This window comes from Natrix helvetica (assembly GCF_964273705.1).
Source record: "Natrix helvetica genome assembly, chromosome: 2".
In the NCBI taxonomy this organism is placed as follows: Eukaryota; Metazoa; Chordata; class Lepidosauria; order Squamata; family Natricidae; genus Natrix; species Natrix helvetica.
Window position 1 is genome coordinate 228,034,111 of NC_138552.1, and position 282,014 is coordinate 228,316,124.

The 282,014-nt window shown below is 39.2% G+C and overlaps 5 protein-coding genes across 11 annotated transcripts in view; 3 read left to right on the forward strand and 2 right to left on the reverse strand.

Moving 5' to 3' along the window:
- Nucleotides 1-50,876: 50,876 nt before the first annotated feature.
- Nucleotides 50,877-68,348, reverse strand: NLRC4 (NLR family CARD domain containing 4). Its single transcript, XM_081943446.1, has 8 exons — nt 68,223-68,348; nt 66,172-66,574; nt 63,686-65,665; nt 61,426-61,518; nt 60,622-60,792; nt 59,477-59,569; nt 57,286-57,450; nt 50,877-51,542 (listed from the first exon to the last, which is right to left on the reverse strand). Exons 2-8 carry the CDS (start codon nt 66,431-66,433, stop codon nt 51,199-51,201), a joined length of 3,108 nt encoding a protein of 1,035 aa, XP_081799572.1. The 5' UTR covers nt 66,434-66,574; nt 68,223-68,348; the 3' UTR covers nt 50,877-51,198.
- A 6,745-nt stretch (nt 68,349-75,093) lies between these two features.
- On the forward strand, nt 75,094-88,593 carry YIPF4 (Yip1 domain family member 4). The gene is made up of 7 exons (XM_081941348.1): nt 75,094-75,341; nt 79,343-79,505; nt 80,229-80,400; nt 81,694-81,771; nt 82,385-82,498; nt 83,279-87,433; nt 88,281-88,593. Exons 1-6 carry the CDS (start codon nt 75,242-75,244, stop codon nt 83,414-83,416), a joined length of 765 nt encoding a protein of 254 aa, XP_081797474.1. The 5' UTR covers nt 75,094-75,241; the 3' UTR covers nt 83,417-87,433; nt 88,281-88,593.
- Nucleotides 88,594-89,518: 925 nt separating this feature from the next.
- On the forward strand, nt 89,519-243,504 carry BIRC6 (baculoviral IAP repeat containing 6). Of its 7 annotated transcripts, none has more exons than XM_081943436.1 (74): nt 89,519-90,055; nt 98,633-98,814; nt 100,726-100,863; nt 101,516-101,709; nt 103,115-103,226; nt 105,823-105,905; nt 106,517-106,739; nt 106,824-106,984; nt 117,033-117,091; nt 117,945-119,339; nt 129,284-129,433; nt 129,903-130,128; nt 131,287-131,447; nt 132,153-132,281; nt 133,742-133,873; nt 134,099-134,277; nt 135,566-135,696; nt 137,492-137,653; nt 137,765-137,896; nt 138,219-138,316; nt 139,375-139,522; nt 140,455-140,588; nt 141,785-141,931; nt 142,532-142,719; nt 144,427-144,741; nt 145,131-145,230; nt 146,248-146,462; nt 146,618-146,826; nt 147,034-147,380; nt 149,114-149,333; nt 149,745-149,878; nt 150,319-150,456; nt 153,035-153,162; nt 153,813-153,944; nt 155,057-155,272; nt 156,273-156,456; nt 157,472-157,627; nt 159,599-159,732; nt 160,893-161,046; nt 161,571-161,729; nt 162,490-162,644; nt 163,639-163,765; nt 166,116-166,226; nt 167,812-167,945; nt 168,251-168,378; nt 170,476-171,038; nt 172,523-172,698; nt 173,229-173,325; nt 173,695-173,889; nt 175,977-176,177; nt 177,316-177,595; nt 178,714-178,970; nt 179,242-179,350; nt 180,310-180,531; nt 182,053-182,836; nt 183,391-183,534; nt 185,761-185,890; nt 186,682-186,813; nt 188,915-189,082; nt 190,039-190,212; nt 192,037-192,233; nt 194,699-194,999; nt 197,843-198,060; nt 199,774-199,938; nt 200,338-200,506; nt 228,161-228,371; nt 231,455-231,600; nt 232,583-232,693; nt 233,511-233,728; nt 234,958-235,119; nt 235,582-235,659; nt 236,468-236,656; nt 240,554-240,688; nt 242,818-243,504. In XM_081943436.1, the coding sequence occupies exons 1-74, from the start codon at nt 89,779-89,781 to the stop codon at nt 242,995-242,997; spliced, it is 14,649 nt and encodes a 4,882-aa protein (XP_081799562.1). In that variant the 5' UTR covers nt 89,519-89,778; the 3' UTR covers nt 242,998-243,504. The 7 variants fall into 7 exon arrangements, with proteins under 7 accessions (XP_081799562.1, XP_081799564.1, XP_081799566.1 ...); XM_081943438.1 differs by having other exon boundaries at nt 161,571-161,687; XM_081943440.1 differs by having other exon boundaries at nt 142,532-142,620.
- Nucleotides 216,738-219,636, reverse strand: LOC309385494 (protein TUNAR-like). The gene is made up of 2 exons (XM_081940005.1): nt 218,992-219,636; nt 216,738-218,123 (listed from the first exon to the last, which is right to left on the reverse strand). The coding sequence occupies exons 1-2, from the start codon at nt 219,025-219,027 to the stop codon at nt 217,932-217,934; spliced, it is 228 nt and encodes a 75-aa protein (XP_081796131.1). The 5' UTR covers nt 219,028-219,636; the 3' UTR covers nt 216,738-217,931.
- An 18,838-nt stretch (nt 243,505-262,342) lies between the features above and the next one.
- TTC27 (tetratricopeptide repeat domain 27) overlaps nt 262,343-282,014 on the forward strand; it is a gene marked incomplete at its 5' end in the record, with an annotated part of 133,596 nt that continues 113,924 nt past the window's right edge. Inside the window, one exon of the mRNA XM_081940443.1 lies at nt 262,343-262,808. Coding sequence (XP_081796569.1) covers nt 262,343-262,808 — 466 coding nt within the window. The remainder of the gene's footprint in view (nt 262,809-282,014) is intronic.

Consider the following 282,014-nt stretch of genomic DNA (forward strand, 5'->3'; position numbering starts at 1 on the left):
GTATGGCAAGCTGCAATGGATAGGGAGTTTAAGTCATTGCAGGATCTAGGAGTGTTTGAGAATGCTAATCTACCTTCTGGTAAACACACAATAGGATGCAAATGGGTATATAAACTGAAAACTGGAGTTGATGGGACTGTAACGCATAAAGCTAGGTTAGTTGCTCAGGGATTTGACCAATCAGCAAATGATTATGATGAAGTGTGTGCTGCAAGTTTGAAAGCAACCACATTGCATGCAGCATTGGTATGTGCAGTGAAGCAGAAGTATGTAGTGTACCATTTGGATGTGGAAACTGCATATCTGCATGCACCGCTGCAGCATACCATATAAAGCCATTGGGTTTAAAAGCTGAAGAAACCACTGATTGCTGAATCAGATTGAAGAAAAGCCTTTATGGCTTGAAGCAATCGGGCTTTGAGTAGAATCAATGTATAGTTAAGGCATTGAACAAAATAGGGTTTAAGGCTGGTCTAGCTGATCTTTGTTTGTTTAAAATGGAGAACAATGGTATAGAGTCACAATTACTCTTGTTTACTGATGATATAGCTGTAATTACAAAAACGGAACAAGAGGCCAATAGAATAATTTCACTGTTGAAAAAGCAATTTACTATTAAAAATCTTGGGGAGATTAGGCAGTATCTCGGATTACAAATAGTAAAGACAAGGGGAGGTTTTAAGATATCTCAAATGGAGCAAATAAATCAGTTGCTAAAGAATATTACAATGGAATTATGTAAACCATATAAAACCCCGATGAGTAAGGAGTTTGGTAACGTGGAAGTAAAAAGTCCTGTTTGATAAAGGATTGTATCAATCATTGATTGGTAGTTTGTCATATCTCAGCAACTGGTCGAGACCGGATATCTCATATAGTGTGAACCAGCTAGCCAGGTTCAATGCAGAACCAACTGAGAGACACTGGCAAGGTGTAAAAAGAGTATTAAGGTATTTGAAAAACACTATGCATTATGCATTGTATCTGGAACCTACAGATGATTTTAGGTTGTCAGTTTATGCTGATGCAAGTTTTGCCACAGATGTAAAGACACGGAAGTCAACATCTGGTATTGCTGTGTTTTTAGGTAAGGCTCTAATAGGATGGAAGTCTATTAGGCAAAAACACATTAGCTTGTCAACAATGGAGGCAGAATTTTCCTGTTTATCAACATTATGTACTGATATTGTGTGTTATAAACAATTGTTGCTTGATATGGGAATAACTGAAGTAGATCCTATCATTGTTTATGAGGACAACCAAGCAGCTATACAAATGGCTACAAATATTGCTGTAAAAACCAGATCTAAGCATACTGATTTGTGATATCTGAATTTGCGACAGTGTGTACAAAGTAAAATGATTGTATTGGAATATTGTATGTCTGAACACAATATAGCTGACCATTTTACTAAGGCACAAGGTGCTATAAAACACAAAAAATGTGTGGATTATGGATTGAGAATGTGAAGTTGTGTGTAAATACATTGACAACCCAAGAGGGGAGAATGTTAGGGATGTAACCCTAGTCTTGGCTTGGCAATGTATATAAGGCATGATTGTAACAAATGTATCTGTTACTTTAAATGCTAGAGAGATGTAATTGCTTTAAGCTAATTGGATGCTAATTGCTTTAAGCAGCCATATAAGGAGGAAGGAACTGTTAAGTTTCCTCCCTGGATGGCTACTGATTCTCCTGATTGTTCCTGACTGTTACTATATGAGCTTTGTATTGGAGAGAAGACCGTGTATTGGATGGTGGCTAGTCTGTAACTAAGTTACCTGTTTACATGGTGAATTGTGAGTTGAGCAACTGTAACTTCAACGAGTTGTAAATAGACTGTATATACTTCAAGACTGCTTATAGTCTGTTTGGAGACTATTTATCCTATTTTTGTTATGCAAGTAAAGCTATTCTTTGTTTTACCTTTGGTGGCTGTGAGTGACTATTCAACAGCTTATTCGTTACTACATTCCGCTGCTGAACTCTAGTCTCCTAACAGGGATAGACTTAACACACATTATTTTGTATTATTGCATGCACATTGATATATCATTTTGTTCAGTCAGTTACGTGATCTAATACTCAAAGCAAGAGATTTGTTTATAGTCAGAGAGGTGGAAAGATATAAAGATATGCCCATGTAAAACCAGACCAACATTAATGCTTTTCTGCACCATCAAGTAAATTATATTGTTCATCTTGCCATACAATCTTCCCATTTTTTACTGTTAACATGAATGTGGTATGTAGATATCACAACATATGCATTCTATTATATATCTGTACTGTTTTCATAGCTGAACTGATTGGCAAACTATAAAGGGTAGTTACACAGCTATATATACACAGGTACATATTTTTGTAATATTCATTTTCCCATTGGTTGTGAGCAAGCTGATAAAACAAAATTGGGCAGAAAGTATTAAATATGTATAAAAACTCGAAGTATTTAGTTACTCCACTTTAGATTTATTGAATCTCTCAAGCAACACAATTTTAAGTGTTGTACCTTATGATTCTTGATGAATATATATTTTCATGTCTTTTTGTGTACACTGAGAGCATATGTACCAAAGACAAATTCCTTGTGTGTCCAATCACACTTGGCCAATAAAGAATTCTATTCTCAAGTTTCAAGTTTATTTGATTTATAGACCGCCCCCTCTCCCCGAAGGGACTCGGGGCGGTGTACAGGAACCATTAAAAAACCATATACATAATAAATACCCTTAAAACCAAATTAAACCTAGAGCCCTGTACAAATTGTTAAAAATTAAAACACGACCTAAAACCAACCCATCGAATTTAAAAATACAGGCTTGGGGTCGGAAGCTGGAATTAGGCCAGGCCGGATAAATTGAACAGGTGGGTTTTTAGCTTCTTACGGAAGGAGCGGAGATCTGTAGTTGTTCTGATATCAGGGGGGAGGTCATTCCAGAGGGTCGGGCCCATCACAGAGAAGGCCCTTCCCCTGGGCGTCGCCCGCTGGCACAGCCTAGTGGACGGCACCCGGAGAAGTCCCTCTCTGTGTGAGCGAATCGGCCGAAGGGATGTATGGGGCAGGATGCGATCCCCGCAAATACCTAGGTCCTGTGCCATGGAGCGCTTATTCTATTCCATTCATTCCATTCTATTCTATCCTATTATTCACCAGAATATAAAGGAACTTTATATTACAGTACATGCAATTTACACATAGTAATTTAATGTCATTTCTCATATTTCCTATCCCACAACTTTATTCATCATTCTAGAGCTAATATCATTACAGTAAACATGTCTCTGTATCATATATTTAAATATTTCTGTCATCATGAGGCAGAATTGAAAGCTCTTGTAATAAATGATAAAATGACTTCTGTTAGGAATTCTCATTCTTTTCTTTTCTTGAAGGATTACAAAAATCTTTTACTTATTAACTATTTCCACTATATAGTTAATCAAGAGGTAATCAGGAGTCAGCTTTGATAAATATATAAAACATTGATTGTGTCAAGTCTGAATTTCCTTAAATTCTCTTTCAAATAATGCAACAAAAAATATTCCCAGTTGAAAGAAACTTGTTCACCTTTAGCTGTAAATCCATGAGAGCAGGTTCGCTCCAAAGAGTGTCACATTATGTTACATATGGAGATGTTGTGCCCTCCATTTATTAAGGGATAAGGTTGTTTTTCCTTTGAGCAGGAAAAAGAATCCATGTAATTTTCTGCTTGTCCCCTAAAGCACATTCATCAACATTATTTCAAATCAGAACCCAGCTATAAAACCATGCATTATGACAGTTCCTCTTTATTTACGAACAGTAAATGGCCTCAGAAACAATCATGCAATATATCCAGCAATTAGGATTAAAACTCTTCTCTGATGCAAGATAAATCCCCAAAGGCAAAAGAATTCTTTTAATATGAATTTATACATCTTACTCAGTAGTATCTCTGATCAAATCTACCACAGTTAATTGTGCTCGGCTGGCTGAGTCACATTATATTCTTGTAAACCAGTACTTACATGGCTTTATCTGAAACCCCAGAGAAAAGATATTATTTTTGCTGATTAGTAGGCAATAAAATACTTAAATAAGTCTGTTGAAAAATGTTAAAATATATGCATTTTGTACAAGAAGTAAATTAATGATTCAAAATTGAAAATCATATTAAAAATGAACCAAATTTAGAAAATAACTCTGGAATGTGGGAGGGTTATTGATCCTGGTATATTTTAGAAGCAGCTATGACTGAATATGTCTGCATTCAGTTCATAAATATTTCCACAAACCCATTGAAATGCCAGGGAGTATTTATTTTATTTATATGATGTACAGTGAAGATAAACAGTTGTTATATTTCCATTTCGTTGTCAGGCACTACCGGGAGAAATTAAAAGTAAATGAACACATTAAAATGTCCATAATGGGATTTGGACAGACACCAAAGCAAATAATGCAGTAACACATTGGAGATGATAAGCATTTTCTTTCTTTTTTTAAGTACAGCTTTTCTGGGAGAATGGTAATAAGTCAGAGTAAAGTTTGCTTGTCACTTCCGGTGGAATCGGTGGATTTAGATCTCTATTCTCCATTTCAGACATACTTATGAACAAAGCAAGAAGGAATTTAGCTATCTGAATTAACTATCTTAACTGTCATCCATATTTATGTCAAGTGACATAAAGTATGCAAGAGGGTGAGAAGAAATATTGCTTTGCAGAGAAACAGTTATACGGGTTGGGTATGGATTAAAAAGCAAAGTATTATTATTTCCATTCTTTTTGCCATGTACCAGTGACGTGCAGTCAGGGGAGGCAGGGGAGGCAGAGCCTCACTGCTCTCATCATGAAAATAAAATAAAAAAATACTCTGGGAAGCCATGAAAGTGGTGGGAGAGGCTCGCGGCTTGGTTTAGCCTCCCTGGACATTTCAGTAGCTGCCCCAAATGTGCCGATCTCGCCATTTTTTGCATCGGGCGAGCCCGGGATCCTTGCAAGGGGAATGGGACCATGTGTGCAGGCGGCTCCTCAATGCCAGCCTCAGATCAGCGCAGCCGCGGGCCCCTTCATGTTGGCTTAGGAAGGAGGGGAATGGGACCACCTGTGCAGGGGAAGGGGATCGCAGCTGTGCTAATCTGAGGCTCTGCGCTGAGGAGCCGCCTGCACCCGTGGTCCCATTCCCCTTGCAAGGATCCCGGGCTCGTCCAATGCAAAAAATGCCTAGGTAACATCATCAGTGCTAAAGGGGGGGGGGGGAGGAAGAGAAAGGAGAAGTTTCTCTTCTCAGAAATGTCTTCTCAGTGGAGCTGCGGCAGCCTGTCTCTCCCTTTCTGACATTTCTGAGAAGAGAAACTTCTCCGTTTGGGCTGCGCCCGTGCGATCGGAGCAACCATGCGGTTTGATGATGTCACCAGCCTCACCAGTCATAAACCTCACCGCACATCACTGCCATGTACAGATAGTCCCTGACTTACAACCACAATTGGGACCATAATTTTGGTTGCTAAGCAAGACAATTGTTAAGGGAATCCTTTTTTGCTACAGCTGTTAAGTGAATCATTGCGGTGAAATATGCAGTCATGAAGCAAATCTGGTTTCCCTCGTTGACTTTGCTTATCAGAAACTAGCTAGGAAGGTCACACAGTGGAACCCCTATGACCCTGGATGCTGCAACTGTTGAAAATACATGCCATTGGCTGAGCACCCAAAGTTCGGTCACATGACTGTGGGGATGCAGCAGCGATCATAAGTGCAGGAACTAATCTTAAGCTCACTTTTCTTCAGTGCCATTGTAACTTCAAATGGTTGCTAAAAGAATGGATGTCAGTCGAGGACTACCTGTAATGGAACAGTCTTCCACCCAATACAGAGGGTAGAAGGAATGGCCTTGAAAAACAGGAGGAAGAGCCACTATTAAGGCAACAGGCATATAAAAGGAGCCTGAGCCCAGGCCAAGAAATAATCTGAGAAAACAAATCTTCAAAGGGGGGTGCGGGGGAGAACAGATAGCACATGCAGACTTGCAAGTTCCTCTTCCTCTTGTCACAAAAAAAAAATAGCCCTCACCTACATGGCATTGGTCTCTTTGTCAGATATATTTTGTCAGGCTGACCTAGATTCAGCTCTTTTACTACAATATATGCTCCTCACAATGCCATTGCTGTTTTTACCAGGAAAAAACAAAGGCTAGAAAAACAGAAATATTGAACAAAATGTGGTATTTTTTCCCCAGGCTGAATATGTAGGCATTAGACATGAATTAAAAACAAAAACAGATTTGGGTTCAGGCAACTCTATAAAAGACAAAAGGAACAAAATATATATATATATTGCCAAAGTCAGGCAATAAGAAAAGGATGAGTTAGGTATTCTCGTATAGTGTGGAATTATGTTTATGTAGCTTGGAAGGAAAGCTTACAGGCCTCATACAGCAAATACGCTAAAAATGTTTCTCTCAGGTCTAGGACAAAACTGTAATGAAGAATTTATTCATGTAGGGGAAAGCAATACAGTTCTCATTTTGGCATTTAAAGATATCCCCAACCCCTGTCTCAAAATGACAGACCATTAATCACCTGTCTTGAATGGTATACCTACATCAAACACAAAAAGGAAAATGGAAGGATATTGAAAACAAATAAGCAATGGTTAAGCCAAAATTATGCTGGGGAGTGAGAATGTTGTAGGAACTGAGCTGCGATTCTACCAACTTTTCTGGACGAGGTTTATCAGGTTAGCTTACTTGTTTGGGCACAAACGAGTACATTTCATATTAATAGTTGCAATGGGAGCTCTTGGGAATCAGAAACATTTTCTGGTCTTCTTCACTTGCTTGCAGTTGCATGACTCTTGGCTCCTTCAATTACTTTGCATCATTAATCAGTGATGAGAGAAGCCAAGAACCAGTTAACTGAAATCCAACTAGCTATTGAAGCACATTTTTTATCCTTCTATGGATAGCAAGTCATCAGTCCAAGTTCTTCAGAAAATTAAACAAAGGGCATTGGAAATGACTCACGTCAACTTTCAATTTACTAGCTGTTTTTGTTTTCAGTGGATTGATGTAAGTGGTTGGTACACTAAGCTCTTTAAGGAATATAATTTTATATTAACAATTTTACCACTAGATTTCTAAGAATCAGAGGCCATACATTCAGGCTGGTCCAATCTCCAGATCTTTCAAAATCACCCTGAAAACATAAGGAAGTGAGGACCTGAGATCTGAAGATGCCTATTTACTAAGGCTGTGCCCTGCTTCAAATTCAATTCTAAAACGTTGCTTCAGAATATACAAGAAAGTAAACATTACAGCACCTGGAATCACATAGAAATCACAAAGAGCAGGTGTGTGAATCTGGGAAAAGCCATAATTGCTTTAAAGACCTGCAGACAAGTGCATCATGCTTTGAAGCATGTTTTCTACATTATTTCCCAAAAGCTGTACAGCTGTAACATTATGACTCCCTCCCCCGGCCATGTCCTGTCAAGGGGAAGGAAACCATTCATGTCCAAGATCAGGAAGATGTTCTAAGAAGCAGTAGAATGATGACAACAAGACAGTTACTGTTAGATATTAGCATATATTGAGGCAAGTCTCCTCTCTGGTCCGCTGCTACAGCGGGAAACAGGTATCGTTCTGATTGGTCGAGGGGCGTACCCGATCCCTATAAAAGGGGAACCCTCCGACCACAGAGCAAGCTGGATCACTACTACTATTAATAAAGAGCTGATAAGTCACTCCGTGTCCGTAGTCTGTTCTCTCGTTGCCCCGATCTAACATTGGCGACGAAGGTGGGATCGAGAGACAGATAGGACGAAGAAAGCTACCTCCAGAATCTCCGGATTTGATCCAGCCTAGGAATTCGGCAGAAATTCCGGCAGCCATCTCAGGTCACCGCAGCGCGGCAAATTCAAACGAGAGAAGATGGCGATGCACACTCCCCCCGCTCCATTCGACCCAGCGAACGACGAATGGGAAGCCTTCATGATTCGTTTCGAGTGTTTTCTCGAAGCGAACGAATACACGGGGATCACCGACGCCCGGAAGAAAAACATCTTCCTCGGCTACTGCGGAAAAGAAGTCTTCAACACGGCCAGAGACCTCACCGCGCCTACTCCAATATAGGCAGTATCGTGGACGGCGTTGCAACAGGCTCTACAAACTCATTACGCGCCAAAACCTTCCCGCCATGTTTGCCGCAAGGAATTCAACACGCGGAACCAGAAGGCGGGAGAATCCATCAATCAATATGTTGCAGCCCTGCGTAAAGCAGCAACTCACTGCGAGTTCAGCTAGAAGTTGACACAGGATCAACCCTGACGATCATTTCATGGGCATCCATGAAACAGGCTATCCCTAGCCTCAGAAAGAGCCAACTACGCGCTCCAGACGTCCTGCTACGAGACTACCAGGGGAACCAAGTCCCCATCGTGGGCCAAGGCACATTCCAGATCCGTTTCAAGGACATCGTAGCCCAGCTGCCCGTGACCATCGCCAGTGCGCCATTACAGAACCTTCTGGGGCTTGATTGGTTTGAAGCCCTGGGGTTAGAAGTCACCGGAATCAACGCCGTGGAAAACAGCAGCGCTGAACAGATTTTTAAGGAGTTCGAGGATGTGTTCAGCCCCGGTCTTGGTAAGTATGTGGGTAAACCGATATCATTCAATTTAGACCCCAAAGTGGCGCCAATCCGACTTAAACCGAGACGAGTGCCTTTTGCACTCCGCCCAAAAATAGATAAGGAAATAGATAAGTTAGTGGAGCAAGGAATCCTTGAGCCGGTGGATCACGCGCGCTGGGAAACACCCATCGGGACCCCAGTCAAACCAGACGGGTCAGTCCGCATCTGCGCGGACTATAAATGCACAATTAATGTCGCGCTACAACAGAGCGCATATCCTGTGCCTGTAGTCCAGCACTTATTGCACTCGTTGGGGCCAGGAAAGGTATTTGCTAAATTAGACATGGCACAAGCTTACCAGCAACTGCCAGTTGATAGCGCCACAGCGGAGGCCCAAACTATAGTGACGCATAGAGGAGCATTCAAATGTAACCGGCTACAATTCGGTGTGAGTATTGCCCCAGGATTGTTCCAGAGCGTCATGGAACGACTTTTGCAAGGGATACCGGGAGTCGTCCCCTATTTTGACGACATCTTGGTGTCCGCTGCAAACGAGGAGCAATTAAATAAAAGAGTCAGAACTGTTTTGGCCAGAATCAGAGAAAAGGGTCTCCGCCTCAAAAAGGAAAAATGCCAAATTAACGTGCCTAGCGTAGAATTCCTGGGTTATAGAATCGATGGTCAGGGAATACACCCCACTTCAAAGAAAATTAAGGCGATCCAGGACGCCCCCACACCACGAAATCAGACCGAGTTGCAGGCCTTCCTCGGACTACTTAACTTCTACAGCGTTTTTCTGAGGCAGAAGGCGACCGTTGCTGAGCCACTACACCGTCTACTCCAGAGGAACGCACCATGGAAATGGGGACGATCCGAAGCTGCAGCTTTCACCGGAGTAAAGCGCCTGCTCACCACTGACTCACTGCTTGTCCAATACAGCCAGACCCTACCGCTGGTATTGACCTGCGACGCATCACCCTTCGGAGTTGGAGCAGTCCTCAGCCACAGGATGCCCGACGGAAAAGAAGCACCCATCGCCTTCTACTCCAGGACTCTTTCATCGGCCGAAAGGAATTACAGCCAAATGGACAGGGAAGCGTTGGCTGCTGTAGCTGGAGTAAAACGTTTCCACGAATACCTCTACGGCCGCGATTTTGAACTGATTACGGATCACAAACCGCTGTTGGGACTTTTGGCGGGAAACCGCCCCACTCCAGTCTCCCTTTCTCCACGCATGACCAGGTGGACTGTTTTCCTGGCTGCGTACTCATACAAATTGATTCATCGACCGGGCTCCACTCTCGGACACGCAGACGCACTCAGCCGTTGCCCATTACCTGACATTCTGCCAGACCCCACTCCAGAAGTACCGGTATTGCTCATTGACTGTTTGGACTCTGGACTGGTTTCTTCATACGACGTTGCAAGGTTCTCCTCTAAAGACAATTTAATAAAGCAAGTTCAAACTTGGGTTTTGAGGGGGTGGCCGAAGGGAAACGTGGGCCCGGAATTCAAAGTGTTTTGGTCAAAACGGGACGAACTCTCAGTGTTACAAGGTTGCTTATTGTGGGGGGATCGAGTTGTTATTCCGTATGCTTTACGTAGGAATGTATTAGATGCTTTACATGTGGGTCATCCGGGGATTGTTAGGATGAAGGCGTTAGCAAGAAGTTACGTTTGGTGGCCAAACATGGACAAAGAAATAGAGGAGTGGGTGGCCACTTGTGACCCATGCCAGGAATCGAGACCAGCACCCCCGGAAGCGCCCGCCACAGAATGGGAGAAACCTAAAGCACCCTGGTCGCGAATACACATCGACTTCGCAGGGCCATTCCAAGGTCAGACTTTCCTTATAGTTGTGGATGCATACTCAAAATGGCTAGAAGTAGTCCTAATGACTTCAACCACGGCAGAGGCAGTCATTAAGGTTCTACGGCGACTTTTCGCCACCCATGGCCTGCCCGACCTCCTGGTCTCCGATAACGGGCCCCAGTTCACGGCCATGCAATTTGAGACATATCTAGCAGGTCAGGGAATTCGGCACGCCCTCGTCGCGCCATTCCATCCGGCATCAAATGGACAGGCGGAGAGAATGGTGCGATTCGCAAAAGAGGCCCTCGCTAGGATGGGTCCAGGTGATTGGCAAACACGCATTAACCATTACCTCTTAATTCAGCATATTACCCCTAGCGCAACGACGGGTAGGAGCCCCGCTGAACTACTCATGGGCCGCCGTTTACGGTCTCACCTGGACCGTCTTCACCCAAATTACTCTGCCACAGCTCCCCCAGACTCCACAAGCAAAATTCGGTCTTTTAGCATAGGGGATTCCGTATACGCCCACAACTATGCAGGGGGAACATTGTGGATGCCGGCAAAGATCATTGGCATCACGGGTCCACGATCGTATCTGCTGGAGCTGGAAGATGGGCAGAACTGGAAAAGGCACATCGATCAACTTCGGGGTCGCCTAGCACACTCAGACCTTCGAAACGAAGACAAGATTTTCCTGCCTACAGAAAGTCAGCCACGCGAGAGCCCCATCATAGAAAACTACGACACCTGCGAACCAAGCTTGGAACAAGAAAGCAAGCACGAAGCAGAGCAACCCCCAGACAACGCAACCGAGCAGACTCCGGAACGCCCCAGCTACGAGGGCATGAAACCTTCAGAACGTGGAACAGGAAAAGCATCCGATCCTGCAACCACTTCTGACCAACCAGAACTACGACGCTCCTCCCGAGTAAGGCAACCCCCAACATACCTAAAAGACTATGTTACCTACCGCAACGTTCCGTCTAGGAGGGGAGGGGTGTTAGATATTAGCATATATCGAGGCAAGTCTCCTCTCTGGTCCGCTGCTACAGCGGGAAACAGGTATCGTTCTGATTGGTTGAGGGGCGTACCCGATCCCTATAAAAGGGGAACCCTCCGACCACAGAGCAAGCTGGATCACTACTACTATTAATAAAGAGCTGATAAGTCACTCCGTGTCCGTAGTCTGTTCTCTCGTTGCCCCGATCTAACAGTTACAAAGCTGCTTTGCCTTGCATCTAGCTAATGCTATAGCATCACTCATGTTTATTAGGTCGGGGAGGGGGGGACTATTCAGACAATACTCTTGCACTTGAGTACACTCCAAAACAACTAACCAATTCTGCTTGAAAGAAAACTAACTATATGCAATATGGCAGTTCCAATCTTTCATTCAGATTCTATCTATGCCTGTATACTACTAGTTGTACCTGCCAAGTGTATGTCATGATGGAAACAGCATTGGCTCTGCAGATCTGGGGATTCAGAAACGGATAGTTATGAACCTGCCTAGGAATCTCCTTCAATGTTCAATTAAGTGGACAGATGGTATATAGAAAAGTTGGATGTTTTCCATTGGCCACATCCTTACATACTTCAGACATAGCCATTTTTCTCACATTTCATCAGAAAAGGCAATTTTGAGAATATGAGATGACTTAGAATATATTTTATTGCCAATGAATCGAAACGATCTTGCCTTCTAGAAACCCAGGTTCCCTGGGGAACAACCCAACATTACATAATATCCTGGTTACTTGCTTGCATGTCCAGGGACAAGAAGCATTCCTGAAAGCTTGCCTGAGAAACGCAACAGGGAAATTGCTAGTATGACAATGGTTCTTAGCTGTTTTATGTGGTGAAATACTTTCCAGAAAATTCTTGTTTTTCTTAGAGTTATAAGCCGAAGTATGGAAGGGATCAAGAGTTCAAGATCTTATGTTGAAAAGAGGCTATCAAAAGACATTTGGATCTGAGCTAAGGATTTTTTGCACACATTGAAGGCTAATTAAGAGCAGGACTGACCTGCTTGTCATCTGTATTGATAAGAAAAATGCATGGGAACATAACCTCTAACATAATTGGAAGGTCAAGTTTCTCCATGAGGTGGCTAGACAGTCTGTAGATTGACTTAACTATACCACTGTGAAAGTAATATTCCCCCCCCCCATTGACCCCTGATTCTGACCAGGCTGTTATCAAAATGAGCCAACAGCTGGCTCCAACACTAATTCTTTATGTTGCTTCATTTAGATAAATGTCCCCATACTGTCCAGAGCCTGGAAGAGGTTGACACAAAGACAGTATATCAGGAATAGTCCTGCTTGACAGGAAATGTGCTTTCCTCAGTTATAATTCAACCATTCCAGAAAAGAGTTTGCAATACGACCCTCTTCTGGATTCCATAACAATAGCAATTGTGAAGGAGGCCTTTTCTTTAGACAGAAGCAGCCTTGTTAAAGCTACACATTTTTAATAGTGTAATACAGTGGTGGCTTCTGGATCCCCTTGTAATCGGTATAGTGCAATGGGCCCCGGCGTTCACCACATGAATGCGTGCAGCACACACACACACGTCCTTAAGTCCTGTGTTGCTCTGTGATGCCTCTGCGATGCTCCAGCTGTTTGGCAGAGGTCACGCAGGCGCTGTACGTTCCATGTGTGTGTGCGGAAGCGCCGAAGAGCTCAAATATAGGTAAGGACGGCGGGCGGGCGGGCGGGCGGGTGGGCCCTCCGGAGCACCGTACCAGAGCGGTACCCGGTGCTCCTGGCAGACACTGGTACACCCGTACCGGGGCGTACCGCCTGCAACCCACCACTGATATGATACTCAATAATGCTTTGGTCCTAAAAGCACCTTGATTGATCGATTGAGGGCTGATTCCCTTACTTAAATCACTATGCAGTTTTGTCTCAAAGAGGCAGATGTATATCCAGGCCTTCCCAAGAAGTGCTTTCAAAACTATGCATTGCAGATGGGAGCCCAGAGCATCAAAACTACTCTGGGTAGCAAAGTTGGAGCTGACTCAGTTGTGTAGCTGCCTGATCAAGAGGAAAAGAGAAGGAAGAGAGGCTCAAGAACTGCTTTGAACAGTATTGAATCTGTTGGGCTTTATCAATCTTTGATATAGGTTAAGGAGACTGCAGCATACAGAGGACATAGAGGCATGTTCAGGATTGGCAATCCGGTTTCAAACCAGGGTAGTTTTTAATTAACTCAAGATAGGCAGCGAGAACTTCTATCAGGAATATGTGTAACAGAAGAAGATCAAAAAGGTTGAGATAGCAATTGCAGTTGTGCCATTGGAGCTACCCCTTGCTATATGTATCATGGGTGTGGTGCAAAACTTCAACTATGTGGTTAGGGACACCCTTTTGTCTAGTTTAGTCCTTTCCTGCAGAATCCCTGACTTCTGATAATAGTGGCCAATTATCCTGAGAAAAGAGGGAAAAAGTTGAATATCCTTAAACATGTATCTGCACTATAAACATCCACCAATTTAATAATAATTTAAGTATAAAGCTTTCTGCAAAGAATCCCAGGAAAGATAATTTAATGACATGCTAAGACTCTTGGTTAGAGTTTCATAGACTCTCCTGACAGCACTACATGGTTTTCTAAAGTGGAAAAAAGTCATTTCAAGTGGTTTATGAAGTTATGAGGTATATTATGTTCAGTTCAAAATGAAGTTGTTAAGAATCCCTCTGAAAGCAAAATATTTGGGAAAAGAAGAGGTGATTGTAAATCAGGTTTGGAATTTCAGCTCTTAACATTACTGACCCAAAGCAACAATTAACTGGAGTTTCCAATACTGGCACCTTCTGATGTAATTGTCCTGGGGTGATCAGCAATATTATTGCACTGAGATCAACAATATGCTATTTCACTGGCTCATTGGAAAGCCAAACTGCTGTTGCTCTGTTTTTTGTTTTTGTTTTTGTCTGTGTGCGTTTTCCCCCCCTTTAAGTGCAAAGCTCTTTATAAATACTCTTTCCCTTTTAAATGTGGATAGCCAGAAACAGCCTGTTCTGAGGTGACTGGAAACGGCAACATCTAGTGCTAAAAAATTAATTTCCCATTAGCCAATGCGTTTTAAGAGTCTCTGGGGAAATTCTTTTGAGTACCTCCGGCTGACAAGGCACTATTTTCACTCAAGATTCAATAGTTTATGTAGCACTGTGTGAGCCACAGATATCCAACTGTATAAAGGAACCTCACATGAAAAATTTAAATGTAAATGGTCACTATCTTTGCCATGATTTGATTCAAAGGGCTTTAATTATATTAATTATCCTAATTAACTGGGAACTTATTCTGTATGAACTATATAACCAATGGCTTTCATGGTGAGAATGTAGGATTTTTTTTCTTCTTTTTATTATCAAAGCATATGGTGCAATATACTATTATACATTGGTTCAAACTTAAACTGATGGCAATTGCAACTGATCCTTGTACTTACAACTTATCACAATGTCCTGCGGTCATGTAATCGTGATTTTTGACCTTCCCTGATCCTCTCCCACAAGCAAAGTCAGTGGAGATGCCAGCAGGAATTTGCAACTTGAGATCCTGTCAGGCCTTCACTTCACAAAGTCGTTGTTTAATGATGGCAGTTAGTGATAAAAACCATATCACTTAATTATGGATAATAATTAATAAGTCCACTTAGTGTTATTAGTGTTATTAAGGGAGGGCTGCCTTTATTATGTACAAAGACAGAAATTTTTACATATTTGCATATCAATAGTGTGACTATGCTTTAAAGCAAATGGTAAAAACCCAGGCTTTCCAGAGATTCTTCAACTGGAAGCCCAACCACAATGGTCAATGGGAGGGATGTGAGAATTATAGTTTTTAAAAATACTTTAGAACCAGAGGTTCTTCAGTGCTTTTTTGACGGAAAGCTTTTATTGCACCTATCCAAAAGAAAGGGCATGCTCGAAAATTCAACACCCTCCTAATAATAATGATGTACTATGAATTTGTTGGCAACATCCATTTTGCTCTTCAAGTTCATGGCAACCTAACCTGAACCCTAAGAGGGTTTTTCCTCCTAAGGGATTTTCCTAACTCTTTTATCAGTAAATGTAGTTAGGGTGTATTCAAAAAGTCAGCGCCCTACCAATCCACTATGAATCTATTGGTGACATCAGGGGTGCGTTTCTGCCAGTTCTAACCTCTTCTATAGAAGAGGTTCCGCAAATCTACAGTGCCGTTTAGAACTGGTTCAGCTCCCCCCCCCCCCTGCCCATCTGCACATTATCAAGATGAAGAGTGAGAGGAGGAATTCTGGGAGTTGAAGTCCACAAATCTTAAAGCTGTCAAGTTTGAACACCCCTGGGGTTTTTTCTTCTAAAGGGTTAGGGGTGCAAGGGTCTTGTAACTTGACAGCTTTAAGACTTGCGTGCTTCAAATGCCAGAGTTTCTGAACCAACGTTTTGGTTGCTAAGCAACAGCGTTGTTAAGTGAGTTTCACCACATTTTACAAGTTGGCCACGCCCACCCACCCATGTGGCTGGCAAGCCAATCCCATCCAGTCACATGGCCAGCAGCCACACCCACCCAATCACATGGCCGGCAAGCCACTCCCACAAAGTGGGCCACACCTACAGAAGAGGTTCTAAAAAATTTTGAAACCCATCACCAATCTTCCCTCTAAGGTGCGCGGCTGCACAGCCGCGCACGTGGCAAAAAAACACCGCGCAGCAGTTTTCAACTGCCGTGCAGTGATTTCTATTACCACAGGCTCCAGAAGCTGGGGAGGTCTTTTGCAGGCAGCTAGAACGGGCCGCCCGCAAAGGACTTCCCCGGACTTGCTTTGATGAGCACGGGGCGACTGAGGGTAGTTGTGAAGCCCCAAAGCCCCCACCACCACTGGAATAAGTGCTGCCACCTCCTCCTCCTCTAACAGCACTGCCAGATTTGCTGCCCGGCGCTGCAGCTGAGGTGAAGCCGCCAAAGCTCCAGCCGGCATCCCCGTGTGTGGCAGCGGCACCTCCCCTCCGCTCGGAACACCTGAGCTCAGCGCCGCATTACCCCTGCCCCCTCCTCCTCCTCCGCTGTGCTTTTGAGGAGTCATGAGGCTGCAGGAGCCAGTAGGAAGGCGGGGGTGGGGGAGCAGGGGAAAAAAAAGCCTCATGGCTCCTCAAAAGCAGGGCGGAGGAGGAGGGGGCAGGGGTAATGCGGCGCTGAGCTCAGGTGCAAATGTGGTGGTGCTGTTGGAGGAGGAAGAGGTAGCAGCAGTTATTCTGGTGGCAGCTTGTCGGCATCTTCAGCAGCAGCCCTGCCCACGATGAAGAAACCAAAGATGGAGCAGATCCACACAGATGATGTCACTGCAACATGACTGGAGGAGGAATTCTGGGAGTTGAAGTCCACAAGTCTTAAAGCTGTCAGGTTTGAAGACCCCTGGGGTTTTTTTCTAAAGGGTTAGGGGTGCAAGAGTCTTGTAACTTGACAGCTTTAAGAATTACGTGCTTCAAATGCCAGAGTTTCTGAGCCAACATTTTGGTTGCTAAGCAGGAGCGTTGTTAAGTGATACTGATATTATATAACACTTTGAATTAAGCGGGTACCTTGAAGAAACATAACTTTGAGTTTCAAATCATACTGATTTCGTTGTTGTCTTAGGTGACATCTGTGAAAAAAATTCAGGTGCTCAGGCATGAAAATGTGCCGCTCAAACACTATACTTTTCTGCTCACATTGAAAAAAAATTAGAGGGAACGTTGCCCACCACTGATGGCGACCTAACCCTAATCCTAAATTACTCTTTCCCCCTATGAGATTTTCCCATGTATTTTACCAGACATTACTGTTTTTGAGCCAGGTTTCGCCTTATCTGTAATTGTACCTTCATATTGCATCAGTATGGTTAGGAGAGCGCTCATTATTTAAGCCTGTCCTATCTACATTTTCTGCTAAAATACATGGAGAAAATACAATTGAAGTGGGGGTGTTAAACTCAAGGCCAGGGGGCCAGGGCCTGCCCGGGAGGTGCTTAAATCTGGCCCATGGGGCCGCCTGGGAAATAGTGAAGAACTGATCGGTGGTGCATCTGCCAGCAAACACGCAGCTTGTGAAGGCCACAGGCAGCCTTCCCGAGCTCTATTTTTGCTGGCAGAGGGTTGCAAGTGGCCATCGCAGATGAAAATGGAGCTCAGGAGTCCATTTTCACTGGCAGATCACTCAAGTCACTACAGGAGCCACCAACATGAGTGACGTTGAGCTGGCCATGGCCACCCTGGCCACACCCATCCCAGCCCCCGAGGTCAAACTCAATCTTGATGCGGCCCTCAAAGAAATCGAGTTTAACACCCCTGCATTGGAGAGGAAACCTATTTAGTGTTAAGATTGGGTGTAAAAGGAGAAAGGTTTTTTTACTCATCTCTCCATCTACCCTTTTAAACTCTCTTACTTCCCTAGAATCTACTTTTTTGGACTCTTGCCATAGAAAATCACCTGAAAGTACTCTTCCTGGGATATTGTTTTTATACATAACTGCAATGTGAATGAAATGAATGTACCGTAAATAAATATAATTCAGTGAAATTCCTTTTGGAAAAAGAATACCATGAATGACATTGTTGGGCATGCAAGAGCATGCACCTTTTGCCTATAAGGCAATTTATTTTCAAGCTTAAATCCAATTTCCGAGCTTCTTTTAAACAACCTTTAAATCTGCCTTAATGGAAACCTATAAAAAAATCTCCCTCTCGTTATGCATCTACTAAAAAATATTTTTCCAAGATTATATATTATTTCTGGGGTTGTTTTCCCAAGAGCTGTGGGTTTTAATGAAGCTTCTGATTGCATTGTAAGAGCTCCATTTCATACTGAGTGTGTATGTTTAATGTTTGGTCTGCAAACCATCAAACCTGCCTTGCATGCCCAACAATGTCATTTAATACAATACAATACAATACAATAGTAGAGTTGGAAGGGACCTTGGAGGTCTTCTAGTCCAACCCCCTGCCTAGGCAGGAAACCCTATACCATTTCAGACAAATAGCTATCCAACATCTTCTTAAAGACTTCCAGTGTTGGGGCATTCACAACTTCTGGAGGCAAGCTGTTCCACTGATTAATTGTTCTCACTGTCAGGAAATTCCTCCTCAGTTCTAAATTGCTTCTCTCCTTGATTAGTTTCCACCCATTGCTTCTTGTTCTACCCTCAGGTGCTTTGGAGAATAGTTTGACTCCCTCTTCTTTGTGGCAACCTCTGAGATATTGGAATAATGCTATCATGTCTCCCCTAGTCCTTCTTTCTCTTAAGCTAAACATACCCAGTTCCTGCAACCGTTCTTCATATGTTTTAGTCTCCAGTCCCCTAATCATCTTTGTTGCTCTTCTCTGCACTCTTTCTAGAGTCTCCACATCTTTTTTACATCGTGGCGACCAGAACTGAATGCAGTATTCCAAGTGTGGCCTTACCAAGGCATTATAAAGTGGTATTAACACTTCACGTGATCTTGATTCTATCCCTCTGTTGATGCAGCCTAGAACTGTGTTGGCTTTTTTGGCAGCTGCTGCACACTGCTGGCTCATATTTAAATGGTTGTCCACTAGGACTCCAAGATCCCTTTCACAGTTACTACTACTGAGTATGGTATCACCTATACTGTACCTGTGCATTCCGTTTTTGTTGCCTAAATGTAGAACCTTACTCTTTTCACCATTGAATTTCATTTTATTAGATAGTGCCCAATGTTCAAGTTTGTCAAGATCCTTCTGTATCTTAAGCCTATCTTCTGGAGTGTTGGCTATTCCTGCCAGCTTGGTATCATCTGCAAATTTGATGAGTTCCCCATTTATTCCCTCATCCAAATCATTGATGAAGATGTTGAAGAGTACTGGGCCTAAAACAGAGCCTTGGGGTACTCCACTGCATACTTCCCTCCATGTAGATGCAGTTCCATTGAGAACTACACGTTGAGTGCGGTTGGTCAGCCAGTTACCAATCCATCTGGTGGTGATGCTGTCTAACCCACATTCTTCTACTTTATCTAGTAGTAGGTTATGGTCTACCTTATCAAAAGCCTTACTGAAGTCCAAGTAAACTATATCAACGGCATTCCTCTGGTCCACTAATTTTGTCACATTATCAAAGAATGCAATAAGATTAGTCTGGCATGATCTGTTTTTGACAAATCCATGTTGGCTTTTGGCTATTACTTTGTTTGCTTCTAGGTGTTCGCAAATTCGTTGCTTGATTATTTTTTCCAGAATCTTTCCTGGTATTGAGGTTAGGCTGATAGGTCTGTAGTTTCCTGGATCTAATTTTTTCCCTTTTTTGAAGATGGGAACCACATCAGCTCTTTTCCAGTCCTCTGGTAGTTCCCCGGTGTTCCAGGATCTCTGAAAGATATAATTCAGTGGTTCTGAGATCTCGTCTGCTAGTTCCTTCAGAACTCTGGGGTGTAATCCATCCGGTCCTGGTGATTTGAACTCATCTAGGGTAGACAGGTGCTCACTTACCATTTTCTTCCCTATTTCAATTTGTGTTCCTAATTTTGTGGTGCTGCTTTTGATAGGTTGGACTGTTTTATCCCTTTGTGTAAAGACAGATGCAAAACATGAGTTAAATAGTTCTGCTTTCTCCCTGTTGCTTGTCACCTTCTTGCCACTTTCTCCTAGCAATGGACCAATTGTTTCCTTAACTTTTTTCTTGTTTTTAACATGTTGGAAGAAGCTTTTTTTGTTAATTTTTACTTTTGTGGCAAGCCTTTCTTCATTGTGAGCCTTAGCTTTCCTCACTTCATCTTTACAGGCTCGGGCTATTTGCTGATATTCTGCCTTAGTTATGTCCCCCTCCTTCCACTTTTTATACTTACTTTTTTTGTCTTTCAGTTTGTCAGATAGTTGTTTATGCAGCCATGCTGGTTTCTTTTGGGAGCTGTTGTTTTTCTTCTTCATTGGTATTGTGTTAGACTGGGCTTTTCTAATCTCATTTTTCAAAATTTCCCAAGCTTCTTGAGTTGTTTTCCCCTCGAGGATTCTCATCCATGGAATTTTTCCCAAGCTCTCTCTAAGTTTATTGAAATTAGCTTTCTTAAAGTCCAAGACTCTAGTTTGACTTTGTTCTACTACTTGTGTTTGGATAATGTTGAATTCCAATATTGCATGGTCACTTGCCCCCAGGGTTCCTATGGCTTCAACACCTTCTATCATTTCCTCTCTGTTAGTGAGAATTAAGTCCAGTATGGCTGATCCCCTTGTTTCCTTCTCTACTTTTTGGAAAACAAAGTTGTCTGCTAGGTTTGTTAGGAACCTGTTGGATCTTCCACTTGGTGCAGAGTTTGTTTCCCAGTTGATGTCAGGGTAGTTAAAATCTCCCATTACTATTGTGGTGTGCTTCCTACATACCTTAGTTAGCTGACTAGCAAAAAGTTCATCTTCTTCCTCTGCTTGGTTGGGTGGCCTGTAGTATAGACCTATGGCAATGTCATTTCCCCCACAACCTTTAATATTGACCCAAATGCATTCAAGATAGTTCTCATTATTGTTGTGCTCTATTTCTGTAGAGACATAGTTATTTCTTATATATAGTGCAACTCCACCTCCTCTTTTATTTGGTCTATTTCTTTTAAATAATTTAAATCCTTCTAGCTGTATGTTCCATTTGTCAGTTTCATCCCACCAAGTTTCTGTAATGGCAATAATATCATATCTGCCCTCTTTTACTTGAATTTCTAATTCTCCCTGTTTATTCCTCATACTCTGTGCATTGGTATATAGACATTTGAGTCCATTTTGATTGACCTTGTGTTTACTGTCTACATAACCTGTATTATGCCTGACTGCCCCTATTTTCTTGCCACTTGTGTGATTCATGCACATGGTATGACAATCACTATTACATGCTTGGTTTTGCTTGACAGCAGGAGTGATAATCTTACCCACACACACATCTATGTTACATGCATTTATAACCCTATGAATTTTAGTTTGCTGGGGACAGAGATGTTCTGTATCTATTAATTCTCTGTCCCCGCTCTTCAGTTTAAATGTTTATCAAGAAAATCTGTGAATTTAATGCCAAGTAACTCAGTTCCTTTCTTGGATGGGTGCAACCCATCTCTTTTGTACAGTTTTTCATTGGACCAGCTACAGGCTTCATGACTAATAAAACCAAAGCCTTCCCTTTTACACCACTCCTTTAGCCAAACATTAAACTCTGCTACACGCTGGCCCTTTCCTTTTTGTTCCTTATATACAGGTAAAACCTCTGAAAAGATAAGCCTACAACCTATACTATTAAGTTCATACCCCAAGTAATTTATGATAAGTGGTCTTGGCCCCGTGGGATGGTTTGCATGGGATTGCTGGATCAGCTGTTGCTAAGAAACTACAGATACAGGTTACAGTAATGGCTTCTACAGAATATGATCTCGAAGTATTTCCTTCCTCTAGCATTTTTTTTTTCTAGCTTTTCAAAGTCTGGCTGGTCAAGTAAGTTGACTGGGTAAGTTAACTATATTGGGTCATATACAATCAGTGTATGAAGCCATAGCTTTGTCCTGTTTGATATAAGTATTAGCTTTTTACTTCCCAAGCCTCTTGATCTCAGCTCAGGGTTATCCAACATCTCTCTTGGGAGAAGAAAATAAAATCAGCAACACTAATCTATTAATTTGAGATAGTTAAGTCAAAGTGAAGTGCAAATCATTGACTTAAAAATTACCATATTTTTGGAGTATAAGACGCACCAGAGTATAAGACGCATCAAGGTTTTGAAGAAGCAATTTTTTTAAAAAAAGTAGGCAGGTAGATAGAGGGATAGAGAGGGAGTTTTTCATGAAAATGGGCCCAATTTTTGTCAAAAAAATTGCATGCATAGCCGTATGGAGGTTTATAGAGTGCTGCTGGGGGCTGGAGGGGCAAACAATGCCCCGTTTTTTGCTCATTTCTGCCTTCCCCAGCCCCCAGGAGCTCTATGAAAGTCTCCATAAGGCTATGCACGGCCATTTTGGTGAATGGGGCGGGTCTTTGGGAGGCAAAAAATGCTATATTCGATGTATAAGATGCATCCAGATTTTCAGCTTCTTTTTTGAGGAAAAGATGCGTCTTATACTCCGAAAAATACAGTACTTTTTATGGTCTCTCTTCCTGCAAATCAAGACACTAGGCGACTTCCTTCACCTTGAAACCAGAGGTTGGTTGTTGTCGGTTCGGATCGGATCGGTTGAACCGGTAGTAGCAGTGGCAGGAGGCTCTGCCAACCCACCCGGACACTTCTGCACATGTGCAGAAGCATCGTGAGCATGCGGGAGCGCCTCCGAACCGGGAGTAAAAGAATTGGCAACCCACCTCTGCTTGAAACCAACCTATAGTATACCAATCAGATGTATATTTTTAGGATAGTTCATTAATCTGTGCCAGCAGAATTTTTTTACCCTAAAGGAACTAGGTTTAGTCAAGTTGGCTTTCAGTCTTCAGTTCCAAGACAGATTGTGAGAGAGAAATTGTTAGTTTCATTCATTTGTCTGAAACGGTATAGGGTTTCCTACCTAGGCAGGGGGTTGGACTAGAAGACCTCCAAGGTCCCTTCCAACTCTGCTATTGTATTATTGCATTATTGCATTATTGCATTATTGCACTATTGCACTATTGCACTATTGCACTATTGCACTATTGCACTATTGCACTATTGCACTATTGCACTATTGCACTATTGCACTATTGCATTATTATTGTATTATTTTGTATTATTGTATTATTGTATTATTGTATTATTGTATTATTGTATTATTGTATTATTGTATTATTGTATTATTGTATTATTGTATTATTGTATTATTGTATTATTGTATTATTGTATTATTGTATTATTGTATTATTGTATTATTGTATTATTGTATTATTGTATTATTGTATTATTGTATTATTGTATTATTGTATTATTGTATTATTGTATTATTGTATTATTGTATTATTGTATTATTGTATTATTGTATTATTGTATTATTGTATTATTGTATTATTGTATTATTGTATTATTATTGTATTGTTGTATCATTGTATCGTTGTATCATTGTATCATTGTATCATTGTATCATTGTATCATTGTATCATTGTATCATTGTATCATTGTATCATTGTATCATTGTATCATTGTATCATTGTATCATTGTATCATTGTATCATTGTATCATTGTATCATTGTATCATTGTATTATTGTATCATTGTATTATTGTATTATTATTGCATTATTGCATTATTGCATTATTGCATTATTGTATTATTATTGTATTATTGTATTATTTTGTATTATTGTATTATTGTATTATTGTATTATTGTATTATTGTATTATTATTGTATCATTGTATCATTGTATCATTGTATCATTGTATCATTGTATCATTGTATCGTTGTATCGTTGTATCATTGTATCATTGTATCATTCTCATGGAAGTCCAGGAGATTGAGAGCAGGCATCACTCCGGGAGGGGGGAGGGGGGAGAGATGGTCCAGAGGGCAGGTGCAACAACAAAGAAAAGGCCTTCTTCTGGACCCTGCCAGCCAGAATTCCCTGGCCAATGCCTCTTCTGCCAGCATGAGTAGGCCAGGCCAATCCCAGTTGGATGAGATGGTCCCTTCGGCGACCTGAACCCATGTCTTTATAAACCTTATTCCAGATTTCTTAAATCTGTTGTCATTATTATGTACTGCACTAAAGTCCTTAAATTCCCATAGATTGTCCTGGCCCAGAATTATGGAATCTGTAGTCCAAAATATCAGAAGTCCACCCACCTAGGGAACAATGTTCTATAGCCACTTTTCCTGCATGTTGTAGAATGAAGCTTGGTTTTGAAGTTTAAGTAGAATGCTGGCTTAGGGCTTCTGGGAGTTGAAGTCCACGCATTGGTTAAAGTTTGCAAGGTTGAGAAAAACTGCAATAGACTAAAAGTAAGGAGGACTAAAAAGAGGGCTAGGAGTATAAATCTGGAATCAGAATTGTGTGCACCAATTGGATACTGTGTGAGGAGAGACACAAAAAGGGTCTCTGCATCTGCATTATTAGCAGTCTTTGGCACGTGAACTATTTTCACTCTTACCAACAATAATTCTTGAATTATTCAGAGATCTATGATTAACTGTAGGTTCATCAGATTCTCTTGTATTGCATATCATACACAACACATATCTACACTTTGCCAAGTCCTAGTAAGTCTTTTAATTTAATATAGATGTGTGCAAACACTTGTAGATGAAATGAAGTATAAATTTTTGGTTCTGGATTATGTCCTTGTATTCCCATGTTCACTTAGCAGATATTGCATAGGTTTTAGCTGCAACTGCCTTTGTAGTGACTCCAGCCAAATGAGTGTCCATTCTGATCAGAATGCCTCAGCTTTGGATTATGCTAAAGATTCCAAACACTTAGCCAGCAATGCAAAACAATGGAAAAATAAGAAGGGCAGTGTTCCTTGTTTGCTCTTGTTTGTTTTCACTTCTTAAGCAGATATGGGGGACCTTCCTAGAGTTCCAATCTAAATTTTAACAGAGCGCCCGGGAAATTTGGAATCCTTTGGATCAGTGACCCACTCCAGCTCTCCTTTTTGACTTCTGAGGTCAAGAATTCCTGACTTCAAAGAGCAAGGCTAAAAGGAAGCAGGGAGGCAGGGGAAAAATCCAATGTTCAACATATCTTATGTTACCTAGTGTCCCCTCCTTGGGCCCATAAGTCTACTTCCTTAAATATTTTTAAAAACCCCACCTGTAAATAATTTAGTAAATAAAACATTCCGATAGAAGATTATGGGTAAGTCAGGCTGCTACCAAATTAGCAAAGAATTAGAAAATAATTGTCCACTATGTCTAAAACAAAAGAAATAGTGAGATGCAGACTATGCAAAGTTACTGTTGGACAAATATCCTGATTTTTCTTTGCAATAGGCTGAAACATAAGCATACAGTACAGTGCCTCGGAGTCTTCAGAGATCTTATGAATTTATGAGTTCATGCAAAAGCAGCATCTATTATGGCCTCCATCTATTATGGCCTCGGGGGACTGGAGGCTAAAACATACGATGAACAGTTGCAGGAACTGGGCATGGCTAGTCTAGTGAAGAGAAGGACCAGGGGAGCCATGATAGCAGTCTTCCAATATTTGAGGGGCTGCCACAAAGAGGAGGGGGTCAAACTGTTGCAGGAAATTAAGGGACTCAGATTTCAGAATCAAAAGAAGTGGCTTTATTGGTATCAAGGTTCAGAGACAAGATAGGCAAGACAGCCATTTGAACATCTGAACAACAACTTATAGAAAAGACAGTTCTTATATATCTTTCAAAAGCAGCAGAACACGGGAACGTAACATGCTAGCGTTGATGGGTTCGAAGTTCCTGCTACTACGTATCTTGCTTAACTGTTCCGGTAACTTCTTGTGGCTAGCTTGTCCTCTGGAGTCATATGTGTGAACTGTAGCTGAACTTACGGTTTTGGCTTTTAACATTTCCTGCTCTGGTACAAGTCTCAAAAGCAGGTCTTTATTCCTTCTTTCTGTCATGTCTTACTTTTATATCCTGATTCACTTTATGTCCTGCCTCAAAACTATTTTCCAAAGCACCCGAAGGCCAGAAAAGGAATAATGGATGGAAACTGGTCGAGGAGAGATTCAACCTGGAAATAAGGAGGAATTTTCTGACAGGGAGAGAAATCAATTAATGGAACAGAAGTCGCCTTCAGAAGTTGCGGGAGCTTCATCCCTCGGACCTTTCAAGAAGAGACTGGGCTGTCATCTGCCAGAAATGATGTAGGATCTACTTGGGCGGGGGGCTGAACTAGATGACTTACAAGGTTCCTTCCCACTCTGTTAATCTGTAATCTACACTGTATTTCAGTCTTCTCAGAAATAATTATTAGAGCCATGAAAAATATTCATGATTAATTACAGGACATGTGCTTCCGAGTGCACGCACTCAGGAATTTGCTTTAGGACTGCAAGTCAGCTTGTTCTCAGTCTTTTAAGACAAATAGCCTCACTTGGATTTTCCATAGGCTTGTCTTTGTTTTTCAGTTAGATAGCAACTCTACCTAGTCCTAGGAAACAAAAATGCTTTACTCAAAGTAACCCCACCTTGATTCTTTTAGCATAAGAGGAAAATTCTGGCTGGCTTATAGCCTAAGAGCTGTGGTGGCGCAGTGGTTAGAATGCAGCATTGCAGGCTACTTCTGCTGACTGCCAGTTACCTGCAATTTTGCAGATTGAATCTCACCAGGTTCGAGGTTGGCTCAACCTTCCATCCTTCCAAGGTGGGTAAAATGAGGACCCAGATTGTTGCGGGCAATAGGCTGACTCTGTAAATTGCCTAGAGAGGCCTGGAAAGCACTATGAAGCAATATATAAGTCTAAGTGCTATTGCTATTAATGATATTATATATTTTATATGTGTCCCACGACAAATTCACTCGGTGTGGCCCAGGCAGGCCAAAAGGTTGGCTATTCACAATCTAAGGCATTGAATGGCTAAACTGATATAGGATTTTAATTGGGATGAGGTGAGTGAAGAAGTGAAGGCAAGATAAATCAATTATGTCAGGTAAACTTCCAGTACTTTATCAATTACCAATTGCAATATATTAAAAATCTCTTGGATTTGTTAAGAATTTCTGAGATAGTCTATAACCTTTTGATATTTGCAAGTACAACAATCACTCCTCAATAGTGGACTTAAAGTCTCGTTTTTCAAAACAGTTATTTTGAGATCTGCAATTAAATGTCCTGGGAGATTAAGAAAGGCTAGTAAAGCATCCATCTATAGTAGTTGATTCTGAAGCCTTTTTTAAAAAGACACCAGGGATTTCCAAAAGAGAAATAATTGCAGATAACATACTTATCCATTACTACAGCAAAACTTTCCTGTAGTTACTTGTGGCCAAATGTGTTTTATTCATTCGGGATATTCCTGCCCCAAATTTTCTCTAATAAATGGAGGTTATATGGATTGCAATAGGACTTAGGCTTATATACTGTTTCACAGTGCTTTACAGCCTTCTCTAAGCAGTTTGCAGAGTCGGCATATTGCCCCCAACAATCTGGGTCCTCATTTTACCCACCTTGGAAGGATGGAAGGCTGAGTCAAGCTTGAGCCTGGTAAGATTCGATCTGCCAAATTGCAGTCAGACGGCTGTCAATAGAAGTATCCTAGTATAAATAGAGAGTTCTGTGTGTCATCTACCTCCGACTCCTTCACTAGTTTGTTGTCCAGATCTTGCTCTTCCAAGTGTCTGATTTTACACATCATAGCTCAAGTACATGTATATAGGACTGACTTAACTAGCAGAAGCACCCAGATGACGCTGGTTTACTCAGAAGGTAATCGGGGTTAATCCTAGTTAAGATGTAGATATGAACTGCCTGAGAGTCACAGGTCTATACACAAGACAGGGAAGCCAAAAGATGGAATAAGGCAATGATAAGCTATTTTTCTAATGTTGCTAAGCAAAGAATATATTTGCCCTTGAAAGCACTTTTTTTGGGGGGGGGGGACTGGGCCACAGCTTTTATCCCAACGTCTTTTCTAGCAAAATTGTTTGCTGGGGTAGTAGGACTATTTTTCCACAAACAGGGGCTGGACTTTTCTTTTTTAGAAATCAAAAGCTGGAATGAGAAAGTTGGACTTTTTATTATGTTTCAGAAGGCATCTTTCTTTGGTTTTCTACAAATTGGTGCAAATGCCTCTATTGTGTGAATGCTTGCTGGTGAATATTTATAACAATATTCTGGGAGTTGTAGCAGCCATAAAATGTAGTGTTGTAGGCACAGTCAATCTACTGAGTGAAGTTGCCCACCTCTGTCCTTTGCTTTGATTGATCAACAAGTCTGTCTGTCTGTCTGTCTCTGTCTCTGTCTCTGTCTCTGTCTCTGTCTCTGTCTCTGTCTCTGTCTCTGCCTGTCTGCCTGTCTGCTTGTCTGTCTGCCTGTCTGTCTGTTTGTCTGTCTGTCTGTGTGTTACTTTTTGGAGCAAAAACATGCATGCATATTTCAAAGGTTTCACAAGATAGCTTTGCTTTTCAGTGAAAGGAAGATAACGTTCTTCGGTCAAGGCACAATAAAGATAGTTAAGCATAAACCATAAGGAGTATTTTCAAAATCGACCAAACATGAAAGCAAAGGTCCTTACCTAGCTTAGTGCCAAAAGCTTAACTGGGTTCAAAGAAATCGATTTAGAAAATTTCTTAAAGAAATCTTTGTCTTTATTTAGTGTGTGTGTGTCTGTGTGTGCCTTTTTTTAAGGTCAAAACATATCACACTTTTAGCATGTGCATATTTGAAAATGAAATGGCATTTACCCTGTTTCCCTGAAAATAAGACCCAACCGGAAAATAAGCCCTAGCGTGATTTTTCAGGATGCTTGGAATATAAGCCCTACCTCAAAAATAAGCCCCAGTTAAGATTGTCAGTCAGATGGACACATTTAGTGCCGTATTTCCTTGAAAATAAGCCCTAACAAGAAAATATGCCCTAATGCATCTTTTATAGGAAAAATTAATATAATTTTATTATATTAATCTTATTTTCTTATATATTATATCAGTCTTATTTTCAGGGAAACACGAGTTGTAGGTTCCTAGGACAAAAAGAGCAGTACTGCTCCAGCCATCCCTTGGTCCACATCTTTTCACCGGGACTCATTTTAGAGATAGAAAACATCTTTAAGAAAGAAAAGGAAAAAGCCAGCCTAAGAATGAAAGCTTTGTAACTAAGCAGTAACACAGAGTAAAATGGAAAGGAAAAAAATTCCACCCTGCACCAGAAATAAAAATGCCTGGACACTCAATTATTTATTTAATGAATAAATAATTAAAATTTATACAATATTTTGCTTCGTTGGTTAGATCCTACTTTTCCGTCAACAAATCATGCTTCTAGCGGCAAATAAAAAGGTGTGTGTTTGGAGAAACCACACACACATTAAAATGTTGTAAAAAGCACCTTAATAAACAAACAGCGGCCGTGCAGAAAGGCAGCCAACCTGCCTGAATAAAAATAGTTTTGCTTACAGCTCAGCCAAGAAAATTGAGAGGGAGTTAATACAATAATACAATAATACAATAGTAGAGTTGGAAGGGACCTTGGAGGTCTTCTAGTCCAACCCCCTGCCTAGGCAGGAAACCCTATACCGTTCCAGACAAATGGCTATCCAACATCTTCTTAAAGACTTCTAGTGTTGGGGCATTCACAACTTCTGGAGGCAAGCTGTTCCACTGATTAATTGTTCTAACTGTCAGGAAGTTTCTCCTCAGTTCTAAGTTGCTTCTCTCCTTGATTAGTTTCCACCCATTGCTTCTTGTTCTGTCCACAGGTGCCTTGGAGAATAGCTTGACTCCCTCTTCTTTGTGGCAACCCCTGAGATATTGGAACACTGCTATCATGTCTCCCTTAGTCCTTCATTAAACTAGACAAAGCCAGTTCCTTCAACTGTTCCTTATATGTTTTAGCCTCCAGTCCCCTAATCATCTTTGTTGCTCTTCTCTGCACTTTCTAGAGTCTCCACATCTTTTTTATTTTGTAGCAACCAAAACTGAATGCAGTATTCCAAGTGTGGCCTTACCAAGGCATTATAAAGTGGTATTAACACTTCACGTGATCTTGATTCTATCCCTCTGTTGATGCAGCCTAGGACTGTGTTGGCTTTTTTGGCAGCTGCTGCACACTGCTGGCTCATATTTAAATGGTTGTCCACTAGGACTCCAAGATCCCTCTCACAGTTACTACTATTGAGCACGGTACCACCTATACTGTACCTGTGCATGCCGTTTTTGTTGCCTAAATGTAGAACCTTACTCTTTTCACCATTGAATTTCAATGGCCTTCATCTTCCCAGAGCTGCAACATCTTGGAAGGCTTCCTTTCACATCTCCACCAAACATGTCTGTGATAGTGGCAAGGCTAAGAGAGGTTACCAAGATATTACCAAGCTTGGGGAAGCTGGGAAAGAGGTTTGGGGATTTTGTAAGTCACAACCAGGACTTGAACATGTGATGATCAGGAACAGACTGGTAGGCACTAGAGTAAGACAGCCGTATATTCTCCATAAGCTGCTCTAAAAGAACTTTCTGTAGACCACAATGGAGGAATGTAAAGAGCATACTGTATATGTCAACTGGCTCAGCTTTGACATCTCCAAAGATTGGTGTAACTGATGCCATTCTGTTGTAGCTGTTCAAAACATACTACTGTCCACTTGCAACATACAAGTAGTCCTTGACTTACAACAGCTCATTTCGTGACCGTTCAAAGTTACAAAGTTACAACAGTACTGTACAACAGTACAATGTGTGGTGAGATTTACGGCCGGTGAGGCACTGACATCATCAAATGATCATCATGAAGGGAGGACTGTGACAACTTTGATCTTTGCAAGCGTGCAAGCAAAATACCCCAGGATCACGGTGGCAGGGACAGCAACTCCTTCCGCTGCACTGCGGAGAAGAGCCATGCTGTGCAGGAGACTCCTCAGCACTAGCCTCAGATCAGCACGAGCCTCGGTCCCCTTCTTGTTGGCTCAGGAAGGAGGGGAATGGGACAACGTGTGCAGGAGACTCCTCAGCGCTAGCCTCAGGTCAGCGTGAGCCACGGTCCCCTTCGTGTTGGCTCAGGAAGGAGGGGAATGGGACCGCAGCTCGCACTGACCTGAGGCTAGTGCTAAGGAGTCTCCTGCACATGCTGTCCCATTCCGCTCCTTCCTGAGCCAACATGAAGGGGACCGCGGCTTGTGCTGATCTGAGGCTAGCGCTGAGGAGTCTCCTGCACATGCTGTCCCATTCCCCTCCTTCCTGAGCCAACATGAAGGGGACCGTGGCTCGCGCTGACCTGAGGCTAGCGCTGAGGAGTCTCCTGCATAGCGTGGCTCTTCTCCGCAGCGCAGCAGAAGGAGTTGCTGTCCCCGCCACCACGATCCTGGGATATTTTGCTTACATGCGCAAGAAAGAGATGAAAGAGAAAAGGGGAGAAAGAGAGAGAGATAGAGAGAAATGAAAGAGAGCTGGAAGGAGAGAATGGGAGAGAGGGAAAAGAGAGGGAAACAAATCAGCACTAAAAACCACCCCCGTCCTCCCTCCCTTCCTCTCCACAACCTTCACCCCCCCCCCCGAAAGCTTTTCCCCAAATAATACCAGCAGCCATTTCATCTCCACCAAAGTAGATACATACACACACGCGTGCGCGCCACACACACACCAAACAATAAAATAAAATAAAAAATGGCAGAAATGGAGAAAGTGAGACCTCCAGAAAATAAAAGAAGCAGGAAGCTGGCTCATCCTGTAAAAAGGGAAATCAATGAAGAGATGAAGGTACACCTCTGCGCTCCTCCTTTATTGTCACTGTATGGCAAGCAAGAAGGGAAGAAAAAGGGAAGAGTTGAGTCACAGGAAGAATGAGCGCCCTCTACTAGGAGGCAGGAGAACTGTATGCCTCCCCTACCTCGGGATTTTTTAGGCTTTTAACCCTCGCTTAACAAGCGAGGGTTAAAAGCCTAAAAAATCCCGAGGTAGGGGAGGCATACAGTTCTCCTGCCTCCTAGTAGAGGGCGCTTTTTAGATGCTTTTTTAAGCCTCACCTCAGCACTTGCCTTTTCCCTTTTACATTTTTTTTCTTTTCATGATGAGAGCGGTGAGGCTCTGCCTCCCCTGCCTCCCCTGACTGCACGCCACTGCAACAGTACTGAAAAAAGGGACTTATGACCATTTTCACATGAACATTGCAGCATCTCTGTGATCGCATGATCATAATTAAAATGTTCGGCAACTGACTCATATTTATGATGGTTGCACTGTCCCAGGGTCACTTGATCACTTTTTGTGAACTTCTGACAAGCAAAATCAATGGGGAAACCAGATTCACTTAACAACCATGTTACTAACTTAACAGCTGCAGTAATTCACTTAACAACTGTGGCAAGAAAGGTTGTAAAATGGGGCAAAACTCACTTAACAAATGTCTTGCTTAGCAACATAAATGTTGAGCTCAATTGTAGTCATAAGTCAAGGACTACCTATAATGCCTTTCAAAATTCAGATCTGGTTACACTAGTAAATTCATATTGTAGAACTCTTCTACCACAACCTGAATATTTTCAGTCCTGTTGGGTTTCTTGATTCATCACTATCCATTTTATGAGCAGACATTACTGACATTTTACATTTTAGATGTTTTTATTTAAAATGAAAATCCAATCAGAAGTACTTATTAAGATTTGTGGAAACCTCAAGAGTAAACCTTGTTCTAATGCCTTAATATTGTAGCAATACAGCATAGTTCATTAATTGTTCAATGACAGCCATTCCTAAAATACTGCTGTTTTATAAAACTGCAAATAACTGGATAACGCGAGTCTTCCTGACATTTAAAAGGTGATAGCAGAAAAGCAGAGGTCAGCCACAGGTTTTGACTTCTCAGAATATGAGTGTTTAGAAAGCAGCACAGTTTTTAAAACTGGACTAGATTCTCATTTTGGGGTCTCTAAGATGTTAGCATTTTTTTAGTGTTGTTGTTAGTTGCGAAGTTATGTCTGACCCATTGCGACCCCATGAACAATGTTCCTCCAGGCCTTCCTGTCCTCTACCATCCTCTGGAGTCCCTGTAAGCTCACACCTATTGCTTTGGTGATTCTATCCAGCCACCTCATTCTCTGTCATCCCCTCCTTCTTTTGCCCTCAATCTTTTCCGGAATTAGGCTCTTCTCCAGTGAGTCCTTCCTTCTCATTAGGTGGCCAAAGTATTTGAGTTTCATCTTCAGGATCTGGTGGCAAAAATAAATGAAAAAAAGGGGGTGGCTTTTTTGCCACCCTTAATCTGATCCTACGAGGTGAGATATAACTTTGGTTTGGTCATTTCTTTTTAACCAACTAGCACAATGGAGTGAACATTTCATGTCATACTCAAGCTTTCTTACCACTTTCATTTATTCCCAATTCTACCCTTGTATGTTAGAGTTCCCCTGTCCCCCAAAATCATCCTATGGTGCTAAGAGTAGAGATGTCCCCAACTTTTTGACCAACACTATTGGGCCAACTAATGAGTGGCTAGCCACACCCAAAGGCACACGGCTGGGGCACATCCCCAAGGCACATGCAAACACAGAAATAACACTTTTTCAGAATATACTGTATCCACAGAGCTCACACACCTGGAGATCTCCACTGACTGCCAGCCTGGTGGCATAAGGTATTCTGTTGCAAGTATAGGAGAAGAGTACTCTTCTCATGAAATACCTCCGGACTCGCTCAATTATGTTAATGTCCGATATACAGTGCAGATTCCAGACAAACGAGCTGTATCTGAGAATTGGTCTAGCAAAGGTTTTGTATGCCCTAGTTTGCAGTTACCAGGGGCTTCTAACAAATAAGGACAATAAGTACCAGATCCCAATGGGCACTAAAATGCCCAGAAACCAGCAATCAGTCTTAAGGTACAGTAACTTTTTCCAAGCTAATGCTCATTCACAACCACACTTTCCAAAATTGCCAGTCAGCATGGTCGCAATTTGTTTCAACTCAGCATGGTGGGTGCACACTGTTAATATCAGTCAACATTTGCCTAGATTGCAGATGGAAGCAAGTTTGCAGATTACTTCTCCTGTGTATATTGCAACTGCAAGCAAGGTCGCCACTTCAGCTAGAAAGGCAAACCATTCCTCAGCCAAGAATAGAAATATCTGTGCTGTTCAGTTGTTGGGTGAAAGCCAAAATGTAAGAGAGTGACTTTTGTAAATTGCTGGACAGACTCCATCAAGTGACAGCATTAACTTTTGCCCATGTGGGAGCTGACCTTCAAAGCCTTCAGCCCTGCAAGTTCTTCATGTTATCTGCTGGAATTTTGCCCTCTCTTCTGCTAGTCTAATCTTATACTTATGACCTCACTTTCTTACAAAGTTTGCAATATTAATAATACTGTCCATGTGCAATGTTTACCAAATGTACATTATTCAGCACAATCAAACCGAGATTGTCTGGATAATAAATCCAGATGGTAATAATTTTATACTAGTGGAATAGTTTGCTATTTTTCTTCTTTACTACTGTTAAACCAGCCATGAATACCTTCAACCTCTCCTTTATAGAAAATTCTGGGATAAAGTCAAAGTATATAACATAGTATTTATTTATTCTTATTAGAAAAATATATATGGCCACCCATATTATATAAAACAAGCCTGGGTGGCAGCAAACACACAAAAAATAAAAACACAAGATTAACACACCACCAGCACCATAACACTGTCTCAAAAAGAAAAAAAAAGCTGGAGTCACCCACCCATTATGGCACAATGCCTCAGGGAGGAGCCAGGTTTTAACAGCTTGCGGAAGGCAAATCCTCTACATCTCACATGGAAGGCTATGTGTTCCATAGTGCAGGCATAGAAAAGAGTCGTTTTAATATAAAGGACCTCCAGCAAGTCCATTCTATCTAATCTTTGGGATGGGCACATGTTCTCAAGAAAAGCATGTATGACATGAGGTTATGTTCCTCAATGGTAGCCAGCACTTTGACTTGTACATTGAGAAAAATGGGGTGCCCAAAACTGCATGTGCCTCTGCATTCTGGACCAATTAACTGAGTCAGAGTCCAACTTCAAGCAACCCTAAATGAGTTTATCTGATAGTTGCCTAGGATGATCTTCCAGGGGTTCTCTCAATTCCTCCTTCCCCAGAGGTGTCTAGTTTAACCAGTGGCGGATTAAGGCTCACTGGTGCCCTAAGCACCGACAAATCTTGGTGCCCCCTTCTTTGTATATACTGTACAAATCTTCATTGGTTTTTTTTTCTTTCCCAACTTTGTGGTGCCCCCTTGGGCCTGGTGATCTAAGCACATGCTTAGTCTGCTTAATGATTAATACACCACTGAGTTTAACACAGGGCCGCGAGAGAACTAACTGTGGGCACAATAAGAGCAGAGTAATAAGCTCTCTTCATCACTGCAATGACAAAAAGAGCAGTCCTAATAAAGATTTTCATCAGTGTTCCATCAGATTAGCTCTTTGTCTTTCTCCAGTAGTGCTCAAGGCATCTCTTGAGTCATTTCATCTCTCTCAGTGTTTCTGTAAGCCAGGGAGTTCTACATGATCTGTGAAATAGAGATTCTGCACAGCATGATCTGATCCTGTGCCTAGCCACACGCTCATTTCAAGCTGTGACCAGAGTCTCAATCAGACTATATACCAGAGCTTCAGAAATTGCCCCAAGTTGCCTCTAAAATCTCAGTGGGTCCATTAAATTCCTGGTGTGGGGGAAATGAAAAACATCCTTCCTCCCTCCAACAAGGAGAATCCCAGATTCAAAAAAGGAATGATGTCTCTGCAGCAAGGTATTGATATTAACATACCCCAATTCTACATCATGTTGTCACTGCTCCAGGACAAAAATCAGAGGTAATGTGTGATTACTAGTATGAGTTGTGCCATTAGTAAGCTGGGTCAGGTCCATGGTGGCCAAGAACTCCTGTGCCATTCAAACTCTGGGCTGAAGAAGACAGTTTCAGAACCATCAGTTTAGAGAACTCTACTCTCAACCCATTCCAGCAAGGGCTCCAACCTTTATGACAATGTATCCACTGCAATCAAGACATGCTAGCCTAATTTAGCCAGCTAATGCTCTGTCCCATGCACCAGACATAAGATGGAGGGCAAAATTGGAAGTGGCATTCTCTTGTTCCTCTTTCTACTGAGTCACCACAGACAATCACCGCTCATCAACTAAGTAGAGAACAGCTCATCTACACCAACACCTCTACTGCAAACACCACCATCTCTATATAGGTTCTCCATCATCATGAGGATCACAATCTGAGATGGAATTAGGGCAAAATGTACCACCAGTTGCTCCGTGATTCCCAGCAGAATATACCTGGAGCTCTGATCTCTATCGACAACAGGCCGAACATTTTTTTGCAGGACTGCGCTTGTTTTTTCATTCTTCTAGATTCTGATGACAAGGTGACCTTATTGCAAGATTTGCTATTACTCATTTGATTTCCACAGAAAGATTTTCATCCAGATATTGATTTATTGATCTGGTTTTCTCGCAACAGTGAAAAATATTGCAATATGAAATAGTACAGGATACTGAAGTAAGCAGACAAGTAAACTACTTAAAATACAAATATAGCCAAACAGGCAGTTTACAGGCTACATCCAGCTGGGGGAGCAACTTTCTGCAAAATGTAATAAAAGACTTGTAAAGTTTTTACTTACTAGGTAAATAGACTTAAAAAGTAAAGAAGGTTTAAAGTCTGTTTACTTAATGCACTTACTAAATGTTGTTAGTAGTTTGTTCAGATTTTACCTTACAAAAAAAATTAAGAAAACATTTTCATAACCACGCTTTTCCAAGGCAAGAGACAACACATTATAAACCGAGCATTTTTAAATTGAAATGACTAAACTGTAATGTATAAACAATTTGTATTGTGATATTAAGATTACTGTTTAAGGTGCTTCCTCTCTCTTTATAATTAGAGATACACTGCCAGCTGATTCACAGACAGGACACAGATACAACAGGAGAAAGGTCTTTTCTTGGTGGTCCAGGAAACAAAGACATGTTTCTCTCACTTTCTCTTTCCTACTGCTCATCCAGAACCAAAGTGATCATCCAGAACCAAATTAGTCAAGAGAGACAAAATTAATTCATGCTGTTGCCAGATAATAGAATATGAGTCTGCCCGCATCCTCATCTTCTTCAAGCCTCTCCCACCTGGGACTTTTTCATAGGTAGTGGTACTTCCCACAGTTTATTTAAGTCTGAGGACTCCCCATATAAGGACTTCCCAATGTGAGTGGGATCCTTCCTCGGCAATGCTCTCAGCATAATCTTACCATGAGTTAAAGTTGATCAAACTAATGGTGTTAAAACAGGGGTATCAAACTCGATTTCATTGAAGGCCACATCAGGGTTGTGTTTGACCTGGGGGGCTAGCTGGTTGGTATGGGTATGGCCAGCATGATGTCACTCATGTTGGGGAGTCACCTATGGTGACCCAAACACTCTGCCAGTGAAAATGGGCAGCCAAGCGCTGTTTTCGGCTGTGACAGCCTCATGCAACCCTCTGCCAGTGAAAACAGAGCTTGGGTGTATGTGCACAGCCTTCGCAAGCTCCGTTTTCAGTAGCAGAGGCACAGTGGTAGGTTCTGGATTCCGTTCCAACCGGTACGGTTGGAACGGCCCCAGAGTTACCAACATGCAAGCGTGCAGCGCAAGCACACACGTGTTTGGTGCGTGCATGCATTCTAGCATCAAATGACATTTCTGCAAGCCTCCGCGATGCTCCAGCTGCTCCGCAGAGCATCGCGCAGGTGCCGTATGCGTCATGCACGTGTGTGGAAGCGCCAAAAGCATAAAGCACCAGTAAGGAGCTCGGACGGGTGGGCCCTCCAGAGCACCGTACCAGAACGGTACCCGGTGTTCTGGGCAGAATCCGGTACGCCCGTACCGGGGTGTACTGCCTGCAACCCACCACTGCAGAGGCACCACAGACAGCCTTTGCTGTTTCTAGGACAGCCCTAAGTGCCAAATCTAAGCACCTCACAGGCCAAATCTGGCCTGCAGGCCTTGACTTTGACACCCCTGTGTTAAAACATGGCTCTGAATGCCCCCCAACTGAACAAATCGCTCTAATGATTGTCATCTTTATTCCTTAGTTATGGTTATGCAGGTGTAAACAATAGTTGATATCCATACTATCCTAAGATGCCAACTTTTGGTTCCTTTTCACAGTAATATTATTTTTGGGATGCAGAAAAGATTAGCTACCATCTTTTATGCGCTTACCAGAAACGAAGTCCACACTGTATTTTTTTAAAATTGCATTTACAAGTTAGAAATAGATGAATAGATGTGCTTTACATTACTTGAAACTTTTTTGCTATAAATCAATGAATTTTATATTCTTATCCCTCTTTTCTATTGTGGGTTTTTGTTTTTCGTAATAAATCTTAAGTGCAACAACAGCAATATGTCCAATGTTGACTGATAAGACACTAGTGAGATTTCTCACAGTTTCTATACTTTCAATAAAGTATTTCCTATTTGCCTTTTCTGATTGTTTATTGCTTACACACTACAGTATTATCACTGCAATGTTAGCAATGTAATAATTTCCCCAGCCAATGTTGATTTCTGTTAGCATAAATTAATTTCTAATCTCCCCCCTCCTTTTCGTAGTTAAATATCATCATTTCTTCTGTTTTTCACTATTTTTCAAAAAAATAAAAATGGAAAAAGAAAAGTCTCCTCACTTTCTTGGTAGTTGCCTTATCAAAAGTGAGAGTGTTTCCAGAAGTAATGATTTCCAATATCAATGCAACACTCAGAAATGTGGGGGAGGGGACAAACAACAAAGAGAAACAGCCCTTGGACCATCAACAAATGTTAAAAATGGCTCTGTCCTATCCCCTGCCTTGTAAAGTCTAGTTTCCCCCCCCCCCATAAAACTAGATTTCTGCTAGCAATGAAAAATGTCTTCTTTGCCTCAAAAATATTCTGCTACTAAACTGCAATTAAATTGCACCCCATTTCTTTCCTGTCACCTTGCTCTGAAAGAGTTGCATTTAATTCATATGTTTCCATGTCAAACTCATTCCCCTATAAAAAGATCAAATAAGCATCCAAATAAAAGTCCTCAATCTAGCAAACCACTGATCGTAAATAAATATTTAATAATTGTTGCTAAATATAAATAATCTGTGGTTAAACATAAATAAATATTTAACTATTATAAATTAAATATTTACAAAATTTAATAAGCTGTATAACTCCTGGACCAAGTCCTCCAGAGGAGTCTCTGTTGTGATATTGACCTCCAAAGAATCTGAGGGCAAAACAGGAAGCCTGGCAGAGGGAGAACCAGCCTAGAACTGAGGAGGAATTTTCTGACAATGAGAACAATTAATCAGTGGAACAGCTTGCCTCCCAGAGTTCTGGTGCTCCACAGTGGTGGGTTCCTAACCAGTTTACTACCAGTTCGCTGAGCGTGTGTGCTCAATTCAATGAAAATTAGTCAGAAAAAAGGGGGGAAACAGCTGAGAAGTGGCAATTCAAGCTGCCGTTCCTCATCAGCTGGGCTTCGGAAGATGGAATAAAGGTAAGTATAACCCAGGGGCGGGTGGGTGCGAGCTCTTTTAACAAAAACAGAGAACCAGTTCGCTCTCTGTTTGAAGGCAGCACTACCAGTTTGGGAGAACCGAGCCAAACTGGTAGGAACCCACCTCTGATGCTCCATCTCTGGAGGTTTTCAAGAAAAGATTTGTCTGGGATGGAATTAAGAACTCCTGCCTTGGGCAAGGGGTTGGATTAGAGGACCTCTATCATTTCTCTGATTTAATGATATCTTTTCAAACTAGTGTGCAAAATGTGTGTGTGTGTGCAAAAATGTCTTAAATTGGTTTATTTACAGACTTCTTTAGAATGTCTTTTTTTTCATGTGCCATAGGAATTATGGCATATTAAGTTTTTTATTTTTCCATTTTCATAGCATATAATCACATGTATACTATTACATAGCCAACATCATATTGTATTATTGAATGTTTACATCAATTCACCTTACCATCAATTCCCCAAAACAATTATTGGCTCTTCTGCTCTCCATTCACCATATTTGTACCTTATCCATCACTTTCTTCTCCCTCTCTCCTCTCCCTCCCTACTTCCTTTCTTCCTTCTGTCATCCTTCTCTTCTCTATTTCCCCTTCCTCTCTCCTTCTCATCTCCCCACTTTCCACTCCTCCTTTCTCCCCTCCTCTTCCCCCCTCCTCTCTCCCATCCCTCTCTTCTTCCCTTGCCTCTCTCCTTTTCTTCCCACTCTTCATCTCATTTACTTGGTGTATTTCAGCTTCTGAGCAAACTCCATTTTATGTTGATGATATTTGTAATTCCTTTTCAATATGCATATTTAATTTTAACATATATCTTCTTCCTTCTTTTTTATTAAAGAAACAGAACAAAAAAGTATACATATATAGTCATTGTGCTTTAAACCACCATCACCCCAGACTAGTTTGGCCGAGATGTAGACCTGGTTACAATTCCTCGCTATTCTCATCATTATATTTATATAATTATACATCCTTACATGTATTTCGAATGTCTTGTACAAATGAGCGCAAACTGAACCTGCAACTTCTTTCCCCAGTCCTCCCACTTCTGCCGCGCATACTCAACTTGCAAATCCTGTGGCTTGTATAACCACAGATCTTATTAATGAATAAATTAATGCTATCTGAGATCCTGAATCAGCAGGGGTAGCTATAGAAATGGACACTGCCCAGGCTGGGACCACACACTCCTGCCTCAATCTCTTTCTTTTGAAACAGCAGCCATTTTTCCTCTTCAAATTATTATAATGCTCCCAAAATAAGCATTGATCACCAACACTTCAAAGACACATTGAGACTGACTGGCTTGAAGTCAGCAGATCATGTTTTTTTAATCCTTTTGTGCCCATGAATGAAGCATTTGCATGATTTTCTAGAGACCCTCCACAGTACAGTTTGTGGCAGATGTTTAAAAAGCCAGGAAGACTAGCAGCCATAGATGAACATTAACGGCTTCTTGCTTTGCTATGAAAAGTCTGCCTTGGGAGAGAATCCAGCTACTCTAGCAACAACCTTTTGGCAGCTGCTGAATGCAGTAGACAGATCCGGGGGGCTTCTGCTGGCAACTAGGACACAGCCCCCTTGACTCTGGCCTATGCAAACACATTACTTCACCTGTAACACTTGCTTCTCTGTGAACCTATGGAAATTGCACTTTTCAGTGTGCATTTTCTAATTGGTGTGAAGAAAGAAGCTCAATGGGTCAAAACGCTAGATAGAAAACCCAACCCATGTAGGTTAAATCGGGCAGAAAGAGAAGGAGACTGTACAAATCATTGCAAACCTACAATGAAGTCAGTGTCAAAACTTGAAAAAATATTTCTGGATTTCGCCACCCAGTATATCAAAACAGTTGACCTGGTAGAAGAAAGCATGGAATAAACCTTACCTGGGGTAAAGCTGGAGAGCATTTCTGTTAAGTCCTGCAGTACCTGTAGTTATAATCTAAAAACAAAAAGATGCTCTGGCACATCTGGGACCAGGATTTCACTGTTGACCTCTGCAGGTGCAGTATGAGCCCATGGAAAAGATGTTTGGTGGGAGGAATAGAATGGAATAACAGAGTTGGAAGGGACCTTGGAGATCTTCTAGTCCAACCCCCTGCCTAGGCAGGAAACTCTACACCACTTCACACAAATAGTTACCCAACATCTTCTTAAAAACTTCCAGTGTTGGAGCATTCACAACTTCCGGAGGCAAGCTGTTCCACTGCTTAATTGTTCTAACTATCAGGAAATTTCTCCTCAATTCTAAGTTGCTTCTCTCCTTGATTAGTTTCCATCCATTGCTTCTTGTTCTGTCCTCTGGTGCTCTGGAGAATTGTCAGGAGTTCCTAACAAGTGTTAATCTGGTGTGGGTTTTTAAACTTTTTCAATCTTATAAACAGGTGTGACCAAACTTGGCAACTTTAAGACCTCAACTCCCAGAATTCTTCAGCCAGCCAAATCTTAAAATTGCCAAGGTTGGACACCTCTGTTATAAATTAAAACCTTCCCGTAAGCCTACCTCCTAAAGCAAGAATGAGAACTTACTGGTTTTCAGTTTTTAGTATGGAATTTTCAGTCACTGCACCAAACTGGTTCTCTTCTATTGTTACTAGTTCTAATTATTTGTGTTGTGTGACCTTATGAGCTCCCTGCAGAGCATTATGTATCTATCCTAAAACTAGTTCAAGTAAATAAAGAGTATATGCTCCTAATGCTTCCCCAAGGGACACAATCCAAACATGTACATATTTTGCAGTCATAACCAAATTCTATTTACTAAGAATGAAGCAAGACTTTGTCCCAGGAGAATGGAGTGTGAAGAGTCCCACAGCCCACCTTTCACTGAAATAATTACTTTCTTCTACATCAAAGATCAAACTTGAACACATTTTATTATTCATATTTATTAAAATAAATGTGACCTGTCATCTTCCCTCAAAGTCTTTATGGACAAAGCACAGTGTGGGGGCAAGTAAGTATAAAGCACAGGACTTTGGGGGCCTGTATGTTATTATTTCTTTTATTTGGGTGCCTGGCCTCCTAAATCCAAGAGCTCTTCTTTCTTCCGAATCCAACAGGCCTTTTAAATTTCAATCAAACCATGAAATGTCAGGTAAGTTCCAAATGGTCATTCCACATGTTTTATGTTTATATGGCAAATCTAGACAGCATACTAAAAAGCAGAGACATCACCGTGCCAACAAAAGTGTGTATAGTCAAGGCTATGGTTTCCCCAGTTGCAAGGTATGGCTGTGAAAGTTGGACCATAAAGAAGGCTGAGCGCCAAAGAATTGAGGCCTTTGAACTATGGTGCTGGAGAAGACTCCTGCGAGTCCCATGGACTGCAAGGCGATCAAACAGGTCAGTCCTAGAGGAGATCAACCCTGACTGCTCTTTAGAAGGCCAGATCATGAAGATGAAACTCAAATACTTTGGCCACCTAATGAGAAGGAAGGACTCACTGCAGAATAGCCTAATGCTGGGAACAATTGAGGGCAAAAGAAGAATGGGATGACAGAGAATGAAGTGGCTGGATGGAGTCACTGAAGCAGTAGGCATGATGTTAAATGGACTCCAGAGGATGGTAGAGGACAGGAAGGCCTGGAGGAACATTGTCCATGAGGTTGTGATTGGGGAGACACGACTTCGCAACTAACAAAAATATGCTTATATATTTAGGACCACCATTTTTTCCCAGGTAATATGTGTCAGTAAAATGTCTATGGAGATTCTCAATCTCCATGTCATGATTGTTCCAAAGTGTTTCAAAAGGCAACTGGACTTTTTTTTTCCATTGAAAATGTTCCACTTCTCATCCAAGAAGCTAAAGAAGCTTTTTGGATCAGAAGCAAAACATTTTCAAAGGGGAGAAAAAACCCCAGGAAGTCCAGTGGCCTTTTGAAAAGAACCTTTGGGTGTCAGTAAAATGTTGATGTTCCAGTACCGAGAGATTGGGGGCCAACATTTCTTCAAGAATTTACCTACTGGTCATCAGTTAACCTGGACATTCAACTGCAGGAAAAGAAGAGCCATGGCAGCCTTTAAAATCCACTAGTAACTCTGGGTTTCACACAGGCTGGGCCAGCAACTTGCAAATGTTTCAGATTTAAACAAATTTAAATGCTATTGACTTGAATGGCGCCATGTCAGAACGAAGCCAAATATTTGGCTTTTGCTGAATTGTGGATTTGGGCTAACCGGACCCCCCAATGAAGAGTGTCCCTGTGGGCATGACCTTGCTTCCACGGAAGTCAAAGAGACTCTTTGCATTGACTTCGCAGCAAGTTCTATCAAGCTTTCTGTGTTTGTCTAAGAAAAGCTAATGTGGAATTTAACTGAATAAACACTTTAGCAGTGAAGATTACAAAGTAACCTTTCACTTGGTCTTTTTCTTAAACAGAAAGGAGATGTTTGGCTGCCAGTTTGGGTGTTTATTTTCCAGTTTCCATAGAAAATAATTGGTCTCATATTTTTTTTTTCCCCAGGAATAAATACCTTTATTCATGCGTCCCAAACTTTGCAGCATCCACCGCCAAGATTCATGCTGAGACTCCATCTAAGCTGTGTGTTGCCGCAATTCACTGAAGGCAGATAAGGCAGGACCATTTTTCTGTGCAGTTTTAGATGGCTGGATGAAAAACACATTTCTTTTCCAACACATTTGTCCTGCTGACATCTCCTGTTCAATCCAGGGATACAACAGCAAAAAAAATGGGACAATAGATTGTCATCAAGCCAAATAGTTCCAGAAGAGCAGCATTCCCCTGCTTGCATAGAGCATTATTTGTAATTCCATCACTTTCCTTCTCATTTTAATGTCCATTCTCATTCTGATTTCTTTCTTTCTTTCTGAATCAAGCACTGCATATATCAGGCTCTTAGAAGTCACATTTCATAGTATTAACTCATTAAACCGAGCGCAGGATCACAGGGGTGAAATCCATTTGCCGTTGTTACCAGTTTGGCAGCTATGTGATGCACAGGAACTTCTGCGCATGCACAGAGCGTAAAAATGACATCCGGGCGGATGGGCAGAAGCTGCTACAGAGCATGCCTGCAAAGGTAAGTGAACAGTGAGGGGGGGGAAACCTGCTGCGCCACGCAATTTAGAAATCCTGCTTTCTAGCTAATATAAATCATGTGGCACAGCTGATCATCAGGAAAACCAGTTCGCCCAAACTGGTAGCATTTTTTTTACTACCGGTTCGGGCAAACAGCTGGCATCTTTACTATCAGTACGGGTGAACCGGTCTGAACCAGTCGCATTTCACCCCTGCAGGATCCCCTATCTGAAGTTAATTCACAACTGTGCAAAATCTATACTGAGAAAAGAGTTGTTCTGCTTAATCACAGGACTAGAGATCTATGCTTTACCCCACTCATCTTAGTTAAACAGCTCTGCCAAAAATACTATTCAGATATGTATTTCCATTATCCATAAATAATAACCCAAGGCATGTTAAAAACTTAGGGCATGGAAATTAACTGAAAAACAGTCACCCAGTTTACTGCTCTTTTTTTTTCCAGCACCCAGCTAGGGTGGATCATACATGTTAAATGTTAAATTCGTTTGATCAATTTTTCCTCTTTTTTTGTACACTATTTTTCTTTGGTTATTGTTAGTGTTGAATGTATGTTTTTGTTTTGTTTTGTTTTGTTTGTTTGTTCTGTTTTATTTTTATGATAAAACATATACCTGGAAATGACTTAATTAACCAAGATTCAAAATGTGAACAATAACAAATCCTTGCTTCTTCCCCTCTCCTGCTTGCTTGATAATCCCAATGTAGCAGATCTATGCTGCAGAAATACAGATGAGCACTAGAGGGAAGGGGGAAAAACCCCTCAGAAAACTCAAACTCTTTGCTGCCCTCTAGTGTTCAAGTGAAGATGAACGCTATTGTTCACGAATGGAATGGAATGGAATGAAACAGTTATCTCAATGAAAAGAATTGAAAAACTGATTTCAATCAATCAGAATGAGAGTTGGAAGGGACCTTGGAGATCTTCTAGTTCAATCCCCTGCTCAAACAGAAGACCCTATGCCACTTCAGACAAGTGGCTGTTCAGCCTTTTCTTAAAAACCTCCAGTGAGAAAGCACTCTCAATTTCTGAAGGCAAGCTGTTCCACTGACTGCTTTAGATGGCTTAGCACTATTTTCCCTTGATTAAACGTATCTTTTTAATTGCACTACATGTGTTGATTTGTTTGCCAGTATCTGAATTACAGCCACAGTTGTCTGATTAATGGCAACCATATAAATAATGATCACTGCTCCCGTTTCCTGCATTTCATTTTCTGATTATTCTTCTATTTGCTATTCATACTTACATGCTGTACTCACATATGTACATCTCTATATCAAAAAGTTACAACTATGTATGGATTGTTCTTTCAAGATAATGTTCCCCGCACCTGAAGAAGTAAACCAAAATTCACACAAGCTTCTGTTTTCTTAATATTAGGTAAAGGTTTCCCTTGTACATGCGTGCTAGTCATTCCTGACTCTAGGGGGCAGTGCTCATCTTCGTTTCAAAGCCGAAGAGACAGTGCTGTCTGAAGACATCTCCATGGTCATGTGGCCAGCATGACTAAATGCCAAAGGTGCACGGAACACTGTTTCCTTCCCACCAAAGGTGGTTCTTATTTTTCTACATGCATTTTTTTATGTGCTTTTGAACTGTTAGGTTGGCAGAAGCTGGGACATGTAATGGGAGCTCACTTTGTTATGCGGCGCTAGGGATTCAAACCGCTGACCTGCTGACCTTTCTTAATGTTATGGATCATTCAATTATATTTTTATTGGATTGAACTGCAAGCATGAACTGCAAGCAAGAAAGCATGCACGTATACCTTTTAAGTGCTATCAAATAACAGCGCTTCATTTTTCATATTTGGGTGGCCATATTTTCTTGTAGTTAACATAATTTAAAAAGTATTTAAGAATGTAAGAAGAACTAATAATTATGACTGGCTTTTTAAAATATTTCCTCTGCTCCATAAATTTGTCTCCATTCCCCCTTACAGCCATCTGAGCTGTTGACCTTGACCAATAACTTTCTGGGTTCCTAGGAAAGATAATTAGACATCTCTTTTTGATTTATACTTTTATTTCCATTTCAAAATTTTGACAGCTGTTTTTGCTACAGAGTGTATTAAAGTGTTGGGGAAAAAATAAATTACATCATCTTGCAAAAGTGATTTCCTGAAAATAATTAAGCTTGGCAACTGATTCTAACATTTCTATCCATTCCTCCCTTTTTTCCCGGTTTAGCAGAAATGAATAAATAGCGCCATCTAATGTGCGAAATGCACATCGAAATTAAACTTTATTGACTTACTGTTCAAGACAATCATTTAGAAAAATTATTATTATTTATTGCTATTCTTTGGTATTTGTACTATCCTAATTTTGAGATTATTATTTTTGAAAATTACATTTAAAAAAAAAATCCACCCTTGAAATATCAGAAAACTATACCGTCTTGAAATATCTTTCCCCATTCCTAATTTCCATCCTTCCTCTTAGAAATTTTTAAAGGGGAATTTTAAAAAAGTGAAGATGGTAGCCACAACCATGTGATCAGCATCCTTTTCTATATGCATGATGCTGTACACAAAAAGGGTCCAGTTGTTGATCGCATGATTGTAGCCACAATCTTGACATTTGTAAAGCACTCTACAGACCCAGCTGTTACCTTCAGAATAGAATGAGACAAAGTCGAGCAGTAGAGCTAAGGAGCAATTTCAGTCTGTCTCGCCTATGATTGTGAATAAGAAAAAAAGCAGTGTCGCAGGATGTGGCAGTATAAAATATTTTCAGGGTGTGTTCTGATCTGCTAAGTGTAAGTGGGGAAAGATCCTAAGATGTGACAAGACGATTTACTTCTTTACTTGCTTCCTCGAGTCCTTTAAAGCAGCCCTTTTCCATGAAGCAAAAGGTGATCCATCGAGAAAAGTTGACCCCTGAGTGGCTATTATTAACTGAAAGCAAATTGACGTAAGGTGATGTCAGCCCTCCCAGGTAAGCCAGAAAAGAAATGTATGCAGGGCCGGATTTTCCTATAGGCTAACTAGGCTTCAGCCTAGGGCCTCAAGATCAAGAGGGGCCTTTTATTTTTATTTATTATCCGTGCCACATTTTTTATAAAGGTTAGTACCAATTACAACATGTTTCATTTAATATATTGATATATATCACAGTAATGATGTATTTTATTATCTCTCATGTAATTTACAAACTTAAAAATGGGAGGTAAAAGGGCCCCATAAGTGGAATAGCTTTTTGGATCAGCCTTTTCATCTAAATCCGGCCCTGAATGTATGAGCTAAAGCTACATTATTGTAAGGCTATATTAACATCTGGAAGCACAAAACTTTCGGTCGCTTTCAAATGCTTGATGAGAAAGGCCGGGCTCAGAAAGGTCGGCAGTTTGGCGGTTCGAATCTCTAGTATAGATCTCCTGCCTGAGCAGGGGGTTGGACTAGATGATCCCCAAGGTCCCTTCCAACTCTGTTACTGTTAAGCTTCTTTCTGTGACTGTTAAACAATTGTGGGCTACCTACCCATCTTGTCTGACTGTTTCCCAGGCAGCATTTCTCCTTTTCTTTCCTCAAAGCCGCTAATGGATTCCATTACATGCGAGCAGGAAATGCCAAGCCAAATTTGAGCATTGAGTTCAGAACTACCCTGTGCCTTTTTAAGGGGGCCTATTTTCCTGATGGCCATTATAATTGAAGACTGCAAGTTTGAAATGTTAAGACTCTAACAGCTCCTGTTGTACCATTTGCTCACTCCAGCTAAGTGGGAAGAGGTGATAAATAAGCACTTCATACATTCCATACGGCTATACTAATCCTATGCAGCTTCTGCAGTCATATGAGGTAGGTCAAGGCAAGGGTGAAATGACTTTTCTGTGGAAGAATTTTAATTAGCTAACAATCCAGCCATACACATCAATACCTGACAGTTAACAATTGCTACTGTTTTGGACTTATATTTCAAAGTAGCTTTTCCAGCATACCTTTTTCTCTTAAAAAGAGAGAGAGAGAGAGAGAGATTAGACATTGATCGGATAATCATTTAATACAACTACTGCAACCCTTCTTCTAATCTGATTAACAAGCTTCTAAGTAGCATTAAGGACATTTTTATTGCACTTGTGGGAAAGAGTCCAACTAAAATGACCCCAAGGTTGCATACCTCCAAGCAGAGTCAGTAGTTTTTAACTGATCAAACTATGAAAAACAAAACAGTGGGGAGGGGGCTTTGAAATTCACCATTATCGGAAAATATTTCTGAAATCATGTAATCTCTGAAGAACTTGGTTTTGTGCATTATTGTTTGCCTTGAAGTGGTTGCAAAAAGCTTTGTTCCTGATGTCAGCAGGTGTACCTAGGATTGGTATAACCCGGGGGTCGGCAACCTTAAACACTCAAAGAGCCACAATGGTCTTAACCGGAAGCCCCCCATTCAATTCTGGAGCTGACCGGAAGTCCGCTCCACTATAGAATCTCCTCCTAGCGCGGTATCCTTTTTTCCTCTACCTGTCCTAACCGAAAGCCCTATCAATTGTGGAGCTGACCGGAAAAGCTGTCTCTTGCCATAAAGTCTCCTCCTGGCATGCTCTACTTGCCCTGCCCCTAACCAGAAGCTCCTCTCAAAATTGTGGTGCCGACTGGAGACAGGGAGCTACAGCAGAGGGATAAAAGAGCCACATGCGGCTCCAGAGCCGCAATTTGCTGACCCCTGGTATAACCCATTGTTAATTTCTATGGTCTGTTTGATGTCCCTTCTAACTGATCTGAGTAAAGGTACTCCATACATAATTATAGAGGGACAAGGGAAGGGCCTTGAAAGACAGGAAGAAGAATCACTACCAAGGCAACCATGAGCTAAAAGGGATGTGAGCCCAGGGCCAGGAAAGTAATGTGAGTAAACATCATAGGCAAGGCCCTCACTAATTCACCCCTAGATAAAGGGAAGGAGGGGGAAGCACATTCAGACTTGCAAGATTCTGATACTACAGCTTTACAATAAAAAGTATTATTGACCTGTATTCCATTGGTTTCCTAGTGTGGTCTGGCTTGGAGGGCTGATAATAATGAACATTGGCACAGCATTATTATGGAAACCCAGCAGTTCTTGCTTGCTTTCTAACTCTTTAAAGATTTGTCTTGCAATCTCTATCTCGATTTCTTTCCATATCAATGAAGATGCTCCAATGTGATCCCCCCTAAAGGTAAGCTGATACTATTGATTACCTAGCTTGCTGCCAAATCGGAATGTATTGTATTTTTATTTGAACCTAAGAGTAAGGAAAGAGATTTTCATTGGAGAGTTGATCTTTAACAGGGAAGTTCCACATATCCTTAAATCTTGTGAAAGCTTCTTCCAAATCTGCTACAATTAAGCAACAGAAGAAAAACTCCCATTCACGTAGCCAATGCAATTACAGTTGCAGATGTGCCATGGCAGTCTAAGAACACCCTGTGGCTGATTGACTCAGGAGAGCTTCCACTTGAGATCAGAGAAGAACCCACTTTTCTTCCATCAATGTCACCTACACTGTAGCTTCCTCCAAAATAACACTTTGGGTGTCAACGTTGACCCATCTGACTCTCTGGCTATCCAGCCATTGACTGTCTGCCTTATGCACTCTGCAGGAATATTTAGATTAACTTTATGTGCTCAGCTGGTTGTCTGTATAGGTAGCGGCCATAGCCATCACACAACACAATGTACCAAAAAGTCTCAGAGGGACACCATACAGTTGCTAGTAAGGTGGTAAGCTACTCTATAAAGTCACTCATCTTAGGAATGATGAAGCAGCACCTGGAAGTGATGATTTGCAAGCGGTCCTCTCTAAAGTGTATTTCTTGATGCATTTCCTACTAGTACACATATTTTAGGCTTCCTAATTTAGCATTATCTAACCTTCAGCTCAGTAAAAGCATTCTTCAGATAATAAATATGGTGGTTAAATGGAGGTCAAAAGCTGTCCTAGCCACACGCTTATTCAAAAAAAAAACCTGCTGATGATAATGAAATGATGCAGGTGGCGGAGACTGGGGGAAGAAAAATGAGCTTTCTTTCTTTATCTGGTCTCTCATTTTTATCTATACATGGCTGATTACACATCAGTTCAAAATTTGCTAAGACATCCTAAGGGATGAGATCAGAGGCTTTGGTTACCTGTTTCCATTGTGATGTTATCTTTCTTTTAAGAGGTACAATAGTCATAAGAGGGAATAAAATGTTTGGATGGTTTTCATTGCAGAATAACCTTTAAAATAATCTTTCTTGGTTTTTGCATCATATAAAAGAGGGGGAAATTAAAGCATCAAAACACCAAAGGAAAATGTGCAGACATACTGTAATCTTGTTTATACTGACAGCATTAGATTTGTCTTTCAAAATAGATTCACTCTTATTATTAAAAAAAACAATATGGTATATTAAAATCCAGATAAAGAGAACTTGTATAACACCAGCTTTCCTTCCACATTTTTTTAAAAGCTTGCTTGTGCTTTTTTGAAATATTTCATATTTTTTTCCTGATTTCAAGTGCATATTCTGGGATGTTTTTTGCCCCTCATTTATAAGTCTTTCCCATCTGTAGGTTCTTCATATTAAGATCCAGATACATAGAAGTGCACTTCATTAGGACTCTGGGAATGATCAAATTACATCCAGAAGTGGCTTGATTGAAGAAACTATTACTTGCAAATCATTCCTATGACTTTCCTTTGCTTTGTTAATTTCTTGCAGCTCATGTGTATCAAACTGCCAGCCAGTCAGATCAATCTCTTGTAAAGAAACCAACTGGTTTATTAGGCGGGCCAGTGTCAAGACTAACAGGGCAGAGGGTGAGAAGCCTTGTTCTTGGCTGAAGTCTAGAAATGTCAACTTCTTGAGATGAGTTAATGCCTTCAAGATAGTGAGCCACCCCTCACTTGTCAGGCAAGTCTCTGCCATGTCCAGATGCTGGAGGTCTGCCAAAGATGCTTTTGCAAAAAGGGTACCTAGGGAAATAGGTTCGAATTACATTCAGTAATTTCTTGTTTCTCATATTATACAGAAAATGTAATTGTGTGGAGACTTAATCATGTGTATATAAATGTGTTAAATCCTCGGACTTACGATGCTGTCAAAAGCATTGCCGGCTGCAGGACTCCCCTGATTGGCTAAGATGCGAGCAGCCTTTCAACGGGAAGACGCAACCTTCTGATTGGTTTAGCCATATGACAGCTACTATATAGAGAGCTGTCAGACCGCCAACATTGTTGCTGCCAGTTCGGGAGTTGCCTTGCACTTTGCACTGTTAGCTGTTACAATAAAGGTTGTTTGTTACTGCAACCTGCCTTGCCTCAGTTTCTGCCTGCCTAAGTTCTCCATACAGAGCAAAACGAATGTTCAAAAATGGCCCACCATGAATCTTAATATCGAGGAGAATATAAAGAGAAGGCTTTACATTTCAAAATCAAATAAATTTGGAGGATCCTATATGAGTATTCTGAAGAGCAAGAATCTGACCTCATCAAGGATTTGGCAAGCATGTTGTATATCCATAAGAGAGGGGAGATTTATTTACTGGAACTGTTTAGGGATAGGCAAAATGTATCTAACTACAGGAAGTTTTTGTTATGAGTTACTGTAGAATGGTTTTTTTTAAAAAAAATTAGATGTCTAACATAAAGCTTTATTGGGGGTGGTGGTGTATTTTTCTAATATGCTGTTGGACCTCTAGGGCTGCTACGGCAAGACAGTGGCTATATAAATTAAAATAATAATTCCTGCCAGGAGAAGAGTCAAAAAGCATGTTTCCACATGTGCCTGCAGAAGAAAACAGAGGGAAGTGACCTGAGATCTCTGAGGCAAAAACAGACAGTGACAGATAAAGAAGGGACACAAAATAAACACTTAACTCTCCATCTATACCCAACTGCCTGTGATCAGAAGATCATGTGGTGCTAACATTACTGCCAATATACGGTATATGGACTTCTAATATAGCCAGACTTTTAGAAAACCTAAAGTGTAAAAGCAACAGATAGCTTTCTTCCAAGATGCTTCTAAAGAGGTTTCATATTATTATTATTATTATTATTATTATTATTATTATTATTATTATTATTATTATTCATATTTATAGACCGCCCCCTCTCCCGAAAGGGACTCGGGGCGGTGTACAGTCACTAAAATACGTTATAAAATACATACAAAACAGTTAAATAATTAAATACGTAGGTGGAGGAGGTTGCAAGACTGTACATAGAATAATAAATATTAAATATAGTATATAGTGTATTAAAAACTTTATAAAACCCCAAACCCAATTAAAATGAATAAATCCCCGGGAGGTAGAACTAAGAAAGTGCCAGGCCAGCTGATTGAAATAGGTGAGTCTTTAACTTTTGCCGGAAGGAACGGAGGTCGGTGGTAGTTCGAATGTCAGGGGGGAGGTCATTCCAGAGGGTTGGGCCCATCACAGAGAAGGATCTACTCCTAGGTGTCGCCCGCTGGCATTGACTAGCAGACGGCACCAGGAGGAGCCCCTCTCTGTGTGAGCGGATAGGTCGCAGGGACGTGTGTGGTAGGATGCGATCCTGCAGGTAACTAGGTCCACTGCCATGGAGCGCTTTAAAGATGGTGATCAATACCTTGAAACGCACCCGAAAGGCCACAGGTAGCCAGTGCAGCTCGCGCAGGAGAGGTGTTACGTGGGAGTAACGTGTACTTCCCATAATAACCCGCGCGGCTGCGTTCTGAACTAGCTGCAGTCTCCGGACGCGTCCCAAGGGAAGCCCCATGTAGAGAGCATTGCAGTAGTCCAGGCGAGACGTCACCAGCGCATGAGTGACCGTGCGCAGGGCACTCCGGTCCAGTAGGGGGCGCAATTGGCGCACCAGGCGAACCTGGTGGAACGCCCCCCTTGCCACGGCTGCCACATGGTCCTCCATTGACAGCCGGGCATCAAGGAGGACGCCCAAATTGCGCGCCCGCTCCACAGGGGACAATTGTTCGCCCCCTATGGCCAGCGATGGAGTCAGCTGGCTGAACCGAGGCGCCGGTAACCACAGCCACTCGGTCTTGGAGGGGTTGAGTTTAAGTCTGTTGTCCCCCATCCAGACCCCGACGGCTTCCAAACACCGGGACATCACTTCGACAGCCTCGTTGGGGTGGTTTGGGGTTGAAATATACAGCTGAGTATCATCAGCGTAAAGATGGTACTCAACCCCAAAACCACGGATGATCTCACCCAGCGGCTTCACATATGCGTTGAACAGGAGAGGCGAGAGGACCGACCCCTGTGGCACCCCACAAGTGAGTGGCCTCAGGGACGATCTCTGCCCCCCTGTCAACACACATTGCTTCCGGTCGGAGAGGTAGGAGCCGAACCACCGCAAAACGGTGCCTCCGACTCCCATCCCCTCCAACCGGCGCAATAGGATACCATGGTCGATGGTATCAAAAGCCGCCGAGAGGTCTAATAGGACCAGGATAGAGGAGCAACCCCTATCTCTGGCCCTCCAGAGATCATCGACCAACGCGACCAAGGCTGTCTCAGTGCTGTGCCCGGGTCGGAAGCCGGACTGGCGTGGGTCTAGATAGTCGGATTCGTCTAGGTGTCGTGGGAGCTGCTGCGCCACCACATTCTCGACAACCTTCGCCAGAAAGGGGAGGTTGGAGACTGGACGATAGTTAGCTAGCTCCATTGGGTCGAGCGCAGGCCTCTTGAGCAAGGGTCTCACCACCGCCTCTTTCAAGGCGGTTGGTAAGTATCCCTCACTCAGTGAGGCGCTCACCAGGCCCAGGAGCCAGCCTCGTGTCACCTCCCAGGCTGCCAGTACCAGCCAGGAGGGGCACGGGTCCGTTGAACAAGTGGTGGGTCGCAGCCGTCCACGCAGCCTGTCCAAATCCTCGGGGGCAACAGAGTCAAACTCCTCCCAGAATGGTCCCTCAAGACTCGCTGTTGGCGGCTCGTCTGGTCCACTGACGGAGGTCCACCCGCTCCGGATCTGATCGATTTTGTCCTGAAGATATTCCCCAAACTCCTCTGCTCTACCCTGTAAGGGTGTCTCCCGCGCCCCCTGCGATAAGAGGGAGCGAGTCACCCTAAACAGGGCGGCAGGGCGGTTATCCGCGGACGCAATAAGAGCAGCACAATGTCTACGTTTGGCCGCTCTTATTGCCACAAGGTAAGTCCGCAAATAGGCTCTTACCTGTGTTCGGTCAGATTCGGAGCGCGAGGATCTCCACCTGCTCTCTAGACGTCTCCTGTGGCGCTTCATCACCCTGAGCTCCTCAGTGAACCAAGGAGCCCGGGTGGGTCGATGCCGCAGGAGAGGTCGCAACGGCGCAACCCGGTCCAAGGCCCCAGTCGTCACCCTATTCCAGGCAGTCACTAGGTCCTCGGAACGGGAGCGGGACAAGGCTACAGGTATTGGCCCAAGCTCCGTCAGGAATCTATCAGATTCCATCAGGTGCCTGGGGCGGTACCAGTTTATAGAGTCTGGTTCCGCCTCCTCGCGGTGGGGGATAGCGCCAGGGAAGTCCAGCCGGAGGGATGAGTGGTCTGACCATGACAGGGGCGTGATAACTAAATCCCCTATTCCCAGATCACTCGTCCACTGTTCAGATACAAAAATGAGGTCCAGTGTGTGGCCCCCTTCGTGAGTGGGGCCCTGCACTAATTGGGTCAGGTCCATGGCCGTCATGGAAGCCATGAACTCCCGAGCCACCTCGGAAGCCGCTCCCGTTGACGGCAAGTTGAAGTCCCCCATGACCAGAAGTCTGGGAGTCTCAACTGCCGTCGCTGAGATTAGCTCGAGGAGCTCGGGCAGGGCTGCTGATGCATAGCGAGGAGCCAAGTATACAATCAGCAAGCCCCACTGCCTCCCTGGGCCCCAACTCACACCAAGGGACTCACACCCGGGTATCTGAGGAACAGTGAACTCCCTCGGCTCTAAACATTCCCGCATAACCACCGCCACCCCACCACCCTTACCCAGGGCCCGAGGCTGATGGAATGCTCGAAAACCCGGTGGGCACATTTCCACGAGGGGTAAACCACCTTCGTGGCCCAACCAGGTCTCCGTTATCCCTGCAAGGTCTAGCTCCCCCTCTGAGATCAACTCATTAATGAGGGGGGCCTTGTTGATGACAGACCTTGCGTTGCAAAGCATCAGCCGCAGGCCCTGGCTCTGTAGCACCTGTCCACCTAGGCTGCAGGGGTTGGTACAAGCGACCGGGCGTAACCAGCAGCCACGGTCTCCCAACCGACCTTGGGATCTTATCCTGTCCTCGCATCCCCTCCTCCCCGCGACCGTTGTAATAGGACAACCCTCTGCTATCGTGACCTTTATATTCCCCCCCTCCACCGCATCCCCGTCCTTCCTGGACTCACCCGTCTGTCCGGCTCTGGCCGTCCTCCCGGTCTGATTAACCCTCCCCCCCACCCTGGGACCCCCTAAAAACAGTATAAAACATTTTACTAAAAAGCCCCTCAGCTTCCTCTTCTTCCACCTCTCGGGGTTCACGAACCCGTCATCAAGGCTGGCCCTTGAGAGAGCCAAGGGCCATACCTGCGAGAGAGGGGCCTCCCGCAGGCGAAACAGGTCTGTCCTCGAGTAAATTGGTAGGTTGTTGACCATCCCGATAAGGTAGGGGTGCAGATGATATAAAAGTTAATAGTTGAAAACCAGTGGGTTTTTCATAGAATTATGAATCATGTAGCAATCCAGATAGTGCTGTTATAGGTTAGACCAGAGTTCCCCAACCTTTCCAGCTTTGCAGATCGGCTGGGGGTGGGGGGAGAGTGGATGGCTATGCATGAACGGTGGACAAGCATGTATGTGCAGCTCCATTTGTGTGAGTGGTGGGCATGCATGCTTGTCACTCGTGCAAATGTAGCGTGAACGCATGTGCTGACCCATTGCTCATGCAAGTGGAGATGCACATGCGCTCATCCGCCACTTCCATCCCCTGGTTCAAAACAGTTCAAGGCCTGGTAGTGGGCCACGTTCCGGAGATTGGGGACCCCTGGTTTAGATTGTGTCCCAAGGAGGCCTATTATTATATTGCTAAATGCTGAAACAGTGTTCTGTTTTTTCCATGTACCAGGTATGAACATTAATCTTTTGAGTGTATTTTTGTTTTAGGTCATATTTCTATATACACAAACATGCAGAACATCTGCAAAAGTCAGCTGAGGTATTTGAGGGACTGCCTCAATCAAATCTATCTGTCCATCAGACCTGGCAGAAATGACATGGTGTAATTTTGTGTACAAAGGAATGTCATTGGACAGGAGCCAGGAAGAGACCCCGTTCTGTGCAGCAACCATCCTTGAGGACATCATCCCTTCTGAGGGGAGATCAGCCCTGATCCTGTTGGCTATCTAGAGGAGTTTGAAAACATGGCTTTGTCATCTGGTTTGGGATCTGGTGATACGAAGAACCTGATAAATGGTTGTGCTTTCAAGAAAATGAATGGTGCTCTCCCACAGATTGTTTCAATGTTTTCATTATTTTAAGAGGGTTTTTAAAAATGATTTTGCCATTATTTTTTTATTGTGATTGAATTATTTTATTTTTTATTTTTAACTTTATAAGTCACCCAGAGTCATGGCAGTGAGGTGGCTATAAATAACTCTTGCAATAGCCTTTTGGATCAGAGCTATTGCTTTGACTGAGTATTCCACCATATGTGAGTCCTTCACTCTTGTTTTCATGACCCTCTTTTAATACTGCAAAATATACTTACTGAGAGTTCTGGCCTCAGAGTTGGTAGTTCTCCATTTCTTTAGCCCAAGTTTGATCAACTGTGGCATTCTCTTTAACTCTTCTAACTTAACAAGGCAAACATTTGCTTCATCCACCCAAGGGAACATCAGAATTTTCATCTTTGGTAGGACATTTAAGCTTTCAACTAAAGAAAAGATAAATTCACCTTTAGTTCTGATTACTGTTTTGTTTTCCTTCTGTCTTTTTTCAGGATGCTTTTCAATCTCCCAATGTAGCTTGCAACCAATCTGGTGATTAACCAAATCAGTTTAACGTTACAGGAATCAGCAAATTCAACTAGAAGCTGCCATCTACTATGGCATTAATTAAAAGATAGTCTGCAAATAAATATTGAAAAGTCATAAACAATGCAGATAGATAATATGCTGTATTTCAAAGAAATCACCAGTTCAACGTATGAATCATGATTGTATTCCCATTTTTTGCTGAAAAGAGCTCCCACATCCCTATAATATGATTTTTCACCAGACCATTTAGCTCACAAAATTTGTTCTAGTCTTGTTTGTCTGTAATTCTTGATCAAGCCTTCCCTATCATTACCCCATCTCTGAAATGCCTTCTGTTGAATTACTTTATAGAAAATGGCCTGCTAGTTGGCATTTTAAAAGAGGACTTTAAAGTAGGATATTTGTTTTTAGGATTTATTTATTGAATACTATAGAACTTTATTGTATAGAATTTATTTGCATATAATAATATATAATAAATAATATTCTAATTCTAATTCTAATTATATTCTATTATATATATATATATATATATATATATATATATATATATATATATATATATGTGTGTGTGTGTGTGTGTGTGTGTGTGTGTGTGTGTGTGTGTGTTATATTTGTACTGATAAATAAATATAGATCTATTTCGAGCTAATTAGCTCTCATCAGCTAGCCATACCCTTACTGGGATTTGAACCCGGGCTGTATATATCTTAGGCAGGAGTTTTAGCCACTAAGCCACGGGCTCTCTTCCTTATCAGTTGAGCCAGGGAAATAGGTATGTATTTGTGTTACAACCCCTGGTATGACTAAATATGGGAGGAAGGTCACTACTCCCTCTTTCTGTCCTTCGGCTTATCACAGAAGACCATGCAGGCAGAAAACCATATTTTTATTTTTAATGTTGCCTTTTTATATTTGTGTTATATTTGTACTGATAAATAAATAAAGGGAGACTAGTATAGATCTATTTCGAGCTAATTAGCTCTCATCAGCTAGCCATACCCTTACTGGGATTTGAACCCGGACTGTATATATCTTAGGCAGGAGTTTTAGCCACTAAGCCACGGGCTCTCTTCCTTATCAGTTGAGCCAGGGAAATAGGTATGTATTTGTGTTACAACCTGGGGATACCAGGGTTGTAACACAAATACATACATACATACGTACGTGTGTATGTAGTATGTATGTACATCTCATGACAATAAAATAAAATAAATTTATTTTATAAAATTGTATTCAATATTATAGAATCCTTAATACTGTTTTAGGTTTGTATTGTTAGGTAATTCATGCTATCATATAAAAAAGCAGCCGGCAAACTTCACTCATCTATATGCTGATGATTGTACTAGCTGGTAATGAAATTTATTTATATTATTTTATTTTTTATTGAAATTAGTTAAACAAAAACGAGAGCAAGAATGAGAGAATAAAAATACAATGACAAGGACAATAGGTATGTTAGTGAACGTATGAATGCCCCATCTACTGACCACTTATGAAGTATGTCCACAGGAAGAAAAACCAGCTCAGAGAATACCAAGAATCTGACAATTCAGCCTTGAAGTACGTATATTTTCCATTCTTGTCTATTTTTCTTTTCAATCCAAGGCCCAAATTAAGATTGAGATTTGTTAGAACATAGCAATAGCACCCAGATTTATACACCGCTTCACGGTGCTTTACAGCCCTCTCTAAGTGGTTTACAGAATCAGCATATTGCCCCCAACAATCTGGGTTCTCATTTTACTGAGCTCGGAAGGATCCAAGGCTGAATCAATCTTCAGATGGTCAGGATCAAACTCCTGGCTGTGGGCAGAGTTAACCTGCAATATCGCATTCCAACCACTGCATCAACATGGCTCCTCTATTGAGCAAGACACCAAACTCCCCATTTTCCTGAGATAAAATGATCTTTCTTACCTAATTGACAAAGAGCTTCTTTTCCTCCATTTCCCAAAAAATTGTTGGATAAATCAAGTGCAGAAAGTTTGGGTAAATTGCCAATATTCTGAACTATAAAATAAGAAGCACACAGAGAATTAACTTACAGGCAGGGAAAGAGTATGAAATGAAACCATTAATCTGTGCTTCATTAAAAAGATCCCTGTGATAAATTGCTAATAATAATAATATCATCAATAACGGAAATCAAATTATACACGTATATTTAATGGTTTTCTGGATTTCACTATCTGCTCAGAGTCTAATAGAATTAAATTAAATTAAATTAAATACAAATGGTTAAAGGAAAAGGTCTGATTCTGGAAGGTTTAGAGGAAGAAAGACTGAAGATGAAAACAGAGATAAATGTCTGAATGACATACAGTAACAAGACATGATTTAGAACCACCCTTTTGAGAAACTATGTCTTGAACTGGTAGTTCACAGACAGAAGGTTTAGCTAAAAGAGGACTGGGATTTTTGGCTTTCCACATGTTGCTGAAGTTTTAATTCCCAGAAACCCTGCTCAACAAAGCTATTGTTAAAAGGAACCTGAAAGTTACAGTTTAGCAGCACCTGGAGGGCCCCAGAAAAAGGAAGCATTTTCAATTGGTCACCTTGGTTAAAAAGCCCGAGAGCAGTAATTTCAACACATATTACTGAGGATGCCAGGTTGAAGAAGGCTGATTTATAGATTGGGAAAAGTCAGAGTTCAAGAGCTGAATATGTTTTGAAAAGCAGCAAGCTCAGGTGGCATTTCCACCATACAGGATCCAATAGCAATTGATATGACCTTGGTGTCGGGCACCCCTAACAGCTGCCACCGGTGTCCTAGAGTAGGATAAACAGTCTGAACTGCATAATAATTATAAGGTTATTCAGTTTTGAAATACTGTTTTTGTTCTACAGTGTGTATTCCCTCAACCTATTATCCTTTCTCAAAATTTGCAACCGACAAGACGGTTAACAGTTTGGGGTAGAGGGAATCTGTTCTAGAATTGTAAGCAATACTATTCAAAATGTCATCTGTTTTAGAAGTTTGGTATATCTCCAAGAATGCTATTATTATTGGATAACCTATACACAGAATAAGTGAATTCAAATAACCAAAATATTGCTGTTACCGAGAATTTCTACAGCAGTTGCAGAAATGCAGCAGTTAACCAAATAAATTTCTTCTAATTCTTGAAGATTTAAGGATATTGATTTTACTATACTTATCATTCCATCTCCAACATTTGTAAGCTCTTTCAATTGCAATGAATTCAACTTTTTCAAATTCTTCAAGCCTTCAGCTATAAACAAATTGAGGGGGGAAAAAACTGGTTACAGTTGATTTCTATTACAACTTGTACGTATATCTATAACACCACGGTATTCCCTTTTGAAATAAGCAACATTCTGCAAAGTGCAGAAAAGCAAAAGAAATGGGCAAACATGTGGTACAAAACAATGCTTGTGCCATATGCAGAATTCCTTTTTCATTATTAAATAGTATTGTTCTATATGGTGAACATTTTGCTAGTATAATTCAAGGACAACCGCTATCCAATTTTATCTCAAACGTGCATTTCTAAGCAAATGGGATATCTAATTTAAGGACTAACTTGCAAACCAATCCAGTATATGCTCCCCATACCCTGCTAACCAGGAGGAACATGCAGGGTATCACTCGGGATGCTTTACACTATTTTTTCAGGGCAGATTAAAAATATTTGACTAGTTACATACATGGTAAAATATTCAGCTTCTTATTTATACTAAATTTAATATTTAAAATTAAAACATGCAATCTAACAACAGGATAAAATGAAGGAAGAAAAAAAACAAATGGAGGGATAGAATATATAAATATTGTTAAACATACATTTAAATACATTTCAACTGAAGTCTATAGGATACTTTCTGGGTTCATTTACTAAAGTTACCTAATTTGTCAGCAGTGTCCTCGTTCATCTTGACATTATCAAATATAATTTTTTCCACATTAGCAAGGATAGATATTCCATCAAGAAGGCCCCCTAAGAAAAGAACATCTGGTTTAAAAAACTCATAATGATATAAGGATGGATGGAGTTGGATGGATGAACTGGCAGAGAAATGGACACCAATAATATTCATCTGAGACAAAAAAGAGCCTTTCTTCCACCCTATCTTCATATCTTCTCTATTGTCCATCCTACATCCAAATATTTCTCTCCCCTTTACATACCTTCAACAAACTTGAGAGTAATATATCAGTGGTGGGATTCAATTTTTTTTACTACTGGTTCTGTGGGAGTGGCTTGGTGGGCATAACCTGGTGGGAAGGGAAAGGATACTGTAAAATCACCATTCCTTCCCCACTCCAGAAGAAGGTTACTGCAAAATCCCCATTTCCTCCTGATCAGCTGGGACTCAGGAGGCAGAGAATAGATGGGGGCAGGGCCAGTCAGAGGTGGTATTTACCGGTTCTCCAAACTACACAGAATTTCCACTACCAGTTCTCCAGAACTGGTCAGAACCTGCTGTATACCACCTCTGTAATATATGCAGAAGAAAATAAAAGGAGGAGATTTTGAGTAAGTATGCATGTTTTCTTTCTTCCTTAAACATTGCTCAACATCAGGGTAGCATCAGTCAAAATTGGTCAGGCTTTATCTTACTTTTCCGAGAGGGTCAAACTATTTTCCAAAGCACCAAAGGGCAAGACAAGAAACAAGGGTTGGAAACTAACCAAGGAAAGAAGCAATTTAGAACTAAGGAGACATTTCCTAATGGTGAGAGCAATCAACCAATGGAATAGCTTGCCTTCAGAAGTTGTAGATGCTCCATCAGTGAAGGCTTTCAAAAAGAGACTGGACAACTATTCATCTGAAATGGTATGGGATCTCCTGCTCGAGAAGGGAGATGGACTAGGACAGTGGTGGGCAACCTTTTTTTTCAACTGAGCCAAATCTCGCCAAAACCACGATTGAAATTTATTTTGAGAGCCACATTTTTAAAACCGAAAATACATAGGATGGTACACTGTTTTTAGTTTCAATAAACTCTGGCATTTGAAGCACGCAAGTCTTAAAGCTGTCAAGTTACAAGATCCTTGCATCCCTAACCCTTTAGGAAAAAAAACCCAAGGGGTCTTCAAACCTGACAGCTTGAAGACTTGTGGACTTCAACTCCCAGAATTCTGAGAATTGAAGTCCACCAAGGGCATCAATCATATTAGCCCAGGGATCTGCAAAATTGGCTCTTAAGACTGGTGGACTTCAACTCCCAGAATTCTGAGAATTGAAGTCCACCAGTCTTAAAACAGCCAACTTTGCAGACCTCTGTGTTAGCCCAAAGCCTGGCGCTGGGCGGGCCTTGCTCCCCCATTGGTGGAGCCCCAAGAAGCGAGAAGGGAGAAAAAGAAACGGAGGCTAAGGAGCTTCCCCCCGCCCCCTCCCAGCAAAAATCTAACCGGGGAGCCAGGCGGGCAGTAGCAAATTAGCCGATCACGCCGCATGATCGGTTAATTTGCTACTGCCCACGCGGCGTGATCGGCTAATTTGCTACTGCCCGCCCGGCTCCCCAGTTAGATTTTTGCTGGGAGGGGGTGGGGGGAAGCTCCTTAGCCTCCGTTTCTTTTTCTGCCTCCTCGCTTCTCGTCCCCGCCCGACTTCAGGATCCTCCCTAATCATTGTGGGTCAAAAAGAAAAAAGGGAAAGGGGCGCTTGTTTTGAAGTGCCTGAGAGGAGGGAGGGGAGCGGGCGCCCGGCACACAGAAGAGCCACATTAAAATGTGTAAAGAGCCACATGTGGCTCGCGAGCCGCGGCTTGCTGACCACTGGACTAGGAGACCTCTGAGGTCCCTTCCAACTGTATTATTCTATGTTCTAACTGTTTTGTTTTAAGATGATTGAGAAACAATGCATTATGAAGGTGAAGGATAGGAAATAGGTGATAGGAATTGCAAATTTCATGTTGATATAGCTTTCTGCCAATTCAAGTAAAGTTAGATAGTGCTATAATCCAGAACAGAGATTAGGGATGATGACATTAATAGAGATCTTATTGATATAGTTGGGTATACTCCACATTAGCCCATGGAACAGAAATACAAGAGTGTATAAAGGGGCCTTTTTCATGGGGGTCTGGAAACTCCCTACGCAATATACAGTATCTGAATCACAGTAAACATGTTATTTATCAATATTATTGTTCACATACCATGCTGGTTTTCACTCTGCAGGTCTTTTACCTTTATAGTTTTCAGTACCATCATTTCTGTTATCTGTTGCTCATCTTCCATGCTAAGAGGTGTGGACTCTACAGTAAGATCCTGCAGATTTGTACAGCTATTGAGGACTTCCCTCAACTTTCCTGTGAGGCCAGGACATTTGTTGATAATCAGTCTCAGACTTGAGGCAGAGCAACATATTTTTTCCAGATACTTAATATCACCTTTCTCTAATTGATTGAAATCTTTTAAGGTAATTTCTAAACCTCTGAGCTTTCGATCCCAGTTGAAGAATAAGGACACCGCCTTTTCGGGGATGACAGTTTTCCATGCTGTCCTTGTAGCTGATGATGTACCAAAAAAGTCTAATTTGATGACTTCTAACATACTTACACAATTAGAAAAGTAGTCAAAAAACCCAGAGACATAGGTAGGAATCCTCCGGGTATTGATGTACAATTTTTTATCATGGAAAAATTCCTCAAACTCCTTCTTTACTGTTGTTTCAGAGATACTTTCATAAAGGAATCTAATAACACACTCCACAAATGAATTTTCCCGAGTTGCTATTAAGCTTTCTTCTTCTTCAGCAATTTGTTCATATTTTGGGGGTTCTTCTGGAAATAGATCATGAGCAAAAGGCAATCCCAAAAGACTACCCTTCTGATGAATGGCTGATAAATGACTGACAATTTTTTGGGTGGCTTCAGAAGATGATCCACAGGTATACAAAAGTAAACTGTGATAAGTAGTAATTATATCCGAAAAACTCCTAATTCTTTGGAGATAATTGAATCCTCTGGTTACTTCCTCATCCCTATTGGATCTCAATAGCCTGGAAAGTCTTCTACCTGCAATATATTCTTGGAAAGATTTATGAAAAAATGTATATGCTTCTTTTAGTCTCTGAGCTGTGTATTTGTGCATAAGGCCCACAGATAACAGCACTTGTTCTTTCACACTGGAAAAATCCTCGGGATGAAAAACAAATTTTTGCTCAAAGATTCCATCCAAAGCCAAATTTCCACAGTGAATTAGGCTAAGCCGAAAATGTTTGTCACTTGTCCCACTGATCTTGTGCTTGTTTTTCCCTACTAACAAATTGTATAAGGTGGAGAACAGAGTGGTTTGTGTATGTGGAGTAAAAGCGGATTCTCCCATTTGAATGGCACAAGCAATAATCACAAATAATGGGGTCCTCATAAGGTTCTCCAGCTGAGTCCCTGAATTCTGAAAAGTGGACTCTAAACTCTCCAATTGAGACAGCAGGCCCTCAGCCAATGTGGCTTCTTTCAAAACATTTTTAACTAGCGTTTTTGCACTTTCCACGGTTAGATCGCCTGTCTCAGCAATCAGTGACCCAAACAGCCTCAGTCTTCGAATTGACTCGGTCCTTGTAGTAACAATAACTGTGTTCTTGGATTTATGACTTTCTTTTATCAGTGCTTCAATTTCTGGGCAGCTCTGGGACTTGAATTCATCATACCCATCTAAAAGGAAAAGGACTTTTTCTGCTAGCAATTCTAATATCTCCATAAAGTCTTCTTTACATATTCTATAGTTCTTCTTAAGAAGTTGTTCGCATATGGTCTCATATAGGCCTGCTTCTACCCCACTCAGGCTGATGAAGAAGACAAGCTGAAACCTCATCAGAGAAGGATGGTCTTCATTAGCCCAGAGTAAAGCAATCTTTTTGAGGAGAGTCGTTTTTCCTTTCCCAGCTTCCCCCTCTATGATACAGGGACTTTCAAGTTCATCTAAAAGGGCATTTAAAGTCATTTGCGCCAAGCGGAAATTATGGATATCTTTCTTCCAAAGCAAGATATCTGTATAGGTATTCTTCAAATCAAAGATGATATCAATTTCTTCGCCCAGTGGATGAAAACGTTTAAAGGACGGATTCCTATATAGGTTACTTAAATCCTGAGCTAAGTAATCAACATCTTGTTGTGTAACTTGCCCATCTGTATCTAAAACAAAATAGAAAGATCTGAATGCCATGTTACTGAAGAGTATGATTTAATTGATATACTATTACAATGCAGATTAAATGAGATCTGATAGAGGCAACCTACATTTTATACTAGATTTCAATTGGAGCTGTTGTCCAATCTGAGCTGTAAAAACCTTGATAAGTGGGAAACCCTTTCATGTTTTGCTGCAGATTAGCAATTATCTAGATTTTTGAAGTGCAGATCTTTTTAGAGCCCACTTCAGGGGCTAGTTCTAACTTTCAAAAACTTTCTCTGGTGTGGTACAAGATTCTTGAAAACTACTGGTTTCTATATTTTTAATATTACATAAAAGTCTGAATGGATGACTTTCTCCTGACACCATCTCTATCTTAGGCAAAATAATAAAGGTTAATTTGTACTTAATAAAGCAACTAAATTTGAAAAAATGGCAATCTTAATAAAGATACTTACTATAAGAATATGATAATAATTAATAAAAAATAAATTGGATATCTACTTACGGCTTCCCTGTAGTTTCTTAAAAAGGAAAAAATCTATTTTCTCCAGTGATCTCACCAAAATATCACAGGCTTCACTACCTTTTTCCAAAATGGAGCATGTCAATTTTCTTGACGCATCCTGCCTTACTTTTTGGCAAAGGATACTATCTTTTTCTTCATGTGACAAAACAGATTTTGCAAAAAGACAGTGTACAATTTTCTTGATGGTTGCCATCTCCATTCTTTGAATAAGCTGTTCACGGTTGTTCTCTAAAAAATCCATTGTTGAGAGCAGATGGTTCTTCCAATCTGAATCTAATCAATTCTACTTATGCTCTGAATAATGAATGCTAACTTGGTTTGACTACGGGTCATGACTCTTATTCTGAAGGTTCAAATACAGCAGCAGAAATGGTTGGTAATCCTAGAGGAAATGCAGAGATTTTAATAATAAAACATGAATTTCACAAATGCACACAGACTGAATCATAGCACCATGCGATGATGCTAATTATAAAAATTTTATTTTTTTAAAAAAATCATTTTCCAAGTTTTACATTCTGCATAGAATCTTCTTGGATAAATGAGGACATTTGTTTTCTATAGGTAAAGGTAAAGGTTCCCCTCGCACATATGTGCAGGTCGTTCCCGACTCTAGGGGGCGGTGCTCATCTCTGTTTCAAAGCCAAAGAGCCAGTGCTGTCCAAAGATGTCTCCATGGTCATGTAGCTGGCATGACTAAATGCAGAAGGTGCACAGAACGCTGTTACCTTCCCACCAAAGATGGTACCTATTTTTTCTACTTGCATTTTTACATGGTTTCGAACTGCTAAATTGGCAAAAGCTGAGACAAGTAACGGGAGCTCATTCTGCTACACGGCGCTAGGGATTCAAACTGCTGAACTGGCAATCTTTCTGATCAAAAAGCTCAGTGTATTAGCCACTGAACCACCACATCCCTTGTTTTCTATATAGGATGGGAAATGTGAATGGTGAATTAATATATCCATATCTATCATATTTACTTCCCTTTCTGATATGCAGAAGTCCAAAGCAAACTGTCAAAAAGGTTGAATCCACCAAAACCATCTCCTAACAGTAGTACAAGATGTTCCAATGTGGTTCATTTTGTGATGTGACTGTCATTAAGAAAGGCCAATTCCTTAAACTCTTTTACAATGATGAACATTTCTCAGGGAACATAACAAAATCTTAACAATCAACTTGATCCTTTTGACAAGAACATAGGATTAAAGCAGCAAGTGTGTAGTTCGGTTAATTAACAGCAAGCTATCAAATACATATTGTATTTTTTTAACTAGGCACGAGACAATAACATAGATTTTCAGTGTTCTTCATCAAAATCAGAGGTGGGTTGCTCCCGGTTCGGCCCGGATTGGGCGAATCGGTAGTGGTGGCGGCGGGAGGCTCCACCCACCAACCTGGATGCTTTTGTGCATGCACGAGCACATGAGCGAACTGGTAGTAAAAAAAATGAAAACCCACCACTGATCAAAATATCTCTGAATTCTACACTTGCAGTTGGCTTAACTGATAGGCAGTCAAGAGATCTGGACAGGAATAAAAGCTGTATGCATGACACAGAGCTGGCACCAAAGAGACTGTTCATTGCTGTCTTTTACCTGCAAAGTTCATTTGCACAGTTTGGTTTCACCAAATATATTAAGGCCCTGGAGGAGTAGCCATGATTCCCCCACCCCATTTCCCCCATTCCCCGCCCCCCCCCCCCAAAAAAAAAGAAAAAAGGAAAAGCATTTTGATCATAAGAAAAATTTAGTTGTTTAAAGGAGCCCCAGGAATCCTGAACTGGAGCTGAGGGAGCTGGAGCTGGAGGAGAGGATTGGTGGCTAGATCTGGAGCTGCTTCTAGTAAAGAAATGCTCTCTGTCCATGTTCCCCACCCTACTTCCTTCCTTCCTTCCTTTCTTTCACAAATGTAAGTAGAAATCATCCTCAAAGAATACCCATCTCTTGTTACGGTTGTTCTATAATACTAATCTAAAACAATGCCTGTAGTGTTCAAAGTATATAAAGCAAAAAAAAGAAACATACCTGCTTTCTCTGTTAGGGAAAACGTTACCAATCTGTAGCAGTTGTAAATTCCTTCTCACGCCCAGTTGTCGAACTTTGACATTTGTTTCACTTAACTCACAGAATACTAACAACACTTCCGGTTTTCAGAAGAGGGGTGTTGCAAGAAAGGGTAGTGCTTACAGAAGGGAATGCTGTCATTCAAAGACAGCTTTCCACAACATTCATTACAAATGATCTGGCAAGGAAGCAAGTGCATGTGTAACCTGGGTCAGGGCCAGGTGCTTGCTCTAGGTATGATTTCAGCTGAAGTATAAACCTGAGCAGGTGGAATGTTCTCAATTCTTTGCCCAGGAAATTTCAAACCTCTCTTTTAAAGTGAATTAAAGTTGTGACATCTCTGTGACAACATTGCAGCATCTTCCTGTACACCATTTTCCTGAGCACCGGTGAAAAATGTTTTAAAACAAAATTAAAATTCCTCCAGATCTGTACATAAAGCCATAGTTACGAAACACAAAGGCCTAACTTAAGCAGGTTAAGATAATACATTTTTCATAGAGCTACATTTTAGTTGCTGGAATGTACTGATACAGGCCAAAGAATGTAGAACTTTTCACTACATATAAATTAGCCAGATAACTAAATATTCTGAACTCAGAAATTAAACATCTGTGATCAGGATATTAAAGATGGAATGGAAACACCTACAGGGGCCAAGAATAATAAAAGCAAGATGAAATCTAAAAAAATCAACAACTCATACATATCCCTGGATAAAAGACTCCTAATAAGAACAATAAGATCTTCTTACACAATTGACCAGGGCCTCCAAGGGGAAGCCTAAAGAAATGTCATACCTCTGGAAAGTACTAAGTTAGTCATCTGCTATTTATTAGGCTGTAATACTTTCATACCAAAGATTTAGATTCATACCAAAGATTTAGAAGGTAGGGGAAATGATGGTCTTGTAAAAATTAGACAATTGCCACACTCCCCATTGCCATATTAGAATATCAATAGCCAATGGGAAGAGGTGGTGGAAACTATAATTCTAAAATATTTGATGAATCAGTCCATCATTCTATACCTATAGTGTCATGGCCCTGTCGGAGCCTGAGTCCGCGGAGGAGGATGAGCCAGAGCTGGGGTTGACAGAAGTCGAGGAGGTGGCCTCATTGGCATTAGAGGAATGTGGGGAGGAGCTGGACAAGGCAGCCCTGGATCCCATGGGCTTGGGACGGCTTGCCAACAGGAAAGAACAGGGGCAAGATGACTGATGGGGGCGAGGGGGCAGACAGTGGAAATGAGGAGCGATGGAGCTCAGGCAATGAGCAAGGACTGCCCACTCCTGATTCCCAAGCACAGAGAGTGAAGAGGAGGCAAGAACAACGCAGGCCAACCTGATGGCTCGGGAGGAGAGTGCCCCCCCCCTTCACAAGGCACACCTGGGGACTGAGACTTTAGGAGACACTGTGGGGAGGGACACTTGATGGGAACAAACTCTGAATTCATGTGCCATTGCCAATTCTGGAGTTCGCTGGACTTCCTGTCTAGTTTCTTTGCTTTGTGGACTCATTGCCTAAGTCAGGGGTGTCCAAACTTGGGAACTTTAAGACTTGTGGACTTCAACTCCCAGAATTCCCCAGCCGGCTGGCTGGGGAATTCTGGGAGTTGAAGTCCACAAGTCTTAAAGTTCCCAAGTTTGGACACCCCTGGCCTAAGTCCTTTGCTTCGTGGAACTCCTTGCCTTGTCCCCTTGCCTCGCTGGGTTTCTTGCCTGGAAGCCATTGTGCTAACAGTGTTTTGCTGTACTACGCACAGCCCGAGGCTGCTGGAGGTGTGTGTGTGAGCGGTTTGCTCCGGGACTTGTCATAAACTTGGGAGTTTGGGGAAAAGTTGGAGCAATAAAGGGGAGTTTGAACTATCTCAGCTGTCTGTGTTGCCTCCATGCCTTGCCCCGGGTCATCACACACAGTGATTAGCCAAATAAGAAGCATCCAGTAGGTCATCAGGTCAGTAGCACCGTCTGGCTCATACATCCCACCAGATCTTTATTCTTTAACTTGTTCAGACAGCCTAGCAATAAACAGCACTTCAATAGTATGGTTTTGTTAGCTATGATAAAGGACTAATAAGATAAAAGTGTCTCCCGGACAAGATTCAACCCAGCTAAGCAGGCAAGGTTGTGCTTCCATTGCCTTGATAGGATTTGCCCAGTTGGAGTTTAATTCCAAATGGATCTGAGTAATTTTATTCTAGGTGCCTAAATTATTCACAGAGACTTTTCAAATGTCCTTGTAGCCTGTTCTCTGCAGCAATGAACGGGACACTTTATAAAGGGCTGCTGGACAGCTATTTGTGGACGTGATAACAGCAGAGAAAATAGTCACATTTTGTTGCTCTTCTTACCTGTAGTAAACCTGTAGGCCAGGTTTTTATCTTTCTCCAGTGTCACTCTAGGGATCTCTTCTGCTGCTTCATCTGCTGGAGTTTCTCAGAAAACCAAGAAACACCCCAGGATTGATTACAGTGAGAGGCTACATAGGAATCATCCAATCTAAGTTCCCACTCACATGCCTATTTTAGAGGGCAACAAAGGGCTCAGTTGAATGGTGCAGGAGTATGAACAGATTTCCAGAAAAATTGCAAACTACAGGAAACATTTTCACTTCAGTTTGAGATGCAGGCACTACTCAGGTGACCCTGAGGACACAGATAAACCTCCAAGTGGCCTCAATGACTCCCTAAAAGAATGCAATATAAATCCTTCCATGCCCCACCATCTCGTCAGAGCTGAAAAAGCTTCTTGGATGAGAAATGAAACATTTTTCAAAGAAAAACAAGAAAGTCCAGTTTCCTCTTGAAAAAGCACCTTTGGAACAACCATGACCAGGATCTCCATAGACAAGTCCTTTATTTGTTTACATGTAATGCACAGAATCTTGCCAAACCTAAGCTATATCCATCCACCCGTGGCCCATTTTTGGTTGCAGGAGGCTTCAGGGAGGACTGCCAGGCCCAAAATGGGGCAGAGGGGTGTGTGGTACCCACCTGTGGCCCATTTTTTGTCCCAGGAAGTTTCAGGGACACCTGCTAGGCCCAAAACGGGTCACGGTGGAGTGGCATGCATGTGCAGGGAGGTCGTGTGTATGCACGGGGGAATCACGCACATGCACGAGGGCAGGAGTTGTACAGGGGGGTCATGCGCATATGCATAGTGGGTGGAGCGTATTGCGTTGTGGGTGTGGGCATGCATGCAATTTCGGCACGGGAGAACAAAAAGGTTAGCCATCATTGGCCTAGACAACATACAAACTCCAATGCTCAAGTCAATGGTTGCCATGAATTCTTGAGCTCCTCCAAATTCTGTATCACCAATGGGCAGTTTGAAATTACCAAGAACTAGCCTTGACTGCTTCACCGTCAACAGGGTGAAAAAAATCTAGGCAGGAATGCTTCTGTGCTATTATAATAGTAACAGTTGAAGGGCTCCATAGAGCTCAACTTCAACCAGAGGGTTTCACAGCAGGGTTTCTGTGGAGCTGTACTCTGAAATCTATCTAGGTTTCCTAGGTGACAGTTACTCCCACATGTCCAGGGACTGTGGTGTTGCTGATAGAACATTTATTTGCATTCTGTTATATCCTGAATTAATTCCTTCAGATTGTATCTGGCATAAAAAAAAGAACTATACTCTTATACCAACACTGCAGTGATATATGCTAACACTGCCTGACTGCCAAGATCCCATATTTTAAATCTATATTCTAATTAGGTCAGAAACCTAAAAATGAGGGCATTGCAAACTTGCAAAAAGGGACTGTTGCAAAAGTGAAGGAAGGGGCAAATGAGTGCTAGAATTCACCCCCCTCTCAGCAAAAAATAATAATCATATGAAGCATTATAAATGTCTATCATATACAGATGACATTTTTATTTTATAATTAGAAACAAACCCATTAATTATTTTTGCTCAAGGCAAAAGATGAAATTGATTAAGTTTTGGGCTCACTCATTTTTTTATATTTAATGTGGCAAGTCCAGATAGAAAATGCTGGAACATTGTGCTCAGGTAATTTTTAATCCATTTCAATTTTCAGGAAAGCCCATTTTGCCCTTGTTTCTGCCCCTGGAATAAACAGCAACCATGCTATTGACATGTCTGAGACAAAACACATGCAAGACAACAGAAGACAGGACAGCTAATTAGCAACCATGGATAGCTGACAGTGAATCAACTGTTATGTTTTTTTAATTGTAAAATTGCAAACAATTTTTTAAAAGTACAATGCATACAATAATACAAAAGGATCAACAGAACTACAAAAATAAAAAGCATAGCAATATAAAAAAGGAGGAAGGAAGCAATTTGTGGTATACAAATTTATTGCTATAATATTAAGGTGACCAACTTTTTTACAATGAAAAGGAGGACAGATAAATTTGGGAAAAAAATATTGTAAATAAAAGAAATATTTTATTCATTGCAACAATAATACACTAAAATATGATATATGCATAATAAAAAACATTTGTAACATTTTATATTGTAATTATGCTTACATGCCTGTTAATTATTATTTAAATGAGTACTTTTCCATTGAATTAATATTTTTTGTCAATGTATCATCTTCTAACAATATATTGGAAATATCTGAACAAGAAATATCTTTCATATTGAATTTTACGGCAAGTGCTGCAGCTAGAATATCAACATTCAATCTTGATTTCTCACTTGTCGAAAAATCATTGGCAATTGAAAAAAATTCTTTCAACTGCTGCATTAGTTCCAGGGCAGCACAACGTAAATTGAACAAGTATAAATAAATGTTCACATGGAATATGTTCATTTTTGAAATGGCTGAAAATATCCACCCATCTTTTATCAATTTCAACATGTTGATTTTCCTATTGTATTAATTTTTCAGAATTTAAATATACATTCAGTCTTCTAATTTCTTCAAAGAGACAATTGTCATTTATTTTAATGTCTAGCATTTCTTTAGATAAAAATTCAACACAAGATTCAATATCTGTTCAATATACTTGCGATGAAGTAAAAAAACACCATTAAAAACTGTTTAATAAAACATGAATTGTACTTACCTCTGTATAATTGAATATTCACTGAGAAAGAAATAATTACCATGAGTCATTCAATTGCCGACGTGCCGTGAGCCTACTGCGTGCGAATGTGCCTTGTTGTGTTTCGGTAAGAAGTAAACAAAGCCACTTGCACGTGGCGCTCTCTCTCAAGGTCTCCCGTGCGGAGCGCATGCGTCTCATAATCGTGTCTTATACCGCACTATACTGAGTCTTGATGAATTGTCATGTCAAATACAAATACGTCACATAACGCGCAACATATTAGTCTTCAAATATTGAAAAGGAGGACATGTAGGAGGACACTTTTCGAGGGAGGACAGAACTTACAAAAGAAGGACTGTCCTCCCTAAAGGAGGACGGTTGGTCACCTTAATAATATCTGAGAATACACTAAAGCAAAATAATATAATATTTTATTGGTTCGCTGCAGGATATGAGCATATACATTGGCCTGGTTCACTATATGTTCAATCACAAACTGATTATTTTAAATTAACATACTTATATCACATATCCTACGGTATCAAGGGCCCAGGTTCTGGTGTGATCAGTAAAGTATTGACTAGTATTGGAGAAATCCAGATTCTATCTAGTCCATTTGAATTACATAAACTCACTGGATGACTTTGGGCCACTTGTCTTCCTTCAACTTGAGTATAAAATGACTAGACTACCTCATGCATGTAACCTTGAGCTTCTGGAGAAAGTGTGGTATTTAAATCTAATAAATATCAACAACTTTTTTGTGTTGTTTTTTTATAAACAGCCATATGCATGTTGAAGACTGTTTTTAGATAATACTGTACCATTTTCTAGATTTGAAGGAAGAATCAAATTGCTTGAATCTGCATTTTTAGTGGCAGAATTCTTTCTGTCCTCAGCTGCTAAAAGTAATTGAAAGGATCTTTCATACTGCGTCCCCTGGTATCTTTGGCACATTAATGGTCTTGACTGATGCATTTCTGCCAGGAAGTTTATGTTAGACTGCAATCAATTCCTGTTTCTGCCTCTAAGGTTCAAAACTGATGCAACAGTGAAGGAAAGGCAGTGGGGTAAAAGTAATTGGTCACCACACCCCTTCAATTGTATACAAAGCATTTCAGTAGACATGTAAAAGCATCAGAAATGCTTCTAACACCAGAAAAGGTTTTTGAAAAAGCTTATCTGGAGGTTGTTTGAGCTTTGGATTAACTGACAACTATTGTCATTTTAGCCTAAGTTGCTGCAACTATTAAATAACTGACCATTGGAACTCCGTGCTGATCTACTGCAAATAACTCAAGAGATCTAACAATAGATTCAATAGATACATTCTGCCTCCTCAGCATTACAATGCTGACTGAGCATTAATAGATCAGCAGAACAGGCGCTTGCTAAGCAAAAAAATAGGCAGAGAAACCCCTATTTTCTACGCAACAAAATAAATGCACAATGCAAGGAAGCAGCCAATCAGAGAGTTATAGCCGAAGCTTCTTTCGTGGCATCATCATCACATCATCATCATCAGAGGCGTGGAAGTTTTCAAGGAAGACGGTGCAAGATCTACCCCACCCCCTTTCCTTGCCAGAAGAAATCTCCTCCCCCTCTACCCCCCTCCCATCTTTTTCTTTCTTCCGCCTCCCGTCTGGTCCTGATCCAACCAATGACCAGGCACCAGGGCTCTCCAGACCAATGGAATCCAGTTCCGAAGCAATGGGGAAGAAGATCTTAGCAGCCAATCAAAGAGGGCTTTACGGGAGCCCAATCGGAAAGTCGATCTCAGGTTTGCTGCTAGGTGCTCAGTCAGCAGCAGGAGGAGGAGGAAGGAGGGAGGGAAGAGGAGGAGGAAAGGATGATCTCCGCCTCCGCGGGTTGCTGTTGACCGGGCTGCCCGGCGGTTCCGTTCGGCCCTCTCTCGGTTCTCCGACCGAGCCGTGGCGGCGGGCGGAGCGATGCAGCACCCGGGTCCCCCCAAAGCTTCGTCTCCGCTGCAGCCGCTCTACGCTCCCAATAACGGCGATTTCACCTTCGTCTCCTCGGCCGATGCCGAAGGTAAGAACGGGAGCCGGGCGCAGGGGTAACTAGCGCCTTCCACCGAGAGGGCACCCTGGGAGCTGCCTGGAGGAGGGAGCCAAGAAACCCGGAGCCCTGTGGCGCAGCCTGGTCTGCGTGGCAGAGGCACCTGCGGGAAGAGAGGAGGGCTGGACTAACAGGTCCGGTAAATAAGGAGGGATCGAGCAATGGTGCTGCAGGAGGGGAGTATGAAGCTTTACTGAGTTACGCAAAGCCGCTAAATAAGGGAGTACAGACTAAAAATGAATTCTAGTGGTTTCCTTCCATTGTTTCCATACTTTACACACACACACACACACACACACACACACAACCCATAGGGCTGTGGATGTGGCACCTTGGTTATTCACTCTGATAGGGCATCAGCAGATTGCTGTTGCTTATAGATCTCTGTTGATGTACAGCAGCCTTGGGGCACTTTGGAGCAGCTTTCTGGGAGTTGCGGTCAAGTTACCATAGGAGAGCAACACTTGGGGGCAAATTAATCAAAATTATTGATAATAATAATTGAAGTTTAAAACTTAGACTGATCACATCCAATTAGTATGATTCATGGGCTTGGCTGTATTTTGGGACAAAGATGGAAAAAGTGAGAGTATAGAGTTTGAAGGATAAGGTTTACAATCCCTATTGATCATGGCAACTATGGTTTACACTTGGTACCAAAAGGCTAAAACTTTTGATAACCAGTTGCTGAAGGACATAGCAATGAAGTTGCAATTGAAACTGCTATTAACAGAACCATGTGATTAGCTGCTATGAAAACAAACTGCTGAACTAGACTGCCTTTGAGTTCAGTTAATATGGATGCCATTATGACTTTAAATAATGCAGGTAGTCCTCAACCTATGATGATTCATTTAACAACCATTCAGAGTTATGACAACATAAAATGAAATTCAATGGTGAAAAGAGTAAGGTTCTACATTTAGGCAACCAAAACGAAATGTACAGGTACAGTATAGGTGGTATCTTGCTCAACAGTAGTAACTGTGAAAGGGATCTTGGAGTCCTAGTGGACAACAATTTAAATATGAGCCAGCAGTGTGCAGCAGCTGCCAAAAAAGCCAACACAGTTCTAGGCTGCATCAACAGAGGGATAGAATCAAGATCACGTGAAGTGTTAATACCACTTTATAATGCCTTGGTAAGGCCACACTTGGAATATTGCATTCAGTTTTGGTCGCCACAATGTAGAAAAGATATGGAGACTCTAGAAAGAGTGCAGAGAAGAGCAACAAAGATGATTAGGGGACTGGACACTAAAACATGAAGAACAGTTGCAGGAACTGGGTATGTCTAGTTTAATAGAAAGAAGCACTAGGGGAGACATGATAGCAGTGTTCCAATATCTCAGGGGTTGCCACAAAGAAGAGGGAGTCACTATTTTTCAAGCCACCTGAGGGTAGAACAAGAAGCAATGGGTGGAAACTAATCAAGGAGAGAAGCAACTTAGAACTGAGGAGAAACTTCCTGACAGTTAGAACAATTAATCAGTGGAACAGCTTGCCTCCAGAAGTTGTGAATGCCCCAACACTGGAAGTCTTTAAGAAAATGTTGGATAGCCATTTGTCTGAAATGGTATAGGGTTTCCTCCCTAGGCAGGGGGTTGGACTAGAAGAACCTCCAAGGTCCCTTCCAACTCTGCTATTGTATTGTATTGTATTGTATTGTATTGTAATAACATTGAAAAAAACTGGTCTTCATATGTATGACCACCACAGCATCTCCATGGTCACTTGATCAGTATTCAGGTGCTTGGCAACCAGCATGTATTTAAGATGGTTGCAGCAAACTGGGATCATGTGATCATTTACAACTTTCCCAGGGGACCTCAACAACCAAAGGAGGAAGCTGGATTTGCTTAATGACTGTAATATTTCCTTAATTACCTTGGTGATTTGCTTAATGACCATGGCATATGCAGTCAATCAAGGAGAGAAGCAATCTAGAACTAAGGACAAATTTGCAGTGAAACAGATTATCTTCAGAGGTTGTGGGTGCTTGTCTGGAATGGTATAAGGTGTCCTGCTTGAGTAGCAGGTTGGACTAGAAGACCTCCAATAATACTGTTATTCTGTTAAATAGGGTAAAATTGGATGTGACTCATATAACAACCACATCACTTAGGGACAGATGTTCTGGTGCCAATCGTCATCATAAGTAGAGGACTACTGTATTAAATGTATTGATATTTCCCAGGTTTTTAATGGAAAACTTCAAAACTCAACTAGTTCTCTACACTGTGTATAGCTCTGCACGTCAAAACTGAATATCCTATGACTTCTACTGATGGTTAAACTGTTCTTTTTTTTAAAGTTAAACCTCCTTCATGCTCTTCAACCAAATGTCATTTTTGTGCAGTGAACATAAAAACATAACAGTAGCTCTATGGATTTTAGAAAGAATAGATGCAATGCTTCAGCAGTATCTGAGCATTATTGTTACAGAAATAACACGCCAAGTTTTTAATCTACCCTGCTCACTGATGAAACAGTCATCTGTTTTGTATAATTGGGAGACATAGACAGAGTTTGGCTGCATCTTCCACTTGATTGTGAAAACGTATCTTATTCTTAGACTTAGAGTTATATGTGTATAATAAATCACAGGTATTTTCTCAAATTCTTTGTTTTTAGATTTATCATATAAAATTGCCTTGACCATAGTCTTTCAACTTACAAGACATTTAAGACTATTTATTGTCGATGCATAAGTCTTCTGCAGTCTTTCCCTTCTTCCTAACAACATCACTGACAAACCCAAAACAATCTAATTTTTTTTTTTGCCATGCCATCTACATGAATGTGGACTATGCGATAATACAGGAGAAAGAATGCATATCCTGCCCTCACCCTAGCATTTCATCTGTCAGTTGTTGTTTGGCTTTTTCTTCATGTAATGTTCTTTTGAAATAATACTAAGCCGGTGTTCAAGTTCAGCCTGAACAACAGCTGGGGGAAGTGGACAGGCAATACTAAAAAAGCAGAGACTCCTGTGCCAGTCTGCTGTTTGAATTAACTGGTCCAAATCTTTGAGTCATTAGTTTAAAGACCTGGGAAATAAAGAGATCTTCTCTGTTTACTCTCCTAGCTTGGGCAGCTGATCTCCCAAGCTGAGAGAAGTGGCAAGTGAAGGGTATCAAGATCTAAATCTACAGATCAAGCCTCTCTGTGATTAGGGAATGGTTTTCCTGCCAGTTGATGATGAGAAGATGGGAAAGTATTGTCTTTCCTACACAGGAAATAACAACACCATCCTCTAGCAGCAAGCAAAAGCATATATAGACAGCATATTGCTTTAGTTTCCTGTTGGCTAATCGGGGTGGAGAGCTTTTCAACTGAACCATAGGGAAGAACCCTAGGAAACTTCATGCTAAAATGAATATTTCAGTTCTCCACAATGTGGGTATTTGTTAGGGCTTTGTGAAACATATCACATGAGCATGGCACCGCTTCCTGAAGTTTTAAAACATCCAGGTCCTTTGGAAAGCTGGCATTGTTGGTGTAAAAACTGTTTTCAGGTATCTGCCCATGTGTGTGCATGCTATTTTGCTGGTGGCCCCAAATCTAGTGTCATCTATTCATGCATCCAACAACCTCTGAAGCAGTCACAAGCCTTCCAAAGGATATCGCTACTTTAACATTTTAAAGTTCGTGTTAACCCATTTTTGCAATGCATTTCTTTTGAATTCTTTATGCAACCAATTATTTCTTTGTAAGCTATTTCCTTATATGTGTTTATGGATAATTTAGCTTCTTTCATTATGTTACACTTCTTTTAGCTTAGGATAATATACAAACTCATCTACTTTAATTTATAAACCACTTTTCTTTGTAGAATGAGTTGCAATGCTACAATGTAGCGTGACATGAGAATTAAGCCTGGCAACCTTCCCTTTTTCTCATATATCAATATACATTCCAGTATAGCAAAAAAAATATTCTTGACTACATTCTCTTACATTTTTTAAACTTAAGATTTAAGTGGCTCAATAGCATCTACAGATGTGAAACTCAACCTTGGAGGAGGAAATGTGGAATTTATGAAAGAATCTACAGCAACTACCTTCCTGAGGCAAAGAGGTTATGGCTGGCTTTTAGAGGTGGAAGATGATGACCCTGAAGACAACAAACCACTCTTGTAAGTAACATTGTTTTGAGATTGTTAGCTTAGCTGTGCCCTTGAAACTAATTTCTTGTTAGACTAAGGGCAGTGATTTGTAGGAATAGTGAACAAGGAGTTAAATGAAAAAACACAGTTGACTAATGATTATATATTTATTGACATTTAAATACAGCTATCATTTCAATATTTGTTGTACACTATAGGTAGAAGATTCCATTTTGGCAACATGTCATAGTGTGCTGTTTAGAAAACATCATAGATTAAAATATTTTTTTCAGTAGAATCAATGTAAAATTATTAAAAACTTTAATAAGGAGAAGCTCAAAGCCATAATAGACAATTGTTTAAAAATGCTTAAGGTGTGTATATTTGCATCTGTATTCCATGAATAAAAGAATATCAGTTTCTGATAATAGTATGATTATTGATTATTTTTGAGTTGCACCTTCTTTTGAGGTTTCCTACTATAATTTTCTTTCCTAGGAAGTAAGAATATGATCATTATTCTCTTGCAATATTTAACATGGAATAATATAGCTGTCAGACAAGGAGTGGCTTAGCTTATTGTTTATTGTTTCCCATTAAAAAAATTTTGCTTGTTCACGAATAGCTAAATATATTTGGGGGGAAATCTTTCAGTTGCTATGTTTCATGTACAATTCATAAAGTCTGTATTTTCAAATAATGCTAAGCCATAATTTCAGGACATATTATGGAAGTTCTACTTTTTTGTAACAGAGAAGAATTAGACATTGATCTGAAGGATATATACTACAAAATTCGGTGCGTCTTGATGCCAATGCCTTCTCTTGGATTCAACAGACAAGTAGTAAGAGATAATCCTGACTTCTGGGGCCCTTTGGCTGTTGTCTTATTCTTCTCAATGATCTCATTATATGGACAATTCAAGGTGAGTGAACTTTTTAAAAAACCACCTTCATTATTTTAAGCTGAAATGAACTGTTAATACAGTTAAACTGTTATCAGTCAAATATTAAACTTGCCTACATCGTCATATAGAAACTTGAATAGACTGTTTCCAATAATTGGAATATGGTTCTTATATCTAGTGATATTTTTTCTCTTAAATTTTATTTCTCCTGCAATAGATCGTCTGTGCTTATGTTATTCTGCTTTGTTTATTTTTAATCTACTATTTCCAAGTGGAATGTGTTCTGCAGACTGAACGTTTTGGCCCTAATACATTGATAATACATTGTAATGATTGGCTGCTTTTTGAACTATAATTTTGCAGAGGCCTTCTGGATCAAGATGAATCTATTCTGTTTCTTATATAGGCCAATAAGAATTTAATAGGCAGGGCTTGAAGATAATAGTAGCTCATAGGAACAACTGTTTGAATGTGAAAATTCTATTTATGCAGAATAACTAAAACTTACTGCTATTGCTATTACTGTTATAGATTATAATAGCTAGGAACCACTAGTTAATTTGATCCATAATTAATCACTTTTAAATTTATTATGTTAATAAATTTAGAAAAGTTATTTGAAGTATCACGGGATTTTAGTAGTGTGTTAATGAACAGAGTACTGCATTTTATTTGTTTATCTGTTATGTACTCAGGATTTACTAGGGCTGTACTTTGGATCTGAAGTTGAAAAGGTATTTTGGAGCAAGTCTTTAGGAGCACACATTGCTTCTATCAGCATCTCCTTTAAAAATCAACATGAGTTTACACAGTGACTGTATTATCTTAAGAAAATACTGTACATATTTGAATTAAGAAGGACATGTTGATAAATGTAATGTACATATTCAAGCCCACCCTGAAGTCTAGCACTTTTCTGGGATTTACTATCCTTCAGTTTAATTAGGATAATCATACGTTTTCACAATATGAAGCAACCGTGTTATAAATAAATAAATAAATAATAAATTTAAATTTATTAGCCGCTCCCTTTCCAGGCAGGACTCGGGGCGGCGTACAATGGAGTATACAAAACATAAAACATGTATACAAACACATAAACATACATATATACAGGACATACATGCATGGAGGAGGTAACAAATTACATCACATTGGACATTATGAAAATTTGGGAGGATTTTGTCCAGTATAAGGCTTGCACAATTACATGAACAAGAGTGAATGGGCTGATTGAAGGCATTATTTTTCCAATTTAAGGAAGAGTCTTTGTCAGTCAGTCTTTGTTGATTAGAATCTTTATTTCTTAAGGTGGTATCCTGGATTATAACTATTTGGATATTTGGATCCTTAACAATTTTCCTGTTGGCCAGGGTTCTTGGAGGAGAGGTAAGAATTTTTTGAAAGTTGACTTGGTATTTGAAAGTTCAACTTAAATTATTTTTAAATTGGGACTAGTTATATAAATTTTCATTCCTTAATTACCCATTTTAAGGTCTTATCCATGAACAACTTGGATGAATACTAGTTGTCAATTATTATTGGTTTATCAGAAAGTATCAACAGTAAGCTGGGAAGTATAGAAAAAGAAAACTGATAACATTAGAAAAGTCTGTTTATACCACTGAGAGAATTCTGCTGTTAAATACTAAATTCCAAATTGAAATATTCAAAACAAATCGGTACCAACCTTTATTCAAATGCATCCTTTTCAATATAGTTTTTCTTTTCAACACTCCTTTCATATCAACTCTTGTCTTTTAGCATATCCTTTTCAATATCCTTTGTTGAACTCATCTTATTAGAAATATTTCTAACATGAAACCAGAGCGTCCACCATTCTGCAAAATTTTGTTTGTTTAGAAAATGAGTACATGAACAAGACGATTTGGGAATTAGGCTTGTAAGAACATATATGACTTATGTATTCAACTTTGAACAATTATCTTTGTTAATAGACTGAGTTACTGGAAACAATGACTGAAATATTTTAAATTTACAGGTTGCATATGGTCAAGTTCTGGGAGTGATTGGATATTCTTTACTTCCTCTTATTGTAATAGCACCTGTACTCCTCGTAGTTGGATCATTTGAAATTGTTTCTACTCTAATAAAAGTAAGTTCAATATCATTCATGACCAGAAGTCCAAAATCTCAACAATATATCAATTAATTTTATACAACAGTATATTATGCAGCTAGTATACATGTTCTATTTTGCTTTTGAGCTAATGTATGCCTATAAATTGAGAGAATTCACTCGCGATTATGGCTAGAAAGCAAGGATCCATGAATTCAAGTCCTGCCGTAGCCATGAAAATCAACTGGGTGATGTTGGGCAAGTCTCTCTCAGCCCAACTCAGGCAGGGATATAAAATATGATATGATATATACAGTATGAGATATAATACATAATACAGTACTCTATCATTTAATGGCTATAAATAACTATTTTGACTGATGTACAAAAACATCAACATAGTATAAATGAAAAATGATATAAAAGGAAAAGGAAAACAGCTTGTTAAAGGAAGCTTTCAAAAACATTTGGATGAAATTACTTTTTTCTCTTAATAATAATAAATTGACTGCTTTATAAAGTAAGGGGAGGAAAACAAAACAAAAGCATCTTGTTAGGACTTTCTCATTTTGTAAATACATTCATTTGGCATTACAGTACTGATATGGTATTCACTGAAGATCAGCTTCCTGCTATGTAGTGTCTTCCAGATATGTTGAATTGCAGTGCCAGATTGTATACATAGCAGTAGGAATTTAGTTTCAGATTACTGGCATAACCAGTTTATTCTGTTGTTTCTTGATTAAAAAAAGTTCTAGTGTGCAGTTTGGGACTTTCCTTGCTTTGATAATATTTCTTTCTTTTTCCTTCTGCCAGCTTTTTGGAGTGTTTTGGGCTGCATACAGTGCTGCTTCCTTATTGGTTGGTGAAGAATTTAAAACCAAGAAGCCTCTTCTGATTTATCCCATCTTTTTACTGTACATTTATTTTCTGTCTTTATATACTGGGGTGTGACCAAAATTGCTAGATTTGAACAAGGACATTTTGATCACCATGAAGAATGAACTGTTGGTGGATAGAAAAGGCAAGTGACTGTATCCTATCAGGCGGACGAAGTTTCAGTAGTATCCTTAAGTACATCTGTGTATTATTATTTAAGCATTTTTAATTATAATGCAGATTTATACCAGAGTTTAGGTTTGTTAGATTTTTAATGAATACAGATGGTAACATTTATAAATATGTTATTTGAAGAAACTTATTACTTGTCCCAAAAGCACGAGGTCCATATGATAGGTAAACTGTCATGGAACTTGAAAAAAATGAGTGAACTATAGTTCCCATAAATGTATTCATCAACCAATCCTCATTGTTCCTATATTTTAATGTGTAATCTTGTCCACTCTTGACTTGGCTATTGAGTTATCAGTTCTGATTTAAAGTTTTATGTTGATCAAAGATTGGTTTAGGAAATTTCATCATAAAGGGGATTTATGGTTGTCATTACCATCACATGAAATATTTGAAGTAATATTTAGTAGTATTTGAAGTAATTCTTTTTTTAAAAAAAAGTTGAACTGTATATATGTCATAGCAAAATATTGCTTTGCAAAGTTGATTTTGAAATCTTTCAGAAAAAAAGTTTTTATCTGAAGCTTTATGAAAGTGGTAAGTGGAAAAAAGTTTAAATAAATAATATGGTTCTGAAAAAAAACCTTCAATAGAATAAACACTGCTTTCTTCCAAATTGAACTTGTTTTATAACACCTTGTTTTGCTGTCTATGTAAACTGGTTTTGGGGTTGGTAAATTTGTTAGCCACGAAGTTGCGTTTGCAATTTGGTTATCAAGTTTAATATGAATTGACATTATTGAAATGATTCTTTAATATAATTGTATATTTGTTACAAATGAAAAAGACATTCTGCATCATATGGATTTTCATAGCAACATTTATCATTTTCAAGCAGGGTGGATAAAAATAGATGATTTTTTTAAAAAAAATCAAAAAATTGGATTTTTTTATTTAAATCGGATTTTTAAAAAAATCAACTTTAATTTAATAAAATGCTTTTGGAGTAAAAATCTATCTAAATAGTTTTCTATTTAAGATACATTAATAATTTAGTTTATTCAGCATGAAATGGAGCTTAGATACATAGCATATTCTGCAATATTGGGACTGTTAGTGAGTCAACAACAGATCAGAGGAAGAGCAGCTGCATGACAGAGATGACAGTTGCTCTTTAAAAATTATGATTTAAATCAAATTGATTTAAATCAAGCCTTATTACTAGTGATTCAAATCATGATTTAAAATGACTTGATTTAAATCAGATCCACCCTTATTCAGATAAGCAGATATACAAATATTTTTTTGTCAAATTGGCAATCAAAGGCATAAATTGCATTGAGTTCCTCATCCAAATAGAGAAATAATTACTTTTTCCTTTTCTGAATTTGAATTTTTGGATGCGCATTGACATCTCACTGCACTTAAATAACATATACTATATAACCAAGAGACTTGGAAACAAAGGAACTATATAGTTTGCAAAATTGTTAATTTATTACCATATTGTTTTTCAGCAATTCTAAACATTTTCATATGGATTAAATTTGATTGTATTTGAATAAGTTAAACAATTATGCATTGTTTAATAGAAGAATAAGTAGCTACGAACTACTGTGGCTATTTGTTGATTTTATTGACAAATTAAATGTTTAATTTCTGCCAATTCTATAAGTCAAGCAGCAGATTTTTATTGTTAACCAGATAAAGTTTAGACCTAAAATTCTCTTATTTTGATGGAACTTAATTTCAAGTTATCAGCATTTAGGAAAATAACTTAAATCCATTCCCGGTGTTAGAATTTATTAATCAGCGCAGCCACAGGATCTGGCTGTTTTTCTCAGAATGATAAAAGGAGCATCACACTACAAGCCCCAACACTTTGGGGCATGTGTGCAATGCATGATGTAACGAGTGTTGTGAAACAGGGTGAGGCTTGTGCTGTAATGCTGTCATCAGTCTTTCCTTCTACACCCCACTCGTCATTGCACCCATTTTTTATGAATAAATTTCATGGAAATCAAAGTCAGGAATAAAACAAAAAGGCTTTAACATGTGCCTTCTATTAGTTCCCCCTCTACATAACTATAAAAAATGAAGAATAACAAGTTGTATCTACTTTTCATATGAAACGATGCTTGTACTTATAAAAGCTCTGAAAGTGCTACTTTCTGCTTAAAAACAGCTTGCATTTTTCTGCATAATAGCAATAGCATTTAGACTTATACACCGCTTCACAGTGCTTTGCAGCCCTCTCTTAAGCGGTTTACAGTGTCAGCATATTGCCCCCAACAATCTGGGTCCTCATACTGATCTTGGAAGGATGGAAGACTGAGTCAACCTTGAGTCTTGTGAGATTCGAACTGCCAAATTGCAAGCAGCCAGCAGATGTAGCCTGCAGTACTGCATTCTAACCACTGTGTCACCTGGGCTCTAAACATCATTATTAATTATCATTTTCAGAACCATATATTATTAAATGGTCTCCAGAATGTCCAATTCTATGGCAGACTTTGATTTATAAAAACACTAAAATGGAAGAAAAATGTATTGTGTATGAAACTATACAATATTATTTCTGCTTAAACTATAAATATAATATTTCCGTTTCATTTACCCTTTTTAAATCTTAATAATCAAATTCAGCTTTAAAGCAGATAGCTCTGCCTAGAGGTAACACAAATATAAGGCAATTCAGGCAATCTCAGATTTCCCATACCCAATGCCCTGAACATATGCTGAGCTAACACTTCTATCCACTCTGTTCAGCATGATCTCAGAGTTGGCTCATGTAATCAGCCAATCATCAGAAGCATCAGAATGTTTGGTATAAATACTAATTCATTAAAATAGCTATTGTCTTAATTGATTAGAAAGTGGTTGGGATTAAAGTATATATTAGGATGTGACAATATTTTCTGTAAACTTGAGCAGAATCCATTTTGTTTCCAAGGTTCAATATCATTTAAATATGCTGTATAAAAGAAGCTTTGTCAACAGTTTCCCAGTGGATTAAACTATTTATTTATAGTACTGCATCAACTTCTACTTTTAGCCTTATATGTAAAATACATGTATTTTATACCAAATGGAATTCAATTTGTTTGCACAATACATATAAATCTTCTGTATAATATCTAATCCAAGAGATAAATACCCATATTTCATATGTTTAAGAAGTGTTTATAAGAATGTAAATAAATTTTTAGGATTACTGAAATACAAGCTTTTTGTCATCTGAAAACATGTGAAAATAACTACCAGGTTTTCATTTTATAGCTTTCCATCAGCTAAAGTCATAGGTATCCATGTGTGAGTTTGACACAGCCTATTTACAGTCATGTTTCATCTACTGAATGTTATAACCTGAGAAAACTAATTTTGCTATACACATACTTTTCTTTGCAGTAGGTGTTCATAACTATTTTTAGTGAAATCATAAGTTTCTTTTTAAAATTTTGAGGCTAATTCTTCTTTTCTTTCAATTTCACATTTAGTTTAAGGGGGAAAGTTTCCTTTCGTGGCTTACTCCCCCCCCCCCCCCAAAGTACCCATTTTGAAAGAAGCATTACACAATGGACTTGTACTGTGTTTAAAAGAATAACTATTTTTATTACATTTTTATGCTGCCTGACTCTTAGTGCATATGTTGGCACTTGTTTCTTGTCTTATTTTTCAAACGTCTTTGAAAGTCACTTTTCATTTGGATTACTGCAATGCTGTAATGGGACTGCCCTTGAAGACCATCCAAAAGCTGCAGCTGGTCCAAAATGCAATAGCAGGCATAGTTCTTGGTGCCCTGTGGTTTGCTTGATTTACACCACTGTTGCGTGAGCTGAACTGTTCCAATTTTCTTTCTGGGTGCAATTTGAATGGCTTGTTATCACCTACACAGGGCCATGTTGTTTGTGGGACCACCTGCACCTAAGGATCTCTGCCCCTTCTACTAAGCCAGGCATGGTAGGTGCACTTCAGGTCATTTCCCTTAAATGCTGTCATCTGATTGGACCTTAGAAATGTGCCTTCTCTGTATCCATCCCAGCCTTTTGGAATAGTCTCCCAACTGAGATATATGGGGATCTATCCTTTTAGTCTTCTAGAATGATGTGAAGACCAAGTGCTGGGCCAAGCTGACAGTGTTGAGTCGGGAAGCTAATAGTTTGGTTCGTCTGGCACCTGATGGTCTTTTAGTCCTGTTTTTATTAGTTGGATCACTATGTGAGACAATAGGCCCTATTAAGTTCTGCAAATAAATTTATCTGCCGTGCTTACCGAAGTTTTGGATATCAATGGCATAGATGTAGGCCATTGTTCTTATCTATTTTAATACCTCTGTTTCAGATTTTCAAGCTTTCTGTATTTTAGATGAATGCCTCTAGAACTTTTGAATATTCAGGAATGTTTGCATGTTAAACCTATCATTAGACATAATGGTGTCTGTAAGATAGAAACTAGTAATGTTTCTTTACTCTTAAATAAGCTTCTTTCCTCATCATTAAACTGCTTCTGGGCTTGTATCAATACACAAATAAATAAATGTATTTGAAAATATGTTGCTAGAAAAAGGCTAGGCTTTTTAAAGCTGAAATACATGACTGTTGAAAGTAGATAGCTTATGTCTGTTGATTTGTTTGAGTGTCTCAATGGCTTTTGCTAACACAGACCCTAGTATCCTTCAGGTTGTCTGATGAGACATAACCTCCATTTCAGAGGTTTTGAGCTTTCTGTCCAGACTGGGCTTAGAAGTGGTGATTAGTGCTGTTCACCACCATGACAACTGCTGTACACTCTGATTATATCATTTCAGATAATGGAAGTTCTGCATTCAGTCATTTCTGCATTATGTGGCCTGATGGACATCATTCCACCATGACTGTCTCTTGGTTACTGCTTCTGATTTCATGTAAGCTCGTGCTTATATCGTTAGCAATGGTATCCTGGATCTTGTCTTCTTTGGCCTCTCTTTCAATTGCGTTCAATTTTTGTAAGCATCAATTTTTTTTCCATTGACTATTGCTTTTGCGTGATGTATCCAAAAACCATAGTTTCATTATTAGTGCTTCCAATGAGCAGCGTGATTTTTATTTCCTCCAATATTAAATGATTTGTTCTTTTTGTAATTGGTGGTATGTTCAACTATTTTGTTCAGCACAATTCAAAGGCATCAGTTTTCTTCAGCCCTCCAAATGGGCAAGCTTTCATAGCTAGAGTTAAGTTAGTTAAGGCTAAGGTATCTTGGCTGCAAAAATCCAGGTTACCACTAGATAGCAGCAAAGTGACAGGGAAAACTAACTCTTTGACATCTTGTGGCATGCAGATTATTACAGACAAGATATAGTAGCCATAACCATTATTTTCTTGTACCAGTCCCAGGGCTCAAACAGCCCAAGAACTCATTATTTCTTTGGAAATAGTAAAAGTAAAGGGAATAGAAGAGCAACTCAAAAGGAGAAGTTCCACAACTTAAAACAGGAGTCCAAGTATCTTTTTAAACACACCAAAGTGGGATTTACTACTTACTTTCAATACATGGAAATGCGGTGGCATTATCTCACTGTCTTAATAGTTAGGCTGTGGCTGTGAAAATAAACGCTATAAATCCTCGCCCGCTTGGCCGGATCTATAACAAACTTATATTAGGCTTTAGAGGCCGAAAACCAATGAGAATCAAGAAGAGGCCTGCAGCCAGCCGCCTTCGCCCGACTGGTCTCAAAGTCCTATCCTTGTCATCTCCAGCAATCGAGACGTTTTACATTCGGAGGCTCCGAATTTTGAAGGCTGCCAAAAATTGCAAATCGGTTTTTCTCTCAAAATCTGAAAGGGAACCTGGGTTTTGTTTTGTATTTATTTTCTTCTCCTTTCCAGTAATTCTATTTCGTCAGTTTACAAAATAAATACACCCGCCACTTGAACGGCCATTAAAAGCAGGCTAGAGGGCGGAGACACATCTGGCTACGGAGGCTGGAATAGGCAGCATCTGCTGGTCAGGTGACTTAAAGCGAGCTCTTCTTAGGAATCGCCTCAGGAGGCGGTAGGGTGCATGTCAGTTCTCCTTCCGCCCTTTCACTTCGAACCATGCACTGAACACTTGAGAAGCGGTTTCTTAGCGGCACTCTGCTTCCGGCGCAGTTGCGTCACTTCCTGCGGACGCCGACGCTCAGCTCCCTCTTCTTTTCTCTCTGTCTTTCTCTTCCCCTCTCCCTTTTTTCCCCTCCCCCTTTCTCCGGACCCGGATGCTGACTGGTGGCGGCGGCTCCTCTCGGGACTGTCACTGAGCGGCTCCGCCGGGCCTCTTGTCCTGCGCGATGGCGGCGGAGGAGGCCGGGGTAGCGTCTTGCTCCTCGGGGCCGGTGTCGACCGGGCCGGGTCCGGGTCCAGGGCCGGGTCCAGGACCGGGGCCGGGTCCAGGCCCCTGCGAGTGGCTGCTGCTGCGGGACGGCTGCCTGCGTTGCGACGCCGACGGGCTTTGCAGCCTATGTTACCACCCGGCGCTCAACGCCATCCTGGCCGTGACCGCCCGCGGCGCCATCAAAGTCATCGACGGCACCTCAGGAGCTACGCTGCAGGCGTCGGCGCTCAACGGTGAGGGGGGGGTCGTCGGGTTGGAGGCCGGTCCAAAAGGGAACCCCGTGGGTGGGCGGGAGGTGGGGGGGAATAGTGGCAAGTGGGGGCCGCGGGTTCGTGTAGGGAGAGCGGGGCGGCGTTTTGGGAAGAAAAGCCCGCCCTGTCCCCCTCGTCTCTTCTCTCCCGCTCGCCGTGGCTTTCCGATCTGTCCCGGGTGTGTGTGTGTGTGTGTGTGTGTGTGTGTGTGTGTGTCAGAGAGAGAGAGAGAGAGAATGTGACGGTTGGGCTTCGGGGCCTGGAAGTCCGTTTACTTACCTGGCAAGAGCGCGAAGGGTGAGCCGGTTTCTTTCTTTCTCTTGAGCACCCGCCGCTTTTATTCTTTCGGATTGTGACTCGGGAGGACGTAGAACCGAAACCAATAAAGAAAGGCCGGCCGAGTTGCTCGCTTTGAGAGAGGAGGAGGAGGAGGGCAGAAGTGGAAGTCCAAAGTTGCCTTCCCGTGCCGGCCCCCCTTCCTTGAACGGCTCCCTGCTTGCTTGCTTTTCCCACTTCGCAAATGGTTTGTTTTAAAGCAGGGTTCCTCAGCTCGGTGTGCTCCGGAAATGCCAGACCTCAAGTCCCACCGCTGTCATTCCACATGGCATGCTGAAAAGGAAGGGCAACGTTGGCCAAGAGTGACAGAATTCCAGTTCTGGAAAACTATTTCAAATTCTGACTTATTTCTTCCTCACCCCCCCCTCCCTTTCCTAAAACCATGACTCCACCAATTGTTAAGAGAGAAGTGGGGAAACATTGACCAAAATAAGTTTCTTCAAATGCTTTATTAGAAATGGGTATATATCCATGTGGTAGCTGGTGATTACAAACCTGTGTCGATATGCTGTAATTTACCACAATGTGACTACAGTATTATAATACGCACCATACAGATTGACCATAATCTTTGCTTGAATAGCCTATTGGTAATAACACTGAAAGCATTACTATACTAAAAATTCAGACACCCCTTAACTAGATTTGACAACCATTGATTTATTAAATTAGGTGGTAATGCTGTGTTTTTGTATATTAAATGTTACAACTAAGCAGATTTCTGCTTTTCTTATAATGCTACTTTGAAGTGCAATATAGCAACATGTTGAAGTAGTTGTAGGTTATTACCCTCTACAGAATTTTGTTACGTTGGTCAATTTCTTTAATGCAATATATTTCAACATTTGAAAAATGTGTTTAAGACAAGGAAATGTAATCCTAGTTTATCATTTCTTAGTACGCATTGTGTTTTGTGAAGGTTGCGGTAGGGTTTTTTTTTAAAGAATAATTGATAAGGCTAAAAATATTTATAGTGAGAACCAAAAATACCTGGGATAAGAATCTTTTTGTGCAAAAATAATTTAAAAGGTAGAAGATGACTATAGAACCCTTAAGTATTGCGGTTGTATGAATTATGCTTCATTTACATATTTGTTTTAAATGCCACTTTTCTGTTCAAAATGAATAATCGAGCTTTTACAAGTTAAAACAGCATAAAATGTACAAAAGAAAAATAATTAAATCACAAATAATAATGTAAAAGCCTCAGTAAATAGAGTTTTTACAAGTATTCTAAAGGCAAAGAATGTGAAGGGACAAAAGAAGATCTCTTTACTGTAGATAGGCCTCTGAAAGCATCTCCCATAGATATGAGAGGAAAATCTTCTGTTAGTCAGATCATGACCTTTTTCGGACGTTGGCAATTAGCACTAATGTCTTTAGTTATAGTTGAAAATCATTTGACAATCAATGCAGGTTTTTCAGTATTATCAAGTTATGGGGCATCTGCATTCTGCAGGGTAATCAATCGCTTCAAAATAGGAAGAGCTTTCTCTTTTTATGTGCATATGTTACATGTTAAAAGGGGCAGGTTTTGATTATCCAGTTGTGCCCACTACTTTTCTGCTGTTGACTGTCAACCTGCAGCTATTCCTATCATGTTATCTTGGTAATTTTGTACCAGTTAGTAGTCTAGCTATTACAGTGTATATTAATTGCAATTTCCAAATAGTTTTCAAGACTACTCCTATAAAGAGTGGAGTAAATTGCAGTTATAGGTAGTCCTCGATTTACAACAGTTCATTTAGTGACCTTCAAACTTACACCATCACTGAAAAAAGTGACATGATTGTTTATCACACTTATGACCATTGAATCATCCCCGTGGTTAGGGGATCAGAATTCAGATGCTTGACAACTGACTTGTACTTATGGCAGTTGCAGTGACCCAGGATCATGTGATTGTCTTTTGCGACCTGGCAAGCAAAGTCAATGGGGAAGCCAGATTCACTTAATAACCTTGTTACTAACTTAATTGCAGTGATTCACTTAACAATTGTGGCAAGAAAGGTCATAAATGGGGAAAAACTTGCTTAAAAAATGTCTCACGTAACAAAAATTTTGAGCTCAATTGCGGTTGTAAATCGAGGACTATGTAATCAAACTGGGATATAATAAAATAAATAAATGGTCAGATTACATCAATTGGTCCAAAGGATATAATTTTTAAAAATGTAATTCTTGCAGCAGCCTCAATCAGAAAAACTGGTAATAGTTGAGAATAAAAAATATATTGTAGGCTTATTATTTGATTTTGACTAGTGGTTCTTCATCATCATCATTATCTTATCAAGAAATCTCTTTTGAATTTAAGCAGTGAATTTCAATTTGTTTTCTTTAATTAAGTTCATTATTAATGTAAGCAATGGTCAAACATAATGATTGCTTTCTTGGAATGAAATGGAAAATATTTTGGAGCCATATATTATCAGAATACTAATAGTATTTCAGACCAAATGTGAATGATCTACACAAGTAATTTCCATGTGAACCTGAGCAGCATACAAGAAAAGATGGAATCCTGTGGAACAGCATACGATAGTGACTTAGATATAGAGCTGAAGACTCTTGCATCAGGACATGGCTTGAAAGGAGGGGCCAGAATCACTGCAAACCAGTTCCCCCAAGGTGCAGGTTTACGAGATCATGTAGGATGCATTGAACAATTATTTGAAAGCTATCAGTGTTTGAGTAGAACAGCTACTTTCATTTTTTTTCTTATTTACTTTCAGTTTCTCTAATCTCTTCTTGCTTACCAGAGTCTGTCCTTCCTTCCTTCTGCCTAGCAGAGAGAGATTGCTTGTTCAATTGCTTACAGTCTTTCCTACTCCTTGTCTGACAAAGAGATCTGTATGGCAGAGTAGCCAGATCCAGTATTACTCCTTAGCCACTGCACCTTTTCTTCTTCAGGCAACACTACTTCCCAACCTTTCTGCTTTCCTGCTGCCTTGGCCTACATAAACTGATTCTTGTCAGAAAGAAGCACTAAGCATAAGAGGCATCAGGGCAATGGTTTCATGGCCTGGCCAATCAGACTTTTCGGTTGCAAGGGGATCTGCTAGGTCAAGCTGAGGTAAACGGTTAGGCCACTAATGCCAAACTGCCTTTTCCTAGAATGCACCTGATGTCTTCTTTCAGCAAAGTGTAAATATGTTTCCTATCTTTGAGCTAAGCAAAGAACATGTCAATTGCCATTTAGTCATAGCCTTAATTTATTAGCTCATATATAGATAGATGCTCAGGGTTTGCTAGGCTACACATGCTAGGTTGGCTGAGCTATTTTTGTGGCATTTGGCTATATCTGTATTTTCTTTTCTGACACTTTCCCCCCCCCCCCAATTTATTGAATGAATTTGGATAAAAATGCATCTTCGTGGTTTTGCAATTTTTTACCAAAATGTAAGCCTTATGTGTGAAGTCTGATTTATTTATTATATACTGTATCATATTCAAAAGCTGCTATTTGAGGTTTCATTTATTTATTTAAAAGATTTGTATAGCCACCCAACTTGAAACCAAACTCTGCACAATTCACAACCAAAGAATAAAAGGATACATCAATGGTGCAGGATGATTGGTGACAGTTGAGGCTGAGGGAGGGAAGAGAAGAGGCTGGGGAGACATAGAGCAGGCAGACCCATGGGAGTATCTTATTGAGAACTGCTAAATTGAGAGAGCCTGGATTGTGTGTAATACACATCATATACAGGTGAAACACAAAAAATTAGAATATCATGCAAAAGTTCATTTATTTCAGTAATGCAACTTAAAAGGTGAAACTAATATATGAGATAGACTCATTACATGCAAAGCAAGATAGTTCAAGCCATGATTTGTCATAATTGTGATGATTATGGCATACAGCTCATGAAAACTCCAAATCCACCATCTCAGAAAATTAAAATATTACATGCAATTAATAAAACAAGGTTCTATTGTGCATAGAACAATATTGGATTGCTGAAAAGTATAAGCATGCATATGTACTCAGTACTTGTTTTGGTCCTCTTTTGCAGCAATTACTGCCTCAATGTGGCGTGGCATGGAAGCTATCAGCCTGTGGCACTGCTGAGGTGCTATGGAAGACCAGGGTGCTTCAATAGCGGCCTTCAGCTCTTCTGCATTGTTCGGTCTCATGTCTCTCATCTTTCTCTTGGCAATGCTCCATAGATTCTCTATGGGTTCAGGTCAGACGAGTTTGCTGGCCAATCAAGCACAGTAATCCCATAGTTATTGAACCAGGTTTTGGTGCTTTTGGCAGTGTGGGCAGCTGGAAAATGAAGTCAGCATTCCCATAAAGCTCGTCTGTGGAAGGAAGCATGAAGTGCTCCAAAATCTCCTGGTAGACGGTTGCATTGACCCTGGTCTTAATGAAGCACAGTGGTCCAAAGTCCTGTTGCTCAGTGGTCCAAAATCCTCTTTTCTGATGAGAGCAACTTTTGCCAAAAGCACCAAAAACTGGTTCAATGACCATGGGATTACTGTGCTTGATTGGCCTCTCCATTCTTCCTCCATACTCTGGGTCCTTGGTTTCCAAATGAGATGCAGGCTGGAGATATTGCCCTTAGCCGTTTATATTTACAGTATGTGTTAGAAGGGAGAGGGGCACGACAAAGAGGGAATACAGCCTGGGGCTGAATAGGCAACAGAAAAAAGAGTTACGGTAGCCAATTCCTAGAATGTCCCAGTTACATCTATGAGTGTGAGCGTAGAAAAGGTTAAGCCTGGCAAGATTCTGTCTGTTGAATACAAGCAAATAAAGAACTGAACTTTGACAGACTTGCTCTATGTCGTTCTTGAGCCGGGCCTGAAATTCTGTTACTGTAGCTTCACAATAAGGTAAAGTTAGCTTATCTGGTTGTGTTTCCTGTCTGGTCTACCTGATAAGACTAACATCAATCTTGCAAGTCTCCTACTCTCTTCCAAGGAGAGAAATTTCAGGAATATCCTCTGATGGTCAAGAAACTCTGCTATCCACCAAGCATCTGGCAGCAGCCTTGTTGCAACCCCAGAAGCTAGTAGATCCAGCAAATGATCACTTTGCAGAGTGCCATGATAATACTAATGCAACAGCTGAGGCAAATTTTCCTCAAACCATGACAGCACAACAAATTGCAGCTGAGGCAATTCTTCTGCATTCCCATAGAAGCTTGCCAGAATCAGGATCAATTCTACATTCACTTCTCAATCTGATATATTTATAGCAGGCAGACCAGTGGAGTTTTCCCACTGATCACACCAAAATGAATTTTGGATAAACTTTGCTGAAGGAAGCAGCAACTCATTCATTGAGGGAACCATCTGATATTGTACAGAACCAGGATCTCATGTGTAAACTTGATGCTTTGGCGATCCCATACAAGATGGAAGATCTGGGAGCTGAAATGGTGTCAGAGGTGAATAAGTATATCCTGGAAAAACTACATGTAATAATAGCATTAACTGGAAGAGTTAAGGGAGAGAAGAAATGGTAAGGGGAATCTACAGTCTGTTTTTCCCCATATCACCCTCTCCCAATAGCCTCCTCGGAATCCAGCAGAGGAGAAACCATGCAAATTGAATCAGCCAGGATCTCTGTATCATCAGAAAAAAAGCAAAAAAGAAGGTATCAGAGACGTTCTTTTACTATGGAGCTCCAAGGCTCTTAGTCAGATTATGTCTGTTAAAAGCACCAGTGTCTTAAACAGCAACAAGATGCAGAACTTGTAAATCAACAGGGTGATAGCCAGCAAGTGCCCATCTCATTTCATAGCAGCAAACCAAGAAAAATTAAAGTTTCCCATAGGTAGTCCTTGACTTAGAACCACAATTGGGACTGGAATTATTAAGTCATGTAGTCATAAAGCACAACATCACCCAACCGCATTACTTAGTGATGTAATCCTGGCAATTCCCCATTGCCATTTGTTAACAAAGAATCACGTATCATTAAGTTAGAACCCACCCCAAACCAACCCATACTTAGTCCCTCCTTCCCTTCCCTTCCCTTGGTAAGGTAAGCTATTGTCTCTTCTTTAACTCACCCAACTCTGCCCTTTTGGACATCTTGCACTCTGCCTTGCAGGTGGTAAATAGCCAACTGATCACTGGCTTCTGGGTGTACTGCAGTTCTGAAGCTACAAGAAGCCCTGAACCACAGTGCAGCAGCAAATCTTTTGCAGTGCAAGGAAAGTCCAACCAGGCCCAACAGCACAGCACAAAGCCTCTGCCCAACACCACAATGCATAGTAGCCTCCTCTAGAAGCCCCAATGGTGCTGTTTAAAGCTGCTACCTAGCATCACAACATGAAGTAATGCTAAGTCCTAGAAAGCTGCTGCCCAGCACTGCAGCCTGAAGCTTCTGTCTCAGAAAGCCCAGCCCATCTGCCTTCACTGCTCTGTACTCTGAGATCCTGCATTCTGCAACCTCAGCTGATTTTTACCATCTTCCTTCTGCTGTGATGTACCAGCCCTGGTCCTTCACAAGGCACCATGTGAGGCCATCGTCCCCATTTCAAGCTGGGCATACTTGGTCAGCAGTGGGAGCAAGAGGACAGCAAAGGTCAGCTATGATGGCAGGGGCTGGGGAGTGTAGGGGGAAAAGGGACATACATGGAGGAGGTAGATGGGGGACTTGCATTGTCTGTGCAATCTCAAGTTCGGGCAGGCTGTCAATATCTCAGGGGCTGCCACAAAGAAGAGGGAGTCAAACTATTCTCCAAAGCACCAGAGGACAGAACAAGAAGCAATGGGTGGAAAATAATCAAGGACAGAAACAACTTAGAACTAAGGAGAAATTTCCTGATAGAGAGAACAATTAACCAGTGGAACAATTTGTCTCCAGAAGTTCTGAATGCTCCAACACTGGACGTTTTTAAGACGAGATTGGATAACCAATTTGCCTCCAGAAGTTGTGAATGCTCCAACACTGGATGTTTTTAAGACGAGATTGGATAACCAATTTGCCTCCAGAAGTTGTGAATGCTCCAACACTGGACGTTTTTAAGACGAGATTGGATAACCAATTTGTCTCCAGAAGTTGTGAATGCTCCAACACTGGACGTTTTTAAGACGAGATTGGATAACCAATTTGCCTCCAGAAGTTGTGAATGCTCCAACACTGGACGTTTTTAAGACGAGATTGGATAACCAATTTGCCTCCAGAAGTTGTGAATGCTCCAACACTGGACGTTTTTAAGACGAGATTGGATAACCAATTTGCCTCCAGAAGTTGTGAATGCTCCAACACTGGATGTTTTTAAGACGAGATTGGATAACCAATTTGCCTCCAGAAGTTGTGAATGCTCCAACACTGGACGTTTTTAAGAAGAGATTGGATAACCATTTGTCTGAAGTGGTGTAAGGTTTCCTGCTGAGCAGGGGATTGGACTAGAAGACCTCCAAGGTCCTTTCCAACTCTGTTATTTTATGTTCTAAGCACTCAAATTTTGATCACATGACTTCAGGGGTGCTGCAATGGCTATAATTTAGAGGGTTGATTATAAATCTTGTTCGATTCCTGTGTCACTTAAAACAGTTGTTGAACAAAGGCAGAACTAGAAATCATAGTCTTTTGGTTTTTAGACTTGTATATAAAGAATGTATTTTATTTTACTACTCTTGATAATGTTCATTATTTGCCACAGGTGTGTACATACATGTGTGTGTGTGCTTTTCCTTTTCAGAATGCATAACGATTCTGTCTTTTGTTCAGAGAACAATTTGGTACATTTATTTAGTACTAAAACAGTACTACTATAGTACTAAATAAATCATTAGGTTATGAATTAGATGGATGTTTGGAATATATTTTTATCAAAATTATACTGAATAGGTTTTGGATTGTTAAAACATACCTGTCTGTAACTATAAACATTTCTTCTATAAAAAATTAGAATAATATTGCTTTAAAAAATCCAAGCGTTCTTGATTTTCCAGTTTCATTTCAGATATTTCTCAACTTAAAGTATATTAAAAGAAGGAAAATAATCTATACCTGGAAAAGAGGCTACAGTGTTAGAATTTAGAATACCATTCATCCATCTTGAAATGTAAATTTGTTTAAGGAACAGGAACTTCATTAAAATCTTCTCAGAAGTCGTGCATAGTGTCCTTCCATAATAGGCTTTCCCTTCTATGATCAGTGAGAGGAGATTGCAATTTATTTCAGCAGAATTCCATGAACTTGCTTTCTTGATTTAAAATCTCATTTTATTTTATTGTTTTGCTTTTTACATTTTACAGCTAAGCCAGGTGGTCGGGTGAAATGTCAGTACATTTCTGCAGTGGATAAAGTCATCTTTGTGGATGATTATGCTGTTGGATGTAGGAAGGATCTGAATGGCATCTTGTTGTTGGACACAGCTCTGCAAACACCTGTTTCTAAACAAGATGATATAGTTCAGCTTGAATTGCCAGTGACAGAGGTAAGTGATTAGTAGTCTTTCTATTAGATTTCTACAGGAACTCCACACACCAAATCTAATTGCCTTTTAACTTTTTCCATTGAATATATGTATTTTTATTATTATACTGCTATTATGCTGGGAAGGGGGAAGACTTTGTCTTTTCCTCATTTACATGTATTTATCATGTGCAGAATCTGATTTTCATCATATGCAGGACCTCTCACTAATCATACTCATGAAGTAGCCTGAGATTTTCATCTGTTTAAAGAATGGATAATTATGCTGATTGGTGGTAAATTTCAGGAACATGTAACTTAAATAATCCAGTGGCTCCCAGTTTATTTTCAGACTGGTTTCAGGTTGATGATGATTGCCTTTTAAAACTTTGAAATGCATCTTCCCTGGTTCACCTTCCTTGATTAATAAGATTTATGTAACAGGAGAGGCATATTTTATCCCTATTTAAAATCAGCTATAGAGAGATTGGAAAATATATTCATAGACCTAGATACCACTAACAGTTAGAACAATTAATCAGTGGAACAGCTTGCCTCCAGAAGTTGTGAATGCCCCAACACTGGAAGTCTTTAAGAAGATGTTGGATAGCCATTTGTCTGGAACGGTATAGGGTTTCCTGCCTAGGCAGAGGGTTGGACTAGAAGACCTCCAAGGTCCCTTCCAACTCTACTATTATATTATTGTATTAATTAATATCCTTTTTCCTGTTTGGAAGTATTTTAATTGAATTTTAGCTATTGGTATATTTTGAGAAAATTAATCATGGAGATCTATTTAACTAGAATAAGCGTACTTAACTAGGAAATAGTATTATGTATGCACACTAGCATTTTGCAAATTGTGCCTGGATGATAAGAATTGGATAAAAGAGTTAAATAGGAACTCCTTTGTTGTTGATCATACAACCTTGTTTTAAGTTTTTCAAGCTTATAATGTACCACAAATAAGTTACTTTGGGATGCATATTGGTAGAGAATACAAGAAGTGTAATGGTTCACTATGAAAAAGAATGGGTGAATACAAATCTGATGCCCACTTGGATTAATTGTTTGGCTAATAATAATTTATTACTAATAATCAAATTATTGGTTTTTGCATCCACTGCAAAGGGGAAAGTGAACACTAGTAAAGAAGATACGTTGCTTCTTGCTTTTATTGTTCTGAGCATTTACTATATTGTATATCATGATACATGCATCTCATTTTAAATTATATTTTTATTAATTTTTAATATAAAGTGCAAATAATACCACTGGAAAACAAGAATTGATTATTTAATTCCATCCTGAAAAAATGTATATTTAACAGAATATGAAATAGTAACAATTTATTTAAAAAAAAGGCAGAAGAGAAAAAAAAAACCTCTTTAGAATTGTGCTGTCAATAACAAGATTGAGACCTGGAAGATTTCATTAAACCAGACTTTAGAATGTGTCACACATGAACCTTCCCAAGAATATATAATCATTTTTATTATGAAAGTTGTAAGATTAAATGCAAGATCTAATTATTTAATATGATCTGAACATGAATCATTTTCTTCTCTTTTTTTAACTAACTTCTGTGGGTACTTTATAATACCACAGCATAATGCTGGCTTTGCTGCTTATGTTTAGGATGTTATATATCCCAATAGTAGTCTTTTATTTCTAAAGTAATTTGAATATATTTCTTGTGAAGAAGCATTTTTTCTATTTTTACTTTGGATTTTTATCTGGAATTAGATTCAAATGGTTTTCTGAGTACTGAGTTATTTTTATAATAACTAAATGCCTTAAAATATTTTCCCATGTATGCCTTATTCCTTAAACATTTGTTGCAAAAGATAAATTCTTTATAGAAAGTAAAAAAAAATTGAACTAATAACTCCAGTGCTGGTCAGAAGTTAAAAAATTGCTTTTTGCATCTCAGGCTCAACAACTGTTGTCTGCTTGCATAGAGAAGATAGATGTGTCAAGCACAGAAGGATATGATTTGTTTCTTGCACAATTGAAAGATGGATTAAAAAATACCTCACATGAAACAGCAGCGAACCACAAAGTTGCAAAGGTAAGAAATCTTATCACTGTTTTTAATGCCATAGAGTTTTCTGTTTTGCTGTTGCTATTCTATATTTGATTTTTAATGGTTGTTTTCCCTTGAAATGAATTTGTTAATCAAAGTTTGAACATGAATATGTCATATAAGGGTTGGGAAGAGAAAGTTGGACACTTTGTGTTTAGTTACCATCATATGTTTATAATACAGAGATGGTTCATTTTTTAGCCATTGTTTCTCTCTTAATGTTGGACGTTAGTTACTTCATGGTAAGCAAAAGTCTGAAAAGGGAAGTCTTCGAAAAAATTTATACAGTTATTATTTTTGAGTGAACTGTGTTCAGAACAAAAATAAGTCTAGTTTTTATGTTTATATTTGTAGGGTTGAGTATCTGTAACTCCTTATGGTAGCTATGTTGGGCAGGGCTGCTGGGAACAATAAGTCACCAACATCTGGAGGACCGGAGGTGTACTATGTTTGTTCTGTTTCAAAGCAAAATATCTCAAAGATGCTGGGGTAGCATACCTATTTTAAAGACATTTTATACCCATTAGCCTTTTTGTCTTGTTATTGCATTTATATCCTAAAAATGCATTCCCATTGTGTTTTGGAAGCTGAGGTCTTGTACTCAATAACTCTAATTTAATTAATTTATTTTTTGTAGTGGGCAACTGTTATGTTCCATCTCCCTCACCATGTATTGAAGTCTGTTGCCAGTGCCATTGTAAGTGAACTCAAGAAAATAAATCAAAACATTGCTGCCTTACCTGTAGCTTCATCTGTTATGGATAGATTATCTTACCTCTTGCCCAGTGCACGACCGGAACTTGGTGTGGGGCCTGGCCGATCAGTGGATAGGTATGGCGAAGTTAATTCACATTTTTTAAAAGTTTTGTTTCACTTGCATGAGCATTTTTAGTCTGATCTAAAGCAATAGCACAAAATTATTGGGGTGACAGATTGCATGTTTTCAATGCTATGTGTGACAGTTCCTCACAGAATTCAAAGAACACTTGCTTGAGAAAGAAGGCAGAGAAATGGTAGGTTACTTTTTGGAATTGTAAGTTTCCTCTGTATACTCAGCATCACATGGTTTATGTAAAGGAGTCACTATAGCAGTGTATATATGGGCAAGGATTAAATATTGTGATGTCAGTTGTTAAGTTATCCTTGTGGACATGTTCCTTGATACCTGTTAGTAAAGTCCCAACCTACAGAATCATATTTATTTTTACAAGTACTTCAGTTTCACTTGGACTCCACAGATTTCTTTGAAAATAAACATGCAGAATGGGAGCATTCGTCCTAGAATATTGATATACTGTAAGTTGTTGTGCTTCCTTGTCAAGCCATTCTGCATCTAGGATACAGTATTCAAAATTTCCAACATGCCTAACATTTCAAAACTGGCAATTTGTCTGATGATTAATAATCTTCTTGTTTTAGTAGTTAGAATGGTTTTAGACTTAGTTCTGGATCCTCTTGTATAGCTAATCATAGCACATCTTCGATACTCAAGTTACTTTATGTAGAAAAACTTGTAAAGACTAGGCACTAGGCTGTTTTGTTTGTTTATTTGTTTAGTTTGAGAAAACCAATTTCATCTATACAGGGGAATTTAATTAGTATTGTGTTTTCAGGTAATATGTTTTTAGATACATAAAACCAATGTGAAGATTGATATTGGAGGGGGTCTTATTCAGCTCAGTGAATAGGTACACTTCTGTGTGCTGCTAGTTTTGGCAATGTATTCTCTACACTTACAAAAAAACTGATTATAGGGAACCACATGGATTATGCTTTATCCATTTCTGTTTTTTTGAAATAGTTCATGAAAGGAATTATTCTCCCTTCTTAAATATCCCGAGATACAAGAAAAAGATTGCAACAGTATTTTTTAACTTTTGCAAACTGGATGCTACATTATCATTGTGTCTTGTAATATACCTAAGAATTCACCTGTTAATTTTTTATGGGAGGCAATCACTGTTCTGGGAGATAACCCTTAATTGTGAGCATGTATCTATGGTGGAATATAGATTCTATAAGGGAGAATTATAGTATGGGTGATAGAAGGAATAAGAAATTCAGCAGATGGAGGAAGAGAAATACAGGTGATCATTTAAGTTGTGATTTTATGAGCAAGATGCAAACTGTAAATAATTTTGCTGCTTCTGAAAGAGGCAATGGTCACAAGATTGGAGAATTAACAACAGCTAGGGAGCCTTTGAACTGTTTGTAATTCCTTTTTTCTTCTTCCAAGGTCTTTAATGTATAGTGAGGCTAACAGACGGGAAACCTTCACCTCATGGCCTCATGTGGGTTATAGGTGGGCACAGCCAGATCCCATGGCTCAAGCTGGGTTCTACCATCAGGTAAATAAATAGATTTCTAACTGAAATCATAGCAATGTATTATTCTTAGTGCTGTATATTCAAATACTTTGTCTTCTGAAAATATATTCGATAGTTTTCTGTTGGCCCTGATTGTGCCTTTAATCCTTTAAAAGAGTCACATGTTCAGTTTTTCAGAAATAAAGTTTGCCTTGTAATAAATATTACAAATGTTAATTTTAAAAGTGGTACAAATCTGGTCAAATGTTTATAAAACATATTTTGAATCCATTTGCAAAGCAATTTAAAGGATATAAGATGGGGAACAACTACATAACTGTCTTTGCATGAGGTGGAGTAAATGGTGTATGCCATATTTCACCCTGAAGCACAACTCAACCACGTAGAAATAAGCCACTTAACCAGCATATTAATGATGTTGTGTTTAGTCTCAGTAAGTGGCATCCTCAGTAATTAAAATAGGAGAAAGCCTTACCAGTACTTGATTCGAAAGACTCCAAGGAATACCAGAACTATAGAATAGACTGCAAAGTAGAAAACATCCCAGAAGTGGTGGTGAGAAAACACTTTGAAGGCTGTTTTATCATACCACTTCAAAAAAAAAACTGATGCACACAAATGTCCCTTTCCAAGTCTCCCATTATTGCTTTTTGCCACCACTTTTAGCAAATAAATTCTTTCCTCATGTGACCTATGCATGTTCATGAGGTTACCTTTTTGTGTTTTCCGGGTTCACAACAACCTGCGATCCTTCAGCCTCCTATCTATTCACTGTATTCATAAAAGTCTATGAGGCTTAATATATAAGAGCTTTCTAGAAGTAAAAAGAGCCCTGAGGTCAGCAGACAGTTCTTAATATGTTATACTAATTATTTTTGGGGCTTTTTTTATTACTTACAATATTTTAAAAAGAGGGGCAAGAGTATTGACTTTTCTTTGTTAGGTAATTGTTGAAATATGCAATCTTTCCCATATTTTTATTTTACTATGCCAATATTTCTAAATAGAGAAATAATAAATAAAACACTATTTAAATTATACAAATAGCATATGCAAATTATTAAGGACAGGATGTCATGCTATATTATTTTATTTAAAAAAGCAAAAGCATTTTTGTAAATTATCTTTGTTTCAAATCGGGTCATTCTTTAATATTTAACTTTGACGTAGGACTATATACTATTCTTAATTATTGATTTTGAAAGATGATAGGAGGAGAGCTGTGGCAAAAGTAATCAGGAGTCTGGTAGCACTTTTTCTGACTAACAGTTTTTATTAAAATGCATAAGCTTTTGTGAACTGAAACTCACTTCAGCTAGTAATGTGCCCCCAGAAGATTGTATAAAATATAAAAAAATAAATACAGCATTGCAGGTTAACTCACTGCTCACTGCCAAGAGTTCAAGTCTCACCGGCTCAAGGTTGATTCAACCTTCCACCCTTCTGAAGTTGGTAAAATGAAGACCCAGATTGTTGGGTGCAATATATCTGTAAACTGCTTAGAGAAGCCTGGAAAGCACTATGAAGCAATATATAAGTCTAAGTGCTATTGCTATTAACTATATTATATATTTTATATGTGGCCCATGGCAAATTGTCTTCACTTGGTGTGGCCCAGGCAGGCCAAAAGGTTGGCTATTCATAATCTAAAGTATTGAATGGCTAGACTGATGTAGGATTTAAATTGGGATGAGGTGAGTGAAGAAGTGAAGGCAAGATACATCAATTATGTCAGGTAAACTTTTATCAATTACCAATTGTAATAAAAACCTCTTGGATTTGTTAAGAATTTCGGAGATAGTCTATAACCTTTTTATATTTGCAAGTACAACAATCACTCCTCAATAGTGCAGTTAAAGTCTCATTTTTCAAAACAGTTATTTTGAAATCTGCTATAAAATGTCCTGGGAGAGTAAGAAAGGCTAGTAAAGCATCCATCTATAGTAGTTGATTCTGAATCCTTTTTTTAAAGACACCAGGGATTTCCAAAAGAGAAATAATTGCAGGTAACATACTTATCCCTTATTACAGCAAAGCTTTCCTGTTACTTGTGGCCAAATGTGTTTTATTCATTCAGGATATTCCTGCCCCAAATTTTCTCTAATAAATGGAGGTTATATGGATTGCAATAGGACTTAGACTTATATAACGGTTCACAGTGCTTTACAGCCTTCTCTAAGCAGTTTGCAGAGTGGGCATATTTCCTCCAACAATCTGGGTCCTCATTTTACCCACCTTGGAAGGATGGAAGGCTGAGTCAGCCTTGAGCCTGGTAAGATTCGATCTGCCAAATTGCAGTCAGACGGCAGTCAATAGAAGTATCCTGCAGTACTGCATTCTAACCATTGCGGAACTTTATTCGTATTATAAATTTGTGATTCTCTTATTTTGTAACAGCACAAGGAGACAAATATTGTTACACATGTTATATATTTTTCAAGAAGCTTATCCCTTCAGGAACTTGCATTTATCTAGAAGAGTTTTTTTCTTTCCCTTTTGTGGGTGTGTATGTTAAGATAGCAGAGAACATGTCTTTGCTACTATGTGTGGGTTTGTATATATGGGATACCATATGCCACATTTAAATTTTCATTTGTTGCTCTCACTTCTCCCGTAGCCTGCATCATCAGGAGATGACAGAGCCATGTGTTTTACGTGTAGTGTATGTTTGGTATGCTGGGAGCCAACAGATGAACCTTGGTGAGAATGTAATATTTGAAACATCTGCACAGCTATCTGTTCTTTATCTAAGGCTTAACTTAGAAACTCGGTTAGATCTATTAATTTAGATCTTTTTGTGACATATTTAGGTTCAGTATTGATTACATGTACCGTAAATCTACTGTGGTACGAATGTGTATTATCTGAAACTTTATGTAAACATTTTTCATCAAAATCACAAATGTCACTGCATTCAGGTAAAAATTAAAAGTGAATGAGTTCCTTAATACCCTCTGGATCCATACTATGAAAGATAAGATGGGGAAGTACAGCTACCTATGTCACTGACTATAAAGTCCCAGAGGGTAATCTCAGTTCTCCAGATAAGATTGTTTGGAGGTACAGAGAGCTGTAGCAGAAGAGTAATGACCAAAATATCACCTTTGCTCCTTCTCTGCAAAAGTGGATATGAATAGGGTTTTGCTCACAGGAACTTTGGAATTTATACTTTATCTCTTTAACTTATCTAGATTAGTGCTTTTATCTTACAGGCTAATTAGCCAAACACCTTAGCTTATATGCAGCAAAATTAGTAATGAGAAAAAAATAATGCTGTTGCATTTTAACACTTATCTTTCTAATTCATTAAGGTCTGAACATGAAAGACATTCCCCTAACTGCCCATTTGTGAAAGGTGAACACACGCAGAACGTGCCCCTTTCAGTCACGCTGGCAACAAGTCCAGCACAATTTCCTTGTACAGATGGCACAGACAGAATAGTCTGCTTTGGATCTGGAAGCTGTCCTCATTTTTTAGCTGCTGCAACAAAACGAGGAAAGATCTGTATATGGGATATTTCAAAACTTATGAAGGTATCTTGTTGTCTAGAGTTGTAATGCTAATTATATGAATAAGAATTTGTATCTAAGTTTAATTATGTTTTTAAATTTGCATAGGTGCACTTAAAGTTTGAGATCAATGCTTATGATCCAGTAATTGTACAGCAACTTGTATTGTCTGGGGAACAGAGCTCAGGGGTTGATTCAAGAAGACCAACAATAACATGGATAGAAGATTCATCTAGCTGTTCAGATATACCAAAATTAGAAGGAGACAGGTATGCTAATATTTGATTTATTTATTTATTTATTTATTTATTTATTTATTTACTAAGCGCTTATAGACCGCCCCCTCTCCCGAAAGGGACTCGGGGCGGTGTAGAGTCCATATCAGAAATACATCATGAATAGCTATAAAATTAAACAATTAAAATTATTAAGTAGATAAATAGATAAGAGGAGGATAAAAAGGTTTAAAGAACTGTACAGCTAAGTAAATAATTTAAAACCCCAACAAATATCCTATAAAATTAAATTTAAAAAACAATCCCCCTAAAAAACCAGTAAATATGTTTGCCAGGAGGTAGACGTTATAATTGTGCCAGGCCAGCCAATCGGAACAGGTGTGTCTTCAATTTTTGTCGGAAGGAGCGGAAGTCGGTGGTGGTTCTAATGTCGGGGGGGAGGTCATTCCAGAGGGTTGGGCCCATCACAGAGAAGGCCCTACTCCTTGGTGTCGCCCGTTGGCATTGCCTAGTGGACGGCACCAGGAGAAGCCCCTCCCTGTGAGGGTGAATTGGCCGCAGGGATGTATGTGGGAGGATGCGATCCCGCAGGTAGCTAGGTCCTGTGCCATGGAGCGCTTTAAAGATGGTGGTCAAAACCTTGAAACGCACCCGAAAAACCACAGGCAGCCAGTGCAGCTCGCGCAGGAGCGGTGTTACGTGGGAGTACCTAGTACTCCCCATGACTGCCCGGGCAGCTGCGTTCTGGACTAGCTGCAGTCTTCGGGCGCGTCCCAAGGGAGGCCCCATGTAGAGAGCATTGCAGTAGTCCAGGCGAGACGTCACCAGTGCATGAGTGACCGTGCGTAGGGCATCCCGGTCCAGAAGGGGGCGCAATTGGCGCACCAGGCGAACCTGGTGGAACGCCCCCCTTGCCACGGCTGCCACATGGTCGTCCATTGACAGCCGGGCATCTAGGAGGACGCCCAAATTGCGCACCCGTTCCACAGGGGGCAATTGTTCGCCCCCTATGGCCAGCGATGGAGTCAGCTGGCTGAACCGAGGTGCCGGTAGCCACAGCCACTCAGTCTTGGAGGGGTTGAGTTTGAGTCTGTTGTCCCCCATCCAGACCCTGACGGCTTCCAAACATTGGGACATCACTTTGACAGCCTCGTTGGGGTGGTTTGGGGTTGAGATGTACAGCTGAGTATCATCAGCGTACAGATGATATTCAACCCCAAAACCACAGATGATCTCCCCCAGTGGCTTCACATATGCGTTGAACAGGAGGGGTGAGAGGACCAACCCCTGCGGCACCCCACAAGTGAGTGGCCTCAGGGTCGACCTCTGCCCCCCTGTCAACACACATTGCGACCGGTCGGAGAGGTAGGAGCCGAACCACCGTAAAACGGTGCCTCCGACTCCCATCCCCTCCAGCCGGCGCAATAGGATACCATGGTCGATGGTATCAAAAGCTGCTGAGAGGTCTAATAGGACCAGGATAGAGGAACAACCTCTATCTCTGGCCCTCCAGAGATCATCAACCAACGTGACCAAGGCTGTCTCTGTGCTGTGCCCGGGTCGGAAGCCGGACTGGCGTGGGTCTAGATATTCGGATTCGTCAAGGTGTCGTGGAAATTGCTGTGCCACCACATTCTCAACAACCTTCGCTAAAAAGGGAAGGTTGGAGACTGGACGATAATTAGCTAGCTCCGTTGGGTCAAGTGAAGGCCTCTTGAGTAAGGGCCTCACCACCGCCTCTTTCAAGGCAGTTGGTAAGGATCCCTCACCCAATGAGGCGTTCACCAGGCCCAGAAGCCAGCCTCGTGTCACCTCCCAGGATGCCAGTACCAGCCAGGAGGGACACGGGTCCATTGAACATGTGGTGGGTCGCAGCCGTCCACGCAACCTGTCCAAATCCTCGGGGGCAACAGAGTCAAACTCCTCCCAGAATGGTCTCACAAGACTCACTGTTGACGGCTCGTCCGGTCCACTGGAGGGGGCCCATCCGCTCCGGATCTGAGCGACTTTGTCCTGCAGATTGAATGTGAGTGTACTTATTTCTTTGAAAAGAGGACACTAGTCATAGTGTACTGAGGTAGAACTATCAGTATTTAGTTCCTTCCAAGAGAACATAGCTTTGTTTTCACAATACATTAATTTCACAATACAGAAATGTGGCCCAAAAGATGTTACTTTAATTTACGTTTCATCCAATATGAATATGTCTTTTTAGAACAACAGTTCTACATATGTATGTAGAACGGTTGTTCTAAAAAGACATTTTTGCACTCATACTTTTATTATTTTCAGCAGGAAATATATTTATTTCATTTATATACTGCTGACATGACTCACAGAAGTTTACAATAATAAGATATTGAAACAAAAGCAGGTAAAGCCCTGGTGGCGCAGTGGTTAGAATGCAGAACTGCAGGCTAAGTTTGCCTGCAGCTTGGAGTTTGATCCTTAGAGGGATTGAGTTTGACTCAGCCTTCCATCATTCTCCATAGCGCTGCTTGGAGAGTCCAAGGATGGGTTAACACAGCCTGTTTGCCCATGGACTGAGTAGATTTTTCCCCTCTGGCCACGCCTCCTTTGCCTCTTCTGGCTCAGTTTTAAAAACTCAGTCCGCCCGATAGGACGAGTTTTGGGGAACACTCAGCTTTGAGCAAATAGGCTGGGTTCTCCAATAGTAATTTTAGAGTATTTTATGTGTTGATATTTAGTTGTTATTAGGATTTTTCCCCAGGTTTTATTATTTTGACTTTTTATTTTCCCTTTTTCTATTTTTTACCAAGAAGAGGATTTACTAAAGTAAGGCTGAGGCAGCGATCGGTTCCACAGCTGCTTAGTCGCAGCAGGGGGAACAAGCGAGGCCGCTCGTCCGGCGTCTGCTGGCGAGCGCAGGGAAGGACGGCAATCCCCGTGTTTCCCTGGTCGTTTTGGAGGAGAGGCTTTTAAAAAAGCCCTTGCTTCTCCAAACGGCGTCTTTTGCCGATCGGGAGAGCGGCGGCCATTTTGAAAAGCGCTGCTTTGGCGCGCTTTTCGGCTGCAGCCAATGGGAAGCGCCTGGCCCTTAAGTGAGGCTTTTGGCGCGCAGAAGAACCGGCGGCCATTTTTTTGAGACTTTTTTACCGTCCGGAAGCAGCAGCAAGCAGCAGAGCTCTCCGCCTCAAGCAGACAGCCGCAGAGGATTGCGAGGGCTTGCCTGGGTCTCCAGCAAGCCTGAAGTTCCCCAGCCAACTAAGGGGAAGCGGCAAGGAGTGTCCTGGTGCCTGATCCAGCCTCCCAACTGAATCTGCAGACGCTTCTGGAGCCGTCGGGCCAGCGTCCACTGCCCTTCCCACAGCAGCGACCTCTTCGACTCAAGATCAACCAAGGATGGCTGATGAAGGTTTGGAGCGAAGGGAGGAGCTGGCAGGGCCATCTGCAAAGCGCAGTAGGCCAGATCCCTCAGGCCAGGGGAGAAAGGGAAACAAGGGCGCTGGGGGGAAAGCTTCCCACTCTTCAGCTGGGAGCAAGGCCCCGAAAATTCAAGGGGACAAGGGGCAGGACTCCCTAAAGGACAAGTCTGCTAGGCCCCAGGTTCCCTCTGCACCCTTACCAAGTGAGGCTGGGCCAGTTCCTTCCCCACCCATCCAAAGGGAGATAGAGCAGGGGGAGGAAATGGGGGATAGATCCCCATCCTTCTGTGATAGGGATTCCATGTCAGGATCCCCTGCAGCCTCTCTGGGTTACCCAGGTTCTCCTAGCTCTTCAGTCAGGGAGGATATCCCCTCCTTTCAATGCTGTTTTCATGCAGAGGATCAGAGAGATCCTCCTAGGGGTGCCAGGGGACAGGCCTATGACCAATCCAGGCCTGTAGAGGACAAGGGCCCAACTATGTCAGCAGAAATGAGGGATCTCATCACGCAGGCTATTTCCCAGGGTGTGGTAGAAGCCATGAGGCTACAGGAAGGCAGGGGTGGCAAGGCCTCTAGGCCTGCTCGCCCCCTGGGGGAAAAGAGGACCAGAGTACTCAATTCCCCGGGCACTTCTATCACCACAGAGGTGTCTACGTGGGAGGAGGAGACTGCTGAGGACTTTGCTCTCTCGGAGGATGAGGATATGCCTCCAGACAAGCCCTCCTTCACTGGTCTCTTTAAGCCATCCTTATTCAAGTCCATCTTACACAAGGCCAGAGCCTCTACTGAGCTTGGTGCCAAACCTAAGGACAAGGAAGTCCCCTCTACTTCCCAGGACCTCATGGCAGGGCTGTTCAGCGAAACAACCCCTGACCCAGAACTGATACCAGTCCCTGACATGTTCATGGAGGTTATCCAGCGCCAATGGGCACAGCCAGGTACCCTGGCCAACCCCAGTGGCGCAGACAAATCACTGTATCCCTTAGAACCTAGGCTGGAGGATGAATTGAAGCCTCCAGAAGTGGATGCCCCTGTGGTCTCTCTGATCTCTAATTCTAATCTCCCGGCCAAGTTATTAGAAGGGTTAAAGGCAGAGGATAAGAGGGCAGAAAAGGCTTGTCTCAAAACGCACCAGGCGGCTGCCTGGGCGATCAAAACCTCCACTTCTGCCTCGTTCTTTAGGAGGGCATCCCTATTATGGCTGCGCCAACTCAGATCTCAGCCCCCATCTGAAGCATCTCGTTGGCGACATGATCTTAACAAGATCATTACGGCTGTGGAATATGCCTCTGATGCATCCCTGCATGCAGCGAAATTCGCCTCCAGGGCACTAGCGTCCAACATCACTTCTCGCCGCCTGCTTTGGCTTCGGCACTGGCAGGCGGACATGAAGGCTAAGTGGAAGCTGGCTTCAGCTCCATTCAAGGGAGAGAACCTCTTTGGGGATTCCCTAGAGAAATTCCTAATTGAGACAAAGGATAAGAGGAAGGTCCTTCCTTCCACCTTCAGGAAGCATGACAGGAAAGGTCAGGGCTCGTTCAGGAAACAGGCCTTTCGGGCACAGGAAGGTGCCCAGGCCTCCTCCTCTTCATATTCCTCCCAAAGACAGTTTAACCAGTCCTCTGACAGGTCCCAGGAACGAAACAACTTTTCTTCCAGGGGCAGACAATCCAATCAGGGGTCCTTTCGGAAGCCCTTTCGTGGGGGATCCCACAACCGTCAGTTTAGACGTGGGAAGTGACCGTCTGGGGTCTCCTCCCATCGGGGCCCGCCTGCAATTCTATGCAGACCGTTGGGAGGAAACAACCTCGGACAAGTGGGTCTTAAATACCATCAGGAGGGGTCTAACCTTGGAGTTTCTATCCTCTCCTCCGCGGACCTTTGTTCGCTGCCCACTATCCAAGAACCCTGTAAAGAGGGCTCTCATGCAGGCAGAGATAGATCATCTTCTGCAGATCAACGCAATAGAGACAGTTCCTCCAGAACAGGAAGGGAGGGGGTTCTATTCCATTCTCTTCCTGGTTCCCAAGAATTCAGGGGGGTGGAGGGCCATTTTAGATCTGAAGCGCCTGAACAGACATCTGGCCTACAAGCGCTTCAAAATGCAGTCTCTTCAGTCGATCCTAAGCTGCATGCGACAAGGGGATCTGCTCACCTCCATCGATCTCAAGGAGGCGTACCTGCATGTGCCCATCCATCCCGCACACAGGAAGTTCCTGCGCTTGTGTTACAACGGAAAGCACTTCCAATACAGGGCACTTCCGTTCGGACTTTCTTCTGCACCCAGAACGTTCACGAAGCTTCTTGCAGCTGTGGCGGCCCACCTGCGCAAGCTTCCAGTCCGCCTGGAGTGCTATCTGGACGACATCATCATCCACTCAAGGACTCAGCAGCAAGCGGTGAGAGATGTAAACGTCACAGTTCACACCTTACAGGACCACGGTTTTTCCGTAAACATGGAAAAAAGCAACCTGACCCCTGCCACACGCATACAACACCTGGGCGCCATAATAGACTCAGTATCTTGCCAGGTGTCCCTGTCTCCGGAAAGAATCCGCAACCTCAGGAGCAGGATCCGGTCGTGTCGCAGGAACAGGTCCTGGCAGGTAGTGCAGCTATCCCAACTGTTAGGGATCATGATTTCTTGCCTCAACATAGTTCCCTGGGCACGTCTTCATGCAAGGGAACTGCAATGGTTCTTGCTTCCAATGCAAAGAGCAAAGATCAGCAACTCCACCAGGAAAGTTCACATCCCACCAAGAGTGACTCGGTCTCTGAGTTGGTGGCAGTCTCGAGCAGTGGAGAAGGGCTGCCTATTCAGAGAACCCGACAGGATCGTGGTAACGACCGACGCCAGTCTCTACGGTTGGGGGGCGCATTGCCAAGGTCAGCTGGCGCAAGGCAGGTGGTCCAGCGCGGAGGCAGCCCGGAGCATCAATTGGCTAGAACTCAGGACAGCCCGGCTTGCGCTGAGGAGATTTGCAGAACAGCTGAAGGGGCACCACGTTCTGCTACTGACCGACAATGTGGCCACAAAGGCTCACGTGAACCGACAAGGAGGGACCCACTCCAAAAGACTCATGTCAGAGGCGGAGGCCATAGGACGATGGGCAGAGATCCACTTAGCGTCGCTGAGGGCGGATCACATCTCCGGAACCAGCAATGTAAGTGAGGATTGGTTGAGCCGTCAGACCATCGACAACTCGGAGTGGCAACTTCATCCGGACCTGTTTGCACAGGTGGTAAGGAGGTTTGGTCTCCCACAGGTCAACCTGTTTGCCTCGGCGGCAAACACACAGCTCCAGCGGTTCTTCTCCCGCTACAAGTCAGCACAAGCGGAGGGGACGGATGCCCTGAGGTCCTGCTGGCCTCCAGGGCTTCTATACGCGTTTCCGCCCCTCCCTCTGATCCCGCAGGTGATCTACAAGCTGCTGAAGGAGGGGGCGGAGCTCATTCTGGTGGCTCCACATTGGCCCAGGAGATCCTGGTTCGCGGACCTGGTCGATCTGTCTGTGGAGCAACCGTGGAAAATTCCTCCAGACCAGGTATCCTTGCGTCAAGGGGCCATCAACCATCCAGAGCCCCAATGGTTGCAGTTAGCCGTCTGGCACTTGAGGGGCAGCTCCTGAAGGACCAGAGCCTCTCAGACAACGTCATTAAAACCATCCAAGCTTCCAGACGTCCGGCCACTACTCGCATTTATGACGCGACTTGGGCTGCCTTTTCTTCCTGGTGCAGCAAACGGGACATTGACAGTGTGGAAGCGTCCATCCCTCAGTTATTGGACTTCCTACAAGAGGGCTTGGACAAAGGACTGGCACCAGCCACTCTCAGGCGCCAGGTTGCTGCATTATCCACCATCTTAGCCAGACACCAACTTCAATCCCTGAGTCACCATCCTCAGGTCAAGAGCTTCTTGAAGGGGGCCTACAACATCCGACCCCAGGTGGTGCACAGGTACCCGACCTGGAACCTACCCTTTGTCCTGCAGGCATTGACAGCGGCTCCCTTCGAACCTTTGAGGAAGGTATCTCTTCGACATCTGACTCTTAAGACTGCCTTCCTCATAGCCATTACTTCAGCCAGAAGGGTATCTGAGATTGCGGCCTTCTCGGCCAAGGAAGAGCTGTGCATCATCCACCCAGACAGGGTCATCCTACGGTTAGACCCCGCCTTCATGCCGAAGGTGAATTCTCATTTTCACAGGTCTCAGGAGGTTATCCTCCCGAATTTCTGTCCCAGCCCTCAACACTCCAAGGAGCACAGGTGGCACAAATTGGACGTGCGAAGGGCAGTCCGCATTTACCTGAAACGAACTAAGGACATCAGGCACTCCGAGGCCTTCTTTGTGTCTTTTCAACCAGGCTCGCTGGGTCGCAAGGTGTCATCTTCAACCATAGGTCGGTGGCTGCGAGCTTGCATTAAGATGACATATGACCTTCAGGGCAAGCCGGTTCCACCTCGTGTAACGGCACATTCCACCAGAAGTGCGGCCACGACCGCGGCCTGGGCGACTCAAGCATCTATTCTGGACATTTGCAGAGCGGCCACGTGGGCGTCTCTCACGGCTTTCATTAGAAACTACAAGATCGATTCCTTTGCCTCTGCCGAAGCCTCTTTTGGCCGTAGAGTATTACAGAAGGTTATTGAGGCTCCGGACAATGTCACTTCTTCCCGCCCTGGGACACAATAGCTTGGGCATGTCCCATCCTTGGACTCTCCAAGCAGCGCTATGGAGAATGACCGTTGTCTTACCTGAACGGTCGTTCTCATGGCGCTGCGGAGAGTACAAGACCCACCCAGGGTGATTGTTTAGCTCCGAGATTGTATCTTTACACAGGTGTGAGCTGAGGACGTCTTCGTCGGACAAGACCTCGTTTTTAAAACTGAGCCAGAAGAGGCAAAGGAGGCGTGGCCAGAGGGGAAAAATCTACTCAGTCCATGGGCAAACAGGCTGTGTTAACCCATCCTTGTACTCTCCGCAGCGCCATGAGAACGACCGTTCAGGTAAGACAACGGTCATTCCAAGGTTAATAAAATGAGGACCTAGATTGTTGGGGACAATATGTTGACATTTGTAAACTGCTCAGAAAGTGCTGTGAAGCACTGTGGAGCGTTATGTAAGTCTAAGCACTCATTATTGCTAAAGCACAAACTCTTTTGCAACATATTAAAAAGTTGAATATCAAATATTTTGATAGCATCAACTCAGCAATTTTTAAAGGCACTTGGAACAATTCTTTTCACTAGCTTTGAATACATGATAGAATTGTGCTGTTGTGATCCTCAAAAGTAGACAATTTCACAAAATAGAGAGTACCAGTCATCTCCCTTTTATTTTGGGAGTTCTCAATTTCCTTGATTAGAATGACCTTACTGGGTGGAGCCATTTAATTGGAAAAGGAAAACATCATAGTGTTTGGCTAAAATGGTGATTTGTTCCCCATTACTTATAAATAGTACTTGCAAAAGTTTGTGTTAAAAGGTTCTAGAAATGCAAATTGAAAGCTAACATTAAAATATCAACTTGTTTGTAATACAGACAGTAAGTGAAGTACATTAAGATATTAAGTTCAACATTAATTTTATATGAATTGCAGTGCAATTTAACTACTGTTGTAAGGTTTATGCAGAACAAATGAATAGTCCATATTAAAATGATTAATACATTTATAAAATCTGAGGATGTTAATAATTTCAACATTTATATTAACTTAAATTTATGAGTTTAACTGTTAACAATTAATACACAGAATTATTTATAGAACTTTATTTCTGAAGACTTTTTTTTCTCAGTTCAGTTAAGCCACTGCATTTTTCTTCTTTTGCCATTTGATATAATGTCTTAGTTTGAATTATTAATCTAGAAGCCCTATAGCTCATGTTAGTTTATGAAAGCTTAGTTTATCATTTGAATGTCACCAATATAGCTCAATCCTAACTACAGATTGAAAGAACAGACATGAGTTGTCCTTCCCTCCTTTGTCTTTATATATTTCTTGGTTTATTTTGTATTTATAGCAATAGCACTGACATAATATACAGCTTCAAAGTGCATTACAACACTCTCTAAACGGTTTACAGAGTCAGCCTATTGTCCTCAATAATCTGGGTCCTCATTTTATTGACCTTGGAAGGATGGCAGGCTGAGTCAACCTTCAGATGGTCAGGATCGAATTCTTGGCAGTGGGCAGAGTCAGCCTTCAATACTGCATTCTAATCACTATAGTAGTTGTAGCTAGTACTTATTTATCTTAATATTTGAATTAGCAATGCTCGCTTTTCAGCAAGAAGCAGAAACTAAATGATTAACACTATTTGCAGTATGTTTTCTCTTGATTTCTCTTGATTTATAAAAAAACAGAATATATGTCCTGGTGATCTCACTAGTGAGAGTTTAATTGACTCTCCTTGATGTTTAACTTGAAGTCCTCAACAAATTTTTCCCATATACCTTCTAAAGCAAAAATACAGGCTACTTGCTTCTGAATTGGAGGATCATATAGGTTAAATCACAGAATGGATTTAAAATAAGTATAATCATCATTGGACTCATCAGTAACTTGCCTAACTAATTTAATTTAATAATCATATAATATGCTGGTATATTAACAGGTTTTAATGCTAAAATTTATGTTTAGAAGTAAATACATTAAATTGTTTTGTTGGCTTAATTTCTCTAATCTTGATTTTAGCGATGATTTGCTAGAAGATTCAGACAGTGAGGAGCATTCCAGATCTGAATCAGTGACTGGTAGGCATATAATATTTATTATGAAATAGAAATAACATTACTTGCAATTATTTACAATGCTTTTGTCAATAAAGAGTAAGGATTACATATCTTGCTATTAGTCTTAATACTTTGATTTAGAATTAAGAAATAAAGAAACCTGTTTTTTAACATAAACAGGGCACAGGGAATGAGTTCAGTGAAAGTGTGCCACATAATCCTTTTTCTTCTGCTCCTCCCTGCAATCTTTTCAACAAAGAAGGGGCAGCTCCCAAATCAAGATCCTTTTTAAGGGCTGTCTGATTAAGAATAATGTCTTCATACTTTATTTCTGAGGACAAAATGTATTTGAAACCCTTAAATCTTTTTGGAGATGGGGGATAGATCATTTTGATTGCCCCCTATTTTCCTTCAAGGTTAGATCTCTACCACTGATGCTGAAAATATGCATAGGTTTCCTCTTATTTCCATTTTAGGCGTTGGATATTTTATATTTCTCTTTAGCAGTATAGAAATTATACCTGTTTGTGTGGTTATCTTATATTAATACATTATGCAAATGTCTTATACCATATTTTAAATGCATTTCTCTACCTGGTAATTTACTTCTATTCTGTAAATTTTTTAGGTGTCAGACATTGACATGACAAAACATATTTTTGCCATCCTCAAGCTTAGGCAAGCTACAATTACCTGGTTTGGATAAAATAGAAATATTTGAAGATATCATTAGATGTTGGTTTGCGTATGTGTGTGTGTGTGTGTGTGTGTCAATAAATAAAATAAATAAATAAAATGTAAAGATTTACAAAAACATAATTGTACTATGGATAAGATCTGGTTTTTTTTTAACATTGTATGTTTTATCTTTAAGGACACACATCACAAAAGGAAACCATGGAGGTCAGCCTTGATGTAACTGCTCTCAGCATTCTTCAGCAGCCGGAGAAACTTCAGTGGGAAATAGTTGCAAACGTACTTGAAGACACAGTGAAAGATTTAGAAGAACTTGGGGCAAACCCTTGCCTGACTAACTGTAAAAGTGAAAAGATGAAGGAAAAGCATCTGGAACACCACAACATTCCCTTTCCTTGTTTGTTAGCTGGAGGTTTATTAACATACAAATCGCCTGCTACGTCTCCTGTTAGTAGTAATTCTCAGAGATCACTGGATGATTTAAGCAGGACTCAAGCTGGTAGTATATCAGACCTGGGATCAACTGACAATGAATCCTGTACTAATTCAGAACTGAATTCTCCTCTGGTAAGGAGGACTTCACCTATATTACTGCTTTACAGCATTAAGGAATCTGATGAAAAAGCAGGAAAAATCTTTTCACAGATGAACAATATCATGAGTAAAAGTTTACATGATGATGGTTTTACAGTCCCACAAATCATAGAGATGGAGCTGGATAGCCAGGAGCAATTGCTGTTGCAAGATCCTCCTGTGACATACATTCAGCAGTTTGCAGACGCAACAGCCAGCCTAACTTCTCCGGACTCTGAGAAGTGGAACTCAATGGTTCCCAAACCTGGAACTTTGGTTCAGTGCCTAAGACTGCCAAAGTTTGCAGAGGAGGAGAATTTTTGTGTAGATTCAATCACTCCTTGTGCAGATGGAGTTCATTTATTAATAGGACTGCGGACATGTCCTGTTGAATCCCTGAGTGCAATAAATCAAGTAGAGGCCTTGAATAATTTAAATAAATTAAACTCGGCACTATGTAATAGAAGGAAAGGAGAAATAGAATCTAACCTTACGGTAGTGAATGGTGCAAATATCAGTATGATCCAGCATGACTCACCAGCAGACGTACAGACGCCCTTAATAATCCAGCCAGAACAACGAAGTGCTAGTGGTGGTTATCTAGTGCTTTATAAAATGAACTATGCCACTAGGATTGTGACGCTAGAAGAGGAACCTATAAAAATTCAGCATATCAAAGACCCCCAGGATACCATTACCTCATTGATTTTGCTCCCACCAGACATATTGGATAATAGAGAAGATGACTGTGAGGAACCTACAGAGGAAATACAATTAACTTCTAAGAATGGCAGCGAGAGAGAAAAAAGATCGGAAATCTCTGCTCTTGGGCATCTAGTAATAACCACTCAGGGAGGCTATGTTAAAATATTAGATCTTTCAAACTTTGAAATCCTGGCCAAAGTGGAGCCACCTAAAAAGGAAGGTACTGAAGAATCAGACAAATTTGTCTCAGTAATATACTGCTCAGGCACTGATAGACTCTGTGCATGCACTAGAGGTAAGATTTTCGCTTGCTTTTCTTTTTAAAAATGCTTCCTTTTTTGTATGTTTCTCTGTTTATACCATGGGATGTCAACTAGGAAAGAAAAGTCAAAATGGTATCCATGACAATCTTATCTGCCCTCTTGTTTGTTTGTCATCCATAACTTCCACACATATATATGAGTGGAAGGGCTTCAGTCTCGCAGTCACAGCTATTGTCCTGATCTTTAAGAGCCTTCTCTTCTTTATGTTTTTATTTAAATTTAAAATGTTATTTTGTACTATTATCTATTTCAGAATAAAAACCTAAATTATTTTATGGGGAAAATTAAGGTGAAAAAAATGGTGAAAATAAGACTTTACTTAATATAGAACAAAATAATAATGCAAAACACACAAGTATCTCTCTCACACACATGAGACAAAAATAGTATTAAGATTGAAGAGAATTTTTTTCCTGAACTAACCAAGTTTGTAAAAATTTGTTTTTGAAATCTTTTTAAGACGTTTACTAATAATACATTGTTGTCTTAGTTTGCACGTACTATTTCCAATACCTTTAAAACTTTACATTTCTGATCAAAGGTAATGATTGTTACCATGATATTTTGCTGCTGTTGTTTTTAAATCTGTTGCCAGCCATTTTCAGTCAGTTTCTCATAAGAAGCAAAATCAAATTTAAATTTTCCACCCAGCAGAGCCCAGGTATGTCTAACAACTGCTTTCAGTGCTGGAAATATAACCAAATTCCTACTTTAATTAGTGACCAAGATTTCCAAAATTACAAGAACACTAAATCAAACTTTTAAGCCATGCTCACATATTCAATATTAAGTCCATTCCAATGCATAATTGAGGTTAATAGATAAGCCCAGTGATACTGGTTAAAATGAAGAAGATAAAAACTACTATTGTCATAAGAGTAACACACTTTTAACCAAAAATCCTGGCTATTTAATTCATTCATAAAATATTAACTATTAATTTAGCAATATGATTAAAATAAAAATCTGTTTATTTTTATGACATTTTTTCCCCACAGACCTAAAGGGCATTATTGTCTTCTTATCTGTTTTCATCTGGATATTTTTTTAACATTTTTAAAACAATCTTATCAACTAAACTGTATGTTTTCCTGGAAATAATAATCTCTGGGTAATAAATAACTGGGCAATAAACAAAACAATAATAGTTTAACCATTAGCTATATTTGACTTCTAATTAATTTTATTTTATGAAATCTTTGCAACTTTTACAAATTTAGATAGAGAGCAGTGGTGTTCATTGAAAAACCCTGAATGTTATTTGCATATAACAATAGCTTCCCTTTAGATTCAGCTAGCATATTCCATTAATTTCACAAGTTTGTCTTGTAAACCATGCCAAGGGTTCCAACACCAGATTGAAAATTAAATGTAATAAAGGACAACTTTAATAAATTCCATGTTGTATTAGTTGAGTGAGCTTGTTATTGTGGTTTTTCTATGTCTATGTAAGTCTGTGGTTACAGTATAACATTTGAGTTTTAGAAACCTTAATTGTAGTTTGCTGTTTATTATTTATTATTATTATTATTCAGTTGGTTGTAATCCTGTCTTCACCACCCTGAGGTGTGATTTGGCCTTTCAAAATGTCATTTTATGAATAATATCCTAGATTTCCTAAAAAAAATTAAGGATGCAGCCAATTCCTCTGAGTGTACATCTAAAATTATTGGAAGATTTAAGATATTTCCAAAAAAATAGTCTGTTTGCCTGCTATGTCTAAAAAAATGAAAATTAATTCCACTATAATTGGTATGCATTGTTCCCAAGGAATTTTTTATTAGAGTTATTATTTTACTTCATTGTAAATATGTCATTTGAGAAAACAATGATTTTCCAGATTATTCCCATTATATTTGTTTTACTTGTTTTAAGAAATAGTCTACGTCCAATTGAACTAATTCCATTTTAGTTTGTGTTGCCTATTCTTTCAATGTTGTTTTAGTTTTAAATCAATAATAGTAATTAATGGCTGCAATTGTTATCTCTTATGAAAAAAAGGCTTGGAATATACCACAAACTATATACAAGTTAGCACAATCTCTCTTATTTAAGGGAAGAAATGTTTGTTCCATAAATTCCAAATTTTCCAACAGGGAAGCAGCTGGACATATGAGTCTGCTAAGCTAAAGGATCCCATTGTCAAATCTTCAGCTCATAATTTTACTTATATGAATTTTTCAAACCTTAAAGTTTGTTCTTTCTTAATTCTTCATGAAGCCTTATGTAGATTTATTGCATAGCGTATCTCTGGGATCAGAGAAATAATCTCTTTTTCTTGTGGTTGACTTGAAAAAAAAATCAATTAAATTTTGTTTGTCTTTTTAATAAATCTCTTAAAGATTTGAAGACCTTTCTTTTTTGTAACATAGCAGGATTAATATCATGAAAAAGTAACATTTTATCTTCACCCCAATTTATCTTTTTAAGTTCACAAGCTTTTTGCATTTTTTTCTTTTATCTACTATTTACAAATCTTGCTACTATATATTTCTTGTTTTTTGCATTTCATTGAACTCCGATGAGTCTAAGGATGTATTCTTCATCTATTTGAAAGCTATAAATCTGGTAGTTTGTTGTTCAAGTTTGAGATAAGATCTCCATTTAAATTAGTATTTTCTATTTTTTCCCTTTCCTGATACCTTTAGGTCTCAAATTAATTATTTTGTTCCAATCCAGTATGTCAGCCAGGTCCAATCTAATGTCAGTAATATCTTTTGAATTTTTCCAATATGAAGCTCATTATTCATACACCATCATAGGGTTTTTGTGCTGTCCCGCTCACTCTCCCTCACACACACACACACACACACAACGGTGATTTAGTGCCCAGTTAGTGCCCTAACAAATCTAATAAATTCAAATTCAATTCAATTTAGCTAATAGTAGTTGAAAGCTTTATTTTTTTTAACTATTAAAGAAAATCTAATGCTTATAGAGCATCTCACTGCAAACAGGATGATTTCTAACAAAAAGAAAAACTACCAGATATATATTAAAAATAAATATAGAAAAGAAGACAGAATAAAATAGAAAGTAAACCAACTTAGAGAATGATAGTACTGTATTGTGAAAAATTAAAGGAAGTGAATAACAGGAAATGACCAGTACTGGAAGGACTATTCCGCTCATATTTGTCATCTTTCCTTATTTTGAATGGAAACCTAACAAAGGTTTTCTGAACATGATTTTAAAATCTGAGCATGTTATTTTAAGGAACATTCCTCAATTTATTCCTAAATTGTTTATTATCTTTATTATATTTTTGATACTTTATCACCACACTGATTTGGGACTGGAAGTAGACTGTAAATTATAAAATATAGAATAGATTATAATCTGTATAGATTATATATTCTTGCTATCATGTTGTTCTATGTTGAACTGGTTTTAATTTTCTAGTTCCTTTACCAAGTCAGCTCTGGATGTAAGGATTGTTAAAAGCTAGCAAAAGCTAGAAGAAGTCATCCTAGCAATAAGGAATCTAACAGCAAACTTAACTCTGATGCATTTTAAGATTGTGTTAAATTCCACTTAGAGGGACAGCAAGTATCCCTCCGTATAGATTTATTTTCATCTTTTAGATCATTATTATTTTAATGTGTTTCTTCTGGATACCCAGTGGCTCATCTGAAATTATTAGAAAATAGAGGTGGAGCTAGGTATCATATTTTGTTGATATCTCAGAATGTACCTCTGCATAACTCTCCAAGTGTTTTATATAGATATTAAGTAGATTAGGAGAAAAACTATCATCTGCTAACCTGAAGGAATGAATGTCCAAGGAAATGAACAACAGTTCTTAAGCATCATGAGAACAATGAAACTGCTGCCAGTGGTATTCCAAGAACAGCTCATCAAAACTCAAGGGAGTCAGAAGAATCACGATTCCTCCATTTAATAAAGAAAGATCATCCCATCAGGAAAAGACCGTTGGCTTACCTGAACGGTCGTTCTCTGGGCGCTGCGGGAGAGTCCAAGCATGGGTTAACACAGCCTAACTGCCCTAGGACTGACTGAGTTTTTTCCTTGACCACGCCCCTTTGCCTCTGGCAGGTCAGTTTTAAAAACAAAAGGTTCAATAGGACGTCTTCAACCAGTCTCTGCAGATTTCTAGTTCTGGATTCTCGAACCCTGGGTGGGTTTGGACTCTCCCGCAGCGCCCAGAGAACGACCGTTCAGGTAAGCCAACGGTCTTTCTCCTGTGCGCTGCTTGGAGAATCCAAGCATGGGACATACCCAAGCTATTGTGTCCCAGGGCGGGTCGAGTCATTGTCCTTTGTAGCCTCCACAACCCTTTGTAATATATGTCTTCCAAAGGAGGCTTCTGCCGAGGCAAAGGTGTCGATCTTATAGTTCTTGATGAACGCCGTGGGCGAGGCCCACGTGGCCGCTCTGCAAATGTCTATGATAGATGCCTGGGTCGCCCATGCAGCTGAAGTTGCGGCGCTTCTCGTTGAGTGCGCGGTTACTCTGCGTGGTGCAGTCTTGCCTTGTGCCTCATAGGCCAGCTTGATGCAAGCCCTCAGCCAACGTCCAATTGTGTGGGACGAAACCTTGCGACCAAGGGACCCAGGGTGGAAGGAAACAAAAAGGGATTCGGAACGCCGAAATTCCTTTGATCGTTTGATGTAAATTTTGACTGTCCTTCTTACATCTAATTTATGCCAGATTTTTTCCTTCTGATGTACTGGATTTGGACAAAAATTAGGAAGGATCACTTCCTGGGCTCTATGAAATTGAGTATTCATCTTTGGGATGAAAGATGGATCAAGTCTCAGAATGATTCTGTCAGTATGAATAATGTACAGGTCCTCCCTCACAGACAGCGCAGCCAATTCAGAAATTCTGCGAGCCGATGTTATAGCTATGAGGAAGGCCGTCTTAATAGTCAGATGATGGAGGCTTGCCTTCCTGAGAGGTTCGAAGGGAGCCCCCGTTAAGGCCTTCAGGACATATGGCAAATCCCAGGAGGGATATCGATGAACCACCTGAGGAGAGATGTTCATCGCCCCCTTGAGGAAGCTCTTTACTTGTGGGTGCTGACTAAGTGATCTGGCAGATTTACAGGTAAGAATGGTGGATAGTGCCGCCACCTGCCTCTTGAGCGTGTTGGGCGCGAGGCCCTTGTCCAGACCCTCTTGGAGAAATTCCAGCAAATTTGGCACTGAAGCTGAAATGTCCTGCACACCCTTGTCCTGACACCAAGATGAAAAAGCGTTCCACGTATATTCGTATATCCTAGTAGTGGAAGGTCTCCTGGACGCTTGAATAGTTCTGATGACCTTGTCTGAAAACCTCTGCTTCCTCAGGAGTTCCCCCTCAAGTGCCAAACGGCTAGTTGTAGCCACTGGGGATCTGGATGCTTGATGTGACCTTGGCTGAGGGAGATCTGCTCCTGAGGAATCCTCCACGGTCTTTGGATGGAGAGGCTGACAAGGTCCGCATACCAGGACCTCCTGGGCCAGTGAGGGGCCACTAGGATTAGATCGGCCTTTTCTGACAGTAATTTGGTCACTACTTGGGGTATGAGAGGAAGCGGTGGGAACGCGTACAGGAGTCCTGAGGGCCAAGTGCTCCTCAGCGCATCCGTCCCCTCCGCTAAGGGCGAGTGATATCGAGTGAAGAAGCGGGGCAGATGTGTGTTGGTGCTTGTTGCAAACAGGTCTACTTGCGGTTTGCCGAACTTCTCCACGATCTGAGAGAAGATGTCCGGATGCAGCCGCCATTCTGAGTGGTCTATCGTCTGCCGACTCAGCCAATCCGCTTCTTGGTTGCTCGTCTCCGATATGTGGTCCGCTGTTATGGACTCCAGATGTCGCTCCGCCCATCTGCCCAATAGTTCCGCCTCCTGCATGAGATTTTTGGAGTGCGTGCCTCCCTGCCTGTTGATGTGGGCCTTTGTGGCAACATTGTCTGTTAACAACAGTACATGATGGCCCACAATCTGAGACGCAAAATGACGTAGAGCGAGGCGAGCGGCCCTCAGTTCTAGCCAGTTTATGCTGTGGGCCGCCTCCCTCTGTGTCCATTTGCCTTGCGCAATATGTCCCTGGCAGTGCGCTCCCCATCCCTGTAGGCTGGCATCTGTTGTTACAACCAGCCTTTCGGGCTCCTTGAAGAGGCACCCTTTCCTGACCGCCGCTGTGCTCCACCAATTGAAGGAGCGAAGTACTTTTGGCGGTAGTTTCACGCGTCTTAGCGAGTTGCTGTCCCTTGATCTCTGCATTGGCAGAAGGAACCATTGCAGCTCCCTTGCGTGAAGCCGTGCCCAGGGAACTACCTTTAGGCAGGAGATCATGATGCCCAGGAGCTGGGATAGTTGTAAAATCGGCACTGACCTGGGACTTTTGCATAGACGAAGTTTGTTCTGAAGGTTCGCCATCCTGTCTGGAGACAGAAATACCTGGCAGGAGTCGGAGTCGATTATGGCGCCGAGATGTTGGATTCGGGTGGTCGGTTCTAGGTGACTCTTCTGCAGGTTCACTGAAAACCCGTGGTGTTGTAGAGTCCGTATGGTCACCTGAACGTCCCTTCGGGCCTGATTCTGGTTGGAAGAATGAATTATTATGTCGTCTAGATAACACTCTAGTCGAATCGGTCGATTTCGGAGGTGGGCCGCCACCACTGCCAAGATTTTGGTGAAGGTCCTGGGGGCAGACGAGAGGCCGAATGGCAGGGCCCTGTATTGATAGTGCCTCCCGTCGTAGTGGAACCTCAGGAACCTTCTGTGGGCAGGGTGAATGGGGACATGGAGGTAAGCTTCCTTCAAATCTATCGATGTGAGGAGATCCCCCTGTCGAGTGCAAGCCAGGATGGAGTGGAGGGACTGCATCTTGAACCTTTTGTATGCCAGATGCTGATTTAGGCACTTTAGATCCAAGATGGCCCTCCACCCCCCTGAGTTCTTTGGGACTAGAAAGAGGATGGAATAATATCCTCGTTTTTTCTGTTCCTTGGGAACAGGTTCTATGGCCCTGATTTCGAGCAGATGGAGGATCTCCTTCTGCATGAGTTCTTTCTTTTGGGGATTCTTGGGGATGGGACAACGAATAAATTTTTGTTGAGGGAAGGATAAAAATTCCAGCACTAGGCCCTTCCTGATCGTGTTGAGGACCCAAGTGTCCGATGTTATCTCCTCCCACCTGTCGGCGTAAATCTGGAGCCGACCCCCTATGGGAGGATTCCTGTGATGGTCACTTCCCCCTACGAAACTGTCGGGAATTGGATCCCCCACGAAATGGCTTCCGAAAGGAATGCTGTTGTTGCTGCCTTCCTCTGGACCCGTAATTTGTTCTGTCCTGCCCCCTGTCTCCTGTCTGGGGAAATGGTCTCTGATAAGAAGAATTAGAGCCGGAAGCTTGAAAGTTATCCTGCGCTCTAAAGGGCTGTCTCCTGAATGAACCGGAACCCTTACGTTCGGCTTTCTTCAGGGTGGCCGGGAGAATTTTGCGTTTGTCCTTTGTTTCTATGACAAACTTCTCCAAGGCCTCCCTGAAGAGTTGCCCTCCCTTAAATGGGGCGGAAGCAAGCTTCCATTTGGCTTTCATATCAGCCTGCCAGTGGCGGAGCCACAGCAGGTGACGTGATGTCACATTGGATGCCAAGGCCCTAGATGCGAATTTGGCCGCATTGAGAGAGGCATCCGCTGAGTACTCTACGGCGGTTATTATCTTATTGATGTCATGCCGCCATCTAGAACCCGCTGAGGGAGGTTTGGACCTGAGTTGTCTTAGCCAAAGAAGAGAAGCCCTGGTGAAGAATGATGCCGAGGTGGATGCTCTAATGGCCCAGGCAGCCGCCTGGTGTGTCTTGTGGCACGCCTTCTCTGAGCGTTTGTCCTCGGCCTTGAGCCCTTCGAGTAAATCTGCTGGAAGATTAGAAGTAGAAGTTAGAGAGACCACCGGGGCATCCACCTCAGGCAACTTCAGCACCTCATCCATTTTGTCTTCTACAGCGTAGAGGGATTTGTCCCCCCCGCTGGGATTGGTCAGGGTACCAGGTTGGACCCACTGCCTTTGGACTACGTCCAGGAATAAGTCCGGAACAGGAATCAGTTCCTGGGTTGGTGAAGGTTCCTGGAATAAACCTTCCTTGTGGTCCTTAGTGGGAGGAGGGGTGGCTGAGGCACTCTTGGGAGTGGGCCCAAGTTCAGTGGTTGCTATGGCCTTGTGAAGGATGGATTTAAACAGGGATGGTTTGAATAACCCTGTAAAGGCCGGTTTATCAGGAGGAAGATCCTCATCCTCCGATAATTCGAAATCATCTATTTCCCCCTCCTCTAATCCTGTGTCCTCCATGGCAATAGATGTGCCAGGCGAAGCAGGGGCTTGGTCTCCTATAGGAGCAGGGGTTGCCCTGGCTTTAGGAGTGCCAGAAGAACCAGTCTCTTTCTGTTTGAGGCCATCTGCTATTCCTTGGGAGATGGCTTTAGCTATGACCTCCTTCATCTCAGCAGATAATGCGGGACCTTTGTCCTCTTTTGGGCATCCCCCTGGAGCCCTTGGAGGTTCTCCTTTCCTCCCTCTGGAATATATCTTGGTATGGTTCCAATTCCTCCCTAACAGAAGAACTGGGGGAGTCTGGATAGCCCCATGAGGCATCTGGGGAGGAGTCCCTTGAAATCCCCCCAGTTGATGGAGGTGAACCATCCTGGTGGGGAGCGTCCTGATCCTGAACCTTCCCTTGGGGAGAATGGGGCCTTGCCCATGCCCCCTCTTGATCTGTGGACCTGCTGGTTTTCTGGGCCTGCGAGGTATGACCTCTATGGGTTCCCTCCCTACTGGTGGGTAAATCCCCTGAGGCTCGGGAAGGGGATCTATTGGGATTGCCTCTCCCTCCCTTGTTTCCTTTGGGGGGGGCTCCACTCTGGGCCTCTTGGAAGAGGGCCCAGCCTGCACCTCCAAACCTTCATCTGCCATTGTTCTTCAGAAGTCACAGGAAGGCTGGATGCGTCTGGAGGGCACCGCTAGGACGAGCCAGACGGCCACAAAACGTCCGCGGTAGCTGCAATAGGCAAGGGAAGCCCGCCAGCAAAATCCCTGCCTTGGAGTGCGAGACGGCTGTTTTCGAGACGTTCGGCCTTGCCGGAGCCCCGGACAAGGCCTCTCAGTCACTAAAAGTAGCTGCTGCTGCTATTACTGTCGAGGTCTGACCGCGAGGTCTGAAGCTGCTGCCGTTTGAAACTTGAGGCAATTTGGTGCTCTAAAATGGCCGCCGCTGCGCGCGCAGCCTCCGTAACCAAGGCAACCCTCTCCGAAGTGGAAAAAAGGGCGCGAAAGGTCTAAAATGGCCGCCGCTGTTGCCGGGCAGATTTTGGAAGCCGTTAGGACACCCAAAGGGTCCGAAACAGGCTTCCGCGGCTTCGTAGCAAGGATCCGCCAGCGCCAAACAGCTGGTTGTCCCTCGTATCGCTTCCGCTCGCCGGCTGGAGCCGGACAAGCCTCAAGCCTACCTCGTTTGGCTTACTTGCAGCAGACGATGAATATCAGACCTCCTGAGCTGTCAAGAAGGTTTTTAGCTGATGCCAAATTGAGATGGTCAAGAATTCCTTTAAATGCTGATGTGGGGAGTCCAAGCAAAAAGCCTAAACTGGAGAACTCCCTTGCAACAGTCCTATCGGGCGGACTGAGTTTTTAAAACTGACCTGCCAGAGGCAAAGGGGCGTGGTCAAGGAAAAAACTCAGTCAGTCCTAGGGCAGTTAGGCTGTGTTAACCCATGCTTGGACTCTCCAAGCAGCGCACAGGAGAATATTACAGTGCCAAACAACATACTCAAAACCTGATTTGAAGTAAATCTGTCTTGCCCAAGAAAATACAGTCCATTGAAGCACTTTGTCAAAATGAGTTTGTGCGTGCATGTGCTTAATTTGGACTGTTGTGGACTTCCATTTAAATTCTCAACTCTTTCTTTTAGGTGGAGAACTTCATTTTCTCCAGATTGGAGGAACTTGTGATGATGTTGATGAAGCTGATATTCTTGTGGATGCATCTCTGTCTAAAGTGACGGAGCAATTAACAGAAGGCACAAAGCCTTTATCTAATCCTTCAAGTCCAGGCATTACAGGTAAGTCTTCAATTTTACATTCATGTTTTCAGAAGGTATGTTATTGGATTGAAGAAACACAATACAGTACCATTTTAAAGTCATATAAAATGAACAGTATGCTTTTTTTTGTTATTTTGTGCCTACCTGCTGCAAAAATCCTCATCTGTTTTTATGTATGTTACTTTTGCAAAAATGTGTTTTCCAAACTAAAATGAATATTGAAACCTGAACCAGAATGTTCATAGATTGTTTTTCCCAGCGGCAGATGGCTAATCAGTTTTATTTCTAAATACCAAATAGAGACTCTGTAACTTAACGTGCATGAAAACATGGTGCCATGAAATATGTGTGTGTATTTAGTTCTAGTGTAACTGAACCAAAAGACAAATATTTTTAAAAGTGCTGTAGCTTCTTGTGGAAACTACCGGTTTTTTGTGATTACGGTAAATGTTTTTAAACATCTTTTTGTTTTCTAATTAAAAAACAGGAGTTGATCTTCTGGTGGACCAGCCCTTCTCGCTTGAAACTTTGACATCTTTAGTAGAGCTTACTCGTTTTGAAACGTTGACACCACGATTCTCAGCTACAGTTCCACCATGCTGGGTTGAAGTGCAACAAGAACAGCAACAAAGACGACATCCACAACATTTGCACCAGCAGCATCATGGGGATGCAGCTCAACATACCCGGACTTGGAAATTGCAAACTGATAGGTAAATCATTTTTGAGAGAACATTTGCCTCCCTACTTTATTTAAACATTGAATATCCTGATATCTTTGAGTTATAAATGGAATTCCCTAGTAGGAGCCGCCTTTTATGTTTATTATTTTTTTAAATTCCTGCTTTATTGTTTTTATAAGTAACTCATGCTTGTGAATATACCTAATACTCCTTCCTCATTCAGTTTTTATCACAACAACAGTTCTGTGAGGTGAGTTGGATTGAAAGTAGGTCAGAGTCACCCAGCCAGCTTTCATGCCTAAGGCGAGACTAGAACTCGCAGTTTCCTGGTTTCTAGCCTGGTGCGTTAGCCACTAGAATAAACTGGATCTCATTTGTATTATATTACATATAAAAACTGGAAGGTGATGCGTTCTATAACTTGGTTTTAAATCTAAAGTTTCAGATGGCCTACATCTATATGGAGGAACGATGTCCTGGAGCAGTGATAGCGAACCTGCCAAAAGCGGGGGGGGAGCTTCCCTGAAGCCTCCTGAAGACCTCTGAAGGCTCCAGAGGGCTAAAACTGGCCCTATGAGCAACCCGGAAGCACATTCCTAAACTTTCGGTTTGCCCATAGGGCCTGTTTTTCACACTCCGGAGGCTTTAGGGAAGCTCCTGAAGCCTCTGGAGGGCGAAAAATGGCCAACTGGCAGGGCAACGCCTCACGTGCCTGGACAAATGGCTTCGCATGCAACCTGTGGCACGCGTGCCATAGGTTCGCCATCACAGTCCTAGAGGTATACAAACATTTCAAATTTGAACCATTTCAACTCAAAATGTCATGTATGCTAGCATGTTGCTTTTCATTTTAGAAGTGCTCTGAGTTTAAGATACTTTTTTAAGATTTGCAAAATGAGCAGACCATTTTACATACATAAGCATGCTGTGTAAAACATTTGAAATTGGGCATTTTTAATCAAAATGAGTGCAAATTCAAAATGTTCTATACATTCCTAAAGATATTTCAACTTGAAAATGTTATTGTATCTTAAGTTACTGAATTAGATAGACTTTAAAAATTAGGTTCATACTAAAATAGAGAAATGGGAAAGTTGTAAACATTCATATTTTCTTATTGTACAGATGAAAATAAATTGGAGCTTTTTATCTCATTGAACCTTATTTTCTTCATTTTTTTCTTTGTAGCAACAGCTGGGATGAACATGTCTTTGAACTGGTTTTGCCAAAGGCTTGTATGGTGGGACATGTGGATTTCAAATTTGTTTTGAATTCAAGTATCACAAACATTCCACAGATTCAAGTGACTTTATTGAAAAATAAAGCTCCTGGCTTAGGGAAAGTTAACGGTAAGAAAATAACTGAACAATTTGCCTTCAGTAATATTTATATATTTCAAAATGGCATTATTAAGCCATCAGTAGCTTGAACATATTAAAGCAATGTCAAATGAAATGAAATCTAATGGCTGAACAGTGTCCCATGGTGAAAAGTTCAGAGAGCAGTAGGTATCACTGCATGTCAAAATGAGATAGTATCTCCTTCAATAAATATTTTTACTTGTTTTAAGAATGAGGAAATGCTATAAATGCTAATTTTGATTTTGATACTCTATTTTTAAACAATCCTTTTTTATTTTCGTTTTATTAGCATTTTACAGATGATATATTTGTCTTGATACTATTTAAGTAACCAAGAATATTGTGAAATTTAAGATTGAGGAGAATGTGGCAATTACCATTTCTCAGATCTAACAGTTTGCTAATAATTGCCCCACAAGCCCACTGGCATTGGTGATCATAGTAATAGTAATTAAATCTATTTTAATTTTTACCCTTGCCCTGCATCATTCTTAGAGCATAGGTCTTGAGGTACCACTCAAAGCCAAGAAATGCCAAGCACCAATTGTTTCAAGGTTCATGAGTGTTTTAAAATATTTTAAAATGTTTCTATAACACATTCACAACATATTATGTAACAAAATTATGCTCCAAAAGAGATTGTGCTAATTTAAAAAATCTGAAAGTGTTTTTTCCTATGTATTTGTTCCCCAGAAGCAGCTGTAGATAGACAGATAACGTTTCCTCTATCACCAGCTCATCATGAAATGGAAAGAAATGGAAAAACAGGGTTGGATGATTTGAATGAAGAAATGCAAAACATGGATGTAGAAGAGTCACAGTGTAAGTTTTGCTGAAGTATAACATTCTTTTAAATAGATTTGCTGCATAGAATTTTGCTAGATAAGTTTTAGAAGGAAGTCTAGTGAACGTTTGTTTCTGTGTTCCATTAATAGTTTCTTCTAGTGCTTGTCTTTACTGATTGAAAAAGGAATGTTTTTAAGCCCTGGATGTATGTTACATTGTTAGTTGAGATGTTTGTTTGCTAAGATATTCATTTATTTAATTAATTAATTGTTATTTTGTTCTTTGGTTTTAACCCTGTACATTTTTGAGAACAGTGGCTGTATAAATTATATAAATCATAATTAAGTAACTAAATAAACTTAGTTTCTCTTATTCTGGGATCCTGCTTATTACTGGTTTTATTGACTAAAATCTGCTTTACCTCATTCATTGAAATATGAATGAATTTATTGGAATGAATTTTATTACTGTACATTTATTCTGATAATCATAGTTGGTAATCAAATACTGGAATTTCAGAAATCCTTCCATAAACAATTCATCCAAGTGCCACTATTTGGCAGAAAGAACCATCAGACATTACTGTAACTCAGAACATCAAAAGAATGGAATGGAAGAATGGAAGGTCTTATTGGTTCCTTGAAAACAATCCAGGAAGGGATTACAGTAGTCAGATTACAAATGCCACCAAGTTTTACTTTCTGTTTGATAAATTGGTAACTTTGAAGAATAATTTTCTCTGACAGACTTGTCCCACTGAAAGGAATGCAAATCCTGATAAATTGCTACATAATCACAAAAAAACAGTGCAACAATAATGAAGTTCTAGAAATAAAATTTTGCACATATTGTCCCGAAGCTTTATATTTCCGTATTATATTGATGCATGAAGAATTGTTGTTACTTAGTGGTATAACAATTGCAATTTGAATGTCTAGTTAGAGGAGGAAATGGATGAAGCCGTCCACTTCATTTAAATGCTAATCTTCCAGGGAGATCTTAGTTTCTCCTAATTTTAAAATAAATTAATGAACATTGGTATAAACTGAATGTCTAGCTCTTAAATATAATCATGGAGGCATTATAAATTGAATGTAAGGCCACTTGCTAGCATTGGAGACAAATGTGTTAATTTTGTAATTGGTATAAGAGAAGTAACTTTCTAAAAGCATTAGGCTCATGAATGATAAATTTAAAAGAGAAATTTGATACTTCCATGATTGTACAAACTACAATCATGGAAGTACTGGAGACAGTTCTGTTTATAATGAACTATGAAAAGAAAAATAGAAATGAAACTTTTAAAATAAAATAATTTCTTTTAGATGGATAGATTACAAAAATAACATTAAATAGAAAAGCAAAGTGAGTCAAGAGTTTGCTTTTCAAGAATATACCCTACTTTCAATGTTATTCTTTTAAAAGAATTATTTTATATATGTATAAAGTTGTTTGCTATGATCAGTGTAATTTTACTTCTTTATACTTTTTTAAAGGCCTACGGCTATGTCCCTTTTTAGAGGATCATAAAGAAGATATTTTGTGTGGACCTGTATGGTTGGCTACTGGACTTGATTTATCCGGACATGCTGGAATGTTGACACTCACAAGTCCAAAGCTTGTAAAAGGTAATACTCTTGGCAGAATATTTTGGGGAACAAAATCTAAAATGTGTGTGATGGGTTTTTTTTTTTAAATGATTAGCTACAGACCTGATATTTAGAATTGATTCCTGACATTTAAAATGTGAATATTTTTCTGGTAAAAAGTTGGTCGATAACTGTTTCTACTGTGAGCATGTATAAAAAGTTTTCAAGAATTAATTTATTTTCCTTATGTCTGTTTTATTCTAGGCATGGCAGGTGGCAAATACCGTTCATTTTTAATCCATGTGAAAGCTGTGAATGACAGAGTAACAGAGGAAATCTGCAATGGGGGAATCTGGCCTGTTTTAAGGATACCATCTCTGAAACCTCAAAATAACAAGGGACATTCACTTGCATCACTTTTAGCAAAAGTTGCAGCAGGCAAGGTATTTAAATGATATATGTTTTGTCCAAAAAAAAGGGCATGCATAGCCTTTAGGGGGCTTGTAGAATGCTCCTGTGGGACAAAAATGAGCAAAATTTGGCCCATTTTTCACTCATTTTTGCCCTCCCCAGCCCCCAGGAGCACTCTGGAAGCCTCCTATTCACGGCCATTTTTGCAAAGGGGGCAGGGTTTTGGGAGGCCAAAAATATTGTATTCAGTGTATAAGACACACCCAGATTTTCACACTTTTTTTTAGAAAAAAAGGTGCATCTTATACTCCGAAAAATACGGTACCTGGTGAATTATCCATTAGCAAAACCGTAGAATCAAGTGGTCTTGAAATCATTTAATCCAAATACTTGCTCAGGGCAAGATCCACTAGATTCCATTGACAAATACTATTCAGCCTCTGTTTGAATATCTCTAGAATTTGTTCTATTTCCAGTCACATAGTCAGAAAGAACCTGTACTTTTAATCCTTTGGCTAAAAATATCCAAACACTAAAAGCTGGCTGAGGAATTCTGAGAGTTGAAGTTCACAGGTCTTAAAATTGCCAAGGTTGGAGACTCCTGGTTTAAGGGATAGTGGGATAGCTACTTGTCCTGATCTGAACTGTCTGATCTTATTTGTGTACTCCAAAATAGAGTTATCCATAATCAAAATTAATCACTGTTCTAACCTCCACACAGCAATTTTACTGTAATCTAATGTATAATAGACGTTTCAAACTAACATTCCTGGTTAGGCAGGAAGAGGCTAGGAAACAAATGCAGGAGCTATTGCAGTGTGTTCATAACACACTAACATGCTTAGTATGACATACAAATATTATCATTATACTTGTCAGAATCTGATATTCCTGATAATATTCTTAACTGCTGAACCTAGTTTAAAATAATATGCAAGCCTAACATGTAGGACATGGAACAAATTTTGATATCATTGTATTGTTTTCTAGTCATTTCCCCTTATGTAGTTGATAAAATAAGCAACATACTAATTTCTCTCTCTACCTCTCCTTTAATTTTTGATAGTTCTATCTTCATGCTTGAATTATTAAGAACGTTATAATGTATAATATGCTTACATATTGAGGAACATAGTAGAACTTTTATATTGATGTTTCAGATTTTTATATAATGCAAGATTTTTAAATTCTGAGAAAATGCGTTTTGGTATTAGTTGATAATAATTTAAGTAAATGTCATACTCTGGCAAAATGAAAAATACTTGTATGCATCCAGAGTATGACTTTTCAAATTCATGAGTTGTTATTTTTTAAAAACAGGACAAGTCTTCTAATAAAGCAGAAACCAGTACTTCCTCACGAAAATCTGACAACCTAAGAGGATGTGATTTGCTGCAAGAAGTCTCTGTAACGATTAGAAGATTTAAAAAAACATCTATTTCAAAGGAAAGGTTAGTTGGTTATCAGTGAGTATATTTCATAAATACATTTTTAAACATGCATTCAAAAAGAATGTAGGTTAATGCATTATTGATATTATTATGTTGAATTGCATTGTATCTCAAACAATAATATATAAGACAGGCTAACTATATTGAATATAAAAATAAAGATTTAATTTTTAACTTGTTTAATTTAATTTAGATTTAATTAAAATAATTTAAAATATATGGCAAATCTTAATTAGAACAAAACTTTTTTCCTCTCAAGTCAGATTTGACAATTATACTTGCATGCCCATGTAGTTTTACAGACAACATTTTGAATAGTTTTTCTGCTGATGCCTTTCTACAGCTGAGACAGAGTGACTGAATCAAAATCACCCAGTTGGCTTTTATGCATAAAGCAGGACTAAAAAAACAGAATGTCCTGCTCCTAGTCCAGCACTTTAATTACTAAACTGGCTCACTCTACAAGTGGTGCTTGACATGACCAACATGGAGCACAAAATTTCCATTGCTAAACAAGGCAGTGAAGTGAATTGTGTCCTGTTTTAGGATATATTTTTTCTAGTAAAGCAAATCACGGCAGTTATTAATTGAATCATGTGATTGTTAAATGAATCTGGCTTTCCCCCATTGACTTTGCTTGTTGGAATCCAGCCTGAAAGGTTAGAAATAGTGATCACGCATGACCCTGACATGGCATCTGTCATTAAATACATGCCAGTTGCCAAGTGCCTGAATTTTGATCACATGACCATAGGGATGCTGCAATGGTTGTAAGTGTAAAAACCATATGTCATAAGTCATTTTTTTCAATGCTGTTATAATTTGGAAGAGTTACAAAAGGAAAAGTTGTAAGTTGAGGACTAGCAGTATAGTAGAACATTTTGATGAAAACAGAACCTTTAGAAAATTAAGCATTTTTAAAATAGTAAATAGAAAAAGCACACTTAGGATTTTCTACCCTAGCTTCTTTTTCCCGTTGAACTAGAAGATAAACTTAATGGCCATAGTCATCTTCAAATTACAAGTAGTTTTCAATTTATGGCCACAATTGGGATCAGAATTTCAGTTACTAAGCAGCGTGCTCACTTTACTAATTAAAGTAAGAATACTAAGTAAAGTGAGATATCAGTTGCTTAACAACTTCAATCCTATTACTCCTGGCAACCATCACCCAAGAATCATGGTTGGTAAGTGGAGGAAGTGTGGAGGTGCCATGGGGGTGGGGAAGTCTCAATGTAGGAAGGCGAGTTGGGGTGCTGCAATTTGGTGCAAAATCACAGCTGCCCTTAGAAGCCTCAGCTTCCCCACCCAGCCTAGCAGTGTTTATGACTGCAGGGCTGTAGCAACTCCCACCCACCCACCCATGTAGGCCAGATTTGCAGCCCTCATGCAGTCATAAGTGCAGGTGAGCTGCCAATTTTGATCCTGTGACACCCAGGGACATTGCAAAAGCTGTAACTTTGGGCATGGATCATAAGTTCATTTTCCAGCACAATCATAATTACAATTGCTGAACAAATGGTTGTAAATTGAGCATTATTTGTATCTAATCAAGTGGTTTCAGCACGTTGTTTAAATAACATGGATTTCTATAACAAGACAAGTTTTGAATTTCAAATCGAAGAGTTAAGAAGCAGTTTCGGGACTTTTTAAAACCACATTAGAGAGAAACCCTAAGCTTCTTTTCTTCCTTCTTGAAAAACCTTAACACTGCTATAATCAAAAGCAAGAATAGTTTACCCCCAGTTCACTGATTAACTTCCTTCTTTCTTATTGTATATTGTTTCTTTTCTAGAGTTCAGAGGTGTGCCATGTTGCAGTTTTCGGAATTTCATGAAAGACTTCTTAACAGCCTTTGCAAAAAGGCAGAAGATGGAGTTGTGACAGAACATGCTCAAAGTCTTGTATTAGATATCCTGTGTTGGCTAGCAGGAGTTCAATCCAATGGACCAGGGAGGTAAAAATAAATAAATAAAGGGACTCCTTAACAGATTTCTTACCTTTGTTAGAAATGTACTCAAAAGTAATGATTGAGATGTAAAGTCTGCTTTTGTTTTTAATGTTTCAGTTCAAGAGAAACAAATGAGAGTTTGTTGTCAAAAACAAGGATGTGTCTCTTCCACATAATTCGAGTATGCTTCTTTGAAGCAGGGCGAAGTATAGCACATAAATGTGCACGATTTCTAGCTCTTTGCATAAGGTAATAATGTAACCTGGTTTTTTTTCAGCTTAAAGTTTTCTTTTATTTGAATATGCTAGCTAACATAATGTAAGATATGTTAGCATAGATTATCTTTTATAGAGAAAATTAATATTTTGTAGCTCAATCCTGGGTCTATGTAGGAGCCATTTCCACCAAATTTAGTATTTCTAGATAGATAGAAATTGGATTGCACATTGATTAAGCCCTTTCTCTGCTGAGACCTATGTATGTAAAAACAAAGCAAAACAAAACACCTGAATAATGTTTGTCAAGGAACAAAATAAAATATTAAAATAAAATTAATTATATATTTTTATAGTAATGGGAAATTTGAACCAAGTCAACAAGGATTTAGCTCGGTCCTTCTGAAGGCTTTGCTTGGCAATATATCTTATTTACCTGCAGCTGCAACTGGAGGTAAGATTAAAGTTTTTGTTTTTGGAATCAAACTTGGTTTCTTCTGATACTTTCTACCTGTTTTTCTTTGTTTGATATTCTTTTCTGTCTTAATACTAATCTTGCATTTCACTTATTAGTCAATTCTACTCTGTGTGTATGTTAATGTTACAAGCATACACCCAGAGTAATATAACCTAAGAATACTGCCTGAATAGGTATCAATGCAAACTTACCACAATCTGTTAAAATTGATTGACGGAATATTTTATTGAATGTCCCAAAGGTGATTTTTCAGGATACAACTGGACTTTCTTTTTTCTTTGAAGACATTTCGCTTCTCATTCAAGAAGCTTCTTCATCTCTGACTGGATGGTGGGGAATAGAAGGATTTATATTCCTTGCAGACAGTTGGTTGTTTGCATTCTTTTAGAGAGTCATTGAGACCACTTGGAGGTTTATCTGTGTCCTCAGGGTCACCTGCAAGTGGGTGTGGAGCCTTCTTGGCTGCAGGATGTTTTCTGCCCTGTGTCCCTTCACTACTGAAGACAGGAGCAGGCTGTTGGGGATGAGCCTGTGTTGTCTGAATCACAAACTGAAGTGCAAATGGTTCCTGTAGTCTGCAATTGTTCTGGAAATCCGTTCATGCACACCATTCGAAGGGTGTTCATCCCAAAGTGCATAGCTAAAAGTCTATGGATATTCTCAGCCCTCCAGGTCATGGTTGTCCCAAAGGTGCTTTTTCAGGAGGCATTGGATTTTCTTTCTTTTTTTTCCCTTTGAAGACGTTTCTCTAAAGGAATGCAAATGACCAGCTGCCTGCAAGGAATATAAATCCTTCCATTCCCCACCATCCAATCAGAGCTGAAGAAGCATCTTGGATGAGAAGCGAAATATCTTCAAACAAAAAGAAAGTCCAGCTGCCTCCTGAAAAATCATCTTTGGGACAGCTATGACCTGGATGACTGAGAATCTCCATGGAATTTTACTGAATGGATTTTGTAGGTGTTTGTAAACATATAGTTAAAGATTGCTTTTCTATCTACTTAAGGCTGAACATCTATATGTGTTCTTTTTAGGTTCTGTGTATTGGTATTTTGTTTTGCTGAATTATGTAAAAGATGAAGATTTAGCTGGCTGCAGTACTACTTGTGCTTCCCTGTTAACTGCAGTCTCTAGACAATTACAGGACCGATTAACACCCATGGAAGCACTCCTTCAAACAAGGTAACAAGGGAAAAACTGCATCACTTTTTATTCATTTACTTGCTAAGGTTACCCACTCATCAACAACTCACCACGGGTGTTTATAACGGATTGAAATGAAATAATATTAGTTAGTTAAGAACAATAATAAAACTAGGGGGGGAGACACAATAATTAAGCAGAATTGTCAGAAGTGGCATCATCACATAATCAGAGTGAGTTGGACAGTCTCTAAATTTGCTAAATAAAAATAAATAAAATAATGTCCTAGCTCAATGCCTATGTTACAAGCCAGCTATTTAAGGCTTTTTTAAAGGATAGGTCTGGGGTCATAAGGGCCTTGGAATGAATTGCTGTTTCAAAAGGCAATGCAATGACATAGAAGGCCTATCTCATGGGTATGACATTGTTTAATATACAGTAGCTGAAGTATGTGTGCACTGTCAGATCCATACTGGATTGGCAGAGATCATTGGAAACGGCAATCCTGCAAATACCCAGATCTTGTACCAGAGGCTTTGTTAATGACAACCAGCATCTTTGCTTATACACCAAAGCCCATTAGTAACTAATGAACTGTAGCTTGCAAAGAAGAGGTATTAACATGAGGCATTACATGTATTACATGTACCAAGCAACACCCATAACTGCTACATTTTGGACCCCTTGTGATGAACTTTTTAAACTCATACCTTTTAGTACTTATTCTTTGGTCTTGAAATAAATAATATTAGGCATATTGTTTTGTGTTTGCATTGTTTTTAAATAACAATTTGCTGAATATACTTGATGGTAATGTCAGTTTCTTGTTCCTTAAAATGCTAAAGGTTTGAGAAAAATATTTAATAGTCTTGTACATTGATATCCTTAAAGCTATAAATATTCGATTGATTTTATCCCATTAACCAAATTCTTCACATCGCCTAGTATCCTGCATTACATTGTTTTTTCAGGTATGGATTATATAGTTCACCTTTTGATCCGGTGCTCTTTGATTTGGAAATGAGTGGTTCTTCGTGTAAGAATATATATAATAGCAGCATTGGCGTTCAGTCAGATGAAATTGATTTATCTGATGTTCTCTCAGGTAAGCCCATGTATCCACTTGTAACTGTGAGTCAAAAAGTTTTTTTATAGTCTGTATTGTTTGCTTTTGGCAACAACATGGTTATATAATCTTCATGTTGCAATTTGTCATTGAAAAAAAAATCAACTTCCTCAAAATAGGCTGAACTATGTTTCCAACAGAGTTGCATTGCTACAAGGAAATTGTTGTTTTTTCAGATTAGATTAGCCTTTGAGCCATGTGGGATACAGAATCTGTAAGGACATCTAGAACTCTGTTAGTGCAGGATGTTATAACCAAGTCTTAAAAACTTGACAGAGGTCCTTTGTATGTCATCTTATACCCAAAAGAATCCAGGCAAGGCAATTTTGAGTTTCTTTAGGAATTCTTCTTGAGGTTTTCTAGGAATATGTATAATTTTTTTATGTCAATAAAAATGTCAGTATGACAATTTTGAATATTCTGAGATCAGCACAAACAGTTGGTCTGTTTTTAGTGGCATTGTGATCAGAGGAAGCAATTTTAAAATTAATATTTGGAATTTCCCAAGAAAAACAAATTTTGTTTTTTTATATTAGAGCAAAAGATTCTAGTTGCTTTGAGTTTGATTTCAATGGAACATTCTGACAGAATTGTTGAGTTTTATCTTGAAACAAAATATATTCCTTGTTTTGTGCAGCATTCTTAAAACAGAATAAATGAGGTTAGGACTGTAGGAAAATTGGAGACGATTCTTTCCCCTCCATTTTCAGAGAAAGCTTGAGCTGAATCCCAGTTCATTCTTTGAAAAAAAAAATCCCTGATAAATTTGATTTTGACCAATCATACAAACAAGTATGTTAAATTGTTTTAAAATTTTGAATGTAAAGGATCCAATTGTGTGTGGAAGTCATTTTAGCTGTTAAAAAGAGACCAGGGGTTGCTTATTTTTCTATGGTACTTCTTTCTGCTATGGTTTCTTTGTGTTTTCATGCCATATGAGTTGTACTGAGATATGGAAGCGAGGATTGAGCTTTATAAGTTATGTTTCTCTCATATGTGTTAATTACATACATAGGGGTTTGGTTTTTTTGTTTGGATTGAGTAGTTAGTCATTTATTTATTTTTCTCTCCCCCCACATTTTGCATGCATGATAGCAATAAAAATCAAAAATCAAAACTTATTTCTAGTTATAATATGAGTAAACTGAATTATGCTATTTTTTTCCCCAATTCAGGGAATGGAAAAATCAGTAATTGTACAGCAGCCGAAGGTAGTTTTACTTCCCTCACTGGACTTTTAGAAGTTGAACCTCTACACTTTACTTGTGTTTCAACTAGTGATGGAACAAGAATAGAAAGGGACGATGCAAGTACGTTTACTGGTATATATATATTTTATTACTTTTTTCTATGTAAACCAAACTATTAGTAATCTGATATAATCTTTCCAATAAGAAAGTTACAATGAATTTGAGCTATTAATTGTTAAACAAAGGCTATCAACACATTGTAATTAGTCACATAATTCAAGGTTTAATTTAATGATGAGAAAAATCTGACTGCCTTGGAAACCAATATTTTGATTTTCCTATTTGCACCATGAATGTTGAATCAAAATTCCATTAAAAATTAGATCGTATGTGACTTTTTATTTTCCTTTTGAGATTGATTTCTTGCTCATTACCCAAAGTGTACTGTTTTCAAGATAATACCATGTTTCCTGCTTGGTCTTTTTTTCGGGAAGGTCTTATTATTTTTGAGGTGCAGGAGGTGGCAAGCATGGTCACCTCGTGGCTGCTGCTGTACTGCAATATTTTCGGGGAGGGCTTATTTTCAGGGGAGGACCTATTTTAGTGCATGTGCTCAAAAGCCCAATTGAGCTTATTATCTAGGGAGGTCTTATTTTGGGGGAAACAGGGTACTTTGTGTCTTGCTTTTCTTCATACATGTCTTTTTCTTTTGTTTCTTTTGTTTCATGCCAGTGAGTACCTTTGGGGTTACACCAGCAGTTGGAGGCCTCTCATCTGGGACAGTAGGGGAAGCCTCGACAGCCCTGAGTTCAGCAGCCCAGGTAGCTTTGCAGTCTCTCTCTCATGCAATGGCCTCAGCCGAGCAGCAGCTCCAGGTGCTTCAAGAGAAACAGCAGCAGCTTTTGAAGCTTCAGCAACAGGTTGGAGGCCATCTCTTTCATGATGTCTCTAAACTTCAAAAGCTGACAGAATGGTTCCCTTAATTGCAGAAAGTCTCTCTCCTTTGTGAGAGAGAAAGGAAATCAAAAAGAAATCAGGCATAACTATCAAAAGTACCTCTTTAGTAACAGGTTAGAATGTAACATACATTCTGGCCTTCAAAGTGCACATGGGCTTTTTATTGGTGCATAAAAAAAATTCTTATATATGTTATTGTCCCATTTTCAAAAAAAACCCACCTTATTTTGGATTATGAAAAAAATATGAAAGACGGAAAATGTACTTGGATTTCTTTCAACAGAAACAAATAGGTTGCTGTTTGATTAAGAGCCTTAAAAACAGAAACTTCTTTTCATTGCACTTGGGAAAAGATACAGAGTTGTATTCTATTCCTTCTAAGGTGTGTGTTCAGTCCATCTTAACCATTCTAATCTGTGCTTGTCAAGCTCAAAACTCGAGAATCTTCTGTTAGCAAATTTCAGCCTTAACATCTTCAGAAAATCCTTTGCATCCGAAGCAACCTGGATGAAGCATTTAAATTTACATTAATTTTAGGATATCTGTGTTGACTTAGATTATATGGTGCTTTTGCATTTAACGGATTTTTGTAATACACATTCCTACGCTGAGTAGTTGTTAAAATGGAACTTCCCTGAATATGCAAATTTTTTTGTTTTTAATGTTTTTAATATGAAGGAACCATCACACATAATATAAGAATTTCAGGGTGTATTTGTTACGGTGAAAGACTGAAATCTGGTGAATGTCGACATTCACCGGTGAAAGACCGAATATTTCATTACATTGTTTTACATTCGGACCTTCACCGGTGAATGTCGACATTCACATAGTCGCTTGGTGTATGTCCGAAAATACCCTTATCCTCTCGACACCCTTACCCTAATCCCCTTACCCTAATACCTCGGCTCCTCGCTTCCTTTTAAGCGTCTTCTATTCGCGGAGTTTTTTTAAAAAAAACCTGCGATCCTTAAGAAGACGCTTAAAAGGAAGCGAGGAGCCGAGGTATTAGGGTAAGGGGATTAGGGTAAGGGTGTCGAGAGGATAAGGGTATTTTCGGACATACACCAAGTGACTATGTGAATGTCGACATTCACCGGTGAAGGTCCGAATGTAAAACAATGTAATGAAATATTCGGTCTTTCACCGGTGAATGTCGACATTCACCAGATTTCGGTCTTTCACCGTAACATATTCACAGTGAAAGGATGTTGTCCCATTGAACATAATGGGTTTCTAGATGTTTACAAATGTGTGAACTAAGGAATTTGACTACATTTAGATTTAAGCTTTCAGCCTCATTCATTCTTAGATATAATATTCTATTGAATGTAGTTATACTAAATATATTTAAGACAATTGGGCTGCACTGGACAACTTCAGCTTGCATGGTTTATGCAACAGGTTACCTCTAAGAGACAAGTTCAGTAAAAAAAAAATTAGGTGAGTCTTGACATGTTCTACTTTCATTTCTTGCACTGTTGTTCACTTTTTTGTGCTCCTTTTTGCATTCTTTTGATAAAAACCTTTGGTGTGTGAAATGAAAGCTGAAGCTGTTTGCTTTTTTGTTTGTTTTGTTCATACTGCTTATTGCTAATGCTTTTAATTGCTACTGCCTTCACAGGCAGCACCAGCCTACAGTACATATGCTGCTTTTATTTCCCCTGCAGAAAGCAAAGCTGGAAGCCAAACTACATCAGACAACAGCAGCAGCTGCTGCAGCAGCCTCAGCAGTTGGTCCTGTTCACAACTCTGTGCCTTCCAACTCAGTAGCAGCCCCAGGGTTCTTCATTCATCCGTCGGATGTCATCCCACCCACTCCTAAAACAACCCCCCTGTTCATGACTCCGCCTCTTACACCACCTAATGAGGCAGTTTCTGCTGTTATCAATGCAGAGCTTGCACAGCTTTTTCCGGGTTCAGTCATTGATCCACCTCCAGTTAACCTTTCTGCACACAACAAAAATGCACACAAGTCCAAAACGGTAACTAAAGAAAAAGAAAAGAAAAAGAGCTTTCATAAATTCCAATCTAACGATCATTAATGACAGGAACTATTTTGACTGCTTGGTAGTTTGCCTTTTATCTAAGAGTTGAGAGTGTATTTTGACAGGGAGTTTTGTTAAAACCTCTTATATAATAGCCCCAAATCTATTAAACCTACATTCCATATAAGGAAGCTAGTGCAAATAGCTTGTAAATGCTTTGAACTTTTCCATTGGTATGCTTAAAAACTAATTCGTATACAGTATGAGTGATCAGTTTTTCAACCATGAGTTTTCAGTCTGCTCTTTTTTACTTTTGCACGTGCAGTAGCAAGTGACTAATACCAAAATACAATGTATTTATATATTGATCAGGGTTTTTTTTTCAGAATCCACTTGGAACTGGCCTTGCTCTTGCCATATCTCACGCTTCACATTTTCTTCAGCCACCTCCTCATCAGTCTATCATTATAGAGCGAATGCATTCAGGTAAAATAGTAGTTTGTAGGTTAATTCTTTCTAGGTTAATTTGATTTGAATATCTAATAACTAGATTCCAAAGCTGATGCAGTGGTACCTTGGTACTCAACTGCTTCAAAACTTACACATTTTGACATGAAAATGTTGACCCTGGTGCTCATCATTTGTTTGGTACTGGGTGTAGTGCAAAAGGAAGTGGGGAATAGCTGTAGAGGGCAAATAGGAAGTCAGCCATACACGGAAGGTCACTGACATTAAAAAAGGGACAGATAGGAAGTCCCACCAAAACGAAGAGTCACATAGTAAGTCACATGGTTTATTTGGTACTCATCCTCCCAGAACCAATTAAAGACAAGTACTGAGGTACCGCTGTATAAGTATGACCAAGGCACAAAGGGTGATTTGGGGATTCTTATATTTATATTCTAGTTGGTGTTTTATAACAAATTGATTTTTCTATTTCCCTCAATTTCAGAAGTTTGCTATGTAGCCTAGACATTGCTTTAAAATCCATAGAGTTGTATAATTAAACTCTGTGTATGCAAGATCAGTATTTCTTTATTTTAACTGAAAAGATTTGCACATTAAATGTAGGAGATGTATGTTAACAAATGAGAAGGGAATTGTGTGAGCCTCTTCCTCACCAATTTTGAAATAATTGTAAAATGATTTAGTAATTCTTCAAATAAGGGGAAGAGGGATTGGGAGTGTAGTCAAGGTTTACATTACATTTATTCCTGGTTCGGGTTCATAGGGTTGATTTTAACACTTCTCTAGCTATAGTTTGAGGGGAACCAAAAGACACAGGCATGTGGGTAGAAAAAACTATTGATGTCTCAGCCATAAATTCCAGAATAATCTGTATTGTGCCACCAGTAACTAAACTGTAAATATTTTTTTGTTAAAATTAAATATTTTTGACAATATGGGTTCTGTTTGTTAAGTTCTGGGCCATGATTGCCTTTCTGGCAAAGGCTGACAGAGATCATTCTATTGGTATTTCATCAAGACTATTTCTGTTCAAAGGTGCAAGGAGATTTGTGACATTAGACTTTGGCAGACCCATCTTATTGACAGATGTGTTGATTCCAACTTGCGGGGATTTGGCTTCCTTATCGATTGATATTTGGACACTCGGTGAAGAAGTTGATGGAAGAAGGCTAGTTGTTGCTACAGATATTAGCACCCATTCTCTTATTCTGCACGATTTAATCCCGCCACCAGTTTGCAGATTCATGAAGGTAAAAAATTCTTTCAATAAAAATAATATATTCTAATGAATATATACTTCAATATGGTAAATGTTCTTCATGATAAATAATGCTCAGTTTTACAATGTATTTCCTATTTTCAAAGAATGAAGTGACATGGAAAGGCTGCATGTCTTCTGTTTCAGATTACGGTCATTGGTCGCTATGGAAGTACAAATGCTAGAGCCAAAATTCCTTTAGGATTTTACTATGGACATACATACATCTTGCCTTTAGAGAGCGAATTGAAGATTATGCACGATCCTTTGCGAGGTGAAGTTGAATCTGCAAACCAACCAGAAATTGATCAGCATTTAGCTATGATGATTGCACTGCAGGAAGATATACAATGCAGGTAAAATGCGTTGTTGTTTCTGCTGTGTTGTTTTGTGTACGTTGATGTGTTAGTGAGATAATGCAAGTTGTTGAATGTTAGCAAAGTGTTAGCCCTGTTTAAAATACTGTTATTTAACAGTATAAGTATAAATATTCTTATGTCCTGGGATCTTTATTAATAATTTATGTATAATTAAGACATTTTTTTTCCTTACCCCACTTACAGGTATAATTTAGCTTGCCATAGACTTGAAACACTTCTACAAAGTATTGACCTTCCACCACTGAACAGTGCTAACAATGCTCAGTATTTTTTACGCAAGCCAGATAAGGCCGTGGAGGAAGACAGCCGAGTATTTTCTGCTTATCAGGATTGCATTCAACTGCAGCTTCAGCTGAATTTGGCTCATCATGCTGTACAAAGGCTCAGAGTAGCTCTAGGAGCAAGCAGGAAGATTTTGAAAGAACAGAGTGATCCTAAAGAACTCATTCAGATGTCCTCCACGGAACAGTTGCGCACAATTATCCGATATCTGTTGGATACATTACTTAGTTTACTCCATTCTTCCAACGGTTGGTAGCTCAATTACTTTTATTAATAAAATAACAAACTTGTTAATTGGTCAATGTTGAAATGATATGTGTTCGTGTCAGTGGGAATTTTGAGGCTTTGTAGAATGTTTCAGATTGAATGAATGAGACAAAGGTTAAGAGAGTAAGACTATAAAAAGAGTCAAATTAAGGTTAATCTGAACACAGCAACTGTGTCTCTTAATTTTCTAAATTTACAGAAACTGGAGAATTGTTTTACCTTCAGACCTCCTGTCCGCTATTTTGAATATTCACAAAATGTACATCTCAGAGTACCCTGGCTCTGGTCAGCCTAGTTATTCTTAGTGTTCCCTCCTCCCTGCCTAAGTTCTTGATCTACCACAAAATATAGAAATAAAGATAGGTATCACAGACAGTTGTACTAAAATTAGAATGAAACTAAGGATGAGATCCAAGGGACATAACTGATTATTATGGTTCATTTATTCAGTAAGGTACAAAAATTGAATAATATTGGATCACTTCTTTCTTTGAAACTAACGTACATCATATATGTTAAGAAATATTGCAGAACTCCAATTTTTTTATACAGGTATCCTTCCACTTACAATCACAATTGAACCCAAAAGTTCCATTGCTAAGCAAGACAGTTAAGTGAATTTTGCCCCATTTTACAGCCTTTCTTATCACAGTTGCTAAGTGAATCACTGCAGCTGTTAAGTTAGTACCTATGGTTGTTAAGTGATTTCCCCATTAACTTTGCTTGTCAAAAGGTCGCAGAGTGATCACATGACCACAAAACACTGCAGCTGTCATAAATATATATCAGTTGCCAATTTCCAAATTTTGGCTGTGTGAAAAATGGTCATGTCATTTTTTAAAGTCCCTTCAACTTCAGTCACTGAACAAATGGTTGTAAGTCAAGGACTACCTATAAAATTAGACCGTGAAAATTTGTGATAATAGTCATTTCATAGAGAGGATAGGTTTATAAACTACTCAAAACAAAAATAATGAATTGCATTAAGAACTGATCTATTGCAAGAAATTATTTCAAGCTGCCATCATTTTTAATAACATCTTGATGTTTAGAATACCTTCCAATTTATGATATATAAATATGTGGGATTTGATGGTGTAGCATCTTTAACTGGGAAATGGCCTAATTTTTATTCACAGACAGGGTTCTTGTTTTTCTTGATAAGTCAGTCAAGATACTCCTATATAATTTGCAGTAGTGCAGAATTAATTAAAATATAAAATAAATATTTTCAGGTGCTATCTAAACTGTCTTTATTCAGAAATTGGGAAGAAGTCTTCACTAGTGAGTCTTAATGAGTTGAGGGAGATCTAATTTACAGATGTGTGTGTGTGTGTGAGAGAGAGAGAGAGATCTTGATGTGTAAAATCAGCTTCTGTATTTTTTAGAAGTATCCATGTGTTCTGTTTTTTTAGTGATTTACCTTTTCATACAAATAGAAGACAAAAGGCTTCTAAAATCTTCTAAATTAAAAGACTGATGGCATTTTAAACTTTTTTTTATATTGTAAGTCACTCAAAGTTGCTGTATTATGAAATGGGCAACATAGAAATTCAATTAATTAATTCAAGAGAAACCTGTGAGACTGCTAGCAATATTGTCACTGCTGAGATAATGTCTTAAACAAACCTGTGTAATCACTTCTAGAATCACGATCAACTAAGCATAGGATTTTTTTTTTTGCAATCTAACATACTTCATTTCTTTTTCTAAGGGCACTCTGTTCCTGTGGTTTTACAAAGTACATTTAATGCTCAAGCCTGTGAAGAATTATTCAAGCACTTATGTATTAGTGGGACTCCCAAAATACGTTTGCACACAGGTCTTTTACTCGTTCAGCTGTGTGGAGGGGAAAGATGGTGGGGACAGTTTCTCTCAAATGTCCTGCAGGAATTGTATAATTCAGAGCAACTTCTTATTTTTCCACAAGACAGGTAATTTTCACATTACTTTTAATATATCATCAAGCAGCATCCAGTCTATATATTATTGAAATATAGAAAGATAAGCAAGAGGGGAAAAGCCTTATAATAATTGTAACAATTTGTAGTTATAATAAATGAAGACCATCATCATCATAATTAAGTCTGTCTGTAAGTGGTTGAAATGTATTCTGTTCATATTAGGATCTGTATGTTGATATACATAGCCTATAACGTACCTGCAAAAAAAAATGTCATCTATATATTTAATGCTATCAGTATGACTTAGTTCTTTATGCCTGAAGAACAAAAGAGAAATGAATGATATATTCCCTAGGATCAGCTTTTTCTCCTCTCTTAGAATTATTGCTACTTATTAAAGAAGCCAGGAATATTTTTAAACTACTTACTTTTTATATTTAGGGTCTTCATGTTGCTTTCTTGCATTGGTCAAAGATCACTCAGCAACACTGGTGTCTTAGAAAGTTTGTTGAATCTCTTGGATAATCTCTTGTCTCCTCTTCAGCCTCAATTACCTATCCACAGATGTTCAGAAGGTACTAAACGTTTCTAAAATAATATTAGATTTTTTAAAAAGTCTGTCCAACATTGTTAGTGTAACTGTTTTATGCAGCATTGTAAAATAGAATCCAGATCACGATTAGATTAGGCTACCGTCTATTGATCGTCTGTTATGAGCTGGGCTTTTTTTAAGCCCACGTACAAGAGCTTTAGAAGAAAAGATGAACTAAAAAATTCACAGACAACCATTGCACACTAATTTGACTGAAACTAATTTCAAAGCATTCATTTTAGGTATTAAAATTTATTCCCCAATAGTTGAATAAATAATTTCTTCACATGATTATCAAAGTTTAATCACTCTTTTTTTTTTTTTTGCTTTTCTATGTGATGAGAAGAGAGATATGTAAACTATTTTGAGATTCTGGAGAAAAAAGTCTTAATAATTACCTAAACAAATTCTCTTATTTTGAAGGAGTTCTGGACATCCCTATGATTAGCTGGGTTGTAATGTTGGTATCTAGACTCTTAGACTATGTGGCAACAGTGGAAGATGAAGCAGCTACATCTAAGAAGCCTTTGAATGGAAAAGAGAGAGAAAGATTCTTGACAGGTGTAGTATATACTACTTAAAATGGTAAAATCTAATAATGAGCATATAGTGCCTGAAAAGGGCAGTTATGTTTGCATAGCATAGTAACCTACCATTTTTGATAAATCTTATTTTAAACAGCTATGAACTTATTTGTCAGGCGTGAAAGATCCAAGTCCACATGTGAAAGTCCAATTAAACTGGCTAATTGTTAATCATGCCTTTGCACAGGAATCTTCTCAACTAATGGTTAGCACCTGCCTGGGGTTAGATAATAGAATTGGGGGTGGGTGGGTTGATAGACTTACTTTGCTTGTAACTATGTAGGGATTCTAGGCTGATCCCTCTTTTAACTCCACCCTCCAGGTTCTGCCACTCCTTTTACAATCTTTTTACTCCACCCAATCATTGTCACTGCTAATCTAACCATTGACACCTTAGAATATTACTAGAATTGAAGATACTGCGCTGTTGTTCCAAAACAAAATAATCTTAATTTTCCATTTTAGAGAGAACCAGTATCCCAATCTCAGATACTGAATTAAGCATTCTGCTGATTAGCTATTTGATTAGTTCAATACTTACAATGGCAAGTAGAAACAAAGGAGTGGGGAAGGTTGTGTGTGCTGGACATCCTTGCTCTCCAGTCTAGGAGCACTGTCATTGTGTTGGAAAAATTATTCATTTCACAAATTTCCAGAGTACCATTTGTTCAATATGGTAACTTTAAACAGTTGTTGAACGAATGTCCATTAAAATGAGTACCTGTAATAACCAACACTTTGCATTGCACTCAGAAACCAACTGGTAACCAGTTCGGCTAACATAGCAAGGGCTTCATGTAGACTTAGTGAGTTTTGCATGTCACTGGTTGGGCTGCCGCATTCTGAATCTATCGTTTTTTTCAAGGACAGCCCATGTTGAAAGCATTAATGTATTCCAACAACAAGGTATAAGCAAGGCTTGACTGTGAGGAAAGCCTATCAATCCAGAAATGTGCATAACTGGTGCAGAAGCTGGATTTGTAGTAATGCCACAGGTAGTACCAGCTTCTAAAGCAGAAGCTGGAGAATCCAGGGAGAGCCTTAAATTACACAGCTCTTCACTGGCCAGTGCAATCCCATTCAGGACCAAAATTAGAACTCTCCAGAGCCAGGAAGACCAAGCATTTAAAGCCACACCATCTTGTTAGGGTTGAACCTAAACCTGTTTCTCCCAGGTCAAACCCAAACAGCCTCTAGTCCTGCAACAAATTTTAAAATCATTACTTGATCTTGTTCTTCTGTTTCTAAAATCAGAATGCCAAATACTTGCAAGAGTAAACATTGTAAAGAATAATTTTGAGTTACACACTTCTAATCAGTTCTTTGGCATTCATTTACAGATAAAGTTAACTTATTCCATAATATTCCCAGTGCTAGTTAACAGACAGAAGTAGGCATAAAGTTTGGTGGCACTTGTCAGATTTTGGGATAGTTTCCAAAAGTTTGATTAAGAGATACAAACATTTAGTTAAGCTTAATTTTAAGATATACAGACTATAAAGTAATTGAATAGATGCTTAGTAAAAAGAAATATTTTGGGATTTTAATTGTTGCAAAGGAATATTCTAAGGTCTACTCAGTTTCAAGCTGACCTGAGGTTTTACAGCCAGTGCCAATCAAGCAGTTCCTGTTCAGTTGCCTGCGAGATGCCATGATGTACAGGTTGTCCTCGACTCAACAACCAGAATTGAGCCCAGTTGCTAAGTGAATTTTGCCCCATTTTATGACCTTTCTTCCCACAGTTGTTAAGTGAATCACTGCAGTTAATGTAGTAACACGGTTGTTAAGTGAATCTGGCTTTCCTATTTACTTTGCTTGTCAGAAGGTCACAAGAAAGTGATCACGTGACCATGGAACACTGGACCGGTCATAAATATACGCTGGTTGCCAAGTGTTTGAGTTTTAATCATATGACCATGGAGATGTTGCAGAGGTCATAAGTCTGAAAAAACGGCCATAAGTCACTTTTTTTTCCAATGCCATTGTCCCTTTGAACGCTCACTAAATGAAGTTGAGGACTACCTGTACACACTACAAAACAGTTCACATCAGCTCTGAAAATGCTGATGGATATGGATCAGGACCAGGATCCATCAGGATAATATAAGATGAGGTCAAGGCCATTCAGCCTGAAAGCTTATCACAGGCTGATATACACAGATTTATTGCATAGAAGTTCCTTTCTCATCTGATTTTCTTGTGCAACATTTAATGTCTTTTCTGCTTTCCTTTTAAAAAACTTACTTACTTTGTTTGTTTGTTTGTTTGTTTGTTTGTTTGATCATTCAGTTAACATTTCATTTTTAAAAAGCCCTGTTTTGAAAGATGTAAACTAGCTGTTTCTAAATACCGTCTCTGGTTCTTTTAATAAAGCTAAATCAGTTATTTTCCTAGCACCCATAACAATAATTCAATCAATGTTTGTACCCTTTCACAAACTAACATGTTTTTTTTTCTTTTTTTCAAGATACATGTACTGATTCTGTGTGTATATGTGGTCTGTGTGTAAAACATTGACTACCAAATTTGAAATATCATTTTGTTTTGCTTTTCAGGCAATCAGTGGAGTTTCATTAATAATAATTTACATACACAGAGCCTCAATAGATCTTCAAAAGGCAACAGTAGCTTAGATAGGTTATATTCCAGAAAGATCAGGAAACAGCTTGTTCATCACAAACAGGTAACTTCTAGCTCCTATTAATGATTTTCTTTTTCTTCTAAATTATAGGAGGATATTATGCATTTGAGATGTCATTCATGTTTATATTTAGAGCAACATTTTATAAGTTAGGGAGCATATAGCTGGAATGCACTGAAGCAAGTTCAAGAAAATTCCAGTTGCCTGACTTTCCCACAGCAACCATGAACCTAACAAAGTGTGACTGATACTGACAATATAATAATTGCAGACAAGGGATCTAAGGAAATCCTATGCGTGCCCTGCAGGGTAGAATAAGAGATTTCCACCATCTTGACAGAAGAAGAGTTTTCACATAAGTCTAAAACTTTGAAGGGAAAAATGTGAGAAACCACTGTTCTGTTTAACTTGTTCATTATACAATGTTTGGAAAACTTGACAATGAGGACAAACACTTGACAAATATCTGCTCCTATACATGGTGTTTGAAGCCTCACCAGTTTCTGCAACCTTAAATCTGTTACTGAAACTGGCTTTGTAATTCAGGTCTGTTGGCAGCCTGTTAAAGTTTTCTAAATATAAAAACTAAATTTAAAAAAAAAAAAACTTTAACTTGACCATCCTATGAAAGTGCATATCTATTTTGCATTTTATTATATACACTTTTATATAATGTTAACATTTTCTTTTAGCAACTTAACTTATTAAAAGCAAAACAGAAGGCTTTGGTGGAACAGATGGAAAAAGAAAAAATTCAAAGCAACAAAGGATCATCCTATAAACTTTTAGTAGAACAGGCAAAACTAAAGCAGGCCACGTCAAAGGTATGATGTTCTGCAATTATATTTATTGTCTCGTGCAGAAATATCTTTTTCTGCAAATTCAAATATGTTTTGGGTTCATTTTTTTCCACATATGATTTTATTATGCCGCTTAAGGCCTAACTTGTTTATTCGGCTACCTGCTATATCTCTGGTTTTAGAACTAATCAATTATAACAGAGATACCTCTTGATATGTATGTAAATGTACATATATTTTATATAAGCTACTTTCTAAATAATGCTGTGGGTTATTCACATCAAGACAGTTCCTTATAATAAAAATTTAAGATTAAATTAGAATATTTCAACAATTCTCCAATTGTGCCCTTTTTGAGTCATCAGAAGAAGTACATGAGCTGTATCCAAATAATTATGCTACTAATTAAAGGAGGTTCCCTTCACTATTCATTCTTTTATTATGTGGTATAGGATGCTCTTCAAATAAAATGGTGTTTTAATTAAGCACTTTTTGGTCAACAGAACTGTCTGAAATAGTTTTGGCTATCAGTTTCAATTATTTCTTTTAGGAATGTTTGTTTATTTATTTATTAAATCTATATGCCACCCGTCTTAGAGTTAGAGTCACATTGTACAAAGTGTTGAGAAATCCTCACTTGAAGACCAATAATCATACCATTATGGTTGTTCTTTTCACATCATCTAATCTAGAAACCATTGTATGTTCCAACTACTATTCCTTACTGTTAAGACATTAGGTTTATCCAGTGTCTTACCAAAGGGTTTCAGTGTGATAATAGTTGAATAATAGTTTATGTAATCAGTTAATTTGTTTCTTACAAGAATTATAAATTTGAAAACAACAAATGTTATTCATGCTGTGATTTAGGAAATAAACCTATGTATGTTTAGTTAAATAGACATGTATTTATTCGGACTAATTGCGTAATATTGTAATCTAAGGCTTACATAAGATAACTCAATGTTGCTTACATAAGGTAACTCAATGTTTTCTTATTTCTTTTTGATTGAAATACTGTGATATTGGTACTAGTGATTTATGTGGGTTTTTTTCTTTGTTTGTGAAATTATTGACTCATGATTCAATGAATAGTTGAATAATGACAAATGTGTTTGTGTTTATGATTTATGTAGCACTTTAAGGATTTGATACGCTTACGACGGACTGCAGAGTGGCCCCGTTCTACGTTAGACACTGAAGTATCAACTGCAAAAGAAACTCCAGAAATTGAGCCACTTCCATTTACATTGGCACATGAGCGTTGTATCTCAGTAGTGCAGAAATTGGCCCTCTTTCTGTTGTCCATGGATTTTACCTGTCATGCAGATTTGCTGTTATTTGTCTGCAAGGTATGTATTATGCAATACAGTTAATAGAAATAAATCTAATCAAAACTTGAAGCTTGCATTTTAGTACACTAGGCTAGATCAGCAGCTCTCACAAAATTCTTTCTGAATAATTATTTGTCATCCTAAAGTATGATGACTTCAACCCCTTGAGGGAGAAATAATAAAATAGCATGATTTGAGAGGATAAAATTTTTAAAACTTGCACTGTTGATCTGATCCCAAGGAGTTTTGCTTTGGTAGGATTACATTTCAATAAGTAAGTTTCCATAAGAGAAGGAAGCTGGTTGTTGGGCTTTAAATATAATTCCATCAATATGATGTACCTTTTCCTAGCTTTGTTTATATAAAATCATCTATGTTTTTTCTCAATCCATCTGTTATGAAGCAAAAGCTGTGGATTGTATCAACTAGCAGTTTTGCTTTACATGAACCTTTAATTTATGCTAATTAGAGGACCTAAATTTTGCTTCTTTCCCCCTCTTGACTTAAGACGTAGCCTCTGAAAAATGTTGCCATTGTGTTCCTGATAACTAGCAAAAATCAGAATCATCATAGCATAGGTAGTGTTTGGAAATAAACCAAAATTTTATTGGGAATTTTTGAAAGTGTTGTTCGCTTCGATAGAAACACTGTTGGTTACAGTACAATAACTTTAGTAATTTATATTTTCTTATAGTTTTCAACTTTGCAATTTCCAAGATAAAATTAAAAATAAAGAAATTAGAAATGGGGGGGGGGGGGACTCTATGAGAAGAACTTCCCCAAGCTACAGATGGAAGGCATCAAACTAAAGTTACATAAGCTCTCAAACCAGAAGGATTATCTTAGATTTATCAATACCTCTGATACTATTCTAAATTCTTTTACCATTATTTATAAATATAAATGTAAGTTACAGTTACTAAATATTCAAATCTTTATTTTGTAGAAGTGTTGTGTTCTCCATAGATATGAAACAGGTTGCGGCAAAGATAATTTTGTCTACTGTTTTTTTTTCCAGGTTCTTGCTAGAATTGCAAATGCAACAAGGCCTACAATTCATTTGTGTGAAATTGTGAATGAAGCTCAGTTAGAAAGGCTACTACTGCTTCTGGTTGGAACAGACTTTAACAGAGGTGATATCTCTTGGGGAGGAGCATGGGCTCAATATTCTCTGACATGTATGCTGCAAGATATTCTAGCAGGTTTGTTAAAAATTATATTTTATCTATGGAAAATGCTTTGTTTACCTGAGGTGGGGAACAGTGAAAGAGTAGTAGTTAATTAATTAGTCTTGAGCATATTAAAGACAATAAAAGAAAGGTAAAATACAGGAACTAATTCCAGGACAAAATATATTTTAAAATGCAACAATAAAATATGTATGTGGTAAATAGAGAAAAGAATATTTTGTCTGTATATGATATCCCAATTTGTTTGGTATAACAGGTTCTTAGCTGAACTTCCTTCTCTATACGCTATTTTATAATACGGTAGGTGAGGGAAACACCCATGTTTAGCACCTCAAATCCTGCTCTGTAATAGGCCCTTCATAAGAATTACATCAAATTCATTAGCAGATATTTTTCATATTGGAAAATGGTTTCATTCTTAGCCAATCATATTAAAGGCCTTTTTTTTTGCCAATAACGCCATGTTTCCTTGGGTACTGATATCCAGGACTCTGTTTGAAACTTTCCTTTTCCTGGGAGGCAGTTGAGAGTAAATATTGGTTGGAAAACCCATGCTACGAAACAACTTTGGTAATTCAGCTTATGCAAGAGATAAGCTGAGATGTACTTAAACTGTTCCGCTAAACATATTTTGGGTAGTCTATCAGGGCCTATTGAATGGATCCTCTGCCAAAAGGTTAAAAACTATTTTAACTAATTATTGAGTGACGGTATGGAGTGGAAACCTGTTTCTGCTCTGACCGCTGAAGCTTGTATGTCCTTGTCAATTCCCAGTATGCTTTTTTAAAAAATGGATCTGAACTTATTCCAGTGAGGAAGCTTTTATAAAGCCCCACAATTCCACACCATGTCTCAGCATTGGGACTATTTTTTTGCCCTAAATACTTTCATTGGGGGGGTGGAGGGAGGTACCTGGGTAATTATATTTAGATTATATAATCTTTTGGTACATGTCTCAGCCTCCACCAGGCTTCTTTTAAAATTGATACCCAACTTTGTGCCGGTAATTCTTCCTTGTACCATTCAGGAGAACTGTTGGCTCCAATAGCTGCTGAAGCCATGGAGGAGGCTGCAGTAGGAGAGGAGGCAGGAACTTCAACTGGGGACTCAGATGATGCTCTTCAGCAGTCTGCAGCTCAGTTAGTGGAAACTATTGATGAGCCTTTATCACATGACATTACAGGTAAATCAATATAAGCTGCATAATGGCATTGAATTGTTTAAAACTGTTCTGTTTTTTTGCTTTGGCAATTCTGCTAAACATTCTTGGATTCCAGTAGTTGTTGGGAAAGTATATAGTTGTGCTGGTGTCAAGTAGTACTGAGCAACTTTAGTATTCAGCACCTAAAAAGCCACACACATAACCAGGCAGCATATAAACACCACACACAAAATAGCCCAAACAGTCTGCTAGAGAGAAGTTCCCTGAGGATGGGCTCCAGCTGAAGTCTGAAAGCTCAGAAAAATAAATCCCTGGTCCTGATGACCAACTCCAGATTGGATCTTGCAACGTTATTCTGGGACATATATATTTGCCTTCTAAACTTGCTTGTTTTCTTGCAGACGTTTTATTAACCTAACTAGGTAACATCATCAGTGCTAGTAAGGAGAGTGGTTTGCTGTCAGTTTATAATCTGGTTCCTTGCCTGCCTGTGTGAGTGGGATGGGGTCTTAGAGATTCTTTGGTTGGGCTGTTTACTGATGGCTCTTTGGCAGTTTTTTATTGGGGCATTGCTTATTTGATTGTTGGTCTGAAGTTAACCTTGAAGTTAATCTATGCTGATCTGAGTGGTGAGTAGTGGTGGTTTCTTTTTGGGGGCTGGTTGATTATCTCTTTTGCATAGTTTGCAGTGCCCCAATCAATAAACTGCCAGTAAACAGCCCAACCAAAAAATCTCTAAGACCGCCACTACCCACATAGGCAGGCAAGCAACCAAAGTATAAACTGACAGCAAACGGCAATCCTTACTAGAACTGATGAAAATAAGCAAGCCCTGAACTACAAATAGTCTCCTTTATTGCTATTGCCTTGATTTGTGAAAACTTGATGCAGTCTATAACAGATGCAAATCTCTAGAGAAGGTGTGTCAAATCTGTGATCCATAGGCCACATGTTGCCCTGTACAGTTAGTACAGGCCTCAAAAGATAATTTAAAAAGATTAACCTAAAGCTTGTTATTTATAGACATTAACTATGTTATATATTTTATGTGCAGTCCAAGACAATTTCCCTTCACTCAATGCGACCCAGGCAAGCCAAAATGCTGGACAGGCATGCTCTAGAGTGTAATGTAGCCTTATTTTACTTTCTTCCCCCCACATCTTTGTGCATAATAGAAATTCAGAACTCACCTTCCAAGACTTAGTGAGTAGATAGTCAAAGAATTTCTATTTTTTGTTGCAAACTATAGGTAATCCTCCACCTGTAACCACAAATGGGCCTAGGATTTTTTGTAGTTGAGCAACATTTCATTCACCAACTATGATCCTAGTTCTCCCAGTTGCACTTGTTAAGTGGAGCACCAGAGAAATGGACCAGGCTTCCTGGGTATGTTATGGAGAGGAGAGGGCCAAGGCCCTGACTGCACCAGAGAGACTAGATTCTCTCTCCATCCACACTAGGGAGAGCAATCCCTCTGCGCACTGGAGGAATAAATGTCATATCTGGCAAATACACTAGCAAATGCCATGGTTGTCACAATTTCTCTTCCCTCCACCCCATGCCCAGGAGGCCTGAATCCTCACTCTGGTGCTCAGCTGTTTACAGAATCCCACATTCACGTAACCATGATTTACAATATTTTTGCTGGAAATCTGCATTTATATCTGGTTTCCGGCAAAAAAAAATGCCAATTACAAACAGTGAATTCAGTTAATGATCTCAGCATTCACTTACCAACTATGGATTCACTTAACAACCATGGTGATTCACTTAATGGCTTCTGGAAAAAATGAAACATTGGGTTGTCACTTAATATCAAGCACAGCTGGCATCATTCCGGGCTCAGTTATGGGTGGAAGACAAGGACTGCCTGTATTTTGTTTGTAAACTTCTGTTTTTATTGTTGTTCTTATTGTTGTAAGCTGCTCTGAGTCATTCAATGGGATGGTCTGTAAATTCAGTAAATAAATGAACTATTTTAATCACCCAAAGGTACTCCACCTTTGTCATCTTTGGAAAAGGACAAAGACATTGATCTTGAGTTATTACAAGACCTGATGGAAGTTGACATCGATCCACTAGATATTGATTTGGAAAAAGATCCTCTGGCAGCAAAAGTCTTCAAGGTATGGAACATAATGCACTTTTAAAATAGCTGCAAAAGACCTGTGACACCGTCTTAGCTCTTTTTCAAATGTCTGTTTCTGATATTGACGTGGTAGAATCCTGTACAATACACAGGTACCAATACCATTTTCATTATAAACCTCTTAGGTTTATTGTGAGGTTATTTTATATATAGGTTATATTTTCATTCTGACAAATACTCTTAAGAGTAAGAGTCTTAAGGTATTTCTAGACATCCTGTAAAATCCTAATGATTTTAAAATGCATCATTTTAACAACTTTTATTATTTTTGTATGTGAAGAAGTGGAAGAGGGGCAAAAACTGATAAATATATTTTTAAAAATGGTGGAAATATATTTTATTGCTTATAACAAAAATCAGGTGTTTTAAACCAGCATTAAAATTTGAACACATGAAGTAATATTATAGTGCTGATCAGTATTACATAGGTAGAACCAATTCATAACCAGAAAGTGGGCACATATTGATCTGAGGTTATAAATCTGAACCACAGATCAGATTCTAGACATGTCACACCACAGAGGCCACTTAAGCATTTAATTATAGTTGGATCTGTGACATTCTTTACATTCATGTGTCGCAGCATATGATTAAAATAAACTGTAGAAGGAGGGACATTCAGAGGACTTAATGATCATAATAGGAAACGTGTCTGTGCTAGAATTTGATTTTGAGCATAATTGTAATAGATCTATTTATACAACATCGTAATTTTTGAATTTGAATTATTTTATACTTCATAATTCGTTTGTTTTCATTCTGAGCATATGATCATGTAAAGCAATCTTCTTCAAAGACACTTTGAATTTCAGCTCCTTTCAACATGACCATTTAGCAGGTGATTGGAGTGATAATACAAAATAATGGTCCAATAAAGAGTTGGGAAAAAGTGCTGTAAATATTAGCTGGGCCATTCCCTTTATACTGTCAAAATTATAGTTCAGTGGAAGAACGTATTGATCTGAAAACTGCCAGTATAGTTGGCAGCTTTTATTGCAAAAATAAAGGCTGTTGATTTCCTTATAGATACAGATCATGATGTTAGGATACAAATACTGAAGACACACAGACACAAAATAGTTTTTATTTTGAGGAATTTCAGACCAATGAATTCTTTTTTTTTTCTATTTTATAAAGCCTATTAGTAGCACCTGGTACGATTACTGGGGTGCTGATTATGGTACATACAATTACAATCCTTATATTGGAGGTGTTGGAATTTCTGTGGCAAAACCACCAGTTACAACTGAGAAGAATGGATCACAGATTGTGAGTGTATCAGTCTCTCAAGGTAAGTTTTACTTTGCAGCCCAATTTCAGAAAATACTGTATTTGTGATAAAAAAAACATGTTCTCTTTTAGACATATTTCCAAAATATTTCCATAGTTATGCAAACTATGCTTAAAAAGTGTTTTAGAGATAATAATTAGGAAGCTCTGATCCAGTATCCTATTAGACAAGAGGTGTACATGTGAGCATGTAAAGATTATAAAAACAGTGTTGCATTTAAAAAAATATTTTAAAATTAAGAACTGGACATTTTTCTGTCTTAGAACCATGTCTTGCTACTTAGAGGAAAGATATTTCTGACTTGATGTATTTAACTCTTTGCTCACGTTTGCATCTTTTTATAATTAGTTTTTTTATTTTAATCCATTTTAAAAGTATTTCCAAATGTATGAATCAGTCAAAACTCTTATTTTTATAAGAATGAACAAATATTTAATAACATATTAATGTTTAATACAATATTAAAATATGTAGAGTACCTATTTAATGTAATTTAAATATGTGTTTTATGATTCTTTTCAAAGCTTTAGATGCACGTTTAGAAGTTGGATTGGAACATCAAGCAGAACTGATGCTGAAAATGATGTCTACTCTGGAAGCTGATTCCATTTTGCAGGCCCTGACCAATACATCTCCTACATGTAATTTTGCACAGTTAAACCTAAGCATCTCTGAATGTTATGGTAATCTTTCTCTTCCTATTGCAGATAGTCTGGAATTTGTAGCTGAATAGTGGTTGTATTATGTCAATTATACCTAATCACAATTAGTTATAATTGACATAATTACATATTAAGCACATATGAACTTCCCAGCATACACCTAGTTTTACAAATCCTATTAATTTCATAGTTTATTATAAACATATTATATATGTGATAGGGTTTTTTGTACTGTACTAGGTTCCCTATTTGGGAAATCTATCTTTTTAGAATGTTCTTAAGATGTTATTTCAACAAGTGTCAATTTGTCTAGCTAATATTTATCAACTTGGTAGTTATTTACAGTATATAACAATAAGCATGTAGATATAAACAATGACAAAACATTAATTAATATGGGTGCTTTCTAGAAAATAGGACAGGAGTTTGAAACTCGAGACCCGCAGGCCAGATACAACACGTGCTGGCTATGCCCACCCCCCTTTTAGCAAAGGGGGGGGGAGTTAGGATACATCATGTGATGGCAATGTGTCGTCGCTAGTTTGACACCCCTGACATAGGATATACAAAGAATTTCAATTCCCTAGCAGTATGTTTGCCAGGCTAATTATAATTTGAGCTTAAGTTATTGTTACATCGATCCATTTTTTCAAGTTATTTAATTAAGTTTGAGTTCTGGGAAACTGATCACAATATTTTGGAAGAATAACACACTCAGTGACAAACACTATGTGATTCTCTTTTGTAATTAAAAATATCTTGGTTTGGTTTTTTTTGCTAGTAACTCAGTCTCCTAGTGGAACAGATGATTCTTTGCTACGTGGGCTGCACACTTCAAATCAAAACAATCAGTTTATTATCCAGTTGTCCTCCATTCCAGTGTTAAGCACATGCTTCAATAAACTATTTTCCATGTTACAAGTCCATCATGTTCAGGTACATAATTGTTGTCCTTGGAATTTATAGAGAGTTCATATTCTGTGTTGGCATTTAGTATCAAGAAATGTACACTCACTCGGCACTATATTTTATTGAGTTGACCCCTAGTCTGCTGTTTGTATTTTCAAGTTGATGTTTCTAATAAAAGTATTTGACTCTGCCACATTACCTTAATAAATATATTTGAAAATAAATTGATATGCATTTCCAAAACAGACATACATACAGATAGATGAATATCATTTATGATGTACTTTTGCAAATTAAACAATATATTCTAAGGCTGAGATAATCCTTATAGGTAAATCACTAGTTAACAACAAAATATTAATAACATAATTTTAATTAAAAGCTGTTTTTTATCATTTAAAAAAATATGCATGCATTTGTAGAGATCATGGCTCACATATTATACTAAAACATAATATAATACATTTTTTAATGTAGGATCTATGAAGCCATGCACTGGTGCTTTAAACTGTAGTTTCTTGGGATGGGCTTGCAGATAACATTCATTCAACATATCCAATTATAATATATATTTAAACTGATTTACAGTATTACATTTTTATAATGTCCTCTTCTGGATTCTGAGATTTTTTCATTAGTATATACAATTATGTTTTCAAAATTAAGTACCTTCCTAAGTTTTCAAGTAAGCAACGGAACCTTAGAAGAACAAAAGCAAATTATTAAGCTCCAATAAAAGAAACAAAAGTATTCTCAGTAACAGTTAAAACACGACCAAACATTAATTTGGATGTTACATTGCTGCTTTGACAAACTGGTTATAATCTTCTTTTAGTAACCATACAAATTAAAATATGACAGAAATAATATAGTCTGCAACAGTAGTTTGTTAACCAAAGTAAAAATTGATGTTTGAAATCTTAATTGCAAGTTCTCAGTTACATGGTTATCTTGTTTTAAGTATGCCTTTTAAATATTTGCTAATATTTGTTGCTAACAGTTGCTAATATGTGTTTTCTAGCTTGAGTCCCTACTACAGTTATGGCTCACATTAAGCCTGAATTCTGGAACTTCTGGAACTAAAGACAACTGTTCTGACATTTTCTTATACAATGCCAACCGGACACCTGTCATTCCTTTAAATCAAGGTGAGCTGCATCATTGTCACTGCTGCAGTGATATAAATCAGTAGTTTTAAAAATACTGGGATTCTGTTGTATTCAGTATACTGTACTACAGGTAGTCCTTGACTTAACATCAGTTCATTCAGTGATTTTTTTGAAGTTAAAACGGCACTGAAAAAGTGACTTTATGACTATTTTTCTTTTTTAAAAAATTTTTTAAATTTTGTTTATATAAACATAACATCTTTGCAACACATTATACTTCTTTTACATATCCATTGTGTTACTTTGTCTGTACATGTAAATCTTATATAACTATATATCTATATATACATATTTTGTTTCATATATCTTTTCTATTAGTTCCATATATAACAGCCTTTATATACATTTAAGTCATCTTATGTCTCTTATTTCCAACTATCTTTGTCTACAGTCAAAATATGACTAACTGACTCATAGTTATGAAGGTTGCAGTGTCCCAGGGTCATGTGATCACCTTTTGCCACCATCTGACAAGCAAAGCCAATGGGGAAGCATTGTTACTAGCTTAACAACTGTAGTGATTCACTTAACAGATGTGTCAAGAAAGGTCGTAAAATGGGGCAAAACTCACTTAACAAATGTCTCGCTTATCAACAGGAAGTTTGGGCTCAATTGTGGTCGTATGTTGAGGACAACTTATATATTCAGATTGGATTTTTTTGTTAGATTTAATGGTAAATTGAAGAAATATCTCCAGTTAAAATTAACTGTCAAAAAGAAAAAGATAGGAGATGGATACTTTGAGTCCTTTATATATCAAGTTCCTTTATATTTGAAAACCAATTCCTGAATCCCTTTTTCTTCCTACAATAAAACATATTGGAATACATTTTCCCACATTAAAGTGTGCTTTAAAATGAATGAAGCTTTCAACTGAATTACTGTTTTAGGTGATTCCCATATTAGGTAGACAACCAAAAGTCATTCTGAGAGTAAAATGGTGATTACATAAAGGAGATAGATAGATAGATGATAGATGATAGATAGATAGATAGATAGATAGATAGATAGATAGATAGATAGATAGATAGATAGATAGATAGATAGATGGTAGATAGATGATAGGTAGGTAGGTAGGTAGGTAAGTAGGTAGGTAGGTAGGTAGGTAGGTAGATAGATAGATAGATAGATAGATAGATAGATAGATAGATAGATAAATGGCCTTTAGGCTAAAATTCAATACACTTAAGCAATTAAGGAGTATTTAAAATTATAAAATGTGCTGATTACAGAATCAGTTAGGTTTCTTTCTCATACCTTAGATCAGTTAGCATAAGTGAATCCTGGAGCCATGGGATCAACTTTTGCTACCTTCTGACAAGCAAAGTGAATAGGAAAGCCTGATTCACTTAACAACGATGTTACTAACTTAACTATTGCAGTGATTCACTTAACAAATGTAACAAGAAAGGTTGTAAAATGGGGCAAAACTTCATAATTGTCTCGCTTATCAATATAAATTTTGGGCTCAATTGTGGTTGTAACTTGAGGACTATGTATGTATGTATGTACACACACACACACACACACACACACACACACACACATTTATATTTCATGTATCTAGACTGCTCATCTCCCCCAAAGATTTGGTGCCTGCTTTCTTCCATTTTTCTATCTTTAGGCGCTGCACAATATGCAGGTACAAGCTTGAGGGTTAGGAATATATTACTACTACTTTTTATTAGTCTGTAAAGAAAAAGAGCAATAATACTTATCTTACGGTCAGTTGACTAATTCAGTCATTAATATGCCGTATGCTCTTTATCTAAATAAGACAAGAAATGCTGCTTCATGTATTATCAAATTCTTGCATGGATGTCCAACATTGAATTTGTTTTTATGTTGGAAATTGCTTGATTTCTGCATGCAGCTCTTGACATATTCTGAACTGACAACATGTAAAATGATCCAAGGTAGTGTGGCTGTAGACAGTTCTATGACAGCAGCTCTGTTAATTGCTCTGGATACAGGAATAAGACCGCTACCAATAAATAAGTAAAAGTCTTGGTCTTCGTTTCAACAGAGAGGAAACAAAGAAGCTAAAGCAAAACCAGAGTGTTATAATTATTATTTTTATCTTGAATGCCGATGAAATTATCACAGTTTTTCCTGCCAGTTTCATGCATGTTATTCCTAAGTGATTTACGTAGTTCATTTACTAGCTTGGGAGATCCAAAGACTAAAGGCTCTGGCATAATGATTTTTTTTTCCTTATCTAAAAAAATGATCATTATTTAACCTTTTCAAATAATTCAACAATAATACCAAAAACTGCAACTCATGGTTATGATATGCAATTTTTTATTTCTTTGGGTTATTTTTTCAGCATCAGTAACTAGCTTCCTGACTGTCTTGGCGTGGTATCCTAATACCTTGCTGCGAACATGGTGCCTTGTACTTCACAGCCTAACTCTCATGACAAACATGCAGTTCAATTGTAAGTTCAAGTTAAGTTAGAAATGTAATTATCATTTTAAAAAATAGGAAATTGTGAAAATCGTTTTGACTAAAAGTAGTAGACACCAAACATTGATGCCTCATTTTAATCAGTGTATTTGTTAAAATATCAGCATAAAATAAGAACCTCTTATATTAATTCAGTGTGTGGAACATTGGGGAATTACTGATCAAATGAATCTAGATTTCAATTCACAGCATACTAGATCATTACATTAAATATGCTTTGTGTAGACAAGGGCTGTCAAACTCCCGTCCTGCAGGCCGGATGCGTCATGTGCTGGCCACACCCAGTTTAGCGAAGGGTAAAAAAGTCCTGATACGTCACGTGACACCGCTGTGACGATGTGGGTTTGAGACCCCTGGTGTAGACCATATCAACTTCATAAGGTTATACTGAATAAATAGTGGATAGCAATAACTGGATAGGTAATATCTCCGTTAGCAGCAGTATGCCTGAAAATACCTTTCATGCGTCCAGCATCTAATTTTAATTTTTTTAAATCTGTTCTTAAAAAGAAATTGAAAAATTTACATACCTGAAAAAAAAGATCAATTTCTAAATGCATTTATTAGGAGTGTATGACTATTTGGGGTTCAAAACAGTTGTTTCGAGTTTAAAATGTTCTACCCTAAGCAAAAAATGTTCCCATACGGTTCTAGTTTGAAATGTATTGACTTTGCAATAATTCTGTTTTAAATTCAGATTGAGTCCAAACACTTAAGAAAGGGCTGGGGCATTTCCAATTAAGTCAGAACAGCTGTTTTCCAGCCCAAAATACAGATTATGGATTTGAAACAAAGTATTTCTGGGAATTCAAAACATTTTTAGTTTGATACATTTTGCAGATCACTGACATTTATTAGCATAGGCTGCATAAGCATTCTTAGCAAGTAAAAACTGGATGCATATAGATTCCTGCTTGTGCAGGGTGGCTACCTATACAGAAAAGGAAGATAATTAAAGTGGAATAGTCATATATATCCTTAGGTCTATTGTATCTTCTGGCATATGTGTATTTTGTGACTATGTACAACCCAATACTTTGTTAAAGACTTACTCATAGTAGCTATTTTGTGAGAATATGTGTAAGTATCCATGATGTGCTTTCCAAATTCTGTTAGCTCCAAAGATGTATTGTTTATTCCCAGTTTTGATAATGTTGATAAATAATATTGATAAATATAGCTGTTGCTCCTCCTACGTGTATTTCCCCCATACAGCTTGGCTGCTTGAAACTGGTGGCCCTTCTTTTGTTTTGAAAGTGGCAGATGGACAGAGATCTGGTACCTTATGGCTAAGTATTTAAGACATTCATCAAGGCAACTAGAGACCAGGGTCTCTTTTAAATAACCGAATGAAATTCCTACCTTATTAATCCTCCTGGCATTTAGTAATGTCTTCAGGTACTGCCTAGAACATGCAGATCAATTCTGATAGTTGGAAAGGAATGTATTTTAAAATTTAGAATTTCAGAACACTTTATATATAGAATGAATATTTCAGAGTCATAGGTACTATAATTTAGGCTGAAGAAAAACCAAACTTTTTATTTGTCTTACAGCTGGTTCTAGTAGTGCCATTACATCTCAGGAAAGTACTGCCCAGCTATTGATATCAGATCCTAATCTTATTCATATTTTAGTGAAGTTTCTTTCTGGAACAAATCCCCATGGAACAAATCAACATAGTCCACAGGTAATATTTTCATTCATATTGATTTTGTTTGCTGATTTGATTTATATACTATCTTCATTTTTGTATTATTTGGGTAGTCAGTCGAAAGCATGTATAGATAAATGTTAATCATTTAAGAGAAATAATATGAGTATTCAAACCTACCATTTAACATTGCAGTTTTAAATGTGAATATGTAGATCTCTCTTCTCTTGAAATCTGAATGGAATGCAATGTTAATCACATTAAATAGTTTAATCACAAACTATTTCAGACAATGTAGTTATTCAGAATATAATGCAAATACTTCTTTAAATCTCTTTCAGGTTGGCCCAACAGCCACCCAAGCTATGCAAGAATTCCTTACTCGTTTACAAGTGCATCTTTCTTCAGCATGCCCTCAGATGTTCAGTGAATTTTTATTAAAGTTGATTCATATTCTTTCAATTGAGAGGTAATGTTTATTATAAATACCAAAATTTATAGTTTTGGACTATAGAAACATTGCATATGTTTATTTTTAGAATTTGTCATTTTCAGCAAATGGATATTAAATTACCATGTTTCTGACTTGTTAAACATATTAAAACTATTCCTGGAAGCAAGAATTGAGGAGGGAAAAAGTTTTATCAGAATTTATAATTATAAAAGATAAACCCTAACCATAATTATTTTGGACCATGCATAGTAAAACTAAAAGCCATCAGCATGAAATTATGTTGGCAAGCAAGAGAATGATTAAAATAAAATAAAAATCCAACAGGATAAATACTTGTAAACAATAAAGATGATATCGAAGAACATGGAAGTTATTTAGTGATGCATTGTTGTCTTTGAAGTTTACAATAAAAATGAGCAATGGTTCAGAAAATGAATCAGAAACTAAGTGTATGCAAACAAAGGAAAGGGTTGCTTCACAAACCATGTTGGCTCAGGCACCCCTGCTTTATAGAGTGGCCCTTAGTTTGGTGGGCTTATTTCCCTAACCAATCCCTCCTTGCAATAATATTAAGATCCCTTCATCATTGCTGTTCTTTGAATCATTTGTAGCAGCTGGGTGGGGGTATAAGCTTTTCATTAAGTGTAATGATGACCAACATTTTGGGCTTAGTGTGTTCTATTAACTGCCATAGAACTCTTCCCAGCTCCCATAAGGAGCTGGTTTAACCAAAGGCCTTCAAAGTATTTATGGTTCAAAGAAACAAAAGAAGAAAATAATTTGAAGGAATGTATTATAAGATAAAGTTTCTTACAACTTTGGAGTCTTCTGAGAATAAGGATAAATCCAAGGCTTTTATCATTAGCCATCACCATCAGGTTTTTATACTTTAGATTGAGGGTAATTTCAGCAAAAAAGATTTAATTACATTTGCTAATGTAGCGCATTCAGACTAAAAACACAGCATGACTTTGTTAGGGAAGGTAGGAATTTACCGCAGTTAATGTATTTACAAATTGATGGAATAGTACAAAGTGACCTTAAGAAAGAAGTCCGTGACTCTGAGAAAGATTACAGGATTTGAAACACATGGAATCAAGATAAACTATTGGAATGTAAATAGTTTAATAGTTATAAATAGTTTAATAGTTATAAATAGTTATTGAAATATGACACAGAGGCACAATAAAGTAAACATTCCTTATTGAAGTGAATGCAAAATGTTAAAGAAGTAATTGCAGCAGCAAAATGGAAGCATTAATAAAGTCCATTCCAACCTATAATTCAAGGGAAAATGTGTATAAAATGTATTATAGAAGGTATATAGGTAACATTGATTATCTAGGTGGACAAATTATATAGTAAGTGCTGGAAATGCCATCATCAAAAAGGAACATTATATCATGTGTTAGTCATGCAAAAAAAAAAATCTCAGGTGTATTAGACATGAATCAAACATTATGATTTTTTAAAAAATAAATTTGAACGAAAACCACAAGCATTTTTAATAACAATATTTTTTTAAATATAAATAAAAAGCATCATGATTTATTCAAATAGTAACAACACAATATTACAATTTGCAAAAGGTTGATAAAATGAATTTTTGATGATGATACAAGATTGGGAGACCAAAATTCAAAAATCTACAATGGGAAAACTAACAATATATTATTCATAAAATAATTAACTGAATGTAAGCAAGATTGGTTCATTTATATATGACATGCTACATAGCAAGACTAAATTATGTACTTGGAATATGTTTTTTGGGGGGATTAAAAGATTAAGTAAAAATAATTGATGAAACAATTGTTACTTAAAATATAAGCAACAGTCTCCAATGTTTAATGTTCAGCATAAATCATAAATATTTACATAATGGTTAGTGGTTGAAAAATGGGATAAAAGGGGAGTATGTGTTACTAAAACCTGTTTGTACTATTTTATGTTTTATTCCTTATTTTTTTATTTTTGTGTCTTCTGATATTTTTATTTCTATGCAGGTTTTTGGCTAGGCTTATATAATAAAGTATACAATATGTATACCTGTATGTATTTTGATTTTCATCAGCCTAAATAACCCTAATTTTTATTTCCCTTTATTTCTAGGGGTGCTTTCCAGACTGGCCAGGGTCCACTGGATGCACAAGTGAAGCTTTTGGAATTTACCCTTGAGCAGAATTTTGAAGTCGTTTCAGTGAGCACCATTTCCGCTGTCATTGAATCCATCACATTTCTAGTGCACCATTACATTACATGTACCGACAAAGTGATGTCTCGTAGTGGTTCTGACAGTTCAGTGGGCGCTCGAGCATGTTTTGGAGGCCTCTTCGCTAATATCATCCGGCCAGGGGATGCCAAAGCAGTCTGTGGCGAGATGACGAGGGATCAGCTCATGTTTGATTTGCTCAAGTTGGTCAATATCCTGGTTCAGCTGCCTCTTTCAAGCAACAGAGAATATAGTGCTCGGGCTCAGGTGGCGAGTAGTACCACGGACAGTGTCTCTGACGAAGAAAAGGTTTCTGGTGGAAAAGATAGCAATGGAAACAGTGGGAATACTCAAGGCTCCACTGTCTATGTAGCTGACCTAGTCTTAGCAAATCAACAAATCATGAGTCAGATTCTGTCTGCTCTGGGCCAATGTAACAGCAGTGCTATGGCAATGATCATTGGTAGGTATTTTAATTATGCATGTATATAGTTTCTGTATCCTGCTAAACCATCTCAAAAGATCAGAACAGCTTGTGTGCAATTGTTAGGTAATCCATAATGCTGCCTGCTACCATTCCAGTTCTGCCAATATTTAAATAAATTGGCTCTAGAGTTTTTCTTTGTAAGAATACTCTGTATTTCAAATATTTTTATATAACATGAATGAATGAGCATGTGCTATCAAGACATTTTTTACTCCTAACAAATACATGGATGGATAAGCTGGAACAGCTCAGATAATATGACACATGTTTTTTATCCCTGAATTATTATGGGTAACTCAGTATATTTTTCAGTGAACTAACAAAAGAATTGGAAATGACACAAATAAAAATCTCAGTGTTAAATCCTGTTCTTCCCACATACCAATCAATCTCAAGTTTTCCTTTAAAATTTATTTTGAAAAATGGAGGATGGTGTGCAATAATCGGAAAATATCCATACCAAATTAGAAATATAATACAAAAAATAGAATAAAATGCAGCAAAATAAATGTATTCAAGCAAAATAAAAACAATTGAAACAGAAAAAGAAACTGAATAACATTTCTTTTAAAATGCTTTAGCAAACGTATATATGTATTAGATACACATTCCACTTTTCCTCCAAAAATTCAAAAGGGCATATGTAGCATTTCATCCTTCAATTTATATCCATAATAACAACTTTGCTGCTACCTGTGAAGTAACTTGAGCTGACCAGCCCAAAGTCACCAAGGGGAACCTCCATGGTTTCTAGTCAATTTGAATGTATTTCCCTATTCCTAATTCACCAGTTTAATCACCATACCATATTGTCTCTTAATTTGGCACTGGAAAAAGTGCAGCATTTGTAGCAGTCAAACATTCTTGTAAACATTCTAGAGTTTTTATTTGTATGAATCACACACACACACACACACACACACACAAGAGAGAGAGAGAGAGAGAATGAGAGAGAGAGACAATTCAGTTTCCATCCATACTAAGTCAAAGTACTTGTACATGATTAACTCAGAATATGATGTCTTAATATGTGAATGGGTATGTTTGTCTCAGTGGTCTAAATCAGCTTGTGCATGTTTAGCAAGTAGTTGAAGAAGATAGAGTTTGAGGGGGAAAGGTCCCACTCTCGTGACAGTGTGAAGAACACAAAATGATCTACTGTTATTGCTGTATTATATTATATTGCCCACTGAAACCTACAAAAATGTACTGAAAATGACATTATAAATCAGCTTTTGCCTTTTTGCTTTTGTCATTAACATGAATAATAGTGAAATATGAGTAAGCTAAACCTACTGTCTTATATGCTATTTGTCCTTCAACAAGAAACATGAGCTGATAATTTTATATTACTTTTTTGGAAAGGTTGAAAGATCATCCTGAATTAAATGGATAATGCTATCTTAAATCATTCACTGTTTCCCAGTGCCTTCACATTTATACCCTTCTTTCTATTCTAGGGGCCAGTGGTTTACATCTTACAAAGCATGAGAATTTTCATGGAGGATTGGATGCCATATCAGTTGGAGATGGATTATTTACTATACTAACAACACTCAGTAAAAAAGCTACAACGGTGCAAGTGATGCTTCAGCCAATTCTTACCTATATGGCCTGTGGGTATATGGGGAGACAAGTAAGTGTTCAAAGTATTATCTTGTAATTGATTTCTGATCCTCTCTCTCTAATGAAGACTTTGGCAAGTTGTTTGAACTGCTGATTACAGCCTTTTTTGTGCTATAAACTTGAACCGAATTAAATAGGGATCCACTGAAGAAGAGAAGCAATGAATGTTTAATCTAAATCTGGTCAGCTGACTTAGTTGCTCTTTTAGTTCTTTTCAGCCCAGCTATTAAACATGGAGGACTCATTGTTAAACTACAATGAGATGAAAATACTAACTGATACTTTACCGATATAAGCTGTAGACATTATTCTTTGCAATAGGTATAATGGGCATTGGCAGAGTTGTTTCACTGCTCTTCAGTTCACTTCAAACTGAATTTTAGTTTCAGGGAAAAAAACAGGTGTTCAGATATTGTGAGAATTGTGTTCTTTCATTTATTTTAATTGTTTAAAATAAAAACAGAAAGAAACATAGAAAAATGGTAACTTATCAATTGATTATGTACATCTAGTAAATGTATATTTTTTTGTTTCCACTAGGGTTCTCTTGCCACTTGCCAGTTGTCTGAACCTTTGCTATGGTTCATTTTAAGAGTGCTGGATACCAGTGAGGCACTGAAAGCTTTTCATGATATGGGTAAGGTTCTTCTTTTCCATTTTCCATAAATATACTGAAATTACAATCAAAACAATCAAAATTACAATCAAAACATGTTTGCATATGAACTAAAAGGCTCCTTGTGTACCCAGACTTGAGTACTTCAGACTGAACTTTTGATCTAACTGTTTTTGACTATTAAGAGAACAGAAGAAAGGAAGGGAACATGTGAGGGGAAATAGTTGCTGGTCTCAAATATGGTTTAAATGAATTTTGAATATCCTCTCTTTGTGTAGGCATAATTTTTTCCAGATTTGTAATAAATTGTACTCCGCTTTTTGTCAAAACTGTTTAAATTGCAACCGATCATATTGTTATTCTCTTTCTGTTATTGATTTTCTTACTTAGGAGGTGTTCAGCTCATTTGCAATAACATGGTGACCAGTACCAGAGCCATTGTAAACACAGCGAGAAGCATGGTTTCAACTATTATGAAATTCTTAGACTCTGGCCCTAGCAAGGCAACAGATGGTACTTTGAAAGCAAGAGTCCTAGCCTCTGAGCCTGATAATGCAGAAGGAATCCACAATTTTGCACCTCTGGGTAAGTTACGAATCCCTATATTTGGTATGATTTTGAAACACAGGAGAATGGAATTACATTGTAACCGCTTCACCATTCAATTTAATTTACACATGTTTTGTTGTGTTCTAATAAGTGTTACATTTAGAGCTTCAGTTGTATATCAGTTCTGATAAAAACATGATTTAAAGTCATTGCATTTAACCATAGCTTTTTGGAATTAAAATCACTAGATAGATGTTCCTTGTTTCATTATAACTAAAAAAATGTAAACACTTTAGCATTTTAAAAACATTTTTCTTCTCACAGTGAAGAGATGCTTTTCGGTTCAGAAACTTCAGATGTGATAATCATTAGCAAAAATCTATCTTTGCAAATACTTTCGGAACATAATACGTTTTTTAAAAGCTGTTTAGTGTCTCACCAATACCACTGTAAAAACCTTTCCAGAGACTTGTGGTTCAAATTTATATCAAGCATTTTTGATTGTTTAATGGTATCCTTAAATATGAGAGCAGACCATGTAATTAGATACTTTGTCTTCCCCTGAGATCACAAATATTTCTCTGACAGTATGACGCATGACTGAAAATTAAGAACTTCTATTTAGGCTAATCACAATTTATAAACATTTGTATCAAGTTTCTGTCTTTCTTGCTCTCTCCGTGGGAAATATATAGAAATTGTCTGTTGTTATGAGGAATGCATCCACTATTGTGGCAGTTTCTGTCAACTAGTAAGGGCAAAGATCACGTGACATATATTTTTGTCCTAGGCTTGATGCCAGGGAATTCCACTCCAAATCTTCCTTACCTTTCACCCAAGACATCATTTTTTTTCAATAGCTATCTTCTTTAATATCTTCCCTTCTCCAGAATGGCCACAAAATCAAGTTTACACTTTCTTATTACTCTTTCTCTCTTACACTACTTTCTTAGTTCCACAGACAATTACTTCCAGCAGAAACAAGATAGGAGATACTTAACCTGTTGGACACTTTGTGGGCCTATCAGTGATGGCGAACCTTTTCGGCACTGAGTGCCAAAACCAGAACACGTGCATGCCAGAGTGCAGGAAACTGGCCAGTGCACATGCACTCACCAGCCAATTAGTCTTCAGGTTTCCAGTGTGCGCATGCGCGCCAGCCAGCTGGTCTTCGCATGCACGAGCACTGAAAACCCAAAGAACAGCTGGCCGGTGTGCATGCATGCGCTGGCCAGCTGGTCTTCGGGTTTCCGGTGGTTCTGCATGCACAAAGACCAGCTGGCCAGTGTGCATGCGCACACTGGAAACTGGAAGAGCATTGGTGACGGCATGCATGCCCACAGAGAGGGCTCTGTGTGCCACCTCTGGTCATAGGTTCGCCATCACTGGCCTATATATTCTGCCCAAAAAACATTATCAATTAAATTTCTGATGGATGGTCTTATGACAGCCCTCCTTTCTAAAGTAGAGGCTTTTCCTTAGAGAAAGATGCCAGGAGAGTTTACTTGAAGAGTGTCATTAATTACAGTATATCAGTTTTAGATATAGATCAGCCTTCAAAATTAAATTTTAAAGTCTCCTCCTTTACAATAGAGGTGGGCCACTCTTTCTCTAAGTGTTCATCAGTTACCATTTCATTTATTCTGGAGAATAGATTATAGAGAATTATTCATTCTTGCTGCCTCTATTTGATTAACAGTGTATCTTTCTACTATGCATGTACTCAAACTCAGCCATAGTCAGTACTTGGAAGGATACAATGTAAATGCACAATGCCTAAAGTAAATATCTAAATTACATTATCTCTGCCAATCTACGCAATAAAGTTAAGCCTTATGATGCCTTTTTCACACCAAGTCAGAAGGAACCTTCACATGAACTGTGTAGCATTCTCATTTTTAATGGAAGTGAAATACTCAGTGATTGACATCACACGTATAATATTTATTTGTTCTAGTTGCATATAAAGAACAGTGAGTAAAATGTATGTAGCCACAAATAGAGTTCAACTGCTTGCCCATAGACAACACACATACTAATTTTTTCTCTTCTCTTTTGGGTTTTGGATCATTTGCAAGTTTAGCTGGCATATTTTTTAAATTAATGGTAATTATTTATTTAAGGCTCAATTACGTCAAGTAGTCCTACAGCCCAGCCTGCTGAAGTATTGCTGCAGGCAACTCCACCACATCGAAGGGCTCGATCTGCCGCTTGGTCTTACATCTTTCTACCTGAGGAAGCCTGGTGTGACCTTACAATTCATCTCCCTGCTGCAGTGTTGCTAAAAGAAATACATATTCAGCCACATCTTGCCTCTCTTGCAAGTAGGTATCTTCACAATACCTCATTTGTTGTTGTACAGTACAGAAAGTCTTTTGAAGTTGTATTACTGTGAGAAAATAAGAGTGCTGTTAACACAATCTGATTCTAGGTTCCCATCTTAAATATCTTAAAACATGCTGGCTGTAGGCCAAATAATGTACAGTTTTAAATCTATTGTAAAATTCATACTTGGAAGAAAGGATCTGACTTAAAAGAACTGACAAAGTTCTAGAAGCTAAAGTAGACAACTTTCAAAATTCTTTTGTTTATTATCAACATTATATAGAGTGTAGAAAACAAATAAAAAATTAGAAGTCATAAGATAAAAAGAAAAATAGCTATAAATAGTTTACATTGAAACTATTCACTGTACAGTACTTATCCACACCTTTCTGCCCTCTAATCTATCCATGTTTCTGCTATGTTTCTACACTACACCATTTGAAATGTAAGTTTATGATCTTTTCTTAATTTAGTGTTAGTTTTAGTTTTCTTGGAGAGAGAAACTCCTTACATTTAATAACTTCATTCATTGATGTACCTTTTTTAATTTGACCTACACATACCAGCTATTTCTCTTATTGGTTTTGAGTAACTATCTTATTTGGCTCTCCCTTTCATTATAGTTTTACCTACTTCCTCATTTTGAGAAGATTTCTACACTCGAATGTGTTAGTGCATATAATCAGTTGCAGATATTAATAGCAGCCATTTGTTTCAGATAATCTCAATACTTGTTTATTACAAGGCTTAATATTTTATGCGTCAGTTTTGGAAGCCTGACATGAGGATTGCAATTCCCTCTTCCTTTTGTTAGTTCCATAACCAACTGTTCCAGGTGCTATGAGTGTGTGCAGACATATGCCACAAGATTTCATGGTTTTACTTATACAATAGCATATAGACTCATATATCGCCCTATAGTCCTTTGCAGCACTCTCTGAGTGGGTTACCATGTAAGCATTATTTGTATATTGCCCCAACAATCTGCGCTTTTGTTTTACCCATCTTGGAAAGGTGGAAAGCTATTGCCATTCCATATGTGAATACTTGTATTTATTTCATGTTTTAAAGTAATGCAACTGACATCTGTAAATTGTGTCCTACATATAAATATATGTGAACATTCTATCTCTACAGCATGCCCTTCTTCGGTATCTGTTGAAATAAGTGCAGATGGGGTGAACATGTTACCTTTATCAACACCTGTTATCACAAGTGGTCTTACCTATATAAAAATACAACTTGTGAAAGCTGAAGTTGCCTCAGCTGTGTGTCTTCGCCTTCATCGCCCACGGGATGCTAGCACATTAGGACTATCTCAGATTAAACTACTTGGACTCACTGCCTTTGGTAACACTTCGTCTGCAACAGTCAATAATCCATTCCTTCCTTCTGAAGACCAGGTATCTAAAACAAGGTATGTTTTATCAGTAGCAATATCAGATTAATTCATTTTTCCTATATGAAAAAGTTTTGCTATGTTGTAAGACTTAATGGATATTATTATTCATACTGTCCCTCAAGAAGAACCTCAGGCTTAGCAGGGGAGAGGGAATTGTGTGGCATTATGTCGACTCACATTTCTCTAAATATCATTCCAAGTATTACAATTGGGCTTGAAAATAGACTTCCAGTTGCAGTTTTTATACAGATTACATCTGTTCCTGTAATGATATTTGAGAAAGTCTAGGAGAGAGAGCAAAGAGACTCTGCTAGGAAACAAACAGATAAGAGACTGCATAGATCACAATTGGATAAGTGGGTGGGACAAGATGCTGAGAAGAGATCCTCCCTAATTTCTCAGGCAGTAATGAAAATGGTGGGCATAGTGTATTTTCAGCCTTGCAAGATTCTGTTAATGTAGTTTTATAATAAAGTAGAAATAGCTTATAGATCTCCTGTCTGGCTACCTAGTAAGGCTGACAGTCCTCTATGGCCACTAGACTTCAACAAATATTTGAATTTTTTGAAGTTTGTTGGCTTAATATATAACCCTTTAATGGTTACTGCCCCTCCTTTGTTCATTTTCTGAAATCTCTAATATCTTTTCCACTAATTAGATTTGTGGAATAACCGTAAATAATTCATTTCTGTTCAGCAAGCGTTGGATTATAAATTTAGGCCTCACAGACAATTTGGAAGGTATGAAGAATCAAACTTTTGACAAGTTCAGAGGATATTTTTTTATGCTCTGTACTTTTAAAATGTGGATGTTAAAAGTTTCATACCATTCTCGTTGTAATTCATACCAAGGTGGCCTACAGCATAAACAATCCTAGCCTGCAATTTTGATTTGAGGAGCTGTGAACAGGGTTAACCTAATCCTAACTTCTGAACCTTCAAGTCTGCATATCTCAAAGAGGGGTTTTCTTTCAAAAGAAATACTGTAGTTATTTTCATATATTTTTAATACATTGGATAAACCTGGAAAAGGGGAACAGTACTTTCGGTTTTACACTCCAACTTACATAACAATTACGTTTTGTGTTGAAGTCAAGATGGCATCTGTTTAAATTGTACTTCTGTCTTTTCCAGCATTGGATGGTTAAGGCTACTGCATCATTGCCTCACTCACATAAGTGATTTAGAAGGAATGATGGCTAGTGCTGCAGCACCTACGGCCAACCTGTTGCAGACCTGTGCTGCTCTCCTGATGTCACCATACTGTGGCATGCATTCTCCAAATATTGAGGCTGTGCTTGTAAAAATTGGACTTCAGTCCACTAAAATAGGCCTCAAGCTAATTGACATTCTTTTAAGAAATTGTTCTGCCTCTGGGAGTGACCCTACAGGTAAGAGAATAATTTGATCTCTTTCTAGTTTTAAGCTTGGGGAGACTTCCGCTCACAAAAAGGAAGTTGTATTAGTAGATTATCATGCATTTACATATAGTGAGTTTTGAAAATTTGGTAGCTATGTTTTCAAACTAATTATCATGAGTAGAAACATGGGAAAACATTGTTTTTCTTAAATAAAATTATTAAAATATTTTGGCAGACCAGCAAATTATATGTGCATTGTCCTTAGTGTTTTGTTTTGTTTTTACTTTGTTTATATGAGAAGATTTGAATAGCCCGTTACTGTTTGGAAGATTAAATGGCCTGTCTTCTGACTCCACAATTGACATTCTCTATCAGCTTGGGACAACTCAGGACCCTGGAACAAAAGAAAGGTAAATATTTTCTTTTTAAATAGCTATACAAATGTGAAATCTATAGATTTTATCCTTCCTTCTTCACAACCATATCTCTGTGATCTAATTTGGCTGAAACTAACAAATTTGGCATTTGCGAATTAGAACAAGATTTGCTTTTACTCGGCAGTATAGATAGCATCCTCCTTTTTGACTTTGAGTTTCTTGTCAATAAGATAAAGTATATTAAAATCTCAAATGTTAGGAATGGATAAACCCTGTGAGGGCCACCTGTATGTGTGAATCACTGAACATAAAGACAAGATATAAAAGTCAGAATAAATTGATTTTAGGCATTTGTGATATTGTTTGTTTGTTGCAAGATGCCCAGAGTCATTGAAAGACAGGCACCTTACAAGTTTAATAAATTGTGGTTGGTCACACAGTCAGCCAGATGTTTAGAATAGATTTGATATGTTTATCCACCTATGAAGTCTTCCCCAAGAACTTAGAATAAGCAGACACTGTTACTGAATTATTTTGAAATAATTTTTAGTTTGAGATATTTTTAGCTTGTGTGCTGGTTTAAAATTTGTTTTTTCTCCTTCATTCATATTTTCTCAAAACTGTTTCACAGTATTGTTACTATGTATTGCTATTGTGATTTTTTTGTGTGTTTTTGTTTTTTTCTATGTGTGTCACCAAGAGTCATTTTGATAACGGCTGCATAGAAATAGATTCAATAAAGGGCTCCTACCCTCATAGCCTTCCAGAAAGCTGTGAAAACTTGTCATTTATCCTAGCTATTGGACTAGAATGGGGAGGAACTGATGGATATTAGGCCGCCATGGTGGGAATGTATGAGGGATATTACTGTTTAAATTGTTTTTCTGGTGATCTACTTAGGATTATTATAAATAAGACAGGTGGCCATGTAAGTTTTACAAATAAATAAATATACCTACCATATGCCTTCTTAATGTATTTCCATCTTCTAGAATTCAAGCTTTGTTGAAGTGGGTCAGTGATTCTGCAAGAGTTGCAGCCATGAAAAAAAGTGGCCGAGTTAACTATGTCTGTCCAAACAGTTCAACAAGAGAATACGGTCTTCTCATGCCATCTCCTTCACATTTGCATTGTGTAGCAGCAATTTTATGGCATAGCTATGAATTGCTTGTGGAATATGACTTGCCAGCATTATTGAACAGAGAACTCTTTGAGTAAGTAGCCAATGCATTAGTTTTACTAAGCGATAGAGGTCTGGACTAGAATTTCATGTTTTTTAAAATCTCTGCAGTGCTTGAGCGCCACAAACACTCAAGTACTTAAACATAAATTGCTGGTGTAATAACTATTCACAAAAAATGGCTTTCCCAATGAGACTACCGATCCTTTGCTCTTTTATGTATAGGTTTTACTGATTTTTTTTCATACGTTTTTGACAAAAAGCTGGTACAAGTAGTCTTCAACTTACAACCATTTGCTTAGCAACCATTCAAAGTTGTAGGTCACTTTGTTCAAATAGTACTGAGCAAAGTGACATACAACCGTTTTTCACACTTGTTGACCTTGCAGTATCCCCATGGTCTCGTGATCAATTTGGATGCTTGGCAACTGACGTATATTTATGACCATTGCAGTGCCCCAAGGTCATGTGATCAACTTTTGTGACCTTTTGACAATATCAATAAGGAAGCCAGATTCTCTTAACAACCATGTTACTAATTTAATAACTGAGGCAAGAAAGGTCATAAAATGGGGCAAAACTAAGTTAACTTTTCCTTAGCAACAGAAACTTTGGACTCAATTGTTGTCATAAATCGAGGACTCCCTGTACTGTAATTTTTTTTTTAAATGCACAAAGCTAAGTGACTGTCTGTTACAATGATTATCATTCAGAAATATGGACCTAGTTTTCCATATTCGTTCATAATCTAATAGGATTTTCCTCTTTGCTTGGACAATGTCTGTATCTCTTGTGGAAGAGTCCTTTCAGTTTTCACTTGAAATGTGGGTATTTTCCAAGATGCAGTAAATGCTTTGATTCTGTACTAGTACAGGCCAGTGGCAAAGGTTCTATAACTGCAATTCTAGAACAAGTCTATTTACCTACAAAAACATGCTTTTCTTAGGAAATGTTAATTTCAGAATTTCAGTTTAGACATTTACTGCTCTTAATTGGCAGGCCCAGTCCCTCTTAAGGCAGTAATTTATTTTGTGGCATAAAAATATAAGAAACTTAACTGTACAAAGATTTTCAGTGGGATATGCATTCAAATAAACCCCAAGTCCCGAATAGAAATAGGATGGTTTGGCCTGAATCTTCAGTATCTTTAGATAATGAAGAAGGAATCTGCAGCAATCAAGGTCTGTAGCTAAGCTGCGGGAAAACTTCATCAAATTTATAGTTCCAGAGCCTCAAAGTAATGTAAATTGGAGACAATAATACTTTGAGGGGAAAAAAGAATTTGTGTGAAAATTATCTGAAATATTAGATTTAATTGATTTTATGTCTCCCTTTTTATTTGCTGGCATAAGCTTTTTAGAAATTTCTTGTGTTGTTCTTCAACTATTATGGCAAACCAGTAGCTATTGGCTTCAGTAACTTCCCTGGTGACTCAAAATCCATATTATCAATACTTAGTCATGCAGTCTGATTTAAATAGAATGATTGAATTCAAGGCTAGCTTATGTGTCATTAATATATATGGTTTTCTAATTAGTTTTTTCTTTCTCCTTAGGTCTCTGTTTAATTGGTCCATGTCTCTTCCGTGCAATGTGGTTTTGAAGAAAGCTGTTGACAGTCTCCTTTGTTCTATGTGCCATATTCATCCAAGTTATTTTTCCTTACTCATGGGGTGGATGGGTATTACTCCTCCCCCTATCCAGTTGCAACACAGACTGTCCATGACAGATGACAGCAAAAAACAGGATCTTACTTCGTCTTTAACTGATGACTCTAAAAATGCACAAGCTCCCCTTGCACTAACTGAATCGCACTTGGCCACTCTTGCTGCCTCATCACAGTCTCCTGAAGCTATTAAACAGCTATTGGACTCAGGGTTGCCCTCCCTCCTTGTAAGAAGCCTTGCAAGTTTTTGCTTTAACCATACTTCTGCCTCTGATTTCAGTACTCCATCAACAGACAATTCCCAAGATAGGATCAGAAGACACCACATTCCGCAGCATTTTCATAAAATGCCCATCACAGCAGATTTAGTTGCTCCTGTACTCAGATTCTTGACAGACGTTGGAAACAGCAACCTTATGAAGGACTGGTTAGGTGGCTCTGAAGTCAATCCACTATGGACAGCACTTTTATTTCTACTCTGCCATTCTGGTGCTACTTCTGGAGGACATGCTGCAGCACCACAACAACAGAATAGTGCTAGATCTACTTTGCTTACTTCAGCTTCAGGAACAGGACTGACTACTCAGCAGAGAACAGCAATTGAAAATGCTACAGTTGCATTTTTCTTGCAGTGTATTTCTTGCCATCCTAATAATCAAAGATTGATGGCTCAGGTAATCTGAATAGTCCATGTAGCATAAAATATCACTTTAGCTGGATTTGAAGGACTGGTTGAGAGCTTCATTTTCTGAGAATTCCTTGTGGTATGGCTAACTCTTCTATTCTGGCACCTATGATGAGATCAGAATTCAGTAAATATACAGAACAACACAGTAACCTTACAGAATAAAGATCTTGGAACTGCTGAGATTCTTATGCTACTGTATAACATGGCAAGCAACTTCAAGAACAGACGTAGCAATAGCAAATTTTACTACAGATCAGAATGGGTTCTAGCTGTGTTAGGGATCGAGTATGGTCTGTTTCAAGGTCTAGGCACTAGGTAGGGTTGGAATAGCCCATTCCAACAGTGGAATGTGAGTTTAGCGAAGTTCCTGTAGATATATTCTGAAGGACCTGGTGTAAGAGTTATGAAGGGGAAAAATTGGTGAAACCGATAGATCAACAAACGTATGCCCTATTGTAGATACAACTAAGTAAATATTCATAATTATAGCTCATGAATACTTAGAATTCTGTCTGAATTTTTTTCTCCATTCCTTCATAGGTTCTTTGTGAACTCTTCCATTCCTCTCCTCAAAGAAGCAATCTCCCAACATCTGGAAATATTTCAGGGTTTATTAGAAGGCTTTTTTTGCAGCTGATGCTGGAGGATGAAAAAGTGACAATGTTTCTTCAATCACCTTGCCCAGTAAGTTTTCTCTCCACATTCACTGTACCACTATTACCTACCCTCATTGCTAGGTAAAACTCACAGTAGATACAAAAATAAAGCTTCATCATATCAGTTTCTACTAAAAAGAAAATATTAAAATGTATTTTTCCAGCCCTGTTGATATAGATTAGCCTTGCCCAACCAGTAACTACATATTACACAGTTCTTTTACAATATACATAGTTATTCCAAATTTATTCATAATCATTAATTCTGTAAGTTATCCATATGCATAATCCTGTTCTATATAATTCCTTATACTAAAATTTAGATAATAACCTTGAAATCATAAGGTGCAAAAGGGGAAGAGTGTATAGGCTTCTCATATCTTGACAAATCCTATATTTTACCATCTGTTAATATTAATTATGCCTCAATTTCTAGTGTAATAATTTCCCTGTTAATTACTTAATCCAATTGCCATTCATTGCTCCTGAATAATGGGATCATCTCTATTGCTTATATTCTTTGTTGTGTAGCGTGTTCCTTTCCTTTTCAAGTAAAGAAGTTTAGAATATCCGTTTCATCTTGGTAGCTGTTCATTGTAAATCACAGTAATTAATCTCTTTCTGAAATTTTTTTTGTAATGCTTTAATAGAAACAGTATGCCCTATTTCTTTTAATAACTCAAGGTCACAAAAACTGTGCACAAAGATTCTGTGCTTTTCAGAATTATTAATTAGGTAATGTGGCAAACAAGGTCCTGGACTCTTTATTTAATTACTGTCTCAAAATAAAATCTGGGAGTGGAATTCAGTTATACTGTACAAAATGATATTTTGAGACTGCTCTAATTTAGATATTTCTCATCTCATTTGTAAGCTGTTGAAATACTCTGAATTAAATTGCGTTCTATAACTAGCATCCATTACAGTTTGTTTATGTATTTCATTTTTATTTATTTATTTATACCTCAAATAAATCAACTCTGATTGGCCTATAGCAATAATATAAAAGAACAAATGCAAAAACATAAAATTCACATTAAGAGATAAATATAAAAATTAGGCAAAGAGTGGGTAAAAATGGCTGCTTTGGCAATGGAGCCATCTAAGCATGTCTCCTGTTCCCAGGCCTGATAAATATAATCAGGTCTTTAGACATTTCCAGAATGACAAAAGGGATGGAGCTACAGGCCAGCAGCAAGTCTTTTGTTCCTGTTATCTCTCTTCTGCCACTTGGCACATTGAGATGCTAGTGCCTGGAACCAAGTTGGAGGAAAGTGTTGGTCTTTAGAGAGCTAGCCCTGAGTACTCCACACCCATTTTTTTTTAAATAAAGATCATTTGTTTTGGGGTGGTTCCTGGACAGGATACTCTTTCTATTGCTATTGGCAAATATCTCCAGTCCCAGAAAGAGTGATCTGATCAAAAGAACCAATTTCTCCCTCCCCAGCCAGCCACTCCTCAAAAGAAACTTTAATGCTACCTTTCCCAAAAGCTTATCCTGTCCAGAAATCCTCAAAACAAAAGATCTTTGAAGAAAAAGGAAGTGAACCGGGGTATTGGATAGTCCATGTGCAGCTTCTTCCAAACTTGACTTGGAACACAAGCATTTCAGAGTCTGCCTCCCTGTTTGCCTTCTTTTTCCCCCCCTCATTATTTTTGGCCAAGCTTTGAAAAGTGAAGAGATTCAGAAAAGCTCCCACCCATCCCATCTGTCCTCGGATTGTTCAGTTTGCTGGGGATTTGACCCTTTGGGACATGCTGTTCACTGCTGGTGTGCTGCTCCTAAGAGGGGAGGAGAAGAGAGAGTGCAAAAAGAGGGAGATGGGGAGGCAGATCTGCATGCTGGGTGCATGGACAGGTTTGGAAAGGAGATGACAGGGACAGAAGCCACAGCTCAGCTGAGTGTGCATATGTGTATAGGGGAGGAGACAGAACAGGAAAAGAATGGGCATCTGTTGCTGATAAAGCTTCTGGATACTCTTCAAGGGGAGCTTCATGGAGACCATGCTGCAGTAATCCAGTATGGAGGTGATCAGTGCATGAGTGACTGTAAGCAGAGACTGCCAATGCAGGAATGGACTCAATTGGTGCACAAGATGAAACTGTGCAAAAGTCCTCCCAGCCATAGTTTCATTGAGCAGGAGTTGTAAATCTAGAGGGAATCCCACCTTCTACACAAACAAACACTATGAAATGTTTATGGCCTTTTAATTTCAAAATCCTTAAAACAATTTTTATGTTTCTTAACTTTTAGTTGTATAAAGGTAGAATTAATGCTACCAGCCACGTAATTCAACATCCAATGTATGGGGCAGGACATATGTTCCGTACTCTTCTATTGCCAGTCTCAACAACCCTGGCAGAGGTTCTTGATCGTGTATCAGGTAAGTTGCTTTTATTAAATAGGTATTTTTTTATTATAGTGTATGGAAAGTTATTTTATTTCATGTATAAATTTATTGCTCAATGCGGAATTTTCCATGGTGGAATGTATAATAAAAGGGTGTATTTATATCAGAGCTGAAGAGTACATTTGTATTATTCTAAAATACACTTTATTTTAACAGTCTTACAGCAGGTTCATAAAGTGACTTAACATTTAAGAACCAGATACTGCTCAAAACTCATATTTAGAAAGATGCTATAAATAGAGAAAAATATTTCACCAATATATTACTACTAATTTAGAAGGCAGTGTAGCAACATGGGACCTGTTGGTTTGAATTACAGCACCCATTATTCATAGTTACAAGACAGAGGTGAGGTTTGTGCAAGACAAATTTGACCGGCTTTAGAATATACAATAATGTAATGAATATATTCAAGTTGCACCAATTCCACCTTATTTTCTTCCTATTTATCAGATATCAATACTGAATGACTCTTGTACATGTATGCATATTAGTGCTGTGCAAGACTTGCAAAAGAAGTACTTCACAATGCACACACCACCTCTCTTTGATAATAGTATCTCTTTTGCAGGCTTATGTGCCTGTTGAAAGCTGTTCTTGGCCTTCTCTGCATACATGTCCGCATACAGCCACTTCATTTTGTTGCAAAGCATCTCTTTCAAATACTTACTACGGCCCTAGTATGTGTGTGTGTGTGTACACCTTTAGATACATAAATAATTAAATAGTAATGCTTTCTACATAATATAATATTTTGTTTGCAGATACTCCTAGCATAACAGCAAAATTAATTAGTGAACAAAAAGAAGACAAGGAAAAAAAGAATTACGAAGAAAAAGAGAAAGTTAAAGCAGACAGTGGGTTTCAGGACAATTACAGTGTTGTTGTTGCATCTGGTATGTCTAATTTTATGTCAAGTTACCATACCTGATTGGGATAGTATGAGGAATAGTAAGCTAACTTTAATATTAAATTTAAAGCATCTTTTTAAAAACAGTGTTAGCCATCTTGATCCTTTGCATTCATTGGCCAGAAGATTGGAGCATGGTAATTTACAACTTGCTGAATTAAAGTTAAGCCACGTGTTCAAGCAAAGGTGAATGAGGCACTGGATGTAGCATTAGACAAAGGGAATCCCAAACATTTTTCATCATCACTAGAGTCTACAACTCTCTCCTGCCTTCCAGAAGAAATAACAGAAAAGACCCCAAAAAAATCTAAATGGAGATAGGCTGAGAAGAGGGATAACAAAACTAAATGAAGATGGGGCATGAGATATTAATAATTGGATAAGGAAGAAAAATACAGTTTGCCCTTTACTTGTGTAGTCTGAATTCAATGTTAGACATAAGGAAAATGCATGTAAAATCCTGGGATAGAAGATGCTTTGCAGTGAAGTTTGGTGAGGCAGAAGTTGCTTCTCTCTTGCAACAATCTGCTGGATTTTGAGGATATAATATAATGCCTCCGTCTATTCAAAAGTAGTTATGTAGGTTATTGTCACTCTTACAAATACAGTGGTGCTTACATGTTTGGGAACCCTTTTGAATTTTCAATATTTCTGCTCAAATATGACTTAAAATGTGATCTATTTTCCACACAAGTCCTAAAACTGAAGAGAACTCAATTAAGAACAATACTGCACTAACATGTTTTACAGATGGGATAAGGTTCTCATGCTAGAATGTAGCATTCACCGTTCACAAAATATAACTCTTTGCATTTAAGCCCAAAAGTTGTGTTTTGGTCTCATCCATCGACAAAATATTATTTCAATAGTTCCAAAGGTGCTTTTTCAAGAGGCAACTGGACTTCCTGGTTTGAAAATCTGGAGCTGTGCTTTCTGCATCATACTTTCAATGTTGAGCACAGGCGCAGGCTGTTGGGGATGATTCTGTGCTGTCTGAATCACAAACTGAAGCGCAAATTGTTCCTGTAGTCTACAATTTTTCTGGATATCCGTTCATAGTCCCTCACCATTTGAAGGGTGTTCATCCCAAAGTGCATAGCTAAATGTCTATGGAGATTCTTAGTCATCCAGGTCATGGTTGTCCCAAAGGTAGATAACTGGTCCAGAAAGTCCAGTTGGCTCTTGAAAAAGCACCTTTGGGACAACTATGACCTGGATGACTGAGAATCTCCATAGACATTCTTTCAATGGCCACCTGGATTATTCATGTGGTCTTTTTTTGTTTGTTTGCTTGCTTTTTGAGAGAGGGGTGGGGTGAGTATTGGCTGTCTCCTTTTAGCCCAGTCATGCATACCTTGTTGCTCAGTGTTCTCCTGATGAAGGTCTCATGAACACTGACATTCCAAGTGCAAGAGAGGCCTTTAGTTCCTTAGATGTTACCCTGAGCTTCTTTGAGATTTCCCTGATTATTACGCACCTTGCTTTTTGGTGTAATCTTGGTTGTCCAACTACTCTTGGGGAGGGTAATAATGGTGCTAAATTTTCTCTAATTGTACACAATCCGCCTGACATTGGACTGATGGAGTCCAAACGCTGTGGCAATAGTTTTATAACCTTTTCCAGCCTTTTCCATCAACATCTGTTTTTCAAAGATTCTCAGATATCTCCTTTTATTCAGGCCATGACATACTCCCATGTACCTGGGTTGTGAAGGTTGGCTTTAATAGTGAACACCCAGACACCTGTTCTTTAAATAAGGCAGGCTCTCCCAAACTCACATATCATTCCATTGATTGAATTTTCTTTTGCTGTCTTGCTAGAGGTTCACATACTTTTCCCAAACATAAATATATAGCCTTGTATCATTTCCCTGAAAAAAATAAAGGAATAAGTATAATGAGTTTTGTTGAATTGAGCTCTCTTTATCTAGTTTTATAACCTGTATGGAGAACAGGTCATGTTTTGGTTATATTTATGCAGAAATATTGAACGTTTTAAAACGCTTCACTAACTTTTAAGCAACAGTGTAAATACTGTTGAGTTGCATTGCAAATTGTATTAAATGTAACACTTCATTTTCATTATAGGTTTGAAATCTCAGTCAAAAAGAGCTGTATCGTCCACACCACCTCGTCCACCTTCAAGACGAGGGAGAGTGGTGACAGATAAAGTAGGCAGCTCTGCCACAGGAAATGATTCTTCCAGCAAAACTATTAGTGTTCCTGTTTTTCACCTGTATCATAAGCTGCTACCAGGTAGTTTTCGGCTTTTTTTTTATTAGACCATGTTTTTCAAGAATGCTGAGGTACATAAAATGATGTTGAAGACTTACAAGGATCTGCACATTTTCTCGGATTCATTGTAGAGAAACCTTGGTTTGAAATGAGTTTCCTAATTATATGAAATAGTCCTATGAAACATTGTATCTATACGCTTGTAACCTTAGCATTATAAATATATCTAGTGTTCATGGATAAATTTACAGTTGAATCAGTTATTTGATGCAATATATGATACAATGTAGTAAGCTCTTTGGATAAATATGTGTTGATCACATTTTATTAAGCAAGTATTGTAATAACATTTAAGTATTTATCCAAATTAATATTGTATGTGTAGTTTTTAAAGGAGGTCCTTGGCTTATAACTATTCTTTTAGTAATTGTTCAGTTATGATTGCGGCAAAAAAAATGACTTATAACCGGTCCTCTTACTTACAACTGTCACAGTATCCTTGTGGTCACATGATCAAAATTCATTGTTGGCAACTAGCATGTATTGGCAACTAGCATGTATTGGCAACTAGCATGTATTGGCAGGGTCATGTGATTTCCATTTGCAACATTCATAGGGGACCTCTGACAAAGTCAGGAGGAGAAGCCGAGTTCACTTAATGACCTTGGCAAAAAAGGTCATAAAATTGGGTGTGACTCATTTAATGAGTTAGCAATGGAAATTTTAATCCCAATTGTTGTTATAAGCCAAAGACTACCTGTAGCATAGGTTTTTTTTCAATATTACTGGAAAATCTGTGAAAGGAAGCTCCACCTTGCTTAAGGATGTGCTGCAACTATAGGAACTGATTGCCCAGAAAATGAAAAAGACAAAAGTTGCTTATTCATTATGTTAATGATAATTGCTTATTTAAGTTATGATTTGAATTTATCAGTTAAATGCCAATTTAGAGCTTCTTGTAACATCATGTGATTTAGGTCAGCCGCTGCCACCTGAGATGACCCTTGCCCAACTTTTGACTCTGTTGTATGACCGCAAACTTCCTCAAGGATACCGATCTATAGACTTGGCAGTTAAGCTTGGCTCGAAGGTCATCTCGGACCCTAGTCTTTCAAAAACAGATTCATTCAAGCGCCTACACACTGAAAAAGGTATACTTAGAATTGTCTTTATATGGACACTGTTTTTTTGCTCTGGTTGTTTGAATGATATATAAATGTGGAAACTTACATAAAGTTATTGAAAATTTATATATATATAAATATATATGCTGGTTTTGTTCTATTCGGGTCTTTTCCCGTGTAAGGTTGAGAATGTCTTTGCAACGTTTCGGCAGGATCTCACCTGCCATCTTCAAGCGTGGGCTTAAAATGTGATCGGAGCTGCCGTCTTTCTGTAAGTCTTGGTGGGAGGGGATGGGGTGCTGGCTTTGTTTCAGTAAGTGGAATGATTGGTTGTGTGGTTGTATCATGATTGGTAGATTGGTGCTGATTGGTGCAGGCTGTGTGTGCATTGTTGTTTTGTATTGTAACGGCTTGGGTGGTGGGTGGTGTTCGTTTGTTGGCTAGGGCTGGTTTCCAGATGTTTGGTAGGTGGGAGGATGGCACGCTTGAAGATGGCAGGTGAGATCCTGCCGAAACGTTGCAAAGACAATCTCAACCTTACACGGGAAAAGACCCAAATACAACAAAACCAGCATACCTACACCCGTGAAAATCTACGAAAACAAATAAATATATATACATACACACACACACACACATACACACACCTGTGTGTGTGTACACATCTGGCCTGACTTGACCTTCCCATCACAAGATCTCCTGACCAAACAAAGCCCTTATAAGCAAAGAACACCAACAGTGACATATCCTAAACTGTGCTGAAAATGTTACCTAGTCTGGTAACAAAACGTTTGAAAACCAACCCACAAAATAAAATCCAAGGGCTAATCAAGTTGCTACTGTAGAATACGTGAAATGGCAGTCCAAGTTGTTTCCTAGCAGCTGACCTATATAAAAATTGTGAAAAGTAATAATTGCTTTACTTTTTAATAGGAATTTTAAAACACTATTTCAGGCTTGAAATACTTCTAAAATGACTGATCACAAAATTATTCCAGTTCAAATCAGTTCAATTCTATTAACATTTTGCACAGTCTTCTTGTCCCATTTTATGCACAATGCTATATCCTACATCATGCCTAGCAAAAAAAAAAAATTGTCCCAAATATTATGGCAATCCTATTAGTAAAAATAGGGTGGCTATAAAAATAATAATAGTAAAGTTTCTAAATACAGAATTAAAATTCTCAAAGTATTTTCAGTATTTTTCTCTTGCCTCAGAAGCATAGAATTTCAGAATCTTCTCATTGCTTTTTTCATTGTTTTTGACAAACTACTTTCTAATTTTGTCTACCGTATTTTTCGGAGTATAAGACGAACCTTTTTCCCTCAAGAAAGAGGCTGAAAATCTGGATGCGCCTTATACACTGAATACAGCAATTTTTTGCCTCCTGAAACCCTGCCCCCTTCACCAAAATGGCCATGCAGAGCCTTTAGGAGGCTTTCTGAGTGCCGCTGGGGGGCGGGCAGAAATGAGTGAAAAACGGGCTGTTTTTTGCTTATTTCCCCCCCCCCAACCCACCAGGAGCACTCTACAAGCCTCCTAAAGGCTATGCATGCCCTTTTGGGGGTGGGAACGGGCCTGTTTTTGGGAGGTCTGCAGAGCGCAAAAACTTTTTTTTTAATTTGCCTCTTCAAAATCTTGGTGCATCTTCTACTCTAAAAAGTACGGTGTTTCTTCAGAGATATACAAGTGTTCTATTTGTCCAAACATATTTCTCCTACTTAATGTATACTATAGCTAAACGGTAGTGTGCTAGACTGTAAGTCTATAGTCTCTCTTAATAAATGTTATTTAATACTATTTTTATAAGTTTGATTATTTTTATGTATTATGTTATGCACAAATAGAGCATGCAGATTTATTGGGACCTTGTCCTGAAGATGAAGCAGTCACGCCAGTTGAAGAATGCATGGATACTGTGCTTGATGAATCTTTTCTTGATGCATGCCCTCTCCAGTCCCCATTGCAAGTTTTTGCTGGAATGGGTGGGTTGGCTCTCATTGCAGAAAGACTTCCTATGCTTTACCCAGATGTGATTCAACAAGTAAGTCAAAAGATACGTGTATAATTGACCTAATTAAAAGTTTAAAATCTATGAAAAGAATGGAACAGATGGATGGGCTTAATGGTGGCTAAGGTACTCAAAAGTATGCATTGTTGTTTCTATCTTGGCATTTAATAAACATTGGAATCAATATTCCAGTTAAGAATTGCATATAACTGTAAACCTCTATGTACCCTGCTTTAAAAAAATCTAGTGAATTTTACTTCTATAGAGATCGATTAATATAATGATTAAAAGTACCGGAATTATTCAGGGCTTGCTGATACAGAATCTGAGAATGTTCTAAAGCACTTTGTCTCAATTTTATTTCTTCATATTGTAAAAATGAGAAAATTTGCTATTGATACGTTCCATGATTTCAAAGTCGTATTTATGCCAGGTAATTGGAAAATGTCTCTTAACTTTGAATTAATGTAAAATAAGAAATTCAATATTGAAAACTGCCTCCAGATCTCTTAATGCCCATTTTTTATAGGGAAAGGCACAGAGACTTCTTCCACCTCTATTAGATAATTATTCTCCTGTTTTCTCACTTATATATTTAAAAATGAGAAAAATGAAACTTTACCCTGGAACATAATTTATCATAAATACACTGATAAATTATACATACGTTGGGTTTGTTTTTCAAAAATAACTGATTTTACTAATAAGTTACACACACACACACACACACACACACACACACACACGGTCATTTAAGCATATATCTGTACACTAACTATGTAAGTAAAACTATTAGGTACAGCTTGCACTTTGAAAATATATAACCCCTTTTATATAACTGATTGAATGGGGATTTCTGATTTTACATATTGCTCTTGATAATTCTCCCAAGTTTTCACAGGAAAAATGGTTCTGAATTCCTTCTTTCTAGTGTTCAGTATATCAGGTTTCAGATCTTTAGTAAACATCATAAAGCTAGGATTGTAGTTCTTAAAATGTTACTTATGTGACTATAATTTTTAAAATATTTTATTTTGCACAATTTGATATATCATATGACTTTCTCAAGCAAAACAGCTTTCACCCCCTGTGGAATAGAGCAAAATAGAAATGATTAAGATAATAATGTATGCATCCCTCAGGGACCCATCATGTTACTATCAAATTTAGATATATATTTTTTTAAATCTAAAAATGTTTCTTTTGTACATTTTTAAAATTATCCTCCCAAGTGAAAAAGAGGTTTAAAAATACAGCTATGTGTAGTGTCATCATTATTTCAGATATTGTCCACAAAGATAAGTTTAAAGCATACATAAATAAAATATAGCTTTGGCAAAAAAAATAGTTATTTATCCCTTGTATTAAACAGACCAGGCAATTTTATGGAGGCAGTGGACATATTTGGATATCTGAGGTGCCGATGGGGTGTTTTCTGTGAATGGTTGCCATAAAAACGCTTTTGTAATTCATAAAATTGTCATAGTGCACGTTGCTAGTCATAAAATATGAATTTACCTGGTGAGATTCACTATATCATTATATAGTCACTATTATATATTATATTTTTCAAGATAATCTCTACCACCCCAGCTATTTTTTTTTCTATATTTCTAAACTATTTTTTCTATATTTCTAAATATTTCAGAAGTGAAATATTTCACTTTTTTTTACATTTTTTAATCCCATCATTATTATTATTTAACATAAATAACTCGAGGCTGGAAATTTACATAGTGCTACTTCCTCCACAACAGCAAACTTGTGAGGTGGGTTGGGCTGAAGAGAGTGACTGGCCCAAAGTTACCTAGCCGGCTTTTATGCCTAAGGCAGAAAAGAATTCAATTCCCTGGTTTTGAAGGCAACACCTATACCACAATACCAGATTGGCTCTTCATTCCTCCTCCCCCCCCCCTCTATTTTCTAAATATATCTATTGAGCTAAGTATGTCTTGAGGCCAAGAGTCACTCCTGATATAAATAAAGGTGATGTGGAAAGTTTTGCAGCATGCCAGCTTCTCATTAAGTTTTCTTAAGCTTCTAAAATGAACACATTAGGTACATTAAACAAAAAGCAAAGTCTGGTGTGTTTCAAAGGTGGTTTCTATGGATATTGCGTTGTCTGTCCCCCTCGTGGTAAAAAAGAAGTATTTACAAAATACTATGTTGAGTTGTCTCAAAATTCTAACACTGGAAGTAATAATAGAAAATTCCTAGTGGTATATTTACTTCCTCTTATATGATAAAAATATAAATGTTTTATTTGAATATATGACTTACTTTTTAAAATACGTGGCAGATATTTTCATAGAAACTTTCAAAAATACTTACATATTAAGTAAAACTTGATTGTCAATTTAATTTTCAGTTATTTTTATTCAGTTGTTAAGAAGGTTGTAAATAAATCAAGGAATTACTTACCGATACGGTTTTCACCTTAAACGTATTATTTGTCACTCTTAGAGGATAGTATTAAGCACCTTCTTTTCTTTCTGAAGGTGAGTGCTCCAGTGGTTACATCCACCACCCAGGAGAAGCAGAAGGACAGTGATCAGTTTGAATGGGTTACCATTGAACAATCAGGAGAACTGGTTTATGAAGCCCCAGAAACAATTGCAGCAGAACCGCCACCGATCAAATCAACAGTCCAAACTATGTCTCCCATACCTGCTCATTCTTTGGCTGCTTTTGGATTATTTCTTCGCCTCCCAGGCTATGCTGAGGTGCTACTTAAAGAAAGGAAACATGCCCAGTGTCTGCTTAGATTGGTGCTGGGAGTTACAGATGATGGTGAAGGAAGTATGTACTGTAACTACTAAGTATATTTGGGGCTACTGCTAAACCATTATTCTGAATGTGCAATTAGACAAGTATTTGAAACAGATAAAACTGACTTTTCTGTGGAATTTTGGATTTTTTTCTGGCTTTGGAAGCAAAGCATGTGATATTGAAAACCTGTCCTTAAAGACATATATCTTCATTCTTCCTTCATTGCACAGGGTAAAAATTGTTCCAAGCTAAAACAATTAATTAAGTTATTTTTTCTTATCTGAACGTATTACAATTATTTTTTTCTTTCTGAACCAGGTTTAAACAGTCTGTCACATAATTAATAAGTCAAATTAATCTTAACTGGCACCTTGATCTGCTTTTGCTTCCCCTTCCCTAGGTTTGTGTTGCAGCTTTCTTACATTATGCACACAGTGGGAGACAACGTGAGCCAAAGTTATCAGAAAGTTACTGTGTGGATATTGTCTCTGTTGGTGTGCAGAAGCATACTTGATTATAGCCAAAACATTTCCCACTTCTCGACCCCTGTCATTCTGCTTGTTATTTATGTCTTTCTTTTATATATTATGAGAAATTATTGTTTGATGGAATTCAAAACAATATAAGATTTCTCCAGTTTGGTTATTATTAGGTAATAATCTTCCTTGAATGATCGGATATATGATCGTGTTTATGGTACAGTATTTATTTGCTGCAAAGATCAATATTTCTATGACTGAGAAATTTGAGTTTTGAGAGATCCATGTGTAAAAAATACAGAAGAAACAATTGAATTTTATAAACAATTATTTTATCTATTAATTTAAAGAGCAAAAAATTGATTTGTCATGCCTATTAAGGATCCTAATTTTATCTGAGAATTAAGATCTTTGTATATCATCTATATAGGTTTTGCATCTATGTAGAAACCCAACAATATATTTTATATCTGAGATACTTTTTAGTCAGAATGCTACCCCATTTTAAGTGACTAGAGCTCTTACTATTTCCTCAGTTGCTTTTCCATTGCTGCAGCAATCAGATTGGGAGCATCCCCCATTTAGTGCTAAGGTTTTCTTTTTCAAAGTCATTTTCCTTTTCTTCTATATTTTCTGTTCCTTCTCTATTCAATCATTTTATCTAGGAAGGAAAGTTACCTATTTGTAAGAGGGCAAAATTGTCATGTTGCCTTTCCTGCCATGACGTAGGTACAAAACACAGCAGCAAATCATTCCTCAGTGACATTTCCTTCTTTTTAGCTTCTCTGAGGATCAGATTATGGATGCCTTTATCCACTGTCCAAAATTCACAAACTATACTCAGAGACTTCTGCTTTGGAATAGAGTGCTTTTATCAAGCAAAACATTACATGCTTTGAACATCTTAGGTGGTTTACACAGCTTACAGAGCTGATTGCTCTGATATCCAGCAGCAAGAAATCATTTGCTGAGCTGTCCCAGGTCACACGACTAATTACCTCCACTACTAAAAGAAAGAAATCAAGATTTCCCCCCAAACCAAAACTTCACTCAAATTGTAGTCTTAATACTATTACCTACACCTCTATCATCATCCCCACTCCACACAGAAGTGAATTACAACCCTTATTACTGCCAATGCCTAGGAATTCTAATGGATACTCTTCAGTTTCATTACTGTTGGCTGCATATTGGAAAGAAGTAGGAATGCGTCCTGCCTCTGGGCTCAAGGCAGTCTTAATGGCTGTGTTATGGGTATCTGTTACAGACAATGATCATCAATCCCCTACCATTGATAGATGCTTTCTTTGGGAGAAGTAAGCTTTCCCGTCCCCCTGAACTTCTTGAAGAAAAATGAGATCTAGCATCATGCTATGACTAAGACTATTCATCTCTCAAACCCATAAATAGTTGTAGCTAAGTATAAAATGATTGTACTGCTACTTTGGTGTCAGGCACTGTAGCTTTGCACAGATGTGCTTGACTTTCTTTGATCCCACAAAGTCCACAACTGACCTGAAGATCTCCCTTTGATGGGAAAGGCCTTCTCAATCAGTAGTTTCTCATACAAAATACAAGTGTATTAAAGTTTTTTTAAAAAAAATTGGCACTTTGATTCTGGCTTGTATGGAAGCTATTAGCCATATTTGATAGTTCCGATCTAATGGGAAGCTCTAGTTGACTATTACATCCTCAGTTGTTTTCTCATTTCTGTAAAGGGAAAGTAACCTGGCCACGCACAGCTGCTCGAAGCTTTTGCATTTTTCAGCTTGTTAAAAAGAGATTTAATGGTCTGATACAACCAAAATGTTCATAATGGTATAAATCTTTTAACATACATTCATTGATTTCATAAAGTTAATCATATACAGGAAATAAATCTTATATATTAATTGCATGTACAAAATTTATCTTCCCAAAGGAACAAGGCAATACTTATTGAATTTTTTATGTTGTGGACTGTTTTGGGAAAGATCTATTTTATCCTCTTGTAAGAAATATTCTCATATAAAAATATTCTAAAAATTTGGCCTAAATTCTAGACAATAGTCACATGTGAGGCGTATAATCCTCATAATGGCCTGATGTGTGAAAAACATTAAATTGAAGACAAGCCATGTTTTGTTACTTACCATACAGTAAATGCACTTTCCTTACCTGCTGCAGCACTTTCAAGCATATTAACACTATATTCTAGATACACTTCATAATGGAAGGGCGATGCATCTGTTTTCCATTGCTTTCCACAAGTCCTGCAGTCGGTGACATTTAAATGTATAATAAAACAAAAGCTGCATTTTAGACACCTAATAAAATATTTGGTATGTATTTGAAGATTAATGCATTATGCCAAGCCATTGCGATTGAAATGTTTTATTTCTTTCTTTTCTTTAGGTCACATTCTCCAGTCTCCTTCAGCTAATGTTCTTCCAACTCTTCCATTTCACGTGCTGCGCAGCTTGTTTAGCACTACGCCTTTGACTACTGATGATGGAGTACTTCTGAGGAGAATGGCCCTGGAAATTGGTGCAGTTCACCTTATTCTTGCTTGTTTGTCTGCTCTTAGTCACCATGCTCCAAGAGTTCCCAATTCTGGTTCCAACCAAACAGAGGTGCGTTTGACTCCAGAATAATGATCTCAGAATTATAAAGATGTTGGAAGGTTTTTTTATATATATACTCCAACTTTATCTCTTTTATTATCAATATCTATGAGGATTTTGGCACTGGTATTCTGTGTATGGTTGACTGCCCAAATAATTGTTTTCAGATAATGATTATTCTACATTTTCATTAAAAAGGGAAATTGGCATGTTAATGTTTCTGTCTTAATTTTGTATAGCTCAAATACTTTTATGAGTTTTAATTATACAGCTCTTTTTTTTTAAACACAAGGACCTCAATTTTCTAACCTATTTAAACATATAAGCCTACCGCTATGGATTTCAGAGCATCGGTAGTTATTTAAAATAATATTTGTTTTGCTTAATGATCCAGAAGAGTAGCATGATATTGAAAGGATGGTACAGTAATCAATTTCCGCAGTAGTGTGCTTGCTAGAGGATTGTTTTTCAAGATTATTTTACAAAATGAAGCTGTCAACATGAAGCTTTCTCAGCAGGTTCTTTGAGAACAAGTTTCAATTAATTCATTGTTAGTGGATACAGTGTTTTTATCTGCCATGTCCTGAAGTGTCTATACCAATTTCCTTCAGTCTTTCTAATAGCAGTTCTTTGTTTATTATAAAGGCATTATTATGTCCAGTTTTTGTAATTGAAGCTTACATAAGCATTGTGTGCTTTTTGGAAGTTCAGTGGCCTGGAACTTGGTGGAAAGATGTCAACTTTGTCTGAGTTCCAGAAAAAACTGCCAGTTCATATAAGGAGTTTTTCCCCCCTAAAAACTGACTGATAATATTTCCTAGCTTCACATCGCCTTTCATGATGTGACTTTTCCCTATTTGTGTGGTGGAGACCTAATTAGCACATGCAGATATAGATGACAATGTAAAAACATTATGGAAACTGTCCAGTCTTGCTTTTAAATCAGTATAATTGTTTCAAAGACACATGATAATATAACTTTGTACATACAAAGTATTTTGTAATGTAGAATAGAATGTTTGCTACTTAGGTGATAAATTGTGATTATCAATTTATTCTCAAAACTGAAAGCTGTAGATAAAAAAATATTCATGAACTTAATAGTCATTCAGATCAAACTTCCAGGGAATTAGTATTTTTCCAATTAATACCACAATTGTTTTAAGTAGTTACTTAATGTAACACAATAAATTATCTGGATGGATGGATGGATGGATGGATGGATGGATGGATGGATGGATGGATGGATGGGTAGATAGGTTAGATAGGTTAGATTAGCTTTCTGAATCATCAGATTTTTAAAAAGTATTTTCTGAGAAACACCAGCCATTATACCTGGTTGACATTACTATAGAAACCTGCACTCTCATTTTTGTTAAGCAGATAGGGAAGCAGATCTTTTTTTTAATCTAACTTTTGTTTACTGTATGTGTTTGCCACTGTTAAGCAATAGAATCAGATCTGTCTTACTGATATACACTATGTAAAACATTTACATTCAGCAAAGTAGATAAATGTCGTCCCACAGTTCAGGTACAATGGATAAGCACGAATTGTAAAGATCTGTTAGAATCTTTGCTAAGCAAGCTTTCAACATATCCCTTCTTATCCATAAGCCAGATACCAAAATAAGGAGGGCTTATTCAGTAGGATTTTGTTGACTATTTTGATCTAGAATATGAATTATGCAATTCCTAATGATAGTGTAATTTTTTTAACTAGGCGCAGATGTCAAGCACACACAACAGTGCATCAACAGAAGAACAGCAACTTTACTGGGCTAAAGGCACTGGATTTGGAACTGGTTCTACTGCTTCAGGATGGGATGTGGAACAAGCTCTAACTAAACAAAGATTGGAAGAAGAGCATGTCACATGTCTTTTACAGGTATTAGAACAATATAATATTCATATACATTAGTTTACCAAAAAGTAAATCTTGGGAGTTACACTGAATTTCCCTTTGATTAGTATTGAATGCCATTTCTTCCATTATTGAAAACTTTCCAACATTAACATGTGCAATCTGTTTTGAGAAGAGAAGTATGAGGCTTAATTAAATATGATCATTTCTATCTATATTGTTCACTAAATGGGTTTTTGAAGTTGATGAAGAATGCTTATTAATTTTATTTTAAATATATTATTTTTCTGTAGTAATGAAAAGGAGGTTTTTAAATAGTTTCCCTACATATTGTATATAGTAAGAAATACTACTACTTTGTAGTTCATATCCTTTATGTGCACATCTCAGTAAAATCCTTAATGTCTTTGTCTTAAATTTCAGGTTCTAGCTAGCTACATAAATCCTGCAGGCAGCACATCAAATGGAGATATCCAGTCCAGCCATGAAAGTAGAGGACAAAACAGCAGTGCCCTTCCATCAGTTTTGCTAGAGCTACTTAGTCAATCATGTCTTATTCCAGCAATGTCATCTTACCTCCGCAATGATTCAGGTAGTGTATGGCTCTTTGTTTTTCAAAACAACTTGTTTTCCAATCCAATGTAGAAATGGGGGGGGGGGGTATGTGTGCGTGTAATGTTGCATCAAAGCATATTATGAAATTCAGATGCATTGAAGTTTCTGTAAAATATGTGAGAAACTAGCAGCTTAAAGATGAATCTAATTACACTTCAAACCATGAGATGTATAAGTTATCTTCTGTGCTTTTGGATGTTAATAGATTATACATGTTCACTTCTTTTATCACATGTTGTTATATAACAAAAATAACTGCTTTTTGGGTTTTCTGTAAATTGTGTTTTATATACATTTGTGAATGTGAAAGATGAATATTTAAAACTTCTATAAAGTATGATGCTGTTTACAGCAGTGTGGCTCAGAGGTATTTCAGGATAACAATTATTTTTTCATCGTGTCAATTTAGTATTAGCTGAAACTGCGCAAAGTTGAATCCAATTCAGTACAGTTTGTTAAAAGGCTAACATTTATTTACTCAGTTGTAAAGTAGGATTCTGTCTTTTCTGCTTACAAATCCTATAAAGTCTTTCTAAATCTCACTGGCACATTATTATGATTATACAGAAATTATTCAATTGCGATTTCCCAAAAATCTAGATATCAGGTAATGTAGTTAATAGAGTTAACCTTTCTGATTAGATTAATTTGTATGCATGGAGGTGGAGAGGATGAAATACTACCTTCCTTGTGCAATGGATCCTTTGGATTAAACATAGAGGTCTAAAAATTGGGTCTAAGTTGTTGTTTTAATTTAGCTCCTATCTAAAACTATTGAATTCCCAGTCCTACTTCATTCTTTTTGGCCGTGCTTGCATTCCTGCAGTTCACATTCACCAATCTTATTAGCAGTTTGTTATGTTTGTTGTGGCTTAGAATTCCAAGTGCCTAACTGTTTTTACTTCTGATATTGTTTATTCAAAAAGTTAGAATTCTGAGATGGAAGCCTCAATTTCTCCTGTGCGCTGCTTGGAGAGTCCAAGCATGGGTTAAATTCAGCCTATTCGCCCATGGACTGAGTTGAAGTTTTAACCATGCCTCCTCTCCTCATTGGGGACCAGTTCAAAAGCTCAGCCCAGCCCAATTCGGACACGTTTTTGGGGAGCTCCTCAGTACTTGAGCAAATAGACTGGGACTCTCCATTAGCTAGCATAGTATTTTTCTTATTTTTGTGTTTTCTTTGTAGTTAGATTCAGGGAATTTCTTCACTGTTGCCTTCGCTTTGAAATTGCTGATGAGGCTTGGATTTGAGCGCCTGTCGCTGACAGAGCTCACGATTGTCAGGGCGTTTGTCCAGCAGCTGCTGGTGAACGCGGGAGAAGGTAGGATGCTTCTTTCTCCCCCAGCTGTCTTTCATCTTGTCGTGGCTGCTGGAGTACTCGTCGGAGGCTCCGGTTTATGTCTGATAGCTCCCTAGGTATCTGAGAAGGGCGGTGGCCATTTAAAAAGCGTTTTCACACGCTTTTTGCTATGGGCCATTTAGACTTGCCGCGCTTTTTCCTCCCAGCTGCAGATCGCTGCGAGGGAGCTCTTGGCCTTCGTTTGGGGCTCTAGCAAGGTCTCCTCCCTCAGAGAACACTCATTTGGCAGCCTAGGAGAGTTTTGGCCATCCGGTCATACTCCTGTCTTACTGACAGATCTGCGAAGCACACCCAAGCCTTCTGCTTAGCGCCGGTGCCTGCCTGCTGCCTACAGAATCTCCCTGAAGAACCATCCACGTCAGAGTGTTCCAGCAGAAGATTGCCATGGCTGACGGAGACCAGAGGGCGCCAGAGGAACATACAATCCCCTCGCCCAAACGTAGTAGGCCAGATCCCCAGGAGAAGGGGGAGGGCAGGAAGGGCACCAAGGGGAAAGGGGTTCCTAACCCCAGGGGTGACAAGGCCCTATCTAAAGCTGAAGCCCACAGGCATAAAGCCCTAGAGAAGACATTTGAGAGGGCCAGGAGATTATCTTTGCCATCTGGCCAGCCCTCTCGGGATCCAAGCCCCTTGACCCAAAGGCAGGACCATCCCTTTCAGCCTTCACCGGAAAGGGCCAATTCCCCTTCATTAATTGAGGAAGGATCCCAGCCCCCCTCCCCTGCAACGTCTCTGGGCTACCCAGAATCTTCCTCTATGCAAGAGGAATTTTGTCCCTTTGAGGCTGATATGATTGAGGAAGACCCTGAAGCCTTGGTCTTGCAGACAGGGGGAGGTCAACCAGGCCCCGGCCTGCTGAGGACCAGCAGCCGAATTTGTCCACCGAAATGCAGAGGGCGATTGAGAATGCTATTGAGCGTGGCATTGCTTCCAGCCTCTCTAGGAAACGTCAGGCCTCAAAAAATTCCACTGCCAAATCCACTCTCAAACCTACTCAGAGTGGGCAGGTGCAGAGACCTCCTTCCCCTGGCACTTCCATTGCCATGGAGGAATCCATTTTGGAGGAGGACAACATAGGAGAACAGAAGCTTTCAGAGGATGAAACTCCCATCCTAGATAAACCTACCTTCACTGGGTTGTTCAGACCTTCTCTATTTAAGGCAATTCTGCATAAGGCGAAGGTCTCTACACAGGAAGGTACTCACAGTCAGGGTGCGGCTGCATACTCTGGGACTCAGGACCTCAAGGAAAGGCTATTTAAAGAGAACACTCCTGCACAAGACCTGGTTCCGGTGCCAGAGCTGTTTGTGAACGTGGTTCAGTGGCAGTGGGCACAACCAGGGTCACTAGCCAATCCAAGTGGGGCTGACAAACATCTCTATTCAGTTGAGAACAATTTGGAGAATTTATTGAAGCTTCCACAGGTGGATGCACTCTGTCCTGCCGGCTGACCTCTTGAAGGGCTCAAGGACAAGGACAAGAGGGCAGAGAAAGCTTGCCACAAGATGCACCAGGTGGCTGCCTGGTCTATTAAAGCCTCCACATCAGCTTCATTCTTTACTCGGGCCTCGCTACTTTGGCTGAGGCAGTTGAGATCAAACCCTCCCTCAGAGGAGTCCAGGTAGAAGCATGACCTTAATAAAATCATAGCAGCTGATGGTTCCCTTAATGCAGCCAAATTTGCCTCTCGGGCACTGGCCTCCAACATTACTTCGTGCCATCCGCTGTGGCTTCACCACTGGCATGTGGACATGAGTCTAAGTGGAAACTTGCGTCCGCTCCTTTCAAGGGCGGCCAGTTGTTTGGAGAGACACGGGATAAGTTTTTGATTGAAACTAAGGATAGACGGAAGGTTCTTCCATCTACTGCCAGGAAAGCAGATAGGAAACCTAACTCCTACTTTCAGAAACAATCCTTTTGGGGGAACGACTCCTCGGGTGCAGGTCCCTCCTACCAGAGATCCTACCTCCAGGGCAGTGATCGTAGCCAGGATAGGCCAGCTTTCAGGGACAAGGGGAAACAACAACCGTCCTTTCGATGCCCCTTTCATGGCGGTTCCAACAACCGCTCACACAGTAGGACCAAGTGACCACCATCGGGATCCTCCCATTGGCGGTCGTCTCCAACTATATGCCGCTCAATGGGAGTTGATCACAACGGACATTTGGGTCCTCAACACGATCAGGCAGGGCCTGACCCTGGAATTCCTTTCCCTTCCCCCACGGACCTTTGTCCGCTGCCCAGTTCCCTCCTCCTCTCCCAAAAGACAACACATGAAGGCAGAGATCATGCATCTCCTACAAATAAATGCTATAGAACCAGTTCCCGAAAGCTCCGCGGGGTGGAGGGCCATCTTGGACATCAAGAACCTAAATCGACATCTGGCCTACAAGCGTTTCAAGATGCAATCCTTACAAACCATCCTAGGTTGTATCAGGCGAGGGGACAGGTTGACCTGCATATCCCAATCCTCAGGTCCCACAGGAAGTTCCTCAGATTCCACTGCGACGGCAAGCATTATCAGTACAGAGCTCTGCCATTCGGGCTATCATCGGCACCAAGGACTTTCACAAAGATACTGGCGGTCATAACGGCCCATCTGCACTCGCACCCAATATGTCTTCTTTGTTACCTGGATGACATCTTGATTCAATCAGTGTCCATCAACCAAGCTCTCAGAGATGTGCGAACCACCATCACCACCTTGCAGAAACATGGATTCTCGGTTGTCATTGCGTTTTTTTGTTTGCCAGCTGTGCTTAGACTCTAAGACATACGGTAGACTGATCTGACTCTTATCACTAAACTCACTACGCATGTACACATTCTTCCACATTCCTTCATCATTATTATTTCACTTTTTTGTCTCTTGTTCGCCTGCCAAGGTGGTAGGCAGGAACTCTGCCAAAATGTAATCATTAGCTAGTAAGTTTGTTTTTTATTTTCTTTACAATAAAATGTGTTTCTTAGAATATATCTCGGGTTTATTTTGCTTAATTATCAAGTATACTTCAAGGAAAGGCCACGCTTCATCCCTCATTAAATATAGGGCTGAATTTACACTCTGACAAATGGTAGCAGAGGATGGTTTGCAGGACCCCTTGTCTTCGTTCTGCGACTCCGTTATGAGCCGGTGTGTACGGAGCCGATGTCTGATGAAGAATTCCATTCTTACGCATCCAGTCCTGGAAACGCTGAGACATGAATTCGGCACCACGGTCACTCTGGATTCTGGCGATGCGAACTTGGTGTTGGGTAGAAACAAGAGCTGCGAAGTCTTTAAAGATCTGAAAGGTCTCATATTCCTCTTTCATAGGATATGCATATCCATATCTAGAGTAATTATCAACATTTGTTAGAAATTATTTCTTTACCACCAAGTGTTGGCGGAAAAGGACCCACTATGTTCAGTGTGTACCAAATCAAAAATGCGTGTTGACAGGCGTGTAGCGCATTTGGGAACGGCTGCTGCTTTGGATTTGGCCTTCTTGCAGACAGCACAATCCAAAAACACCTTACACCCCTTTAGATCCAAACCTTTTGCAAACTCCGGCATTTTCCTGAGAACACAGAAACTGGCATGCCCCAATCTTCTGTGCCACTTATGGATACACATAGAACGCAAAGGTTCACCAATTAGTGAATTTTCAACATTAACAGTTTTGTGAGGAACCTCAGGCTTACTCTGAGCAACCTGTTTCCTTATTTTCTTTTTGTTGGCTTTGGGAGCCTTTGGAGTAGCTACAGGATCTCTCACTGGAACATCTCTCTCTGGGCCTGTGCTCTCCTCTTTTGGAGTTTGTATACTTGCCTGTGCTTGCGATTTATTACATAAAACCCCTCCTGCAAGAAGTCCAGCAATTGTGGGATGGATGCCGAAGTGGGCATGATGTCCAGAGAGTTACACCAGGTAGCAAAAGCTTGTTACTTTGATGATAAGCGTCTAGGTTAATTAGGCAGATGATTAATTTCGCAACTGCGGAACGCTGATTTTAATCACTTCTAAAATGCCGAGAAATATTTTTTTGAACATAAGCTATCCCAGGCAAAAATGGCCTTATCTATGCTCGAGCCAGATAAGAGGGACTTTCAAATTTCTGAAAACGCCATCTTGGCTCCTTCTCCAAAGCCTAAGACACACCCCCTGGAGGATATTGTGTCAGGCAAATCAGAACAGAGAGCTGGGTACACGTCACAATTGCCACAAGACATTTTTTCTTCTCAAAGAAAATGAGCTGTAAGCCATAACCATCACAATTATGACACATCACAGCTTGAACTATCTTGCTTTGCATGTAATGAGTCTATCTCATATATTAGTTTCACCTTTTAAGTTGCACTACTGAAATAAATTAACTTTTGCACGATATTCTAATTTTTTGAGTTTCACCTGTATATAATGAAAGGGGGAGTCATGTTTACGTTATAAAGAGGCATACATTCCTGAGATTCCTTTGTCACCGAGACATAAAGTATCATTTAATTTTGTAGAATTAAAAGAATGAATCAGGTAGTGTTAATTGGGAGTGAGAGATTCTGCAGGGTACTCTATTCTGTGTACTCCTATTTAAAATCTGCATGAAGCGTCTGGATGGGATCATCTGTCACCATAAGATGAGCTATCAGTTTGCTGGTTATATTCAGTTTATCTCTCTCCCTTTGATGAACTACAGTAAGTCATGTGGTTGACATCTAGCCTGGGTGCATGGAGGCCATAGTTATTTGAATGGGGAACAACAGGCTTCAGCTGAACTCTGGCAAGAATGAATAGTTTGGAGATTTGGGGCCTTAGTTTAATATTTGCTATTGGATGGGATGTAAGTGCCTCTAGACCCAGTGTGCAGTTTGAGGGTCTTCTAGAGTCATGACCCTTTGTCAAAGAGCAGTTGGCAGTTGTAGCTAGGAGGGCCTTTTCACAACTTTGTGTTGTGCGCCAATTGTGCTTCTTCCTGGATTGTGAGGCTCTCACAGTCACTCATGCCCTTGAAGATCATCTGTTAGCTTCAGCTGGTTCAGAATGCAGCTGAACGGACAATGAAGTGTGCTCCTAGAAAGATACATATTACATCTGTGTTCTGTGAGCTCCACTGGTTGCTAATTTGCTTCCAGGTGCAATTCAAGGTGCTGGTTTTGACCTTTAAACCCTACATGGCATAAACCAGGTTATTTGAGGAACTTTCTCTTCCCAATTACATCTACCCATTCCACCATGTCAGGCAGGAGGGGAATACTGTGGGTCCTGTCCCAAAATTAGCACCATCTGGCAGGACTCGGGTGGTCTGCTTTTTCTGCTGTGGCCCACATCCTCAAGAATATCATTCCTGCCAAATTGAGGATAGCCCAATCTCTGTTAGCCTTCTGGAATGTTCTTAAAACATGTGGGCTTTTTTCCTACCAACCTTGGGGATCCCAGAGAGATTCTGCAAGTTGGCTGCATGACATTAAGTGATGTTTGTTCTCCCACTTTTGGACAGGTTTGATTATATTATATATTGTATTCATTTGTTTGCTTTGTTTTTAGACTATTGAGGCTTTTAACTGTTGTTGTGTTGTATGTAACCCAAAATCACATATTTGTGAGATGAGGAGCTATATAAATATAAAAAAATATTTTACCTTTGGGATAGAAGCCATCAGATCATGATTTGCGAGAATATCAAAAAATTCTGGTAGAAGTGACGTTCATGCAATAATTTGAGCAAAATGCCTTCTGTTAGATTAGGAAAAGGAAAGGACGCTTCAAGAATGGGCAGTGAATTAAAATAACGCTTCTGGCAGCTTACAAGATTACTTCATAACAAGAAGTCTTTGGGGAGAAAATTCTATATAGGTTTTTTAATATGGCAAAAACAGCTATCGTAAGAGGGTTTCTTAATATCAGGCTTTGTGATTTATCATTTAGTAAAGCAGCAGTTGCAACAACATGCAAGCAGGGTGAAAGATATTTGCCATAAGATAACTTCCATAGAATAATAGATGTTTGTATGGTATCCATCCAGTTATACCAAGAAATCCGCTCTTTTTATGATTATATAATTTAAATAGGTTTTTGAAATCAGGTCTCTCCAAAGCAGAAATGGTAGAAAGCAATTGCTTAAGAGAAGAAATTATATGGAACATAAATGAAGTTTGAAGCATAAAGAGGCTTAGTCAAAGTGGAATATTTAGGGATGTGTTGATGATAGAAATTAATGGTCCCTAGAGAAACTCTCAGAATTTTTTAGTAGAGTTATGGAACATGTTACTGTACACGTAATATGACTGGGTTTTAAATTAGATTTCAAAATTAGGTGTCCCAAATAAAAAACTTCTCAGAAGTAAAATTGCAGTTTTTTACTGTATATTTTATATCCTTTCAGTGTCATTTGTGACAAGAATACCTTCTAATGTGGTTTTCAAGAGCTACCACTAGCAGGTTGCCCACATACTGTATTAGTTTTCCTTCTTCAGGAAGGGTTAATGTTTCTTGGGAACTCATTCCTATTTGTTTGTTTGCTTGTTTATTACATTTATATAGCTGCCCCTCTTTCAATAAACTCTGAGCAGCTCCTAAGCAAAACAAGGTTGCAAATATTCAAAATCCCTGGAGTAAACATGTCCAAGTGTACTTGTTCTCCGAGAGGTAAAAATAACAGGTACAAGTGGATTTTGATTAGTGTGGCTAATTAAGCCTTCAAAATGGTTGCATTATTTGAAATGATGTTTCTATAGAAAATGTGGCAATTGATTCCAGCTCAGTAGAAATAGACAGTAAATTTTTTAAACATATTTTATATGTATATTAATGAAATATTATAGTAAAGGGTAAAAATATAAATGTATGGTTAAGAAAGTCACAGAATATTGTATGTATGTATGTATGTATGTATGTATGTATGTATGTATGTATGTATGTATATATGTATGTATAAAAAGTATTCCTATAGGTAAACCTATCCTGACAAAAATATCTTAATTGCCTCTCAAAATATTTTAGTAGCATAGACTGAACTGTTTTCCCTTTATTTAAATCTTTATAATATGCTGGTAGATACAGAGTGCTCTAGCCACATATCAGCAAATTTGCATGCCCCAATTCAGGTTAGGGTCAGCATTCATAATTAGCAGCGTCTAAAACCCCAGCCACAACCGCTTATGTGCTAGCCTCAATTGTGCTTGTACTAGCCTGACATTAACTGAATTTTGGGTTGCCTTAAATACAACCTGGTATCAATTTATAATTTGTACTAAATCAAATACCATAATATTTGAATTCATGTTAATTGCAACCTATCCAAATCTTACTTCTGTTTATAAAGATACAATGAAGGAGACAGAACAAAGATTTATGACAGTAAAATGAGTGGTTTGGCAGGGATAGTAACAAATGCTACAGTAGTATTTGGAACAATGGGAAGAAAAGGAATTGCATAGTGATTAATGGCTCTATAATCCCAAACAAAGTGACATATTATTTTTTCACATTTGTCCATCCTGCCACATTTTAGATTGGGAAAAATAGGAATCTTTACATAAGATAGTGTACAAGCTAAGATTCCCACGGACAAGGTGGAAGGTTATCAAAGGTGCTAGCCGTCTTCTATTTCAAGAGATATTTGATATTGTGAAAGTTATTTTAGTTCAGAAGTGGAATAAGATACATGTAGTATCCCTGCTTCCATGTTCAGATTCCACTGAGGCATAAAGGACAAGAAAAAGGTTTGCAGAACACAGTAAGTTGCACATGTATGTATTATCAAAGTATTCAATCCTGAGAAAGGTGGACCAGACTGATCAAAAGTAGAAAGAAGGCCTTGGCTGTGCAAAAAAGCAGGATTGACGTTTTTCTTTAGAGTTTCAAATTATAGAGGGTGAGACAAAATATTAGTAGTTTGGGAATGAATTGGTATAGAAATGTAAAATTGATGGCCTATGAGTATTGTCTCTGCTTTTGAGACATTAAGATTTCTATCATTTGTGTTTTTTACAATAAAAGTGGACAGTATATGGAATTTCATCCTATGGTTCATCATTCCATTTTCTGTTAGTAGGAGAGAATTTGTTTTTAAGTTGTTAAATCTGTAAAGCTAACAAGTGGTCAGTCTGCATATTTTGTATTGCTGCACCAGTTCCCAGTTCTAAGTACTTACTTCTACTGATGGATAACATATCTGTGTTCTCCACTCCAGAACTGTGTCATCAGCTTGTTTTGAATGTCCCCTTTTATCCAGTACTAGGGACTGCAAGATGGTCGATTCCAAAACTATAATGGAGAGCAGTGTAGAATCTGGCTTGGTATTCTCTGGCATGTTCTTTTGGACCTTGGACTGCTTCCATTTCTTCTCTTTCTATCTGCCAGAAGTGTTGGGGCCAGATGCCATGATCTTAGGTTTTGTTTTCTTTTTAATGTTGATGCAATGGGCAGACTCAGAAAGACAGTAGAGGATTGCTTGGCATGCTATGATCCATGGGGTCACGAGGATTCAGGCACAACTTGATGACTGAACAACAATTTCAAACTAATTTACAGAACGTATCCAAAACCCAGGACCCATGCCTGCCATAAGATTGAAATTTGGTGAATTTTATAAAACATTTTATGACATAAACATTATTCTAAAATATTTATGACATAATGCAAATGTTCATAAAACATTTTCTCTGCTGATGTTTGACTGTGGTACAACATGGGTTAGTTTCAAGGCAGATACAACTCTGAATGTCCCAAAGGTGCTTTTCAAAAAGCAACTGGACTTTCTTTGTTTTTTCCTTGAAGACATTTTGCTTATCATCCAAGAAACCTCAGAACTGAAGAAGCTTCTTAGATGAGAAGTGAAGTAACTTCAAGGTTGATAACCGTGACCTGGGTGTCTGAGAATTTCCATAGACATACATCTCTGAATGTATCCCAGATTTTCCTGTAAAGGCAATACATTAAAAGCTTTAGCACTGTTGAAGGCATTGGGGAATTTGGTAGGAAATATCTCTGAAAGGATGATTCAGGGGGTTACAGGTTTCTAATTTTGCTGTTAAAATTCAAACTAAATTAGGGCAATATAAAAGAGTGTATCTCTTTCAAAGTGTTTTATGCCAAGTGTTGTGATATGAGGGCTCTTTCAGAAATATAGTGAATAATTAGTCATTATATCCCAAGAATGTCTCTGTTGTAACAAATTCCACTTCCTCCCTAATTCCTATGGATCTAACTTTCAAAAATATTATAAATAGTCACCATATCATAGCCCTTTAGAAAAAAAATTGTGTAATAAATAATTAGAATATTAATCTAAGCCACTCAGTAATGTATTTCCTGGAATGCTGAATAGAAGATGTGGTATTTAACTTATGACTGATTAGGTGCCATCAAGGTATTATCAACTCTTAACGACTGCATAGGTAGATTTTCTCCATGATGATCTGTCTCTGATCTAGTTTTCCAAGTCTTCCAACAGCGTACTTATTGGCATTGTAACTGAGTTCATACACCTGACTGCTGATCATCCTCATCGTTTTTCCTTCCAATCTTCCCAGCATTCTTCAGAGAGCTAGGTTTTTCCAATAATGTGCCTGAAATAATATAATTTGAACCTGGCTCAATCTGCCTTGAATGGGAACTTTTTTTGTATTCTTTTGTTTTCTTAGATGTTCATGGTATTCTCAGGAGTTTTTTTTCGACACCAATGTTCAAAAGCAACAATGCTATTTTTATCCTGCCAACAGTGTAATATTCTCAAGAACACCTAACCTCAGTTAATTATCAGCCCAGATTAGTAGCCTGGAGCTACTACCCTCTGAGACATCATTTTAAGAACTTGATTCTTAATATTCAATTGTCAGATTATTATAGAGATCAGTAGGCCAAATTAATTAAACAACAAGTGCTTCAGATCCAGCAAATTCTATAGCAATTTCCTTCCACCTATCCAAGCATCATGAATTTCTCAAGAGAGCTGGTTTTCACATAATGTATCCAGAATATAATCTAAGCCTGGTCATTTGTTTCAGCGAGAACTTTAACTGATTTGTACTATGATCCATTTGTTTGGTTTCTTACCAACCCATGATATTTTATTATTATTATTATTTATTCACATTTCTAAACCGCCCCCTCTCCCAAAAAGGGACTCGGGGCGGTGTACAGTCCACAATAAATCACAGATAAAATACAAATATAAATATGTATGTGGAGGAGGTTAAAATTAAGAGTCCTGTACAGAAGAATAAATATGAGGCTAAAAGCCCTAAAAACAATTAAAACTAAAACATTACCCTTAAAATAACCAGATGAGAATATACTACCAGGAGTTCATAGATGTAACATTTATAATCATGCCAGGCCAGCTAGTCGGAACAGGTGAGTCTTCAATTTTTGACGGAAGGAGCGGAAGTCCGAGGTGGTTCTAATGTCGGGGGGGAGGTCATTCCAGAGGGTGGGGCCCATCACAGAGAAGGCTCTACTCCTCGGCGCCGCCCGCTGGCATTGCCTAGTGGACGGCACTTGGAGAAGGCCCTCTCTGTGAGAGCGGATTGGCCGCAGGGATGTATGTGGGAGGATGCGATCCCGCAAGTAACTAGGTCCTGAGCCATGGAGCGCTTTAAAGATAGTAATCAGGACCTTGAAACGCACCCGAAAAACCACAGGTAGCCAGTGCAGCTCGCGCAGGAGCGGTGTTACGTGGGAGTATCTAGACCTCCCCATGATAACCCACGCGGCCGCGTTCTGGACTAGCTGCAGTCTCCGGGCGCGTCCCAAGGGAAGCCCCATGTAGAGAGCATTACAGTAATCTAGGCAAGACGTCACCAGCGCATGAGTGACTGTGCGTAGGGCATCCCGGTCCAGTAGGGGGCGCAATTGGCGCACCAGGCGAACCTGGTGGAACGCCCCCCTTGCCACGGCTGCCACATGGTCATCCATTGACAGCCGGGCATCTAGGAGGACGCCCAAATTGCGCGCCCGTTCCACAGGGGGCAGTAGCTCGTCCCCTATGGCGAGCGATGGAGTCAGCTGGCTGAACCGAGGTGCCGGAAGCCACAGCCACTCAGTCTTGGAGGGGTTGAGTTTGAGTCTGTTGTCCCCCATCCAGACCCCGACGGCTTTCAGACACCGGGACATCACTGCGACAGCCTCGTTGGGGTGGTTTGGGGTTGAAATGTACAGCTGCGTATCATCAGCGTACAGATGGTATTCAACCCCAAAACCACGGATGATCTCGCCCAGCGGCTTCACGTATGCATTGAACAGAAGGGGCGAGAGAACCGACCCCTGCGGCACCCCACAAGAGAGTGGCCTCGGGGTCGATCTCTGCCCCCCTGTCAACACATATTGCATCCGGCCGGAGAGGTAAGAGTCGAACCACCGTAACACGGTGCCTCCGACTCCCATCCCTTCCAGCCGGCGCAGAAGGATACCATGGTCGATGGTATCAAAAGCCACTGAGAGATCTAATAGGACCAGGATAGAGGAACAACCTCTATCTCTGGCCCTCCAGAGATCATCAACCAACGCAACCAAGGCTGTCTCAGTGCTGTGCCCGGGTCGGAAGCCGGACTGGCGTGGGTCTAGATAATCGGATTCATCGAGGTGACGCGGAAACTGCTGCGCCACCACATTCTCAACAACCTTCGCCAAAAAAGGGAGGTTGGAGACTGGACGATAATTAGCTAGCTCCATTTGGTCGAGTGAAGGCCTCTTGAGTAAGGGCCTCACCACCGCCTCTTTCAAGACGGTAGGTAAGGATCCCTCACCCAACGAGGCGTTCACCAGGCCCAGAAGCCAGCCTCGTGTCACCTCCCAGGATGCCAGTACCAGCCAGGAGGGACACGGGTCCAATGAACATGTGGTGGGTCGCAGCCTTCCACGCAACCTGTCTAAATCCTCGGGGGCAACAGAGTCAAACTCCTCCCAGAGTGGACTCACAAGACTCACTGTTGACGGCCCGTCCAGACCACTGGAGGGGGCCCATCCGCTCCGGATCTGAGCGACTTTGTTCTGCAGATATTCTCCAAACTCCTCTGCTCTACCCTGTAAGGGTGCCCCCCGCATCTCTTGCACCAAGAGGGAGCGGGTGACCCTAAACAGGGCGGCAGGGCGGTTATCCGCAGATGCAATAAGAGCGGCACAATGTCTACGTTTGGCCGCTCTCAATGCCACAAGGTAAGTCCGTAAATAGGCTCGTACCTGTGTTCGGTCAGACTCGGAGCGTGAGGACCTCCACCTGCTCTCTAGACGTCTCCTCTGGTGCTTCATCATCCTCAGCTCCTCGGTATACCAGGGAGCCCGGGTGGGTCGCTGCCGTAGGAGAGGTCGCAAAGGCGCAACCCGGTCCAAGGCCCCAGCCGTCGCCCTATTCCAGGCAGCCACTAGGTCCTCCGACCGAGCGCGGGTCAGGGCTACAGGTAGCGGCCCAAGCTCCGACTGGAACCTAACCGGTTCCATCAGATGCTTGGGGCGGTACCAGCTTGGACAAACTGGTTCCGCCTCCTCGTGGTGGGGGGTAGCGCCAGGGAAGTCTAGCCGGAGACAGGAGTGATCTGACCATGACAGGGGAGTAATGTCTAAGTCCCCTATTCCCAGATCACTCGTCCACTGCTCAGATACAAAAGCAAGGTCCAGTGTGTGGCCACCTTCATGTGTGGGGCCCTGAATTAGTTGGGTCAGGCCCATGGCTGTCATGGAAGCCATGAACTCCCGAGCCACCTCGGATGCTGCTCCCGTCGACGGCAGGTTGAAATCCCCCATAACCAAAAGTTTGGGGATCTCCACCGCCGTCTCCGAGATCAGCTCGAGGAGCTCGGGCAGGGCTGCTGACGTATAGCGAGGAGCCAAGTATACAATCAGCAGACCCCACTGCCTCCCTGGGCCCCATTTCACACCAAGTGACTCACACCCGGGTATCTGAGAAACAGTGAACTCCCTCGGCTCTAGACCATCCCGTATAACCACCGCCACCCCTCCACCCTTTCCCAGGGCCCGGGGCTGATGAAATGCATGGAAACCTGGTGGGCACATTTCCACGAGGGGCAAACCACCCTCGTGACCCAACCAGGTCTCTGTTATTCCTGCAAGGTCCAGCTCCCCCTCAAAGATCAACTCATTAATGAGGGGGGCCTTGTTGGTCACGGACCTTGCATTGCAAAGCATCAGCCGCAGGCCCTGTCTCTGTAGATCCCGACCACCCAGGTTGCGGGGGTTAGTACAAACGACCGGGCGTAGCCAGCAGCCACGGTCTCCCAACCGACCTTCTGATCTTCTCTTGTCCTCGCATCCCCCCTCCCCGCGACCGTTGTAATAAAACAACCCTCTACTGGAATAGTTTGTTCCCTCTCCCCCCCCACTCCGCTCACTTCCCTCCTGGACTCACCTGTTCGTGTGGCACTGGCTTCCCTCCTGGCCTGGTTATCCCCCCCCTTCCCAGAACCCCCTAAAAACAGACTATTTTCAATAGTCCTTTCAAATGCCAAAGTTCAAACATATCAGTGCTCTTTTTTTCCTACTTTTTAAAAGTCCAGCTTTCATAAGAGTGAAGAATCATTGATTAAGCGGTTCTGATCTTCGCAGGTGTAGTCCAGTGGTGGGATTCAAATAATTTAACAACCGGTTCTCTCCCCTAATGACCAGCTGGGTAGGCTGGGCTCGGTGGTCATGTGACTGGGTGGGCATGGCCACCTCAATGTCACTCACATCGATGGGCACTTCGCCTTAGCTGTTATAATGTAATGAGAGTTAACCAGAGAAGCAGTTTCTGTAAGCAGGGCAATAAAGATTAGGCTGGAAACAACACCAGAATGTTTCCTTCCTGCCTTCCTGACAGGATTAGCCCTGTAAAGTGGGGAAAAAACCAAAAGGAGATTTCTTCCAACAACCGGTTCTCCGAACTGGTTAGAAAGTTAACAACCACTCTTCCAAATAGGTGCGAACAGGCTGAATCCCATCACTGGTATAGATACATCATGACATTTGACTATCTTTCCATAGCCTTCCTGGCTGCTCTAGTGAGTGCAAATACTAGGTGTAAGCACATATACTTTAAAGATCTCTTGATTCAAAGTTATTTTGCTAGAACTGTGTGTGTTTGTGTGCCCGTGCAGGTATGCCACTTTAAGTCACTTTAAGACTTCTTGAGACTGCCTGGAAAAAATGTAAACATGCTAAATTGATCATAACCATTGTCAAGTTCAAATGCTAATCTGAAGAGACGTTTAATTGTACCTGATAGTTTGACAAGGATTGACAAATACCTTGCTATGATCTGTACTTTACTGATTTCTGTTTTTCATTACTTACCTTGGACTTCCTTTCAAAAATATTCATAAAAAAGGTGTGCCCTATACTGTCCTTTCTCCTATATATGCATCTTTGCCCAAGCAAAGATGTGTTCATCTTTCATTTCTGCTCTTATACTCTTCTGTTTTTCTTTTCATTTACGTCAGTCCTGTTAGCTTTAGTCAGTTCTTCATGTCCAATTACTATATGTATCCTTATTCCATATTCCTTTGTTTGTATCCGATGTCCAAATATAGGTCTCCTTTCATTTCAGAGAAATAAAACTCTTTTGTCTTCTTAATGTCCTTTTATAAGCCTGAGCATTTGGCCCGTCTCCCAAACATTAATTTAGTTCTTAGCAATATACACTACGTGTTTTAAATTAAAAATGGGTCCTTATGGTGGATAAAAACTTTGACTTCAGTTTAGATGTTGGGTTCAACCTACCTGTCCATTGGACTTAGTTTTTCATCTGTTTAGTGTCCTATTTCCTATTTTAGAAATTAGAGTTACATCAGATATTAAACAGTAATAAAGGACAACTGCCTTGTTATATTGTCACATCTAATATTCAAAGACATTCCATTTTTTCAAAGATTATTTACTCAAATATTAATGATGTTTCTTTTAATTAAAATGTTCTTAAAAATACAGGCAAAATAGGAAAAGCAACGTCATGGACCATAATTCTTTAGATGATTGGTTTAGTTGGCACATGGAATAGGAAAACAGTGCGGTTGATGTACATTTAACAGCTCAGTTCTTTTTTTAAAAAAATATAAATAAATCCCATTGGTTTCATTATGGTTTCCCTCCCAATAAATATTATAGTCTAAGAGACACTTTAAAACTGTAAAAATGTTTATTTAGATCAATTAAGTGGAATTTTGAGTAAATGCATGAAAGATTTCCCCAGGTTATTGGCCATGGGGAATATATTGTTTGGAACCAATATAATACCATAATACTTTAAAACCATCTGTTTTTAAATCATACATAAGTCAAATTTCAATTTACTCAATGTATTTCTTTCCAATATTCTGTTAAAGTCAGACTTCTATAGTAGATTGCAATTACTATGTTTTCCTCAAACCATGATCTTCTCTTTTTTTATGAAAATTGCCCTTGAAATAACAATTTGCAATACAAACATTGTTTTACAATTACATGTTGTATAGAGTGTAGCTTATAAGCATGGATATAAATTAATACTTACAAGCATTATATTGCAGTACCTGACAGAATTGTCAGCAGTATAAGAAATAAAAGTATCATGGAAGCTAATCAATGAAGATTTTATTTATTCATAATATGGTGCTTAACAATGTTCTTCTTTCTATATTTCATGTATAGTTGTATAAATTTTAGACACTTAATAATGGTAGAAAGTGCACTGGATTCCAACCCAGATGTTATTTAAGTGAATCCAGAAGCTTAATGGGGATCAGGTAAATAAAACAAGTAGGCTGCATGGCACCATTCTCTTTATTTGTAACCTGCTTATATTATCAGTGTCCCTATGTTCACTGGCAGAAGAACACTGTATGCATTTTAAGAGTTTGAATATTGACACTCATCATTTAGAAGTTGAATACTGTTTTCATTTACATGTAATAAGCTTAATTAGATTCAAAGATATATTTGAATATGGTCAGTGGTGCTGGGCCTTTATCTGGGCAGTTCTGTCTGGAATGTGTATTTTCTTTTGAGGCTTTGTTTCCTGTTGGATAGAGTTCACTGATCCTATTTGTCATTGCTGGCCTTTGCACTCTGTGCTTTTCTGGATTTCTAGAAAACCATCAAAGTGTCGTGTAGATATACACAAAAATTATTACAAATAGATTAAGCACTGTTCCAATTATGCCCAACAGAGCTAAAACAGATTCCTCTTTTTCCTCACTTTCTTCTTGCCTTTTTACATCTTCTAACGTTGTAATGGCAGCGCTCCTCATTTTTTCTGCAAAGACCTTCACCAGTGTTTGGACTGCTGGCTAGAAAAAGGAAAAAAATTACTTACTTTGTGGATCCTCCCTCCCTTTCACACATATACATAGACACACAAATCCAACATGTACATAACCCACATATTAATGTACATGTATTCTATTTTGTGTATTTCATAGTAAAAAAAAGAGAAACGTATAGTTCATTCCAATCTAATATTAATTTTTGAACTGAATAGTTCCCCCACCCCAAGAGTCTGCACCTGTACTTTACATAGTAAACATGTGTGGCTTACTGAAAAACGGATAAACAGGAAATAGACAGGTAGTTAAATTAGTATATGTTGATATGTTAATAAGCAAGTTTGATCACATAGCCCAAAATAGGTTAGCCTTTTATATAAAAGATAGAATGGTTTTAGTGGATTTTATGTCTAAAAATCTGCATTTCAACTGGAAAGAAAGAAAAAAGAAAATTGTATAAATGTTGCCATGAAGTGTGGCAACAGATAGCAGGATGCTGTTAGGAAGATTTTGAAGAAGTGCTATATATACAATTTATGGTAGATACCAGCTATTGTCTTTTGTTTTGTAGTTTTTAATATAGATTTAATGTGACTTACATTGCATGGTTCACCTTATAATCTTTTGGTGTCAAAAATGAAGATGAATTTATGCTGGGATTTGTAATTTGTTACATTTAAATATTACTCTCTGTTTGGGAAATAAAATTTTCAGTCTAATCTGAATGGAATGCCAGACAGTTTACACACAATATCCAGAAAGGCATATAGCTGAATGCCTATTGAAATTACATGTTTTTGAATATTTTAATTATATTTAAAATTAAAGTGATTGCAGCAATCAAAAATTAATAAACTAATTTAAGCTTAAAGATTGTAAAAGCCTCTCTTACCCTACATTGCATCAGGAATAAAATCTCATCAGACATGCTGCTTACTCCTCACTGCAGTGGAAAAACAGCCTTATCTTCATGGAGGGCTGTTCCTTTCAGTCAGAGCAGAAATTGTATGCATGCATGAACAATTTCTTGATAAATTAGGCTGCAGATGCAATGATGTTATAATATCTTCCAAGAAATGCAGGCCTTATGTCGTTTATCCATTGAAACAATGTTATGTTTGGAAGGAAAACCTTGCTCTTCTTATCCAGGTTGTATGTTTGTTCCCCTTTTAAATTTGTTGAATCTTCGATCAGGCAAAGCACATTCTGTACCAACAGTGGATACACAGCTGAGGCTTCCAGTTAAAATTTAATCTCCCACTCTTTGTCATATACATGTAGCTGTTAACCCAAGACATTCCAGAGGCATGTTTTGGTAACGTGCTCTCGATCTTGTTACTTCTCTGAAGACGTTTTCTTCGTGTTGCTGAGTTGTAAATCCAAACGTAGTAGATGCAGTTATATTGCCCTGTTTATATTTTTATCCAGAAGGAACAAAGTTAGTTGTTTTGCGACAAGGATAGGAGTATTACACACCTGCATTAAGAGCATCTGACAAATAATCCCAAAGCATTCTTCAGAGCATTGCATAACTTAGCAGCCAGTCAGATCTGAGGAGTGGAATGTCAGTGGCTTCAGTTGCATACGGTAGTGAGTGGTGACATTGATTAAACATGCAGTTGGCACTTGCTGAATAAAGAACAGCTACAAGTCCCCCTTGCAGACAATGAGTTGCATAACAATGCATGATGGTTCTGCTGTTTCATTGTCAGGCTAGGCACATTTTAATCCAGCTACACTTGTGAAAGTGTGCTGTGTAGAAGGAAGCCAAATTGACAAAGTACTATGCTACAAATAACAACCTTAAGGCATTTGAGCCGCAACAAGGTTTTCGGTCCTTTTGCTTTTGAGTTCTTTTTCATTTCAACAGCTTTTGGTAGACTGTTGATTCAAAATGGAACTGTCGTTTTGAAATCTATTCATTCCCCTCCTGTTCTCTCTTTGAAGAATACAGGTCAGTTGTGAAAATAACACCATGTACAAAAGAAATGTTCCCAGCCTTTTGTCATAGGAAGTAATTATTTGATATTCTGAGCTGGAATTATAGATCTGTGCTAATGCAATTTAGTGTATTAAGGTGTGTGTAATACCTTTTTCAGATAAAAACAGAATGAATACTTTCTTAATTGAATATTTCATTATGAAGAAATTGGTAGACAATGATTTTGAATGAAAACAGTTTTTGCTTGCGTATTTGCATCCTTTATCCATAGTTAAAAATTCGTAAAAATCTTTTCATTAAATTTGTTTGCGGTAAATTGTAGTATTTTTATGGTATTTTTTTAAACTTTAAAAACCTCAGAGATGTATTTAGCATAAAAGCAGAGCATATTACAGCACAAAGCTTGATGGTCTCTATCAGCTTTGAAATAATTTTGGAATTAGTATATACTAATTGTAGGGCTGTTTTGAGGAAACGTTATTTGATTGACAAATTGCTTTGATTATTACATAGCTTCACAAAAAATATTTTCCAATCTGAATACATTTGGGGGAGTGTGGTGACAAATATATTTATTGTTCACATAATTTTATATTATTTCAAAAAATTATTATTTTCAACAAAAGTTGTCTATTTTTAGATTAAGTTTTGCTACTGACTCCACAAGTTGATTTCTGATTGATTCTTGTTGATCTCTCACTAATTCTTATCTGACAAGATACAATATCAACAACTGCTATGTGTGTGGTGTGTTTTTTAGAAATAATATCTTACTACTCATTTGAAAATATTATTTTACAATAATCCAATAAAATTATATGCTGTAATAGGATATCTACAGTAGATCTGAATACTTCTATTTTCAGTCCATTAATCTTCCTACATAGAGATTACTGTTTTCTATTTTTCTTACCACTTTTTAATGACTACTTTTACCTATTATAATTTGAATGCTTTCCATTTTGAAACACTGTAAATTTTTGTATATGCAAGAAATATTAAAATCAACAGGAGCTTTTAGTATCTTCTATGAACTACACAAAGTTTTTGATGCTACAGTATAAGAAACTAAATTAGTCCTGGTTGTGATCTTAAAATTTCTACATTATAAATATAACTTGAGGGCACTCAACTCTCTGTTCCACTATGTTATTTATATCAAATATAAATAATTTATTTTCCATATTGCAAAAGGAATCCTTACATTTTCAAAAGGAGCAATCTTACAAGTGGTTATTATGGTTTTGGTTTTATGGAACATATACCACCAAACAAGAAACATTCATTGTCATTAGAGGGTAATTTATAATAAGAAAAGCATATTGCCTTCCAATGGTTTTGAGATACTTTAATCAGAGCATTTAAGGCATTATCTGAAGACATTTTCACATTTTATCAGTCCTAAATAATTTTGATTTTTACATTCATTAGCTTTTTTCCCACAGGGTGATTTAACATAGGGAAATTAATCAATTTGTTCTACATTTATAATAGAAATATAAAAATAATTCACAAGCATTTGAATTATATTTTAATCCACGTGCTTTATTTAAAGGGTTAAAATTGGCTATGTAAAATAATCTATTGGAATTCAGCATTATGTTGGTAATAGTATTCCAAAACCTGTGTATATCTAGTTTAAAGAAAAGGGAAAACAATTTGGATTTAAATAAATTATATTAATTAAAGCACTAACATAACAAAATGTAATAGCAAAATTTAGGTAGTATGGTTCGATAAGTCTTCTTAAAGTTTCATCTATTAGAGTTTTTAAAAATCATCTATTTTATTAGAATCCCTTTGAAAAATGCTACGACTTGTGAAATTTTAAATGAAACATAATTATTCTTACACTTTTCTCCTCACTTTAAATCTCAGCAGCTGCATAATTAATTTGAATAGGATTAGAATTAGTTGGCCATTTTCCAGAAAGAGTGATTTAGATGAATTTGAAGAGCAATATTAAATAAATAGTGGTAGTAAAAAGGAATCAATAAAGAAATGATTATAGACAGAACTATGAATGTAAATAACAATTCATAGGGATCCAATACTTGACAGAATTTCATATTCTAAGAATTTAATTTCATTTTTTCCACTTGCTCATTTTTGTAATGACATGTCTAGTTATAACCAATGTGTCAAAGTGTGGAGGATATTTAATGAAATCTCATAAACTAGAATCATTGAGGGGTGCTTTGTATTTTTTTCTTTTGAAATGTCAGAAGCAGAAATAATTATGTAAAATATAGTGGGGGGATAGATATGTGCAAATAGATGTACATTTTTATTACAACTACATTGAACTGCTAAGAAGAGCAACTAAAATCTTAAACATCCTTGATTTTGTCTTAAGCTAGTTGACTTTCTTCCCCAAAGACTGAAATTAAATCATTTCTGCTATTAGATGATTAAAATAAAGGAGAAGTAACTTATTTAATCTTTTTTTACCTCTATGGGTAAAAATCTGTTTCCATAATGGAGCAGGGGTCCCCAATCCGCGTTCCAGAGCCCGGCACCAATCTGTGGCATGGCAGCAACCCAGTCCGCGCAAGCAAGCAAAATCTCACCTGCAAGATGCAGGCAGCATGCAAAATCACACCCCCTTCAGTCCGTGGAAAAACTCTTCTCCACAGAGCCAGTCCTTGGTTACCAAAAGGTTGGGAGCCACTATTGTGGAGAATAAAAGAGATTTTGAATATAATTGATCCCTTTTGTTGGGAAATTCTGCAAAGTTTAGGAGAATCATTCAGACATAATGCGTATCAACTGCAGGAATCAGAAGTTGGTAAATATTGAGCAGTTTGAGCAGAGGTAGCTAGGAAAAATGGTAGATATTCAAGAACATCAGTTTCTGCCATATGTCTTCCATTGCAGAGTGAGCAAAAAAGAGAATCATTCTGTAGGATTTAATTTTATACAATTCAGAACTTATAATTATTCTAATTATGTTTAGAATACAGAATACCAGAGTTGGAAGGGACCATGGAGGTTTTCTAGTCCACCCTCCTGTTCAAGCAGGAGGCCCTATATATCAGTGATGGCTAACCTTTTTGTTGAGGCATGTCAAAAGCAGGGGGCACGCATATATGCCCACACCCATAATGCAATGCCCTCCCCCCGCACATGCACACAGGCCTCACTGAAGCCTCTGGACTTCTGGGAGGAGCGTTGGGCCATTTGTGCCCTCTGCAGGCTTCAGGAAAGCCTCTTGAAGCCTCCAGAGGGAGAAAAACGGCCCAATGGACAACCCAGAAGTTGTTCCCGAACTTCCAGCGGGTCCCATTGGGCCGTTTTTCACCCTACCCTGGCTTCAGAGAACCCTTCTGAAGCTGGGAAGGGCAAAAATGGCCCAACACACAAACCGGAAGTTTGGGAATGGACTTCTAGGTTACCCGTTGGGCCGTTTTTCTCCTTCCAGAGGCTTCAGGGCGAAAAATGGCCAAAAATAAAGGCTGAAAATCAGCTGGCCAGCACATACATGCGAGCTGGAGCTGACAGGGCAACACCTCATGTGCCTTCAGAAATGGCTCCGCGTGCCACTTGTGGCACGCGTGCCATAGGTTCACCATCACGGCTATATACCGCCATCACGGCTATTTCAGACAAATGGTTTTCTGGATGTTTTAACAAAGAGATTGGGCAACCATTCGTCTGAAATGATATAGGGTTTCCTGAATCCTGCTTCAGCAGGGGATTGGACTAGAAGACCTCCAAGGCCCCTTTCCTATTCTGTTATGAGATGAAATTGCTGTAATTTTAAAAATACATCAGTTTTACCAAATGCTTACTCAGTGTTTTGATACTATGTTACATCATGTGACAAGCAATCTGTGAAATTGAAAACATCTAAAATCATAGATATGGGGTGGGGAATGACATTGAACAAACATATTACTGGACCAAAGCTTGCATTCCAGGGCTAGCACCTGGATTTTGTCATTTTGACCAAACTGTCTGAAATTATTTCTTTTTTCCTTTTGTTAAAAACAATATTTCCCTCTCTTGTACAGAGCTCTCCAGGCAATCAATTATTTTCAGAGCAATTGAATATTGAGTGTTAATTAGACATTTTATAAGAAATCTGCCTCCAGTTATTGTTTAAATAGAAAAAGCAAAAGTCATTAGATGTCAGACTTCATGCAGGCATAGCTTGATTCATGAGTCTTCAAACATTTAAACACACACACACACACACACACACTCCCCCCTGTGCTAACAGCAGTATCTTCGAGGACCCAGCGTTATTAGAAGAAAGCTTTATTGCAGAATTGAAAAAGAAACATCTATGCAGAAGATCAACTATTACAGAAGGCAGAATCTAGCTGTATGCATATGTGCTGGAATGTGTGTGATCTCAAGTGAGATCTTGCCATTCCTTTCGTGGCAACAAAAATTTTATTGTTTTTTTCCCTACAATACAATAGGGAGATAGGGAGATCAATTGCAGTGTGATTATTGCGTGGTAGGGTTATTTATTTTATGAAGCAGAATGAGACAAAAAGAAAGAGGAAAAAATATATTACATAGCAATCTGATCTGCAGTCCTTTGCTTCTCACCTTATCAACTTTAGCCCTTATATACCACCGTGTTTTCTTTTTTCTTCTTCTTCTCCTTTAAGCCTGAAGCGCTCAGGAGCATCTCTCTCTCCTGCTCTCTCAATGTGGGAAACTGGAAGGCATTATTTCTTTCCATGTGTTTTGTCAGCACTTTTTTTTTGGAAAAAAACTGGAGTTTTGTTAGCATTTAGCTATCTGGGTTCAACTTGCAAATAGTGATGTGTTACTCTCTTGTAATTCTTTGAATTTTCTATCAGTGCAGTGTTGGAATAATATCTGGGATGCTCTGCTGAAATAGGTCACCTGACAGTTCATCTAGTAGTCTTTTTGTTGTGTAGTTATCCAAATCCAAACTTTTTTTTAATGAGAAGGGGGTTGCCCATATTACAGTTTTCTTAGTCATTCAATCAGTTGCAAATGGTTTATAAGCTCAATCAGTGAGAAAGTCCTCTGGTATGAAAAAGACAATTCCTGAATGACAAAGTGACAAAGGTTGTAAATTTCCAAAATAAAAATAAATTTTTCGGGCAAGGTGGAAAGTCCTTAGGGTAAGACAATTGTTGGATCCTGGGTTGGAAAGAGGCATTGGAATTGTATTCTTTTGCTAAATTCTGCCTGACTGATTCATTGTGTGGCTTAACAGTCAGGGTCACCATTTTTTCTGATGGAGAAAGAATGGAATAGGAATAGAAATAGAATTATTTATTGGCCAATCAAAGTGCCATTGGCCACACAAGGAATTTGTCTCCGGTGCATAAGATTTCAGTGTACATTTGAGCAACAAGTGATAAATCATGATCATAATCATCATAAAATATATTCATCATAAATCATAAGATACAATACTAAGTGATAGTCATAGGATACTAAGTAAGCAATCAACATAAATCATACTAGATTCTAAATAAAACAATACAAATTGTAAGACACAAGCAACAAAATTATAATCATAAGAAGATAAGGAAATATGTAATAGAAAAGATGAGAAGGATAATAGTAAGACAGCCCTACTAGATAGTTCGACAGTGTTGTGGAAATTAGTTGTTTAGAAGAGTGATGGCATGGGAGAAAAACTGTAACCTAATCCAACATCAGCAGAGCTGCAAATGAATCAGAGCCATTGTTTAAATGCTGGGGTTGGAGTCTGAGATGTCTTCCCATAGTGTAGGAGTAAGGAACTGAACTTGCTGTCAAACTTGTTGCAGGCATGTTTTAATTCTGTACTTTTCAGATGCACAAACAGAAGTAACAGGTGGAAGATCGGAGGGTCGTTTTCAGCGCTCCGAAGGCGTCAGGGAAGCCTCCGGACAGTCCCTGAAGCCTCCGGAACGCTCAAAACAACCCTCCAAGCAAACCGGAAGTGACTTCTGGTTTGCTCGGAGGATCATTTTGAGCGCTCCGAAGGCGTCAGGGAAGCCTATGGATGGTCCCTGAAGCCTCTGGAGGGCCTCCGGGGGACGGGGGAGGCTCTTTTCACCCTCCCCAGGCTCCTATAAAGCCTCTGGAGCCTGGGGAGGGCGAAAAAAGCATGTAAAAATGGGAGTGAGCGTCTGGAGTCCGCGCATGCGCACTGGGGTGTGTCACACATTGCATTATGGGTGCGGCACGCCTGCACACGCCCACCCTGCGCTCCCCCCACTTGTGGCACGCGAGCCAAAAAAGGTTCACCATCGCTGCTCTATTCTGTATTCCATCCCAAATAATTCTGTATTATACAACCATTCGTTACTCTAATGTAGACATATGATTGTCATTGCTACTAGAAATTTATTATATCGTAGCATATGAGAACAGATATATCAATGGAAGGCAAAATCACAAAATTCCACCTTGCTTATTTTGATTGTGTCTTGCAGTCAAACACACTGAAAAAGACAGTCTTGCTTGGAATGTTCAGCAGTAAAAGGAAACTGTTCAATCCAGCTTAGTTTTCCTTTAGTAGTGCAATAGACAGAACATGGAAACTTAGACAGTGATACCTATGAAAAAGGTTACTATACGCAGCCATTTAGGGGAGAGGGCTACCTTTAACCAATCTGCCTGCATTTGCTTTACAAATTTCATTCAGTAAGACAATCAAATATAATGATTGGAATGCTAGGATTGGATCCAGAAGGTACAGTTTTAGATGTTCAATAAAACGATAGCATATATATTTGCTTAGCAATTATTTTATTTATACAATTACCAAGACATGTTCTTTCAAACCAGCCTAAAGGATAGCTGTAATTTTTTCAGAATGCTCCAGAAAAGGCATACGCACAAGGACAATCTTGTTTCGTCCCTCTGTCCTCTGCATTCTGATCTGGCATTGATGCTGGATAGACACCAGAGATGAAGCTTTTATCTGCTTTGGCTAATTAAAAAATTGCTCCCATTCTTGAAAGACAGATATTGGTATGTCAGTGACGCATGTGCTGCTTTTCACGAGCTTAGACTACTGCATTGCATTCTCCTTCAGGCAACCCCTAGATTGCAACTGGCCCAGAATGTAGCAACGTGAGTTATAAATAATAAGGTCATACTAATTTAATACACATCATTTTAAAGGCTAAATAAAATTATTTATGAGTATTAAAGTTCAGGTTTTGTAAGTGACACAAAATGTGGTTTGTAGTTTTTGCCATGGGAGATTTGCATTCACAGGACCAATCAAGTGGCTTTGCCAGTGGGAAAAATATGATTGGAAACCAGTAGCCTTATTATTTCACAGCTGCTTCAGCTTGAACTTGAAATATAATGGAAGAATTTCTGAATTTTCAGTAACACCAGTGCAGAAAGTCCTAAGAATAATTTATAATGAGTGAGTTGGACACAGTAAAGTGAAACAGAAGATGAAGAAATTGTAGTTTAACTTCAAAGATGACTTATAGGTAGTGAAATAGCAAAATATGAACTGTACTTTTAGCCTACCTTTAAAAAAAAAATTGGTAAACTTTACTCTCTCAAAAACACAAATAAGATCAGAAATATATCAGCATTCAATATTTGAAACTAAATCACTGTCCTCAAAATAATATAATCTGAGGAAAGAATTAGGAGATATACACATTAACATATATTTTGAAGTTGTGTTAATTCCATGAATTAATGTCATAATTCATTCATAAAATTATCATATCTTATACATCCTACTTCCATGAAAGTGAGCAACATTCAAGACTAATAGCCATTTATAGCCATGAATTTGGCCAATTCCCTTTTAAATCTGTTAAAATTAATGGCTGGTATGATATCTGATGAAGGAAACATAACTGTGTGTTGTAGAAAGAAAACCTTTTTTATTCTTCTTCTTGAATTTATTCTTTTTCTTGAATTTATTTTTTATATTGAATTTGCACTTTTAGATGGTTTCTTTTTATATTTTCAATGTCTATACTGTCTTATGAACTTCTGATTTTACAATTACAGTTGTTCAAAACAACCAAAAATATTCTAATTTTGCCTCTCTTTTTTTTTCAAGAAACATTTATAAATTGATATTTTTATTAACTAAATAGAATCTAACTCAAAGGTAAGTAGCTGGAATTTCATTATATTTCTTCCTTTTCTTCACTAGTTTTGGATATGGCAAGGCATGTCCCCCTCTATAGAGCTCTTTTGGAACTTCTCCGAGCCATTGCTTCTTGCACATCTATGGTACCATTGTTGCTTCCCTTGACTGGAGAAAATGGAGAAGAGGAAGAAGAACAGTTAGAATCCCAAGCTTCGGTTGGAACTTTGTTAGCTAAAATGAAGACTTGTGTGGATACTTACACTAATCGATTGAGGTATTTCTTGAGATTGATTGATTCTGAGAAATAGCATAATATAACTACTCCCCAAACAAACACAAGGGAACCTCCGTTTATTTCCATGACTTAGAGCAGAAAATTTTTAAATAAGAACAACTTTGGTTTATTCTTATTTTAAAACAAATTTGGCCCATCAAATTTGGTTTTAATGACTCCTGCTACAAACCCCTATTTCCCATTAGAATAGAATCTGGGAAGAACATTGCCACATGTAATAAATCTCAAGTGGTTGAGACTTTTCTCCTTCCAACCGTCACTTTTGCTTAAAAGTAGGAATCTCTCATAAAAAAACCTTTCCAATTTTAGAAGAGCTCTCCACCTAGAGCTTTTTTAAAACCAAGAATGCAAGGGATCAATGTAGTGAAATAGAAGGAAACATTAGGCAAAAATGACAAGAAATTTGGCAGTGTTCCAAAACATAAATTTCCCCTCAATATTTGAGTCATGGTAATTTGTTTGGTATGGAAAACAAAGTTAATGTTATGTACAAAGCAAGATATAATCCAGCTTAATATATAGTAATGGGCCAAGATCTATACCTTGTACATTTATCCAATGTTAGATGTGGCAAACACAAAAAAGAGGCATCAGTAAACAAAACTGAACATTTAAGAAGTTCGCTGCATAACTCCAGGAAATTTCTTTTTATAATCAACAGATACTAGAAATTTTGGATACATTAAAACAATTGTATTTAATAAATTGAGATGACCACACCAAAATTCAGAGTTGATCTGAATTCCAAAACAAGTGAATTGCTAAAAGTCAAGACAAAAATTATGAAACCAAATTTAAATAATAGGACTGTACTTCATAGGGACAATAACAATAACAACTGTCTACACCTTCTTAAGCAAATCCATCTTGCTCTAATCTAAGAGCTGATGTCCTGGGATCATGCTGAACATTAAGTATTATCTTCATAGTTGGTGGTTCAGTTGTATTACAATATTTATCAAGCCACACCTAATTTTTATTTTTATTTTTAAAGCATAAAAGAATTGGAGAAAAAAGACCCCTCCATCTAGATTTTAAAAAAAAACTAAGTTGATTCTAAAACAATCAAAACCTGGTGTAAATAGGAATCCTGGGGTGAGTTTTGAACAGTATAGTTCTCCAATGGCTGGATTTAAATTATGTTCAAAGTTTTTAGCATTGGAAAAAAGAATGAAATTGTTGATTCTTGTATGCCCAAACAGTTTCTTACTGTGCTAATATATGTGTATTGAATATTGAATATGCAAACAGAATATAGAAATTTCAACTGAAATTTAATTCATGTTTTACATCTGAAAATTATACCTTAATTATTAAATTTGGGCAACAAGAATAAGACCCAACTAAATTCAAATTCATGTTGGTACATTCCTAACCTCTTTTTCTTTCATAATGGAACTCATATATAGGATACTTGTGACATCTTGTCATTGTTCTTCAGAAATAAATAAGTCATTAATGAGTCAAACCTTTCCAAAGAGCATCTTAAATGTTGGAACCCCAACATTAAAGAAAAAATGGGAAAGTATCTTTAATAAGAGAACCAAAGAAATAAAATAAATTCTCCAAAAATACAGCAGAAAAAAAAATGAAAAAGTAGTCAGAATCTTTTTCATTGAGAATAGAACAAAATACAAGCAGAAAACATTGGGAAAATATTATGAAAAATTATTATAGCAATAATTTGAGTAGAATCTATTAAAACAGAATCTATAAAAAACAGAAAAGTTATTGCATTGACTCTACCGAATTTGAAAATAATGATAATAGAGAAAAACATTATTGAAAAAAATAATGATGATAATAGAGAAAAACATTGCCAACAGAAGAAGAAATAGATATATAGACTATCATAGAAGAGCAGCTTGTATTAAGTTTTAGAATGAAAAGTGTGCAAAAATCTGGGTCAGGAGAAAGAATGTATTTTAAAAAATTAGTAAGAGCTGACAGAATATAATACAAATAAAAATGTAAATTATAATCAGACAATAAAAATAGAAATTAATAATATTAAAAGGGAATATGTTTGCTTGTCCCATGAACTATAAAATAACTAGAAAAGGGGTCAGACAAAAATATATCAGAGCGAGAACATTTATATGTTAAAGCAAGCATTCAGAATAAACAAATATCCAAAATCCAGATTAAGAAAATCAGATCAAATTATCATTCGTATTTCTCCTGACTCCAGATAATAAATAGTTTTACCAGAAAAAGGTTTTATGTTGAACAAAAATATTATTTGTTATATTGTAGATGAAAGGCAAATTAAAATTTGATAAATAAAAGCAATAAAAATAAGAAGGAAAGTCACACCCTATTAGCTTTATTAAGAGTTAGATGGCAAGTATAAATATAATCTTTATTGTCATTGTCTTTAAATACAACGAAATTGGTTGAGTTAAACATAAGAAAAATAAATGAAGAAAAGTAATCAAATTAATCAGATACAAGATATTCAGAATAAAATTTAAATGCTGTTATTTACACTAATATTCCATGCACATGTTTTGAAACTTAGCTTATTCAGCATACTAATTATTCTAGTTTCTGAAATAGATTTTAAACATTTAGTTTGCTAGAATTTAAAGAAGCTTTTATTTATCAGCATTGTCTGGATAGAAAGAAGAAGGAAAGAAAATTTGGACAGAGAAAAGAGGAAAGAAAATTTTTACACACACACACACAATCTTCATTTTGGGGGGCTATACAAAGTTTTAGAAAGAGCTGCTTTACAAAAATTTTAGTACCTGTATTTGAAGTTTTTTAACAACTTTGTTCTTTGGATACTTAAATTACTGCTTTGAAATCTGTTCCCAGTTGTGTTAATGTGTACATAGGCAGATAAACTATTTTGTTCATTAGCAGTTCTAGCAGAAGTGTGCAATGCATGCAGATATGGAAAACTAGGGACAATTTTCACATAGCCTCATAAGCCTTGCAAAAGATGTACCATATTTTTCAGAGTATAAGACGCACCTTTTTCCCTCAAAAAAGAGGCTGAAAATCTGGGTGCGTCTTACATACTGATACAGCATTATCAATTTTGACCTATTCTGTAGATCAAAAAAAGACAAGTCAAAACCTGGAGTAAAGTCAGAGACTTCAGATCAAGAACCCGAGGGGCTGACTCTTTTGGTGCCAGATATCCAAAGGACTGCTGAAATTGTTTACGCTGCAACAACAAGTTTGCGTCAAGCTAATCAAGGTAAATGAGCATGAATTTTTCAATTCTATCTTTTAGCAGTATACAAATTCTCAACAAGACTGAGGTAACAATGAGTTCAGAAATGGAAAACCTTAAAAAAAACTATGGCCAAGTAGATAAAAAATAAAATGCAATCATTTTAAAATGTTTTTTTAAAAATGATCAAATGTTAACTAATGTGTAAATATACCTGGGCAAGAACTTTTTCATTCTTCCTGAGACAAAGAAAAATGAAACTTTATCCCAAGTTCTTTTGCATACATGTCTCAGTTGCGGAAGAGCAAGGTCACACATGAAGTTCCAGTTAAACTGATTTATTGCCTGTGCACAGGATTCTAGTCAACTAACCATTAGCATTATTTTGGTGCTAGATGAGGGTCAAGGGAATTCAAGAAAGGTGAGAATTAAGAAAGGTGTGTTTGGTGTCCATTTGTGGCAATGTAAAGACTCTATGCCAGGGGTGTCAAACTGGCAGCCCATGGACTGGATGTGTAACACGCAGGCCATGCCCACACCAGTTCTGCGAAGGGGAAAACATCGTGATATGTCACATGATGGCAACGTGAGTTTGACACCTGTGCTCTAGGCTGATTCCTTTTGACTCTGCTCCCAGGCTGAGCCACTCACTTTACACACATACTTCTTCCTTCCATTTGGACTACTTTGCTAGAGACTACAATATCCATCAAAGAAGACTATGCTATTAATACAAAACTACTGAAGCTTTTATTCATGGTGCTTTTGCTTCTCTTTAGAAATTCCTGTGACAGAGATAGAATAGGACCAAGCACAAAGTTGGAACCAAAGAAATATCATTATGTTTGACATTAGGGCCATCAGCATAGTGTCTCCACAATTAGGATAAGCCTGTTTTGTGATGATACAAAATGGTACTTCTGAATTTTGCAGTAAAGAAATACTATAGCTAACTTTAACAGTACTTTATTAAATGTTTTACATTTTGTTGTAACCATTACAACAGAGAGAAAATTGGCTGAATCCTCTAAAAAAGCTGCAATGAAACCCAAGCCATTGTCAATTTTAAGATCTCTTGAAGAGAAATATGTAGCTGTAATGAAAAAACTCCAGTTTGGTAAGTATATTACTTGCTAAATGCTATAATCTATATTATAGCATTTTAAAAATCCTAAATCTTTGTGGCTTTTGTTGTTTTGTGGTTTAATTTGAAACACATTTTTAATGGCATATCTATGTGAAAGATTGAGAAAAATGATATTTTACTACTCCTTTGTAGTCCTTTCAGAATGTGTTAGATACAACCACCCAAACCTCCTATCCCCAAAGGTGCATATAAGTTAAAATTTGCCATTTATTTATTTATTTGCCAAAATTCTGGATATAGTTATCTGAAATTTAGTACAAATTTAGTACTTGTAATGGAGTATGAGAAAACCAGGAGCGCTAGCAAAACTGTCAAGGGAAATGCAACTTTGACAAATAAATTTGCAATAAGGAAGAAAAATAATATCATGCAAATATATTTTGGGAGATATTTCCAAGAAGAAATGTTAGTGAGGCAGAAACAGTATCAGAGTTTGAGGAAAACCATTGCTATTTTATGCTTTTTGTATTATTTATTATTTTGATCACTGGTTTTGTTTTACTTTGTTTCTATTTTTTTAATTGTTAGCTGCCCAGAATCATGTATATAGGATGGGCAGGCATATAAAGCATGTTTGTGTGACACAGACACAGAAAGAAAGAAAGAGAGAGAGAGAGAGAGAGAGAGAGAGAGAGAGAGAGAGAGAGAGAGAGAGACATTTTAATATTTTAGAACTGTTTTGTGAAAATATTTTTATTTACTGATTTGTTTTTATTAAATTTAATTATTTTATCCAGTTAAAATACAGTTTTGCTCTCCTAAGTAAGAATGTAACGCTTTTTTTTAGATACTTTTGAGATGGTTTCTGAAGATGATGATGGAAAACTTGTCTTTAAAGTAAATTACCACTACATGTCTCAGGTGAAAAATGCCACTGATGCAAACAGTGCTGCTAGAGCCCGACGTCTTGCTCAAGAAGCTGTAACACTTTCTACATCACTGCCACTTTCTTCATCATCCAGTGTTTTTGTCCGCTGTGATGAGGAGAGACTAGATATCATGAAGGTAAAGCCAGACTTATATCCATTATGCTAGTTAAATAATATTGATACTTATTTTGTGGAATTCATTGGACCCAAGAAGTGGCAAGGGGCAAATTAGGCCACTGCTTCTATACATCTCTTTCCCACCTGATAGAATTTGATAGTTCAGTTAGTTCAATTTTCAAGTCTAGTTTTTAGGTTCCTGTGGGAACAAGTTTCCCAGAAGCTGTCTCCTAAATTTATTTTAGTTTTATGAATGGAAAGATGACAGAAGAGCAAAAAGGAAACAGGAGAGACAAGTCATTGAAATAAAAAAAAGTGATAAGTGAAAACTCTAGGGCAGTGATGGCGAACCTATGGCACGCGTGCCACAGATGGCACGCGGAGCCATTTGTCAGGGCACGCAAGGTGGCATGTGCGCGCTGGTCAGCTGAGTTCACCCTTTTTTAAGCCATTTTTCACGCTCCCCAAGCTCCAGAGGCTTTATAGTAACCTGGGGAGGGCGAAAAGAGCCTCCCCCGCCCCGGCCCCCTGGAGGCCCTCCGGATGCAACATGAGCTTCCCCGAAGCCTCCGGAGCGCAAAAAAACCAGCCCTATGAGCAAACCGGTAGTTTGGGAATGGACTTCTGGTTTGCTCGGAGATTCATTTTGACTGCTCCAGAGGCTTCAGGGAAGCCTTCGGAGTGCTCAAAACGACCCTCCGAGCAAACCGGAAGTGACTTCCGGTTTGCTCGGAAGGTCATTTTGGCTGCTCCGAAGGCTTCAGGGAAGCGTCCTGAAGGTCCCTGAAGCCTCCGGAGGGCTTCATGGGGAGCTGTTTTCACCCTCCCCAGTCTTCTGTAAAGCCTCTGAAGCCTGGGGAGGGCAAAAAAAGGATGCAATAAATGGAGGGTCGCGCCTGTAGTGTGCGCATGCGCACTGGGGGCTGTCGCGCATTGCATTATGGGTGCAGCACGCCCACACACGACCCCCCTGCGCTCCCCCCACTTATGGCACGCGAGCCAAAAAAGGTTCACCATTGCTGCTCTAGGGAATATCATTAGCTGCAGATAAAAGAGGTTTTGCCCGTCTATTTGGGAGAAAGAAGCCAAAGAGCCATTCAGAAGTAAGAGTAAATGTAAATTTAGTTAAAGACTATTGCTTGAAAAAGTAAATTAGCTAATTAACCAGTTGTAATTTCCGTGGCAATTTGTATTGTGATCTGGTTTCCTTTGATTCTTAAGTATAACTGAATTTAACTTTTTCAAAAGGTTTTGATAACTGGCCCAGCAGACACACCTTATGCAAATGGTTGTTTCGAATTTGATGTGTATTTTCCACAAGACTATCCTAATTCACCTCCACTTGTCAACCTGGAAACAACTGGAGGACACAGCGTGAGATTCAATCCAAACCTGTACAATGATGGCAAGGTAAATAGTTGGTCAAACTCATTGCAGACCAGTGTGATGAAAGCAAATCTTCTGGTCATCCTTGGTGAAGTTGGGATCTACAGTTTAAATTTAGAAGGGTGAAAATATACTAGTATCACAATTTGCTTTGTGTAAAATAAAATACTGTTGCCTGGCAAAGCCCCATAAAATACTATTAAGATTATATGTATATTTATATATTCAGATCCACCAATAAGTAGAAACCAGCCTCTGTATATTGACTGTATTTCTGAATTCAGTGTATAGGATCAGAGTTTATTTTCAGCCGAAGATCATGATGATGGGTTTTATAATATACCAGTCACCCCTTGAAGACAGAGGAAGACACATTTCTTAAATTATACCACACTCATCAGCTTTGGGCAGGGAGAGAAGCTTGTGGTAGCATTTATGAAGCCTATAGGATTGGACTCCTAAATGGTTCAAAATCTTTATTTTCAGGTTTGTTTAAGTATACTCAATACCTGGCATGGAAGACCAGAAGAGAAATGGAATCCTCAGACATCAAGCTTTTTACAAGTATGTAACTTTTTCTTCATTAGTGCATATAAGTCATGATGTTGCAATACAAATCCTGCAACATTTGCACCTAATGTCAGGAAGCACGTACATCACTGCATGAATATTTTCAATCTTTCCATCATTGCATCTAGCCCCAGATGCCTTGAAATCAAGCTGGTAAGCAGAGTGTTTGCGTTAAGATGGTTAAATATAAGTTCTATTACAAAATGCATGTTACTCGTGTCCACCGTAAACATATTTAGCCATGGTTTGCAGTAGGTTGTCAGAAAGCATATGGAAGAGTCTGTGGATGAACAAGAAAACCTTTACTGAATTGTAGCACAAAATATTTAATCATGTAAATTGTTTTATGTTAAGAAACAAAATGGAAATGGATCTATATTGACGAGAAAAAAGTGGCAAAAACACAAGCAAAGTGCTCCTCCCATGAACAGAATCAACTGTTTTCTGAGCCTTTTAAAAACATTTTTAAAGGCACACTATTACTTTTTAAGGTGTTATATACAAGCACTTAAGAAACTGAACAGAGTATCATTTTGTTAACATGAATCGATTCCTGCAAAGGAGAAAGTTTCAATTATTTTTATTTTATTTTTATTTTATTTTCTTCGAATTTCTAGACCGCCCCCTCTCCCGAAAAGGACTCGGGGCGGTGTACAGTCCACACAACAAACAATAAGTATCAAATACAAATATAAATACAGATATAAATACACATAAGGAGGAGGTTAAAAATTTGAAAAAAAATTTATGTTTTCATTAATAACTGTTGACCTACATAAAACATTTCTTTTTCTTTATTTAGGTACTGGTCTCTGTGCAATCGCTCATTTTAGTTGCAGAGCCCTATTTCAATGAACCAGGCTACGAAAGATCTAGAGGAACTCCAAGTGGCACACAGAGTTCCAGAGAATATGATGGAAATATACGGCAAGCAACAGTTAAATGGGCAATGCTTGAACAAATCAGAAATCCTTCCCCATGTTTTAAAGAGGTTTGTGTTTGTGGTTTTCTAGGCAATCTAACTGTTGTAAATCTAATGGCCTTCTATTGCACCATAATGTAACCTAGCTAAGGATATGACCTAAAATATGTGTTTATCATGAAGATATGGCATATAGATTAAGAAGCCATTATTCTATTTCTCACGCACTGCTCAACTAAATGCCTTTGCTAAGCCTTTGCTAAGAAGTAATATTCATTCAGTCAGCAGGATAGGGAATAGGCTCAAGACCTAAGGGAACCTAACAGGACAAGAAGTAGACCCAAAACCTGCAAGGACGCACTGAGGCAGGATGGAGGGGGGTGGGGGTTGCTGCTGTGTCTCTGGGGTGTTTCAGGCAGGTTTGTAAGTCCTTTTGCTCAGAACCATAATAATTTTGAATGGTCTTTACATTGAGAATTATCTGTATATTGATGTGTGAATTTACTAAAACTTTATTTTTCATAGTAATACACAGCTCTTTCATTTTCCCTACAAGAGTAATTGCTCACAAAGAAAAGTACTAAAAATAGTTCTGCAAATTTCTATTACATAAAGTGAAACCTCATTTTAATATACTAATTATATTAGTATGCCAATTATTCATAAAGATCTGTTTAAAGAACTAGCTATTCTCCCAGGGCTTGGGGATGGGTAGATGTGGAAGCCTCAGCTTGTAGATATTTGTATATATACTGTATTCTTTGGATGGATGGCAAGTAGGTGTGTGTGTGTGTGTGTGTGTGTGTGTGTGTGTGTAATGTATAGTGTATTCTTTGGATGCATTCAGTTTTGTTTACTTATATGTATTACGTATTTTTATTTTTTATCTTGTTGCTTGTTTTAATATTGTGCATTTTGCAGTCAGGCAACTTATAAATCTAAATAAATAAATTATATCATTGCCAGCAATTTATATCATTTCTGCAATGACCTTATTTGTACAATTGAAAAACATGTACATTTGAAAAACTGAATCACAGACATAATATTTCTTCCTGCAAATTTAACATTATTTTTTTTAAATAATCTTATGGAAAAACATATTTTAAATTAACAACACATTTTTTTAATTTTATTTGATTGCTCGGTATCCCATATCAAATTATGCATATGAGTTTAGAGGACATCCTAAAGAAATAATACAGTCAAAGAAAGCAATAGTTAAAGGTAAAGGTTCTCCTCGCACATATGTGCTAGTCATTCCCGACACTAGGGGGCGGTGCTCAACTCCGTTTCAAAGCCTAAGAGCCAGCACTGTCCAAAGACGTCTCTGTGATCATGTGACTGGCATGACTAAACGCCAAAGGCGCACGGAACGCTGTTACCTTTCCACCAAAGGTGGTTCCTATCTTCCTACTTGCATTTTTACATGCTTTCGAACTGCTAGGTTAGCAGAAGCTGGGACACGTAACGGGAGCACACTCCGTTACACGGCGCTAGGGATTCGAACCACCAAACTGCTAACCTTTTTGCCAACTTTTCCGAAAGAAAGCAATAGGAATATGTTGTTTTTTGAGATTAGGTGACCAATTATGTTTTTGCTAAACAAAGTAAGAATTAAATCCTTCACTTCCATGAAGTTTCCACTGAACTATACTTGCTTAATTGGGAGTAGCATTCCTAAAGCATTTGCAATTGTAGAAGTTAAGAGTAGAAACTGAATTACTGATTTATAATTAAAACAATGGTGAACTGAACATTTCATAGAAAAGGGCTTTGATACTTAAAATACAATGAAAACAAGCCAGACCACTAACTTCCACTTTTTAAGGCCATGAAATGTTTAAGACAATTCTAATGAAATACATAGTTGGCTCCTATTCTCCTCTCATTATCTGTACATTTCTTTACTTACTGCCAAACTTTGAAGTGACCTTGCAAGCTTCCATTTGGAGCCAAAATAAATAATGCATAGCCCTGGCCTTGTTTTAAGATTATATATGTGGTTCTCTCTTGGTGATATTACCCCCACCATTGTAATATATTAGTGCTTACTTAACTCCTTGTGCTTTTTGTTTCTGACATAGTATATATAGTAGGTACTGTTGTCAAGTATTTTTTGCAAAATTTTCTAAAGTATTGTGTGCAGTTAATAGATATATCTATTGGCATCTTTTACTGCAAAATCCTAATGGGTTTTGGTCCCTTGGAATGAAATTTGTCCAATAGTAGTATTAAATTAACCTAATAGAAACATAAATAGATCAATACATAGAGTGCCCGCATTCCTTCAATTGTATTTAAGGCTTGACAATTGTACCGCAAAACTACATGTTCCAAAATCTTCCCATTTTCATAGCAAATTTTCTTATATTTTTTTATAATCTTAACCAATCGTCAATAATATTCAGAGAGGTTGTTTTTACACCATGAATGACTTTAACTGTAATTAAAGCCAGTAGGAATTATATTTGGGTTTCTTTATTTACTTATTTATTTAATTATTATATACTATATGACCATCCAACTATCAGATTGGGACTTTAGGTGAATAACATAGAATTAAAACCAAATACAAACAAACACTAACAAAAATAAAAACAATAGAATAATGATAGAAAGATAATTTCATATCCATCATTGCATTTTTATCTTAAGTCTGAGGCACCAGGAGATATCATGATAAATCAGAATAGAAGCATAAGATATAGTTTATAAATACAAGGTTTTTTTCATGTAATTGATTATCAAGACTTTATATATTACATGTAGAACAAGTGTCTAAGTCTACTTCACACTCCTGGTTAAATGTTAAAATTAAATTAATTTTAATTTTTAAAAACTTAATTTTTTTAAAAAAAATTATAAGCACTAAATTTAATGTATTGCATGGAATTCAATAAATAACTCCTTTCCTTTCAGTTCTTTAAAATCCTCTCAGTTGAATGGCTGGTAAACTAAAAAAAAAAGCTCATGATTCAACATATTAAAATCCATTTAACAATTGTTTAATATAATAAAACTTTAACATCAGATTAAAATACAGAAAATTTATCTAAGAACAGGAGCTTGAGCACAAGTAAGTCTACTCATTATGGAGTTTTAAATTATTTATTTATAACCCATCTTTATTATTTTTACAAGTAACTCAAGGCGACGACCATATGTAACACACCTTCCTCCTCCTATTTTCCCCACTGTGAAGTGAGTCAGGTTAAGAAAAAGTGACCGGCCCAAGATCACCCACATGGCTTTCATGACCAAGGAAGGACTTGAACTCACTGTCTCTTCCTTTCTAGGGCTTAACCACTAGACCAAACTGATTTTTGTTGGCACCTCCCCCCCCCAAAAAAAGATCAAGCCACACGATTGCTCTCCCTCTACCTCTTGTGAGAATAAATTTGCACCAGCATCAATTGATCTCAGAGATACTCAGATATTGAAAGTCATATAGGGCAAATTGGTAAATAGAAAATATCCTGAGATACTCCGGTTCATGTATGGTAAACTCACATCTTTTGAAGATTGCTAAACAAAACAAATGTAAATGTAAATAGTGTACAAACTTATATTTTTGTAACTGAAAACAATAGCATTTGTTCTTATCTCATAAGATAAGACTTCTTATAAGTTTATGTGAGAATTTTTTTGATTAATGAAATTAATAATGAAACTATTCAAACCAATTAGATAAATCAATTTAATTATTTAATTCAATTCTTAAGATTGTTACAGAGCTATTAACTAATTTCTTATTTAGATAGTTGCTTAAATCAAAAAACATTTCTCATCCCAAACAGAGTCTATCGGCAGTGCTTTAAAGCAGCCATATCTTTTCCTACTGCATTTGCCTGATGAACTTAGGAAATGAAATAGTTCCTTCCATGTTCATGAACATCAGAAGCATTGTGAAACTGTAAATTAATAGCTAATTCTTATTTCTGCTCCTATTCTTTTTTTTTATAGGTTATCCATAAACACTTCTACTTGAAGAGGATAGAGATAATGGCTCAGTGTGAGGAGTGGATAGCAGATATACAGCAGTACAGCAGCGATAAACGGGTAGGCAGAACTATGTCTCATCACGCTGCAGCTCTAAAGGTAAGAAGCTAAAATCCTATGCATTCGTGGCTATCTTCACCAAAAGTGAGTGAGTGAAAATATTAAAGTAGGAAGTTCCTTAAAAATTGCACCTTATGCATACTAAAACTAAATTTGTCAGATTGAATTGTTTTTATTGTCTTTTTTCTTCTTACTTTTGCATTGGAAAACATTGTAAAATATCAGTTAAATTGCACATTCCTTCTCTAAACCAGACCTTTCTCTATTCAAGGTGTTCCTGTCATTTATCTTTATGAATTGGCTACTATAGTCTTAAAACAGCTCCATGTTTCCTTTTCCTCTCTCCCAATAGTGATTAATAATGCTGAAGATCAATAGGTGGATATGTTTTTCCACCCATGCTAACAGAAGCCATGAAAACTTGTAGTGTTTTAGTGTTTCTCCTTTCCTTGACTAAATATTATAGAGAAATAGTAAGGAATATTGAGTTCTATTGCTTTTAGTATAATCACATTTTGGGCATAGTATGTAAGTTCTAATAAACACTTTCTTAACATTTATATTTTGAAATGTGTTCTACAATTTTTCCCATTAGATTGCCCCACCAAAGTCAGATTAAAAAAAATACCTTAATTCTTGCAATTTCTTTCTTTATGCATTCTGACATGTGGATGAAACAAGTTATCTTAAAGATAGGGCCCTTTTATGTTTCATACATGCAGATTTCTTGCTTTGAATCTTTTAAACCAACTAATAATTTGAAATTGAACATCACTTAAAACCCAATGATTTTCAATGTCATTTCACATACTTACCTGGAGGTAACAAAAATCAAGTGAAATGCCTGCATTCCTGAATCATCATCATACAGTTCAAGATGTAATTTTTAGGGTTAATAAATCCAACTTTGCCTACTTGTACCCGTATAGGGCATTTGCAGATGTGTAATATTCTCCAAGCTGTCTAAAATATAAACTTTAATTCTAAGCTGCACAATTCTTTTACTTACCACAACTGCTGAAATATAACACATGAAATAAACTAAAAATGCATTTATCAGATTAATAAAATTCTTCTTTGTAATTGTTGTGATTTACAGACATGGGTAATATGTCTGCCTGGAGTTCATTCAGAATCTGCTGGAGCTAACATAATTTCTTGGGGGAGAGAAATATGCCTAGGCACAGTTGTCATTAAATTCCTTCAATATATGTTTGCACAACAGTGATTTTATATTAATTCTTAGACCTTGTTGGTTCTTCTGAATTCTTCATTCTTTCCATCTTGTTCTATTTTATTTAGTGCAAATATATTTTAATTTATTCACTGTCCATTCTGCTCATAGGGGGTTTTAAGATGCAATCTGTTCCTCCTTGTTCAGTCACCTTTCTGGATTTAGCCTTCATTCTTCAAGGATTAGTGAAACTACAGCAAATTGGACAAAATCTTTGAAGTTTCACTTTTTCCTCCATAAAGACCAAACTTCATTTCTTCCTTTACTTTCCAGCCTTCCTCCTTCCTAGCCTATTGAAAAACATTTCATTTGATTTGCCCACTGCTACTCCAGCCCCTATTTGAAATTTTCCTAGTTCTCCCCATATTCATGTTGAAGCACTTTAAAATAATGATCATTTCCTTTTATGGAAAACAGTATTTTTAATAGGAGTAATTTTGGCTTGCTGGATAAGAGAACCTGCCTTCACTTTTCAAGAACGAAGTACAGTAATTCTTCACCCAAATATCCCTTTATTCTTGAGCTTTTGTTTCTATATCCCATTTCCAACAAGTGATAACTTTTTTTTAATTCCTGCTTTCTATTTTCATTCCAGTGTCACACAAGCATTTCCAGCTTTTCAAGGCCCATCCTGGAGTTAGGTCTTTTTTTTATCAGTGTTTTCCAAGTAGATAGTTGCAGCAGCCCACTAGTTAATGCATTAGCTAAGCAGCACTGCCCTCTTCAGATCCATGATCACCTTATAAGAATTTAATCCATGTGTTGGGCCTTTCTGTGTGGAATTTTTTTTCTGACATATAGGGCAGCTACTACTCCCCAGATTTTTATTTTATTTTATACACCATATGAAGTGTACAATGGTTTTACTGTAATGGGGACTCAAATTCAAACTGCTGTGAAAGAGAACCTCTCCTATCTATGTTTCTGTGCACAGCGTCACACAGCTCAGCTGCGGGAAGAGCTTCAGAAACTCCCCTGCCCTGAAGGCTTGGATCCAGATGTGGATGATCCTGACGAGAGATGCAGTGCCATGACTAGTATTGAGGACACTCTCTTGCACGAGCAAGTCAAACCAAGCAGCAGTAAAGACCTGCCAAGTGACTTCAAATTATGAGCTATGTTGACATGGACTTGATAGACACACAAGGCTTTGAAGCACAAGCCAAATATGTCAATATTTGTATCTAAGAAGCTAATTATGTAATAGGTAAAGAAATTGAAACTCTAATATGCCCTTCAGGATATACAGTTTAATTCAAGATGATCTTTTATTTACCTGTACAAGAGTGTAAACTTTTTTGTGCTTTTATTTTCCAATTGTGAGAACCACTGATTGGTATGTTTAAAAGTTATGTATACAAGAATGGATAAATCACTGTTATATAAGGGAAGCTACCTTAGGAAAGAATGTTTACTGAATGTTTATTATTTTTTTTTACTTGTAGAGTGAGGGCAGTTGTAACAGAATATATATTGGTCATTCTTACAGCTACTATTTAAAGTCAGACAGTTTTCACTGAATTTGATAGATTTTACGTTTGGCCATATCTCCATTCTCATATTTGATTTCTAAGAGAACCTTCTGTATACTTCAATAAAGATCAAATGGACATGCTCCGTCTTATGATTTACTGGTACCTTTTTTAATAATCTTGCCATGAATACATTACAGTTGGAGACTTGCACTTGTATGACTGAATTTATTACAGTCAACATATTTAATTTTATGCTTAACTAATTCTAAAATGCAGTTGAAATAAATGCACATGGTTTTACCTCAGCCAAAATGTGGACTACTGAATTAATCTTTTTAAAATTTTTATTAATAACTCAGTGATTTTTACTCAAACAGGCAAAATATTTCTCACAATAGAAGAATTTTGAAGATTACTTGCCCGTTATTAAAAGGTATTTTTAAAAACGGTTATGCTTTCAAATTAAGCAAAAAATAGTAGTTGAATATTTAGAAATATTTTCTCAAATATTTCATTTGAGAGGTTTACAAATTGCCCTGGGTCAGATGATTGAGCTGTCCTGTCATTTTTTCCAAATATTAATTTCAATATGGTGAAATATTTTTTGTAATCAGATGGTACAAAGCTAATAGATTTCTATATTCAGTATGTGTAACATTTGGAAATACAGAAGGAAAGTTATATTTGGAAGTAGAAACAGATTTACAAATACTTGTTGGCAATGTTTTATTTATTAATACTATCCCCATCATCTTCCCAAAATAAGATGTATTTCAGATTAAGCACCTCTTATTGATGTGTCCTATGGCAGAGATAGAAACATTTTTCAAAGCTTTAAAACTAAGCTGTGATTGCAACAGAGATGTGATAATAGCAACAGTCTTGGTTTCACACCATCATAAATGCAGTCACACATAAACACGCTACAATCAATAGCTTTTCTACAATGTATTCATTTATTCTTAGTATTGGGTACTAACTTCTTCCTTTCGTTTGTGGAAAGAGAGCACTATAAATGAATAGTGAAACTTTTTATATTGCCTGAAAAGTGAATTCTTCATCAAAATTTTGGTGTTTGCCCTTACTCAGAATGAATTTTGTCCTAATGTCATGTTAGCCATTGTTAGCCACATAACATTATTTGAACACAGGGCAACATTTCCTGCCTTTACTCTGGTAACATGATTGTCACATTTCTCCACGATTGGTGGAGACAGCAGTCATATAACTCGGTCCAGTAATCAATAGGGCTGAGTCTACAGTTTATAAAACCATCCTCCGTGCTGCTCCACCCCAGCTTTAGACTCAGCCAGTATTGGACTGGACATGTAGTTGATTTTCTCTGACTAATTTGTTCTTAATTACTAATTGGCTATTGCTAAAAATTTAATAATTCACCCTCTGCCATCTTTGCAGGCAGAGGGAGTGCTCAAATTCAACAAGGGGCTTTGCCCCACGCTACGGAGCCAGCCGCTCGGCTGGGAAAACCGTTTTAAAATGTCGGAGACTCCTATTAGACAGCAGAGCGGCTCCGATCCTTCTATTTCAATTCGGACTGTTGGCAATTGCCCCGGTGACAAGCCAAAGGGTGGAAACCCTGCGGCCTCTGTCAGAAGCACAGCACAGTGGCTGCGAAGCCCTCAGAAGGATCGCTGACTGTTTCCCTCAGAGATTGCAGCGGACACCATTTTAAGCCAGCAGAAAGTGTGAGGCAGTTTATTTTGGTGTGAAGAGCAGCGGGTGCCATTTTGAAGCCAACAGTCGGTAATGGGGCCCTTTAATCAGCAATTTTCTTGAGGGTGGCTGTTATCTTCTTGGCATCTAACTATGGCTTCCAGCACAGGAGATGGGGCAGTAATCTCCCCTCAGTCCTCTCCACCAGAGAGCCCTATAGCTGGTCCTTCATCAGCCCAGCCTTCAAGAAAAAGGGTGGTAGCAACTGAGGCAGCTGAGGAGATCCTTGCAAAGGCTCCTAAGACAGCTAAGAAAGGGGGAAAGAGGTAGCTCAAGTCTTCATCTCACAAGACTTCAGCAAGCGCATACAAGGTGGCAGAGAGAGCCCTCATCCATTCCAGGTGATCCGGGTCTCTCCTGATAACCCTCCTCCTGTGGATCTGTCTTCTGATTCGGAGGTTTCTCTTTCTGATCCAGATTCTCCTTCTCAGATAGGAAATGGTACAGGGGTTTTTCATTATCCTCATAGCGGGGATGACTCAATAGATGGTGCAGGCCCCTCTCCTGAGGCAGATCAGGCGCCTTCCTCCCTGGGATTTCTGGGATTTCAACCAGCCCCTACTATAACCCCAGATGTTGCTGCCATTATATCCTCAGCCATTGAAAAAGGCATAGCTGCCGGGCTTCAGCGCAAGATATCTTCTAGCCATAGCTCTAAATCCAAGTGGATTCCAAATCTAAAAGTAAAAAGAAGCATTCCTCTGGGAAGGCATCTTCCAAACTTTCTGTGTCTCGGTCTTCCACGGTGGGGGATGAAGAAGAGCAGGCCCCCAGGGATTCAGACCTCTCTGAGGATGAAGATCTGGGCCCCAATCTTCATTTGTGGGACTTTTTAAACCTGCTCTTTTTCGGTCCTTGTTGTTTAAGGCAAAGAAAACTGCTGGCTTTAAGCCTACTCCAGCTCCTAAGGCTGCAGCCCCAGAGACGGAGGATTCGGAAGATCCTCTTTTTCTGAAACGCACTGTTGAAAAGGAGGTTGTTCCTTCTAGAATATTTATGAATGTGATACAAAGACAATGGGCCTCTCCTGGCTCCAGTCCTTTGCCTAATGCCCTAGATAAACGTCTGTATAACTTAGGGCCTGCTTTAGTTAAGGCTCTCGATATCCCCGCTATATACCTGCCAGTGGTGGCCCTTGCTTCTCCTAATGCAGCTGCCAGTGCCCCGGAGGATTCCCTTAAACCTGAAGACAAGCGTTTGGAACAATTGATTGTCAAGAGTCACCAGGCTTTGGCCTGGGCTATTAGGGCTTCCATTTCTTCTTCATTTTTTAACAGATCTGCTCTCCTTTGGCTAAAACAACTCTAGAACAGGATTCCCAATAAGGATTCTAGGGCCCATAGGGATATAAATAAGTTGAAAGCAGCTCTTGAATTTTCAGCTGATGCAGCGCTCAATGCAGCTCGCTTTGCTTCTAAAGCTATTGCTTCTACCATCACATCCAGACGTTTATTGTGGCTTAAAAATTGGCAAGTTGATGCCAGAGTCAAGTGGCGTCTGGCTTCTTCCCCATTCTCTGGGGGAAGTCTATTTGGGGCCCCTTTAGAGCCTTTATTAGTGGAATCAAAAGACAAGCGTAAGGTCTTTCAATCAACCTTCCGCAAGTTGGACAATCGAACATCTTCCTTCTATCAACGCCCGTCCTTTCGAGGGCAGGACAAAGGTTTCTCCAACCCCCGTCCGCAGTGCCAGTCTCACCCTAGGCAGGGCTCCAATCAACAGCAGGATAGGTCCAATAGGACCTTCTAGCAATACCCTCCCAGGAAATCCTTTAGAGGGGGCTTCAACCGATCCTACAGATGTCAAAAGTGACTGGAGGATCTCTCGATAGGGGGCCAACTAGCTGTGTTTGTGGAACGATGGGAAGAAATAATGACAGAACACATCTTAGGTGTCGACAATGCTCAGGCTGATTGGCTAAGTAGCACCTAGATCGACCACGGCGAGTGGAGCATCTCACACAATCTCTTCCGGGAGCTGTCCCACAGATATGGGAGACCGGTACTCAACCTCTTTGCCACAAGGGAAAATGCCCTACTTCCACGATACTTCACCAGGTATGCGACTCTGGGGTCAGATGGGGTGGATGCTTTGCGGACCTTCTATATGCGTTCTCTCCTCTAATACAGAGGGTGGTGCGGAAAATACTAGAGAAAGAGGCAGAAATTCTCCTTCTGGCACCACATTGGCCCTGCCGTCCCTGGTTCGGTGACTTAATGACGCTATCAGTAACACCTCCATGGCGTATTCCACTGCACAAGCTGTTCCTCTCACAAGGCTTGATCCATCATCCAGACCCATTGGTTGCAACTAACCGTGTGGAGGTTGAGCAGGAGGCGCTGAGAGTGGATGGGCTGTCAGACTGTCATTCAAACCATACAAGCTTTGTGACACCCATCTATGACTCGAATATACGATGTTACCTGGACAGCCTTTACCAAGTGGTGTTCCTCTTCTATTATTCCTCTGTCTGCCTCTCTGGCTAATGTTTTAGACTTTCTCCAACAGGGCCTTACCAAAGGTCTTTCGCCAAACACGTTGAAGCATCAAGTGGCAGCCCTCTCTACAATCTTAACTCTACCGACAAGTGAGCCTATCTCTCACTCATTTGACGGGTCCTCTGTGGAGCAACCAATATTCATCCTCCCACTATTCAGAGGTACCCAACTTGGAACCTGACCAAGATTTTAGACTTTCTCACTATTCAAACCATTAAGGACCGTTTCTCTACAATATCTCACTCTCAAGGTCACCTTCTTGATCTCAGTGACTGCAGCAAGACGAATTTCTGAAATTACAGCTCTGTCAATTAGAAGCGACCTCTGCATCTTTCATTCGTTCTCTGTCTCGATCCAGCATTTACACCCAAAGTGAACTCATCCTTTCATAAAATTCAGGAACTTGTACTACCTAATTTTTGTGCCCCAACTTTTTAATCCTCTCCTAAATAAAGCCCACTGAAGAGCCGTAACATTGCTAGTATGTCTTTATAAATAGAAAACACAATATACCATAAAAAGACCAAACTTCAGAATTAGTTTCACTCTAAAGCAGCCTCCCCAAGCCATATGTATGAAGGAGACATTGTGCATGTCAGAAACAAGAATCAGAGCAAAGTAATGGATGGATGATTTGATGTATGAAATTGAATCCGCCAAGGATTTCTGTTGGGGCTGGTATGCTTTAATTTATTGATAATAGTTCTGAAATCCAGGGTGGCTAAGTTTGTATCGTCACAAAATGATTCAAAGTGGACAATGTTTAAAAATTATGAAATGCTCCCAGAACATCCCTCCAAGTGAGTGAATTGGCTTTAAAGTAAAAGCTACACTAAGGATAATTAAATACCAAGTGTTGCATGTGTTTCAAATTTTTTTAAAAAAAATCAAATATACACTCACAGAATCTAAGCCCAATATCTATCTTAAGCAGTTTTTTTTAATAAACTTATTTAAACTAAATATTTATGAAGTCATCCTGACTTATATATCTTTGAAGCAGAATATGTCATTCCCAATAAAGGCATGAAATAATATTGATATTTATTTATTAGCTTTGTCCTTGCATTTGGCATGCCATTCTGACACACTAGTTTGTTCTAAAAACGCACAGCTATTGCTGGTTAATTGTCATTAACTAACATGCTTTGTATCTTATTCCATGTATCTTATGCTTAGTGTAATGAGGGTTGATTGCTGGAAAACATAATTATCCATCTAATGAGATGTAAAATTTTTGCCGTAAGTTAGAAGAGAGTTCCACAGTATTTGGTGCCCTCTAGAAGACTGTTTATTATGCCACCTGGAGTTTATGGGAGCTGGCATTCCAGGCATCATCAGGGGACTACATTGGGAATAATCTAAGGTGGATTATGTTCACAATAAAATGTTTTAGAAGGATATATTGACCTTTTTTATTTCATTCAATCATGTCTAATTTTTGGAGACTGTGTGGACAACTCCTTGCAGTTTTCTTGGCAAGGTTTTATAGAAATGGTTTGACATTGCTTCCTTTTTAGGGCTGAGAGAGATTGACTGGTTAAAGGTAGGCTTTGTGCCTGAGACAGGATTAAAATTTACAGTCTTCCTGTTTCTAGCCTGATGTTTTTATCCCTACACTAAACTAGCTCATATTGAACTTATAACTTCCTTTTTTGCTGATGAAGAGCACCAAGTAACAATATATACAAAAGCAGATTATACATCTTGAGTACTTTTATACATATTTTAAGTGTGCAAATGAATGCAAAAATTTTGCCTCTTCAAATCTCCTTAATACAGTTTTGCCTTACAAAATATAAAGCAAATCACCTAACATGGATGTTTTAAAACAATAGATTGAATGAGAAAATTCTTTTGCTTCATAGGTAATGCTTTTATCATATATTAACTAGGTTTATCTTCCAAGGTTTCAGATCTTTGTCATATTATGTTAACAGATAAAGACATAAATATTGTGATTTTTTTCTTAATCATCATGACCTAACTACATTCAATTTTGTGCTTATTTATCTCCAGGAGTTAAAATAGCTCTGTAGTGTTCTTTTGTTCTCCATCTCTGCCACAATTTTCCTTTGTCTAAAGCAGCCTTTCTCAATATGGGTACCTCCCCATCATTCCAGTTCATTGCTCTGCTAGCTGAGAGAAGGCTTGGTTTACAACATCCAAAAATTCAATATTGCTCTACTTATTGCATAGCAGTGTGAGATCAGCACATCACAATCCAAAACCTGAGGACATGAATTAAGTTATTTTTCCTTTTAGAAGTAAATAAAGGGTTGTTTTATACAGAGAGAAGAACATCAGTTATTCAAGGTTAACTCAATCCTGCAGTTTGGTTCAGAATGAAGAGATTGTTTATGCTGGTTAATAGTGCTTGGAGTCAATACATTAGGAGGGTGGCCGGCCTGGTTGAGGAAAGCTGTTGGAAATATTTCTAAAACTAATCCACAAACGTAATGAATAATGAGCTTTTTGGGGAATTGGCATTCAAACGAACAGGTAATAATGAGCTCTACCCCAGGAGACAATCTCTCTTGTTCAAGCCCAGTTTGTCATGTCTGATAGACTCATCATTCTAGGTATCTTGACGGCGATGCAGTACAGATAGTCCTCCACTTACAACAGTTCATTTAGTGACCATTCAAAGTTACGACAGCAGTGAAAAATGTGACTTTTGACTGTTTTTCGCAGTTATGACTTTTGCAGCTTCCCACAATCAACATTCAGATGCTTGGCGCCGGGTTCCTATTTATGGCCGTTGCTGTGCCCCAATGTCACATGAACATCTTTTTATGGCCTTCTCACAAGTCAATGGGGAAGCCAGATTCACTTAACAACCAGGTTGCTAACTTATCAACTGCAATGATTCATTTAAATACTGTGGCGAGAAAGATTGTAAAATGGGGCAAAACTCACTTAACAAATGTCTCACTTAACAACACAAATTTTGGGCTCAATTGTGGTCACAAGTCGAGGACTACCTGTCATAATAGTGTTCTAGAATGTTGTTTTTTATTTCCAGGTTCATCTGGAACCCTGGAATTTCTTGGTTGCCTCTATCATACCTCTTTAAGAGGAAAGCCAAACAACCTAATCCTTGGATGCCAAATGCAAATGAGCTGAAAGGAATAATTCATTCTTGCAGGAAACATTAATTTAGTGGCTGGATCGGCATATTTCCTTCAGTTCTAGAACTGTAGAGAGTTAGCAAAGATGAAATTTACAGAGATAGGCCAGATCCGTTACCAAAGTGACAAGGGGAAAATTGTGGTGTAAGTCCAAAAACACAAGAAGGGATGTACAAAAAACGTAGGTCCTCCCTAATTTATATGAACATAAATGGGGTGGAGATAAGGAAGTAAAGCATAGTTAGTCAGGTGTGCAAGTTCCAATTATTATAGCCAACATTAATAAAAAATAATTTTAGACTTCAAGCAGATTTGATTTCTAGTTTGGTCTGCATCGTGGGGCTGACAATAACAAACACTTTTAGGATAGCAAAACAAGGAAGTCCAGTTGTCTCTTGGAAAAAAAGTACCTTTGGGACTATTGTGGCCCGCTGGTGGCCAGCAGAGCTGGCAGCACAGTTGGACAGTGAGGAGGTTGGGAAGGAACATGAGCCAGTCCTGGGGGGTGAGAAAAGCTCAAACGAGGGCTCTGTGTCGGAGGCAGTGAGGGAGATAGACAGCAGTGAGGCAGAGGAAGAGCTGGAGCCCGTTCCCAGTGTGCGCATGCACAGAGCTGCCAGAAGACAAGAACCACTAAGAAAGCAGGGTCGACTTGGGAGTAAAGCCACACCTTGGAGCTGATTGGTCCCTCCCATAGGAAACAAAAGAGGAGCAAACGGGGAGTGGGCTTTTGCAGGAAACAATTCATTCCTTTGGTTGTTTCAAGAGTGGAAAATTCTGTTTGTGACTCATAAGAGACTCTGTCAAGTGTTGCCTTGCCCTGTGTTCCTAAACTAGTTATCTGGCAGCTGGCCAAGTGAGATAAGTTTGTGTTGATAAATATTCCTCTGAAAGACTCTTTGTCAAGCCTTGCTGACTGTGAATGAAACAAATTCAGAGTCGTGTAAATAACAGTGGTTTTGTTGGGGCCAAGACTCTGCTTCATGCTTTTTAAGGAAGCCTAGGTCAGAAGAGGGACTTTTAAGATAGAAACAATTTGTGGCATGGCCTGCTTCTTAAGTCAGAACTCATTTTGAGGAATGTACAAAGCTACATTAAACTTAGAAATTAGCACAACATGTATTGATATAGAGCTGATTTGCCCAAACTGTTGTTCTCCAGAAGTTGCACTCTAAATGTCTGTCACTGCAGATCCAAATCATAGAAGCTTCTTCCATTTTCCTGGACAATATTATTGAAGTATCCAAATGCCTGAAAAGAAGATTCAGCCTTTGTCTTTCATCCATATTCTCAAAATGTATGAACAAGTTCTTTTATATACCTAAAGGTGTTTCAATTTATATTATTTTTTAAAAAAACAGGAGTTTATGAAACACACAGCAGCAACAAGAAGTCTACATATGTTTGTGTGTGTTTAAGTCATACAAGTAAAATTACATTTTTTCACATTTCACCTAACATTGTAACAGATATGGTTTTATTTATCTTTCAGTGAGGAGCAGTCAGTAGAAACGTTCGAACAGTTTGATGAAACTGTATTGACTTCTCCCATTTTTATTTTTAAAACCCTGTCTCCTGAGAGGTATAATAGGGGATCTAAACATCTTTCTAGTAAGTGCAACCTGACAGGATAGGAATGCATTTTTGTAGCAAAAGGATTTTTTCCCCAACAAGCAAAAATGTTAAATACTACATGGATAACAGTTGTATCAGCATCAGAATGACTCTAATGCATCACATATAATCCCATTATGTCAAATTTCAGTAAATCATTCTCCAGTGCTGCCATTTAGTTCAATTTAAAAACAGATAACATTTGCTAAAACATTTTAGATAATTGTTAACTCTTACAATTCCATAGCACCATGGGACTTAGCCTTCTATACTTGCCCTTCAAAAGAAAGGAAGTCATCCTTCCCTCATTTCCTATACTACAGGGGTGTCCAAACTTGGGAACTTTAAGACTTGTGGATTTCAACTCCCAGAATTCCCCAGCCAGCCATGCTGGCTGGGGAATTCTGGGAGTTGAAGTCCACAAGTCTTAAAGTTCCCAAGTTTGGACACCCCTGCTATACTACTTTCATCTATATGCTCCCCAGTGCAATTTGTATTTTAAAATACCAGACATACTAGTTCTCTTTGTATAGTTACTCTTCCACCTTCAGCCAGTCATACTGTCTTAGTGCCACATATTTTACAAAATGAAAATAAAAGGAAAGAGTGTTAATTGTATAATTTCGAGCACTTGGGCAAAAAGCAGGACCTAAATCTAACAAAAACATATAAATCATCTTGCAAGAGTTGTGTGTGTGGGGGGGGGGACTTATAAATTAACACTTTCTTCAAATAAAATAAATTTTTATGATGCTATTCAAGTCTTTCAGGATTCCCAAATGTGTGTTCTGCGAGACTTGAAGAAAGCTATACCATAATTCAGAAAGAAAACAGATAAAAATATTATAAAGAAGCTGCTTCTGATCTTATAAATGCATTTATAAGTTTACATCATAATTCCATAAGTTCCTGTTTCTAGTTTTCTAAACCATAAATCACAAGCTCATTTTTTTCTTTCTTTTTCAGCAAAAAGTTGGTAAGTTTTTTCCAGCCACTAATAAATGTAACTCATATTTCTCTATGCAGACAAGTTAATCTTACTATCTCTGCTAGTTCAATCATCTTCAACCATTCCTCTGTTGTGGGTATATCAGTGTCTTTCCAGTATTGTGCCCGAAGTGACTCAGTGGTTAAAGTGCAGTACTGCAGGCTATTTCAGCTGACTGCTAGCTGCAGTTCAGCAGTTCAACGGCTCAAGGTTGACTCAGCTTTCCATCCTTCCAAGGTGAGTAAAATGAGGATTCAGATTGTTAGGGGCAATATGCTGACGCTGTAAACTGCTTAGAGAAGGCTGTAAAAGTACTATGAAGGGGTATATAAGTCTAAGTGCTATTGCTATTGCTATACAAAATAATAGTCTCACAAACAATGTTTACATTTCAAAAGTTTGTTATACAATATCCTTGCTACCTGAAAAACGCAGAGTGCATTCACATCTGAATTACAAATGCTTCTTCCATACATCTTCAGTCTAGTATTTCTTCTTTAATTAGATTGTTTCAGGGTTGTTTTCAACTTCTTCTCAGGAGATCCAGTAGCACATACATCATATTTCCTTCTTATTTCTACTTCACATCAATTTCATGAGATACATCAGCCTAAGAACCAGAGTCAGGCCCCCAAAATCACCCAATGAATTTCGTCAGTGAAGAACGGGCTTCCCAAGTTGTTTTTCTTTTAAACTCGCTTCCTGTTTCTTATATTAAAGTATAATCTATTTTATTCCTTCAGTTAATTAAAAAGGGAAAGGGGAAACAATGCAAGCAAATCACAAGATTTTTAAATTGCAAACCATATTCAAGCAACTTTCATCTTTACAGCAAAGCCATTAATCACCATAAACTCATTTTGTCTAAAAGCAGTAGTAATAGATTGTTCTATGTAAATCGCTTTATTGCCTTTTCTGATGTCAGTTTACTGAAATAGAGTTGCTAATAAATACTTCCCATGGGAACACAGTTTGTTTTTAAGGTTGGTGGGATTGGTCTCTTTCATTTCAATTGGTGGCCAAGGGCTGTGTGTTGAATTTAATTTCTGAAAAATAATACTCTTAAAATATCAAAATATCTCTCTCTCTCTCTCTCTCTCTCTCTCTCTCTCTCTCTCTCTCTCTCTCTCTCTCTCTCTCTCTCTCTCTCTCTTTCTCTTTCTCTCTCTCTCTCTCACACCAGAGGTGGTATTCAGCAGGTTTTGACCAGTTCTGAAGAACTTGTAGCAGAAATTCTGAGTAGTTCGGAGAACCGGTAAATGCCACCTCTCACGGGTCCCATCCCCATCTATTCTCTGACTCTCGAGTCCCAGCTGATTGGGAGGAAATGGGGACTTTGCAGTATCCTTCCCCTGCCATGCCCACCAAGCCACGCCCACAAACCGGTAGTTTAAATAATGAATCCCAATACTGACGCACATACACACATACAAGAACCTGAATTGGAATGCAAAGTCACAACATAGATTCTAGAACAAGATGCTCTCAGAATATGATTATAATGAGTCCGAAATATTTTGATCTAGAATTAACAAACTACTTTGCCTGGGCCTTCTGTGGTACACAACTGAATCACATAGTGCTGCTTGGTGAATTGCACCACAATTATTTTAAATAAGGTTAAATTGGGCTTTAAAATGGAGACCCTGCTGCTTGGATGAACACTAGCACATAAATGAGCCCAGTCAGTCTACATTCTGAGGTGGCTGAAGAACTCCATAGGGCTGTGTTGTTACATGGGAGATCATAAAGATCAGCTATTTCTGGTTTCAGCATTTCACCAATAGCCAGCATTTCACAGGATTCTTTACCAAATTTTTAAAACAGATTTTTTAAAAAGCCAGCAAAAAAACAAGGTTTTAAACTAGATGTAGCACTGCTCCAGAAACAACTATTAAAGGCAGACGTCATCTTCCAAAGGTCTCCTCCAAATATGCAAGTAGTCGATGTAAGTATTTTCAGGCATGGAGTGGAACAGTGAATGGAGTAGAGCAGAGAAGCCACCTTTCTTTTTCCTAATTGTACTATAAAAAATTAAGAAGGGGGGGGGGGAGATACTAACAAAGTTTCTAGTTTTGAGGGTCCTGTTTCCTCAAGTGGTGGCTTTCTCTCTATGCATGGAGTCATCTCTGAGGCAGCAATGCTCTCATAGTTGCCATGGGGAAACTCCTTGATGGGTTGTTCCTTCCATCATTTTTCAAAGCTTGGAGAGGGAATCCAGAGGAGGTGTTCAGCAGGTTTTGACCAGTTCTGGAGAAGCAGCAGTGGAAATTTTGAGTAGTTGGGAGAACCAGTAAATACCACCTCTGACTGGCCCCGCCCCCATATATTCTCTGCCTCCCGAGTCTCAATTGATCGGGAGAGAATGGGGATTTTGCAGTAACCTTCCCCTGGAGTGGGGAGGGAATAGAGATTTTACAGCATCCTTCCCTTGTCACATCCACCAAGCCACGTCCACCAAGCCCTGCCATGCCCACCAAGCCACGCCCACAGAAACGATAGTAAAAAAAATTGTATCCCACCACTGAGGGAATCTGACAGTGATAGCAAAGTAATCCCAAGGAATGTATTTTAAATCTAGTCAACAGTTGCAAACGAAGCAGTACTGTACCAGTCCATTCTTGCCTTTTTGTTTCTCTTGATGGTGACAAAAAGTGACAGGCTTTGAAAATCCACCCAAAGCCACGTTCCCATTTCCTCCAGCACTCTTAAGTGCCAAATTATGCTAAAGCAAAGAGCCCACTGTTGAATGAAAGAACCCACAGCATTCTACAATGTACTAGAAACCAAACATATTCCTCTTTAATATTTGCATTAAGATTCTTTTCCCTCTCTAATCGTCAATGTTTTCTGGTCAAATGCACTGAAACTCAGTCAGGGCAAAATGACAAAGGCACTTTGGATGAAAAGAAATGGTATATTAGCAGCTACTTCAGAGAAATGGGCAAGCAAGCTAGAAATAATTCAGGGAGATGCCATAAGAGAAGCAGGCTTCCAAGGCAGATAGGCCAAGACAAACAGAAAGGAAGCAACCCTTTTACCTTTGCAAAGATGAATTGTGCAAGAGTTTTTCACATATTCGCTTTTTCTTTTTGTTGTTTTTGTTGTTGAACAGGGAAAGAAATGGCAAAATTGCAAACAGCAGTTATTGAAGATAGGATAAAACATTTTTTTTCCTAGAAAGAAAGTTGAAGAAAATGACAATTCAGTAAACAAATTAACTGCACAAGAGAAATATCTATAAAGGTGATTATATATGACATTTTATGATTTCAGTATGCCCCAAATATCCCCCCCCAAAAAAATTTCAGGAACATGTTAAAAAGAAAAAGACGACAAGCATGACTATATAACCAGAGCTCTCTTACAACATACATAAAAAAGGGGAAGTGGTTTCAATCATGTAATCATAGCCACCATCTAGACTCATTTTGACCTTTCAGCAGATGTACATACACCCTCATATAAAGTCTTCCAAATTTCCCTATGTTGAAAACCTTCCAAAGATACAATTTAATAGCACTTGTTCCAATTAAAAGCTATTATGTCCTGGTATTTAATCTTTCTTGAACTCTTGATCTACAACAGAGTTCCCTTGGTCACTGCTAGCTCCCTGCCGATTCAATTTTATAGATAGTACTTCCATTTTAGGCCACCCAACTCCTTAACAAGTCTGTGTGGCTTTTAGATAAAAAAAATATAAGAAAAGAAAATACATCAGGAGTTAAAAAAAAGAAGACAGATTATATAGATATAATAAAGATGGAGATGGTTTTCACAGGAGGTAGGCATAAGTGCTAATCTCCAGGCGTATCTAGAGAGCCAGTTTGGTGAAATGCTTAAAGGATTTAAGGACAGACAATACCCAGCCTAAAGTCCCTATTCAATCAAGAAATGCATTAGGTCCCTTTAGGCAGGTCATCCCTCATTACATGGGGGAAGTGGAGATAAATTGAAGGTCTCCAAGTAAAATGTCCTAATTTCTTGGAGAAAGGAGGGCATAACAAATCTCTCTCTCTCTCTCTCTCTCTCTCTCTCTCTCTCTCTCTCTCTCTCTCTCTCTCTCTCTCTCACACACACACACACACACACTTACTTCCAAGAATGTCTAGGGCACATGCTCATGATTTGAAAATAGAAATTCCAAGCCCTATACTTTTTAGGAATTTCTCTGAAATGTATAGATTCTCTCATAAAATCAAAGAGGGAAGTAATCCCTATTTTAGTAATTTCATAACATTTTCTTCAGAAAGAGTTTTTTTTTTTTTTTTTTGAACAATAGTGACTTTTAAATGAAGCTTTGCCTATATAAAGTTTGTTTTGTCAAGGACATTCGATTCATTATGGCTGCAAAGTATATGCTGACAACAAATAAGGCATCAGCTTTATTTAAAATTAGTTTAATTCTACTATGTCTTGTTCTTAAGTCCATGCAGGGTACAAATGTTTGGAATTCCATCATGGTTATAAAAATTATACCAGCTATTTGTGAAGGCATCAAAGGATTAATCTTTGATTCTTTTTGCATGAGTCAAGCCATTTTCCCAGTACATCCAAAAGAGTCCATCTCTTTTTAATTATACTTTAATTTCAGCTGCAAATAGAGATGGACTTCTGTTCAAATAATTCTCAAATCCTAACCATAGCTAGTAATATTCAACACATGTTCTGACTTTAAATTAGCTGCTCATGAACTAGGAACTGAAAGAAAAAGCCTTCTACTAGTTGTTCTGTCCCATGAAAGAAGAAGTATGAATGGTATAAACCAGATCAGTGATGACATGCATGTCAATAGTGACATTTTGGGTAACACACCAACATTTACCAACATGTAGCAACAACTATTCTTGAAAACGTGCCTGTTCTGAGTGTTCTCACACAATTTTTGGAGAGCATGAGAACACTTCCCATTTATTGTGCAGCGTGCGCAATCAGTTTTCAAAAGTTGCAGAAGTTGGAGAACATTCTCCAAAGCCACGTCAAGAGCAAAGGCCCTGTGTAATCTGGAGCAGCTCAGGTAGGCCACAGGGGCCTGTCAAGAGAAAGTGAACACTTCCTGAAGGTAAGTGGTGAGCAGCAGATCCTGGGAAGCACTGGGCTGCCACGGGCAATCCCTCGCGTGCCTTGGGGAACGTGTCCTTTTTAAATGGCAGCAGTTATGCTAGGGCTCATTCTCAATTTTGCTCCAAGTGCTGCAGTTCAGGATGGCCTAGATGAAAGGAGAATTTTTTTCTCTTTTGTTTGGGTGACACACCGTGTCACATTAGGCATTTTCTGAATTTTTGACTCACTTAGCCAAAACATTTGCCATCACTGAGCTAAAGGAATTATATCAGTGCAGCCTTGAATGGAAAGAATGAGAGATACAGGTTTGAGGACATATCTTAGGTGCACACTGAGAGACCAGATGGATAAATGTATCAGAAAATATTGTTTTGTCTTTAATGTATGAAAAGGGCTCGATATGAAATATTTGTGTGTGTGTTGATATAGTAAGATATTAGAGGGTTGTTTTACTCCTATGATTTGGTCTTTTCCAGCCTTAGCTCAGCTTGGTTTCAGTTACAGCAGGGCTGTCAAACTCCCAGCCCGTGGGCTGGATGCGTCACATGCTGGCCACTCCCACGCCCGATCTAGTAAAGGGGAAAAAACTCCTGATACATCACGTGATGACACCATGACAACATGAGTTTGACACTCCTGAGTTACAGAATACATTAATCAGAAGGAATATAGTGGTAGCTTCTATCATTAGAAATCAGCTGCAGCTCACAAATACGCATTTTAATAAAGTTTATTAATCCAAAAAGGTGCCATTAGACTCCTCCCAATTTTTTGCCATCATTGATCAACATGATATTCATTTTACATAGCATACATTAATACAATTATGGAAAGAAATATAATAATTAAAGGTGCAAATGTGATGTTAAATTCCATGTTCCTAAGTTATGGAATTTATCAAGCTTGGGGTTGGCAAAGAGGGAGAGATCCGTTTATCTTACATAAATGGAAAGTTAAAATCCACTCATCTCCTAGAGAAAATGGAGTATTCTAGGAAATATTAAAAGGACAGAATATTTCCTCTAAATGGGAGACAGAAACTCAGCTCCCCCCACCTATGTCAATGAGCCATTAAGGCCTGAGCCAGTCTATTCTACATTAAAAAGATCTCCCCACTTCAGCTCCAGGCTGGTGGGATTAAGGCATGATAGTATTAGCCTTCCACCTGTAGGAAGGAAATGGGAGGAAATTACCACTACTAAAAGAAAAGAAAAAAAGGAATAAAATCCTAAATTCAGAAACAAAGGCACCACTAGCAGCTTTTAAGGAAAAAACAGGAAACATTGGAATAGATAATCATCTAAAGCCCCCATAGAAACAGATAGCCCAAGAAGGGAGACCAAAGTAATTAAAATCCCAATATAGTGGAGGAAAACAAAACAGGAAAATGCGGATACAAGAGGAGATCGGGCTAGGTGACAAGGGGGAAGCAAAAGGTGCTAAAGAGAGGCCAGAATGACAAGGAAGGAAGAAAAAAGGTGCTGAAGACAGGTTATAAAGATAGTATCAGTTTTGGGAAACATACTTGGGGCAAATAAAGTTAAAATTACAAACACAAACTAGCAAACACCTCCTTGCCAATCAAAGAGCAAAGCAGGAATGAAACCATTAACACAGGAATCACGCAAAAGCCAGAATCATTAGTATCAGACTTCAAAAGGTAAAAAGAGTATAAAATATCGAGTCAATCCCAGTTGAGTAGCTAGGCCAGGAACGATGTCCTTTGCTGCTTGTACCTCCTTCCTGAAAAATAAAATACCTGGCTTCCATGCAGCTGTTCCGCTCAAATTATTTTTCACGCTTCCCGGCGGGAAAATCGAACCTAGCAAAGGAAGATTTGAAACCTTCCAACACACCCATCACACCCATCTCACCATATGGCACCTGGGAGGATTGCATCAGCCAGCAGAACAAACAGGCTTGGGTCTCAGCACAGCCTAGAGTTGCCTGTGCACCGCCCCTTGGGAGTCTCACCACCAACCAGAATCATTTCTTACACAAGAATGGGAAGCTCCGGGGTGGGGCCCAACAGAGAGCATAAAACCAGGGCACTCTCAGCTTCTCTACCCTTTTTTCTTTTTCACCCAACATCTTGAAGCATGTGGTCCCCCTCAAGCTCCCGTCCCTCTGGATCCTGTCCACCATTAAACCATCTTTCCAAGGAGCCTCCATGTTTCCAGTGTCTTTTTCCCCACTTGAAACTGAACCCAGATGGACATTTCTTCCAGCACCGATATTAAGGAATGGATTCAGGATATGTATATGTTATCAATCTTTGTAATCCAACACAGCTGTTCTCTTCCTTCTCTCCCCCCCCCCACCTACTTACTTTTCTACAAAAAAACCCCACCCTCTTTTGTAAAAGACTTTAGAACTCTGCAGGTCTAAGAATATAACAGACTTCCCTACTTGGCGCCCTATGAATATTAGTGATTGTCCTTTGTGGCCGACATTTCTGATAGAACATCAGGATGGAGAACTGAAAGTGTCATAGAAGATCAAGGAATTTGCTCCAAAAGAAACTGACCTCAGATGAAAACCACTTTCTGAAACTCCTCACTGTTTTGAAAACTGAAATCTTAAGGAGATTCACCAACATAAAACGCATGTGAGTTATGCTGAATCAAGCTAGAGATATATACAGTATGTTCTAACATTCTCATGGCCAATTAAAAGACCAGAAGCAGGGTGAGGCAGTATAAGTGCCTCTGAGATTGGAAATACCCTATTGTGTGATTATTATTTTTCACTGACAACCTTATCTTCCACTAGTTGCAAAAATCATTTACATATTCTGCTCTGATTTTTTTTTTTTTAGCAAATACTTCGCTTTTGCTGGCTTTATCTAACGATGATGAGTAACAGAGAAATGTACTCTGGCATACGAAGCAATGCAGTAGTATGTATTTGTGTTAGCAAAATTGATTGTGAAGATAACTTTTACTGTCTGTCAGGAAACTTGTTACTTGGAGATGAAATGGCATCCTTCCAGTTTGTCCTTTGGCACAGATATACTGTAGTTCCTATTTGGTCCTATGGGGCCTTTCTCCCTATTCATTTCCTTAAAAAATTAGTTGTAACAAAATTATTTATTTAATGTTTTAAATAATGAGCTGATTATATTTCCTGATAGTGGCTAGCAGATTTATAGCAGTTCTACTTTCATAAGAAGTCTCAAAATACAGATGTTAAATTACCAAATGTGGTAGGTCAGAGAGATAATTGACTGTTTTCCTTTCTTTTTTTCCTGATGAGCTTGCATGTAGCTAGATGCAATTTCCCCAAACCGAAGCAATATAGTTTCCAATTGCCCATGTCACAACTGACCATGACAAAGGAAAAATGCAGGGCATATGAATTTTCTAAATAATATAAAGGCCATGCATTGTTGTCTAAGTTATATTTTAGAAATGAGTAACAATTATTCATATACACTTAGTGTTAGATATCTACATAAACTGCTGTAGTCTCCACTCAGGTCTGCCGTTTAGGTGGGAACAAAGGGTTACTCTGATTGGTTGAGAGGTCTGCCAGCTCCCTATAAAAGGAGAGCTGCCAGACCCCACAGTTGCTGGATTGTACATACTTGACTTGAATAAAGAGCTGTTGTTACCTTCGACTGGAGTCTGTCCTCTCATTGCCCTGATCTAACACTGGCGACGAAGGTGGGATTGAGAGGCAGATAGGATGAAGAACGAACAACCAGACAATCCAGCAAGTAATCCAGCCCGGGGAAGCGGCGCGAACTCCAGCAGCCATTTCAGAGTGGCAAATTCAAACCGCAGGACAACATGGCCATGCACGCTCTGCCAGCCCCGTACGATCCAGTGGCTGAACATTGGGAATCCTACATGCTGAGGTTCGAGTGTTTCCTTGAGGCAAACGACCTCCTGGGAGTACCGGACGTCCGGAAAAAGAAATGTTCCTGGGATACTGCAGCCGAGAGGTTTTCGAAATGGCCAGGGACTTATCGGAACCAACCCCGATCCAGGCAGTAACATGGACAGCATTGCAACAGACGCTGCAAACGCACTACGCACCCAAGACTTCCCGCCATGTCTGCCGACATGAATTCTACATGCAGAATCAGAAGGCAGATGAAACCATCAACCAATACGTCGCAGCCCTTCGGAAGGCAGCCACGTATTGCGATTTCCGAAATCTGGACGAACACATCCTGGATCGTCTTATTTGTGGAGTGCGGGACATTCCTCTGCAGAAACGTCTGTTGGCAAAATCCAACCTAACTCTGCAGATCGCACTCGACGAGGCCAGAGCATTGGAATCAGCCAACAGATCCACTGAAACGTTACAGCGCCAGCACAACGCACCCCAATCCGGTACTCGACAGGCCCACGTCCACCACGAGGCCACCGATCAAGAGATCGAGGACAGCGAGTGTGAAGACAGCCACCGCATGCGTAGCAGCCGCACAAAACCGGCGCGAAAATTCAACTCCCATTTGCCGCCCTGCGCAAGCTGTGGAGGGAACCACCCCGGTCTACCTGTAGATTCCGGGACACTACCTGCCAGCGCTGCGACAAAATGGGACACATCGCAAAAGTGTGCCGGAGCGAAGTCCTTGCCACAACATGGCAGCCTCCATCTTACCACCAACAGAAGCCCAACCCAGGGGCTTGGCGGAAAAACAAAGGGCGCCCAGAAAGAGAACCAAGGGAGACAGCCAAGAAAGAGTATAACCAGAGAGAGTACGCCCAGAGAGAACCACTGAGAACCTATCTCACAACGATAGGGCAAGTCCGCACCAAGCGGCCCAAAAAGCTGAAACTCACTGTCCTCATTGAGGACGCTCCATGGGAGCTAGAAGTCAACAAAGGATCGTCATTGACGATCATCTCCTGGTCAACAATGAAAAAGGCTATTCCTAGTCTTAAGATGCGCCAGCTACGTACGCCAGACATCTTGCTACGCGACTACCAGGGGAACAGGGTCCCCATCGTGGATCAAGGCACTTTCTGGGTCCAGTTCAAAAACATCACAGCCCAGCTGCCCGTGACCGTGGCCAGCGCACCGCTGCAAAGCCTCCTGGGACTGGACTGGTTCGAAGCCCTGGGTCTGGAAGTCACAGGCATCAACGCCGTCGAGAACAGCAGCGCCGAGGCGATGTTTAAGGAGTTCAAGGACGTCTTCAGCCCCGGCCTCGGTAAGTACATGGGGACACCAATATCGTTTAATTTGGACCCCAACGTCACACCAATCAGACTTAAACCCAGGAGAGTGCCTTTTGCCCTCCGCCCTAAAATTGATAGGGAAATCGACAAGCTGGTCAGCCAAGGAATCCTAGAACCTGTCGATCATGCTCACTGGGAAACCCCAATAGTGACCCCAGTCAAGCCGGACAGGTCAGTCTGCATCTGCGCGGACTATAAATGTACAATTAACGTCGTGCTGCAACAGAGCACCTACCCTGTGCCCATAGTACAACACCTACTACATTCGCTAGGGCCAGGAATTTTTTTTGCAAAGTTAGATATGGCACAGGCATACCAGCAGTTGCCTGTAGATGGCGCCACGGCGGAGGCCCAGACCATTGTGACACATAGGGGTGCATTCAAATGCAACTGCCTACAATTCGGAGTGAGTATTGCCCCTGGTCTGTTCCAGAGCGTCATGGAACGGCTTTTGCAGTGGATACCAGGAGTCGTCCCCTATTTCGACGACATCTTGGTATCGGCTGCAAATGAGGCGCAACTTTAAAAATGTGTTAGGGCCGTTTTGACCAGAATTCGAGAAAAGGGTCTCCGTCTCAAAAAGGAAAAATGTCAAATTAATGTACCCAGAGTAGAATTCCTGGGATACATGATCGACGGTTCTGGAATCCACCCGACTTCCAAAAAGGTTAAAGCAATCCAGGACGCCCCCACACCTTGAAATCAGACCGAGTTGCAAGCTTTCCTCGGACTCCTTAACTTCTACAGCGTCTTTCTCAGACAGAAGGCTACCGTTGCTGAACCTTTGCACCGACTTCTAGCGAAGAACGCTAAATGGACCTGGGGACGATCCGAGGCCGCCACTTTCACCGGGGTCAAGCGCCTGCTCACGACTGACTCTCTACTGGTCCAGTACAGCCAAACTCTACCACTGGTTTTAACGTGCGACGCTTCACCTTTCGGCGTCGGCGCAGTCCTCAGCCACAGAATGCCAAACAGCACCGAAGCTCCCATCACCTTCTACTCACGAACCTTGTCTTCCGCGAAACGGAACTATAGCCAACTGGACAGAGAAGCATTGGCTGCTGTGGCGGGAGTCAAGCGTTTCCATGAGTACCACTATGGCCGCGATTTCGAACTCGTGACAGACCACAAGCCATTGCTGGGACTGCTGGCTGGAAACCGACCCACACTGGTATCCCTTTCCCCACGCATGACCAGGTGGACTGTTTTCCTGGCTGCTTACACATATAAACTGGTACATCGACCGGGTTCCACGCTTGGGCACGCGGACGCGTTGAGCTGTTGCCCATTGCCTGACCTGTTGGCCGACCCCACTCCGGAGACACCGGTCCTCTTGATTGACTGCTTGGACACAGGACCGGTCTCCTCTGCTGATGTTGCCCGTTTTTCAGTGAAGAACAACGTAATTAAGCAAGTGCTAAACTGGGTATGGAGGGGGTGGCCCAAGGGACCTGTTGGACCTGAGTTTAAACTGTTTTGTACTAAACGTGACGAACTGTCTGTATTGAAGGGTTGTTTACTGTGCGGGGACCGGGTGGTTGTACCAAACAAACTGCGAAGAGAAGTATTAGATGCATTACATGTGGGGCACCCTGGTATCGTCAGAATGAAGGCATTGGCCAGGAGCTACGTCTGGTGGCCTAACATGGACAGGGAGATTGAGGAATGGGTGGCCATGTGCACGCCTTGTCAGGAATCCAGACCAGCTCCCCCAGAGGCACCCGCTAAGGAGTAGGAGTGCCCGCAGGCACCCTGGTCGAGGGTGCACATAGATTTCGCAGGCCCCGTTCATGGCCAAACGTTCTTAATAGTTGTGGACGCATATTCGAAATGGCTAGAGGTAGTCCTGATGACCTCTACCACGGCAGAGGCAGTCATCAAAGTGCTACGGAGACTTTTCTCCACGCACGGCTTGCCCGATATCTTGGTCTCCAACAACGGGCCCCAATTCACGGCTATGCAATTTGAGACCTACTTAGCTAGCCAGGGAATTCGGCACGCCCTGGTCGCGCCATTCCATCCGGCCTCCAACGGTCAGGCGGAGAGAATGGTGCGATCCGCAAAAGAAGCCCTCGCTAGGATGGGCCCGGGTGATTGGCAAACACGGGTTGATCACTACCTACTAATCCAACACATTACACCTAGCGCCACCACTGGGAGAAGCCCTGCTGAGCTAAGGTCCCACCTAGACCGGCTACACCCAAACTACTCTGCCACATCGCCCCCAGACTCCACTAGTAAGATTCGGAATTTTAGCATAGGGGATTCGGTATACATCCACAACTATGCAGGGGGAACTCTGTGGATTCCTGCCAAGGTGATAGACATCACTGGACCTCGCTCTTATCTGTTAGAGTTGGAGGACGGTAGAAATTGGAGAAGGCACATTGACCAACTCCGGGGTCGCCTAACCCACTCCAATCTTAGAGCACCAAATGAAACTCTAACGCCAACCGACCTAGGTCCTACCCAGAAGGAGCAAGTTTTCACTCCTCTCGCGGATGTCTCCATCCCGACGGAACCGGCAGACTTACCTGAGGTTATTGCAAGCTCACAGCGAGCCCCGAGCGAACAAGCTCAACGGACTCCAGCCGCAGCCAGGGGTAGTTTCCAACAGCATCCACCGAGCGGAGCTGTGGAACACACAGGCCCAGCTGACCAGGTACGGGAACCGGTTCAAACCGAACTGCACAAGTCTACCAGAACTAAGCAAAGACACGCATACTTAAAGGATTACGTTACGAACTGGAACACTCCAACTAGGAGAGGAGGAGTGTTAGATATCTACATAAACTGCTGTAGTCTCCACTCAGGTCCGCTGTTTAGGCGGGAACAAAGGGTTACTCTGATTGGTTGAGAGGTCTGCCAGCTGCCTATAAAAGGAGAGCTGCCAGACCCCACAGTTGCTGGATTGTACATACTTGACTTGAATAAAGAGCTGTTGTTACCTTCGACTGGAGTCTGTCCTCTCATTGCCCTGATCTAACACTTAGCTAGCAATCTGTGTACATTCTGAACGGAAGTATTCAAAATGATTAGAAATTAAGTACATTCAGTTAGAAGACAGCAAGCCAGGGTCCATTAATAAGTACATATAATTTGAACAGAACAATGGATTATTCATTACTTGGTCAACTACACAAATTGTTTAACCATTATTTGGCAACCTTAAGGTGTGTGGATTGGTTTAAACTGTCTATGCTGGCTTAACTTGTCTTCATAAGCGAACACAGTTTGTTAAAAGGAAAATTCAATGTTATACATTGTTTTTATTTGCAATTTGCCTAGAATATTGTCTCACTGAGATTAGCTCAACTCAGTATGGACACACTTGTTTTACTTTTAAAAAATAGAAAATTAGATTGCAATTGCTTTTTCTGATTTATTCTACAACTATTCTGCAACCTTGTGATTTCTTATTCAAATTCTAACCAGATCAGGTTCTACTTATCTTTTGGGAATCAGTCATAATTGATTAAGTGAGATTCAATGAATATATTCCCTACTAAATATGTTTAGGAGTGCAGTTACATATTTTGCCTCTTTTCACTCTTATTTATTGTGAAACAAGAGATTAATTTGTTTGAAGACACACAGTATTACAGTGTCTGGGGTCATACATTTTTTAAATACAGTTTGTGTTAGATTGGGTAATGGACAGGCACATACAGGCTTAACGGTAACAACAGCTCCTTATTAAGTACAACAAGTGAGAACAATCCAGTGAAAGTTGAGTCTGACAGCAGCCCTTTTGTAGGGAGCTGTCAGACCCTTTGACCAATAGGATTAAACCTCTGTTCCCACCGGAACAGAGGACCTTGGTGGAAACCACTATAGTTAGAGCAAGTATCTAACACCCCTCCCTCTTGGATGGAACAATCCTACTTGTTACGTAGTCACACAGGTAGGCGGGCTTTTGGGTAGCTCTGCCTGACTGCGCAGTTCAGTAGGAGGGGTTTCCTTGGACAGGTCGGATGGACTTGTTTGCTCCGCAGCTCCGCTTGGAGGAAGCTCCTGGAACCTTTCACAGGCTGTGGCTGGAGCTTCTAGAGTGGGTTCGCTCGGAGCTCGCTGCAGGTCTGCAACATAACCAGATAAGTTTCCCGGTACCCTCGGGCTTGAGCTGTGTGTGGAAGGAGTGAGTGTTTGCTCTGTTTGGGTAGGGCTTTGGCTAACTCGTGCAGGAGTTACCTCTAGTTGTCTAAGAGTGGAATTGGAGAGGCGGCCACGGAGTTGATCAATATGCCTTCTCCAATTCCTGCTGTCCTCGAGCTCTAAGAGGTAAGAGTGAGGGCCGGTGATGCCTATCACTGTGGCAGGAATCCACAGAGTTCCCCCGGCATAGTTGTGGGTGTATAACAAATCCCCTACCCTAAAAGTCCGAATCTTGCTTGTGGAGTCTGGGGGCGATGAGGCAGAATAATTGGGGTGTAGCCGGTCTAAGTGGGATCTTAGCCGGCGACCCATGAGATGCTCGGAGGGGCTTCTCCCTGTAGTGGCACTGGATGTGATGTGTTGAATTAGCAAACAGTGGTCAACCCGTGTTTGCCAATCTCCCGGGCCCATCCTAGAGAAGGCCTCTTTTGCAGATCTCACCATTCTCTCCACCTGACGATTGGAGGCCGGATGGAATGGCGCGACCAGGGCATGCCTGATTCCCTAAGCTGCTAGGAAGGTCTCAAATTGCATGGCCGTGAATTGGGACCCATTGTCAGAGACCAAGACATCGGGCAGGCTGTGCATGGAGAAAAGTCTCCATAGCATCTTGATGACCGCTTCTGCCGTAGTGGAGGTCATCAGGACTACCTCTAACCATTTCAAGTAGGCGTCCACAACTACGAGAAATGTCTGGCCGTGAACTGGGCCAGCAAAGTCAATGTGCACTCTAGACCATGGTGCTTGAGGTCGCTTCCACTCCTTAGCGGGGGAGCTGGTCTGGACTCCTGGCACGGTGTGCAGGTAACCACCCATTCTTCGATCTCCCTGTCCATGTTAGGCCACCACACCTAACTTCTAGCCAAAGACTTCATCCCGACAATTTCAGGATGCCCTATGTGTAAAGCCTCTAATACTGCAATGCGCAGTTTGGGTGGAACAACAACCCGGTCCCCTCACAGTAAACAGCCATTTATAACCGATAACTCATCGCGTTTGGCAAAATACATTTTGAAATCAGCCCCAACAGGCCCCTTGGGCCACCCCCTCCACACCAAGTTCAAAATTTGCTTGATGGTGGAGTCCTTTGCAGAGTGATGGGCAACGTCACTGGACGAGACAGGCCCTCAAGGCAATCAATGAGGAGGACTGGTGTCTCGGGGGTAGGGTCAGTGAAAAGTTCAAGCAGTGGGCAGCAGCTGAGAGCATCAGCATGCCCCAAAGTGGAGCCTGGTCGGTGGATGAGATGGTAGGAGTAGGCAGCTAGGAAAATGGTCCATCTGGTCATGCGGGGTAGGTCAGTCCCCAGCCAGTAAGCCCAACAATGGCTTCGTAACCAGTTCGAAGTCCCGGCCATAAAGATACTCATGAAACCTCTTTACTCCGGCTACTGCAGCCAAAACCTCATGGTCCAGCTGGCTGTAGTTTCGATCTGCGGAGGACAAGGTCCTGGAGTAAAATGCAATAGGGGCTTCGGTTCCGTTGGGCATACGGTGGCTGAGGACAGCGCCGATGCCAAATGGTGAAGTGTCGCAGGTCAGCACCAATGGCAGAGTCTGGCTGTACTGTACCAGGAAGGAATCCGCCGACAGGAGTCGTTTTACCACGGCAAATGCGGCAGCCTCGGCTTTGCCCCAGGACTACTTCAGCAACTGTGGCTTTCTGTCTAAGAAAGACGCTGTAGAAATTAAGGAGCCTAAGTATCTAACTTAGGCTAACTATTAAGTATCTAACAGTTTGTTTTTAATGACTCTTCCTTTATCTCATCCCCCTAAATTACACATTATTATCTATCTATTACAAAGCCTGGATCAAAACCAATAAACCACAAACCACACTTTATACTTTAATTAGCATGTGCACCCTGTCCAGGAATGGGTTCCGGCATGCACTTCTGTTGGTTTGCTCATGTGCACATTGCAGGCACATACGCAGTGCTATTAAAATTGTTCTGCGCATGCACATAGCTGAAAAACAAGATGAAGAACTGGTTTGGGGGTGTAGCAGGCCTGGGTCCAGTAACCCAGGCCACCAAACCACTACTGGTTCAGTCAAACTGATCCGAACCGGTAGGAACCCACCAGTAACCCTGTCGCATATTTGGAGAAAAGGCCCATATTATTTCTGTAAAATATTTGCCTTGCAACAGGGGTGGATTCCAGCCTCCATTACTACCGGTTTGGCACCTGAAAAAAGGCACGCACTCCACGTATTTGCATATTTGCACTTAAAATGATCTGCGCATGGGCACAACATTAAAAAATGAATAAAAATTAAAAACTTTCAATGAAAATTGTTCTGTGCATGTGCAGAGCAGAAAATCAAGATGGCGCCACCTAGGAGAGAACCAGTACAGTCACGTGTCCGCTGGAGTTACTACCTATTTGGCCAAACCAGACCAAATAGGTAGGAACCCACCTCTGCCTTGCAAGTTACATACATACAGCTGCACATAGTATTTTCTTGCCCAGTCCTAGCACAGCAAATACATTTCCATTTGCAATGGAAATACAATGTCTACTCTGTGGAATCTGGAACACTGTATTTTGGATCTTCTACTAATCTTGGCCATGCTTCTTCAAAAAGAATTGGGATCTATGAAGCTGGCAACCTTTGTATAATGAATTGCTAAGTGTGAGGAAGAGAAGCTTTCAAAGAGATTTTAAACAATGTTCACAGCTTTAAATCAATTTGTAATCTAAAACTAGTTCTTGAAACTGTGTGTGCAAGTAGCAGAGAAAGAAAAGCTACAAGTGCAATATCTTGATTTATGGCTATTGTTTTAGCAATTTCCGATAGCAAAAAAACCCACAGCAATATAGCATACACTCAATGAATAAATGTACAATCTTTTTTGATAGCAGATCTCTTAGACTCTGCATCAAAGGAGTACATACTTTGGAGTACTGGAACAAACTGTTGTTAAAGTAAGCGAAGGACACATTTAGTACTACGTTCATTTGTCAAGTTGACAAGACTTGGAAGCTCTCTGCATGCACAATGAAGGAGCATCTGGCTATCAAGAATATTTAAGTCCTTGCCTAGTTAGTTTTTTTTAATCCGCCATGCGGTATGAGTGAAAGATTGAAAGAGGAAAACACTTCAGTGTAGGAAAAAGAGATGTGCTTATGTATTCAAATTTGCTGATCCATTTTAATCACTTCCAGAAAAGTGTGGTACAGTAAGTCTTAGTCACATTGATCGAGGAAGACTGGAAAAGAAACGCCAAAGCAAATACATTAAGCATGGCTGTTGAATCAACTCTATTGTTATATTGTATTGTTATATTAGGATCAGAAACAAAGACCCGAATGTCCTTTTCTCTTTCCTCTATATCCCTGCCTCAATGACACCAAAGACATCTCTCAAAACAAGACATTAGTAATTGGGTCTGAAATTGTGCTTGGGCAGTGTGAAAACGGTCTTCTGTCTTCTGAACACTTACTTATTTTCTCCACGTATCCAGGTCTCGGTGAATTCCTGTGCCTTAGTCAGAATTGCCCTATTGTTGTGCATCTGCAAATTTTCTGTCAAAAACTCTAGATGGGAATGAAGGTCAGAAATTACTGTCCCTGGCAAAAAGCCAGCTTTGTTGACATTCAGGCAACGTACATCAATCAATCTTTATTTGTCCTTTTTGATAGACTAAAGAAGGGCAAGAAGATGTCTAGGGCCTCCTCCTGTTGATAGGGAGATGACTCTGTATTAAATGAGAGCATCTCAAGGTTGGCTGTCTGGTATCATTGACTAATGAGCCATATATTCAAGGGGGGGAAGGGCAGGGGGGGAACACAACAGAGGTCGCAGACTCTTCTAAGACAGCCCTTTGTGAAAACTGGGTCCTTGGGAAATGAGGAAAACTGAATCAAGAGACATTTTGGAGCTTAGTAAAAATTGTTGCTGTTTTATTACTGAGCTATAGAACTTTATTTCCCCTATACACACTTAAATTGTTTTTGAGGTTTTGTCCAGGAGGCAAGAGTATATTGCTTTCATGGATAAATTATATATTGTTCTCTCTTTAAAAAAAATACAAGTCGCTGTGATTTTTTTTTTTTGACTGTATCAACAAAGGTCAATACTTAATTTTGTTTGAGCCCAGGAGTGTGGACTTTTTTGCTTCATTGTCATTTTTCTCCCCAAGATGCAATGTTCTCATTTCAAGATTACTTGGTAACACATTAGAGGAATTTTTTTTAACCCTATCTGTGTTTCTTCTGGAAATTTTATTTTTAACACGAACAAAAACGGCATTCTAATTGATCAGTGAAACTGCCGTGGGGATTAAAGCTTCAAATACCAGCAGGGCCGGATTTAGATGAAAAGAGGCCCTGGGCTATTCCACTTATGGGGCCCTTTCACCTCCCATTTTTAAGTTTGTAAATTACATGAGAGATAATAAAATACATCATTACTGTGATATATATCAATATATTAAATGAAACATGTTGTAATTGGTACTAACCTTTATAAAAAATGTGGCACGGATAATAAATAAAAATAAAAGGCCCCTCTTGATCTTGAGGCCCTAGGCTGAAGCCTAGTTAGACTATAGGAAAATCCGACCCTGAATACCAGTACTGATTTTTTTGCCAGAGGCCCTGCTTTTTATGATAAACTTACTGGTCATTTTTATCATGAAATGTTTCAGAAGTCATCCTGCTCACTGATTTAATTTCATTTTTAAAAATTATAATAAAATTAGGATAAATCTGAGCTGTTAGGTAAGATGGGTTACATTGGCTCACTGATTGATTGATTGATTGATTGACTGACTGACTGATTTGTGATCCATGTAATCATTGTTTTGTTTTATTCATTTTCCTGATTCATCTAAAATAATTTTTAGATGAATTTTTATGACGTGCTTGCTTAGAAACATTTACTGAGAGGGAGCCTGGCTACTTTGGTCCTCTACTACAAAACTTCATAATTTCATAGCCTCGCCAGTGATGGTTATTTATTTTCTCTAACTTTGCTTAATTCACTTGTAATAGCTAATCTCAACTAGTATTCAAGTAAGAAATTTTAACTTCTCTGTAAAATTGGCTTTCTTTACAAGTACTGTGTACAAGTAAAGCATAAACCAGGGGTGTCCAAACTTGGCAACTTTAAGACTTGTGGACTTCAACTCCCAGAATTCCCCAGCCAGCTCTAGTTTGGACACCCCTGGCATAAACCAAGCAAAAGGCAGCACACATCCTTAAGCATTGCAAAAGAGTTTATTTCCTCTTCTAATTCTCATCTCTTTCTCCTTTATCTGTCACAATTTTTTGAATTTTGTTATTCCTTTGCAATTTTATCTGTCACAATTTTTTGAACTTTGTTATTCCTTTGCGATTTTATCTGTCACAATTTTTTATTTATATTATACTATTGTATGATTATATATTCCTTTGGATTTACTTGACATCCGTTTCCATTCTTTCAGTTGAGAAGGATTTGGTGTGACACCTTCCTTCCTTGATAGCTTTCCTAGTCAAAATCTCCTCAGATATAACCCATTAGATTCATGGTCAAGTAAATAGCTAATAAACTTGCCAGGTCTAACAAGAAATCTAAGTATATTTAAAGACCACAAGATAGGAGGAAGATATGTATTGAATGTATACATCTAGACCTAACTCTATACTACTGTAAGTATAGCGATAATGTAATATCTCACTCACTTGTGCAAGAGCCTGACAATGCAGGTAAGCTTGTCATTGTGATTTATCGTTTACCATGTTGCGTGGAACCTGTCACTGTGAACAATGTGAGCAATTCCTCTGTCATTTTCTAAAGATCTACCTACATTATCTAAAATTCATCTGGTCTTATAATCCTCCCTAACTTACTGTTCAGCTAATATGGTTCAGAGTTGGACTAATGACTGTCAGGTTTTTTTCTATCAAATTTGCCTGACATTTCATTGGATTGTCACCAAATGCTTTTTCTTAGAGATTTTTTGCATTAGATTTTCTAGTATTCTCATCCAAATTGAACTCTGCAGGTGGTACATCCTCTTTCACAGTATGTTATAAGATCTTTCTGTTCTTTCTTGGTGCCAAGTGAAACTTAAAAAGATTTCCCCCCCAGTCTTTCAGATTTGATATGGTTACATTGAATGTAATTAATTTCTCATTGAATTTCACTTGTTATTGTTTGTAGTGTAGTCTTCTGAATAATCAAATAATGGTCTGCATTATTTTAATTATTATTATTATGTTATTGTTTAAGGTCCATATTTGTGCTGAACATCATCTGTTAATTCTGTTCTTAGTTTTTAAATGAATGAAGTAGACATATTATTTAACTGATTTTTAATTCTTGGTTATTTGGCTTTTTTAAAATTAAATGCAAAAATCTGATGGAGAGTCTGAAGAATGGTAGACAGCATTTGGAATGAAGCATTGATCCATTAACCAGTAAGAATATAACAATGGCAGTGCACAAAGTGACGGGCATAGCAGTGGATCTTCAAAGGCCACCGATGGCCTGATTACCTACAGAATAATATGCTGCTGCATTTTGAATTGAATTGGGGGACTTTATCCCAGGTTCCAGAGGGTTTGATACCTCTTGGTGGGGAAGATTTGGGTGCCCTTAGATTGATAGTCACTATTCTGAAAGGGTTTTTTTTTTGCCTGGGATGCCTGAATTTACCAGCAATAAAATCAGATGGGACTTCCCAAAAGGTATTGGACTGGTTGTGGAAGGTTTAGGTTGGGAGCTGCTAGTACAGGGCTAGCTAAGAATTACAAGATCCATAATCAGACTTTATGGTAGAGGCTCTCTATGCCATTGAAATCATTCTGGAAACTGGCTTGCAAGAGCATGATTCTATTTGCTTGGCCCTTTTAATGCAGTCTAGAACTGCAGTTTGGCTGAGACTCTGGAATAAGGGGGTGTCTGGAGCACTGACTCGATTACACAAGAACAGCCTCACCCCCGCACAGATCCACTGCAGCTCCTTTGTTTACTGAGGAACCTATAGAGATGAAGCAGCAGAAGTCTTGCTGGAGGAAAACTGATTGAGAGTTTGGGCAGACTGGTAAGAGCACATGTTCAAGTTTATATAGGGCAATTCAAGCAGCAAAAAGGAGATGTTTGCTGTTGTTATTTCATCTACTGAATGTTGCCCAGCAGGTCTTCTGCTCAAGAGAAACATGATTGCTAAGATCATCTGAAAGCTGTTGGAATGAATTTTCACAGCAATTTGGTAGATAAAATGATCAGATACAAAAGGAGTTTGATTCCAGCTAGACAGTATCAATGAAGCCTCTGAGGTGTCAGCTCTACAATTTTCTATTTAGATTTCCGCCTCTCCTGTAAGGCGAGAGCCGGTTAGACTTGATCAATAATGAATGCTTTTTGAGCGAGAGCATGTTTCTCTCTGCTGTAAAAAAGGTGGTGTCATGCTTCCCATTTAAGCAGCTTTCCTTGATTTTTGGATACCTTTAGATCTGTCTCCAACTTTCTTTTCTAAGAAAGGTTGTAGAGAGGATAGTGGTTCTCCTACTCCAGAAAGAAAGTAGATTATTTGAATCCATGGTTGTCAGGTTTCAAGACAGGGTATCGCATAGAAATGGCATTAATTGCATTTGCATATGATCAATAGAGAGACTGGGATTGGGAGACTGCAACTCTTCCTTTTCTCCTTGACTTTTCAGTGGCTTGCAATATCATTAACCATGGTAAGCTTCTAGGGATTTAGGTGGTGGGGATAGGTATTGCCTTGCAGGTTCTTCTGTTTCCTGAAGGGACAACTTCAGTTGGTTATGGGAATGAGGAACCACCTGGAGATTTTTACTTTGTGAAATGCTTCAGACATCTATATCCACTTCTCTTAATAAATACATGAAACTGCTAGGGGAGGTCATTCATCAGTACAGGGTTCAGTAGTATTGATCCCATGTCAAACTTCTCTTTAGCTTAAGAGAAAGAAGGGCTAGGGGAGACATGATAGCAGTGTTCCAATATCTCAGGGGTTGCCACAAAGAAGAGGGAGTCAAGCTATTCTCCAAGGCACCTGAGGACAGAACAAGAAGCAATGGGTGGAAACTAATCAAGGAGAGAAGCAACTTAGAACTGAGGAGAAATTTCCTGACAGTTAGAACAATTAATCAGTGGAACAGCTTGCCTCCAGGAGTTGTGAATGCCCCAACACTGGAAGTCTTTAAGAAGATGTTGGATAGCTATTTGTCTGAAACGGTATAGGGTTTCCTGCCTAGGCAGGGGGTTGGACTAGAAGACCTCCAAGGTCCCTTCCAACTCTACTATTGTATTGTATTATTGTATTGTATTGACGATGTGGTAGAAATGCTGGTCCAGTGCCATGAAACGGTCAACATCTAGATGGGGAAAGACAGATTCAGACAAACCTTCCAAGACAGAATGGCTTTGTGTTTGTGGGCCAAACATCTCCATAGAAATACCATTTTGGATCCTAAATGGAGGTCTATTCCCTCATTCGTGAATGGTTAACAGTTTAGGGGCATACTGAGACTCAAAGCTCCTGCTTGATGAGTAAGTATAAATATGATGAGGTGGCTTTTGCACACCACACTTTTGGTAACTGCTAACAATTACACATGACTCCTAATTGGATTTTTGTACCCTATATGTTGCTGCCTTGAGGAACATGTTGAAGCTGTGGCTGGTACAGAATTCAGTGGCTTGGCAATGATGGGAGTATAACAGAATAACCTGGCTGCTTCAGGACTGCATTGCTTGCCAGTTGGCTTCTATGTATAATTCAAGGTGCTGATTAAATTTTAAGGAAGCTTCTAGGGAGGAGCTGTCTTGATTCTCTTTCTCTCACATGATTTCACTGTCTTTTGCCCCTCTGGAATGCACTTCCTCCCTCGTGAAATCTGGACTACATTCTACCACAGTCATGACGTAGGTACCAAAAGTGGTGGAGCTTGTGTCTTGATGGCCCAATACGACTTTTATCAGTTTGATGAAAACATTGGATGTTGCAGATGCCTCTGTATCGGAAAGTTCTGTTTTGTGTGTTAAAATTGCTACATAGATAAAAGTCAAATTTCAATGCTGAGTTCATCTGATTTAAATTAATTGATTTCAGTTGGCTCAAGCTGTAGAGCTTTAAGGTGGTTTCTAATCTCCAATGCCATAGTTCTCACAACAATGTTTCCTCTGGCCACATGTAACAGATGCTCTGATTCCTTTGTCCCTGTGAGACCTTCCTTTGGTAATGGAGAAAGAGTGGGGGTAGGGAATAATCATGCTCTTTCATGCTGTCTCCAAAGACAGGAGATGGAATATTATAGCATTTCCAAATATCAACTCCTGTTAAGAGCTGGCTGAATTTTCCTGCCCGAGGCAAAAAAATCCCCAAGATGTACATACAACTGCAGAAACAGATCAGACAGGATTTGAATAGGGCTCAACGCTGAAAACAATGGACAAGGTTTGGAACTACATAGTGCATATAGACAGTTCTGTTTTCCTCATTTCTCATCACCGGTAGCTGCTTTTCTGCATCTTCAAGACCCCCTCCCCGTTTCCCCTCAGCTTCCAAGAGTAGACCTGCCATCTATATTAGTAAACTGGTTCATGAATGCCTAGCAGCCAAGCAGACTGATTACATTTCTCATTATAATTGATTTCAAATTGTATATCCAAGACAGAAAATAGTAATAAATCTTTAGACATTTAATTTAATCAGCCGCGATATGAAAATTTTTGTTCAGTTACTTCTTTCATCTGCGATCTCTGAGAAATCATAAATGTATTGCCAAGTGACTGAAAAAAAGCAAATATTTCTATTTTCAAAAATTTGGAGGGAGAGAGAAATCCCCAAATCCAGGTAATTCAAGTTGGTTAGCGTAATATTAATATCACTCACCTGTGAAGCAAATTATTAAACAGTCAATTTTTGAGCATTAAAAAAAGAATGTAATACTTGGCAAGAGCCAGTATCGAAATAAATTATGCTAAACCAACCTGAACATTTATAACACGAGGAACTATTTAACCATCAGAATGCAGTAGAGTGCACAGCATACCCTGTTTTTAGCAAAATATTCAATGATATATATCTCCCACGAGATCCTAGTAAAGAAAACAATGAAAAGTGGGCTGCACTATGCTACCATCAAAGGCCTTGTGCCCAGAGTATACATACAGCTTCATATCAAGATGAAGAGTAGCATCAAATAAATCTTCTTTCTATGAATGCTATTCAAAATTCATAAATTATTTGGATGAGCATTAGAAAATATGATCATCAACTTTGCAGATCAGAGAAAGAGAGGAAGATGCTAACAAATAACCCTGGAAAACATTATCAAGGTTCAGGAGGGTATTTGTGCACTGGACAGAAGTACATGTGAAAACGATCTAATGCCTTAGTAGATCATGAGCCAGTAATGTAGTGCAGCTACTGACAATGCAAATCTTTGATTGCATCAACAAAAGTACATCAAGATCAGAAATTATAATTCCCCTCTATTCAATGTTAGATTGTACCCAGGATATTGTGTCCAGTTCTGTTTAGAAAGGACATTGACAAATGACAATATATCCATAGCAGAGCAGTCAATATAATAAGAGTCCTGAAACAAATGAACAAAAAAATGAGGAATGGTTGAAGGCATGGGGTATGTTTAGTCTGAAAAGCAGAAGGCTGTGGGAAGACATGATCACTTCTGAAGAATCTAAAAGCCTGTCCAATGGAGATGGGGGAGAATTATTCAGAGTTGTTCCAGAAGATAAGAGAAGAGTAATGAGTTTAAAGAACAAGAAGAACAAGGCTGGATCTCAGGAAAAAAATTAATGGTAAGATCTGTTCAACAATGAAAAATAAGGGAAGGGAGGGACTCTTTTTTTCTTTGGTGCTTAAACAAAGGTTTGATACTTGTCTGTCAGAGATAGTGTAGCAATGATTTCTCACTGGGCAGGAATTGGAACAAATAATCCCTGCCAAATCTTACATGTTATAATTCCATTATTTATTTTTAATGCACCTTTAGTATTTTGATAAATACCATACTCCTGTGGAAAGTTATCACCCAGCCCTCTCCCAGAAAAATGAAATATCCTAGGAAATATTGAAAAGGCAGAATATTATATTTCCCTGGATGTGAAAAGGAAGAAACATGTTTTAAATTGAGAATAGCTCCCTGTAGTTTCCTGCCTCCACCCACTTTGTCAATGGGCCATTAAGAAGGCCAAACCAGTCCCTTTACATAATAAAGAGTTCTCCCCTTCAGGTCTAGGGGAATGGGATTAAGGCATGATAATATTGGCCCTTTACCCAATTTACCACATGGCATCTGAGAACTCAACCAAACCTGGATTCAAAACGCAGCCTAGAGAGTTGCCCCTGCATGGGTCCATGGGAATCTGACAACCAATCAGAATACAAGCTCAAGATCAAAGGCCAGACAGGGCATAAAACCAGGGACTCAGCATCTCAGTCCTTCCTTCTCTTCTTCTCCCCAACATTGAAGCATGTGATTACCTTTTCTGTTCAGGACTCAAGCCACGTGATCCTGTCCACCATTAAACCATCTTTCCAAGCAGCCTCTATGTCTCCAGTGTCTTTTTCCCCACTTGGAGCCGAACCCAGAAGGGCATTTCTTTCAACAATTGGCAACCCACAGATGGGACTACAAGCTATCCTAACCAATGGATATGGCTCAGGTATGCCTGCCATGCTGGCACAGACCCCATTGAGTCTGTAGATGGACTTTATCTTGGCCTTAGCCATTTGGATCTAGGTTTTAAAGGGGTTTTGAGTTTGAGGTCAAAGGCTCCCTGGAAAGGTGGTGAGTACCTCTAAATTTTAGTTTCTCTAAAATTTAATTTTAAAGCATGGCAAAGCATGGGAAATGTGTGTATTCCTGCATGTGTGTGAGTGATGATGAAATCTTTCTCCCAATCACAGCTGGATCTTGGTTCTTCTGTGTGTTTTACCAAGAGACCCTGGAAAGTATTAGGGTCAGGCCATAGCACAGGACCTTCTGTTAGGGAAAGGAGATTGTGTGTGAAAATGGATAGAAAAGTGAATGATTTTGTTGTTGTTGCTTTTGTCCTGTGAAAGCAAAAAAGCAAAGACCCATTGTGTGTAAAGAGAGGAGATGTTGATACTAACTGCAGAGGGGCAGAGGTCCTCTCCGGATTACCTTTTTGGATCTGGAAAACCTTAGTGGAATTCCCTACGAGGAAAGGGCCGAATACTTTGTTGAGGGAATTGAAGACGTTCCCGGAATTTTTTGTCTTCTGAAAACTTACGGCGGGTCACCCGGCTAGGCCAAAGTGAGCCCTACATGTAAAGGGTCATGGGAAGCGTTATCTCGTGGCTGACAGGAATTTTCCTTGGAGATTTCCTTGAAGCCTGGGACACCAGGCACATGCCTATCTTGGTTGGCATGGAGAGCAAGGAAACTGTGTGGCAAATGGGCTTTGCTGAAAGATGATACAGGAAAACTAATTTGGCTACATAAAGGTACTTAAAAGGGAAAATGTTGGGGTTATATAAAACCAGGGACTCAACATCTCAGTCCTTCCTTCTCTTTTTCTCTACCAACATTGAAGTATGTGATCACCTTTTCTGTTCAGGACTCAAGCCATGTGGTCCTGTCCACCATTAAAACCATCTTTCCAAGTAGCCTCCATGTCTTCAGTGACTTTTTCCCCACTTGAAGCTGAACCCAGAAGGACATTTCTTTCAACACTCCTTTCTCCTTCTATTCACCTCACAACAATCATGCGAGGTGGGTTGGGCTGAGAGAGTAAATGGCCCAAGGTCACCCAGCTGGCTTTCATGGGTAAAGGGGAGCTCATGGCCTCTGGCTTTCTAGTCACGTGCCTTTACTACTAGACCAAACTGGCTCTTACTGAGAGGTTTGACAAAAACAATCCAGAATTGAGTGAAGGAAGTTAAAACCCAGCCCTCTCCTAGAAAAATGGGAAATATTAAAAAGGCAGAATATTATATTTCCCTGGATAAGAAATGGAGAAGCATGTTTTTAGGCAGGAAACTACACTCATTCTTAATAGCCTCCACCTTTGTCAATGGGCCATTAAAGGCCTGCGTCACTCTATTCTATATAACAAAGATCTCACTCCTTCAGCTCCAGGGTGATGGGATTAAGGCATGATAGTATTAGCCCTTTACCGTCTCACCACAGGGCACCAAATGTGCCCTCAAACCAAATGTGGACTCAAAACACAGCCTAGAGTTGCATATCCCCATGGGAGTCTGACAACCAATCAGAATACAAGCTCAAGTTCAAAGCCCAGAGAGAGCATAAAACCAGGGACTTTCCTGGTTCCCTCCCCTTTTTTCTTCTTCACCCAACATCTGGAAGCATGTGATCCCCCTTTTCTGTTCAGGAGCTCAAGCCATGTGATCCTGTCCACCATTAAACCATCTTTCCAAGCAGCCTCCATGTTTCCAGAGTCTTTTTCCCCACTTGGAACTGAACACAGGACATTTCTTCCAATAAGAGAAACACATTTCATTCATATTATAATTGCTTCAGGTTTATGTGTTTGTGAGGACTTTCCCACCGATATTAGCAAGAGTCACTGGACAGTATGATGGGTGGCATATACATTTAGTAAATACACCTACAGGAGCCCTTCTCCCATAACGGAAGACATTTCCCATAATTTTATGCATTCAGGCATACTACCAAGTTATCAGCCGCTGCTGCTATTGGGCATCACATATTCCTATTAGAAAAACAACGTACCAGAGCCCTTGGGGCAGATATATACAATATTAGGTTACTGCTGCCGATTTTAGTTATATTTTTAGAACAACAATCGTGTCTCAACGAAGAGTAGAGGCTGGCCCTCAGTGCAGCTCCAATGTATTCCTTATAGGGTGGACGCAAATACCCCAAGCGGAATACCTTGAAAAGTTATTTAGGGCTGGGGAGCTGCCTTTATATCAACTGGAATAATATATCAAAAAGGCAGAAGCAGATATAAAGGAGTCGGGGAGCCACGGACGTGCCGGCGAGCTTTCCAAGAGAAACAGCACCACAGGGCTGTCTAAACTACTGCTCCAGGGCAAGGCTTCCTGGGAGTCCGGGGTCCCCGGGAGGAGCTCAGGCTCGCCTTTCTTTCGGAGGAAACACGCACAAAAGCAGTCCGCCAAAAAGCGGCGCCGAGCCCGCAAGCCTGCTCCGCATGCTCTTCCGCCAGGACTGCGTGGCCGCTCGGGGTTGCTACGGAGGTGCCTCCTTCTCCCAGGGAGCTTAGCGCGGCTTGGCATGGCGGCTCCCAGCAGCCGCTAGCCGCACATGGGTTTTCGCC

Excerpts from the sequence above, each read along its gene's own strand:
- YIPF4 (XM_081941348.1), top strand. The coding sequence starts at position 75,242 with ATGCAGCACCCGGGTCCCCCCAAAGCTTCGTCTCCGCTGCAGCCGCTC. Across the intron at positions 79,506-80,228 it reads GAAGACAACAAACCACTCTT|AGAAGAATTAGACATTGATC; the intron begins GTAAGTAACATT and ends TTTTTGTAACAG. Across the intron at positions 80,401-81,693 it reads CATTATATGGACAATTCAAG|GTGGTATCCTGGATTATAAC; the intron begins GTGAGTGAACTT and ends TTATTTCTTAAG.
- BIRC6 (XM_081943436.1), top strand. The coding sequence starts at position 89,779 with ATGGCGGCGGAGGAGGCCGGGGTAGCGTCTTGCTCCTCGGGGCCGGTG. Across the intron at positions 171,039-172,522 it reads TGCTATGGCAATGATCATTG|GGGCCAGTGGTTTACATCTT; the intron begins GTAGGTATTTTA and ends TTTCTATTCTAG. Across the intron at positions 178,971-179,241 it reads CTCTGGGAGTGACCCTACAG|ATTTGAATAGCCCGTTACTG; the intron begins GTAAGAGAATAA and ends TTATATGAGAAG.
- LOC309385494 (XM_081940005.1), bottom strand. The coding sequence starts at position 219,027 with ATGTCTGATGAGATTTTATTCCTGATGCAATGTAGG. Across the intron at positions 218,124-218,991 it reads TATTCCTGATGCAATGTAGG|CCAGCAGTCCAAACACTGGT; the intron begins GTAAGAGAGGCT and ends TCCTTTTTCTAG.
- NLRC4 (XM_081943446.1), bottom strand. The coding sequence starts at position 66,433 with ATGGATTTTTTAGAGAACAACCGTGAACAGCTTATTCAAAGAATGGAG. Across the intron at positions 59,570-60,621 it reads AACTGCTGTAGAAATTCTCG|TTCAGAATATTGGCAATTTA; the intron begins GTAACAGCAATA and ends CTTATTTTATAG. Across the intron at positions 57,451-59,476 it reads AGAAGCTCTTTGTCAATTAG|TTGAAAGCTTAAATGTCCTA; the intron begins GTAAGAAAGATC and ends TCTTTTCTTTAG.